The 263,692-nt window shown below is 34.9% G+C and overlaps 6 protein-coding genes and 1 long non-coding RNA gene across 17 annotated transcripts; 5 read left to right on the forward strand and 2 right to left on the reverse strand.

Moving 5' to 3' along the window:
- The first annotated feature begins 6,975 nt into the window (after positions 1-6,975).
- Positions 6,976-137,086, forward strand: LOC149076789 (sentrin-specific protease 6-like). Of its 9 annotated transcripts, none has more exons than XM_089244509.1 (23): positions 6,976-7,150; positions 15,088-15,168; positions 25,084-25,249; positions 27,670-27,802; positions 34,086-34,158; positions 40,981-41,127; positions 41,237-41,336; positions 45,360-45,702; positions 69,037-69,248; positions 70,348-70,660; positions 74,333-74,509; positions 82,138-82,283; positions 90,873-90,935; positions 91,068-91,103; positions 107,163-107,215; positions 107,362-107,478; positions 110,567-110,686; positions 114,580-114,905; positions 123,707-123,839; positions 126,413-126,448; positions 129,161-129,229; positions 135,292-135,442; positions 136,396-137,086. In XM_089244509.1, the coding sequence occupies exons 2-23, from the start codon at positions 15,128-15,130 to the stop codon at positions 136,615-136,617; spliced, it is 3,177 nt and encodes a 1,058-aa protein (XP_089100635.1). In that variant the 5' UTR covers positions 6,976-7,150; positions 15,088-15,127; the 3' UTR covers positions 136,618-137,086. The 9 variants fall into 9 exon arrangements, with proteins under 9 accessions (XP_089100635.1, XP_089100637.1, XP_089100636.1 ...); XM_089244511.1 differs by having other exon boundaries at positions 114,583-114,905; XM_089244510.1 differs by having other exon boundaries at positions 41,240-41,336.
- A 3,188-nt stretch (positions 137,087-140,274) lies between these two features.
- On the forward strand, positions 140,275-163,026 carry LOC149076790 (ADP-ribosylation factor-like protein 13B). Of its 2 annotated transcripts, none has more exons than XM_089244464.1 (9): positions 140,275-140,436; positions 142,684-142,754; positions 144,671-144,920; positions 149,499-149,604; positions 150,532-150,734; positions 153,877-153,985; positions 157,764-158,028; positions 161,586-161,765; positions 162,124-163,026. In XM_089244464.1, exons 1-9 carry the CDS (start codon positions 140,381-140,383, stop codon positions 162,204-162,206), a joined length of 1,323 nt encoding a protein of 440 aa, XP_089100590.1. In that variant the 5' UTR covers positions 140,275-140,380; the 3' UTR covers positions 162,207-163,026. The 2 variants fall into 2 exon arrangements, with proteins under 2 accessions (XP_089100590.1, XP_089100591.1); XM_089244465.1 differs by having other exon boundaries at positions 140,283-140,436; positions 149,499-149,601; positions 162,124-162,337.
- Positions 163,027-174,041: 11,015 nt separating this feature from the next.
- Positions 174,042-181,234, forward strand: LOC149076791 (uncharacterized). The gene is made up of 3 exons (XM_089244466.1): positions 174,042-174,861; positions 177,372-177,535; positions 179,863-181,234. Exons 1-3 carry the CDS (start codon positions 174,693-174,695, stop codon positions 181,183-181,185), a joined length of 1,656 nt encoding a protein of 551 aa, XP_089100592.1. The 5' UTR covers positions 174,042-174,692; the 3' UTR covers positions 181,186-181,234.
- A 9,896-nt stretch (positions 181,235-191,130) lies between these two features.
- On the reverse strand, positions 191,131-222,386 carry LOC149076792 (1-acyl-sn-glycerol-3-phosphate acyltransferase delta-like). Of its 2 annotated transcripts, none has more exons than XM_089244467.1 (8): positions 221,629-222,386; positions 215,254-215,447; positions 214,844-215,013; positions 212,285-212,446; positions 207,931-208,084; positions 200,587-200,768; positions 198,798-198,996; positions 191,131-192,662 (listed from the first exon to the last, which is right to left on the reverse strand). In XM_089244467.1, exons 2-8 carry the CDS (start codon positions 215,420-215,422, stop codon positions 192,457-192,459), a joined length of 1,242 nt encoding a protein of 413 aa, XP_089100593.1. In that variant the 5' UTR covers positions 215,423-215,447; positions 221,629-222,386; the 3' UTR covers positions 191,131-192,456. The 2 variants fall into 2 exon arrangements, with proteins under 2 accessions (XP_089100593.1, XP_089100594.1); XM_089244468.1 differs by having other exon boundaries at positions 191,365-192,662; positions 221,794-222,352.
- Positions 222,387-224,697: 2,311 nt separating this feature from the next.
- On the forward strand, positions 224,698-241,512 carry LOC149076793 (uncharacterized). Its single transcript, XM_089244469.1, has 6 exons — positions 224,698-225,044; positions 226,470-226,603; positions 228,906-230,064; positions 233,402-233,550; positions 237,778-237,874; positions 241,224-241,512. The coding sequence occupies exons 2-6, from the start codon at positions 226,481-226,483 to the stop codon at positions 241,244-241,246; spliced, it is 1,551 nt and encodes a 516-aa protein (XP_089100595.1). The 5' UTR covers positions 224,698-225,044; positions 226,470-226,480; the 3' UTR covers positions 241,247-241,512.
- Positions 241,513-241,663: 151 nt separating this feature from the next.
- LOC149076794 (uncharacterized) lies at positions 241,664-244,249 on the reverse strand. Its single transcript, XR_016194099.1, has 3 exons — positions 243,875-244,249; positions 243,600-243,736; positions 241,664-243,495 (listed from the first exon to the last, which is right to left on the reverse strand). It is a non-coding gene; the product is annotated as an uncharacterized LOC149076794 (long non-coding RNA).
- A 354-nt stretch (positions 244,250-244,603) lies between these two features.
- Positions 244,604-255,837, forward strand: LOC149076795 (uncharacterized). The gene is made up of 4 exons (XM_089244470.1): positions 244,604-244,708; positions 246,027-246,280; positions 249,675-249,907; positions 253,194-255,837. Exons 2-4 carry the CDS (start codon positions 246,035-246,037, stop codon positions 255,616-255,618), a joined length of 2,904 nt encoding a protein of 967 aa, XP_089100596.1. The 5' UTR covers positions 244,604-244,708; positions 246,027-246,034; the 3' UTR covers positions 255,619-255,837.
- Positions 255,838-263,692: the final 7,855 nt, after the last annotated feature.

Here is a 263,692-nt window from a genome sequence, read left to right on the forward strand (position 1 = left end):
TCAAACAGCATAGAAAACAAGGACTCTCTGGTTGATGACTTAGCTACTTACCAAATTCTACTTCGTTCTTTCTGAAATTCATCTAGTGCACCCATCTGCTTGAAGAACCTCTAGGGTCCATGGACTATATTTTGGAAACCACTGACATAGGAAAACACCCGTAGTTATTTTTATGTTCAAAGGAAAACTTTTTCGAAGCAAATCTTGAGGGTTATTTTTCTTATGTGATAATGCATCATTTTCTTTTCATTTTAATTTTCAAAAGTTTCCGTTATTTGGAAATCATCATTCAGAGATTAACCTTGATGTTAATCCAATGAGGTGTGCTCTGTTCCAAGAAAATGTGTCAGTTGTTCAGAGGTTACCATTGTTCGGAGGTGACCATTATGGAAGGTTTTACCGTATATTTAAAAAATAACTGAAGGAACATTTTCTTTCTTGGAGTCATTTACTTTTGCATTTCTTCATAAACTTTAATTTAAAATTGATTTATCAATTCCAAGGGTCGCTTTTGTTTGCTGGATAGCAACGCTGATTGAAAACTGGCTCAGAACATTGGCATCTATGTACTGGCTGTGTGTGCAACTAGATACAAAAAAAATACTTTGTCACCTCAGGCAAACATCAAATTTTGTGTCTCAATAGCCATAATATTGGAAGAGCAGTTAATGAAAAGAGGGTTTGAAGCTTCTTTTGTGCCTAGATCACCAGGCTCACCTATTTACCTGTTTCGGTCATGCATGTGTGCAAAGTTGTTATAGTTCAAAGTCTACAAGGAGGAACATTGCCAATTGAAGATCGCCCTATCTTGGTTGTGATGAAGTGAGTTTTAGCTGTTTGAGTGGGTTGACCCAACATTGTGGTCTTCCTAGATATGGAAGAGAAGCTGAGAGAGAGAGAGAATGTTACTACCATGAAACCGCACAGCTCAACCTCATAAACATTCTTCTGAGGAAAATGCTGTGTGCCTAAAGTAAGCAGGATTATTATTATTATTTTTTGAATTTCAGAAATGCAGTCAGAGGCACTGACATGAAGAAAACATTGGGGGGGGGGAGGGCTGAAAGTTTCTGGTCATACTGTATGTACAAGACTCAAACGCACACTCAGAAGAGGGAAGGTGCATTGCATTGTTTTTTCAGAAGTTATTAGGAGTGGGGGGGGGGGGCTCCAGCCCCTTTAAAAAAATGTATTGGGGAGAGGCACTCAAATGGTCTCAGCCCTTAGGTTCCGGCGCCGTTAGTTTCCTTATGTTTGCAGTTTATATTGCTTGTATGTAGTTTATGCGTGAATTTGAATGTTTTGGTCTGTGTAGAGACTTTTTGCAAATAGGGGGAATAGCTTGCATTTGCACCTCAAAGTTGAAAAGTAACTTAATCTGACCACCATGATATTGCCTGCAAGAACCTAACCCAGGCTCCTGTAATGTCCATACTGCCACACAGCAGTGGGGCTCCAAGGTGACTGATGATAAGAAAAAAGGATTAATAGAGTTCTAAATGTTCCCATCCAAGGGTATTGTGAAAGTGGGAAGGTCTGGGGTTTCTTTCCCTCCACTGATTTTGTCATTTTATCACTTTGGTTCCTCCTCAAAATATGTCGTTCCCCCTCTCTGAAAGAAGTGTCTGGCTCTGGCCCTGTTAGCTTCCATTTTTTCGGGGATGAAATATCTCATTCTTGCAAAGTGCCGTCTCAAGAGCACAATGGGCCCTGGGTTAAATGATTTTTCTGAGGCCCTACCAGGCAAATTTATATGCATACTCCTCTAAAATTTCAACTATATCTTTTTGTGAGTCCCCCAGGCCATACGTTAAGATGGCACCAGGGCTGTGCAACTAGATACTTTATCAGCTGAGGCAAGCACACTCATATTGGTAGCCCCTGTGTAATGAAGAAGAAGCAATTAAAGAGTGAATCTGACGCTCCCTCTAGTTCAGTGCTCAAGGTACAAGACCCACTTGCTTCCTTCCCTAGTTGTTGCCCTGGGTTTATGGTACTGTCAGATCATACTCACCTCCTCCAAAATAAATTTCTACTTCTTTGAGCAGGAGTGCTGAGGCTGCTCAGTATTTTCAAGCATATAGCTGAGTAGCAGTTGGTTTGATTCAGAAATAAAACTCTTCAACATAAAATGCAAGCCAAACTATCCACAGGTCACAAGTACAGGGTCAGTCTCTTTCATAAATTTTTTAGGCTACTAACCACCAAAAAGGAGCATTTCGAATTTGTAAAAATAGAATAAAACAGAGCATAACTTTTTTCTTCTTTTTTTTATAATTTCTATTTTTTTCCCCTTCAAACTTTTAAGCACCTTGAGGGGGCTCCAATATGCTATCATTTCTGCATACTCCTCTGCCATAGGCCCATATCTGAAATCAGTGACATTGCAGCCAGGAGTGCTGTGGGTGCATGTGCACTCAGTGGCATTACAGCCAGGAGTGTTCTGGGTACACGAGCACCCACGGAAATTTGTAAGACAAGTCTGAGCACCTCAGAACTGATTCAGAAATCAAAATTTCTTACACGAAACTCAAAGCTAGTACCCACAGATTTGAAACACTTCCGCACCCGTCTGAAATGGACTCTACCAACACCTTGCTGAAAAGAGATATCTCTACAACAAGGGGTTCTTAACCAGGCCAAGAAGGTCCATGGGGGGGGTAGGGAGTGAAACAATTAACTTCCATTGTATTCATATTGCTAAAAACTGGATATTACTTTATATTGTGAAGAGGTCTGTATCCTTCATTTTATTGGCATGGGAAGGAAGGGGGGGGGGGGATCTGTGAACATCATGTTATTGGCACAAAGAATCCATGTAAAACAAGGTTAAGAATCCTCTATAGTATGGTATATTGGCTGTAGCGCAGGGCCTGAATTTCCGCAACGTCAACTATAATTTTTCCTCTAAAATAAAAGTAGTATTCATTAATGAACCACAGATATTTGACCAGAGTTGCATTACTCCCCCTTAGTTCCTTTGCACAAAAGTCCCCCCCCCCCCCCCCCGCTTGAGTCATGCCCTTCTCCAGTAGCTAAAGCATAATGGAGGGTCTTGGGTTTGGGATGAATCTTTTAAAAAATATTTTTGCTTCTGTATGTTAAATTGACTGGAATGGGGCCCGGTCTGAGGTCCTGGCTTACAGACCCTGTCCCAAGATGTGTGTTTGTGTGGGGGGGATTGTTGAACACACTCAAAACAAATGATACAAGAAAGAAATTGTAAACGGAATACAAATAATAAAGAAAGATTTGTTTGATTAAAATTTTATTAAAAGCAATCATTCCCCATTTTTAAAAATATTTTTAAAAATTCAGTCAAAGGGCTTACGCATTTTACATCTTTCATTTTTTACATTTTTCAACACCTGTTCTCCATAACCAAACTGTTGAAGTGACATTACCAGATTTTCTAATCGGCTATTCCATTTGTGTCCTTAGATTTGTTATGATTAGTTAGTCCTTAGATATGTTTGTTTAGATTACTTATTAGTACCACTACTTTATCCATACTTTTTTATCTTCCCCACATCAACAAGCCTTGTGAAGTGACTCACTTGGTCCTTAAAAAATTATTCTTTTTGCTGACTCGTTCTTCTGAACTAATTATACAACCAATTATGAACTTTTCACAGAAACTCAGATAAACTCCTTTGATGGTGAAAGCAACTTTCCTTCTGTTTCATTAACTGTAGTTAGCAATAGCAATTACTGCAATAGCAATGTCACTAAATGAATGGGAAGGCAATAAATGAAATTTAAACAAATATGAAAGGAAAAATTAATTTAACCTGATATCAAATTTTATATATCAAGTAATAAATAATTCGACAGGTAAATTTAAGTGGAAACAATAACTCAATTCGGTTATGTAGATAGTTAACATCAAGTGTAGATTCTATTTATTTTAATTTTTATTTTTGTCTAGCTTTTTCTCTCCCTTCTATATTAAAAATTTGTCATTGATTTAAAGTGAAAAAAAAAACCTGTAGCATGAAATTCTCTTATATCAGCTTTTGGTTGCCATAATTCATTTTTTAATTTAATAAATAAATATATTTACACCTATTTGGTCGATATACATGGTTCTTTTTATCTTTCTCTCAAGTCAAAAGAAATAAGATTTATGCGTATCACAAGTACAGAAGTGTCAGAGGGTCGAGAGCATTTTACTAGCTTTTAGCTACTACTCTTTTCCCTGTCCCAGCTTTCTTCATCACATTATGAATTAACTGTTCTACCATGTCCATTCAAACATTTTTTCTTTCTCTTTGCATTTTCTTTCAAATATTGTAAAATATGTAATTTAATTGTTAACTCTAATTTGTATAGCATTATCGTAATTGACTGAGGACAAATAAATTATGCTATATTATGTTACGAATGGCTTGGTTTGCAAACAATTCAGTTTACGAACAATGCAAAAGGATTCTGTTTATCAACTAGTCTTGGTTTACGTACACATAAGCTGGTGAAAAGCAAGCCTTACAAACATGCAATACAGACTGAATCTTGAAATAGCATATTTCAGATGCCTGTGGCCACATTCAGATTTTTTTTTATTTGACAGAAGAGTTGAATAATTTCATCAGAAAAGCTCTCACTCCCCAAATATGCCTCCTGCATATCCCCCCCCCCCCACATGGGTGGGCTGACAGGGCTCTAGCCCTTGGGCCTGGGGACAATTCTCATCTTTTTTTTTTCTTCACGCTATAAATTACCTATAGAAGGGCCCGTGAAAAGTTTGACAGAAGCTTGCAGAAGAGCCTAGCCTAGGAGCCCTGCTACTGGATTTGGGGCCATGGACTCCTGTTCTCCATCCCATGCATGGATCAACAAGTCATTTTAAACTTTAAGAAGCTTTGCACCAAAGAGTTTTTCAAAGATGTTTTTGCCATAATATGTGGTAATTAACCAACACTAAAGAATTCTGAAAACATTTTATTTTAATACCCTCTACATTGTATGGTTCTTTTTGACAAAGCTTGGCAGCTAGTGTCTTTACAAAGCCATGAATTTGGCTGGCAGAGATTTTGAGGGCTTCCTCACAAAGATTATAGATCACAGCTGGCCATGTCGTAATTTTCATTTGATCTATTCCATACCCATGGTTATTTATTTTTTCAGTGTTACAGTCAACCCTTGGTTTACGAACTTAATTCATTCCTTACTTCCGTTCTTATACCGAATTGTTCGCTACGGACGAAATAATTTTTCGAAATAATTAACGCAAACTGAAATAGTTTTTCCCGTAAGAATCAATATAAAATGAATTAATTCGCGTTCCTAGGATCCCCGGTGATTTATTTTTCCTGAGCTTTCTAGTGTGAACTTTCGCAACAGCTATCCTATGAATAACCAATGGTAATGAAATAAACCACCACTGAAAAAACTACCGCAAATTCCTGAAATGTAAAATGCAAACGGAATGAAAACAGTGCTAGGGCAAAGTCTGGTTTCCTGAATATGTGCCATCGTAATAGTCTCAGAGAGTCAAAGCCCTGTTGCTATAGTATGGCCATAGCCATAAAAGATACTCTAAACCAAATGAGTGGTTTTGTAAAACACTTGCTGCCAGTGTCAGTTCTGGATATCTTTCAAGTTTAAGCGAATGATATTTTGGTGATCAAAAATCGCCCTCCCCTTCAGTTGGCGCCCTATGTGATAAAAAATTTAAACCATATGTGATATGATCTAAACCATAGTCTCCCAAACTTTTTGTTCCATTGCCCCCTTCATCAGAAATTTTTTCCTCTCATCGCCCCACAACTCAAGTAAACCCATAGGATCCTATGTTAAATCAGTAGGTTCAATCGCCCCCTTGGACCATTCCATCGCCCACCAGGGGGCGATATTGCCCACTTTGAGAAACAATGGTTTAGATCAGTGGTTCTCAACCTGGGGCCATATGGCCCCCTTGCGGTCCTGGGATATTCTGGGGGGCCACGGGAGAAAATCAGAAGAAAGGTGATCCCCACGTCAGGTGGTGAAGGGAGTCATAGAGAGCTGTGAAGAGAAAAAAAAGCTTTAAAAGTGAAACATGGTCGAAAAATATTACTACTTTCAGAATTCATCAGATCCGTCCATAGAACTAGGATCATCTTAACCCTTAGGTCTATGTGGGCATGACCCGGGTCTTCATGTCTATAAAGGAGGGAGGGGGACTGCACTATATGGGATCTGGTACTATAATTTTTATATGTAAGCTGTTACTTCCAGCTAAGTATGGAGGGCCGCCAGAGCAACAGTTGATGTGTTGGGAGGGTCGATTTATCGTGCATGTTCGTTGGATCGTCTCATATTTTACACAGACCCTTTTTTACCATATAATTTGACTCCTGGACGGATGATCCACCATTTGAGTCCGTGCTTAGCCAGGATTCCAGAGATTGATCTGATTTATTAAAATTTCATTCATAATAAAAAAAATAGAAAGTATCTTAATCTTGGATAAAGGTGGGGGGGGGGGGGCTCTGGATAGGACAGGGGAGCCACGAGAAAAAAATGTGATCCATAGGGGGGCCATGAACTGAAAAAGGTTAAGAAACACTGGTTTAGATCATTTGTTTTAACGCTATGCACCGAAACTGTTGTGAAAATTCACACTAGAAATTTGCGGGGTCGTCAGAACGGATTAATTCATTTTACATTGATTCCTGAGAGAGAAATTGTTTCGAACAAGTCGGTTCACGAATGTAGTTTAGGGAGGAACTCAGTTCGTAAACCGAGGGTTTACTGTTCTGGGAAGCTCATCATAGTATATATTCGGTGTTATATAAAAAAAAAATTTTAGGATCCACTTTTTCGATTGTTTTATTACTTTATTTTCTTTGGAATTTAAATAAAGTAATGACAAAAAAATTTCAAAATATAGTAATAATTTGAATTTTTTTATAATCAAAAAGTGTATTCCTTCACTTTTTTTATTTTTTCGTCTATGGGAAAGAGGTAAGAAAGAAAAACCTCACCAGAAATGCTTGTGGAAGCAAAGCTCTCACAAAATTTTCAGGCCAGTTGCAATGAATGGATTTTTTTCCTTTTTTTATTTGGTCCGCGATCGCCTGCGTTAATCAGAAGATAATTTCGAAGTCAAGCAGAATGCATGAATCGCGTTCAATCGTCTTCGTTGGAAATCGCTCGTTTTGTTGATGTAAGTAGAAAGACTCGATGTGAGCTTTCTTGTGGAATCCACAACCATAGTTTCTCTCGACTGCTGCTGCTGCTTTTGTATGACATGTTCAATGATAAACTTGCATGAGTTGTTATTTATTTGTTGATTATAATTAATATTGCTTAGTAAAAAGTATAATTAACATTTCGTTTTTACTTTCCGCTATCATTTCTGTGCATTGTTTCTGTAACTTGTTTCACGGACGTATGAAAATTTCTATCTCATCCCTGTATGTTGATGTATTTAGTAGGGCCGCAACTACGTATGGGCGACTGAGGGGTCGCCTTCCCATGCGCTATGTAGAAATACAGTCTCGCCCGCTTATAACGAAATAGTATTCAGTAGAACCGCGATTGTCCGGACTAATATTGGAGGTGGTGATCACGGACAACAGAAAAACACTGTTAAACCGTCCGGGGAAAAAATAAATATAAAAAATAATTTCAAATAAAATATGGCAAAAAAATGTATTTGTGCATTTTTTACCTATTTATAATGACTACCCAGTATATATACAGTCAAACCTCGTTAATGAGTCACTCTTGGGAGAGCAAAAATATGACAGTAAGCGGAGTGACTCGTTAAACGGAGTAAGCTATAGCTGTGCCAATTTCCACCTGAGGACAACTGGGACTTCAAAAAAGTGACCCGTTAAGCGGAGTGACGTGTTAACCGGATGGCGCACTAACGAGGTTTGACTGTATTCATAATATCCATGTGAAAAAAATTTCACCTATATTTATACGATTACGTAGCCATGCTACTAATAAACTGGGCTTCACTGATGGCAGAAATACAGTAGAACCTCACTTACCTGGGCTAATGATGGGGGGAAAGTGATCATGGATAACTGAAAAACATGCTTATTCTTTTAATGTCAGCTATTCTGCACCATTTTAAAAAGTACAATGAGAATGACACAAATAAGGAATAGCGCTGGCCCAGCTGATGAGTCATGCATTTGAGGTTATGCCGTTATTGTGCCTTGCGCCTTTCAGTTGTAAAGAAAACAATGCGTTTAGATTAACTTTAATTGGCATTGTGAAAATTCAGTGTGTAACTGGCATCTCGTGGGATCATTTTGACCCCATCAAGTATTAATGCATTTTAAAAATCAGCGAAAGAAGTTTTCGTAAAAGCAATGGGTTTTTTTATGAGTGCATTCATCTAACAATCAAATCACTAAATAATTTTTCAAATTTCTTTAATTATTTTTTCAAAAAATGGCTTTTTATTAAGACATTCAAAAAAATCAGAGGGGTACATGATTTTTAAAAAAAATGTTTTTAATTATATATTAAATTTTTTTAAATCTCTTTTCATGATCGAAAAATGAACATATATGATTAAAATATACTCAGAAAATAAAGTTTACAAATTGAAATAATATTTACTATATTTTCACAAGCACTAAAATTTGTCTTATTCGAAGTTGGAAACGCAGTCCTTACAAACACCATCATGACATATTGATCGTACAGATCTTACAATTCATTAACAACACAATCCTCATCCTCGAATATCCTATGTTTCACCGTTAATTTGAAACTGTTATTGAGAAAATAGCCGCTCTTCGGATATGTCATTTTGATCTGAACACCCCATCTGTCAGACTAAAAAAAATTTATACAAGTGGCGTGGTAGGGTCGAAATGACCCCAAGGAAACTTTGATCAATAATATAGAGGGAAGAAAAAGTAGAATAAAACAAATTTGTAAAACATGTGTAAACAACTAGCTTGAAAGGTACTGAAAATAAGATGGTCCAGATGCATTTCTTTGTCAAGGGACGGCAAGATGAAAAATGCATGGGGGTTAAAATGACCCCACAAAGGCAGTTAAGGATTAATAACCCCTCCTCACATCTACCCATAACTGGCTTTAATCTTCAAATGTTCATCACCCCAGGGTAATGTTTGGTTCTTATGTGTTCCTATTAATTAGGGGGCTGCTGTTTTAACGTGTTGACATGGAATTTCACCTCTAAAAATGGACATTTTTACGAAATGTGAGTGTTTATTTTTAATCACCACTTTTTTTTTTTCACAAAATCTCGCATAACCAACAACATGGGTAGGGAAAAGCCAAAAATGAAACAAAAATTTTCATACCACAGTTAATCCATGCCCGAGTAATCAAGGTTCTGCTGTATTAAAAAACAATGGTTATAACAAAATTTTTTTTCCCGTCCTTGCCAACCTTCAATATCAAAATAATGTTATAAATATCTCGTATAATGAATTGCCATATTTATGGATATCTGATATAACGACCTTTTCGATCGAAATAAATTTTTTCAAGGATAAAGTTCTATAAAATTAAAAATGATCTTTTTCAGAAACAATGTCAGAATCTATATGCAGTCGAATCCTGTTTTAGCAAACTCTAAGAGACCGGAGAAATCTCTTCATTACAACAAAATTTCGCTATAAAGAAATTCCAAGGTTTCCCATTGTTCCTATGTAATACTTATCCAATGGATTAGAAAAGTGGTCGTTAGAGCGAGGTATATCTATAATCTTATTCGTTAAAACGACATTCGACTATATAAAATTTATCATGTACCTGTATATATAAAATTTTCTGTGGCTATGGGGGCTGCTCAAGTATTACGTAAGTAAATTTTTAGCCATTTTTGACTCCCCCCCCCCCACCCCCTGTCAGCAAAACTCTACCCCTCTCCTCCTTGTCAGTAAAATTCTGTCAGCACTGCCCTTATTTCCTAACACATATTGGTGGGATCAGAAACATACACGAGAGGGGGGCATAGGGAACTCATGCGTTTCCCCCCACAGACGGAAATTTTTTTTTAATGTAAAAATCATTTTAAAAAAATTAAAATTTTGAAAGAAAATACCTTTATTGATTATATCTTATAATACAATTTCTGTTAATTTCAATGCTATTTGAAGGGAAGAATTCAAAATTTCTCTAAGAAATTCATTGCGACCCACTTTTTTAGCTATATATGGTAAACCCTTGATCCACAGACCAAATGTGGCCCTTAAGGTTATCTGATGTGGCTTGCCCCCACAAACCTAATTTTGTAAAAATGAACTAAGCCACACATTTACAGATAGCTTAAATGACACAATTGGCACAATTACTGAGCATTTAAGTGGCCCGTGGTACATTTTCAGATCACTGAAATAGGTCCTGTGGCACATTCAAAGATCACTTTAGTAACCCGCGACACAGTTCCAGAACACTTAAATGATCGGTGGCATTAAATGATCCATTCCTGCTTGCCGTGAAATGATTCTTTCCAAGAAGAGAGTGTTTTATTCCTATGTAATTTTCAGTGCCACCTGCTCCCATCTCTTGTAGTCATGCTATCTCGTGACTTTGAAAAAATAGTGGTCTCTGTTGGAAAGTCGTTTGACTACACTGTAAAGCAATGTTGGGAAAAAAACTCACAGGCTAACCATGCATGCTTTTCATGCCTTTGTATAAGCACTACAGAGATATTTTTACATTTGAACGAATGTTTTCAATCAAAAAATATTTATTTACTCTTTGCAGATTTACCCCAAGACAGTTTTTTTTTAAGTGCTACAAGCATGTTGAACCGATAATCCATCTGATCTCTCGTTAAAAGAGTTGCTGGAAGTCCAGAGAAGTTTGCGAAATTAGAGAAACGGTAGTGTATTTAAAAAAAAAAAAAATTCCAAATGTTTCCGGCAAGTTCCTGTGCCTGACTTTGACCCCGAAAATCAGATTGGGATAACTACTGCCCCTTGTTTAACTATCGCCCCCTCTCTCTCATTGGGCTTGCATCGCGAAGCCCAGATAATAACTGTGGTCGTGCAGCTGAAGATGGTTTGCAATTTTGTTCAGCTTTAAAGCACAAATGTGAGTCAGTTTCTGTTTTCGAGAAAAGAAAAAAGTCACCACTGCAAGCAGCAGAAGTACATGGGCGGAAATACGGGGGCGTGGGGGTAGATCTAATGTATATATGTATATATGAATTGACATCATCATAGTGCCCCCCCCCCAGCAATAATGATGTTGCCCCCCGGACGTCCAAGTCAATCTCCGCCTATGCAGAAGTAACTACAGTCGATCATCATGACGTCAAAGTCTGATGTTTCGTGAAAAAAAAATTTCATTACTCGAGTAAAAGAGCAAATCCGCCAAATTATGAATAGTAATTAAGCAACTATGCAGAATGACAAGTGTTAAATTGCTATTATCACCAAATAAGGAGTGTTAAATTGTTAATATCGCCAAATAATGAGTGCCAAATCACCAATCTTGCCATTTAGACTCCATTAACTTTTTCTTTCCCAACAAACACTGCTTCAGATGATTCCTTTCTACTGCATCCCAACTGTCCCTTTTCATTTATGATCTTTCCAAAGCCATTGATAACAACCAAAAAGACATCCTTAGACCAAAATTCGGGATTGAAAATAATAAAAACCAGGACTCTATTTTAAATAATACAATGGTCAGGGTAAAAAAAGCTCTCTGGGTTCAACAACATGATTGTGGGATTAAAATTACAACAGCTAGTATGCAAAAAAATTAATAAAAATGTTAATATGAAATGTACAACCTGAGAGAACCCAAATACAATCCTGATAAATTTCAAATGAAATATTTCAACAATTCCCCCCCCCCCCCCCCACTTTTTGAACTCCCTTTTAAAAAGTCAAGTCTCTCCACATAGAACAACAGACCTACAAATAGTACAAATGTAATTCAATCATTACATTTCACCCCCAAAGCAGAATGTGCCAAAATCTATGACGTACGTCGCAGAACAATTAGTGCTACTGCAGAACAATTTAGAAGAATTTTAAGAAAAAGTGCAAAAATGCACTATTGCATGTATGGGGGTTTTTACCGCAGAACATTTCGTCAGCTGAGATCTCGTCGCAGAACAGTGCTAAACATTCTGCTTTGGGGCATTTCACTCACTTGTAAAATATAGATGGCAGCACTAAAAATCAGACAACACTAGATACGCATTCAGACTGTTAGGCATGCATTACACATGCTTACACTTCCGGCACAACTCACTAGGTAGTAAAGTGCCCATAGATAATGATAGACCTGAGTTGTGCTCAATTTGAAAGAAAGTAAAAATGGGAATGAAAACCTAGTAGAGCCTAAGGAAATAATAATAGCAGACAGAAAAGAAACTGAGATGGAAGAAAATTTCTGACTATCATCGACCAGGAAGTGCCAACAGGCAAGAAAGGAAATCTAAAAATGTCGTTAAAGAAAAAAAGGGATAATACTATTGTTGTTCCCATTAAAATTTCTATAAAAAGTCAACAGCTGATTTTTAAACTTTTGTTACCTGCAGCTCCCTTGCCTCAATGTTCGGCAGCTGCTCCCCAGAAGCCAAGAAAGTCTCTTCATTGGAAGCAATCTAGACATGTAACTGGCCAAATTTCAGAACCGTGAGTGCTTGACATGCACTCTTAGTGCAAACTTTTGATTTCTCAATAAATCTGACCAACTGCTCTGTTCCATGCTATAAGATACAGTATTGTGGATGTTTGAAGTCTTACCCCACCTGTTTCTTGTCCTGTTAAAGGCCTTACTAAAACCTGTTTTTTTATATTCAGTAGTCGCATAAAAATTAGTCAATTTTTTTTTTGATTTGTCATGCACTGTTGTATGTGCCAATTCATGTCGGTGGAATGTTAATGGGGTGCATGTGTAGTTTGGTAGTAGGGGTTAGGATTTGATTATGATTTTTAATTTGAATTTACGTGAATTTTTTGTGGCATTTTCATTGAATTTATGTAGAACTGCATTGATCTGCAAGCTCCATTAGGCCTATTCCCATTGAACTCAATTTTGTTTGATATAAGTTTCAATTCTAAATTTATATAGTAAAAGCTACCAGTAATTTTAAGTAAGAATCTATAACAAATTTTTTTCAAAATAGAATTTTTTCAAGGATAAAGTTCTATAAAATCAGAATTATCTTTTTCAGAAACAATGTCAGAATCTATGTAAAATTGATCTTATATATCTATATTTATAAATTTTTCTGTGTCTGTATTATGTTCTCTATACAAATCTACAATTTTAGATTGATTAACGCCAAATTTTGAACTTTGGCACCATAAATACATTAGGGCCACATATTTATAGCCTATACGCAGAGTTGCAACTGGGAGGGGGGAAGCATGCAGGTTTGTTGCTCCCGGCTCTGGACTGGAGGGGGAGCTGAATTCACCCTTTATAACTGCCGCTTGTACATTACGGCATGGAAATACATGCTTGCCCTGTTCGAGAAAGTATGTGGTTGCCGCTCTGGATAGATGGCACCACCTAATGAACATAAAACACTGCAAATGCTGGGCACACGCACATAAGCACACTTAAGCTACACCAACACAAATCTGACATAGCTCCCATATTTTTTTAGCTTTTTTCTATTAGTAGACAATGAAAGTAAAAGAAACTAGTTAAAAGCTGGTAAATTAATTTTTTTTTCCTGTGAAAATATGTGGCAGTTAAGGTGACAGGTGAGAGTGGTGGCCCATCAGGGAAGGAAAAGAAAATCATTCCACGAGGAAATCACTTCGCAAAAATTTATTTGAATAATGGAATCAGAGGATGACTGTCAGAATCTTGTTAGCTTTAAATTTAATTACAAGATATTGTTGAAATAGCCAAAGATTTTGTAACGAAACGGAAAATCAATCAGAAGAGAATTTATAGAGAGTTGAGACCACAAAAATAAGTTGTACTAAAATGTTCTAAATGGGAATTTAATAATGTGTAAAGAATAAATTCTGTATGTGTGTGCTAAATTCTCTGTGTTAATGGGCTTCTTTCCAAGTTTTTTTCTATTAGTAGACAATGAAAGTAAAAGAAACTAGTTAAAAGCTGGTAAATTAATTTTTTTTCCTGTGAACCTTTGTATAGAACATGTTTTTAGAAATGAATTATTTATTTGATTCACAGAGATACCTCTCCCTCCTACCCAGAACATGGTCTACCGCTCTGTCTCAACAAAGAGAGATAAGCAGGTGATCAAAGGCCATCGTCCTGGGCCATGCTGGAAAAAATTCACAGAGGTGCCAATGAATGAGGGCGGAAACTATGATTCTTTTCGAGAGGGGCCCACTTTCACTCATAAAAGACAGATTTTATCAATAATTTGGGATCTAGGTAAATTAGATTACAGCAGCATCTCTGCCGAGTTTTATCAACTCTCCTCTACAAAAAAAAAGTACCTTAATTCTTGGTCCACAAAGAGGGTTCAACTCAGCCCATGAAAGCAAAGCCATGCCTCAGCATCATATGGGGGAAGCCTTTTTCTAGCAGTGCATTGAAACCCCCTACAAATTTCACACAATTTATGGTAATTGGTATGCAAGATAATCTTATTCTCCCTCATGAACCAAGAGACCCACCGGCAGTGCTCAGGTGAGCTCTTGCATTAAGATGGTTCCGACACCAAGAGAGTTTCCAAAAAAAAAAAATTAACATTGCATGATAATTAACAGCAACAGCTTGTGACCCGTGCGAACAGTAGCCATCTCTTATATCCAATTAACAGACTGAACATTTCGTGCAACCATGCCTTTCTGTTAGTGCTGTAGCCATTGATACATAAAGAATGTTTTAATGTTATCATGTAAAGTGTAGAGTAAATGGGAAAGTGAAAAATATTTGTAAGGTTTTACCATTTTTCATTGTAACTTTTATATCTTAGAAATATTATGTTCGAAATGCGTCTAATTTTTTAGGATTGGCTTATCACTAGTTTTCAATTTTGTCATTTTGGTGTTCTCAGGTTGGGCTTACATGAGTATATACAATATGTATTTTTGCAAGTATTTGTACTATGCTTATAGCAAGGCATACTAGTTCATCAAGTCGAAACCATGATTTTAAATAACATTTGATAAAGAGAATTTTTTTTCTAATTTTTATCTTTTGCAGTTGCAGCATATCTCTAATTTGTGCATGGAGCATAGCAGAAATGGCGAAAAATGTGAAAAGTAACAACTATGTGAAGTCTGAGTGAGAATATTATATTGTTTATTTAGTTAATTTTATTGTTCTCATCTTATATTCATCTCCATGTCTTTTGTGTTTGCAAGGTTGTGCTTGAATTATTAGTAGCATTTTCTAAAATTCATGAGGATAATGTTTTTTTGTAGAAATTGCTTGTCTGAAGAAGAAAAAAACAGTCGATCCCGCTTATAGCTTTTTCCAGCTAGGAGGCTTTAGGCTTTCCGGCCTATTCCTGCTTTAACTAAAAACGTTATAAGCAAAAAAAAAAAAAAAAAAAAACCAGTTTCAATCGAGAAAAGTCTATAAGAATTATGGCAGTTTTGTGTATTTCAACAGCAGGGTTGGTAAAAACCTGGGTTGTTGTAGGTTTTTCTGGGTGTTTATGGGTTTTTGTGAATATGCTGTTTGCAGTGTTACATATCAATTCAGTTATTACGTAATAAATATAAAAATAGTTTGTATACATCTAATTAGATGTATATACTTAGTAATTTATATTCTAATATCATGATAATTAAATTTTAATACCAAATTAGTATTAGTGAGATTGAGCTACTTTTAAAGTGCTAAATCTTAATTTCTTTGAAACCTTTCTGAACTTTTTCAGTACTTTGCATACACACTGAAGTGCCAAAAGTTATGGGCCCCAAAGCAGAATGTTTAGCACTGTTCTGCAACGAGCCCTCAGCTGACTGGAAATGTTCTGCGGTAAAAATCCCCAAACATGTAATAGTGTTTTTTTGCACTTTTTCTTAAAATTCTTCCAAATTGTTCTGCGACGTATGTCACAGATTTTGGTACATTCTGCTTTGAGGGTCATGGGATACCTCTTGATATTACTGCACTTCGCCGGGTAAAAGGAGATCCCACATGATATTAAGAGGTATCCTATGACTTTTGGCATTTCAGTGTATTATGATAACATTCTCTTCTCCCATGCAAAAAATCCCTGTATTCAGCCAGTAATTTATTTACTAATTTCATTTAAAAAAATTGTTTTGCTAAAAAGACTGAGGGAAGGGTTGCAGGCTAACAAATTATTTTTAGCAAAAAAACCCAGTGAGTTTTTGTAGGTGGGCCTGTACTTTATACAATGTACCACTTATAACGTTTTTTGAAAAACCATAGTGAAAAAAACATTGTAAGCGGGAAAATGTTATAAACTGGAAATGCTAATGAGAATACGTTGGAGTCATGGGACCATGAAAATAAGTTGTATTAAGTGTATTCAGGTGGTATAAAATGAAGTTATTACTCCTGTATAGTGATAGCAGATGTGCCAACTTTCCGGATTTAGGCAGGAGAATCCAGATATTTTGCCGTTCCTCTGGATTTTAGCAGAAATCAGATTTGAAAGAAAATTTTCTTTGATTTCATTTAGATTTTCCTTGAGCTTTCAGGATGTCATGACATTAATGACTTTGTATGCTCACGATTATCCATGACTAATAGCATTCAAGATGATTATATTTTGCTCAGGGGGCTGCGCCGGACCTGCTTAGGGAGGAGGGAGCAGGCACTTTCTCTCAATTGATTAAAAAAAACCACAATTTTTTTATCAGGTCCGTGGGAAAGGGCTCCACCCCACCCTGGGTGAATCTCTCTATTTCTGGATTCCAAAAGTTGGCACGTCTGTGGTAGTAAAGGAGGGGGGGCGGTGGAACTTACAGACGCAATATATTAACACTGAAAAATGCACCATAACCAGAGTAATATTGTTGTATAGGTGATTATCATTGTACAAGGTATCATTACATCAGTTGTTATATCACATAGGCTTTTACCTATGTGATAAGTATGTAACGTGATATGTTCTTTCCTAAGCGAAAGGCTTGAGGGAAATACAAACCGTATCAAAGATAACAGACATGGCAACTTCCTCAGACACTCAATTAATTTAGGATATGAAATTTAGAATTGAACAGATTTCTTTTCTTCACAATGGATATTGCGAAAGCTTTTTTAAATTCATGGTTAGGATTCATCTCTATCTCCTACCCATCTCTGTTTTTGAGTCAAAAATGCTTCAAAAAAGATGCAAAATCTCTTCAATGTAATCTATGGGCTAGTTATGAATTTTTTTAAAATCTTAAACAATATATGAATTGATAGTTAAATATGACAAAATAATAAAAACAAGTTTTTGTATTTTCATACTTAGTAAAAGATAAAGAAAAATTTGAGATCAATGTTATTGCATGGCTAACTCATGATAAGGTCCAGCATATAATTTTATAAATAATTTTCTCAGCTTATCTCCAAAGAAATTCAAGAATTTTAAAACAAAATTCAGTTTTCTAAAAACTGCAAATTTCTATATTTCCACGGTGAAATATGCACTTTTAACACTGATTTCTGAGGCAATCATCCTGTGCTTATCCTTCAAAGTGATGCTGATGATTATTATGTGAATAGCTTCACATAGGATTTTTACTATATTAATTTCTATATAATTTATAAAAAAAATTAAAGCTAACAGGCTTTGTCATTTTGCTAAAGACTATAAAAAGGAGATTTGTGGGCTAACATATGATTTTCAGCAAAACTCACTTTCTAGTAAAACCATTTATAAACGGGCCTATACTTCCTATACATTAGGATAACATTCTCTTCTTCATGCAAAGAAATTGTATTCAGCTGGAGCCATTTGAAAAAAATTAATAAATAAAAAACCCTAAGGTTAGAAAATTAGGTAAATTGATCTGCTAAAGACTATGTAAGTGAGATTTGTGGACTGATAAATGATTCTTTAGTCCACAAATCTCACTTACATAGCCCATTAGGTTTTTGTAGGTGGGCCTGTACTTTGCATACGTTAGGATAATACGTTCTCCCATACAAAGAAATTGCATTCAGCTATATAACATTAATTTCTATTTTTAAAAAATTACCTAAGGCTTAAAATTAAATGGTAAAGTTCTTGTGCGGATGATAAATGTAAGTGGGATTTTGTATGCTAACAAATGATTTTAGCAAAAACCTGGCGGTTTTTTGTAGCTGGGCTGGTGCCCAGTTCGCCAAACCTGTTCAACAGTGGTAAGGACAATTATGCTCTCCATACTATTGTTGGCCATAGTGAGAGAACAAGGAAAAAACTGTTCAAATTATTAGTTTCTAATCCTTGAAAAAAAAAGAAACATACTTTTCGGGTTGTTCCATATGCGGAAAAATAATTACTTCAAATAGCCATAAAAGAAAAGCCCCACGTCTCATTTTCACGCAGTGGTTAGTCTCTAGCACACACATAATCACCATTTTCATTTCTTTTCATGAAAAAAAAATGTGAAAAAGTATGCTGATTTCAAGGGATGAAAAAACCTGACGTGAATTTTCGACACATTGTAAGTGGGAATAACAAAAAATTTTAACATTATATCCGGGCCCCAAAGCAGAATGTTTTGCATTGTTCTGCAGTGAGCCCTTGGCTGACAGGACATATTCTGCGGTAAAAATTCTTAATAGAGTTTTCTACACTTAAAAATTTTCCAGGTTCTGCAGCAGCACTGATTAGCCTGCAGCATACGTCACAGATTTCTGCATATTCTGCTTTGGGGTATCTGGGAAAAGTTAACATTATCAGTATAGGAAAAAAAGTTAAATTCACAAAAATTAGTTATAATAAGCGGGAAAACGTTATAAGTGGGATCGACTGTATTAACAGATTTATGTCAGAAACATTCTTAAGAGAACGTAGTTCAATGCGTGTTTTTTTAATCCACAATTATTCTAATTTAAATATTTATTGTTGTTTTTAACCATTCTTTGGGTGTTTCATCTCACAGAAGATAACTTTGAGCTTATGAGCAGGCACATACAGGGCTATAAATCATAGGTAAAGGGTTGTGTGTCATGATGACTACTACTACTTAACCATACATGCACCAGTGGTGGTAAGTTGAAGTGGTTTTCTGTGGTTCCCAACTCCGAGAAGTGAATGCAAGCCAATCTTGCCACTGAGAGCAACAGGCCTACAACAACGGTATAAATTTTCAATTGCTACACTTCACTCATAGCTTAAAAAATAGATGGCAGTACTATAAAAAAGCATTGCACAGAAACAGGGTTGTTTGGTTTAAACCACGTTGGTTTAAACCATGGTTTAAACCTTGGTTTTAACCAACTGGTTTTTTTAAAAAAACCACTTTGGTTTTTTTCAAAAAATCAGATAAAAGTTGCCTAAATATCATTTTTTTTCCTTGAAAAATATCACATTTGTTCATTATTAGCCAAAATGTTTCATTTTTACCACATTTTATATCCTTGGGGTACATTCTGATGGTATATCTTTAAATGACATAAGATTTTATAAATGGTTTTTTTCAAAAAGTCTTAAAAGTGGCCAGAATATATATATATTTTTCATATGAAGTATCTTAGTCATTTAAAGTTATATATAAAAGCCAAAATTTCTCATTCCTACAACATTTTCTAACCTTTGGCTACATTCTGACGCTCTCTCTATCTTAAGCAAATTCATGAATAAGGATTGCATCACACATCTAAATGTAGTGGTGTATTATCTCACATGGTTTCTTTTTCCCTTCACAAAGAAGCAGCTACAGTAGTGACACCATCATGCTAGGGGCAGGTGGTCCTATAATCCAATAAAGACACCAGCTGTCCTTAAAGGACAAACACTAGTGAACTAGTTGTTACATTACCTCACATACATTTCCTTTCCCATAAGAAGTAGCACATCTCCTACTGTATATCTCCCAGTCTTAATATTCAATAGTTGTTTTTTTTTATACTTTCACACACACACTGTTAAGCTCAGTTAATCAAGGTTCTATTGTATAGTAGTAACAGATTTATGAAAAATAATCAGCTATATACAGGGTGATTATAATTTAAGTTTTGATTCCAAAACTATACAATAAGTACTGATCGGAATGACTTGAAAATTTGCATGGATACTCCTGAAGCAGTGGACGTTTCTTTCGCAAAGGAAAAAAAGTGCAAAATGTGCAAGTAGATGATGCTGTACTTGACCAGCAGTATAATCTATTTTGTGCAACCACATCATTTCGGCACATCCACAGCATCAGTGTGTGGATAGAACTTCTATCAAGATGCACATTGCAATACCAGCAAAGCAGCTGCTGAAGACTTATTTTGACAGGATGCACCTTAACCCTTGCAACTTCTGGCTGTGGGGGTACCTCAAAATGTTATAAACAGTGGTCAGATTACAAACTTTGGTGAATTGCAATCTCCAGCACATTCCCTATATGTTAGAAGTTCCTCATTCCTCAGGAATATGAACGGGGGAAAGGGGGCGCGTTTGGTTTAATAAAGCTGAATTGCAAGCACATCCACATTATGACCATGGCATACTCCGATTCTGTTGTTGAACAAGAATTTTTGTGCTTTCAACCTCATAGTCAGAACACGCGGAGGACAACATATTTAAAATTTTTTGAGTAAGTCGTAGTTATTTGTTCAATTACTGCATTTTTTTTTTTTTGTGATGCTTCCGTGAATTATGGAGTCGTGCAATGCTATAATTAAGTTATAATTTTGCCATGACTGGCTATCGTTTCCATTCTGCAAGCAAATGTCCCACATGTTGGATGATGTCATTAATTTTACATTTTCAAGTATTTTTTCCCCTTTATCAAATAAAATTGAATTTTTTCAGGAATATTCATGACAATTTTCAAGTCATTCTGACAATCACTCTTTTTTTTACAGTGTTTTGAAATCAGAACCTTAGTTATAATCACCCTGTATATCGTAAATCATTGCTAATTAATCTGCATTATTTATGCTTCATTAAATGCATTATATTCACCTAATTTTTATTACTTTTTGCAAAATAGCTTCGTAATTAAGTATGCTGAAAGTAACTGGAGAAAAACCTTTATACAAGGGGTGATCAAATGAAAAGGTACGAAACGACGTAAAAACGTAACAGTTAAATATTGCATATTCCGCCATGGGAGAACGTAGTGAGACATCTCGGGATGTGATTGGAGTCTCTGACTGGGATCGGAGCATGCACAGGCGCCCGCATGTGCAGGAGAGAGAGCAGAGGCTCTTATCAAAAGCCTCGTCCAAATGATGCGGTAGTCCGTATGAGGACAAGATGGCGTTTGTGTTGCAAAATTCGGCGATTGAGGAGCAGCGAGGTGTTATTCGATTTCTGACAGCGGAAGGTGAGAAACCGGCAGCTATTCATCGCCGGATGGTGACAGTTCACGGGGAGAAATGTGTCTCTGACAAGTCTGTCAGAAAATGGAGTGCCCGTTTTCGTGCAGGCCGTGAGAGTGTGGGTGATGACCCGAGACCAGGCCAGGCAAACACTGTCATCACGAGCGATCTCATCGACAAGGTGGACGACGTAGTGAGAAGTGATCGGCGTGTCACATTGCGAATATTGGCGGTGAAGGTGGATGTCAGCTATGGAACCGTGTTCACGACAGGTTGCGATATCGGAAGGTGTGTGCCGCTTGGGTTCCGAAGCAGCTCACCGACCAGCAAAAGGAACTGCGTATGGGGCTAGCAGCATCTGTTTCGGTATCAGGAAGACCCCGCTTTCATGGAGCGGATCGTCACAGGTGATGAGACCTGGTGCCATCACTACGAGCCAGAGACAAAGCGGGACAGCATGCAGTGGAAGCATGCGTCGTCACCTCCCCCTAAAAAGTTCAAAGCCGTGCCCTCAGCAGGCAAGGTGTTGCTCACCGTCTTTTTCGTCGTTCAAGGTCCGCTACTTGTGGAATTCCTCAAGCACAGCAAAACCATTAACTCCGATGTGTACTGCGAGACACTCCGACGCCTACGCAGGTCCATCAAGAACAAAAGACTGGGGCTGCTCACGAAGGGTGTGGTTCTGCTCCATGATAACGCGTGTCCACACGTCTCCAAAGTCACACACATGTGGCCAAGTTCAAGTGGGAGCCGTTGGACCATCCGCCCTACAGTCCGGACATGTCGCCCTGCGATTTCCAAGTGTTTGGTCCACTGAAGAAACACCTGAAAGGGAAGCGCTTCAACTCGGACGACGTACTCAAGGACGCTGTGAAGGACTGGGTCTCGTCACGGCCACAGGAATTCTGGGAACAAGGAATCCTGCGCCTTGTTCATCAGTGGGATCGTTGTGCTCAGGCCTATGGTGTATATTTTGAATAAAGTCTACATTTGTACCCACCGTGTCGTTTCGTACCTTTTCATTTGATCACCCCTTATATATTATATGATTAATAATAACATTAAAAGAGTTTTCAAACACACAGTAATCCATTGAGTTAAGCAAAAAATAATTAAATGGCAAAAGTTGGTTTTTGTTAAAATGTAATAAATATTTATTGATTAATTAGCATGGGAATAGTGTTAATTACATTAATAAACATTTTATTTTTGTTAATTATTGGAAGTTTGAATGATTTTTCAGAAATTTCATTGTTTTTAATAATAATACTATTTAAAACAAAAAAACCGGTTTAAACCAAAAAAACCCGGTTTTTTGGTTTTTTTCAAAAAAAACGGTTTTTTGGTTTTTTTCAAAAAAACGGTTTTTTTACCAACCCTGCACAGAAATAAACTTCATGTTAGGTTCACAACACGGACATGTATATTCTAAAATGTGCCAATTCGTTAAAAGTTCTGCAGAGGAATATGGACGAGGTGCATGTGTGGTTAAGTAGTAGTGGCACATTTAAAGTACTGCAGCATTAATGAAAAGTGCTTAACAAAATTATCGTGGAAGAATAATGCAAAATCATTCTTTTATTATTTGAAGCCTGTTATCTTTTGCATTTAATATTTACAATTGAACTTGGTTAATTCAAAGCTCAAGAGGACAGCAAAAAAGTTTGAATTATCCAAAATTTGAATTGTTCAACTTAACTTTATTGGAACCGTAAAATGACTAAAAAGGGCAACTTGATCATAAATATTCATGTACAATTAATAATTGATCTTGGCTGCTACATTATTCCACCATTCTTGAATTACCATCACTGTAAAATTTCTTAACTGAACTTTTAATGATTTGCACAATTGTGCCTATCAATACACCAGTGGATGGAAAGTACAAATATTAATTAGATTATTGGAGATACATATACAAAACAAACAAATGCATAAGGTTTAAACACAAAAAATATATATAGATGCATAATATAATCTCGGATCCAGATGAATAGATTGAAAAATAAATAAAATGTTTTTTACCTGAGCGCATGGGCAGAGAGGGGAGCAAACGAAAACAAAGGGGGGAGGGCGTCAAAACTACTGCCCCAAGAGAAATATAATTTTTGATATATCCTGAATAAATCAAAAAAAAAAAAATGTAGACACATAGAAGGAGAGGGGTTGCTAAAAATTAGATAAAAGTTTGATCAGGTGTAGATATGGCGAAGGTATTTAGAGATATGAGTATGTCTTTGAAGGGCAAAGAATGTGCATTCCTTAAGAAGGTGAAAAGATCATTGTAGCTATTTAGTTGATTGTAATACTGACAAGGTTCGTCAGGGTTAAATTTGTGCAATATATCTTTGTTAGTATAAAGTATAAAAGGGTAAAGGCAAAGTCTGGCCATATTCTTACGGACCGCCAAAGGGGAGATTGAAGAGCAGGTAAGACTGTAGGGACAGCGAAAATTCAAAATTATCGGCGAAATGAAATAATGTTGAAGCAGACAGTCGAGATCTGTCTTCTTGGAGAGAGATATCAGAATAATTATTATAGTAATGGATGTTAAAGCTACTGGAGTGAGGTAAAGAGTGGGTGTGCACGAGATATCAGGTCGACCGCAGTTATTCAGAAGGGTCTTGACTGAATTTGCCCAGTTTTCCGAATCTGTGTGACGGCAGAGTTCAAGAAAGCAAATTTTTGGTAGACGATTTTCGTCCATTTTTTGAAGCCTAAGCCAATACGTGATAAGTTGGTTAAACATTTGAGTGGCAATAGGGCGGGCAGCGACCAAGGTCAAGTCTTATAAGATAACCAGGACAATATTTGCTTATATTTAATAACTTTTTCAGAAAGGTCGTATGAACCCTTTCCAGCATATCAGCAACCCCAAACCGGTGCAGCATAACATAGAGCAGATCGTTTGAGGCTATCGAATAATTTGAATGCCACACACAGCGAAGGGTTTCTGGAGCTACGCAGTAAATTAAGTTGTTGATTCATGGCCATAAAAGCCTTTTTAATCGTGAAATTAGCTGCTAATGAAAATTTTCCTGAAGATGAAAAAGGGAGGCCAAGGTAGACATAGCTACTGATTATTTCGAGTTTAACGTTATCCCAAAAAAAGTTAGTATTTTTTGCGAGACGGCCAGACTTTCTAAATACAATGATTTTTGTTTTGTTTAAATTAACAGTAAGGTGGTTAGATTTAAAATATTAGTCGAGAAGATTGATTTTTTTTGCAACTGTATTTTTGAGTCACTCAGTATTACAATATCATCTGTGTACAGGAGGATGTTAAGTTCAGTGGAGTTATTAATTGGAATTCCATGGATATGAGGCTGACAAAAAGATTTATCAATATCAAATAAAAAAAGAAGATGGGGAAGGCAGGTTCGCCCTGCAAGTAGAATTTCTTAACCATGTTCACAAAGCCTGATTTGCAGAAACAGTTACTGATATCAGTTATAAATCAGTTGCTAATCATTTGTATAGTATTATAGAAATCCATGTTCATTAGAATTTCTTAGAAGGAACTATTCTGAATAAATTTGTTTTAAGAGGTTGAAGAACACAACTTGTATCAAGTGGTACACAATTTCAATGTATTCTGGCTGAACAATATTAAAATAGCTATTAAATTGTAAAAATCCAAAATTCAAACCAAGTTCCACTGTATATAGAGGTACCACACCTGACAAAGGGTTAATATTTATAGTAGTAAAAATCTCTGTTGTAGTATTAAATAATGTGACAAATTATATTATCATTTTCAATTTCCAGAGATATAGTGTTTTTAGGGAACACACCAAGTAAAGACATTGAAACTAAAAACTCTGTTCAAACAACAGCCCGCCGTTCAATCAGTCGATCTGCAGTAAGTACACCATGCGCTACTAAATCATCAATCACCAGAGAAGAGATAAAGTATCAAGCTATACAGCCTAAGGTTTGTCTGCCCCCCTTGTTTCCAGTGTGTCATCACTTCGTTTTTAATGCATTTGTTTTCAACAGATTTAATTTTTATAATGTTTTTGAAATTTTGTTGTTCAATTTCTAATTTGATGAAAAGTTTGCATGCTTCTATGTTTTTAATGTGGACGCATTTTTCAAATACCTGATCTTAACAGAGTTACACAGCTACTGTAAAGTACTTTTAACACTTTTTTTTTAAAGTTTTTTGTGATTTCTAATTTTGAGGCACTAGTGCAAGCTGGTTTCCCATTTGAAAGTCTCCCTGCAGAGAGCAGGCAGACCTTTAACATGAAAATTCAGGCATCTACCATTTTCATGAAGATGGCAGCCCCACTACAACACAAATCAAGAATAACTCTTACAACATAAATATGTTAGTCATGCATTTGCACACCCAGCACTTTCCTGCATGTATCAATTTGTTATAAATTTCTCTGAGGAATGTTTATAAGGTTTATGTGTGGTTAAATAGTATTTACTGTACAGACTTTGATAGTTTATTAAACAAATGATTATTCTAATTTCTAAATTTCCAAATAATGTTTGTTAGAAATGTTTTTACTTTCAAGAATTTCCAGATAAGCCTATGTGAAATTTGGGAAGTTTTATCAGAATAAAAAAAAATTCTTTAGTATAGTGTTTTGTATTTATAGTACGCAGGGCTCCTACTTTTCAGTAAAATAATTTACTTTTGTCCTACTTCTCCTACTGTTTTATTTGAGTAACTTTTTCTACAACCTCTGACAAAGTTCGGTGAATAGTCCTGTAACATTAACATAGATGAAATGTTAATGAAAGTTGCCTTACTGTCATTCGAAATAGTCACCTCCCATTACTATGCACCGCTGAGATCTCCTGTACATGTCCTGGAAACTTTGCAAGAAGTCTTCTTTTGGGATGGAGTTCAAAAGCCTCGTCACTTTTCGCTGGATGTCAGGAATATCGTCAAATCTCTTTCCTTTCAAAGCGAGTTTGAGTCGTGGTAATAGGAACAAGTCTGGAGGATTGAGATCTGGCAAGTATGGTGGATGTTCAATTTGCACTACCCCCTTTTTTGCCAGGAACTGTTTGACGATGTTGGCTGTGTGAGGGCAAGCATTGTCGTGAACAAGAAACCATGAACCACCTTGTGCGTACTGAGATCGTACCCTGCGTAGACATTTCATGAAACGGGTCAAAATTTCAATGTACCTTGCAGCATTCATCATCGTTCCCTCAGGTACTTTAAATTCATCTTTTGTTCGTTCATTTTCCTGTTCTCAGTTAAGAACCAACACACTAAACAAGCACTTTATAAAAGAAGTCTTTCACGGAACACAAACGATGCTCAACTGAACAACGGTGGCGGCAGATGGTCAACACCTGCCGCTACGCATGTGCAGCGTTTTGCTTTGCCAGTGTTGTCAGATCGGCCGTTCTGACTTCATTCACCGAACTTTATTGTCAGAGGTTGTATATGGAAAGGGAATAATCAAAATATTGCCAAATAGTACAAATGTAGTGGATTGCAATTAATGATTCTGCCAAAGCAGAAACTGTATAGTTTTTTCAGGTGGTTTATCAATTTTTCTTTTGCTTTGTTTGAGGGTTGAAGATCTCATTTTGTGTTAATGTTTTGAGTAGTCATTAAAAACTTTTGTCTGGATGGAAAAAATAATTTTGTATCTACTACTTCACGGTCTTGGATATTATATAGTAAGTAACATTCATCAATTATGGTGCACATTTTAGGTATAGGTGAAACAACAGTTTCCATAACAAAGCAGTTGGATGCATAGGCCTATTCTAGGTTTTGTGACTGATGCTATTCAATAGCATTCAGTTGTCTTCTGTATTTTTAGGACATGCAGAGGCATAAACAATGTTTACAAAACTGCAAAACCTGGATCAGATTTGTCCGTGGCCTTCATAATGTTTTTTATTAGCCCCAGGGGAGTATGCAGAATCAACTTATAAGGAGTCAACTTATTTGGAGTTGTAAGAGGGGGTCCAACAGGATTTTCTTCCAGAGAAATTTTTAGTTATTAACCTTCAAAAAACATTTAAATTAACAGAAATTGATTAAAATTGCTGATAGTCATTTTATTAGTCTTTCGACATTTATTTTTTACAAAAATACTAAAAATATTTTGAATTAGAAAATTTTTTTTTCTTGGGAGAGGCCTAAGTCCTCTATGCTCGTCCCCCTTATGTATGTCTCTGATCAGCATTCAATGTGAAGTGGTGGCAACAAAACATATAGCAAAACGTATTTGGAACATAAATGCATATGTGATGTTGACTTAGCTCCATTTTTTGACTAAAAGGTTATACATAAAGCATGTATTTCTCTTTCAATTAAAAACGAGAATCTGTTTGCAATGCATTGCTTTGATCATGATTTATTTTTTTAAGGTTACTCTTGAGACCACCAGAACACCAACAGCATCACAACGATCTATTGTTATTCCTTTTACGAATAAATCAGTTGCTGTTCCTATTACACCTATTGCAGATTTGACTAATGTAGCAACCAACAGTCAGTGCGGTATGTGCTTTTTATGGATTATTTCATATATTACATGGATGAGTTTGAGAGCAATCCCTTATATTTATTTACATTAAAAAATACAAGAAATAAAAGTAAGGGACATATCTCATCTGAAAGAACTTGAAAATTTAGCAATTTTACACTATTAATGAAGGATAGTCTGCATAACCTTTTCATAACAGTTTATACACCCACAGACGTTATTCAGTACTAGCTATAATACCTGATGCTTCCTGGGTTTTCTTCCTATACTGGAAGCATTTAGGAAGTGATAAACCATTGTAAAGGAATGAACTAATGAGAAAAATATTGTTTGGGAACCACGGCAACCAAAAGTCATTGTTGAGGCTCACGGACTATTGTTGCCCGACAGTTCTTTGTCCAACTGTGGTGAACTTTTAGCCTGTCCTTCAAGTTAAGCCTTGTTCTGTACACAGTAAAACTTTGATGTGATGATGCTCTGTGGGCCGAGAAAAAATATTGTTGTAGAGAGATTATATCGTTTTATAGAGAGGCAACGTTATCCTTACATGTGATCAAGTTTGAGCTGTTATCACCTTTTCTACATCACCATTGCTAATACAACCAGAAAATTCACTTTTATGTATTTATGCACTGCTAAAAATTGTAATTGTTAAGTTTATTAATAAAATTCACTTAGATGCATAAATCCCTGTAAATTAATGTCTCTGTAAAATAAGTTTATCACATTGTACTTTTGTGTCTTACACAGAAAGTAGCAATACCAATAACTTCCTTCAGCTTTTGGTGATCCTTTAGCGCAAAATATTGATGTTATCAGATGCCTTCAGTAGGATAAAAACAAGTGACAAAGTGAAAATTGAATTCAAAATGATTTTTAGCAAAATATAAAAAAATATCATTATAATGATTTCAAAAAATATTGCTATACAGGAATTTGTCATAGTAAATGATATCGTATCTGGAGTAATTTAACATTAGACTATAAGCAATTCCAAACATGGTTTAAAAAAATATTGTTGTAGAGGAATTTGTTATATCGAGTATCATTGTAGTGAGGTTTCACTTTATATGTAAAATTTGGTGACAATTGGCCTAAAATTTTAGATTTGTGTATATAGAACATACACACAGGCAGACAGGAAATCAATTTTATAAAGGTTAGAATATATATACTATATGTGGGTCATTCCCAAAAAAGTGTACATTACACATTTTTGAAATGACAAATTCAAACTTGAATTTTCAAAATAAAATTGATCTCAAATTATAGCCAATCTTGAAGTTTAATATTTCATAAGTATTTTTCACTTTTATTTTGTAATATTTTATTTTTGGGTTTTATGACAAAGTCACTGATTTTGTCCACTCTGTTACAAAAACAAATATTCCTGTAAAAAATAATTATTTCTGCTGTTTCGATGGCTTTTCCTGATTTTTTCAAAATAGCACATAGAAAAGTTTATTTTTGACATATATTTAGCTACTCAAAATCAAAATGTTGGTCAATGACCAATCAAGGTCTCCCTTGGGTTCGAACCCGGGACCCTGACAACAACCTTCACGATGGTAGACAAGCATCTTACCACCATGCCACTCGGGTGGTCAGCGTGATTGAGCAGTGCTTAATGCCACCAGAGGGCATTGAACTTCATTCTCCTTGGCATATAAAAAAAGGTACACAGAGGAATTTTGCCTGTACTTAATCTGTTGCAGAGGGATGCTTTTTGATTAGGGATGCCGTTACTCCACCATCAAAGAAAATATGATCAACTGTCAGAGTTCGAGAGGGGAAGAATCATCGGGATGATGGAAGCCAGCAGGTCAGTTCACAAGTAGCCCGCCACTTAGACCAATCTGACTTTCCTGTGAGAAGGTGTTGGGACCAGTAGATGAGAGAGAGGTCTCATGCACTGCGGCCAGGCTCAGGACGCCCTTGGCAGACCAATATCCGAGAAGACAGTTACACCACTCGACAAGCATACACTGTACCAACTGTATCATTGTCGGCTATTGACGAGGCGCCTTGCTGAAGAACACTTGGTATTGCTGCACTCATTAAAATTCTACCTGTGCTTACATTACCTATGCTACCAATGACAACCACTTACCATCACCTGTGTATGGAGTGGTGTCAAGCTCGACAAGATTGGTCTGCAATCGAATGTAACCAGGTCATTTTCAGCAGTTAATCCAGATTCAATTTTGGCAGTGATGACAACCATACACATGTGTGGAAGCCCTGTGGCGAACGCCTCAATCCTGCCTTCACTATACAGCGGCACACCTATTGCACAGCTGGTGTGATGGTATGGGGTGCTGTCGCATACAACACCTGGTCACCTCTAATATCTGTCCATTGTACCATGACAGCCCAGCTGTACGTTCGTGGCATTCTTCAACCACATGTGTTGCCACTCATAGAAGGGCTCCACGGGAGTTACTTTTCAACAGGACAATGCTCAACCACACACAGCAAGGGTGTCACACGAATGCCTCCGCCACATTAATACCCTTCCTTGGCCTGCCCGATCCCCAGATTTGTTACCATTCTGGCACATCTGGGATTACTTGGGATGGCGAGTTGGGCAGCCTAGGAATTTGATTGAACTAGAGGCGTGCTCACAGCAACTGTGTAATGAGATGATGCGGGACCTGTATGCCTCAATGTCTACCCATATAGTATCATTTATTCAAGCTAGAGGTGGTCCAACAGGGTACTAGAACCTCCATTCATTTGTAGTTTTTCGGTAACAAATGGTTTTTTTGCTATCGCAGGGAGTCCCCCATCGAGGGGTTAGCGCACCAACCTCTCGATGAGTATAAAAAAGAAGCCTGCCGTTCGGAATCGGCAATAAATTGTAGGTCCCGGTCTAATTAGCCCTCGTGTGCAGAAAATGACCATGGTGCGACAAAAAATGATCAAATGACAAATGGTTTTTTTGCTTTAATTATTTAATCACTTATATCAATGTTGTACTCACATATATAAAATTTTGTTCCATTCAGACAATTCTTTCTTTGTGCTCAAAGTTTTATGGAAATTAGTGTATTTTCCTGCAACAAACATATGTACATATTTTATTCCTTAAAATTTACGAATTCATTACTCATCGAATGAAACGAACTGCTCAGTATCTGTTATTTCCAGTATGTGACCTTTTACAGCCATTTTAAACATATCAAATGATTGCTGTTGTCTAATAACATCAAACTCTATACATATTCTCAGAGCAAGAAAACATGATTTTTAAAAATTGTTTTAGATAATGGTATATGATATAGATATTGTGATCTCATAGTACTACTTTGTATATTCACTCTTGGGTACCAATCAGGATTTTTATACATGAATAGTAAAACTTTATACAAATAAATTTGATGTACATTAAATAAAATATAATTTATAATATATAATTAAAAATATATACACTGAAGAGCCAAAAAAACTGGTAAACCTGCCTAATATCGTTGTAATTTTTTTACCGGATTCTCGATATTCACGGTACACTCGTGAAATGGTCGTACGTGAAAATCCAAATTTCATCGCTACCTCGGAGATGCTATGTCCCATCTCTCGTGCGCCTACTATAACACCACGTTCAAACTCACTTAAATTCTGGATAACCTTCCATTGTAGCAGCAGTAACCGATCTAACAACTATGCCAGACACTTGTTGTGTTATATAGTCATTGCCAACTGCAGCGCAGTACTCTGATTGGTTCCATATCTCTTTATTTGCATACGCATGCCTGTACCAGTTTTTTTGGCTCTTCAGTTTAAAAAAACATAATATAAAATATAACTATAATTTAACATCTTAGTTTGACGTGTTTTTAATTTTTTTTTTGCCTGTGAACTGAAAAAATGCTTCCCGTAACAGAGTGGACATCATTGTAACAGAGTGCACAGAAATGTTTAACTAAGAGAATGATATCTCAAATATTCTTAATAGGCCAGGCAAATACACTTTTATTTTCTCAAAAATTATATATAAAATGTGACAGGTGACCCAGAGACTCCTCTGTAACCTTTGAAAAACATTCACCCCATGAGCAAATTCTAAAAACATCCCCCCTCGTAGTTTGAATTTTGGTGTGGTAAAATTATTAAAATCTGATCAAAGTGGACACTGGACTTGCTCAGCTGTATATCATATCATCAGGATGATTTTTTCTTTTATTGCAAAGTTTTTTGTTGAAATTGAATAGTAATTTGATGTTGGTATAAATCTTGTGTTTATGCCTCTCGCATTAGTGATCCAGAGTGGGGGGGGGGGGGTAGAGCCTGGAAACAAAAATAAAATAGAAAATAATGGTTCTGTTCCCATAAAATGCAGAATGTATTGGCAAATAACGACCTTTACTCATACTGAAATGAGTGCTCCTTATGACACATCTCCCTGGATCTGTACTACTTTACTTTTGTATTTAATTTAAAAAATAACATGATGAGAATGTGGTAAAGGGTTTAAATTGAATAGATAACTTATTAAATTTAACCTAAAACTTAACCTTTAGTTTTCATTCTGTTACGTTGCTTGAGTTTTTGGAAGACCTAACAGAGTGGACAAATTAGCCTAAATTATTATTTTTCATTATAAATTTGAATGATTGATGGAAACTTTTTTATAATCTGAAGCATATCTCCATGTACTATCACTTGATGCTGATATAAATGGAAAAAAAATCTTAATTATTTATGATAGTGATGTAACAGAGTGGACATTCCACATTGAAAAATCTGGTTTTGAAGACAATGTGAATATTAAGTCATTTTGCAAAAGTCAAGTCCAAAAAAGTTTATCAAGCATTAAAAGTGAACATTTCAATGAGCTCAAAAGTGTTATCAGATTTAATCTGGTATAAAAATATATTTCTCAAATGCCGGTAACAGAGTGCGCATTTTAAAATGGGAAAAATTTTGGGATGCAGAAGAAAAAGCTTTTTCATTAGAAAAAAATATTATTTTATTGTCAGTTTTGTTCATCTATGGAATATATATAAAACATGATTCCAAGTTTTTTGAAAAAAAATTCCAGATTTGCACCAAGTCTCTTTGTTTAACACGTTTGAAGCTGGGACAGCAAGATTTTAAGGCTTTGAACAAACAGTGATTTAAAAAAAAAAATTAGATACCATCTGAAACAAATTAAGAAATGCCATATAAGAGAGAATTAAATGAAATTAGATAAAATTACAGCCAGAATGCTCTGAAGTTTTGTAAAAAAATTATAAAGTTTCTGAAACTGTTTGCACACTTTTTTGGGAATGACCCATGTATTGTTGTAAAAATTATGTAATTAGTTCTAATTTATCCTTTATGTTATTTATTGTTTGTAAATAGTCATTATCTTATGTAAAAATTAAATTAACAGATTTGTTTTTGTAAATCCCCAAATTGGCAATAAACTGTGATAATTTGGTGATGTCATGGAGCCATAGAAATCTGTAGAAAGGAAAGAATCCAGAATCTTCCAGACTTTTTGTCCTACACAAAAGCGCTACTAAAGCCGGACTAAAAAGAGCAGAGTTGAGTAGTTAAATACGCGATCTCTTGTATGTTAGAAAAGCCATATGTCAAGGGCTCTCTGTTTAGCATGTATTGTCATGCATGAAGGATTTCTGTACAGAGATGCACACTTTTGTCTTGTACACACACGTCTATGTCCAATACCATTTCAGTTGACAACCTCTGCTGCCATGAATAAAATATCAGTGTTATTCATTGTATATTTTAGCAGGAAGCTTCAACCTTTAATAGCGTGTCAATTAAATCTGCTTATCATCGTGAGCACACATAAATAAGTAGGGAGGCATCAACTTTTTTGAATTGACCCAAATGTTTTCAATATCTCATTTGATAGTTATTCATATGTCTGCATGTTAATAACAGTCACCAGTATTGTATATGAATTGTGTAATCTGTGTAATGCATTATGGTTTGTACGGTCCTTGACTTCTGGTTGCTCATTGGAAAAATTATTTGTGATCAAGTTAGATGCTGTGGCCAGAATGAAGCTGAGTGCCTGCATATCAATCTGATTCAAAGCTGATTGGTTGCTTGTTGTCAAATTTTCTTAAAAATCCCACTTCAAAAACAATTTAAGTTATGCCAATGTGATCAGTGGTGTTTGTTATCATTAACTGATATGTTTTTAAAAAGATAGCCTATAGTGTGAAAGGGATTGATTTAATTTGCAGTATACCATACATCCACACACACACTGTATTAAAATACTATTCATGTTATTGTTTCTAAATTTATTTCAATCTAGTAATTTAATATTCAATGTAGATGCTGAAGGTAAAAGCCCGGCCTTACGTCAACAACAAGAAATGATTATACGCAGAAAAATCAATGTAAATCGGTAAATATTTATTTTCATATATTAACTCACATGGTTCTGATTCTCTAACCTGTCATATACATCTTATTTAAAATAATGAGCTGATTTGTGTGAGGGGAATTTCTGTATATACTGTTGTTTTGTCTTGGAATACAGCAAAAATGTATTTTTATGATTCTTGTTTGTCTGAATTAAAATTGCACGAGAAACTTGAAACTTTTTCAGATAAAGTTGATTGATTCAATTCAAAGTTCTTAATTTTCTGAATTTGCTATTTGAAGAGGTATAAGAAGTCAGTACAACACTGCAGTGATAATATGTAAACTGCAGAGCTACGTGACAGCCGTGGCTTGTCTACATTCCAAGAGATATGTCTTGTGTCTCTGAAATATATAACGATCAGACTCTCTGATTTGCCTGAGAATTGTGAATGCATAAATATCCGAAAGAAGAATTTTTTTTTTTCAAACAGACGAGGTGATTCGCTCATTGCATTTTTAAGTGCATATTTGCAGAGTATATTTTGCCACTTTTTTAGTGCATATAATCCGGGCTCTAGTCATGACTGTTGTGTGTGAATAGCATGTAATTAAATTTAATAATAGTTCATATTGTTTCTGACCCTTTCGTTGCATTTTCATCAATGCCATTGATAATGTCTCGAAATTGTTCCTACTGTATATTATTCTTGATATATCATTGGTGTCAGTATGTACAGAATTTTTATTCTTTGTCTTAGTACTCATACATTTTTGAATGAGTGTAGAATGACTGAAGTTTTGCACAAAAAACATTTGATAACTTGAAATTATTTTGAAAACTTATTCAAGTAATTTACACATACAGTGGAAACTCCTATGACAAACACTCCCCATTAGCAAACGCCTTCCGTTAACAGATACTTTTTTGAATTACATCTGGGGGCTTTAATGTAATTTACTATCCATTAATGGACACTAGGGTGGGTCGAAAAAAATGATTTTTTTAATTTTGAAATCGCTATGATGCGGAAAAGTTGCCTCCTTTAATAAGAAGAAAAACGTAAAAAATTTTAAAATCGGTTATCTTCCGGGCAGCATCGTACTTGAAGTTTATAGAAATTGACAAAATTGAACATTTTTCTTCAATTTTTTAATATTACTTAAAATTCCACGATCGACACAGTATAATTTGTTGTGCTTAATTTATGGTTTAATAACACAAAATAAATTAATATTGTTAATATTTACCGGTCGCACCAATGTGTTCAAAAAATGGGAATTGACCAAATTTTTGCAAGTTTCATTGCGCAGCTCTATGCCCGTTTTGTTCTGACAAAACGACCCAGAACTCACCACGAGGCGGTGGCTGCACGTTGAGTTCCGCCCACACCCTACCCAACCATCCATACAAAGTAGTGGTGAGTATGTAATTTACATTAAATTTTAAAACCAGTTATTGAAATTGACTAGGATTCAGTGGTTCACTGCTACACACTTCTATTGATTCTATTCTAATTGCACACATTTATATTCTGACTTTTGTGGGAAATCACACAAAACTGATGTTGATAACAGCGTAGAACTGATGTAGCCATTTCAAGCTTCATGTCCACATACTTTACTTGAGGCCTCTGTAACAAGTTTGACGCATCTTTCGACTGTGGATACTTTTTGTTGTCTCGAATGCGGTTAGTGTCGGAATTGATGAGTGAATTGATGATATAATATCACATACTTCTCATAATATTGGGAGAGAATACAACACGCAAGTATTCCAATGAATTATTTCAGTTTAATCTGTAGGTTCAAAATTTATCTTAGGTGGGCATGAAGTATTTGATAGTTTTTCCTTTAGAGGAAATTATTATTCGGATTGTCTTGCTTTCAAAATTTTCCTATATCCAAGCTCTCGAATGTGTTGCTTGTCATCAGTGATCATAGCCAACAGTATATTTTCAAGGTGTGCAAAGAACACATTTTATTCAATTACTGTATTAACAACTTGAAGTAGATTGTCAAATAAATACAGTGATGTTTGATTTGCTAGAAAAACATGTTTAGGGCCGTCAGTAAAATATCAGTTCTTTTTTATGTTGAACCACACTGACATGTATGGTTTCAAGATGAAAGTAACTACTTGTTCCACGTTCTCAGAAGGATTGGACAAACTTATATGCTACCTAAGCACTCTATTTGCCGCAGTTAGCCATCTAGAACGTGATAGAGGACCAGGATCTTGGATTGACAAATCCTCTGGATAATGTCCCGACTTTATTGCTTTGGATATATCAAACAGATACTGCTGGTCTTTGCTCAGCATCTTTCTCTCTCTGTCTACTTCTGGAATCTTTTTTTTTCTCCAACCAAGCACAACTCAGGTGTATTGCCATAGGCAATTTACTACCTAGTGAATTGTGCCGGAAGTGTAAGTGTGTGTACCTAACAGTCTGAGTGTGTATCTAGTGTGTATGATTTTTCAGCGCTGCCATGTATATCTCAGAAGTGAAGTAAGTGATGTGTAGTGACTGAATATTTGTACTGTTTGTAGGCTTGTTGCTCTCTGTGACAAGACTTTTTAACGGGAAGATCGGCTCGCATTTGCACCTCAAAGTTGGGAACCACAGAAAACCAACTTCAGCTGACCTCCACTGTGGCAACTGTGGGGCTCAAACCTGGTTCCCCGCGATGCGAGTCTGTCACTATGACCACTCGACCACCACAGTGGCTACTTCTGGAATCAAACAATCTACAGATTTGTAATCTACTCCAGGGAGCTTTTCACACTCAATAAGCTGTTGTCCAATTAGTACAGAAAAGGATTTTGGCCCTGTGGTTGCACCGCAGGAAAATATGACGAAAAAAGAGTTTGTTGAAGTGCAGTAGACACGCTCCACTGTAGTGGTCTTCCCATGTGCAGCTCTAGCTGACGGATAACGCCATTCTTCCAGCCAGTGTTAGTAACGTTACCATCACACCCGATTACTAGTAGCTTTTCAAGCGATATTTCAAGTTCAGACAGATGAGAAATAATGCTTTGAGTTATGTAGGTTGAAGTACTCGAGGTAAGAGAAACATGTCCAATTGTAGCGTATTGTTATGCTACATTCCCGTGATTCAAGGATCCAAACAATTCAACAGGCAATAAGTGAACTAGGTAAGTTCCAGATCAAAACATTTATTGCTACAACGTACTTAGAATAAGTTACACGTTAGAGTTCAAATGAATACCTGTTAATTCTGAAATTGACAGCAATGATTTGCAAAACGACAAAAATAGGTCTCACCCAAATACAGCCGAGGATCAGCTCCTACTATCAGCGTGACATCGTTGAACAACTCATATGTCCTACGTCGAGAATGAAGTGTCCCTTTTTTCAGGTGAGGCGGATGATGTTGATCACTCTAGGAAGCTTACCTCAGGAATCTATAGGAGTCGGGGCACCATTTCGAAGTTGCACCACTTGTAGAACTCGCTGAATCACACCAATCGGCGAAACATGCTACCGACCATCGCCACTATGTTAAAGACCTAGTTGTACATGAGTGCAGGTTGCGTATCATTGTAGGGATTACCCGACCCTTTCAAGGAATCACATTCCATCTGACTAGAACGCACAATAAACAACTATTAATGAGTAGAAGATTATGTTTGAACCAACTACCTGGACCAGCTGGAGTAGCCTAGCTTAGATCACATTTTTACAACATTAGTATTATCACAACAACAACTAGTTGTTAGTAGAAGTTACTCAGCCATCAACCCCACTGAGTGGAGTGAGAAGATCGAACTGCTCAGAAGTTAGGAGATTGAATGCACAGTTTCAGGTTTATCCAGCCTATTTATAATAGCTGAAAACGGGTCTGTTCTCTGCGCACTGAGAGAACGAGTGTCCTCCGGCACATCGGGAAAACTATGACGTCACTCCTGTTGATTTGCATATCCTAACACAATAGGAATTATTTTGGATATTCTGTATTTCTGATTTGCAATAGTTCGATAACCGTAAACGAAGCTGGCCGGACTTTTACCCACGATATTGGCAAGGCTATTGAGGGTGAGACCAAGACAATGGATTGTACATAATCAGCATAAGTCCGCTGCCCTCCGTTAATTAAACAAGGTAATTGAAAACAAATATTTATTTACAAAGAATAATTATATACATTGAACATAATTATCAAAAGTCGTTGACACAACCGGATCCTCGCCCGGGGGAAGGACTTAGTGTTAGCTAGTTAACTAGGGGGGAGGATTATCGGGACATCTGTAACATGTAACGGGAGACCCCAAATGGGCGATACATTACACAATGTAAGTCGATCCAGGTTCTTGAATCAGAGAATAATGGTCTTCTTTTCTGTTCTTGTGAAAATGCCTGGCGTTCACTTTTTCGACAAATAAAGTATCTTTTCTGCTGTCAAAGTAAAGGCCAGAAATTTCTTCATTAGGTGTGGATGTAAACTTCAAATCAGTCGACACGACTTTTCTTTTCTGATTTTACATTTGTCAACCACATGGGAAACATGTGTATCGGTTATCATTCCGATGTGTTGCAGTACACTTGAAGCTATGGCAGCAGTTGCGCGATCGGACACTCCAAATTGATCACTGTTGTTTAACACTGTTGGGCTCAGTTTAACTCTCACCTGAAAATTGAATTTCTTTGACGATGTAGTTGGTTTAAATTTACCGTCCTTGTCATTCGTGACATCAGAAGGATAGTGCCCTTCATGTTCTATATATTCTTCAGCTTCAATGTTAGAAAATGTGGGTTCATATTGTACTCGCTGAAGCTCTCGAGTCTTTCACTTGACACTTTCATTTAACTTGTTTGTCACTTTCAAGTCTGAAGATCCAATTTTTCCCAAACCGTATTTCCTTTGAAGAAAAATAAATCTCAACTCAAGGGAAGGGGTCTCTTTGGTTTTTCGCATGAGCAGTTGATTGAAATTGCACATTCACACACATCCTGTGTTTTTTTGCATGTGCAGTGTACAGCAATAGCACATTCACACACATCCTGTGTTTTTTTGCATGTGCAGTGTACAGCAATAGCACATTTACGAGCAGCAACATCAACAACGGAAGCAGCTCTCAGTTCAAACTCATCAACCTTCTGCTTAAATAAAGTTTTCTCTTTATCACGATTGTACGACTTTCTGATCTTATAATAGGAATCATGGTAAGCATTAATTAGTTGAACTGTTCTGTATTCGGACACTGTAGGGATAGATGCTTTGTCGTACAAACGTTTAATTTTTTCCGCTACTGTCGTGGCTATTTTAGAAAAACTTGCGCTCTTGTTATTTGTCTCACTAGATAACTTAAATTTCTCTTCAAAACAGCATTGGAAAACACACTCATGTGTTGTAGTTTCCTCAGAAGAAAATCTCTTGGGTGACCAAGTATAGGGCATTCAAATGCCTGTCTAGTAATTACCTTCTTCGACACATGCGTCATTACATGAGGTTGTGAGTGTTTTCAATAAACATTACAGTAAACACTAAAAAGAGCTGACTTACCAAGAATAAAGAACAACAAATTTATAAAGTACACACAGTAACTAATGCAAAAATAGTAAAGAGGCACGCCCTGTAAGCAATACAGCACCAAAGTTAGTGGCCGACTGACCATGAGGCTTTTCGAATAGACATCATAATCATCATCAGCATCACTCCTGAGGGACATACACTGGATGATCCCCATAGAGTTGGATGTTAAAATTGCTGATTTTAGTGTAGAAATGCGGAAATTTAGTGGGGTTTTCTGCCACATCAATAATTTTAAAAATTGGATTCAATCTTTGGTTTTTGAAATATTGAGTTTGCTTAGAGATACAAAGCCTAGAAAATTGAATATAAAATAATGAGCCAGACCCACTTTTGAGGTGGATATTCATGCAATAACATTGATTTAAAATTTTTATTTGTATCTTCTCAACTGCAAAAATGAGAATTAATGTCACTGTATAGTCTTATTTTATCCAATTGCATCAATCCCTATAGTTTAGGACGTTTTTAAATTAATTATGGGCCCATATAAATTACATCAAAGAACCGCAGCTTTAATCAAGCATTTTTTGAAGGAAAAACAGGCAGATCGATAACTTGAAGTTAAAAAAAATTCGAAATTTCTAGCTCCCATTAAAAAGAAGAAAAAACGATTCATTTCTATGTTTCTTTAATTTAGATTTGTTTCTTTCATAAATCGCACAGGAATTATTGGTTACCTTGTATGTCCCTCAAAAAAAAAAGGGAAATATCACGTGATCCAGAAAGCCTCATTGCTGGGTCACGACAGGAAATGACAGGAACTAGCAAACTGCGCAATGAAACTTGCAAGAATTTGGTCAATTCCCATTTTTTGAACACATTGTCGTGACCAGTAAACATTGAAATATTAACGATATTTTAATTTATTTTATGGTATTGAACCATAAATTAAGCATAACAAACTATATCGTGTTGATCGTGGAATTTTAAGTAATATTAAAAAATTTGAGAAAAATGTTCAATTTTTTTTTCAATTTCTCTATAAACTTCAAGTACAAAGCATTACCAGAAGATATCAACCGATTTTTAAAATTTTTGCGTCGCTTTTCTTATTAAAAGGAGGCAACTTTTCCACACTATAGCGATTTGAAAATAAAAATTCATTTTTTTTGACCCACCCTAATGGACACTCCTTGTTTATGGACAAAATATTTTGTTCGAAGGGTGTCCTTTATCAAGAGGTTCTATTGCATCTGTAATATATACTTTCTTATGAAATGTTTATTTCTTTTTGTTCTTGCCATGTATTCGGTGGTAAAATAATTTGTTTATATATAATTTGAGTTCTGTAACTTTCTTTGTTATGCAGTTCAAGAGGGGGTCCAAAAAACAGTCCAAGGCAGAGACTCATTATTTCTAACGACTCGTCACTTACTCCTACTCAGCTCTTCTACTCACAGAAGCAAGAACAATCCTCAAATGGGCAATCTTGCTTAAACCGAACTCCTACCATCAAGTCAGTCATAAGAATTTCTGTTTAATTATAATAAGTTCTATAATTGCTTATGCCAAGAAATATGGATGAAAGTTAAATTAAGAAAATGAAATATTTAATTTTGTTCTAGCAGGGCTGCCCCTCTTGGCTCTTCAATGATTATAACTGAAATTTCTAGTGGAATTATACACAAAACAAACAACGTTGTTGCTAAGCCACCTCCTGCCAAGGTAATTTTTTTTTTCAACTTGAAATTATTTACAAATTTTAAAAAAAAGTAAAATATTTGCACTCATAAGAGCATAATTACCATGTTTACTTGTATATGGCATAGCTGCCAAGTTACCCAGATTTTTCGGGAGGCTCCTGATTTTTTACTCTAGCTCCCAGACTCTGGAGGTGTTTCCACTTGTCCAAATTACCGTATATACTCGTGTATAAGCCGACCCCCCACCACTTCAGGACCGCCAAAATCGCAATAAATTGAAAACCCAAGTATAAGCTGACCCCAAAAAATCCATGCATTTCAGAGAAAACAAATTCTTATGTTTTCATGCAAAATTAATAGTTTGCGGAAATTTACAATAGAAAACAATTCTAACTTTTTAATCCGTTTCTTCTGAGTCCCCAAGCTCATCGTAATCCATCAGATCATCATAGGGGGTGCGGCATCTTCGTTTTTATCCTATCATCTGGGCAGTGCCGTCTTAAGACATGGGCCTACCCGGCACCGCACAATAATGAGATTTGGTTGAAATTTTCTATAATTTACCTGGTAGGGCCTCAGAAAAACCACTTGGCACAGGGGCCCATGGTGCTCTTAAGACGGCCCTGCATCTGGGCTGTCATCGCCATTGTCACTTTCAAAGAGGATATCAGCTTCAGTTCCGAACATCTCATTGCTGATGCAACACTTTTTGAAGGATCGGATGATAATTTCGGTGGAAACGGAATTCCAGGCCTCATGTATCCATTAGCACAGTAAGCCAATGTCAGGTTTCTTCAAGGCACCACTTTTTGTAGTTTCTTTATCATCGGAACTCATCCATTCAATTCCTCAAATAGTCTTTGAAAGACTTGCTGATGCTCACATAAAGCTTTACAATCGACATTAGCCCACCTGGTATCAAAGCCCCAATGATGTTTTCGATTTCTTTGCCTTGTCTTTGACATTATTGGGGTTTTGAACATATCCCATACCGATAATGCCGGTTTCTTGAACACTGCTACAAAAATTACTACTGATTGTGGGGTTGAAATTTTCTCATCAAAAACTGACCTGAGTGTAAGCCGCCACACCCCCCCCCCCCCCACTTGAGGAACGAATTTTTCCACAAAAAAACTCTGCTTATACACGAGTATATACGGTAGCTATTTTTGGGAACTTAAAACTACAGAATTACGTGAATTATATATACGAATATCAATAATATTATTGTATATTACTATTACTCTCTACAAGATAACCTGCCATGTATAACAACAGACATGCAGAATGCCTTCATCTGGCTGACGATTTTAACAAGCCAATTTTTGGGGTCGGGCTCATATTATGAGCATCTTGAAAAATCAAGCTAAGGCTTATTTTCTGGTTAGGTCTTATTTTCATAGAAAAACTATACTTTTTGTTCTGTTTCACTTCAAGGTGTTCATTACCAATGTTCAATTCAAGAATCCCACAAAGTTGTTTTCTTTTCGTTATAAGCTAATTTTATTTTTGTCTCTTGATATTTCAGTTATGAAAGCCTGATGTACCTGTATAAAACTTATAAAAAAGTAATGCAAACATGTAAATATTTTTTGAATGAAAATTCAATTTACATACATTGGTCACAGAGGCTTCAATTTATTTATACAAGGATATGTGTGTGTGTGAAAAATTATTGTGTATTATAAATAAGCAATAATTTCTTTGGATATGTTTATCACATATTAGGTATAAGACATATACACTGAAGAGCCAAAAAAACTGGTAAACCTGCCTAATATTGTGTAGGGGCCCCGCGACCACGCAGAAGTGCCGCAACATGCCGTGGCATGGACTCAACTAATGTCTGAAGTAGTGCTGAAGGTAATTGACACCATGAATCCTGCAGGGCTGTCCATAAATCCGTAGGAGTAAGAGGGGGTGGAGATCTCTCCTGAACAGCACGTTGCGAGGCATCCCAGATATGTTCAATAATGTTCATGTCTGGGGAATTTTGTGGCCAGCGGAAGTGTCTAAAGTCAGAAGAGTGTTCCTGGAGCCACTTTGTAGCAATTCTGGACGTGTGGAGTGTCGCATTGTCCTGCTGAAATTGTCCAAGTCCGTCTGAATGCACAATGGACATGAATGGGTGCAGGTGATCAGACAGGATGCTTACGTACCTGTCAGAGTCGTATCTAGACGTATCAGGGGTCCCATATCACGGCAACTGCACACGCCCCATACCATCACAGAGCCTCCACCAGCTTGAACAGTCCCATGTTGACATGTAGGGTCCATGGATTCATGAGGTTGTCTCCATACCTGTACACGTCCATCAGCTCGAAGCAATTGGAACCGAGACTCGTCAGCCCAGGCAACATGTTTCCAGTTCTCAACAGTCCAATGTCGGTGTTGTCGGGCCCAGGCGAGGTGTAAAGCTTTGTGTCGTGCAGTCATCAAGGGTACACGAGTGGGCCTTCGGCTCCGAAAGCCCGTATCGATGATGTTTCGTTGAATGGTTCGCACACTGACACTTGTTGATGGCCCAGCATTGAAATCTGCAGCAATTTGCGGAAGGGTTGCATGTCTGTCACGTTTAATGATTCTCGTCACTCGTCGTTGGTCCCGTTCTTGCATGACCTTTTTCCGGCCACAGCCGGATGTCGTAGATTTAATTTTTTACCGGATTCCCGATATTCACGGTACACTCGTGAAATGATCATGCGTGAAAATCCAAATTTCATCGCTACCTCTGAGATGCTATATCCCATCTCTCGTGCGCCGACTATAACACGATGTTCAAACTCACTTAAATCTCGATAACTTGCCATTGTAGCAGCAGTAGCTGATCTAACAACTACGCCAGACACTTGTTGTGTTATATAGGCGATGCCGACCGCAGTGCCATACTCTGATTGGTTCCATATCTCTTTATTTGCATACGCATGCCTGTTTTTTGGCTCTTCAGTGTATTACATCTAAGTTCATGGTTACATTTTGTTTGCGGTTTCTTGTGGGATTTTAATATGTGAATCTCGTACCTAAATGCTTACATAAAAAAGAATTATAAAAAAAGTGTTTGTGATTCCAAGAAATTATTTATCACATCTTTGTGAATGTGAAAAAAAATCTTGACAATAATTTAAAATATACATAATTTAACGCTGCTCTATGCAACAATTTTTGGAATACATAAACTAGCCTTAAAATAAAATTTTAACGTGAAAGCAACACATTTTCTTCGAAAATAAACAATTTTCCCCAAAAAAACCCATTTTTCCCTAAAAAAACCCAGCCTGGGGGGAAATGGGTATCTACCCCGGGGAGCAAATTTGACAACCCTGGTTTTCAGGTCGTCACAGATTTATTCACAGAAAACAGCTATATAACACATATTTACAAGAAGACAGAACCCGACAAATAAGAATCTTGCACTAAACTTAAAGTCCAAGAACACTGACTCTTTCCCCCCCCCTTTCTGTTCATGCATAGTTTTTATAGACTCGTCAAACTATCGAGAGACAGTGTGTTTCCATAGAATTCTATTTCATAGTACCAAGTTGGTGGCGCCACTTCCCATAGGTTGAGATTCTCTAGACAAATCTAGAAGCTTTGAGCAGATTTCTGTTTCAGCAACAGGATATTAACTGTCCCGAGGGGTTATTCAAAAATTGCGAAAGACCTAATTTTCATAACAATAATTTGTTATACTCAGTTGTAGCGATACTTCAGCTATAATGCTGATAATTATTGACCCTATAGCTGAAGTATCATTACAACTGAGTTTTTATATTATATATATTTACTGTATATGTATTTGCGTTTTTGGGCATTGTAAATGAATTGAACAAAGGAATTTTTTGTGACATTGAAACCTTATTTTGACATGCCCCCTCCCAGAAATGGTTTTTTTTTCTGTCTATCACATTGTGTAAACTTCTATTTGGCAGCCACCTCTGCAGACTGCCACTTTCTTACAGAATGCCAAGTGGCTGTGTTAGAGAAGTTTCTCTAATGTAAATTACCAGTTGAATATAGTCAAATTCTTATTCAAAATTATTTCCAGGCTGGAGATTCCATAATTTGTAGCAGATGCTCTGCCGAGACTAAATATGCTGATAAGTGTGAGCATTGTCATCAAGCATTCATGGGTGCTCCAACTCGTTCACTAAGTAAAACAGTAGCACAGAGCAAAGATTCAGTCACCCAAACACCAACCCGTAATACTGCAGCAATGAGTTCTGTCATTTTTTCCCAAGAAGCATTCTATGGAACTAAGGTTCAAGAACCACAGGCTGCTCAGTGCATACGTCAGCCCACTGGAAATAAAGTTATTGTGCGTGAGATGGGACAGCCAACTGGAACACGAGGAAGACCGAAGGGTTCTAAAAACCGTGTTCCTGAACCAGGTGAGATTATTGTTCACTAAGTGTAAAAGTTAATGACAAAACTTGGTCGTATTTGATATGTTAATTCATACCATTTTTTTCATGCATATAATCTGTATAAGTTTTGAACAGGGTTGGCAGGTGTTTGGCACATGACAGTTTCTGACAGTTTAAACCAGCGGTTCTCAACCGGTGAAAAAAATGTAGGCGAATAATTAGCGAAATAAAGAAAATGTAGAATCAAAGTAGAAAAACTGAAAATTGCACACATAAAGCGCAAACCATGTCTATAGACAGCGACACATCTTTGGTAGGGAGGGGGAAGTGACTAAGCGGGCTATAGCCCATAGAGCATCAATTTCGGAGGGGTGGCAAATAGCATATTCCTACAGTGGGCTTGCAATAAATACTTTCAGTATGTTGTGTTGTTGTCAGCAGCTATGTAAAGAAGAAAAGTTCTTTCCACAACTAGGGGCGGCCGCACCCTTCTGAGCTGATCAAGAAGGGTATTTCGATATGGTTCAATTTCAGTTCTCTTTGTCAAGTTGAAAAACAGAACATTCTAAACATTCTCCGATGCAGACTTTGTAATACTCCCTAATTACAACAACGAAAAATGTAAATCAGGAGATGAGTTGCCACAACAGTAAGAGAATCTTATTACAAAAGTAAATATTTTTTTACTGGCGCCGGTCGGAGCATTGGTACAAGCTTTTTTGTACCTACAAAATGATGCAGAAACGCAGACAGGAAAAGTTTGGTGGCTTTAAATTGAATGAATGCATTTTGTTACAATACGATTTTTTTCTCTTTTTTTGGGTTTAAATGTAAAGCTGGTCATTTTTAAAGTTCTTGGTTTATCCGTCTGAATCTCTGGAAAATAAAGAAATGAGGAGTACAGAATGTGTGATTTAGGCGAGGTCACATGATTTTGCTAACTATCCTATGAGGATTGCTCTCCTCATACTGGCGTTTTTTTTGACAAAAAATGACAAATATGTGGGCATGTGTTTGTATAGTTTGTCGGTTGCACATATAATCTTTCACATATATAACACGTAGGATCATGATTCTCTACGAGGGAAAAGGCGAAAAAGTTTATCTCGTCTTATTTCACACTTTCCGGACAGAAATAAAAAAGGTAAGCAATATCGAATGCAACCAATATTTTTTACAAATTACAAGCTTTTAAATTTTTATTTATATCTTACGAGCTTCCCTTAAATTGTTAGATACCTTTCCATCAATAAATGACGAAAAATTAAATTATGGTATGGTTCTTATAAATTCATAATTTTTTATTTTGAGTATTTTTTTAAAATGATAATTTACACAAAATCGTCACAAGCCAGTCTTAATTATTTTGCAGCCTTCGGTAATAAATATACTCAATTCAGCGCAAGACGCATATTTTCAAAATTACATATCGATTAATTAACAAAATTTTGAGTTGTCACTCATTTAAGAAATTGAAGTAAAAAAGGAAGATTAAATGTATTTCAATTCCATTTTGCCTGCGCATCCGTATGAACCTGGCATTTAAACTGATTAAATAGTTTTCTCAGTAATATTTATGCTGTCCTCCGGTTTCACTTCCTTTTAGATACATAACAAACAGGGCAAATGAATAGTTTACATTTTGCATTTGCAATTTTTTATGTTTCTGTAATTACTTTATTTCTTGGGAAAAAACTTGCTGCTCTTACTTTCTAAAAATGTGATTTTATAAGCTGACGGTCACCACACTTGGGTGGCGTGTTTTTTTTAGTTCACTCTCGTGTTTATATACCAACATCCAGAGATTGACCTGATTTTATATCATATAATAATCAAATGCCAATCAACTGAACTACATTTTGGGAATACGGAACTGTTACTGAGCACTAAGAAAGCATTTTCTGTATTTAAAAAAAGAAACAGTAATTAAAATTTATATCAGGAACATGGTTCCTATACCCTGGAACAGGGATGCCAAGGCTGAAGTCTTTGTCGGTGCTATGGTGAATTTATAATGTGAAAAATAATAATGATAGACTTACCCAGGGCTCCAGCACACGTTTTTGTTTATCACTTAAAAATTTTTTTCACAAAAATTAATTTCAATAGAAAACAAATGGAAGATGTATCATTATAACCTCTTCAAACCTTTTGATTATTTCTACATGAACTTCCAAATCAATAACTTTGGTGTCATTGAATAGCTTTTGGTGTAGAAATAGAGAAAAGAATAGAGTTAAACCTTAAATTTTTTTTTTATGTAGCAGCTTTTTATTTTTCAAAAAATTGAAAAGAGTTAATGGAAAAAGTAATAATGATGGCTATAAATATAATTATGGAAAGAATAAAAACAATTATAATTGGAGAAATAGTCAAAGATTTGACCCCCACAAAGGTGCGTCTGACAGTGCTCCAGCCCTGGGGCAGTTACCATCATTTTTTGTATTTTTTTTTCCATGCTATAAATTAATTATACAAGGGCCTGTGAAAAGTCTGGCTTGGGGGCTGTCAAAGATCCCAGCCCAGGGCCCTAATTTAGGATGGGAGATAGTCCATGGGCTGAGGATATTTCAGTGCTTCCCCCCCCCCCCACAATAAATTTTGTGGTGGGGGGGCTGAGCCTCCCTGATAACAAATGAATATGCAATGCAACGCATCTCTGTCTTTCTCCTACATAAGGGCTTGAGTCCCGTTTATATGGGATGACTGGTAATTTTCCACCCCCACAATGTTTTCTTCATGTCGGCGCCTCTGTGCAGCTGAAACCATATGCGGACACATAGTCCTTGAACGGGGGCAAATTTTTCCACCTTCGCCCCCGCCTATGCCCATAATACACCTTTTACTGAACGAAGAGCTATCACTCCCTTCGCTCTCTTCTGTATCCGCCTATGGCTGACGCTGGTTTTCACGAGATCAACCAGACAATTAGTTCCTAAATGGAAATGTATTCTGGTTTATGATAGGTCAAGTTAGTTATTCTCGTATTCTTGCATGATTTTCTTTTAGGCATGAATCGCTGGCTTCAATCAGTGAACAAACCTTCAGCTTCCTCCATTGCTTCGCTAGATGAGCCAACGCCAAGAAAAAATGATAGCCAAGCAATGCGTTTCACCATTTGTTTCTCAGAAGAGATTTCTGCAAAAAAAATTCTGAATCTGCGGTGCCATCTCGTTCCTCCTTTGCAAAACGTGTCAGAAGTGATGTATTGGGGGAAAGACCATCCACCAAAAAACGGAAATATGAAGAAAGTTACTTGAATATGGGATTCACAGAAATAAGTGATGGTCGACCCCTCTGTGTGATTTGTGGAAATGTGTTGACCAACAGTTCCATGTTTCCAGCCAAACTACAACGTCATTTCGAGGGAAACCATCCCTAGTTGAAAGATAAACCAATAGAGAAAGTGCAACGAAATGTTGAATTCACAGAAAAACATAACAATACTTGGTAAAACCAACAATGAGAAAGCATTGGAAGCTTCCTACCTCATAAGTTACCGTGTTGCTCGAGCTGGTGAAGCTCATACGATAGCTGAAAATCTGATTAAACCATGTTCAATAAATATTGTAAATTGTTTGCTTGATGAAAAAGCTAGATTAGTCTCCAACATTCCCTTATCGAACAGTACCCTAGCTAGACGAATCATCGATATGGCTGATGACGTTAAAGATACACTCATCAGCCGCATCATGTGCCCCGAATTTGCGCTACAAATGGATGAGTCTGCTGACGTCGCCGGGTTGGCAATTTTGAAGGTGTTTGTTAGATATGTTCATTTACAAAGCTTTCAAGAACAACTCCTTTTCTGCAAACCATTGCCAACCAACACATCAGGGAGTAAGATATTTGATCTTTTGGGCAAATTTTTATCATCCAATGAAATACCATGGCAAAACTGTATAGATGTATGTACTGATGGTGCAAAGGCAATGATGGGCCACAATGCTGGAGAAATTGCCAAAATTAAAAATAAGGCAAAAAAATGTAGCAGTAGCCATTGTGTCCTTCATAAACACGCACGTCGAGAAAAATGCCTTCCGAACTTATGGCTGTGTTGAACGATGCCATAAAAACGATAAACTATATCAAATCTAGGTCTCTTAAAAGCAGGCTCTTCAAACAAATGTGCGAAGACATGGGAAGTCACCATGTGTCCCTCCTGTTGCACACTGAAGTAAGGTGGTTATCTCGAGGGAAAGCGCTTACGCGTTTGATGGAACTTCCCTCAGGGGCAGCCGCATTTTTGATGGATCAGAACGTTTTATTGGCGACGGGTTTGAATGATGGAGACTGGGTTTGCAAACTTGCATATGTGGCTGATATTTTCAACAAAATTAATGAAGTTAATTTATCATTACAAGGAAAAAACCCCACCGTTTTTTATGCAAGTGCCGAAGTGTCTTCTTTCAAGAGGAAACTTGTGTATTGGTTGGAATGTGTTAAAAATATGGACATAGATTGCTTTCCTCTAAAAAGAGCTTCCTGAAAGAAAATAGTCTCAAAATTCAAGAAGCAGTGCAAAAAACTTCCCAAGCACATCTCGAAGCTTTGAAAGACTCTTTTGAACGTTATTTTCCTACAGCTCAAGAGAAGGTGCTCGATGACTTTAAATCGGTATTGAATGTATTCAGCGTGAACAAAAAACCACCCAGCCTAAACTCAGAAGAATACGAGGTCCTGATAGATTTGACATCACATAGCCTAAACTCAGAAGAATACGAGGTCTTGATAGATTTGACATCACATAGCGAACTAAAAATTGCATTCCAAAACCAAAGCCTACCCGAACTTTGGCTTAAGTTACAAGATGAGTTTAAAATCTTGTCTGAGAAAGCAAAATTAGTACTGCTGCCTTTCTCAACCACCTATCTCTGTGAAGTAGGATTCTCCGCGTACATAGGAACCAAAACAAAATGCAAAAGCCCCCTGAATGCAGAACCGGACATTCTTCTACAATTATCATCAATTGAACCTGAAATAAGAAAACTGCAAACGAATGCGATTACAGGTGTCTCATTAATCATTTATCAAACGTGCTATCATACTTGATCAAACGTAGATACATTTTTCATTGATAATTTTTTTCGTGTTATGTCCTAATTTAAGCCTACTTTTGCATTACACTGCACTCTAGTTACGATATATTTAGTAGATACTGAATTTGAATTGCCTTCTATGAAGGGTAATTAAAAAATATGCATAATGAACGAAGATGCATTTTAATTTAATTTTAATTGGATGTAAATTTGAGGAACTGAGTTTAACTTCGCGCAGAGGTGTAGGGACGGATGGGCAAAGGGGTCTGCGCCTTTTCTTCCCCAGATGATAAAAAATGTTAAATATTTTAAAATATTCGTCAAAAAAAAATTAGAATTACGATATAAAAAAATACATTTATTTGCTGTCTTAATCAATCTATTGATTTAAAATGCTTCTGGACGTTAGTAACTAAACATTTCTCTGAAAGAAAGTTCATGGGCCCCCTCAAAGGTTGAGTCTGTGTACACCTCTGATTTCAAGGATGTGGTATTGTTGTTCTCGTTAATAAATAATAACTATTTATAATATAAATGGTTTGATTTATTGAAATTTGGAAGAGATTCTACGTATGGGTAAAGTTTGATAATAACCCGTATATCTCTCGGTTGTGTGTGTAAGTAGGATTATAAATTGAGATATTGTGGTAGATTTCAAATTTTTGTGGTAAGTTTTCAATTATAATTTAATTACAAAGGCATTTCATAATTGTTTAGAGATTTTTTTTTACTGTTCATTCATCTACTGAACCCCCTTCCCCCAAACCCAGTTAGACTATTTTATTTAATTGTAAAACATAAGGTAGACCCTAGGGGCTCCGCCATAAAAATCAAGACTGAAAAGGGCTCAGCGAGTCGAAAAAGTTGAGAACCACTGGTTTAAACCATCGGAAAAGTTTCCGAAACTTTTTGTTCCATCGCCCCCTTCTTCAGAAATTTTTTTTCCTCATTGCCCCCCCCCCCCACTCAACGGAACTCATAGGATCCTATGTTAAATTCGTTACTTCTATTGTCCCCCTGGCCCATTTCATCGCCCACTAGGGGGCGATATTGCCCTCTTTGGGAAACACTGATTTAAACCATGGTTACTGTCCCATAGTTTAAACTGCCACGTGAAAAACCCTCCATCAAAAACCTCAAATACGGCTTTTCAATATAAGAATTCCCATGGGAAATACACACATTAATTGCATGTTTTGTTCAAAGTGACTCTCTACAGAATTATTTTGGACAATATATATATATACAGGAGTGGAAACTCTGCTCCAACTGTGCCGCAATTAACATCTTGTACCATCCTGCTCCAATAGTGTATTTTCGTATTTTTCTGTGCCAAATAGCGAATTTTGCTTCAGTATGCCCCGAATTTTAGAAAGCATGGCAAAAATTTTTTGTTCCTGCTTGCAGCGAAATGATTCTTTCCGAGAAGAGTGTGTTTTATTCCACTGTACTTAAATTATCGCCTTATTTAAACTATCGACCCCTCATTGGGTTTCCATTGTGAAACCCCGATAATATCTGTGATCGTGCAACTGAAGATGGTTTGCAATGGTCTTTCAGCTATAAAGCACAAATGTGAGTCAGTTTCCGTTTAAAAAGAAAAGTCTCCACTGAAAGCAACAGAAGTTACTGTAGTCGATTGTCATTGCGTCTAATCCAGATTTTGCGTGAAAAACAAAAATTTCATTCCAGGAGTAAAAGAGCAAGTCCCCCAAATTATATATGCTAATTTAGAAAACTTCGCCGAATAACGAGTGTTAAATTGTCAATATCGCCAAATAACGAGTGTTAAATTGTCAATATCGCCAAATAACGAGTGTTAAATTGTCAATATCGCCAAATAACGAGTGTCAGTAATCGCCAATCTCGTCGAATAATGAGTGCTGAATCGCCAAACATCGTGTTGATTCTTCTGAAATTCTCTCCCATTTTGCAACAATTTCTTTCAGAGTATAAAAAAATTGAAAACTTGAAGAAAATTTTTAGATTATTTAAACTGCTGCTGTTCCAAACAGCAAATAGTGCCCTCAGTGAGCAAAAATAATCTTAAATAGACTGGTGTGAAAACTTTTATGACAGCCACTCTTTCAAACAAGGTGTCAAAAGCCTGAAACACCAAAAACAAGCTGATAAAAAGATGTTTGATAACAAAAGACTTTGCAGTTGTTTTATTTCGAAAAGGGGTAGGGGTAACAAAAATATTCTTGTAAGTTAATTTCGCTGCTCTTCTTGACCTTCCAAAATTTCAACTGCTTGTATATGTGTATAGATATAAATATCTGCTGTACTCTTTTGCACTTCTTTTATGCCATATATGTAATGTTGATTTCTGTTGTTATTAAATTATCTAGATAATCACTGATACTCAAAATAATACCCTTATTGTGCATAACATTGGAATAAATCTATTAATCAAAATATCAAATTGTAGGACTAAAATATCCTTCCATTTGGCTGTGCTGGTTTGTATATGATGCTTAAGAAAATTCCTGTAGCTTATTGTTAGCGCAAAAATAAGAACGATCAAGTTTGACTGATATGGTATATTTACTAGCATTTATACAAATGCAATGGTTTTCCAATCGAAACTGTATCTAAATGTGCAAAGCAATGCTTTGGGTATCCAGTCCTGTCAACTCTGCTTTGATTGAAAATATTCTTTAAAATTCTGGATTTATACAACGTGAGCTAAGAAATTTTTAGGGGACAATAAATGAGTTTAATTAGTGTATTAACAGATGCTGCATGAGAATTTTCAATGTGGATTAAAATTTTGGGCAGATCAGAAAATTTAAAACATCAAAATAGATATTTTGTACTCTCACAGTAATTATAATTCAAAATATAAAACACTTCAATTCACATAAAAGTGTTTCGTTATTTAACATATCAGGTTAAAAAAACTATTTGACAACATTGACAATGAGTTTTTGACTGTTTTAATACTGGATTAACTTCTGAGGTCAAAAACCTAACCCTGATCTCCTCTCACACATATCTTGAATAAACAATTCTATTTCGCTTAGTAAATTGAACATAAGTAATCAGCAGTTTAGATAAAATAGACTGTAAAATATATTTGTTCTTGACTGTTTGTATGGCAAAAAATTCAAAGTTGCAAATTATAATTAATATTTTGTTTTAATTATTTAATAAATTAATGTTTAAAAATAAAGCATTGTAGTATGAAAAAAGTAAGTTTCTCATCATGTTATATACAGGAGTGAAAACTCTGCCTCCACTTGCGCCATGTTTAACTGTGCCAAAATTAACATCTTGCGCCAACCTGCTCCAATAGTGTATTTTCATATTTTTCTGCATCAAATAACCAAAATAGCAAATTTTGCTCCAGTATGCCTGGAATTTTGGAAAGGACGGTAAACATTTTTTGTTCCTGCTTGCTGCGAAACTATTCTTTCCAAGAAGGGTGTGTTTTATTCTATAAACCTAAAAATACTCCTCCCATCTTCTGTAGTCATACTATCTCGTGACCTTAAAAAATTAAGGTCTCTGTTGGAAACGATTTTTTCTACACGGTAAGAGTACAGTGTTGGGAAAGAAATATGCAGGCTAGCCATGTCTGCTTTTCACATTTTGTAAGCACTACAGAGATATTTTTTACATTTGAATGAAAACTTTCAATAAAAAAATAATTTTTATTTACCCTTTGCAACTTTACTCCAAGACAGTTTATTTTTTTAAGTGCTACAATCATGTCGAACTGATCCATCTGATCTCTCACTAAAAGAGTTGCTGTAAGTCCAAAAAAGTTTGCGATATTAGAGAGAAGGTAGTAGTTTTTTTTTTAGAATCAATTTTTGAATTTTCCCGGCAAGTTCTCACGCTCGACTTTGTCAACTAAAATCGAATCGGGATAACTGCTGCCTCTTATTTAAACAATCGGGCTTTCCATCGCGAAACCCCCGATAATATCTGTGATCGTGCAGCTGAAGATGGTTTGCAATTGTCTTTAAGCTTTAAAGCGCAAATGTGAGTGAATTTCCGTTTTTGAAAAAAGAAAAAAAGTCGCCACCGCAAGCAGCAGAAATTACTGTAGCCTGTCATTATTGTGTCAAATACCGATGTTTCGTGAAAAAAATTTTCATTCCGGGGGTAAAAAGAGCATGTCTGTCAAATTATGAATGCTAATTTAGAAACTTTGCCAAATATTGAGCATTAAATTGCCAATATTGCCAAATAATGAGCATCAGATTGCCAATCTCGCCAAATAAGGAGTGCTGAATCACCGAACATTGTGCTGATTATTCGAAATTCTCTCCCATTTTGTAACAATTTCTTTCTGAATATAAAAAAATTAAAAACGTATAGAAATTTTTTTAGCCCATTTAAACTTCTGCTGTTCCAGACAGCAAATAGTGCCCTCAGTATGCAAAAAGTTATCATCTTAAGAGACACAGGACCCGTGAAAGTCAAGAAATGCAGAAAAATGTAGCACATATTTAAAAATTCTTAATTCACCCAATTTGTTAAAATTTTTGAGGATCACATCTAAAGTAACATGTGTAATTTGATATGCATGCATTGAATTTGCAAAATATTTTTTGTTTACAAGCAAAATTTGGAAATTTAAAAAAAAAAGATCATACACACAAACACCACCACTGCATGCAATTTCATCTGCTTAAATTTGAATTTCTGCATTAAAAAATTGTTTTCTGTCCTAAAATGTTTGTTTAATGTAATGAACTAGAATCTTTAAGATATGTAGAGTGAAAGTATTTAAAAAAATTAGCAGAAACTTTAAAATTTCAAATTTTATTAAATTTTTCAAAATTTTAAATTTCAATGGATGTCTACCATTCTAGTTCATTTTATGTACCTAGGCAAGAGACACATACCAGAAAATTTTATGGAAGTAGGAAACATGGTGCATGAGATATCGTGCGCGCAGCGACAAAAATTGATGTTTTGAGAAAAACGTGTTTAAAGATTGTGAAGTATGAATTTTGATGAAATTATATTTTTTTCAAACCTAGTACCATACAGATTCATGAAAATAACCTCAATGTTCAATAATATAATTAGTTTTTTAACATTGTCATGTTTTCATGCTTTAATTTGCTATTTTAATGCTTTGAGATACCTGCCGCTTCAAATGCTTGACACACAGCAAGTTGAAAAAAGCAACAGATTGGAGAACTAATGTGGCAAAAATTCACTTGAATTTATTTTGCAGTCTGTATTATACATTTAATGTATTCTGTGAGTGATATTTGAGACAAATTAGCAACTGACTCGGGAAAACTGGCAAAAAAGACAAGTGTACATAATAGTCAAGGACTCGTTGATTTTGTGGTAAAAAAATTCTCAATGGTGTTTTTTTTTATGTATAAGTACTGGCATTAGCATGAATAAAATGTGTGGTAAGTGTGATAGAAAAAACATGATTAAAATTTGTTTCAGAAAATAAGCATTAATATGTCCAAAGTGGGCAAAAGTTTGAGTAGACGAGACAGTTTTCGACAATCTTCAACAACAAATCTCATTGCATAGACATGCAAGTGCATACCAAATTTTTTATGCTTGGAAGAAAAATCTTTTAAAAATCAGGTTTTTGTCATTCACTAGGTGTAAACTTATTTCTGATCCCCATCACCACAACACAGGAATTAACAACACTACACATGAATATGAATTTTGCATTGCCTCTATTGTTTTCAGTGATATTTCAATGGAATTTTCCCCATTTCATGAAAATGGTTTTATATTCATTATTGAGACTGTAATCATACTGATAATATTCACCGAAGATATGAACTGCTGTTGCGCATAATTTAAAATCTTTTAGTATGTTCAATACACAATTTCACATCTTTGATATTTTTCCTTTACTACCACACAATCTAGGTTCATGTAACTTATATATGTTTCTTATGAGATTAATTAAAGGAGTTTTTTCACTGAACAATAACTACACTAACAAATAACCACTCATGAAAAAATAATTGTGAAATAATTATAAACTAAATTGTAATGCAACACAAAAGAACATGATGGACTTGCTGAGCCACGAAGAGCATATGTAAACAAAAAAAAAAGTATGAGTAACAGTTTTTTTCTTCAACTCAATGGAGAAAAGGGAAAAAAAACTGAGGAGAGATATTTCGAATGTAGATAGCGTTATAAAAGTCTATAACAAATGTACATTAATGCAAAAGATGTGAGGTAAACATGAAGCCACGTGGCTCAAAGTCCCTTTAATTTGGGAAATTTGAATTTTGTTTCACACATATCTCCATCTGTCTTGATTTCCACTGCTCATAGAACAAAAAGTGAGGTGTCAAAATGTTCAGGAAGATCTGTACAATTTTTTAAAATGATAAAAAAAATTTGATTTTTTTCATCATTCAACAGTCCTGTGTCCCCTTAGAGACAAGACTGGTGTAAAAAAATTTATGACAGCTGCTCTTTCAAACAAGGTGTTGAAAGCCAGAAACACCAAAAACAAAGAACAAGCTGATGAAAAGATATTTGATAACAAAAGACAGTGCACTATATTTTATTTTGAAAGGGGGGGTTAAAGGAAATATTCTTGTAAATTAATTTTGCTTCTCCAATTTATAAATATCTGCTCCCAATCATGTATTTTGCTGCTCTGAAATGGACCCCTGTATTGACCAACATATTGTCCGAAAGGATTCATTTAGGTTTTTGATGGTTTAAACCAGTTTTTGACAGTTTAAACCGCCAAACCCCCAACCCTAGTTTTGAATGCCTCTAATTACAAGGTGCATGTATGTGCTGCATATATTTGAACTGGATGAAACTGGTCTGACTAGTTGGTCGCATACTAGGTTACATTGGGAAATGACATAATTTACACTCGGAAAATGTTTAAAATGTTCTGGAGCACTTTTTTAACGTAGTGGTAGAAGATTTCAGCTATTAAGGAATGGAAGGGCTGTTGGTCATGTTTTTTAGAAAAACTTGGATTCTTCTACTCCCATCTCTAGACATTTATAAATCTTCCCAAAATATTTTTTATACAAATTAATTTTTTTTAAATAATTATTCCTATTCCAACGTTACAGAGAAAAAGCTGCATGTAATATACAGCAATATATAATCCCCATTAACAAATTCCGATGTTTTTTCAAAGTTATACATAGGAAAATATGGTACTTTTTAATGAAGTGAACCCTATGTTTCTTTAAAATGCCTTGTAAAAGTGATAATTCTAATTGATGATGTCATCTATGTGACTTTTGAGTACAATTCTACACTGTACTTATGCAGGAAATTTAAAAGGGGAGAGAGCTTGGTGAAAATATGTTTAAAGTGGGAAGTATAAAATTTGTGTTTCATTGAATACTTGTGTATAATTCTTCCCATTTCAAGTGGTTTTTCACAGTACAGTAGAACCTCAATTATCTGAACACATCGGAGCCGAAGGGTTTTTGAAAAATTGAAAAGTTCAAATGTGAAAAGGTTAAAGTTCGAAAAAGTGAAAATCGATTTCAAAATTAATTCTATAATGCAAAGGAATAAATTGAAATAATTCAGCAACAAATGATTATTCCCCCAGCAATAAGAACTGTCTTGTTGTCAAGAAGACCCACTCCTCCCTCATTAAGGCACACCCATGGGATTAAGATGAATTCGTCAGATGAAAAAAAAAGATGGCAGCTAAATCTGTTCCTATTATATATATTATATATATTATATTCCTATTATATCTGTTCCTATTTACTATAAAAAAAACATTTTTTTATTTAAAAAAAAAAAAAGTTTTTGATTTAAATCAGATTTTTTGATTAAAATTAACTGTCTGCTTATTAATTAAAACAAATCTTGTTAATCATTAAGAATGCATATTTTCATATCATCCAACTGCTTAATCCTAATCGCTCAAATTTAATTGAACATTAATGAATAAACAACAAACAAACTATAAGAAAAAAAATACAAACACCAAAAATTGGTATTTAACATGAGAGGTCATTGAGCACAAATCAACTTATGGATTATTTTTTTGTAGAGAAAAGTTTTTTTATTCATGAACCCCTACCCCCAATTAAAATGAATGAGTGGTGGCATCTCAGTATCACACATCTGGTGCAGACATGTCAATTCACTCGATGTACAACCAAAAGGCCATTCAGCATCAATTAAATAAAGCAAATTCTATTGGCAAGATTGTTTCTTGCACAATTAATTAGAGATAGGATATGAATATTCAGCTGCTATTCGGTATTTGGCTGACTATCTGTGTAAATCTTAGCACAACAAACTAATTTTAAAAAATTATATTAATTGGAATTTTTTTAAGAATTAAAAATTTACTGATTATATTTTGTTGTGTGGTGCATACGTATCCCTTTCTATTCAAGAGATTATGTCAGAGTGAATTTCTAGAATAAGAGTAAAACATGAAGCTGAAAATAGAATTCTTCCACAATAATATGGAAGCGAGCATGAATTACACAAGTTCACTAACTGAAGGATGTACCTAGATAAGAAATGTATTGAGCTACTGAAAGGGGCAAAGAACATCTGGAGAGGAAATATAAGTTGTAAATTTTATGATGCATTATATAATAGTTTAGAGTAAATAATGGTTGACATTTTCTTAATTCGATGTAAAATTATAACAAGTGTTGAAAAAAAAAAGATTCTGTAAGCACAGTGATACCTTGGCTAACAAATTTTCTGGCTAATGAAGATTTTTTGCGATTTTTCTGCTTTGGTTAACGAATAGATTCTACTAACGAACATTTTCGGTGATATGTATGTAGCACTAACATAAAGTATGTGCACTGTGAGCTGAATTTCCGCACCAATCATCAGAATTAATATCACTAGGGTCCGGTTAACTCATTTCCATCTCGAAACTTTTTTTTAGATGTACCTACCCTTCTCTTTCTGAAATTCTTTGAACAATTTTATATGGAATGAAAGGTTCAGCAAAAATAGAAAATGCATTGAAAGAGAAAAAGCTAGCCTATGTTTTCAGAGTATGTGTTCTTTCAGTGCAAGACTCATCAAGCTGAACAGTCTGAGAGATGATCTTTTTCATCTACATGTATCAGACTCAGAAATGAGCTGACCAAATCACAAATGGATGGGGGTACTTATGAACCCCAAAACAGAATGTTTAGTACTGTTCTGCGACGAGCCCTTGGCTGACTGGAAATGTTCTGCGGTAAAAATCCCTATACATGTAATAGTGTTTTTTGCACTTTTTCTTAAAATTGTTCTGCAGTAGCGGTAATTGTTCTGCGATGTACGTCGCAGATTTCAGCACATTCTGCTTTGGGGCTTATGAACTTGACTGGGTTGTGTCAACACAAGCTTTAGTAGACTAAAGCTGGTGTTAGTTTTGTTACATGCTGGAAAATAAAAAGATCAGCATTTCTCATCTTCCTGTATATTCCATTTATAAAATTTTGAAACTATTTATTTTACCCTTAATCAGTTTTTGCCTTTTTTTATAGCATTACTTGATGTTTTAAGAAACTTATATCTTTAAATTTTTGGCAAAAGCTGGAATGAATCAAATGATTTTCCATAGAAACTTATGGAAAATCACTTTCGGTTAATGAAGTGATTTCGGAACAAATGATCTTCGTTACTGAGGTATCACTAATATTAAAATACGATGTATCATTATTAAATTTGATTGTGAGTATCATGACAACAAAAATCTTTTGGTTACCAGTTTTTTAGTATTTATTTAAATAAAAAATTAAAATTAATATTAAAATAATTAATTCAATGCCAATCATTTGAAATTACCAATAATTGTATTTTCAATTAAAGAGTTCGATTTTATTTATACTTTTTATGAATTTTAAGAAAATTGATATTCAGCTGCCAAATATTCGGTATTCTGCTATTCGACCAAATCACTATTTGTCCCATCCCTACAATTAATGAATGTTTCCAACTTGCATGATGTTGCTTAATAGTTTATACATTTTCTTTTTTTTCACATATTTAATGAATTTTGGTAAAAAAAACAAGCAAAAACATAATTTTAATACAAAAAGTAAAGTCAAAAGCCTAATGACATGTTGGTACAACATCTATTATTCTTAATTATTATTATTATTATTATTATTATTATTATTATTATTTGCAATTAAGGTATAGAATTCAAGGCTTTAAACAAAAAAATCTTCTTCAATGTTTTCCATACACAAAATCTAGAAATAGAGCAGCTTTCTTTCTGCACTGTATCTAGGGATTAAGTTCAAGTCTATATTCACCCCAAAGATCTATACTTCTTTTAATCACAAACTTATCACATATCAGTAACATTCAAACCATACCAGGTTACATTTACTTCAATATCATTGAATTTATGCAAAGAAAAACACAAAATTTAAATTTAATTTAACGCAAAAGTGCTTTAAATCATGATTTTAATCAAGCTGATTTAAAGTGGCATACCCTGTTTATAACTACATAAACTGTACTCGTATCCACCCCTACTTACATTCGTTGCTCACAGGTATGGCATGTACAATTGTTTGGAAGTGGATTATTGTGCAATAGAACGAAACTATCGAGTTGGGAGATGAGAGGATTCAAGTTTCAAGAAAATACCAACTGTTGAGCATCATTAACTATAGAAAACTGAAGATGAGTTAGATTGAAAAGGTGTTCGGTTGACTTAGTTGTTTGGAAAATTGATGTTTGGAGAAACGAGGTTCTACTATACTTTCGTTATAATCATAACTTTAATTTTCTTTGAATTTATGCCTTCTGTTTAGTGTTAAACATTTTCTTTAGTGTAATCTCCATAAATTTGTTCTTTTTCTTTAAAGAAGGCACGCGGAAAGAAAAAAACCAAAATGCACCAATTTGGTGTCGAAAATGCGTGGTATATAATGGGAGAGCAGAGATGTCATTGATGCATTATAATGCATCAAAATACCCGGAATTTCGGAAAAGGACGCGTAAAAATTTTGTTCACGCGTCCACCGGGACGCGTTCTTTCTTAGTTCTAAGAAGAAAAAAGTAGAGAGGAAAAAGATTTTTTTTGAGAGGGACCCACTTTCACTCAAAAAGGACTCAGATTTTTCAAATAACCTGGGTCCCGGGACCCAGGTAAATTAGAGTCCAGTGGCATCTCTGGGAAAGTATCTTTTTCAGCTCAAAAACTTATCCACGTGTAAGCTATGAGCTTACAGTATAAGAACTAATAAATTCTGCATGTACCCAAGTATATATGGTATACAGATCAGGGTTGGCAAGGTTTTGGACAGTACGGTAAAAACCATGGTAAAGACAGTGGTTTTTACCATACTGTCCAAAACCTCCTATTTATAACTATAATTGAAAAACTTTGCAATTTGATGAAGAGGTGACTTCTATAATCAAATAATAAACTTTATATTACATAAATAATATTACATTATTAAAATTACATTAAATATATTAAAATTGTGAAATTCAAAACAGTATGTGCAAAGGGTTATATGAATGAGGTTATCAAACAATTGAAAACTGAACTGTCTTGAGGTTAAATATTAGATTTATGGAAACATGAAAGATACAAGAATGGGATAGAAATTTGTCACATGAAAATTAGAAAAAAGCAATAGATGTGACTACAGAATGAAATTAAACTTGCATAATAATCAAACTCTAATAATCAAGCACAGCTGTGCCTTTTAACATTTGATAACACATAACTAATTTAGCTGCCTTATCTGTGCCAAGATGATTTCTAAAATAAAATTTGAAAATATTCTTTCAATTGATGCATAACTTGGACATGAGAATAAAAAACAGTGTGTTAAAGACAGTCTTTTGATAAGCCTTCTTCCAGTGTTTTTCATATTCGACGTCAGTCATGACTGTGTCTTACATAGAACCCGAAATTTGCATTTCTTGGTGGTTTCTTCTTGTTTTGTGGAGGACTAATGAGGCTGGGATCTCAGCTGAAGAAACGGTGTGACGAATGAAACTAACATTAATGCTCTGGTGCACGGCAAAGTCCTTTTTACTTTTTCCTTGCCCAGCTCCGGGGATTTTCGTGCTACAGGTGCCATTCCAATGCTATTTAGTGTTTTTCAGTATGGAGATCGTATTCCAATACAAAAAACTTGGTGTTGCCATTTGATATTTTCGAAATTTTCTCACTGTAACCGTAACTGTTAGAGTGACACTGTTGTTTTCCATATCATTCTTGAGCGCATACCTCAAAATACCTTATGCCAAAATTTCATTCAGTTTCTGTGAATGGTATGATAGTTAGGGGGCCCATATGTCGGGATAGTTTTTTTATAATCACCCCGTATGTATATATATATACTGCATATGCAAATAACTTCTACATATTTTTTATTCAGGCATTTTTTAATTTTTAGTTTGTCGTACCTGCTCAATAACGAAAACACCAGTAACAAAAGAATTTCGACAATTTCTAAAAAAAATTTAACACTTTGACATATCTCTAGAAACAGCCTTACAGTAAAACGCTAAATATTTGTAAAATAATTTATAAATATGTATTAATTCACTAAATTTCACCTGCGGGGAAAAAAATTAATGTTATGAAAATATTTATTTGAACAATATTATTTATATGAACAATATTTATTTGAAAAATTATAAAAAAAAAAATTGAGTGAGCTTAAATAAACCTTCAAAAATATGCACTTATACTGAAAATTCTTTGATTCTATGCATTTATATGCATTAATGCTAAAAAAGGCCAAAATAGGCAAAAGCATATGCACGTATGCATTTGCATATAATCCGGGCTCTAATAATAACATTTTGAAATTAAAAACAGTATATGTAAAGGGTTGCATGACTGATATCAGGTTATCAAACAATTTAAACTGAACTGTCTTGAGGTTAGATATTAGATTTATGAAAACATGAAAGATACAAGAATGGAATAAAAATTTGTCGCATGAAAATTGGAAAAAAGCAATAGATATACTACAGAATGAAATTAAACTTTTGTAATAATCGAGCACTAATAATCAAGCGCAGCTGTGCCTTTTAACATTTGATAACACATAATTAATTTAGCTGCCCTGTCTGTGCCAAGATGATTTCGAAGGTAACAAAATTTGAAAATATTCTTTCAATTGGTGCATAACTTGGACATGAGAATAAAAAACAGTGTGTTAAAGACAGTCTTTTGATAAGCCTTCTTCCAGTGTTTTTCATATTGCTGTCCCCTATATGATAGAATTGTAAATATAGCTTGAATTTATTCGGTGAAATATTAGCTCCTAGCCTCATAAGAGCAGCAATTTAAATTTAACAAAATCTTTGGGTCTTGAAGTCTTTTATCATTATATAGGCATAATCAGTGTTTGTGAAATTGTGTAATGTTAGTCATGAGTAGGTGCTACATAGTGGCCTCATTTTCTTCAGATATTTTCCTTTATTTATTAGTTTTTAAATGTAAAATAGAAAGATCAATTTAAAATTTGAAGAAAAAGTTTGAAAAGTCAAAATAGAACAATTTGCATCAAATAAACACTACACCATTGATATATATTCACATCATTATATTGCTATCTAATAAAAAATATTTATGTTGAGTTTCATAATAATGCAACGATTATAACTGTGATTATGAGTATTTGGTACCTTCAATATAATGTATTTTTTAAAGAAAAGTGTTTGGAGAGATCATCTCTTCATTTGGCAGGGTTTTGGACAATCACTGTCCTAAATACAGTACCTGCTTCATAATCATACATGAAAAATAAGATGTGAAGTAGAAATAACATTTATAACAAACTAAAAAATTGAAAACAGTGTTTATTTAAACAGTTATATAAGTGATATTAATTTACTATCAGATTTCCAGCTTAAAACCATCAATTTGGCAGGGCTCGGCACGGGTCACTTTTTTCCCTAAAAGTCACTTTTTTAGAAGCTGGTCACTTTTATTACCTATTTTCGGGCCCAGGTCACTTTTTCCACTTTTTTTAGCAAGAAAACCTAAGTCTCGCGCTCTTTTCCGCTGTCAGTGTTTTTCTTTTCTTCAAGGAGGAACTTTACCGGTTCAAGGTCGCTAATTTTCTCCCTCCCTTCATTGAACTACGATCGTACAAGGAACCCCTATATATATATATGAAGGCGTCTTTATCTTCCCGGGAGCATACCGTGTGACGTCAGCATAACTTGATTTCAAGGCGCTTGGAAAGAAAGCTCCTTATACTTGTAGTTAAAGAGTCGTCATTTTATGGAAAAGCCGGTCGGAAAAAAATAGCGTAAAAGGCTTATTTACAACAAAGAATTTTTTCCCCTCCTCTACTACCATTCTTTCTTATTTCCCCACTCATTCTTTCATTTTCATCTTATTTTAAAATTGATCCTTTATTTTATTTGTTTTAAAAAGTTTTAGTCCTAAGGGCCGAATTCCTTTCTTGGAGCATCGAGCAAGTTACATTTGTCGTTTGTTCTATCGTTACTTTTATTAATTTTTTTTAATATTTGAAATGACGATTTAAAGGCTCATTTACATTGAGCGAGTTTATAAAGAGAGCCCGTGCAGAAACTAACTTACGCGCAGCGGGAGAATACCAAAGCGCGCCTATTAAAGATGCGTACTATTAATACGTATTAAGCGTATTATTAGTACGCTTTGGAGAATTGAATTTCACTTGTAGCTGGCCAACGTTAAAGAAGCTCGCAAGTATTTTGAATTTACTTACAATAAAAAAAAAATCATCCGACTGAAAAACGCGATCTATCTAGAAATAAAATTCGTACTATTTTTCTAACTGGATTTAAATCTCAGCAAGAAACCGTAGCCCCAGATATGATCGAAAGGAGAACTATTTATGAAAAGATCACAGAATCCTGCAATTCAACGTTTATGGAAGGATGACGTCACTCTCCGCTACCATACGAAGGTTTTTAACAACTGGCTGTTGCAAAGATATATTTTGGAAAGAGAAAATTCAACTGCCCCTGCTGGGAATCGAACCCACGTCCTTTCACTTTCCGGTCGAATTTTCTCTTTCCAAAATATATCTTCGCAACAGCCAGTTGTTAAAAACCTTCGTGTGGTAGCGGAAAGTGACGTCATCCTTCCATAAGTCGCCATCTGGTGGCAGCGTCAGCAGTTGTGAGCTTGGCCTGAGTCTGGTCTGGCCGTCCATGTACGGTCCTTTTCAGTGTACACGAGCTCCAAGGAAAGATTGAGAGATTCGTTGCCTCTGTAGTCTAGTGGGTTCGATTCCCCGCAGGGGCAGTTGAATTTTCTCTTTCCAAAATATATCTTCGCAACAGCCAGTTGTTAAAACCTTCGGATTCAACGTTTAGTTTAACCAAATAAGATGAAAATTGGTCATCAGGCTGATGAAAACTCAGTTAATGTGCATGCGAGCCGTACATAGAGGTGGATTTAACGGTGGGCACATCGACCGCGCCTTTGGCCCCTACTTTATACTTTTTTCCTAATTTAAGGGGCGTAATATTAATTTTTTTTTATGCCCGGGGCCGTCAACAACTGACCTTTATCCGCCTCTGGTCGTAACTTAATTTAGAGCATCTTCACGATGCTGATTGTTGACTTAATATCGACATATTGCGCTCCATTCTCGGTGTTGTGTAAAAAAAGCCTTTTTAGACCTCGGAAGTTATTACAACGTTTTTGTCTCGAGTCGCTGTTATGACCGCAATAGGAGAGGGCGGGGTCTGGTTCCACGGGTGTTGAACGAGGAAGGGTGCCGAGTTTACTCTTTTTCCGTTAAAAAAATGGATACCGGCCCCGGGCGATAGTAAATTTTCGTTCGTACTTGCGGTGCGGGTTGCTACATACCGTGATCAAATCCAAAACACGGGGGGGGGGGGCAATGCCTCGAATGGAATTTTTGATGGAATGGTATATTTAAGAAAAGGAAATAAATTCCTTTGCAAAATTATCGAATTTCACAGTCAAGGGGCAGTAAAATTACGTTTCCCCTCCAGAAAAAATATCGTATTACGGCCATGGTAAATCGGGTGCCCCGGGTGAGGGTGAATTCACTGTTTTTGTTCGTTGAAAATTACGGGAGGAGTCAGAGCTAACGTGGCGACTTTTTTTCGCATTAAAATAGGTAGCCCTGACAGCGGCATCCATAAACTGTATCAACCGCATTTATAAACCCCGTATGTCGTTGATTCGAATTTTGTGTTCATTTTATCCTAATTTTCCGTATTTCCCGATATATTTCTATCGATTTTCGCATATTTGGTTGATTCATGTTATAAATTATATATTTTTTTGTAATTTTATGTGGCCTTTGTCAGCCATCTTGAATTGACCGCCGCAAAACGGCGATTGGTTGGCGCGGAAAAAAGTCGCCACGTTGGTGCTTACAAGGTTCATGGGAAATTTACCGGGGAAGACCGCGGAGTCTTTTTCTGTTAAAAATTACGGGGGGGGGGGCAAAATTATATTGTTTCTGGGTAAAGTAGTAAATGTTTTTTTTGCTAGGGGTGTATGTTGTGTGTAAAAAAAAAGAAAAATATGTATTTACAAATTTTTCTCTCAAAAACCAATTTCAAAACTGATTTATTTTCTCCCTCGCCCAAGGGAGGGTATTATTTTGGAGCCCCCTCCGCCTGTAAAAGAGTAGACCCATCCACCCTTCCCAGTCCAGCCATAGGTGCAGATAGACTTGAAGGTCTTAGAGGTGCGGCAGATGACAATTGATATACATCATGTATACATCAGTAGGCTCTGCCATTGACGTTGGGGGGAGGATGGATTGCCCTCCCTCAACGTATAAGGGGCTGTTCAAGTATTACGTAAGCAAATTTTTAGCCATTTTTGACCCCCCCCCCCCTTGGCAGCAAAATTTCTTCATCAGCTCTGCCCCTCTGAATCCTAACTCATATTTTCATAAAGGGTGGTTGATGACGTAAGCATTATCGAAACCAACCCCCCCCCCCCATCGATGATGAGGTAATACTTGAACGGCCCCTAACAATTAAAATAATTTAGTTAATTTAATAATTTAAATAATTTATTTAATTCAGTAGTTTAAGTAATATTTTAATTTAATAATTTAAAATATTGTTTAAAATGTAATTTTAGTTTTTTTTTAAATCAATCATTATAGTAAATTTCTTAAAATTTGTTGGAAGATATTATACAAACCTAATTATGTAAATCAATTTGTACTAGTTAAAAAAAGTACATTTTGTATACTGTCATTCATAGCATAACATGAATGAAAAATCCACTAGAATGTAGATGGGACAAATTCTGTCATCAAATTTTGTGTTATTTCATTTTTTTTTCCTTCTTTGAATGTGAAAATGTTTTCTCGTTTTGAAGTTTTTCCGGCTTAAATTGATTTTAAGATGGGTTGTGGATAGCAATATGGGGGCCATTCAAGTATTACATAAGCAAATTTTTAGCCATTTTTGACCCCCCCCCTCCCGTCAGCAAAACGCTGACCCCTCTCCCCCCCCTGTCAGCAAAATTTCGTCATCAGCTCTGCCCCCCCTGAATCCTAACTCATATTTTCATAAAGGGTGGTTGATGACGTAAGCGTTATTCAACCTCCCCCCTTGTCATCAAAAGTCAGCAAATCGGAAACCCCCTCCCCCCCATCTATGATGACGTAATACTTTAACGGCCCCTATGGGGAGGGGAAAGGCATTGCTACTGTTACTTAGAAAGGATGTAATGTTACTCTCTCACACATAGTTGTTGATAAATTTGATAAGTTATTCAAAACTTTTCTGGTTAGCAGAATGCATTCGAGTTTGATTTATTTCACACTATTATGTAAAAAAAGCAATTTCGATGAGCTCCATTGAAATACAAAGTTTAGTGAAAACTAAATTCAATTTCAATTCATTCAATTTGGTAATAATCAAAATTCATTGTCCATTTGGTCTCTTTCTAAAATTATTTTGGTCACTATTGGGTCACTTTTTAAACATTTTGGTCACTATTTGCTCACTTTTTTAAACAATTTGGTCACTATTTTCACTATTTTTGAGGCCATGATCCGTGCTGACCCCTGATTTGGTGAAACAATTTACTTAGGGAAAAAAAAACAAATGACACCTTTTTGAAATATTTTTGATTTAGTTTTATTTTCTGCTAGTACTTTTTTTAATATGTTAGTATCATGAAAAGAAAAAAAAATCCAAAAGGTTTCCACATAACATTTTGAAACTTGGGAGGTTTTGGACAGTTTCAGACACTTTTGGACAGTTTATCCCACATGTCCTGTCCAAAACCAGTTTCGGACGTCCAAGACCCCAACTCTGATACAGATTAATTAGTCTCGCACATTACTGCTTACAAATTCTTCTAGACATGCTTATCTATGTCATCAATTCAAAGTATATATATATTTTTTTTCATTTTCAGTGTGTCTCACAATATCTTCAGATGATGATGAACCTATGGATACCGCTAATGACAGACGACGTATCAGTGAAATTTCCTCAGCTAATAATTCTTTATTATTAAGGCAACAACCTCCTAGGGCAGTTGCAAATGTCTCCCATCTACAAAGACAGCAAGTTCATAAACAGTTTATGAATTTGAGAACACAGGATCGAGAGAGCAAAAAATATAATGTAAGTATTTTTTTCTTTTTCAGATATCAATGGGGGGAGAGACGAAACAAATATTTGTGGTACTTTACTTTGTTTCCAATAAAATAGGTGGAATTCTTGGAATACTACTTGGATAGGAAGTCAATTCATTCACACACGACATTGATCTTGGTCTGTTCCTAAGCTTGCTTTCTGCTTTTCAGCTGCAGTTTTCATTGATAATTTAATAACAATAAATAAACAACATTTTCATTTTTGTGAAAGAGTTTGAAATAGTGCCCATTTTTTAGTTCTAGAACTATAGTCCCATTTATTTAAAAATATCTGGGGTTAAGCATTAAGAGAGACTATCATTCCAATAGAACAAGGGTGTCAAACTCTGTCTCCCTGGCTATTTGCTTCAAAATTATCACTTTTAAGAAACAATTGTTTCTTTATTATAGTTATCTTATTATGTTAATTATTCTTTCAATATAGTTGTAAAACTTTAAAGAAAATAGATATTTTGTTAACCATTGCTGTCGTACCACCTGTTCCCCACTTCTAAGAGTTTGTACATAGGGAGCTGATATTTTTCCAAAGTACAGATTTTGTTATATTAATTATAGCGACATTTTTTTCTGGAAGCTTTCAGTGACAATCTTTTGAAACGTTTCCCTCTCAAAATATTTTTTTTTTGTTGATGTTTTGATTTGCTTGACAAACCATGGATGCGGGACATTACATTCTTCTGGCCTCAAGATACATTAATCAAAGGCTCATTTTCTTTTCTTTACCTCTTCTTTGAAGAACTTTGCTATATTTTAAATGAGGTTCTTCTCCTTCGAATTTAGAGGGTTTTTTTTAATGGATGTTTTTGATAAAATTTAAAGTATCAGTTTTTGAGTTATACAGACTCAGAGCCTAGATACACATTTTTTTGCTATAAAAGTGACACTGTTTTTGTGATGGAAAACAGTTTCGAATTCTATTCTATTTTAGGCAGCATGACAACAACTCTGGAGAATTTTTTTCTCACTCCCACCTCTATTTCTTCCTAGAAGAAAGAAATCTCTCTTTACATAGTAGTTTCAGCCATCCTAAGGTCGCCAAATAATTTTGAATAATTTTTCTGATACAGGAAGGTGGTGTTCAAGATGAAGAAACAAGCAAGATACTAAAGCGAATACCTTTACCTGATGAAGAAGAAGAGCTAGAAGATGAAGAGGAGATGATGGATGATGAAGAACTCAGATATCAAAGTGAAGAGATGAATACAAGCTCAGAAGGAAACGAGAAAGAACCTGAAGTCACTGCTCAGGGTCAGCAAATCATCCAATGTCGCAGTATAAGAATTGGGTCTTTCAAAATTCATCCGAAACCTCCGTCTACTTACGTACCTGTCGTTATTGGAAATAACAGTTATTCTTTTCAAGGACCTACTTTGAAAAGTTGTGAGTATTTATTTAAAAACATTTCTATCTCTCTCTGTGTGCGCGTGTACTTTCTTATTTATAATAATATAAATCTTAAAATCAATAATTAAAATTTATTTTTCTCAGGCATACTACAGTGAAACTCTTATAATCACATTGAAGATTCTGTGAAATTTTGTTATTACAACCGAGGTGTGCATTTTCAAGACCCTTTTTTAATGGGAAATATAATCAGATACAATCAAAGTCTATGCATGAAGGTGTTATTTCATTATGATTATGGTGACCGTACAGCTTGCGATAAGTCAAGCTTTGATAACTTGAATATATATGTTCAAGTCGAAGGAAGCTTTCTTTCTTTAAGTTGAAGTTTTTGAGAATGAGAAGAATTTAAAAAATAGCATTTAGCAATAGAATTTAGCATTCAGCAACAGAATTTAGCAGATTCATTTGTTTGCTTCTTAAAGGTGAATGATTTTCTCACAAAAGAAGGACAAAAAAGAAAGAGAAAGTCAAAAACCATTGCATTTTTTGGCAGACAATCTTGTATACCTACACATTATGATTTGTTTCATTTATATGGATATCATACAGGGTGATCAGCGAATAAGCCCTTATTTCAAAATTAAATATCTCTACAACAAAGATCAATAGAATTATGCGGTGAACGGTACGTTTATTAGCAAAACTGTAAGAATGTTGTACAGAAATTTTGAAAATTTAGTTGTTTTTTTTTTAATTTTTTAAAATTAAAAGAAAAAAACAACAAAACTGGAGATTTTCCGAAAATCCTCATTTGTGTGAAGAGAAACCACTGCATTCGCCTAAAGTTACTGCATGGGCTGCGGTATGCGCCATGTGTGCTGACAAATTATTCCAAAATTGTAGCGTAATGTTCAGTAGTAATCGTTTCTCGCACGAAGAAGGGGCTGATAATGTCTCTGGCGCATACCGCAGCCCATGCTGTAACTTTAGGCGAATGCAGTGGTTTCTCTTCACACAAATAAGGATTTTCGGAACCCCAAAATCTCGTTTTTTTTTTTAATTTTAAAAAATTAAAAAAAACAACTAAATTTTCGAAATTTCTGTACAACATTCTTACAGTTTTGCTAATAAACGTACCGTTTACCGCATAATTCTATTGATCTTTGTTGTAGAAATATTTAATTTTGAAATAAGGGCTTATTCGCTGATCACCCTGTATATACGTCTGTTTCCATAATTAAGTATGTATGTCTAGTTTATTTTTAAATATTCTTATTCATAATATGATTGAATAGAATAACAGCTTTTTGAATTTCTTTATCTTCAGTAGTTTGACATGTTTTACTAATGCAATATTTGTAAATAGCTTTATTTTAATAAGTCTTTCTTTTTCCTCTCTAAATTGGAAATTACGATAAGTGGAACTAATGATAACTCGAAGTCTGTTGTCGGCTGCTTCACATTCTACTTATTGAGATTGGACTGTAAACAGGGATTAACAGGGAAAATGAAAGAAAATTGGTTTCATAAATACTGCATATCAGATTCTCATTAAAATGTTGCCAGTTGTGAGTAAAATTGCCATATATTGCTGATAAATGTATGGATTGTCCAAAGGTTTTGGATACCTTTAGTAAGAATTAAGGGCTACAGCAAGTTTGTAGAGAATTAGAATGTATTGTATATGAAAAAAAAGTTGAACCACTACAATTATTCAAGACAAATATTAATATTTTATAGTCGTATTGGTTAAAAAATAATTTATAAATTAATGCTAATCATCTTCATTTCCTCATTTCAGTAAAGATTATGAAAAACTGTATATAAAATAAATGTTTTTTTTAAAGGTATCAATAGAATAATAAATGAACATTTCCTCAGTGTTGTGGTCTGTAATTCTAAGAATTTTTGAGAAAGCATGGTGTGTGTATCATTAAATATGATATTCTATATGATATTCTTTATGAAAATCAACCTCTAACTTTAATTATTGACGTTGTAGCAGAGGGTGTCATTACAATTGTGTTTGACTGTATTTTTAATTCAGTATTTGAGGAATTTTTTAAGCATTCTGCCATCTATGAAATAAGGTCTGTTATTTACACTCAAACCACAATAAATATGACACTGGCAAAGGTTCATTGCTAGATTTGTGAAGTGTAAGGCATAATTAATGAGTCTATTTACTGAATGATAGGAAAACTGTCATGATGCTTGAGCCAGTTGTTCGTAATCACCTAAATCTTGTGTGTACAATAAAAATACTATAATATATACCTGTTCTTTTAGCTTTCCTTGAAATGTGTCCGTTTATTTACAAACTTAGTCAATTTGAGCTATTCACTTCACAGATTTAGCGATGAATATCTGTTGGTGTCACATTTCTATAAGTAATAGCGAGGAAGCCAATATAGACATCATATTCCTCGGGTGACAAACTGTTCAGTTTCTCAAACATTTCCATCACATGCAGAAGAAAATTAATTTTCTTTTAGTTCAAAAAAAAATGTTAATTAAGTTTCAAAAAAGCTAAAAAAAAACCATAATTTTTTCATTTGCTGCACAGTGCTGGTCAGCTGGAGTTATTTGTTTGTAGCTTTCCAACTTTGAGGTGGGAATGCAAGCCAGCCTACTGAAAAGTCTCTGCAGAGAGCAAGGGAGACCTTAAAAAGGACACTAACATTACACAAAAATTGAGGAATCTGCCATTTTCGCTTCTAAATGGAACACAGATGACAGCATCACTAGTACACAAAACATACGTAACTCTGACATCATAAATACATTAAGGCCATATATGTACACACAAAACATGTTCCAAAATATACTAATGTTTTATATTCCTATTACAGATAAACTGCTTATGATATCAGCTGGGTTAGAAAATACAAATTCAAAAGCCACAATAGACAAATTGTCCAACAAATTGGCAGGTTATGTTGATTTAAAAAAAAATACAGAATAAAACTTTGAGATAAACCTCTAAGTGTTGCAAAGTGTTTTGAACTATTTTTCCTCTTAAATAAAAAAATTAAAATCTTCAATTCAAGACTACAACTACATGTACCTTTTAAACATTCCGCAGAGGAATGTTTGCAAGTGGAGTTTATGTAATATACCACAACTCATTTATGAAGGATGCCATGGAAGTTTTCTTTATGAAAAACTCTTGCTTCATGAAATTCTGCTTGTTGGACATCTTCAAAGGCATATATTTGAGCTTTCAAAAATATGTTATATAGTCAACGATACAATAAATCAACTCCACCAATCGCAATGCTATGACTAAGGTTCATTACAAGTGGGAATCTTAAGAAAATTTGAATAGATCAATCAAACAGCTCTATTTCATGAGCAACCAATCAGAAAGTTGCTTTAGATTTACATGCAGGCCCTCAGTTTTATTGTGATCATGAAGTTTGACTTAAGCTGATATATTTTTCCATTAAGCAACCAAGAATGAAGATCTGGTAACCAACTCAAGTGGAATTTCCAGTCAGCATGATAGTGGTTATATTTATCCACTGAAGAGGGCACCAACTGTTCATGTTGAAACATCTGAAGAATTTCATATTTTTTTCCTTTACTTGTATTATTTGTTAGTTTTCTTTTGTGATTATACCAAGCAAAGGATTATTTTCATAAAAAATTGTAGTTTGAAAATTCATAGTACAAGTACTTATATATCGTTTCTTTTTCTTGCAGGTAACGATACAATTTCCGTGGTATTAGAAGAAAAAGATCTTGCTGAAATATCTGCTCATTTAGGAAGATGTTTACCGATTATGTTCATAACTGTGACACCTCTTTGTGCAGAGAGAATTAGAAAGCAAGTAGGCATGGTGAAAAATGAAACAGTGTATTTTGATCCTGAGTCATCAGGTAATTTATTTTTTTATTTTATATTTCATTAGTCGTGTATTTTTACCTGACATTTAAATGTATATATCAGAAACAGGTTTGGTTTTCAAAAATTAGTTTAAACCATTAAAACTTTCTTAATCTTGTGATTAATGCTTTCAATAATTTTTTTATTCACAAGAGATGCATTAATGAAAAAACCTTTATGATTTATAGTACTTCACAAAATATTTAAAATTATATTAATTATTTAGTACAAAATCTTTACCTTAATATAAGAAATTTTTTTTGTCCTCGTAGAATTTCTTCCCTCATGCAATTGAAATTCTACTTTTTTTTATCATGATGCATCATATGATATGCAGTCTAAACAATTTCTTAACTTAAATTGTATGAATGGAAAGCGTAAAAATACTCTCCCAATCTAAGCTGAGCTAGCTGGCTTTGATAGCAAAAGCATTGCTAGTTTTTCCATTTTGAATTCAGCCTTTGTAAAAATACCAATAAGGAGCCATTCAAGTATTACATAAGTGCCAATAAGTGGGGTGGATTGATTTGGGTGACAGAAAGCAAGAAAACCTTTTCTTAAAAAACATCTAGTTATCTTTAGAGGTCATTTGATCATTTTTGTCACACCACGGTTATTTTCTGCATAGGAGAACTCACAGGGGGACTCACTGTTTAGCTATGCATCCTGCATATTTATTTTTATTTCTTAATTACTTACTAGTTTACAGCCTGCAGTATATTGATTTCATATAATGAGCTTTAGACGTTTTTCTTTTCTCTGTAGCACATCTTGGAATACAGGGATGATAATTTTTCAGAAGAATTCTTGATGTTAGTTAGGAATAATTTATCTACTCTTTAATCATTGAGGTTCCTCTTTCTAATGAGATGGGAAGATGAGTTTTTTTTTTAAATTATAACATACAAACATATATACCAGCATATACATAAACACATTCAACATACACTTTTGACCTCAAGGGACATCCCTGTCCTTCCAGTAGGTCTACAAGGGTTTCTCCGTGGATTATTTTTCTTAGCAACAGCCTATTATGGTTTAGGTCGGTTTATAATTGTTCAATATAAAGCATATATATATATATTTTTTTTTTGTATTTATGTAACAAAGTAGTATTATTGTTGTAATATAGATTCTAGACTGGTAATATATTTTTCATGAAAGTAAAATATTAAAAAGCTAAATTGTAAGTTTTAAAAATTATCAGAATCCAAATTAAAAAAAAAATTGAGTCACAGCACAGAAACTGTCTTTAACTTCCACAAACTTATTTAAAATCTATTGGATGCCAGATTTTGGCTTTTTCAGGTTTTGGACATTAAATTCTGTGTTATAGTTGCTAAAGTTTCTCTGCTGAGAGCAAGCAGACCTTCAACATAATACTTACATAATCTAAGCATTTACCATCTCATTTCAAAATACAGAAGACTGATGGCAACACCACCATAACACGAAGCAAACAAAACTCCAACATAAAAACATAAATGTGTTAGGGCCATGCATATACATACATACATTCACTCACAACACTTTCCGACATGTGCAGATTCATTAGAAATTCTGCAGAGGAATATGTATGAAGTGCGTGTATGGATAAATAGCAGTAAAATCTATGTCTTGTCCAAAACCTTGACCGTGCTCTATGTATCAAAATATGACATGAAAAGCTTTTTTTAAATCATACGGAGTACTTACAATGCTATAAAAAAAAATCCATTCGTAGGTAAAACAACAATCTGAAGTAATTGATAATAAATCTTTAAAGTGTTCAAAACCTCAAAGTAACAAAATATATAAAATAAAAACAGAGTAGCTTTTTTTTCTGATATTAATACTTAAAAGAAAAACCAGAAGCACAGATAAAACAACTGTGTAACTAAAATCTGTCAAAAGATCTGGAGCTATCAGGAAGAGTGATTTCGTCTCTGTTGTAGATGTTTTGTTTGTCCCTTCTGTCAAGTTCATGGTTGGAAGCTGATAAATTCTGTTTGATAAATTACTATGAATTGTGTAACTGTTTTCACTTTAAAAATTTTTTATTTGGTTATAGATATTATCTTTGTTTTTCATTTCTCATGTATGGTTTTTCAAGCAGATGTTTTGGACAGTTGAGGACACAAGGATTTTGTATAATGCACTAAAAACTACTGTAAATACCACAATTTTTAACCTTGAAAACCTTACCAACCCTACTTTTCAATCCTTTGAATTTGTATCCTCATTGCCATGCAATATGGCAAATTAATTTTTTAATCTCTTGATCTCAACATTAACTTCATCTTAAGGCATCAATATTTCCTTTCTTTCCCCATAGAACTTTTTCCATGATGACTTTTTTGTTTCACTAAAATTTCATCTTGATAAAATAATATTAAAGTGATAGGCTCTGATTTTCAAACAGTGTGTCACAGCACTTTACAGCAGTATTTTGAAAAGAGACTTGAAATAGGGTATGAAGTTAATTATTTCATAGTGTATAAAATTATGAAATAAAGTTTTTCAATGATTTCAAGTTAATAAAAACTATCATATGGAAGAAAAACATATGTTCGTGGTGCACAAATAAATTAAGGTCACTGGTCATATATTTGACACCATTTTTTTATACCTTAGGTATTCCCTGAAAATTTAAAAGCATATTTGCATTTCTCTAGGCATTCCAATTTTGAAGATGATAATCAGGATTCTTTTATTTGAAGGATAGAGGTGGAAATGGTGAAATAGCCACTGATGAACATGAGCAAAGTACGGTAATTTCAACATTGGTTGAAACCCACACAGATATTAATTCCATATTAAAAACAAATTCCATCAAACAAAATACAAATAAAAAATAATTTCACTCTACTTTTTTATTGATTTATCTTCCACCATTTATTTTTAATAAGTATACATTGAACATAATAAAACATAATAATTAAATAACAATTTGTAAAAAAAAAATACATTCCAGTTATGTATGTGCTGGAGTGGAAAATCTGCTACAATTGCTACATTCTGCTACAATTTTGACAAGTTTCCCCTAATTTGCTACATACTGCTACAAAAACTCAGAAAAAAAACTCTTCAATTTTGCTCCATCATGCACCACAAACAAAATTTTCCCTCAGGAAACTTTGAAATTGCATCACAATAGAAGCTGACTTTTCGATGACGCCATTTGTCTTCCTCGCAATTTTATTTTTTGGGGGCCGTAAATGGAATTAGCTTGAGGTCCTTCCCCCCCCCCCTTCCCCAGGATTTGGCGCTTAAGCTTCAGACAACATATAAAATGGGGTCAAACTAAGGAAATTACCGCTCATCTACAGAACAACAACAAACAAACCAAAAACCCTTCAATCGCTGTTTCCAGCTATTTTTTTTCAAAAAATCAAAAAGTTGACTCCTTTGATTTCTTTTCACAAAAAATTCAATCCGAGTGCATCTGTTTTCACTCCCTATTTTTAACTGATTCGTGATTGCTCCATGTATTTTATTTTCCAGCATCTTTAACAGATTTTCAGTCATGCTCATCAGAAGAGACATGCAACAAACAAATTAATGCTGCACATTAATTATAATTACTTTGTCTAGACCATGGTCTTGGTTGGTTTTAAAGATATTTGATGTAAGATTCCAGCAAAGCGTATTTAGGCAGACAAGCAGAGATCAACAAAAATTCACAAAACTTTTCTTTGGGTATGTGGTAGACACTCTGATTATGAAAATGATATGGTAAGAAGCTAGCATCCCTCACAGCTACAGTGACCATTTTTGTCTCATCGTCATATTCTGCATACCAAGGCTAATTGTATTGGGATCTACAGTTTATAGCCAATTCCAAAATAGACGCAGTTCCAGAGGATGGTGATTGCCCCTTCCAAGATATGAATACTATGAGAAACATTGGCTGTATCGTAAAGTACAAGATGATCTAACAAATCTATGAAATAAATTGGCCAGGACCAATCCTGTTTTTAACGGTCATCTCATGCAGGCTACTGCTTTTAGATAGAGCAGTTATACCGACAGTGAGGGGGGAGGGGCTTCCACATGTGGCAGTGTGGTTTGCCTAGGTGGTTATTTTCTATGGATACGCAGATGACAATTTTTTATTGGCCCCTTTATTAACAAAAATATATAATAGCCCCTGTGCAATCATGTGAAGGAGCAGGGAAGGCTTGAGACAAAATTATCACCTGTGCAAGACATCATTTTGGTGCCTCTAGCATATAAGCTGCATGAGTAAAATTATCTGGGGTAAACTCACAGATTTTTGTATATGCCATGAGTAATATGGTGAGAGATCAGGGGCGGATCTATAGCTCGCTGTTGGGAGGTGTGTTCCCCTTTGCATTTTTGTGGATGGGGTGACCATACGTCCAGTATTTTGGGGGCAATTATAATTTTCTATTTCTTCCGAATTTTTTTGAGAATAATACCCAGTTTTTTAGTCCAAGTTTTCTTGAATTTGTTATTTAACCAAAAATATTCATACAAGTAATTTTCAACGGATTTATTGAATGCAATATTACCATATTCACATTTCACTTGGGGGGGGGGGGTGATCAGGGTGACCAACCTCCCGCCCCATAGGTCCATGCCTGTGGGAGAACATAGGCAGTTTGATCATTAAAGCTCTTATCCTGGACTTTATATTCACTTACTTCATAAACTTACACATATTTATTGTATACTATCTGAGTGGTGTTCCAGCTTGATGAAATGAATCAAATTACAATGGTTTCTGCAAATTATTCTAACCAAAACAGTCATAGTTTGAAATTTGCAGAAAAGATTTTCATTTTCATGCTCATTTTTGATTTGGAAGATAGATTGCAGCACTTGAACACATAATAAGCGCAACACTTACACGAATTATATATCTTTTTGTTCCTTTGAAACCAACCACGACCATGGTCTAGACAAAGTAATTTTAATTTATGTTCATCTGGAAACCATTTCCATTAAACACTAAACATGTCGGTGCATGGCGTAAAAGGAAATGGTATATCAAGAGAATGAATAGTAGAAAATAAATAATAGAAAACTTAGAAGTAAAACGCGAGATTGAAAATCTGTCGAAGATGCTGGTAAATAAAATATACAGAGCAATCAAAAATCAGTAAAAAATAGAGTGAAAACAAATGTACTCGAATTGAATTTTTTGTGAAAATAGAATCATTCTATTAAATTTCCAATAGTTTAATCATTATTTTATAGTTTTTATTTCTGTAGTTTAAATTAAAAATAATTTTATTCTAGTTTAAATTACTATATAGTTTAGGTTAAAAATAATTTAAGTCTAGTTTTTAATCACTCTATTAAATTTCTGAGAATTTCTAATAAATATTCTAAGAATGACCCAGGAAAAGAAGTTATCTCAAAAGTATGTTGAATCAAATTGAGGTAATATAATCAAGAGTAAACTCAAAAAGAAACACATAATTTTAAATATGAAATGGGTAAATTCTGATAAAAGAAGCAAGATCAAACATTCGAAAATGCTTGAAACTGAAGAGAACAAAAGCACCACTTAGACTTGCATCAGTGGCAAAAACAAGAAAAATAATCATTTTTCTAATAAGTGTTTCAAGCCTCTCCTGTAGTGATTTTTTTTAAATTAGTGATTACCAAGTCTACAAGCTAAATCTAAAAACACTCATTTTCAAATTATTTTTAAATCTGAAACACCATCTTTTAAAAGCCTCTCATTTGTTGATATTGTAGAAAATGTAAAAATATAAATATCAAGAAGTCTCTTAAAATTTTTTTATGATTTAAAAAAATTCTCTGTATTTTGTACCTTGGGGGGGGGGGGCATCCCCTTCTTTTTAGCTGAAATAACACTATTTCTTGAAGTAAAATGTAATCCTGTGTATGTGTTCTACTGCTCATATGTATATACAAACTGTATTTTATTTACTGCCAAAATTTTAAAATGCTACAAAACTGATAAATGCTGCTACAAAAATCAAATTTTCATTTTCCATCCCTGTATGTGTTATGGTAAAAAAAATGTGATAAATATAATAGTAAATATGGTTATTATACATAACTGATTTATCACATTTACCATAACCTACTACATAGTCAAATCTTTAAAGTATGTGGACACCTACTTTGAATGATAATAATATATAATAATCCCAAAGAATATTATAATATTTTAGTTTTTTTAACCCTTTTTTTCTAGTGCATCTTTTTTCATTGAGCTTGAGCTATCACTGATGATGATTTTTACTTTGCTCCGTATTCTTTCTTCTTCAGCATTGCTTGGTAAAACCATCAATAGTGTTTGAATATTCTTATCATCCCAAACTTCGTGAACTTTAGAGAAGTCATCTTCTCTATAACATTGATTCCAAGGATACTGATGGTTTAAAACTTATGTATATTATGTTTTTGAGCATTTCCCACTTGTAATGTGATCTTTCTTTTAGGTAGACCAAGTAATTGGCATATTTCTTTCAACTCATTGTCCCCATATTGATGCAACTATTCGTCTACCTGAGAGAACATGACAATATTTAGTTTTTGAGGCATGGACACATGTTTATTTTTCAGAGTAATCTTCAAAAAATATTCTCTCTATTTTTCCCATTGTCAAGTAGCTAACCCATAAATTGATTCATTCTCATTTGATTTTTTTTTTTTTTTTGGTGTGACAACTGTGGAAAATTGGTGGCGACTAGAGAAAAAATATCTATATATAGTCTCAATTTTCACTTTTATTGGAGGGCATTCAGTATTTTGTTGTAACTACGTACTGGCATATGCTGGTGTAGTGAGAGGGCGTTTCAATTCCTTGTAGCCAAGATTTCATTGCCTTTTGCTGCAGAAAACAATTCCCCCCCCCCCACTCCCATAAGAAGAAGAAAAAAAAAAGCCCCTTTTCATCTCAAAATCTTACATTTATGTTTTATGTAACCAGGAGTTGATAGTTTACAAGTTCATATGTTAAATGAAGATATCGTAATATAATTTCCAATTTGTTATCCCATGGACAAGTACTGTATTACTCGTGTATAAGCCGACCCCAAAAAATCCATGCATTTTAGAGAAAAAATATTCTTATATTTACATGCAAAATGAATAGCTTGTGGAAATTTACAATAGAAAATGATTTTAATCCATTTCTTTTGAGTCTCCAGGCTCATCGTAATCCATCAGATCATCATAAGGAATGTGCCATCTTCGTTTTTATCCTCATCTGGGCTGTCATCGCCATTGTCACTTTTAAAGAGAATATCATCTTAAGTTCCGTCCATCACATTGCTGATGAAACACTTTTTGAAAGATTAGATGATAATTTCCACGGAAACAGAATTCCACGCCTAATGTACCCACTGGTACACTAGGGCCAATGTCAGGTTTCTACAAGGCACCACTTTTTCGAACACTGCTACAGAAATGACTACTGAATACGGGGGGGGGGGGGGGTGATATTTTCTCATCAAAAACTGACCCTAGTATAAGCCGGCCGACCCCCCTCCCCCACTTGAGGACCAAATTTTTTCCACAAAAAAACTCAGCTTATACACAAGTATCTACAGTATTTCATTCATATTAATTTGAGTTCTTAATTGAATCTTAACAAGATTTTTATCTATGTATGTATACACATATAAGTTTTTTACAGATCTAAAGCAAAAATATATTACGCTTTTGATTGAAGTCTTGGGTGATCAACTAAGAAATGTCATTCGTGGTATACTTCCTAGCATCTTTAAGGAACTTGACCAGAAAGGTGCAAATGAAATTCTGGTAAAGTCAACTCCTAACCAGGTAAAATAGTTTTTAGACATATAGTCAAAACAAATATTCATTATTACATTAAAAAAAATAGAAACCTTTGTATATTTTAATGTATTTATCATGATTTGTATGAACAATAAATGAAGTTTATGACTATTATTTTCAGCAATTGGTAGCTAAAGCACCAACTTGTAATTGAGTCTCAGTTACAAACTTAGAATTCTTGCTAAAACATGAATAATCTTCAGGTGGTCATTCTGATATTGATTACAATTCTGATATGGTTTAATTAGTTTATCTGAAAGCATTGCCTATCAGGTGCATGATATGACAAACTATTTGTCATGTCTTTTTTGCAGTTACCTGGAGTACTTTGTTGATCAGTAAGAATTATTCTTGTGGGATTTTAGACCTTGATTATATCAGGGTGTGACAAATTCCTAGCCTCAGGTAACCAAATAATAGCAGTCATGGTCCCCAGGCCAGGATTTTTCACAGCCCCCCCCCCCCCCAGCTGAGATTATGGTTTATTTTTGCAAAAAAAGAAGAAGAAAAAAACAGGAAACCTCTCCTTTCGGGAAGGGAAAAATGCTGAGTGAATGCCCCCCTCCCGATAAGAAAATTCTACGTACGCTACAGAGTTTGTATATACAGTAAAACCTGGCTACAACGACACTATGATAAATGGCTCTAAAATGATATTTTTTAAATCTTGTTTGGAATTGCCTAGTATATTGTTCAACTATCGATACAGCGATATTCTTTACTACAGTAAATTACCGCCCTCTCTGCAACCAGCATACAAAGATATTTTTTTATATTTCGCTCGAAATTCTCCTATGTATTTTTAAATTCTTCAACAGTTTTTGTTCTTTCCAGCATGTTTGATAAACATTGGTATTTTATGCTATCTACCTTTCCAAAGGAGCTATTAAGTTGCAGAGAAGCTACTTTCTGTGTAGTACACAAAAGGGCTGTGCAGTAAGTCATTTTATAGTATGGGAGTTCCAGGTGGTCCATGGTCACGGTTGTAAGTGGGGTGAGAAGAACAAGTCGGTTTCTTGTCCCACACCAGAAGGTAGCGAAATTTCACCTTTTAACATCTCGTTGAACATTAAATAGGGTAGATAAAATGTGTGCTTGCCTCAGTTGATCAAGCATCTAGTTGCGGCCCTGGTGGTCGGTATTTAATGTCAAAGTTTTTCAATTTACCGATAACAGCTCTACTATGATATTTTTCTGCGTCCATAGAATATGGTTATATCGAGATTTCATTTAGTTTTATTATGAATATACAGTCAAATTTATCCTTGGTTTCTCTCAGATAAGATATCCACCGCATCTCATCAGTTTCTTTGTTCATCAAGCAAGTACTCATACTATGCTGCAATATTGTTGGAAATAATGTAATTTTATATAAAAAAGTAATTTAGAAAAATTTACTTAACTACAGAAAAATTGATTTTTTTTCCTGTCGGAGTAATTTCAATATTTATAGAACAATCCTTCAAACAATTTGAGCTAGGTACAGTGATCTCTCGGTTATAAGAGGATTTTCTGCACTCCCAGTCAAAGATGTGTGCTATTCCATTATACGCTTCTGTCGCTTATGCGTCTTTATTTCTTGTTCCCTTGTGGCAATACTTAAGTGAGAGATCACTGCACATTTTATGTTTCAAAATTTAAAAAAAATAAAAAAATTTATTAACTTAGTTTTGAAACCGAGATTTACCGTTGCAAAAAGGTTTCATGTCATGGTTTAATCTACGGTAGAAATTTTCACAAAATGCGAAAGAAAATCTTAGAATGCGAAAGAAGTAGTAGCCACTTTCGCAAAAATGTGTACAGGAGGTATGAAATGAGAAGACATCCATCCATAAATCATTAGCATTTTAGCATTTTGCTAAAGCTTTTTCCCCCATTTCCGCTTTTTTGCTAAAGGAATTTTTTATCTAGCATAAACCCTGTTTCACGTCCTGAACTTCCGGTGGCCCACTAGCTAATGAATGAAAAATAAAGACCTACTTCAAGTTACTTATTTATTCCAGATTTCTACTGCCCGGTCATTAATGGAAATTTTTTCAACCTTTCAAAGTGTCTGGGCTTGTCAATGCTAAAATAAGGGGAAAGAGAAATATTCACTAAACATCTCGTCAATGCCACAAAAACGGTTAAATACACTGTGCGCCGGTATGAAAGAGAGCCTGGGTTCGAGTCCTGGTGGAGAAAAGATTACTTTTCATTTTGAGTTCACCTCAGCATAATATGCAGAAAATATGTTTCCTTGATATCTTAGGCTGAAAAAACTGTATCTCTTTCTACTGTCCCACCTGAGGGAGGCGGGACATTTCCTGAAGTTAAGAGAGGCTGCTAATGCTTCTACTTTAGCGCCTCGTGCCAAAGTAGAAAATGAATTACCTTTTGGTTTATATAAGACAATTGAATGAACGACGTTATTTGAACCCAAAATTGCAAGAACCACGGCTATACGCGTTTCGGAACTATAGGAAGTTCCTTCATCAGTAGCAAAAACAAAAGAAAAATAGAATAAAGGTAATGAAAAATATACTCTTTATAGTGGGAGTTACTCGCTGTTGTAGACAATTGCCGGTTCATTTTGAATTCGACGCTTTTGTCTACAACAGCGAGTAACTCCCGCTATGAGGAGTATTTTTTGTTATTTTTCTTATGTTTTTGTTACTGATGAAGGAACTTCCTATAGTTCCGAAACACGTGTAGCCGTGGTTCTTCTTGGAATTTTGGGTTCAAATAACGTCGTTTATTCAATTGTCTCATACCAAAGTGCGTGAAATAAGGAAGGCCAGGTCGTTTCTCCAGTGGTGTAGATGGTAGCATGCTTTACCGGTATGCAAGAGGGCCTGGGTTCAAGTCTTGGTGGAGACAAGATGAATTATCTTTCCGAATTTATCTCATCATAATATCCAGAAGATGTTTCCCTGACACTGTGGGCAATTTAATAATTTATCTAATAGGATCAATTTTATTCAAAATTTAATGATTGCAGCTTCTAAAATATATGCTTCTGGTGATAAAAATTACTTAGGTATGTCTAGTTCAGTATAGAAATGTAATCTAGTTCAATGGTACTCTTTTTCAAAATCTGGAAAATGAGTTCAGCTTTCTGGGAATTTCCCGGTTGCATTTTATTTGCGGAATAACAGGAGAGAAACCCTCTAACACATGTATGAAACTGTAGAGTCTCTACATAACGAACCACTTTGAACCGTCTTTTACACAAAGCAGAATTTCTATTCAAACTTTCAATTTTCCTTTAATTTAGAAAAAAAAAATCGAAGATTATTCCCCTTGCGTGAATGCTTTTGGATAAAACAAAGCGATTCCGTTATGCCAGGCGATTCACTATAAGCGTCCAAAAAAAAAGAAGAAATGAATTTATTGAATTAAAGAGTAAATGACATGGCTGTAAATAGGCTAGGGCAACCCAGGCACTGCCCCTGGATCCGGGGTCTCGAGAAAGCACACCATGGCCCTGGTAAATGGAAACGGTAATACTGAATAACTATTTTCATTAGCCTTGGCCAATCGTCCTACAAAATGGAACTGAAATAATTCAAATATTTATGTTCACTCTTATTCAACTGGGCACTAGCTTCTTGACAATTTTGTTAATTTGTAGATATGGCCTATTAAAAATAAATGTTTTACACTTTATGAAACACACAGGGTCACAATTAGATGCTTGGTCAGCGGGGACAAGAACGTAATTTGGTGCTCTCTTAAAACGTTGAAGGAGAGATTAAAGTGTCAAATTTGTGCCTCCTTTGGTCCACCACCAGGGGCACCAGACTGCAACTGATCATATTCCCTCCCCCAAAGTTGTGGCCCTGGAAGCACTATTCAACTCTTCAACCGTAGATTTATTACAGTTAACTAGAGATGTTCACAATAAAATTTGTCAAAAATGTATATTATTTTCAGTATTGCTTACCGTTTTTTTTTGGGTTAGAAGAAACCGTGTTGAAAATTAATCCTTTATGTACGTAAACTCCACGTAAAACTAACTTAATAAAAGATTTTGAACAATCCAATAACTATTTTGTCTGATGTGAATGATAAATATTTTTTATTCCAACCCAGAAATTTTGTGGGGAGATACGTTCTTTTTTAAGATTACGCGCCTTAAAGACTGATGCGAAATGTAGTCTCTTTTTTCAGAAGCAAGGAAAAGAAACCCTGAACTTGGGGGGGGGGGGTATTGTTATACAAAAGCTTGCAGCAAAGCTGTCACTTTATCATGATCTGCCTGCGCAATTGAGGTTGACGGAGCTCTAGCCCTGGGGCCTGGACCATTCTCATCATTTTTTGTTTTTCCATACTATGGATTCACTATAGAGGGGGCCCTATTCCAGGATTTGGGGGGGGGGTGTGTCATGTGCTTTATCGACACCAACAGGCGTTTTACTGTGGACATCTATGTTCAAAGAAATTTTCATTTCATTCAGACATTATGGCCTTCTATTCATTGAAACAGCAGGGGTCACATTATAGCCCGAGGTCACACACCCCCAATGCTGTTGTAGGGAAAGTACTGCAGTTGTAGCTTTCGTTGAACAATAATCACCATGTCTTTTCTTCCTTCCTCGGAGAAGGACTCAGAGAGTGGTGCCTTGTAAATTGTTCTTTTCTTCGTTTGTTTTTTTGGTTACTTATACATGTGTATTGTTAAAAAAATTGCAGTAAAAAAGAATAGAAATACTTAGTTCAAGATATCTGCTGATATGCATACGAATTTATACAACTGATGTTAAAATGTCTAGTCTACTAAACCACACATGTACCTCATCCACATTCCATTGCGAAACTTCTAATGAATTGATACATGTTGGGATGTGCATGTATGTGTTGTGAACCAAATGTGAAGTTTGTTTCTGTGTAATGCTTGTTATGTGTAGTACTGCCTTCAATTTTTCTAACTATGAGAAGTGCAATGATTGAGTAATTGTATATTTGCAGGCTTGTTGCTCTCTGTGGCGAAACTTTTTAACGGGCAGATCGGCTGGCATACATGTCTTGAAGTTTAGAACCACAAAAACCAACTTCAGCCAACCACCACTGTGGTGAAAGTAGGGTTTGAACCCGGGTCCTCTTGATGCAAGTTGGTCACTATGACCACTCTATGGCTATAGCACCATTCTCCTAGTCTGAAATTCAAAGAAACAAATAACTTCAATTACTGCCCTATCATAGTAACCACAAACTAATGTTTGAGAATCGTCCTTAACATACTGGCAGTCTCCTATGTGTGTGTCTATATAAATGTGTATGGCTTCAATTTTCTTATTCCAAAAGGGTATGTACTTATGTATACATGGACAGATTTGTGCTTACAGTAGTTCTTGTACCAAAATATTTAACCATACAAAGTGAACTTTGATATCCATCTGTTTCTGAGGAGGGATGAAGAAATGGCCTTAACCCTCTTCAAGAGTTTTTACTTGAGACAGTAATTTTTTAAGAAGATCGATAAAACATATTGGACTTCTTTTAAGTGGATTTTCATCAGACGTATGGGATGCTAGTCAGTTAAGATCATATGTTGTGAAATGGTAGTTTGGAGATGACAAAATTTTTCATGTTTAAAGATTTCTAACTAATCAGCATACTACGTGAGACCTGCTACTACTACTTAAAAATCTTTTTCTTGTAGGGATGGCAGTTATTACATGTTTATAAGTTGTAAAAGAACTTTTGAGATGTTTTTTCACCATCAACTTACTTTCTGAAACTTTTTTCAATGCAAATTATGTTATTTTGAAAATGAATATAACTCAGGAAGAGAGGCGTGGGTTTTTAAACTTCATTCTGCAGATCCTTTTTGTGAAATAGAAGAAAACAAATTTTCTTATCCTAGCTCTTAAACCTCCGGAAGTCTTTCTAAGGACCAGAGGTGAGTCCATGGGACCAGAATCAAGCAGGAGCTCCTGAATTATTAAAAATGTTAATTCTTAAATTATTTCTTTCATATTATGAGTTTTTACTCTGGCTATTAATACAAGTGCTATTGCTTTTTGGTATGTGCTAAATGTACCTTGATCTATCGTACCCATGAATGTAAGCTTTTGTTTTTTCATTAGCATAGATAAAATAAAGAGAAGTAAACATACATTATATAAATATATATATTTTGGCAAAGTTGTGTTGTTTTTTCTGCAAAAAAATATAACCAAGTGCTGAGGGGGTTGGTACAGTGAAACCTTCTGCAACTGCCATATTTTTTGTGTGGATGGAATGCATCCCATTGGATTAACAAAGAGGTACGTTTGTGGTTTCCAAAAGATGGTCTACAGGAGGTTTTCTAAGGGATCTGCTGAAGGTGTTTCAGAACCAGAGCCGTAACAAGAATTTTTGTGGGGAGGACATGATTTTGCCACCCTTTCCACTCTAAAATTTGATGATTTTATAACAGCTTTTTTTCCCTTCTGGACACCATAAGTTTGCTGCCCAGGGCAGTTGCACCCTTTGCACCCCCTCTCCCCAATTCTAGCCCTGTTTAGGACAAAGTAGAAACTAGAGTGAAATGTGATGAGGTTATGAAAAGTGAGGGGTGGGGGGGGTCCTTGGTGTTTTTTGTTTGATGATACAGTTGGGACACCCTTATAACAAACACGGATATTGAAAATTTTCACATAACAGAGTTTTTCTATGTCCCGTAAATTTTGCACTGCTTATCTATGTTATTTTGATTGCTTACAATGAACTCTGATTTTAGCAAAGTACACCTATAATGAATTTTCAACTCTTTTATGAACACAAATTTTCAAGAATTTCTTTTTGATCTTATCTGAATTTTCTTATCAACAAATTTATCTTTCTAGAATGTGCAGGTACAACTGATAATGTTCCCTTTCTTTCCCTAGAAGATATTCTAGCAGGGCTTTTTTTGGTTACTGTAAAATCCTCTTTGCACATTTTTCCTTTTTATTTTAAAATCCTATTTTACTTGTAGAAAAGATGAGGATTTATTCCCAAGAATCTAACCTCCAGAACTCTAACTTCCATAAATGTACATTTGCGAACCTTAGTTAGATTTGAACGATGGTTGTGGTAGTGGTATCGTTTGTAAGTGAATTTTGGAGAATGTCAAGGGCAACATGCTATCCATCATTTAAAATTGAATTTATACAGTTGATTGAAACCTATAAATGGGAAAGAAAAGTCTGAGGTATCAAAGAAATTTGGGATTCTCCTAGAAGTTCGCTATCTACGATTTTCAAGAACAACAAGGAATTGAAGAGAGTTTTGATGGTTCATAAGATCTGCTGGAAGAAATTCAGAAACGTTCATACTGATGCGAAGCCATTTTTAAATGATTTATAAAAAAAGAACAAAAAATGTTTCAGTGACCAGGCCCTTGGAGGAAAAAAAATGCATGACATTTTACATGCTTACTAGACAAATGGGGGGGGGGGGGGGAGGACTATTAACAAATATTTTCATTGACGTATTCAATTGAGTCAAACCATTTAAGATTTTAATTAAATTTTTAACTTTTTTTTGAAAACATTAACTTAATTCTTTTTGTTTTAAGAATGCTCTGATTATTGTCAAGTGTTCATTATGTATTTAAATTATGTTTCATTTTGCTTAAACCCATCGTTTTTCAAGCCTGTATGGATGTAATGAAGTTCACGTATAACAAACACTGCTTTTTCCAACTTCTTTATAAATGGGTCTGACTGTATTGATGAAAGGATCCTCTGATAATTAGAAAACGCTGTTTTGGGGGGTAAATGAACAAACAATAGCTAGATCAAATAATCCCAACAATTTGAATAATGCATGACTGTGGAGACAGATATTGTTTTACTATCTTAGGATACAAACAATACTATACTTCGGTCTGCTTGTGAGCTACACACATTTTTAACAAGATCAGTTGCATTTAGTATTAGCAAGTTATCAAGTATTATTAAATGTTGAATTGGTTCCATATTTAAGTTATCAAATATAGCCTATTGTTGAAACAATGTGCCAAAATTATTTGAAACCTACAAATGTGGACACAACCATGTAAATAGGGTTTTTGTTAAACAGTTTATTTAACTAAGTTTTCCCAAAATGTTTGAATCCAAAAAAAAACAACAAAGGATGAAACAGTGGCACTGAATAATGTAGTAGTTTGCTTTTGAAATGATTGTTATTAATTTCAGAATTACAGATCTCTTGGATTCGAAATAAATTCTCTATATATTACAAAATTGCTTTTAATTAATTATGGTATGAATATTATTTTACATATAATCAATTTTTAATTCGTTGTTTGTGAAATTCGGAACTTCTCGACAATGGTGAGCTCCAAAAAACACAGTTCAGTCATTTTCACAGTTCTCTAGGTAGCCATTGTTGGGAGGTTTTACGGGAATTAAAGAGATTGATAAGAGAAAATTGGGAAAACAAATCAAGATGATGTTTCTTCTGTATCACAATTTATGTTTCTTGAAATTTATATATATAAGGCAGTCAAAAATCACTTATTCAAGCTGTATGTTGATTGTCTTTGAAATATTGAAAGTATTTGGATTATTTAAAATGATAATTTTTTTGATTCATTTATTGTTTAAAAACATTATATTTCAGGAATGTTATGCAGAATTTAACATTTCAGAATGCACAGGGGATTTTTCAAGTATCTCATTTCGTGTAATTTTTTTTTTCTTTTATCAAATTAACAATTCAAGTTTTATGTTTTGAATTTTATCATATTTATTAAATTTGTTGCATCAAGTAACTTGATTAACTAAAAATTAATTTATCTATTTCTTTTTCATTCAGTCTCCCACCCCACCAGTCATGCCAGTTCTAATTCAAGTGAGTTGTTGCATAGTAATGAAACACATCATATGTATAGTGAAATCTTATATATAACTCTACTCTCTATAATGATAATTGCCTATATAATGGTATTGTTGTGGGCCATGTACGGACATATTAAATTGAAAAATAAACATTGTGCATTCTGACACATTTTGTACTTCAATATAAATTTTTCATCCATAGCATTCAAAATTATATTTTAAATCATTAATCAAACATAATTAAACAAACCTTTTAAACATCTATTTAATTGTGATTTGAACTGTGGCTAATTAAAACTAATTAATAAAAACATTTAAAAGAAAAGAAGTTTTGTAGTACCACAACACACACACACACATGCAAAAAAGGACTTACCAATGGCTAGCCATCACCATGCTCCCTTGCAGCCGGAAGTCAGCTAAAACAGCACTGTTAACTGCATTTTCATTAATTTAATATGTCCTGTACTCAGGAATAAAAAGCACCCTGAAACTAGGCAATGAAACATGCGAATGCCACAAAACGGGTGAGAGAAATGTTCAGGTACTTCTACATAAAAAAACTATTATTGGTTTAGAGATCCGTGGAATGTGTTATGGTATTTGCATCATGTTTAATGTCTGTGCCACTTTCAGCATAAACAAAAAGTGGACGTTGAGTACAATAATGTGAATGTGATGTAGCAAAAGCAAAAAAGTATTTTTCTTTTTGATTAAAATTAGAATTAAGTCTGCCTATGTAATTACAAAAGTTTAAATATTTTTATGGGGGGGGGGGATAGTGATCACGATGATATTACTCTCTGGTTCTCAGTGTACTTTTTATAATCTTAATATATTTCATCTTTAGTGATAACTTCTTTCAATATTATGTTTTCCTGGTCCTTGATCATCATTAAACAGTGTTTATGTTTGTATAGATTTTCTAAATTGGTGAACACACACACAACTTGTTCTAGTCTCATGATATATACAGTCGTATCCTGTTTTAAAGAATACCGTTATAGCAAAAATCTCGTTGTAACAAACATTTTTCTAATCCCTCAGGTAAGCTTACATAGGAACAATGCTAAAACCTGGAATTCCTTTATAACCAAATTCTTCTGGAGTTATAACGGGATCCGACTGTGTTATATATGCTATAAGTTTCATACAAACTTTCTGCAGCTATATATATATCTTTGTATTTTAATTAGAAAGATTTTTTAGATTCACTTTTGCTGTAATCTTTCCTATGATGTTTGATGCATATCAAAGAAAGTTGTACTCGTGTAGAGAGTTTTCTGGACAGTCAATATGATTAATATTTTGATCTCCATAATTGTTGATGCTATGCTTGTTTTGTTTATTTTACTTGAAAATAAACATGAAACTACATAGGATTATTGAGTATTAATATTTGATATTATAGCTCAATGTAAAAGGGTTTGCTAGGCATGGTTTCTGTCTTAGGATTCAGTTGGTTTGTGCTTTTTCGATAGAACTAATTTTAAGTTTGCAAACCCATTGTTAAAATGGAATATGCAATCAGGTTTCTCTCTGAGGCGATACCTGGGTAGCTTCCAAATCTGTTCATAGATACAATTAATGTAATAGCTAGTTTGCAATGATCTAGTCAAATTATTTGAATCGCAACACTGCACTGCAGCTCTTTCTTTCTAGCACCTGCATTTATGATATTGCAATAGTATCATTTTCATATTTGATTTTCTGATTGGGAACATGGTTTCATTGCTGACTTCCTAATTTTTGCTGGTACTACAATACCGCTGTAAAAATTTCAAAGATTTGTGTCAAAAATAAATGGAATCAGACTATATATATAATATGTATATATATACACTAGCTGATACCCGGCGACGTTGCCCACCCTGTAAAAAATTTATATATGTATAGCTTATTAATTATTTCTTAAAAAAAATTCTGCATCAAGTAAGAAAAAATTACTTTTATTTTTAAATATTTTAATCAAAAACTTCAGGCAATCGCTTGTGGATACACAATATTTTTTGTTTTCCCATCTGGTGTGTGGATGTACAAATTTTTGGGATTACCAACACGCAAACAGGCAACGAAAAGCTGTCCGTGTGAAAAACGGGGCTCAGGTAGGTTGATACCTGCCACTGCTAATGACTGGCCGTGCACTTTGTTGATTGTCATGGCAAAAGCTAAATGAATCAGGAACTGTAATCACTTGGAAAGTGAATGGCATTTCTTCAGTGATAATTGGGATATGTGGAATGAAGACATCTCCTTTGACACATCCATTTAGAATCGTTACATCATTGAAGCAGTTGTGCAATTTCTTCATGCAGAGTCTGGTGCCATTGCAGTCTCAGTGTCTCCAAATTTCGTAAAAGCATTATAGGTGCTCCGACTTTGAGGGTCAAGTTGTGTGGTGGCACACCTGCAGGGGTGCAAGAGCTGCGCCAATTGCGCCAAACTGCGCCGAAACGGTTCTCTTGCTACATGGTGCGCCAAGGCGCCGAATCCCTGCGCATTTGCGCCAATCCTTGTTTGTGGTTCGCGGAGGTACCGCTAATGCACTGTAGTACGTCAAATACCCTTAATTAAGCAAAAATTCGCATGAAAATTATGTTCACGGGACACGTTCTTTCCGAGACACGGAAAAAGATACGGGGTGGGGGGGGGTTAGAAACTTCAATTTTATTTTCACTTCCCACCATCTACCACAATCGAGTTATCTCGTGACCTTGGAAAGTAGTTATACTACCTTGAAGTATAAAGTCCTGTACTGTTATTGGTATAACTGGCGGGCTATCAAAGTCCCTGAATAAATATGCCGAATTTTCCGATTTCGGAGACCGTTTTTTCTCCTGCTATATACTGAAAATAACGGTAATTTCGCGGCTGCCAACCTGCGTTCTAAGACGGCATGCATCGAAAAGAGGATTGGTTTACTCGTTTAAATTACCGAAATTTTTCGGAGATCGTTGGGAAAAAATAGAATGTAAAAATTCCATCTAAAATATTCATAGTTTTGTCATCTAGCCACTATGCGGTCATGTGGTTATCGTCGGCGGTTGCCGATCGTAACAATTTCACATCGCGAAAATCCGGATTTGGCGAACGGGGCCGGCTTGAGCGAAAAAAATCTCTACCCATGCAGAACCTTTTTTTTTTTTTGGCGCTACTGACCACGTTTTTTTTGGTTGACAAACCTTTTTCACCCTTTCAACTCCATTTGGCACCCCTCCTTGAGCGGCGCCCAATATGGCCGCACGGTCCGCCACTGCATTGGTGGGGGAGTGGCATGCTCTTAACAACAGTCAGAGGAAGGAGTTTGTACTAGGGCATGCTCATTTTACATAACTTCTGTGAGATACCTAATATATATTAATGTCCTACTTTTCCAAAACATGTTGGAGAGAATGAAATATTTGCACCCTTTCTTGTTTTTCGCACTCCCTCTCGTGCATTGCTGGGATGGTACATTACTCCCTCACGTATTGCTGGGATGTTGTTTAACATTGTATCACCAACAGAACTATTGATTATGTGTGATGAATGGGTTGTACTACAATCCAAACAATTACAAGAAGTGAAATCAGTTCAGAGAATAGATAGATAGATATTGGGCAGACATATTCAAACTTTGTAACTTTGAAAGCTGCCCAAAGTTCAAAATTTTGCCAGTTTTGGTGAAGACTTTTTTATCTTCAGCACATGGTAACACAGACAGTGAAAAAGAGTTCATTGTTAACAAATAAATAAAAGTCTGTTCGAACATTGAAAAATCTGTCCTTGCAATGCTTTAATGTTTAATGGAATAAGACATACAAAATCTTATGTTCAAGGGCATAAAAAATTGGAAAAAAATATTCATTGAGATGCTGTACTTCTGAAAGCGAATCGTGATTTGTAATCTATTAACATGCTATTAGGTTGAGAAATTCTTTAAGTAAATAAGGTATTTATATTTTTCTCATTTTTTGCATTTTGCTTTTAAATTTAATAATCCCTTTAAATTCTGTGAGAAGCCAATTTTTTTTTTTCACGGAAACTCTTATTATATTCTGCACGCACTTTTTTTGCTATATCAGGAGGAATAAGATTTTGGTGTTCAAGCAGCAGAAATTCTTGCTGCCTAGGTTTTCAGTATGCATGTTGCTTAATTTGAAAAGAGTAATAATTTGTATTCGTCATTTCAGTAATACACGTTTTATTAATGACAGATAAGATAATTCAGAAAAAATTTAAATGGCTTTTAATTTGTGAATGGAATTTATTTAGAATTATTTGTTTCAACCATTTTTGGCAAAACTTTTCACATTTCACAGAAAAATTACTCCTTATATTGCAGATATAGTTCGTGTTTAGTTCTGCTCCATTTTCAAAATTTCTGCTCCAAAAATGAAATTTGCTGCTCCGAAATGGATGAGGGGCACTTGCACCCCTGCACCTGGAATATTCAAAGAGTTCAGAAATTCTGCAGGATACAGAACTGTCTGCGCTATGTCTGTGACAACATGTCAACCGATTTGTAAGATGTGGAGTCTCCTGGAATAATTTTTAGGATTTTTTCGTTGATCTTGTTCACACTGTCATTTTTCAGTGCCAGAATCTCTCTCTCACGAAGCCACTCATGGTTTCGGTGATTTTGTTGAATGTTTGGGAAGACTTTGCTTGCAAGTTCTTGAACTAAGTTTAACAACTTGCAAAATACATTTGGGAACATAATCAGTCCAGTGCTTGGGTCTACGGGAATTCTTCCTGTGGTTCTCAACTTCGAGGCACAAATGCGAGCTGGTCTCCCCATTGAAAGGTCTTGCCACAGAGAGCAACAGACTACAATGAAACAATTATTCAATCATTACACTTCACTCGAAGTTAGAAAAAAATGGTGGCAGATGGTAGCACTACACATAACAAGCATTGCACAGAAACAACCTTCACGTCAGGTTTCTCTACAGGTACATTCCAACGTGTACCTGCGGAGTCACCACACAGAACCACAGCTTTGGAATAAACATTTATTACGACGACACATAATAATTATCTGGGTTAATAAAAAGATAGGCAGACATAGAAATTTCGAACCTCACGCTTTCGTGTGTAGTGACTCTCTGCTGCTGCTGCTATTTTCCAGATGGTCGTCTCCAGTACCCGGGATCACGTGACACACTCGAGGTTGTTGACCCCAATCTTGAGGGTCGTCTGCATGGGACACCCACACACTCCCTCTCCAGTGATCACGAGTAGTAAGAGGTGATCGCGTACTATGGAGTAGCATCAGTGATCACGAGCACTGTAGATGATCCTGAAAGTGGACAGTACGTCCAGAACGAGTGGTTCTAACTGGTTTCACAGCAGAATCAGTTGTGAGTCTGTCAGTTGGTATGTCTGGAAATACTGGCACCGGCTCTACCGTCGGATTCACGAGAAATGCTGGTTTAAGCCGATCGACTGACACTGACACTGATTTTCCTCTTATGTCCACGTTGAACACTTTGTCGGTCCGGCTGATCACTCTGTATGATCCTTCAAATGGCTGTTCCAGAGGACGTTTCACCCTATCAGTTCTTACGAAAACGTGAAAAGTAGCTTTCAAATCATGGTGAACAAATGTAGGATGTCCTCCATGCCGTTTGATTGGTCGTGGCTGGAAAGCTTGGACGTGAGTTCTCAGCATTTGTAGAAACTCAGAAGCGTCAGTTGAGTTGGAATTGGCTCGTGCTTGGTGCTTGGAAAAACTCACCAGGTAATCGTAAAGTTTCTCTGTATAGTAGTTCTGCAGGTGTGCACCCCAAATCTTGTTTCAGAGAGCACTGAAGACAGAGAAGAAACTGGTGGCAGATGGTAGCACTACACATAACAAGCATTACACAGAAACAAGCTTCACGTCAGGTTTCTCTACACGTACATTCCAACGTGTACCTGCGGAGTCACCACACAGAACCACAGCTTCAGAATAAACATTTATTACGAAGACACATAATAATTATCTGGGTTAATTAAAAGAAAGGCAGACATAGAAATTTCGAACCTCACGCTTTCGTGTGTAGTGACTCTTTGCTGCTGCTGCTGTTTTCCAGACGGTCGTCTCCAGTACCCGGGATCACGTGACACACTCGAGGTGACAATCTTGGGGTCACCACATTCCAATTCGTTAGAGGTTCTGCATAGGAATGTGGACGAGGTACATGTATGGTTTACTAGTTATTCAAGGTGATGCTTTCTGGGAAGAACATAATGTTTATTATTGTTTCTTCTGAATTTCAGTTAATTTGGTAGGGTATAGTAACAAGGCTTCGTTTACCAATTTTTCTACATGTGAAAAATGTACCGCAGATTGCGGTATTTCATGAGAACAATCCATTTTCTGGCAGGGTTGTAGTGATTTAAATCAGCAATTTAAATCAACTATTTTTTTTTTAATTGCGGTTTTAAATCTTTTTTTTTTTTCAATATGGGTAAATTATCTGTTTTGATTGGATAAAATTATTCATGCAACTCTAAAGAGTAATTTAATTTTATATTAAATTATTTTAAATGTCAATTAATTTAAATATTATAATGGTGACGTAAAGCCATCCATGTTGATACTATTGACACATCCAGCTCATCACATGCTAAAAATTAGTTAGCAAATTTGGTTTTTAGTTCAGTGAAGTCAACGGAAGGAAACCTCAAATTGTAAAAATCAAGTTTTGTTGCAGACAATGAAAATATGGTTTCTTCCAGAAAGACTGAATGAAGGACTTAAATATTGATGCAGTGCCCACATTTTAAACCTGCTAACCAAGGATTTGGTTAAAACTGATGTAACAAAGTATGTTACAAGTATGTTTAGATATTTCCGCAATCATCTCTCAAAAGCATGGTATCATGTGGAAGGTGGAAGTGCATTGGTACTACCTGTAGATGTATGATGCAATACTCATTGTGATTCTCTTCAATCTTATTTAAAAATTCATCAGATGTTACCAAAGTTTGTGAAGACCCACAGATCTTAGATAGTCACATCTCTAGTACAATCTTAAGTATTGGTTCCACACACACAAAAGAAATGTCAAGGACATAATTGAAATTCTAAAATCAATAGCCAAAATTAATGATTTTTTACAAAGGAACAGCTGCTCCTTAGCTGAATGTGTATTAGCAGGGAAAAAGCTGCAATTGTAGATAAAAGAAGCATCAATATCAAACAATAAAAAGGTCTTTTCATTAGAGCATAAAAATAGATATGAACAATCATTAACCAATGCACACTTTGCTGCATTTATTCTAAGCTGATCAGTGTTAATTTCTAATAGGGAATTGATGTCACAAAAGAAAAGAGAAATAATGGTCTTGAATTTATCAAACAAAACTGTAGCTCTAGGTTCCTGGCAATCATATCAAAATTTTCGGGGAAGTTGGAGCCATTTCGTACTATTTTTGCCCATCTCACCTTATGATTGTTGATGCAATGTCTGATTTTGAGTGGTGGAATAGTTTTTATAATATGCTTTGGGTAAAGATATGATTACAGAAAGCAATATTCAATTTGTGAACATGTTAACTATGGCCAAATCATCTATGCCTTTGTTGAAAGGATTTTTTCAACGTGTAGTTCATTCCAAATAGCAAAACAGATTAGGAGTAGACAAAGCATCCAAACTAGTGTTTCTGATGAAGCAAATGAACAATTATGATCTGATATATTTCACAAGCATGATTCTTTCTTTAGTTTACAAATATCTTTTAAATAGTCATTATTTTCGTAAGTTAAAATTTCTTTAATTTTATATTTTTTAAAGGAAAGATTAATGAGGAGTGTGTTAGTAATATATATTTAATATTTTGTTTTAAAAAATCAATTTTTTTAATAAAAAAAAATCAATGACCTTTATTGCTGGTTTAAACGTGCAAAGCCTTTGCTACGTTGCTCATAATGAACTTGTTTTCTAATTCTCACAGGGTTCGTACGGGTCAGGGAAAACCTGGAAAAGTCAGGGAAATCAGTGAAAATGACCCATTTTTGCTTTAAAACCTGGAAAATCATCACGATTGTCATCTGATTGGGAAAAAATATTGATCAAAAATAATAATGAGGAAAAAAAATCCGTCGGGATGAAAAAGGGAATTCCGATAACGTCGTAAATATTGATAATCCGTAAAATATTGCAATATATCGTAAAAAACGTTAGATACTGCCAAGGAGGAACGAGAATTTCGTAAGTCCGCTTGGAAAAGCGTATTGCTACGACTTTATCGTAACTTTTTCTAGTGCTTCCAGAAACATCATAACTACGCATCGTATAAAGCCATGGGTACAAAGCACAGTTGCGATAATTTTGAAAGTTGACTTCAGTTAGGAACGACAGATGACGCATGGGTATGTTTTGATTTTCCATGTGGGTATTGTTATTTGAAAACAATAAGTTGTAAGAAAACTTGTCTGAGCGGATCGTCAGTAGGCTGATTGGATCGAAGCAGTCAAAAATGACTCGTATAAAGTATGGTGGCAGCTTTGCGGTAAAACTCACAACATAAGTTATCCAGAACTATGCCAAGCACGTGAAATCAGAGTTCAGTGAACAACCCCCGATTGCGTAGCTTGTCGGTTCTAGCGCTTACCCGAGTGCAAGCCAACTGTAAAGAATTTTGATGCAGTGAAACCAACTACATCTTTGACTAATTATATCACAAAAGAAACAACTGTAAAGGCTTAAATCTTGTGGGCATTGAAATTGCTGAAAAAAGAAATCTTTCATTCCTTAATTGTGTTCCATTTTTCTTCTTCATCAGGTGTATTTGAAAAGCATACATGTGTGTAAAAAAATCTACAATTATGTCATTATATTGTAATTAAATTATTAATTTTATAATTAATATAAATAATTTTATAATATTGTCGCGTAGTTTTTATTAGATATTCGTTACAGAGCAATTACAAACACAGTCACAATCCAACAAGAACACAAGAACATCTCTGAACGTTCCATGAAAAATAAACAATAAAATAAAAGACAAGAATAAAATATATCTTGTTAATGGCTAGTCTTGCAGTCGAGTTAATAATGATACTTGAATATCTGTCCTATTTTGAGTCTTGCCACATATCTCCCCTCTTCAAATGTTCAGCGTCTCGCTGTAACTGCTTAGAACGACTCCTCGTCAGAGGTCCAGGAAGATTATAAATACTTGCTGAAAGTCGGTTTGCATTCGCTTGTGTACGGCTCTGCTTCTCTGGATGTGGATCTTCTTGTTGCTCTTTTGGGTCATGATACGGCTTCATCCGTAAAACATGAACAATATCCTTCAGTTGCCGCTTTCGGGACTTTTCCTCACAAGGTTCTACTTCATATGTGACTTGTGATAGTTTTTTCTCTACACGATAGGGTCCAAAGTAACGTCTAAGAAGCTTTTCTGATAAACCGAGTTTTCGGACCGGTGTAAAAATCCACACGTGATCACCTTTTTTGTATTGAACATCGCGATGAGCTTCGTCGTAACGGCTTTTATCTTTCGCCTGAGCTCTCGAGATATGCAATCTTGCAAGTTCTCGAGCTTCCTCTGCATTCTTTATTAATTTGGCCACATAGTCACTGGGAGTATGATCGGGATCATCCGGTAGTATGGCATCCAGTGGTGTCTCTACATCACGTCCATGAACGAGGAAGAATGGACTAAAGCCCGTCGTTTCCTGTTTTGCCGAGTTATAAGCATATGTGACGTATGGTAGTATGCAATCCCAATCTTTTTGTTCTGTGTCGACATACATAGATAACATATCTGCCAAAGTCTTGTTGAACCTTTCTGTTAGGCCATTGGTTTGCGGATGATATGCCGTAGTTAGTAGATGCGAAGTCTTACACAACTCATTTATTTCCCTTACAAGATTTGACAAAAATGATCGACCTCTGTCACTAATTATTTCTCTTGGTGATCCATGCTTTAGAATAACATCTTCAACTAGAAATTTTGCGATTTCCATTGCATCACTGCTTGGCAGAGCTTTCGTGATGGTGAATCGGGTGAGATAATCTGTACATACAATTATCCATCGGTTCCCTTGAGTTGTCAGCGGGAATCGTCCGAGCAGATCTATCCCTATTTTTCGGAATGGGGCATCAGCAGGTTTAATCGGTTGAAGATATCCTGGAGGTCGTTGTGATGGTGATTTTCTTCTTTGACATTCCTTGCAATGAGACACATAACGTCGTACAGTTCTATAAATTCCAGGCCAGTAGAACTTTCTACGTACTTTATCATAAGTCTTTGCCAAACCTAAATGGCCAGCTGTGGGTGCGTCATGAAGGATTTTCAGCACTTCCATTCGAAGATGTTTTGGCATGACCAAGAGCCATGGTTTTCCCAAAGGATCGTAGTTCTTCTTATACGAAATCCCATCTAGTATCTGGAAATTTCGGTAACTACCAATTTCTTCAAGCTTCTTTCGGATAACTTGTAACTGACAGTCCTTTAATTGTTCGTTTTTAAAATTCGAAATGGCATTGAGAAAGGGGATGTCGTCAGCTATTTCTTCTTCTTTAGCTTCAAGTACTGGGTGCCTAGAAAGACAGTCAGCATCGCTGTGTTTCTTCCCACTTTTGAAAACAACCGTTACGTCATACTCTTGCAGACGTAATGCCCATCTCGCTAGTCGTCCAGAAGGATCCTTTAGATTGGCGAGCCAGCATAAAGAGTGGTGATCGGTTACGACTGTGAAAGGGCGTCCGAACAGGTATGGCCAAAACTTGTTTATGGCCCATACAACGGCCAAGCATTCCTTCTCGGTTGTTGAATAATTCTTTTCTGCTGTTGAAAGTGACCGAGAAGCATATGCGATCGGCTTTTCATTTCTATCTTGAATCTGGACAAGAACTGCACCTACGCCATATCCACTTGTGTCCGTATGTATATGGGTTTCTGCTTCGGGCTTGTAGTAGCCAAGGACTGGGTGTTTCGTGAGACATGATTTCAATTGATCGAATGATGATTATTGCTCCTCTTTCCAAATGAATTTTTCATTTTTCTTCAACAACCAATGCAATGGTGCAGCTATGACACAGAAATCCTTAATAAAGCGTCTGTAGTAGGAACAAATTCCTAAAAATCCCCTCACGTCGGAAATGTTTTGCGGGATTGGAAATCTTTCGATGGCTTCTATCTTGGCTGGATCTGGATGAATTCCATCTTTATCCACTAGGTGACCCAGAATCTTGAGTTTCTTCTGTCCGAAACAGCATTTCTTATTGTTTAAAGTTAATCCAGCTCTTTTTATACATTTCATTACCAGTCTCAAACGTGAAAGATGTTCTTCAAAAGTTGATCCGTAAACTATTACGTCATCCAGATAACATAAGCAAATATGCCATTTCAGTCCTTTGAGTAAACTGTCCATCATTCTCTCGAATGTAGCGGGTGCGTTGCAGAGCCCAAAAGGCATGACTTTAAACTGGTAAAGACCATCGGGAGTAATAAATGCTGTTTTTTCCTTATCTTGCTCGTCTACTTGTATTTGCCAGTAGCCAGATTTTAGGTCCATAGAAGAATAGATTCCTGCCTCTGCGAAACTGTCTAATGCATCATCAATTCGCGGAAGAGGATATACATCCTTTTTGGTCATCTTATTCAGGCGACGGTAATCTACGCAAAAGCGCCATGTTCCATCTTTTTTCTTCACTAACACTACTGGGGAAGACCAAGGACTCTCAGATGGTTCAATTATGTCCAGTTTTAGCATTTTATCGACTTCGTTTTGTATTATACGTCTTTCTGCTAGTGAAACTCTGTAAGGCTTCTGTTTTACGGGAAGAGCATTACCAGTGTTTATCTTGTGTTTCACACTTTTGGAAATCTTCACCGATTGGGTTTCAAAATCAAAAATGTCAATGAACTCTTTCAATAATTCTAAAATTTTTGCTCGTTCTCCGTCGTTAAGATGAGGATCCACGAATTGCTCTAGTTTCTCTAATTTTCCTGGCATGTCTGTTACGGCTTTATACTTATGCTTTTCTTCGTCTTCTGATCCAGTATCACAAGATAGAGAACACAACTGACAGTCGTCCAGCTCTGTGAGTTCAACTAAAGATCTTCCCTGGGGTATGAGTTGAGACTGTGATGAAATGTTTGATACCCATACGTCCCCTCGCCCATCTTCAAGCACGATGACAGATGCTGGCACACTCAGTTCTTTCTCTAGTTGAATTTCTTTTCTCCCAGTAACCATAACATTTCCACAGATTTCTTGACATTTGCTCACCACGGAAATTTTCCGGACAGAATTTCCAGGAATCATATGGTCTTCGGCAGCGTACAGATGAATCGCCTTTCCAGATTCAGGATTGTAGTAAGAAGCTTCACCAATTTGGATCTCACCCATGCCACAATCAATTATTGCATCTGTGGCTTTAAAGAAGTCCCAACCCAATATAAGATTATGGCTACACTGCGGGAATACCAAGAATTTGAATGGTTGTACATTTCCGTTAAAGTCCACTCTTAATACACATCGTCCAAGAGCTTCCACTAGCTTTCCACTGGCAGTACGAAGGATATTACCACGTTCAGCGAATAACAGTGTTTTCAACTTGCGACGTAAATGTTCTGTAACGACGGAATAGTCAGCACCTGAATCGACCAAAGCTTTCACATTATGTCCGTTTATCACGACAAATACAGAATTTTCCATCAGTCTAGCCGCTGTATGCACTGGAGGATTTCCTTCAATTGCGGCCTCACCCCCGTAACAGGTCGCACAGCCTAGTTTTCCTCAGCGGATCGACCGGGCGAACGGCTTGGACGGCGACCTGGGGAGCCGACTGTCGGCGAACTGCATTGCGTCTGGGGTATGGGGAGCTGCTTCTATAACGTCTGTCGTCGTCTCCACTCTCATGTCCATATTCGGCTACAAAATTAGAACCCAGTGTTTGAAACTTATTTGGTTCCATCCTTGATCGTCCAGAGTTGTAATTCAGTTGTTGATTTGACTCCCTCCTGGCCCTTATATCTGTGAGGTCACGTCTTCGATCGCGGCAATATCTGATCATGTGTCCAGCTCGACCGCAATGGAAATAGACCGGTACATTTTCAGGTGTACGCCAAAGATCGGTTTTCCTCTCTATGATTGGAGTTGCCGGTTGTTGTGGACGTCTCGGTCTGGTTTTCCAGGAATTCCTCTTACCTCTTTCTACGGGCATCAAGGATTCGGTGTCGTCTCGGGTGAGAGGGGCTAGCGTGTCCTGGATCATGTTTTGTACCTCTTCCCGGATCATATCCTCTCGACATTCAGTTTCATCGTCTCGTGCAAGCGAAGCTATCTGAGGAATCACTCGTTGAATTTCTTCTTTCACAATGCGTCGGATCAATGTTGACAAACTCTCTGTGGGTCGTCGAAGATACAGCCGTCACGTTTGGTAGCCTTTCATACTGTGGCTTGATTACACGACGTCTCCTCATAGTCTCGATCTGTCGACAAATAGATATGAACTGGTCTACTGTAGCTGCTTCTTTGTTTATCAGTACTTGGTAGAAATCCTCTGCGATCCCCTTCAGGAGATGGGAAATTTTCTGGTCATCTGTCATGGATGGATCAACTTGGCGGCATAATGAGAGAACATCTTGAATATAGGACTCAAACTTCTCACACGGACGCTGCGCCCTGGTTCTCAACAGGTCTTCCGATCGTCGCTTGATGTCCTCGGGCTGTCCGAATGTCTCTTTGAAGTCTCGCTGAAAAATTGTCCAGCTTGTAATGAGATCTTCATTGTTCTCAAACCATTGCCTAGCAGTATCAGTCAAGTAAAACACAACATTAGCTAAGCGAATCGAGTCATCCCAACGATTGTAATTGGAGATCCTTTCATAATCTTTCAGCCACTTTTCGGGGTTTTGACCATCAGTACCGGAGAATATGCAGTGGTCGCGAGGCACTTGGTACATGGGATAAGCTGGGGCATATGCATTGGGAGCAGGTTGAATAGATGGAGCTAACGACTCACCTTCCGGATTCTTGGACATAGCCATCGGGCACCGACGTCTTCTAAAAGAGTCAAGCAGTGATACGGGCTCAGAACCTAGCCCTTGCAGTCTACGGCTTCTTCTGATTGAGTTTTCCGTAATTTTGGATTACCCGGCGCCTCCACCAAATATGTCGCGTAGTTTTTATTAGATATTCGTTACAGAGCAATTACAAACACAGTCACAATCCAACAAGAACATCTCTGAACGTTCCATGAAAAATAAACAATAAAATAAAAGACAAGAATAAAATATATCTTGTTAATGGCTAGTCTTGCAGTCGAGTTAATAATGATACTTGAATATCTGTCCTATTTTGAGTCTTGCCACAATATAATTAATTTTTTCTAAATTTTTATTAATTTATATAAATTTTTTGATTTTAAAAAAAAAAACCTGGAAGTTTTTGAAAATTTGACTGGAAAACCTGGAAAAGTCATGGGAAATTTTTTTACGAAAATGAGTATGAACCCTGTTCTCAGTATTTGCAGATTAAATAATGATGGTTATAATGTGCAAGTTATGTATTTCATAACTATAATACGTTTTTTATCACACCCATACGAAAATAGTACTTTCTACATGAGAGACGTGGATCCAGGGCTATATAGTAGCAGGTGTAGCTACAGTAACAGCTAATCAAATTTTAAGTTTTCATTTCTTGATACATTTGATTAGACTCGTTGATGCCGTAATAATGGGAAACTGCAGCAGTGAAGCTAACCTCTGTCAGTGTCTTTAATTTTCATTGCAAATTTCTCACTTTTAAAAACATTTAAGCAACCATCTTGCATATATATTTTTTCAGAAGAACCAGAAAAACCTTTAAGAGGAATTTTTTTAAACATTTATTTAACACGCACAACTGATATTTTGTTCCAATACGACAATTATTACGTCAATGGTGCTTTATAAAATAAAATGGGAAAAAGACTGTGAATACAAAAGACGTGAATACCAAGGGCTGGCTGTATATACATATAGGATTTTTTATCATTAAGTCCTGTATGTTTTAATGTATGCGTTCATGTTCTAGAATGTGAGTAAAACTACAGAATGATCTGTTGTAGTTCTTTAGGTTTTGATTTGTGTTCTCTTGTTGCCATGGTAAACTGAAAGCAACTATTTAGCATGTGTGAAACCTGTTTCATTTTTTGAAAGATTGTCCAGGGTCTGAATCTAGGAAGTCATTATGTGTTTGTTAAAATTTGTAGTCCTTTCTCGTATACCTTTCAGTATCACATTTCATTGTAAAATCTGGATAGTTTTTTTAAAGACATAAAAAAAAGCCATCCAGAAATTTTGTTAAATGCATTGTGTACACCAAACCAATTTGTTTTAAGACCGCATTAACTTTAACACTCTATTTTAAACTGTCAAATTTGTTTTGAGCAAAATTATGTAATGAATAAAAGAGAAATGTTGCCATGACATAAGACATTTATTCATGTCTGTAGGCAAATTTTTTAAATGGTTCAGAAATTTCTTATCAAGTGTCATTGTGTATAGACGAAAATTTTTTTCCCCTTTAATTGCCCCCATGTATCTGAACGTTTTATTTTCTTCATTAGCTATGCAATGTGTGTCTGTAGGAGTATGCTAGCTTTGCATGTCATCAGTTTCTGAAAACTGTTACATATTTTGTGAAATTCTTATTAATAATTCAAAGTTAACAAGGTGTGAAATAATCATAGCTTTTTGAATGAGAAAAATTATGCTCAACAACATGGCTAATTATATATATTTATTTCAAATCTCCATGAAGAAAATGTATCCAAGACATTTTTTTTTCTCTTTTTTTTTTTTAACCAATTTTTAAATTTGAGAATTTATAAAGTGTAAAAATCACGTTTTTAATGATATTCTTCATCTTCATATGTAGATGTCTCACTTATATAGGCAGTCCACACACCCAAGAAATACTGTATGTACTCGTGTATAAGCTAACTTCTCCTCATTCCCCAATATAGGAACAAATTTTTTAACAAAAAAAAAAAAACCTTTTGCTTATGCATGGGAAGTGTGTTTTTTCAATCTTCTATTCCAAAAACGAAACTTTTTTTGCATATAGTATAGTAAATATTCAAAATATTTTTCACAGGCTATTCCAAAGAATATCAGTGTTTCTGTTTCTCCATCTAGTCAAGTAACAAAGTGAGTAAATAATTCTACCTTTTTTCCCCACCTGTTTGAAATGTGGAGGAAAGATATAGATACAGTATTATCAATCTTTATGTGCATTATGAAATTATTCTTGGGTTAAATCTTTTTTTTTTCTCATCATGTAATTTGTTCCACAGGATACTAACATATCCACCTCCACCACAGACAGGAGGTATTGAAATAACCAGTGATGATTTGGCTTGTTTAAATGATGGAGAATTTTTAAATGATGCTATTATAGACTTTTACTTGAAGTAAGCTTGTCTACTGAATTCATTTCATATATTTTGAGTTTATTTCATAATTTAGCCATAATTATTTGGCTTTAATAAAATGAAATCTGGGTTTGGAATCAATTAAAATTTTTAACTGGTTAATATAAAATTTTTAATTGATTAATCACTGATAATCACATTTTAATCAAATACTTTCATATGCTCACTATTTATAAAAAATGCATTGGTAACTGTACTGATGCTATAAAAATATATTTTGTTGATTTCAATGCACCTATTTGCTATATGTCACAACTATAGATGTGGATTAAGAAATTAAGATTGCCTGCTTGAAGCAATTTGATGTACTGAACATATTTGTCAAATGCTGGTATATCTTCACTTGGATCTTGTTTTTTTTTTTAAGAAAATCAGTTCTTTTAGGCAAGTCACCGATTTCAAAACGTCATACCGTTATTTATTTCCCTGAAAAACTGCTCCCAAATGATACTAAAGTGTGGTAAGGGGAAGAAAAGCTGATGCTTCTTGTGTTTGAAAACAGCTGTTCACAGTGTAGACAATAAATTTCCATCTTGTCATCTAAAGCAGTCATCATATTCAGTTTGAAATTAAAATCACAATTTTTTATCAAATCGACTTGTTGAAAAATTTGATCAAAATATGGTCACTTATCTGAAATGCTGTATACTGAAACATAATTTAAGACATCTAATCAATTTCTAAAATAAATTATGTCAAACTATAAACTTTTAATAAAAATTTTAGTCAAATTTGAATAAGATTGAGTTGATTAACTCGACTAAAATTTTTGCTGAACTGCAATTAAGAATTGATCTATTAATCTGACTAGCCCTAAATAAAATGAATCCTATATCCATGTTATTCTAATAGGATAATTTTTGCCATGTTGAGTGCAGCAGAAAATAATGAATACTAAAAAAATGTAAGAATTCCTGTAAGATTTTGTTTGTTTTGAGAAGGAATGATGATAAATACAGTCACCGCTCAACTTTACAATGTGACACGTTTTTATAAACTAGTTATTTTGGTTCCAAACTAGGTGTCATTTCTTTGAATGTCTTTTCTACTTATTAACTTCTGATTTTGTTTACTAATTGTTCAAGTCAGTTTGATTTTCTAAAAATGAGCGTTGACTGTATATTCAAACCTTGATGTCTTGCATTTCATGGTAATGAAAAGAAATTCATGATATAGATATCAATACAGATATTTCAATATCAATACATATGTTGGAAATTCTTTATACTGTCGCCCTGGGGAGATCTGAAAAAAAAAGTGGCAGTTTAAGCAGAGCGATATTAAAAAAGGAGTGGCTGATGGCAGAATTGGGGGGAAAAAATTAGCAAAGAGGGATTTAGAGGGTGAAAAAAATCAGCAATTGTAAAGGTAGTTCCAGAAATTTTGAGCCTTAGCAGCCTAAAGGCCATTTAAGCGTAGTTCTGTTTTTTTTCCACTGCTTGTAACTTTTTACATTCTGCTTGTTCTTTGTTGGTGGTCATAATTTTCAAGATGCTAAACAGTATCTTTAAGATTTATTCATGGAATCCCTTGTGCTTTTTTTTCCCCCTTCTTTCAAATGTTGTTTTGGCTATCCGGAGTTCTTCATTGTAATTTTTCTTCCACCACCTTTAATGTGAGAGCTTCCTGAGTCTTTACTATCTGGATGTCTAGCAAAAAAAAGAAAAAAATTGCCAGACAAAATTACCTACAAGTTACTTACCAACAACTGCTAAACAGAAAAGACAAATTGACAAGAAAAGCTTAACCATAACATCATTGGGTTTTTGACATGGCAAGCATCAAAAATTGGTTTAAACTGTCAAAAACCTAAATGAATGCTTTTAGATAATGTTTGAACACAAGGGGTATATAACATGAAGTGATCTAATTTTTTGCATATTTCAATGTTTTATTTTTAAATATTAATTTATAACAATAAAACAAAATATTAATTATAATTTGCAATTTTGGATTTTTCGACATATCAAGAGTCTAGAAGATATAGAATATAATTTTATGGTTTATTTTATCTAAACGGAGCAAAACGGAGCAATTTATTCAAAATATGTGTGACAAGATCAGGGTTAGGTGCCTAAAATTGAGTTCATAACTCACACATTTTTAATAGGTACAATAATACCATTATTTTTCAATATTTGAGTATCGTAAAAAATGTTTGTCTGAAATTTGTAAAATTTGGATTTTCAGGATTTTTGACAAAAATAATGTTGCACTTGATATAGTTCTATAAATATTGATTATTCAGTTGACTAGAATGTCTAATTTTTATTTATGAATATCGGTTGATTTTCAATACTTTAGCATCCATCTAATGAATTTTTATGTTTTTGATGTTTTCACGTGATCTGGGGAGGGGGGCTCACATGTTGCAGTGAGTGAAATCATATTTCATTTTAGGTGAAACATTACTCTCAAAAAATTACCAACAAATGAGGCAAATTTCAGGAAATACTAATTTCAAAGTATTTGCGTCATTCGTTGGTAGTTTTTTGACTATTATTAGGCAAAGCTATCTTTTTTTTTAATAAAACGTTACAGTAGTGCAAAAATGTCAGATGATGGACATAAACAAAAACTTTTTTGTTACCGATCTGTCTTCCTCAGAATGTTTTCATAATAAGTAAACCATATCTTTTCCCATGCAGCAATTACTTTCTGAAATTATAATGTAATTTTCTAATCTGTTTTTAGTATGGGGTACCCCCTGGTCCACCTCTTTTTCCCCTGTAAATTGAAAAACAGATCGTGTTACACTTTTTTTTATGGATAGAGTACGATTTTTTTTTCTTCTGAGGTTGGCAGGTCTGCTATTGTTTTGGTGTTAGGTGTTCCTGATGATGCCAACTGTTTGTGTGTAAGAAATGTTATGTTATCACTGAGATGATAATTAAACTCGCAATTGCTTTAGCCCATGAAAATCTAGTCGGCTACTGTGCTAATTAAATTAGCACAAAATATTTGACTTTTGTATTTTGACCGGTATTATGTATGTCTGGTAAGTTTGTCTATCTCTCCTCATTTTGTAAGGTTTACAGAAAATTTTTTTTTTGTTTCTTTATTTTAGATATTTAATGCATGAGAAGCTATCAGAAGAAGATCGAGCAAGGACACACATTTTCAATTCCTTTTTTTATCCACGTCTCACACAAAAACCATTAACCAGAGGAAAAAGTGAAGAAGGATCGTATGTGTTATTGTCTATGTTACACGTATATTGCAGTTGTATTGAAGTCACTATGCCACCAATTTAACAGGAAATTTTTTAAAACTATGTATTTTTATGATTTTCAAGAAATCTGGTTTCAAATACATATACCTGATAAAATAAGTGTACTAGTTCATAACTATATTTAGGTCACTCAAAGTTTTGGGATGAGAAAAAAGATTTCTGGGAACCTAATATATTACTGACTTTGTTCATTGTATTAAATCCGAATTTTTCATAAGTATTGAGATGACATTATATAGCATTTTCTTCATTCAAGAGGTGTTTCATCTGATTCTAAGCCGGCATATTTATCTGTATCATATGCAAAAACGTGAACATTTCCAACCGATGGTGTTTTAATGATTTTTCACATGGTTTGCATGTGAAAATTGGTGTACCTTGATCCTTTGCAGTCTGCATTCTCAGAATCTTATCTATCAGAAATGAGTGGCTGCAACAAATGAATTATCAGATAACAGAACGTTTCTGATAAACTTTGTTATCATTTTTATATATGTGGTCCCCTAATTTTTAACTTCAGAAAGATGTCTCAAAATGTCAATTTGAGGTGAAACAGACTTGAGTTTTAACCCTGTGTAGTTTATATACTGGGTGTTTATAATTAAAGTTCCCGTACTCTGAGTAGTTTTCTCAAAACTTATTTATCCGAATATAGCCAAATTTTCAGGATATGTTAATGAGACCATGGGAGAGAGATTTATGCTATAAAAAAGTTCAATTTTCGACCATTAGGTGAAAAAGTGGCTACATATATAGGTCTTTGAGCAGAGTCTAACCTATACTGGCACTACTCAGACCTATATAGAGCCTGTTCTGGTGGTCGTATTTTATTGAAAAACTTCGATAAACTGCCATGGGAAAAAAGAAATTGCAATAAATAAGCATTCCAATTTTCTTTTCCCATGGCAGTTCATTGAAGTTTATCAATAAAATATGACCATACCAGAACGGGCTCTACATAGGTCTGAGTAGTTTCAGTATAGGTTAGACTCTGCTCAGACCTAAGTAGAACCTGTTCTGGTGGACGTATTCCATGAAACTTAGTATATACCAGGGTTGTTTGGTTTAAACCATGGTTTTAACCAAGTGGTTTTTTTAAAAAATCAAATAAAAGTGGCCTAAATATAATTTTTTCCCTTGAAAAATATCATATTGGTTTATTTATTATTAGCCAAAATTTTTAATTTTTACCACATTTTATATTCTTGGGGTGCAATTCTGATGGTATATCTTTAAATGGCATAAGATGGTATTAGTAGTTTTTTTTTCAAAAAGTCTCATAAAAGTGACCTGAATATATTTTTTTTTCCACATGAACTATCTTAATTATTTAAAGTTATATACAGAAGCCAAAATTTCTCATTCTTACCACATTTTCTAACCTTTGGCTACATTCTGATGCTCTATCTTTAGCAAATTCATGAATAAGGATTGCATCACACATCTAAATGTAGTGGTGTGTTATCTCACAGGATTTCTTTTTCTCTTCACAAAGAAGCAGCAACAGTAGTGACACCATCATGCTAAGGGCAGGTGGTCCTATAATCCAATAAATACACCAGCTGTCCTTAAAGGACAAAGACTAGTGTACTAGTAGATAGGTTACCTCACAGACATTTTTTCTTTCCCATAAGAAGTAGCACATCTCCTACTGTATATCTCTCAGTCTTAATATTCATTAGCTTTTTTTATACTTTCACTGTTAAGCCCAGCTAATCAAGGGATTCTACTGTATAGTAGTAACAAATTTATGAAAAATAATCAGCTATATGCAAAGTGATTATAATTAAAGTTTTGATTCCAAAACTATACAATAAGTACTGGTCAGAATGACTTGAAAATTTGCATGGATACTCCTGAAGCAATGGAAATTTCTTTGGCAAAAGAAAAAAAGTGCAAGTAGATGATGCTGTACTTTGCCAGCAGTATAATCTATTTTGTCCAACCACATCATTACAGCACTTCCACAGCATCAGTGATAGAACAACTTCTATCAAGATGCACATTGCAATACCAGCAAAGCAGCTGCTGAAGACCCATTTGACAATAACAGGACACAACTTCTGGCTGTGGGTAGGGCACCTCAAAATGTTGATGCCATTGGTGAATTGTATAATCTCCAGCTCATCCCCTGAAGTTATCAGGAATGTTAACGTGCCGGTGCATTTGGTTTAATAAAGGTGAATTGCAAGCGCATCCACATCATAACCATGGCATACTCTGATCTGTTGTTGAACAAGAATTTTTGTGCTTTCACCTCATAGCCAGAACATGGACAACATATTTAACATTTCTTGAGTAAGTTGTAGTTATTTGTTCAATTACTTCTTTCTTTTTTTTTTGTGATGTTTCCATAAGTTATAAAATCGTGTAATGCTATAATTAAGTTATCATTTTGCCATGACTGGCTATCATTTCCATTCTGCAAGCAAATTTCCCAAGTGTTGGATGATGTCATTAATTTTACATTTTTAAGTATTTTTCCCCCCTTTACCAAATAAAATTCCATTTTTCCGGAATATTCATGTCATTTTTCAAGTCATTCTGACAATCTTCCTTTTTTTTAGTGTTTTGAAATCAGAACCGTAGTTATAATCACCCTATATATTGTAAATCATTGCTAATTAATCTGCATTATTTATGCTTAATTAAACACATTATATTCACCTAATTTTTATTATAGTTTTTGCAAAATAGCTTCCTAATTAAGCATACTGAAAGTCACTGGAGAAAACATCTTTATATTATATATTAATAATAAAAGAATTTTCAAACACGAAGTAATATATTGAGTTAAGCAAAAAATAATTAAATTGCAAAAGTTGGTTTTTGTTTAAATGTAAGAAATATTTATTGATTTAATTAACCAGTCAACTGTCCAATTCATTTCTCCGAGCGTTACCCGCAGTGCCCACTTTTTTTTTGAAGATGCGCGTGCTTTTTTCTCCTTTCCTTGAAAGCTAAAAGATATATGAGTAATAAAACAGATGCATCTTCGCAAGGGAATCAGAAATTGAAAAAAAAAAGTGATGGGGATGCTTTGTAAAACATGACAAAGATAATAGTAATAATAATCTCAGACCTTGAAATATAATTGTTCAACTCCATCTAGTGATGTGATAATAAAGTAGAAGGATGGCTGTACAGATGGCAGCACATGTATGACAAATTATTTCGTCATATCTATGACTTATATTTCTCACCTTTTACATATTTACACTTTTTACATATTTCTCAGCCACCTCGTTGGGCATTTTGCCTGTTGTGGCATTGTATTTGTATTTGAAAAAGACAGAAAAGTCTGTGTGTCTGCCATTGCTGTTGTAGGCACCACCATTATGTATGGCAGCGACGGCAAATGCAGTTGTAACCACTTGACTGGTTAAATATGGAAATAGTGTTAGTTACATAAATAAACATTTTAGTTTAATTAATTATTAGAAGTTGAATGATTTTTCAGAAATTTTATTGTTTTTAATTTTAATACTATTTAAAACAAAAAAAACAGTTTTTTACCAACCCTGGTATATACGTTACATGAACAAAAAGGGAAAATTCAATAAGAAAAGTGCCACTTTTTCACCTGGTAGTCAGAAATTTGACTATTTTTTGCTGCATAAATCTCTCCCATGTTTCATTAAGATATCTTGAAAATTTGGCTGTATTCGAATACGTTTTTGAGAAAAACTACTCATAGTATGGGAACTTTGATTATAAACACCATGTATATATCTATACTGTACATATTAACATTTTTTGGCAATTTTAATCTGTTGCTGTTTTTTTTTTTTAATTTCATGCAGTTGTGCTTACACTGTATTTATATATATATTGTCACACATTTCCAGCAGCATATCTGTGAAGAGGCATACCCAGGTACGATCTTGGACCAAAAATGTTGATATATTTGCAAAAGACTTCATCATCATACCCATCAATCAGAATGTTCACTGGTTCTTAGCAATCATTTGCAATCCTGGACAAGTTCCAGAAACACCACCTAATATGTCTGGAAAATCTGTTAGTTCACAGAAATCTGCTGCAGAAAATGTGACATCTTCCAATGATCAAGAATCCTGCTGTAGCCCTGCAGCTAGTTGTTCTAGCTCACCTCCTGATGTTGAATCAGGAAGATGCACTGTAACTACCAAAGATCAGGCTTGTAGTACTGAAGGTATGTATATCGAGTTCACATGATTTAGTTATTCTTTTATCAATTTTGAAATACTCATGATTTGATACTACTTGATGAAAATCATTTTAATGGCAAATTATACGCATGACAGTTTTATGTTACCCAATAAACTTGCTGTTTCCTCAAAAATAATCTCATTTTATTTTTAGAAGGGAAATATTGTGTGATTGTTGCTACTAGTTCTCATTTATTCTAAATGAATAAATAAACTAATTGCTAATTAATAAATAAACTAAAAAAACACTGCAAAATTGAGTAAAACAAACTGCACTAGATGATAATGAAACTGTGTACAACTTGAAAATAAAATATTGTGGATGATTTTCATCTGCTGAACATGTACACTGCTCAAAACAATTAGGGGAGCAAGCAAAAAAGTGAAGAAAACCGTGAGACAGCCACGTATTGGCATACAATGGATAGTACACGCGTATCAATGCGCAATAGAGAAAAAAGACGTAAACAAATTTGGAATTAAGCTTTAATTCTTTGAAAATATGGAAAAAACATGAAAAGATGATTTAGGGCAACAATTTGGTTACATGTAAACGATAAAAAAAGGTACTGTTAAGACATGATGCATGAGTTTTAATAGGGCGTGTGGTCTCCTCGAACAGCTAAGACTGCTGCACACCTGTTTGCCATGGATGCGATGAGGTTATCGATCAGACTTTGGGGAATACTGTTCCACTCCTCAAGAAGTGCAATCTGCAAGTCTCGGACAGTAACGGGCGGCCTTGGTCGCGCAGCAATGCATCGTCCAAGCATGTCCCAAACATGCTCGATTGGTTTCAGGTCAGGAGAGCACACTGGCCATTCCATACGCTGTATTGTTTCAGCTTCAAGCATGTTCTCCACCAGACGATCTCTATTCGGTCGGGCATTATCATCCTGGAAAACAAAGGAATCTCCAATGGCTCCAGCGTAAGGGATGACATGAGGTCGCAGTATCTCGTCTGCATACCTTCCGGCCGTCTAAGTGCCATTCCGAATGATATGCAGGTTCGTACGTCCGCCTATGCTGATTCCACCCCATACCATCCAACCAGCTCATATGTATTGTGACCTTTCACGAACGAATGCAGGGTTATTTTGAGTGCCCCTGTCCCTCCATACCAGAACACGTTGGGTGTCACGCTCCAGACTGAATCGGGACTCGTCTGTAAACAGCACTTGGCTCCAATCATGTTGCTCCCAATCTCGATGCTCAGCAACCCATCTTCTTCGGGCCGCACGGTGGCGTGGTGTCAACGGAATGCGGACCATTGGCCTAAGTGCATAGAGCCCTCCCTCATGAAGTCGATTACGTACTGTTTGGCTGGACACCCTTCGTCCTGTTGCCAAGAGCAATAGTCTTTGCAGCTGCGTAGCATTCTTTGTTCTGTTTCGACGGGCTGTTAACCGTATATACCGGTCATCAGTTGCTGTAGTGGCGCGTGGCCGACCTTGCCCTGGTCGACGTCTAACATTTCCTGTTTCTTGGAATCGATTCCACAGCCTTGCAACAGCACTTCTGGCGACTCCAACAGCGTCCGCGACACTATGTTGTGTTTGCCCGGATTCCAGTCTGCCTATAACACGCCATGCCATGGATTCCGGTAAATCACGTTGTTGAGACATCCTCAAGTCACCTTGTCTCAAAAAAAAAAATACTGCGCAATCGAATTTCACAGTTACGGCAGTAAAACAGACGTTTCTGCAACATCCCGATTTCTGCCCTTATCTCCTTTTTCTGGTTTTTGACGTCATGAACTTTGATTTGCGTATGAAGTTTTCTTCTTCCATTTCCTGCTAGGCTTTAAATTATGGATGATTCATTTTATGTTACTTATCGGCATACATCTTCACGTAATATTGTTAAAACCTTGTGCTCCCCTAATTGTTTTGAGCAGTGTATATAACTTCGAAAAAATTCCAGTGGTTCTTGTGTTTTTGAGATACAGTGGAACCTCTATTTTGCAGATACCGAGGACAAAAAATGTTGTCCGTAAAGGAGGGTTGACTGTTGATCTGGGGTTTGAAAAGTATACTTTTATTATACACTGGAAAATTATTATTTGGCCGCAAAAGAGCGATTTTACTGCATTACCATGTTAACAGTTAAAAAGTGTATTACAAGCATTATTCTATGATAAAGTGTTAAGGACCATAGAACAATGTTAACTGGGAAAATGGTCAACTTCAATGCTGGCCGACTACTGTTAAACAATTGTAAGATATTCTACTTATGTCCAATACAAGCACAATGCAAAACGAAGTACAGTAAAACCTCCCAACAATGGCCACTAATGGGACTGCGAAAATGTAGCCTTTATTGGCAGTGGTAATTTTATTTTTGAAAAAAAAACTAAAATTTGTGATCTAAATATATAAGGTAAAATGGACAATCCATTCTGTAACTGATTACATAGTTATATAATTGATTATATTAAAATATGATTATATTTTGATAATATTATAATTTATTAATCGATCTACAGTGCAGTTATGACATCCAGAAATTCAGGCTTGCAGTGCTGAGGTAGAACACAACAAATGACTTGGCGAAAGAAACTGTTATGGACCAAGACTGTTTTTTTTTGTTTCTTTCCAGGGTGTTCCCAAGTCCAATTTGATAGCTCAAGACATAGGCGCTGACATACATTCTTGTTTATAAAAGAAAAAGATTGTCACATCCCTATTAAATACTAATGCTCTTTATATTTCCATTCCTGTTTGCGAGCACTGTTTCTTGGATGGAACCATCTCTTGGAATAGGGAGTGCTTAATAAATAAAGGATTTCTAGAGTAATCGGATAACTTGCATATCCTTATAGTCATTAGAGTGCTGACAACGGGTCTTCTGTTGTCCCTTATGATCATTTCATGTTTTTTCCCCCTCTCCACTCCCTTTAATATACCTATCTAGCATTTGTATCCAAGAAAAGAAAAAGCATATATAATCTTCCCCCCTCCCATGAAGTTTAGGGGGGGGGGAACTCCCTTAAAAAATCAACCCAAATGTTTTTTCTTATTGCGATATGCATATTTTTTTCCTGACTCCATGTCCAAAGTGGCTGTTATTCGGAGGTTACTTGTAATGTTAAGTAGTGTATGGGACACGTTCAGTTCCAACAAAATGTGCCCATCAGAGGAGGTTTTACTGTCTGATGCTCAGAGCCATCCTTAGTGGCGTGAAGCAGATGCAATCTCACCGGGCTCCATATTTATTTTAACTAATATTTTTCATAAATTCTCAATTTTCATCAATTCGTGTAAATCTGCATTTTCATCTAGAAAAAAATAATTCTGAAATTTTGCATTTTCATCTAGAAAAAAATAATTCTGAAATTTTGCATTTTCATCTAGAAAAAAATAATTCTGAAATTTTGCATTTTCATCTAGAAAGAAATATATAATTCTAATTAGTTCTTTCATAAATTCTGGAATTCTCAATTTTCATCATCTCTGGAATTCTGAAAATTTTCATCAATTCTTAAACTATTTCTTTCATTTATTCTAATTTTTCATGAATTCTGGAATTATTTCTTTCTTTTGGGAAATTGAATTTTCTGTATGTTAATGCCGAAACTGATATTTAAAAAGAAAAGTGATTTGCGTCCTCCGGGAATCAAACCCGGGTCCCCTTGCATAATCACTTTTCTTTCCAAATATCAGTTTTGGCATTAACATACAGAAAATTCAATTATTTTTTTTTTCAAAATTCAAATTTCCTTTATTTAAGATTTTTAAACACGGTTACAAAACATTTAGGGGCTAATCAAGCTTGTGAGCCCACTAATTTCCCAGTATATTTCACAGGGTGAAAAAATACCATCTCTTCATTTCTTTCTTTTATTAATTTTCATGGGTTCTGGAATTATTTCTTGCATTTATTATGAATGTTCATGATTTTCATTTTCTGAATATTTTTGAATTTCCTCTCTCACAGAAGAAAAAAATTGGGCTGGGGTGCTAATATTTTTACACCAGGTCCTGCATCTGGTAAGGGCGGCTCTGCTGATGCCAATAAATTAACTGTTATCCTGTAATGCATGTGCGTTTTTATATATTTTTGTTGTTTTTATGTATATTAATGTTGTATATCTATATATATTTGTTTTTCTGTACATTTATTTTGTTGGATTTCACAGTGTACTAAATGTTTAATTTGGAGAAAACTAGCCAATCCATCTTTTTTTATGGTAAAATTTGTGTTCAGCTCTCAGAATTACATAAGGAACCACCATTTTTTTATCGGATGCGGATACTTTGTCAAAATTTGGTGTTTAGTGTTACCATATATTTTTTTTATGAGCCTATACAAAAGGTAGGCAACCAAAAATTTATCTGGCAAGCTGCTTGATGGTATTTTTGCTCATTCAAGAATGACTTCAATGTGTGTTAGTCTGTCATTTATTATCACTGAAAATCAACAAAAATCGTTTTAAATTTTATCTTTCATGGCATTATAACCAATCACTCAAGTACAATTTAAAAAAATCTTATTTCATGCTTCCATAAATTTATATTGTGAGGATTAAAATACACTGTTTGAAAAAATTGTTCCACATATCTCCTTGTAAATCGTGATGGACAGGTTGCCAACTGCTGGCCTATACTATATTAAGATGGGTTTATGATATTGCAAGAACAAAATTAAACCTATACTGTATTACTTCACTTTAGCTGGCACGCAGAGAATACTTATATTTTCTGACATGTCAGGAAATGTGAGTTACAGATTTGGGGAAGTTCTTAAACATCTGATCCTAAGTAATGAGTGAATAGGCTGGTTTAAATTGTGTTTCTTCTCTGAGCTTCAGGTCTTCCTGTTTTTGCTATCAGTAGGCTGTTTATGTTTGTTTTTCCTGTTGTCATTGCTTTATGCAAAGTGGGGGTTTTTGGGGTTCTAACCCCACTCAAGCCGATATTATGGTGTTGTTTTACAGGAAAAACTTAACCCCCCCCCCCCCCAGAAAATTCTGCATACGCCTATGCCTATTGTAATTATAATTATTAACCCTCTGACTGCTCAATTTGTGGACCGAAATCGCTTCAAAAATTGTGTATTTTTTTTTTTGCATATTTTATATCTATATATATTGGAGAATTCAAAAATGCATTTTTTCTTTCTAGAAAAGATTTTTTATATAGATTTTTATCATGAGAATCTAAGTTGCCAGAAAAACCAATTTCAGATGTAATCATCAAAAAAAAATTTTTTTAAAGAAATTTCAATTGAATTACAGTTAATTTCTATCTATTGCATAATATAAAAATGTAAAATGTATAAAATTTAAAAAAATATAAAGCACTGAGAAAAAAATATCTTAGAAATGTAGTTTAGTATGATAGAGTTCGAAACAGGGTTCAAGGCAAAGTCCAACTTCACAGTCTTTGCACCAGATTCGTGTTTCTTTGCGAATTTTTTTTCCATTTGCATCCTTTCTTGAACAGCAAACAGCACACTGTCTTCGAGGCTCTCTTTTTATGGGGTTAGGTGGTATGTGGCTTGCAAAATGACGAGCTGTCAATCTCAAAGGGTTCAGAGTAGAACTCGGTCTTCCAGGACAACCGCTTTTATCACTATCAGAATACTTTTGGATACTTTCTTCAACCATTTGCAAACGAAATTCCAAAAGCTTTATATTTTCTGTTGGGTTTTGCTTTTTGTAAAGTACGTAGGCATTCCACAACGATTGATCTAAAAACTGCCTGAAAATTTTGATGTAATACTTCCCCTGTTGTTTTCGGAGCGTAGGGTAGTAGGACATTTCTTGGTCGCATAAATCGACGCCACCCATTGTATTATTATAGTCACAAACGACAACTGGTTTCATAACAGTCTTTTTAGATTTGCATGTCACCAAATAAGAGCTTGCATCATGAATAGTACTCATAAGGCAGACACTCTTCTTGTCCTGCCACTTCAGGGCCATAACTTTGCCTCTTTGATAAGCAACAATTTCACCCTTGGGGACTTTCTCTTTTGAAAAGTTGACAGGGAGGTCTTTTCTGGTTTTATTCACTGTCCCATAAGTGTCCGTCTTTTCTGTAACTAAGATGTCTGCAAGCTGTGGAGACATATAAAAATTATCAATAGTGACACAATAACCTTTTCCCAGGAATCGATCCATCAAGTGTAAAACAATTTTGGTGGAAACTGGATATTGGCTGTATTTCGGATTATACACTGTTCCATCACCTGTGTATATGAGGAAATCGGAAATGTATCCACTCTCTGCTTCACAAAGAACGAAAAACTTCAAGCCAAATCTTGCTCTTTTTTTGGCAATAAACATTTTCCACTTGAGCCTGCCTTTGAACCGCATCAAACTCTCATCTAAACTAAGACTTTTCCCTGGTATATAGACTTCTCGAAATTTGCATTGAAGATGTTCCATTAGTTCATAAATTTTATTCAATTTCGGCCATGGGTGTCGGTCTTTATCAAATTCCTTATTATTAGTAAAATGAAGAAACTTCATGAGCAATAAAAACCTATTTTTTCCAATTACTTTTGCAAAAATTGGTGTGGATAATATTTGACGCTTAGACCAATAATGCTCTTGTTCTGGCTTCTTTATGACTCCTTGGAGTAACAAAACTGCAAAAAATAGTCTTAGTTCTTCAACATTCGTTTCTGTCCATTTTTTCCAGCGTGATCGCTCTTTACAAACTGTTTTATGGGTATATTGTTCAGCGTATCTATTGGTTTCTCGGACTATCATTCGTAATATTTGATCATCAAAAAAAAGTTCAAAATAATTCAACATACTTGCATTGTCAGCTATATTCACAGTAATTCCCGGATTTCCACGAAAAGGAACTGAAGGGGGAGGAGGAGGAATATTCTTCATATCAATTTTGCACCACTGCCTAACGCTTTGCAAGTTTATTGAATCATGATCAGATTCATCGCTATATGAGGAGCAGTCCGAAAAATCTATATCACTATTACTATCAAAACTAAAATCACTTTCAGAATCTGATAAGTCATCAGGAATATACAATCTGTCAATCGCTGAACGTTTTCTAGCAGCCATTTCTGATAAAAAAGCGGCAAAAAGTGAAGTTTGAGCGGTAATACCACGTGCCTTCAAATGCCGCAATTTAGTGGACAACTAACGACATCTGTTGGCCAAAACGTAAATTAAACGTCTAATACTGTATATTATTTATTTCAGTGGTTAAACGGGGGAAAAACGGGATGCGCTTCTCAATAAAGGAAGAAAAACACATGCCCGCGGAAATCGCGGGATGAGCAAATTTTGCTACATTTGAGTTGCCCGTGGAAATCGCGGGATGAGCAGCCAGAGGGTTAAGAATGTCGGGTACATTATTCATTATTATATTCATTCACTATACTAAATGCGTACTGGGCTTTTAATTTAGATTCTGATCTTGATTGAACTTCTGATTTGAAGTTCATGCAAAATCAGACTAATTAGATGGAATTAACAGTAGTATAACATCTGAGCATTTTTCTAACTTTTACCTCAATCATGTGTAGAAGTTGAGACTAAGCACTGTGAAAAAAAGTCAATGAATTGCCACATGATGTGTTGCAATACAAGACCTACATTGAAGAACTGGATACATACTGCTTCTTCATTGTAGTTTATAGTATTGCAACACATCATGTTCTGCTGTACAACTCTAACTTTTTACAGTTGAATATACAAAAACTACAACATATTCCACCATTTTAGCCTGCCAGTGCCTTTTTAAGACTAGATAGACTTGCCTCGTAATAGTCGCAGAAACTTTATGATTTTTATATTCCACCAATTTCCAAATATGCAAAATATGTTACATTGAAAACATATTATTCAATCATGTGAAGAAAAATGAAAGAATTAAAGCTTATTTCCAGTGTTCAAATAAAACTGCATGGGGCGATGAGACTAATTATTAGAAGTTTGAAACAATTTTTAAACATTTAATTGTAATTATGTAAATTGTAATTACATAAACTGTAAATTGCAAACACCTTGTAAAACAGATAATGAAATGTTTATGGGAGGAATGGCTTGCTATAGCATATTACAAGATTTCATGAAGTTTTGAAAACATCTATTTCATCCAACACCTGGTGATTTCTAAAAGCATCTTTTTAAGCAAAAAAGTTTTGAATAAATTTGTTTAATAATTTGCTTTCAGAGGCCAATTTTGAATCACAAATCACATTTTGGTCTTCTTAAAAAAACATGTAAAAGTTTCAGACATATAAATGGCAGCAACTTTAATGCTTTCATCAATTACCACAAAATATTACCTCCAGTTAACATAAGTTACTTTGAGAGGAAAAATTAAAATAATTTATTAAAAAGTGTGTTTTTTGTGTAGTGAAAATTAAATGGTCCTATTTTTTGCTAATCGCACCACTCAGGTGTTAGTTTTTTTCTTTTAATTTTTACTATGTTAATTTTTCTCTCATATATATCTTTTTTAAAACATACCTTCTCAAGAGCAAATACTATCTATAAGGAAAAACAAATGTTTTTGATCCTGTGGGTATTTTGGTTGAGATTGGGTGGGGTTATATGGTATCGAAAAGTCTTGACACTTGTTCTCATGAATTTTCATACTTGCTAAGGCTTTTTAAATCACTGGTCTGTAAGCGAAATCATAAATTACTGCTGGGATTCTACTACATCATGTATACTTTTTAATTTTCATTTATATCAATATTCTTATTAATAAAGGTGGGGAAAAAACTTTTTTTTTTTTTCATCTATTTCAGTCACTGCCAGAGATTATTTTTTGTTTAAAAAAAAATTTATTCTTAATTGCAGATTCAAGTAGTGATGAAAGCTCTGCATACAATTTTGGTTTTACCAATGGAGCTGAAAGCAGTTTTACAGAAGAAGATGCGAAGACACCAGACAGCACTACTAACCCGGATCGTGGCATTCCAAACACAAAATCGTAAGTTGAATAAACATACCTTACAAAGTTTTTTTTACTGTAAGCCTATTCAAAGGGAAATGGGTGTTATATATCTTTTGACTATGAATATATCAAATATTCATTTACGAAAGTGTAATTTTTAGTATCTGGGTTGTTATTTAGTACTCAAATGCATTCTTCATTTTCTATATTCAAAAATTAACGTATAAATTTATTGTCATTGTGTAGATGTTGTGCATTCTATAAAAAAAACTTTATTCTCTTCATGAAGAATTCTTCATTTAGAATTCTAAAATTTATTATAGTTAGACCCTGATATTACAAATTGGAAGAAACAAACAATTTTATTCGTTAAGAAGAGATTGATCAAGAGCATAAACACATTTGAAACAGCAAATTTTAAAAGCTACCTATTTTGGGGCTAGTGTTGCAACTTATTTCTGACAAAAATCAAAAAATATATATACACACACTTAAGAATAAAGTCAGGATGCGTGGAAAAAATTGCATGATAGAAGCCCTAAAGCAGAATGTTTAGCACTGTTCTGCGACGAGCCCTCAGCTGACTGGAAATGTTCTGCAGTAAAAATCCCCTTACATGTAATAGTTTTTTTTGCACTTTTTCAATGTGCAATCAAATTCTGTTGAAGTCGCTATTTTTCACTTACTGAAAATGCTTTCTTTTCTGATGACACCCCCACCTTTTCATTGTTTATCAAGACAGCAGAAACTTAGAATACCTTCGTTTTTTTCTGAAATCTAAATATGCAAACAGCGCAATGTTATATGGTATTAGGGGTGATTCAAGTGTTACGTCATCATCGATGGGGGGAAGGGGGTTTACGATTTGCTGACTTTTGATGACGAGTGGGGGGTTTGGATAATGCTTACGTCATCAACCACCCTTTATGAAAATATGAGTTAGGATTCAGAGGGGCAGAGCTGATGACGAAATTTTGCTGACAAGGGGGGGAGGGGAGTCAGCGTTTTGTTGACAAGGGGGGGGGGGTCAAAAATGGCTAAACATTTGCTTACGTAATACTTGAACGGCCCCTTAGTGGCCACCAATTGGCCACTGAAGCCTTCCCACACACACTCTAAATGGCTTTATTTGCCTCTTTTACTTAAAAAAAAACAAATTCCTACTTTTTTTTTGTCTCTAAAAAAAAGCTGAAGGTCAAATCTGGGAAGTCAGATCTTTGGATTGTGGTTGTGGGTGATGAAAAATATAAAACAAAGTGAGGATATAGTTCAAAAACAATTTGTCGTACATTAAAAAGGGTTTTTATTCATTAAATAGAAGTTTGACCTTTATTTTGGGGGGGGGGGAAATTGAATCGAGGAATTTTTTAATCTGAATTTGTTACATCTGGAGTCTGACTGTATTATTAAAGCAAGAGGAGGAACGAAAAAAATATTTTGGCTTTTCTTGAGCAGAGTCTCTTCCCCATTATGACCCTATCTTTCAAGTTTCAAGAGAGAGCAAACAAGTGGGTTGGTGCGATTTACGTGATTTAGATATTCAAGAATCTCTTTACTATTCAATTTCTTTCCAGTGATGTGGAAACACTAACCTGTGTGGCCTTCTGTATTATTATGTTTCCCCACTTAGTACAGGCTCTAAGGGATTTTTTAAATCACTAAGGTCAATGTCTAAAGTCACTCTTTAGAACAACCATGTTACAGCAAGCCAAGTGTTATATGTTAGATATACATTCAGTTCTTATCAGAATCTTTTTCTGGCATAATGGTAAAACAAAAACTGTGCCAAAGATGACCACAGAAGCAAATTGCTATGTCAGTTATTCACCCACCGAGTGGTGAGCACACCAACCTCTCTGTGAGTGATTTGGTAACAAAAAGTGTAGAATGCGGTCATTTGGGATTGTCCAGTCCCAATCACTTGCAGAAAATGATTGATGCAATGAAAAATAATCAAACAAATTTGCTGTGTTTTATTTCTGCTCTCTTGAAGGTGGTCACAATGAACTGTACCTTGTAGGTCTTGTGAGCTTTGCCGAAAAAGACATGCTTTCTATGAAACGATGACATGAATTTTGGCTACATTCTTTGCTTTATCTGTATTGCTCTGCCATCAGTGCCTGTATAAATGTTTTTAATTTATACTTACATGAGTACCCACTTGGTTAGAGAAAGTCAAGTACACCTTGCATTATTTCAAAGTCACTCAGCATATTTTTCCTTCTAATTTAGTGCGTGCTGTCTCTCTCTCTCTCTGAAATATAACTTGGACCTTGTAGCAATATTTTTTTTACAGCCTTGTGAAAACCACTAGTGTGTGCATGTGTGTTATCTTCTCTATCATGCACACCATAACTGGCATGTATATCATGAGAACGCAAGTGTTTGTCCTATTATTGGTTCCATTATTCTTTCATAATCAATTTTAATTTTTGCTCCTTTCTGATTTATTGTATTTGGAATGTGTTTTGTCAATGTTTGAATATTTTTATGGTTATTTTATTTCTTTACTTTTTATTTTTTTTCAATTTTGATTTTAAATCCTTTTATCATTTTTTTCCTCTCTCTCTCCATGTATGATTTCGTTTTACCGTTTTTGTTGTGAACAGGACAAGAAAACCTCAAATGATAACTCATTGTGATGGGTGAGTATTATTTTTGCTGTAGGAAATTAACCCCTATAATCTTTCGGGTCTTCTCAATCATTGTTATGTGCTCTAAAACTGACTTATTTTATTAATTCCATCATAAAAAAAGTTTATTCATTGGTGCTGATTATGTATTAATTCCATTTTGTTATATTCTTGGATATGCTCTTCCCCCATCATGTATGCACTTTAGAAATACTTTTTTGACAATTGCATATGTGTACACTATTTTTCAAATTAAAGCTTGCCTACTTAGAAGGGTCTGTGTCTTAGAGTCCATGTCGTTCCTTGAAATGAATGAAAAATTACACATGAAGTTATTTAAATTATACCAGGGTTGTTTTATATAAACCACATTGGTTTTAACGTAGTGTTTTCTTATTCACATAAAAGTGGCCAAAATATAATTTTTTCGTCTTGAAAAATATCATTGATTCATATATCAAATTTTTCATTCTTAGCACATTTTCTATTCTTGCGATACATTCTGATGGTTATTTGAATAGTGAAAGATGGTATAAGTGGTTTTTTTTAAAAAAATCTCATAAAAGTGGCCTGAATATATGTATTTCCATATAAGAAGTAGCTTAGTTACTTAAACTTATATACTATACCAAAATTTCTCATTCTTATGGCATTTTCTAACTTTGAGCTACATTCTGATGCTCTATCTTAAGCAAATTCATGAATGAGGATTGCATCATGCATCTAAATATTTGGTGGCAGTGGTATCTCCCAGGCTTTTGTTTCTATTCCTTCACACAAAAAACCTACAGTAGTGACTTCACTATCATACTAAGGGCAGGTGGTCTTATAATCCAAAAAGACACCAGCTGTCCCTAAAGGACAAAGACTAGTGTACTAGTATTTACATTGCCTCACAGGCAATTTTCTTCTTATTTTCTTCCAATTAGAGGCAGTATATCTCATAATGTATATCGCCACCGGGTTTAATATTCAATAGTTATATGTTCTACTGTACAGTAGTAAGTGATTTATTGTTCAGGATAATTTTTCACAAGTCCTTGAAATAAGTGGAGGAACCAATTAGCAGGACGTTACATATTTATTTTTACAGAAAACAGCTATTTATATAAAAGAGCAAACTAAAAATACGAATCTCGCATTCAGGATCAAGTAACAACTCTGACTGTTTTTATAGATATGACGAAAATTCTAGAATTCTTCTATAGTTCCAATTTTGTGGTGCCACCATCTGGAGACCTTCTAGATAAATCCAGAAGCTACGAGCATATCTTGACATTTCTGGTTTAGCAACAGGAGATTGTCTCGAGAGGGTTCTTCAAAGATTATGCGACAGTATTTTTCGTAACATTATAAAAAATAATCTGCTATAAGCAGGGTGATTATAATTAAAATTCTGATCTCCAAACACTACAATAAAAACCAATGGGCAGAATGACTTGGAAAATTGCATGGATACTCCTGAAAGCCATGGAAAATTTTTTTTTCCCTGTCATCAAATCTTCGTCATGAAAGAAAAAAAATACTTTAAAATGTAAAATTAGATGGTACTGTACTTGGCCAGTGGTATAATCTAATTTTTGCAACCACATCATTTTGACACTTAACAGCATCTGTGTGGATAGCAGGGCTGGACAAATTTCAGGCGGCAGGTCCCCATGGTGACTAGAAAATCAGTTTTGGTGCCTAAAATTTGATATGTATCATTGCTAAAATGAAGTGTAAGTATGATGCAATTTTTTTTTGATTTTGTAATAATGTGTTTTCTAATAAGGAATGGGCCAAAGTTCTGGTAAAGTAAAAAAAAACCAACATTATTTATGACTTTTTTCTTGAGGGAAAAACATGCTTTGCTCCTAGCAAATTTGGCTGGTGCCTAAATTTTTTTAATTTTGTCCAGTCCTGGGGGATAGCAACTTTTATCAAGATGCACATTGTAACACCAATAAATCAGCTGCTGAAGTATCATTTTGACAATAACAGGATGACATGAAACCTGAATGCTATTATAGTCCTTGCAACTTTTGGCTTTGGGGCTATCCCAAAATTTTATGTGCAGTGGTGTTATTGCAAACTTTGTTAAATTGCACAAATACACATTAAAACACATCCACATCATTACCATGACATATTCTGATCTGTTGTTGAACAAGAATTTTTTCGCTCTTACCTCATAGCCAGAACTTTTTCTAACACGGTAGACAACATATTTAAAATTTCTTGTGTAAGTTGTAGTTGTTGCTTTAATGACTTTATTTTTATGATGTTTCTATAAATTATGAAATCGTATGATGCTAATTAAGTTAAAAAATTTTATGACTGGTTGTTGTTTCATAATATGAGAGAATTTTCCATGTTTTGGATGAGTACAGCATTATCTATTTTATATTTTTAAGAATTTATTCCCCCTTCTGCCATACAAAATTCCATTTCTTCAGGAATGTTCACGCAAATTTTCTAGTTATTCTGACAGTTCTTATTTTACTGTGTTTTGAAATTAGGATTTTAGTTATAATCACTCTATCATAAATCATTGCTGATTAATCTGCATTAATTATGCTTCATTTAACACATTGTATTTATCTAGTTTTTATCATAGTTTTTGCAAAATAGCCTTCTAAATTAAGCATATTGGAAGTAACTGAAGAAAACATTTATTATCAAGTTTTATCTCGAATATTCTCTTGAAGCTTTTTCTAACAAAATTAATCACTTTTTTTCCAGCCCCTGTATTCTGATCTTTGACTCTCTTCCTGGACCAAGTCGTGTCAGGATTATTAATACTCTTAGAGAGTAAGTATCTGATTGGTAATTTGAACCTCCATCATGCTCCACTTTCATATACAATTAGCATAATTAAATTTTGTATGGTCTAGCCTCAGTTTAGTAAATTGGATGCGACCAAATGTTATATGCATTGGATAATTAAATCAGTGGAGAGATGATCACAAATATATGCAGTTAATAGTACTAAATGTTATAATTGCTAATTAGTGTGAGCAGGTTGAGCAGCTTTGTCAAGGACATGTAGAGTGACAGCAGTGAGAATGGATTGAGGTGAAGATTGTAGGTGCTCAAAAGAAAAAGTTTCATTAATACTTCGTCATAGATGGCATGAGATTCTGTTCATTCCGGATGGTTTTTGATTAATGGCTCTTATACCAACGAAGCTGTGTATCTAAAGACTTGCTAGAGCGTTTAATTAGGTTGGATTTACGAGAACGCAACCAGAGGATTTATGAGAATGCGAACCAGAGCTGCACTTTTTGAAGGCTGATTCGCAATGATCTAATTATCAGGACTCCCACTCGTCCTACTTTTTGGTAAAATGTTCTACTAGAACAAAAGCCGTACTTTCTCGGTTTTGTCCCCTACTTCCTGGTTTTTGTCCTACTTTTCACCAAATCCTATCAACAAAATTTGTGGAATTGGTTTTAATTCAGCAGGGAATCATCTATATATTTCGAAATATTAAAATTGTGCTAGATTGTGCACTCAATTAATGATTCTGCCAAAGCACAAATTGTATCGTTTTTCAGGTTATTTGGGGAGGGGTGTATAGGGACCATTTAGTTTATTAATTTTTTTTCTGCATAGTTTAAGGGTTCAACAAGTAGAGTAGTCATTAAAAACTTCTGTCTGGATGGAAAAAATAATTTTGTATTTACCACTTCAATGGTCTTGGACAGTAACCAACAGTCATCATTCAAAATTATGGTGTACATTTTGTGTATAAGTGAAACAACAGTTTCATTGCAAAGCAGTTGAATACATAGGCCTATTCTAGGTTTGGTGATTCTGATGCTACGCAATAGCATTCAGTTGTCTTCTGTGTTTTTAGGGCATGTGAAAAGGCATAAACAATATTAACAATGTTCAGCAAAGAGCTAGAAATGAAAGTGCTTCATTTGTCAAAAATGGTTACGCTGGTATTGGGTGTGTGTGATCAGTGAAATGTAAAAACATCCCTTTAAAAAAGGATGGACAGTGCAGTAAAACCGCCTGGTTCACCTTGGCTTATTTACATAGTATCATGTAATTTACACATTTTGCACTGTGCTTTTGAAAGAATGTAATTGGTTTTAATTGAGCAGGGAATCATCAATATATTGCAAATAGTACAAGCGTTGTAGATTGCCATTAATTATTCTGCCAAAGCAGAAATTGTATAGTTTTCAAGGTTATTTGGAGGGGGGGGCGTATGTGGACCATTTGGTTTATTAATTTTTAATTTGTTCAGTTTGAGGGTTCAACAAGTAGAGTAGTGATTAAAAAACTTCTGTCTGGATGGAAAAAGTGATTTTGTATTTAATTTTCATGGTCTTGGACAGTAAATAGCAGTCATCATTCAAAATTATGGTGCACATTTTGTGTATAGGTGAATAGCAGTTTGCATTACAAAACAGTTCGATACATAAGCCTATTCTTGGTTTGGTGATTCTGATGTTACCCAATAGCATTCCATTGTCTTATGTATTTTTAGGGCATGCAGAGGCATAACAATGTATAGAATACTTATATAGAATACTTTAATATAGAGTTTTTCTTTCAAACCGAGCACAACTCTGGTCTATCACCATTTATGGGCAATTTACTACCTAGTGAATTGTGCCGGAGGTGTAACTGTGTGTGTACCTAACAGTCTGAGTGCATATGTAGTGTTGTGTTTGATTTTTCAGTGCTGCCATCTATATTTCAGAAGGGAAGTGAATGATGTGTTATAATTGAATTACATTTGTGCTGTTTATAGGTCTGTTGCTTTCTGTGGAGAGACTTTTTAATGTGGAGATTGGCTCGCATTCGCGCCTTGAAGTTGGGAACCACAGAAAACCAATTTCAGCCAACCACCACTATGGTGGCGGTGCGGTTCGAATCTGGGTCCTCGCGATGCGAGTCCGTCACTATGACCACTCGACCACCATAGCGGCAATACTTGGAGCTAGAAATTAACGTGCTTCATTTTTCAGAAACGGTTACACTGGTATTGTATAGTAAAATGTAAACAAATACCTTTAAAAAAGGGATGGCAACACAGTAAAACCATCTGGTTCACCTTGACTTATTTACATGAGAGCTTGTAATTTACACATTTTGCACTGTGCTTTTAAAGTTCTCGAGTTGGTCTCGAAGGAGCGTCATTCTTAAAAATCTTACATGCCTTCATAATTTGCTGTGCATTGTCGAAGAGTTGACAGATTGGACTGTGGGAGACTCCAAAAAAATGTAATTTATATTTTGAGAACAGAAAAGAATTACACTGGGGAAAAGTTTTTTTATTCTCTATTGCATGAGATTTTTCTAATGATTTAAGTTATTTTCTTATTGCTGATTTCAAATCTTAAATCAATTTCTCTCTGCAAGCTTCAGTTTTTATGCTATTTGATATTATACAGAATGTGAAATTAAGTCCTCAGACACCCTTTATCTTTCGAACCGTTGGTTATAGAAGCATACTTTCAACTAGAAAAAGTATCCAAATAACATGTCTATTATAGATATGTCATGTATTTTACTAGGTGTTGTATACATATCGAGATACAAAATATAATTTGTCTTTCTAATTAGAAGTTAAAGGAACCGTATAAAAAATTAAATTTTCTATCTCGATACATATGCAGCCCCTAATAAAATTGTATATATCCAAAATGGACATGTTATTTGGATAAATTTTCTTATTAAAAGTGTGCTTCTATAACCAACGGTTCAAAAGATAAAGGGTGCCTAAGGACTTAACTTTACACCCTGTATACTGATACATTGCCAAAAGTCCTGGGCTATCGACTAATGACTTACACTGGCTAGGTTGTTGCAGATTAGTTGTACATAATTGGATCATTTATATCGACCTGAAAATGGTTAACATCCTACTTGGCCAACAGAAAGAATTCACAAAATTTCCATGCTTTCTTTGCATGTGGGACAGCTAAGCTCGAGACACTGAACCCAGAATGAGTGGCCTGTCCAACTCTGGAAGCAGGCATGTCAAGCATTGTAAGAGATAAAATTTTTAGCTGAGAGATGATTGTCTTTCCTCCACTTCACCTCAAGCTTGGATTGATGGAGCGGTTTGTCATGGCATTGAATGTTTCCAATATATAGTTTCTTTTCTTGCTTTGTCTTTCAAGAAGGTCAAAGCAAGTGTGTTCGATGAACCTCAAATTTGTGCCCTTGTGCGTGATCCTGAATTTGTCACGAAGATGAATGAAAAGAAGTCACTGTGTGTGTGTGGCTGTCTTTTAAAGCAGTTATACAAAAAAATTTTAATAACAGAAAGGCAGATAACTATGAGATTCTGGTTACTAGAATGCTGTTGGCTTTTCTTGAGCTCAGGTGCAACAGGAGTGTAAAGCTTCATTTCCTGTTTATTCACCTTGATCAATTCCCTTAAGAGTCTTGGGACTGTAAGTGATGAACAAGGAGAGTGCTTTCATCAAGATTTCAAGACGATGGAAGAGTGCTACAAAGGCTGCTGAGACAAAAATAGGATGGCTGACTGCTACTTTAATAAAACACGCAAGTCTTGGGACTGTAAGTGATGAACAAGGAGAGTGCTTTCATCAAGATTTCAAGACGATGGAAGAGTGCTACAAAGGCTGCTGAGACAAAAATAGGATGGCTGACTGCTACTTTAATAAAACACCAACTCTGGCCATATCGCTATATTGCAATTTACTGCCATTAATTAGAGATGGACTACTACTGGAGCATCAAATGGAATTTCCCTCATAAAGTCCAGAAACACAAGAATTATAAGCACAAATTCTTGTCTGAAAAGTGCCAGAAAAAATAAATGCAGAAAAAAACATTATTAGTTTAATGTTAAACGTTAGATTTTTTTCAAAATATTATTTTAAAAAAATCTAGAGCTTATAGGAAAAAATTAAGCTCAGATTTGAAATCAGCATACTCGAATTAGATAAGATCAAGTACTTGTATAAATTCAACAAAAATTTTGTTCCCCAGTGCAGACCTGTCAACTCTCCGTATTTAGGCTGGAGACTCCAGATTTTTCATCCTTCCTCCTGCTCCTGTTCTCCAGATTTTGGCAGAAAATTAGATTTTATGCAAGCTTTCACGTTGTCGTGGCGTCATTGTTAGGAAAAACACCCATAGAGGACAGCCGTGGTCATTTCCATCGAGCAACCGGGAAAAGTCTTTGTGACCACATTTAAGCAACTGGCAAAGAAGTGACCTTGTTTACGTAGTGTTTATTGGCAATCATTTATCAGGGGTAAGCCCTTGGTTGCCAAAATTACTGTATAATTGTTATTCTATTCCATTAACAGCCACGCTGTAAATACAAGTTTTTTCGTCAGCAGCTTTGTATTTTGAAGTTTTTAATTGTTTCCTCTGATTAAATGACTTCAAATAGAAAATATAAAACTTTAAGCTATATAAAGCTTTTAAGAGTTCATATACCCAAGATTATCAATCACTGATAGCATCCACGAAAGGAAATATTATGTTTTATGAACAGTATGTGGATGCGATTTCTCTTTTGTGGATGGAAAGACTGACATGGAATTATACTCTGCTCAGGGGCAATGCTGAACCTACCTTGGGGGGGGGGGGGGGAATGGAACTTTTTCTTAATTTATGGAAAAAAAATTGTTGAAAATTTTTTTTTAATGAAAATTTTTTTTGATCGAGTCTATGAGTACCAGGGGGGGTTGCTAGTGCACTGCTTTGGCCAAAAATTGTTTTTGTAACCAAGTCATTCTTGACATTTTGCTTTGACTTGAGTCAATCTTATAGGATACTAAAATAGTGCTATGGAAAAAAAGTAATAAAAAAATTTTGTCTGGGGAAGACCCTCCCCCATCCTACTTTTTAGTCCTGCTTTTTCTAATTTTTTGAGTGGGAGTCCTGAATAATTCTGAATAAAATGAGAAATAATTTACTTTTCCAAGGCATTATAAGTGGGTGCCTGCTAGTCCTCTTATGTGCTGTGTGCAAGTTGAAACATGAAAACTGCATATTTTCCCAGCTCTTTCATCTTAGGCTTACCTTTTCAGATTTGTATAATTATTCATTAATGAACAGTAAAATAAGTTCAAACAACTTTTGTAAGAATTATATCCTATGGGGTTTTTTTACATTAATATTTTGTTTATTTTAAAAGTATACTTATTCATACTTTAAGCATATATGAATGCAAACACTTTTTATGTTTTCTTCAATTAAATTAGACATAAAATTTATCTTAGAGTGCATATGGAATGTTTTAATTTTTTCTGTAATAAATTTTTAAAATGTCAAAAAAAATGGGAAAATAATTTTTATGAGTTAATTTCACTTCTCTAAAATTTTAAGGGTTATTTTCTTTTCAATGAAAGCAAAGTAATTAATAACTGTGTTGAAAAAAAATTAACCAAAATTTAAAAGAGTATTTAAACTCTTCAATAAAATTTGGAGTAAAATTGTATTTTGATGCATTAATTATGCATCTCGGTGCGTATTGGCCAACACTGTATCTACCCTTCCACCACATTAAGCAAGATACTTGGGAGTCTGCTGTAAATATAGCAGCATAAAAACATCAGAATTTTTTTTTTAACTTTACCATCAAATCAGTGTAAGTACTGTACTTTTTTTCCCAAAATGAAATTCATGCTTTATAAGTATCAATTCTATTGATGCTGCTAGTTGGTTATTGACCTGTAAAATCTGATGGAATTATTTACCACAAGCTTTGAAATTACTGTTTATTTTTTCAAATACACAAGCTCTGCTGTTCATATTCTGAAGAATGCATAACTATTTTTTATTGAGATAATATTTTTATAAGTAGCTGAAAATTTAAAGGGGGAAAAATTTTTGTCTTCCATGCTCTTTTTTTTTCTCTCTAATATTAGGTATTTAGAAATTGAGTGGCGAATGAGGAAAAATTCTCACCGGGCTTTCAACAAGGTAACGATGCAAGGGTACACTCCAAATGTTCCTCTTCAGTCAAATTACAGTGATTGTGGCGTATATGTCCTACAATATGTGGAAAGCTTTTTCGAAGTGAGTATGAGAAAGTTAATTATTGTTAATTGGTGGTTTGTGCATTGTATATTAGGTGTGGATCAAATATAAACTGAAATTTCCTTCCTGAAGGGTAGGGTGTTCCTCTATGATTGCCAGGGTACCTTCTATTGGTTACTGGCTAGTTAGTGGTTTTATTGTTTGCAGTGTTTTACATCTACCTGTTATGTGTAGCAACTTGTAACTGTACTCAGTATACTGTACTCCTTGTTTTTATTAATTTCTGTGGTATGAATTGTACAGTGAGCAAGAGGGACACACATGAGTTGTGCAGCACAATATTATAAAATTTCTGAGCAATCAAAAGCATAAAACTATTGGAAAATTTTGACGAGGCTTCATGCTCACTTCAGGAGAGGAAACATTTTCCAAAATGCAGTTGTATGATTGACATAATTTTTTTAGCTGGACATGATGTAATCAAAATGAGCCACACCACAGATGGATGAGTATCACTGCAGAAGACTGCAGTTTTTCTTCTCCCCCCCCCCCCCTAAGAAAAAGAAAAAAAGAACATGAAATTAAACAGATTTAAACTTACAAGATATACGGAAGACTGGATGTTGTGAAGATATTTATTATTTGAGATGTTAATTTTTTAAGGAAGGAAAAAACTCATCTCTGCCTGTACCGGGAGTCGAACCCGGGCCCCTCGATTGCCGGACGAGTGCTCTGACCACTAAGCTACAGAGGAGATAGAGATTTTCCTTCACTAGAGCGTATATATGCCGAACGAAACCGTGCAATGGACGGTGAAACCGATCAGCTAATAGCTCATGGACGATGAGCCACCAGAGGGCTTTAAACTTATTTTGTGCTCTGAAGTTCTTTGTAGGTATTGTTGACTGTGATGCATGTAATTTCCCATATAAAAAATTTTAACTTAAATTTTGTTTTTATTCATTTCTGTGATATGAAATGTTTCATTATAGAACCCACTTCCCTATTATGCTGGCACAATACCTGAGCTGGAAGATTGGTTTTCCAAAGAGAAGATTGGTAATAAGAGGGAGGAGATAAGAAATCTCATCTTGGAGCTGCAAAAGCGACAGCTATCCAGCAGTGCTGTAATTTCATCTTCCACCTCGGAGCGAGTTACCTCGAGACAGAATGCAGAAAACAAAATAGCATCTCCCTCAGTTCAGAAATCATGACGAGTGTCACTCACATTTCATAAACTAGGATTAAAAAAGGAGGACAAGGGTTAAACTGTTTGATTGTGGCATCAAGTTTGAATGTGGAAAATACATTTTTCAGAAAATTATTCTGAAGAATACTTTGTAGTGACTGCTTTAAACTTCTGGAAGCAGCTTACTGCAAATCAAACGTTTATTCTACACAAAATTTGTAGGCTTCCATGGATAACAAAATTTCTCGGTTCGGGGTTAAGAATTTTATATTTTATGCTTGAGCATAAATAGTATTGTAATATGCCATACATTAATTGAACCTTACGTGAACACTTGATAAGCAGATGGAGTATGTATAGTTTCAACACATGCAATGTTTGTAAATATCTCATCTATTAAAGCTCCAGTGATGTATGTATTTTGGTTTAAATTGTGAGCAAGAAGCAAAGCATTCTTCCTCATTCTCATCATGGATTAAAAGAATTACTGTTTATATGTGTGCATTTTGATGACTGTAATCATTGTACAAGGATGTACGATTTGTTTTCTTTGAACACCAAGTAAACCATATAAAGTATATAAAAAACTACAAAATTTATCATATTCCAAAAAAGAGAAGTATGGATTAACTAAGTAAAATTAGTGAGGGGTTTTCTTTTGTGGGAATAATAATGTACTTAAAAACAAACAAGGCATGGTTCTGGCAATATTGAAGTAGAAAAACAAATTTTTCTCTGGACAACTTTTCTCTTATGTGAAGGGGTCGTTCAAGTATTACGTAAGCAAATTTTTAGTCATTTTTGACCCCCCCCCCCCTGTCAGAAAAATTTCGTCATCAGCTCTGCCCCTCTGCATCCTAACTCATATTTTCATGAAGGGTGGTTGCTAACGTAAGCATTATCCAAACACCCTCCCCCCTTCCCTTCAAAAGTTAGCAAATTGGAAACCCCCTTCCCCCCCCCCAATCGATGATGACTTGAACGGCCTCTAATGAACATGAAATTTTGTATAGTTCAATTGAGTAATTTATCAGAGTAGTGTGACATTATCAATAAATAATGGAAAAAAATTCTTGCCAAATATCAGTCTCTGATAATTAAATTAGTTTTGCACTTAAAAAAAATATATTGTGTGCATATCTTATTGCTTGTACAAAAGCTTCTTTATGGATCATTTTAAATTGTTATATTTGCAAGAATAGTCTTTAGCTGGTAAATTACTTAAAAATGAACTTTTGCTCACTCATGATTTATTTCTTGAAAGAGACTTCTTCATACACTTACATACGTTCAAGTACAAATCGCATGCAAAGTATTAGTCATTACCTCATTTTTTTTAAACCAAAAATATTTCATATTACTGCAACACACATTTTATGAGTTACAACAGTCACAATTTTTAAATCTCCAACCTTCATACCTCGAAGACCACTGGTTAAGTGACTGCTGCTTTAAATCAATACTTTTTATGGTTAGTTTTCTTTTTTTTATACAGGTGTGTATATGACAACTTCCACTGTCTGGGTAGTCTACAGGTGAAACTTTATTGGAAAGCATCAAAACTATGAAACACCTAAAAGAATTCAGCAGATGCTAGCAAAATTGCCAACTACTTCTGATAATGCTAAAAAAATTTTGATGTGCTAGAAATAGATGTGCAGTGAATAAATGTATTTCACAAAAAAGTCTGTAATGACTTATATGTGGGATTTAGTATTAATTCTTTAAGCTGTAAAGCATAAATTAATAACAAATATGGGATAAATTAGTTAACAGATACAGGATATTGCCAAAAGTAAGCAAAGTTGCTAACTGTATTGAAATCGTGAAAAAATCACCATCGGTGGGAAATAATGTTCACTGCAAATTGCAGTAGATTAAAATGAGTTTTACAAAATAAAACAGTTAACATGACCAAAATTTGAGATGCTCCTATTTATAGTTGCCATTACCGTAATATAATTGAGCTGGAAAGATAAAAATTATCTTGATTTCAATAAAGAATAAGAACTCAAGTTGGCTTAGTTTAAAAAAACTGATATTTTTACAAAAGTCGGGGTGGCAAAAATTAGTCAACCCTCTGCTTGCGAACTTATTTTGTTCATGAAGTCTGTAAACTGCACTGTCCGCAAACCAAAATTTTTCCTATAGGAATCAATATGAATGAATGTAAATGAATTACTCCGAAGATTTCTATTGTGAATTTTTACTACAACTCCTTATTTATACATAATCAATATGGTTGTCATTAACCTTTTACCGGCCAAATTAAGATTTGAATTGATTTTCTAAATTTTTTTGTTATTTCCCCTTCTGATCCTTTAGTTTACCATAAAATTCATAGAAAAAAACAATTTTCTTGGGTATATATTCTGGACTCGACCATAGAAACATCAAAAAAAATAAATTATATTCTTCCTTTAAAAATAGGCGATTTAAAATGAAATAAATTTATGGCATAAGTGCTGAAATTAATGAAAATTTTGTTTTGTAAATTAGAATTTCCTGAATTCATGATTCCAAACTTAATTAATAAAACCGATGTTGATCGTTAAAAGGCCAAACCAACACACAAAATTACCATGATTCGAAAGGGATGAATTACGAACGAAATGGAAACTACGCCTTTCTTTCAAGCCAAACTCAACTCAGGTCTATCGCAGTAGGCAGTTTACAACTTAGTGAGTTGTGTGGTGTGTGTAGTGTTGTCTTATTTATCAGTGCTGCCATCTATACATTAGAGGTGAAGTGTAATGATTGAATATTTATCGTTTGTAGGCCTGTTCTTTGGCGAGGCTCTTTAACGGGAAAATCGGCCAATACCTCACTAGAAATATCTTGAGTGTTTCCTGAAGTTATTGACTGTTAGGGCTATGGCAGATATTGTGAAACGTCTTTTTAAAAGTTCTTTTCTTCACAGCTACATAAAGCTTGAAATTATCTGCTGATCTAAAGGCTGGGCAAAAAAAGCTATATTTGTCAGTAATAAATTCATTCTGATGGAATATTCTTCAACAATTCCTGTCGGGGAAAGAAATTGTAATCTCAGACTTCCAAAATATGCTTCTGGGATTCAGATCGTTTTGCGTGTTCGTGAATCACGATTAATTCGCAATCATTTGTTCCCCACTGTCACCACAGTGGTGGTCGACTGAAGTTGGTTTTCTGTGGTTCCCAACTTCAAGGCGCAAATGCGAGCCGATCTCCCCGTTAAAAGTCTCGCCACAGAGAGCAACAGGCCTACAAATATTCGGCCACTACACATCACTCATTTCACTTCTGAGATATAGATGGCAGCACTGAACAAATCATACACTAGATACGCACTTAGACTGTTACGTACACACACAATCCGGCACAACTCACTAGGTAGTAAATTGCCTATGGCGATAGACCTGAGTTGTGCTCGGTTTGAAAAAAAAAATCATTTGTTCGTAAACCGAGGATTGACTATACCTAAAAATACGGGAATGTCCGGACGTATGGTCGCACTATGCATCCCTCTGAGCTAGGATATTGAAATGAAAATACAAAATAACTTTACTGGTAGTGATGTTTCTCGCTTCTGTATTGGTTAAACATAAATGACAAAAAAATTAATGTTGAATATTTTGATAAATGCAAGTACACATATAGTCACATCCCTAGTCATTGTAAAGCCTTTCGGATTCCAGGAAAGATGACAAAAACTATTACTCACTCTTCGCGACGTGATCATGGTCCGTTGCCTTGATGTAAACAAACAAATACCTGAGATTTATCTGCAATGCAAGTGAGATGACTCTGAAATGGGAAATCTTTTAACCGGTTGTCCATGTAAAAAACGTCGCATTGGATCCATGAAGTAAATATATTTGTTGTGTCGCATATAAATAAATATTTGAGCCGGGCTTATCTCTGCCATGTTGAAACAAAAAAAAACGTTTTATTAGCCTATGCCATGTAACAATCGAGGCTATTTTCCAAAGTAACACGAAACTTGTTCAACAAAATATTCTCATTTTTACCTTATTGGAACAGTTATAGTACAATCCCATTTTTGGCAATGTGGTGGCGATTTTTTTTTTCTTTGTGGAGAAAAACGTCATAAAGCATGACGAGAAGTCGCCAAGAGTGAAACGAGGTCGTGCTTTCGGGCGGTTTTCTCACGAAAGAAAAAGATCGCCAACACATTGTCAAAAGTAGATAGTGCCATGGCTGTTGAAGAAAAAAAAGACCATCAAAAACAACAATGAAACAATTACAAACAAATCAGCATCTTTAGGATGGCTACGCGTGCAACTGCAAGCTTGGCAAATATGTATGTTCAATCTTTTTGCACAATCATGTGTAACTTTTCCCCTCCACGCGGTGCAAGCATGCTTGCACAAATGTTAATTTACGCTTGGAAGATGTCAAGCGTGGGCGATGATGCTGTGGCGAGAGCAGTTCATAAGAAAGTGGATACTCGTTGTTTACAAAAAATGCACTGAATTGATCATAATGCAATCTGACAAGAGGGGGGGGGGGGTAAACTAGCAGTCATGCTCATATTCATTTTGATTGACAGTTTTGATAAAAAAGATTTCCTTCATTGTAGAACATTTCTATTGTGTAATTCATTCCTTACTTGACACGTTCAACCAATAATCTTCACCTCATGTTTATTAAAGAAAAAAACAGTTCATTTTTTTATCTATCTCGCATAAAAATTGCAGTGTTCTGTTTTGAAAATCGGCATGAAACAAGATGGGCAGCTCTATGTCTTGCTGTTTGGACTAATGAAAAAATAACAAACAAAATCAACATAAATAATACAAAAAAAACAATGCGCTAAAGAAGATAATTTAGCTCAGAGATAGCCTGCTGAAGAATGAGTGAAAAATAATGATGAAATTTTTAAGATTAAAAAAGCACGAGCAACCTCAAGATGAGATAAATTGTTAAGAAATCGGATTTAAAAAGAAAGATCATGAAGGGAGATGAGAAGTGGGACATTCTCAGAGTAGAGGCGATAAGCTTGAGCAGGGATACAGAATTCAGGCTTTGGCATCGCTACGTCACCATAATTTTTTTAAGACGGGAAAAAAACATCAAAAGCAGTTAATAGTTGGCACTGATGTACACAAGTCAAAGAAAAGATATGCAAACAACAAACAAAATGCCCCCTAATCATTTATTACTGCAGTATGTGTTCCACATGACCACCACAGTTGATAACACATTGCATTCACCAACAAAGCTTTATCCTTCACGCTCAGCATCCTATTTCATATATACGTTTTGCAACAGTGACTAAACGACTAGATTACGAGTGCAAGTTCTTATAACTGTCTCATTTGCATATTTCCACAAAAGTTTCTTGTACCAGCACCACCTATTGGCTGTTTTTTTGTTGTTGTTTTTTTTTTTTTTTTGTCTTAAAAACATTTGTGTGACTTAGCAATATATATATATTTGTTCTCCGTTTAAGACAGGTTTCCGTCTTATAAAGTGTCTGTCTTAGACAGGTTTCACTATATATTTTATTGCTTATGGGAAAAATATCTGTCAACTATACTCTCTCAAAGCATCACATTCAAACACAACACACTTCATCTCAAGAGGTTAGGGTGGGCTCGAAAGCATGTAGCTTGTGTGGAGACAAATGGATCAGTGTTATTTTCAGTGATGAAAAGAAATGTAACTGATATAGTCCTGATGCATATACAAGTTATTGTCACAATTTGAGGATATAGCCATGCTCATACTTAGCTGACCTCAGGGTGGAAGTTCTGTGATGGTATAGAGGGCCTCCACATTCAATGGACACGCATCTCCAAAAATCCTAGGTAGGAGACAGGATGCACAAAAAAATACACAGATGATAGAAAATCATTTCATTATTGTTGATTACATTTTTTGGGGGAGGGCAGAACTGATGTTTTTCATGATAATGCTCCCATGCATATGTCTAACATTGCTATTGAACTGGTCAAAATAAGAAAAATTATCAGTTATTAATTAGTATTTGTTTGTCAGAAATTATAATGCATTTAATAAATTTTTCTATATATATAATAGAAAAAATGTAATAAATGTAAATATATTTATTAGATGTGTTATTTTTCAGAGAAATAACGTTGCTCCTGATTGGTCTTGATAATGCTGGGAAGACCTGTATGACCAAACATTTACTAGAAGGTGTGATCTTTTTTTCCCCGTTCTTCACTGATAATTTAATTGCTATTGCAATAAAATCTGCATTTTTTCTTTGTTAATATTAAGTTTAGATCGTGTTTTATACCCGATAAATCATATTTTTTTCGGTTGCTCATCATAAAACATTGGTAAATGCACAGATTTTCAGTTATCTTATAAGACACTTTGAACTATAAAACATACACGAATATACTAATTTCTAAGCAAAACCATGGATCCAGGTTGAGAGGGGGGAGGGGGAATGAAAATTATCACCTTTCATGAGAGCTGAAAAAAATTTTCTGTTTAATATATTTTGATTTTGTCTGTCCTGTAAAGTAATGGGATGATTGAACAAATATATATAATAGGCCTAAGTTTTCTCTCTGACCACATGGCCCTTGATCTGCACCTGTATCTAAAAAATTATAATAGGGAAAAAGATGTTTATAGCATGAATTTTTCATTATATTCATTATCTATATTCAGAAACAGTTTTAAGAAGGAAGTTTCTGCTTTGATGGTACATGCAGCAATGTTTTTATTGCATTTGGTGTAGAACCAAACTGAATGCCAAATTTATTAAACAGTCTACTCTCAATTTTATGAACCTTCAATTTACAAACCAATCTTCTGGTCCCAAGTAACATACTATTCCTTTTAACTTCTTTTCCATTTATGAACTTTTGATTTTAGGATCTATTTTTATTCTTCATGTCTGAGCAGGTTCATAAAAATGAACGTCAACTGCATGTGCTTCATATACGTCGTTTTTTGATATCTGCCTTTACATCTGTACACACTTTTTGTTTTCTCGTCCATTTCCTCAGAAATTTTCTTTGTCTCGTTCCCATAGGGTTCTATCAAAAATAATTTAGTTCATTTCAGGTTGTACCCAACATTTCAAGATAAATTTTTTAAAACACCAAAGAACACTTTTGAAATGGCAAAAACTGACTGAAGGCCAAGATGGAAAACTTCCAAATTGGATAAATGAGAATGTACAGGAAGATGAGAATACTAAAGATAGTTTTATTTTAGACCATATTCACAACCAACACTTACCAGCTTTAGTCTGCTAAAGCTGGCATTGACACAACCCAATCAAGTTCATAGGTTTCCCTCATCCATTTGTGTTTTTGTCAGCTCATTTCTGTGCCTCATACATGCAGATAGAAAAAATAAGCATCTAGAATGTCCAAACTGTTCAGTTTGATGCAAGGAGTCTTGCACTGAATGAACATGTGCTCTGAAAACATAAGTTCCTTTTTCTTTCTTGATCTGAATAGAGGCATAGCCAGAAATTTCGTTCGGGGGGGGGGGGGGGACCAAAGTGATTTGGCCATCTTTTTCCCTTTTTTCGCTCATTTTCTCATATTTCGAGGGGGGGGGGCAGACCCCCAAGTCCTCCCCCAATCGCTACGGCCTTGTGGCTGAGTCTTTTATTTCACATAAAATGGTTCAAAAGCTCTCCAAAATAGAATCTGAGATGCATCTGGAAAAAGATTTAGGTGAACATGAATTAATTAGGCTCGAGTGACAGTAATTCTAATGATTATATATATGCATTTCTTATGTTAACCCTTTAAGCATCACAGCAGATCCCCTTCAAACTGCCAAATATTTTTTTAATGAAGCAGGTCTTCCCTTCAATTTTCAGAAGATGCAAACTAAGTAAAAAGGGATAAATGTTCCATTGAGAAATCAACTTTACAAAATATCTGGGCTTGTCAATGCTAAAATAAGAGGCTTTTAGGGAAGTGAGATGTCTCGTCAATGCTGCTTAAAGGGTTAAGCTCACAAAATTATTTTATTTTTTCACTTTTAAACGTTTATTACAAGAAATATGGCAATCATTATTCAACTCAATGTGTGTTTCCATGAAATTAAATGTTGTATATTTATCATGTTTTTTGTAGAGCCTACAACTGATGCAGTTCCAACTGTTGGATTCACAAGCGTGCAGGTGAAGCATCCAAAATACAACATTTGCATATATGATGTTGGTGGAGGACCAAAGATTAGAGGAATTTGGAAAAATTACTATGCTCTGGTTCATGGCATAATTTTTGTGGTTGATGCAAGTGATCCCGAAAGGTTTGAGGAATGCAAGAGAGAAATACACACTGTAATAACAGATCACCGCATTTCAGGGAAACCAATTCTTTTGTAAGTTTTTAAAATAAAAAATTTCAAAGTCACCATATTTACTCAAATCTATCATCTCCCCCCCCCCCCCCCAAAGAAAATAACCACAGCTGGTAGAATGGAAATGAATGTCTTCTTGATATTGTCTAATGAGCATGATCGCTACAAGGGTTGGACTGAGAGAGCTCTGGGTTGATTCTTATCTTTCTTTTTTTTTCCACACTGCAGATTCACTATAGAGGACTGTGCGAAAAGTCTGGCCTGGGGCCTGCCAAAGATCCCAGCCTGGGAGCCCTGCTTCAGGATGTGGGGGCCCCATGCTAACCAGTACCCATAAAATAAGTTTTGGTTTCGGGGGGGGGGGAGTGACTTATATCTAAGTAAATATGTCATTGCTATTTATCAGTTAAGAATTTGAAACATCAATTTTTTGGGAAGATTTTATATTTTATATATATACATTTATATAAACAACTACCATATTCTCTTGCACTAGCTGGCATGCTGAGGAAACAGAAAGGGAAACCAAAATGATGGGAATACTCATATTTTTCATCATGCTAGAAAATTTGAGTCACAGATTCTGGATAATTCTCAGATACCTGGACTCTAAAAGTCAATTAAATTTGCTGTTTTGAACCTTTCTTTTCCTAAGAATTTCAGCATCTATTCTGTTATACAGGCTATATTCAGGTAGATAAGGGTTTAATGGATAATGATATCAGTAGATTGTGAAGTACTTCTGTATTCCATGATTATGTGTGCAAAATTGAAATAAGGACAACAAAAAAATAAAATATTCTACATCAAAACATGTTGTAGCACAGAAGCGATAGCATATTTCTTCAATTTCTTAACTTGCAGAAAAACATGCGAAATACAGTTGACAGAAACTAAATTAGAGTAATAAGTAAATGTTCAATTTTCCATTATTGTTATCCTAATCTATCAAGGATGACAAGACCCAAACTTTTGATGAAAAATTCAATGCCAAGAAACTGATATCCGACTACTTTACACTACACCATTTTTAACACTAGAATGACGAATGCAGTCATTTGGACTGTCAGTATAATCTAGGTTTATTAGTTTACTGGTAAACTGAATTCTACCTAGAATGACGGTAGCAGTCAAAATGACTCAGAGATAGTTAACTGATATATATGATTGCAAAATATGCTTAAATGGACAGTCTTCAAACATTAACATTGGGAAACCAATTTTCTATCATGGTGTTTGCTTTTATCCAGTACTTATTTTGAACTCATTTAACACCATTCAATGGTACACTTTACAAAAAGTTCATCATGGCATTGAATTCATTTAGCGTTTTTATGGATCTTTGTGCTTTTACTGCATTGCATTCACTGGTACAATGTTGCACGATAGAAAGAATCTTTTTTTTAGCTATTTTACCTGTGGACAGGGCTCCAGCTCGGAGACTGAAACGATTCTTATCATTTTTTGTTTCTTCACTCTATAAATTCACTGTAGAAGGGCTCTAAACCTCCCAAAGATCCCAGTCTAGGGAGCCCAGCTAGATCATGTAGGAAGCCATTATTTGACAGCATATCATGCTTTCGACTGAGCGAAAAATAATTCTACAGTTGGTAAGCAGAGAAAATATGGTCTTGAGTAGTATGCAAAAACAAACTTGAAATTGCAAATGGAGGAAGTTTCTGCCAGACATTATAAAATTTTATCACTACTGATGAGTGTCATTGATGTGATTGATGACAAAACTGATTCATTCACTGCACAATGCAATCAGCATTGAAAAGCTGTCTTATGTATGTATTTTGCATTGCTGATTGCTCAGGATTTGGTAGCTATCTACGTTTTTTCATTCTTCAAAAGCAATATCTTTGCAAATTTTTCAAGTGTATTCCAAACCTTGCCAGTAGACTGCCAAGTGAAAATGAAGCCACAAATTGCAAGAACTGAAAAAATCATAGTCAAACCTCTTTTTAAAATAACAAAATACAGGTTTATTCTTTGTCATAACAAGCCCTTTTGTTCAAAATTAAAAAAAATTGGTACACAAACAAAGGTTTATTGCAAAAATTAGTTGAGACTGAATGGATACTATTTTAAGAAGTTTCTGTAAAGAAAAATAATTTTTGTCAATTTTTTCCTTTAGCATCAAGATGATAGCTACCGTCGTTCTAGGTAGTTCAAAATTCCTATCGTTCTACTGTTAGCCAAGTGAGAGAGAGATACCACAACTTAATCTACTCCTTAATTTTTTAATTTTTTTAAAATGTAAAGTCTTAAGAGAAAGCACCCCCTTTACTATTGGTAGTTCGGTTTCCAAAAAGATCCTTCTATTGGATGATGAGAATTATTATTTATTTTCTCCTCATAAGGGGTCGTTCAAGTATTACATCAGGAAATTTTTAGCCATTTTTGACCACTTCCTCCCCATGTCAGCAAAATTTCTTCATCATCCCCCTGCTTCCTAACGCATATTGGTGGGATCAGAGACGCATGGGTGACATAGGGGCTCGTGCCCCCCTCCCCCTACGATCAAAAATTTGTTTTTTTAATGCAAAAAAATTTTTTAATTAAAATTTCTGAAAGAAAATACCTTTATATGTTATTATAAAGAATTTCTGTTAATTTCAATGGTATTTGAAGGCCAAGAACTCAAAATTTCTCTTTAAAAAATTCAATGTGACCCACCCACTAAGCTATATATGGTAAACCCTTGGCCCGTGGACCAAATATGGCCTGGGGGTTATCTGATGTAGCCTGCACCTCCAAACCTAATTTTGTTTAAGCAGCACATTTATAGAACCCTTAAGTGTCCTGTGGTACAATTCCAGAGCATTTAAGTGGCCAGTGACACATTTTCATATCACTCGAGCAGATCCCTTGAATGATGTGGCACAGTTTTAGAGCACTTAAGCGGCACCCAGTATGGTTCTACATCATTCAAGTTATTCGCCGCCCATTTCCAGATTACTTAAGTGATCCGCAGCACAATTACGGATCACTTGACTTGCGTAATGCCATTTAAGCTATCAGGACACATTTTCAGATCATCTGCGAAACATTTATATATTACTAAAATTGCTCTGTAGGGGACTTATCAATAGGGAGAATGTTAGTTCAGGTACCCACAAACTAGGGAAAGGGTTTTCTTATTAAGATGCCATTAAGAATATTTCATATTTTCATAAAGGATGGTTGATGACGTAAGCATTACCCAAACCCTCCCCTCCCCCAATCGATGCTGACATGATAATAGAATAACCCCCTTACAGTAACCCGGCATTTTTTAGGTGTGTTTTCTTCAAGCATAGAGGAGGAAAACATGTCACTGTATATGGCTGTGTGCAGAAGTTCATATTATCATATTATTTAAATAGGCTTTTTCAATTAACTTCCAGTAATCCTACGATTTCAATGATTTGGCACACCCTGGTCTGATATGTGCTGGCTTAGCTAGGGTCTACTGTACTATCATTATAACTATTTTTTCAATTCATTCCCCTTGATGATGCCGTGGCCATGCAATTGGGGGGGAACGTTTTTTGTGGGTGGTTGTACTACATAAAAAAAACTTGAGATATAATATGAGTAAAACAAAAGAGGGAAAAAAGTAGGAGGGGCTGCAAAAAAATAAACGACAAATTTTCCTAGGTAAGGGATTCACAGGTATAAATTGGGTAATATAGAGCCATAAAGGAAACATATTTTCTGGATTTTATGCCAAAATGAACTCTAAAAGAAAAGTCATCTGGTCTCTGTAGGGACTCGAACGCAGGCACCCTCGCAAACCGGGAAAGCATACCATCATCTACACCACTGGAGACACGACCCTGCCTTCCTTATTTCACGCACAAGAAATTTGCATGAATGCACCCTTATTTCCGAGTTCATCTCAGTATAAAATCCAGAAAATATGTTTCCTTGATATAGTAGGCTAAGAAAAGCGTCTATGTCAATAAAGCCATAAAACTTCTTTTCTCAGCACATGCAGGTGGCTATAGGAAAAAGACAAAAGGGATGCATTCTTAAGTATTGAGATGGGGAGAGAAAAGAAAGCAAAAAAAAAACTTCTAGGAAAAAGGGGAGGAAGGATTAAGTAGCCATAAAATTAGGCGGTGCTGATAGAGGAAAATATAGGTATTATGTATGTTTGACTTTTTTTAAGATGGAAGAAAGCTTCCCTCTTTTTTCCGAAATGTAGGGACCCCACACATACAATAATTGCAATAGGCCTAACTATCAATGCTGTAGCATTTGAAGGTACTACTGGTGGTATTTGACCTGTAGTAGTAAAGTAGACTTGCTAATCTGGCACATATCGGATAGGGTGTGTTGGATTTCTGGAAGAACCCATTTTAATAAAATAAACTTCTTCGCACAGACATGCGGTGACATGTTTTCCTCTTCATGGAAAAAACTGGCCTGAAAATGCTGGATTATTGAGAGCCTACTGTATTTTATCAGTAGTAGTACTTATAAAAGAATATGAAGTTAAAAATGTTCACCATGTTTCTTTTAATACAATTAGTTTTTTTTATGATTTCCTTTCAATATTCCTGACACCTTGTTAATCAATATTGTTCTTTTCTTTTTTTTAAATTTCAGGTTTTTTAACAAACAGGACATAGGTAGCGCTGTAAATGAAATGGAACTAGTCAATCAACTGGATTTGGAAACTCTAGTCAATGCGCATCACTGTCCTACAAGGGTTGTATGTGTGAAATTATTGTGGTTTATTTAATACTATTTTTGCAAAAGCCAGAAATAGTAAATACCTTTTTTTAACGGAAAAAAAGCTGGTTAAACTTTTAACATGTGATGATATGGCAAATATTTTTTTTGTTTCTTTGAGCTAATTACCACCATTTAATGATTGATAAATTGAAATGGTAGTTATGGAATTGAAAAAATATACAGGGTTTCCTGTAAGTCCTAACTCTTCCTTTATCTCATCAACTGTTCATTGTATAGGTATAGTTCCATTTATAAAATGCTCAAAATGTGTTCAAAAATAACCCTGTACCTGTTTTTAGAGTGAAAATTCAGTGTGTCACAAAATAAAAAATATTTTTATATGGACACCCTGTTGCTCTGTTTCTTCTAAGGCCAAGAAAAAAATTTCAAGCTTCCAAGTTCAATATTCACTGAGATATTTGAATTCAAAATCAGAGAACGTTTGTAAAGAACAACACGAACTAATGGACAATGCTCTACTCTTATTTATATGCCTTAACGCTTTCTGTCATTTATGCTGTTCTTTCTCAACTTTTCTCTGATTTTCAATTCAAATATCTCGGCAAATATTGCACTTAAAAGCATGAAATTTTTGAAATTGGGTAACAACTTTCTAACTTGGTGTTTTTAAGACAGTGTCCATATAAAAATTTAAATTTCTTTACTTTGTCACACTATATTTTTACTTTCAAAACTGGTAAAGGGTGATTTTTGTACACATTTTGAGCATTTTTTTCATTGGAACCATACCTCTAGTCGATGACATAAAGACCACATTAGGACTTATAGGACACCCTGTATATGTATGTATCCTCCATATTGTCACCATGATTTTCTTTTACTGTGAAAATTTATGTTTGATTAAAAAATACTAATTTTTCTCTTCTTTATGTTGTGAATCCAGGAAGGCACTTGCGCTTTATATGACGAGCAGAAAATTAAAGACCCCGGCGTTCATGAAGGCTTTAAATGGCTCATCGGTCATATTGCCAAAGACCATTCAACACTTAGCAGCAGGGTTGCGAGAGAAAAAGCTGAGCAAATGAAAATGGAAGAAAAAGAAAGACTTGAGAGGTTTGAAAGAGTCAGAAGGATAAGAGAAGCGAGGTGATATTTCGTAACACAAAAATTTTAATAATTAGAATGCATGATTCACATCCTGTGCTATGAAATTTGGGTTTAAAAAAAATTACATACTCAGTGATTAAAGAAAGACAAACATTTTTTTGAATAACAACAAGTGAGGGGACAATGACATTTTCCAGAATCTATGACTCAAATTTCTTGGCATGCCGGAAAATATGGGTATTCCCTGCATGCTAGTCTCCTTTGCTGTTTTTTGGCATGCCAGCTAATGTGGGAGAATTTGGTACAAACAATGATAGATGAATAAAATCTCATACTCATTGTTAAATGATATCTCTATCATTTTGTAATTCAAAAATACCAGTGATACCTCAGTTAAAAATTTTTTTAGTGAAGATGAATTTACAAGCTTGCATAACAGCTATATTGAATTTTCATCTCTAGTATTACTGTCACTCGTGTCTAATTTATATTCATCTCAGAATCACTTTCCCAACTATACTTCTGTTTCTCTTTCGGAAAGTTTCCATGTATAATAAAAGATTAAGTTAAGAGAAATATGTAATTATTAAAAAAAGCTAGACTTTTGAATGTTTTCAGTACAGACTCCTCACATCAAATTGAACAGTCTGGACACATTCTAGAGGCTTATATTTTCCATCTGCATTTATCAGGCAGAGAAATTAGCTGTCCTTATCACATAGGGAGTGCAGACCTGCCAACTCTCCAGATTTAGGTGGGAGACTCCGGATTTTTTACTCTTCCTCCCCGCTATTCAGAATTATTAGAAGTTTCTCCTCTTTTTTGCCCGAAATTGAATTATGAGCATTAACTGTGCACACACATCATTTTCAGTGTACATTTTGGAGTGGGGGGGGGGGTTGAAGAATGAACTATAGAGTTGTAAGAGAATCGTATAGGTGGCACAAGAATTGCACAGCAAATGAAGGGTGGCAGTTTTTCCCCATTATGAAACTGGTTTATCCATTGAAAATAGCACTCATCTGACAATTTGTGCATGTCAACTTCTTCATACAGTGATAATCACACTGTCCTAACAGCAGTCTTAAAAACTGCATTTTTTTTACGCACAATGTTTCAAAAACAAGTTAATCTGCTTATGCTAATTTCTCATTCACCATAGTACCTACAGCAGTACATACGGTGTATATGTATACTTCCCCCACCCCCTTTCATTGCAGTTCTTCATGTCGTTGTAATAGCCCTCTCTGTCCTCAGCCATACTCCCAAATTTGTTTTTGTTTGGTTTGACATAGTCACGGGTCTGGATTCTGCTTTACGTTTCAACTGCGATTATCATAGATTATGGTAGCTACAGTGATCTATGGGAGCTCTACGTGGTTGCTGTTGTGTGTTGACCACGTGATATAAAGCTGTCGCAATATGGTTGCATTAAAAGTAAAACGTCAAGACATTCTGGGGATTCAGGGAGGGGCAATTTATTGTGTAGGTTCATTGGGTAAATTTGCCAGCTCGCTCTTTTTCTTTTGTTGTTCTTCAGAATTTCATAAAGGTTTGTTGGACTTCTGGATTCACCCATCTCCTGGGAAATGCTTCGAAATTCCCTTTTGGAGATGCAAAGTGGGGTTGCCAGTCCATCAATGTCAATGTAGGTTGATTGAGTGGGGGGGGGGGAGGTACTTTTCTTTTATTGATTTTAAAAAAAAAAGTTCATAGTTCTTTTTTTTCCATATATATATATATTTTTGATTGGGTCTGTGGGCTTGTGGAGGAAGTGGTCCTCAGGTTAATCTCCAGATTTTTGGATTCCAAAAGTTGGCGCATCTGGGAGTCTTCCTTGAAGCCGATTGGGTTGAGCACATAGTGTAAAGCAGTATTTCTCAACCTATATTCTGTGATGGCATAGGTGGTCAACAGGAAGATTCAATAAAATTATTCACCCTTTATTATTGATATTTGTGATATCCATATGGGTTCAAATAAAATTATACCTTCAAACTTAGGTTCACTTAACATCCTTAAGGAGAATGGAGCAAATTGTAATTTTAAATTCCGGATATCATTAAATTTTGCAAAAAATTTCAATTTATTATTTTAAATGCAATTTGATAATTACTGCTACAAATTGCAAAGGGCTCTACAAAAATGTGCAGTATTTAAAGAAAAAATATTCAAATGATCTGATGACCACATTTCATTGAGAAAAACATGGTAACCTGGGATCTTAAATAATAATTTGTAAAATACAAGACATTGCCAATTGTCATAGAAAAACATTGCCAAAAGTAGGCACAATCATCAGTCATAATTAAAGTTGCTGAAAAAAAAACAAACCTGAAAAATATTAGAGATGAATATTTATAATTTTTGCCATAATTATCATAATATAATTTATAATATGAAAATGCTGTGTATTACAACTTTAGTAGTTATTAGAAATTCAAGTAAGTATCGTTGAAATAACTGTATGAACAAATGTATAAAAAAGTCGGAACAATGAAAATTACAGGTATGCTCCATAATGCAGGACACAAGGGGTCCATCAAATTCTTACACAATTTACTGTTCCTTGTTTTCTGAAAAGTTGAGAAATACTGGTGTGAAATGAAAAGGTCTTAAATTTCTTGACTATCTTTAAATTCTGCTTCATCCGATTTCAAAAAGATTGCTATCGCAGGGAGTCCCACATTGAGGTGTTATATCACCAACCTCTTGATGAGTATAAAAATAAAAGGCTGCCATTCAGATTCTGCAATATATTATAGGTCCCAGTCTAAGGTAGGTCCCCAATTAGCCCTGGTGAGCAGAAAATGACAGTGATGAAATAAAATGATCAAATGATCTGATTTTATGGGTGTTTATCTTGGCCTTTCGTCAGTTTTCATCTTTTCGTTACAATGCTTCTTGGTATTTTATAAAACGTATCTTTAAATTTATCAGTATCTAGAATGATTTAAATACTTTTCCATAGAAACTAAAAAGAAATGCTCTCTCTCTGTTTTGCTCGTGAATGTGATTTAGGAAAAAAAATTATCTTTAAAAGCGGAGGTGCCACTGTACTTAATCTTCCTACATTACATGAATATTAGTTTGAGGAATGTGTGTCAGAGAGTTTAATTCAATGAAAACCTCTATTATGGTGCATCCATAACATGTAAAATTTTTTTAAATAAAAATCAAGGGAAGCAGAAAAACAGAAAGTAGAGAGTGAAAAAAATGTCTCCGTAGAGCATGATGATGATGATGATGTTGTTGAAGGAAATCCTTTCCGACCCATTGGTGACATAAAGGTATGTGATTATAATAAATTAGAATCACAATCATAGTCATTATAATTTTTCTGAATTCATATTGTTTACTTTTTTAAATCATTTTTTTCCTTCCCTGTTGTAAACACTCATATACATAAATAAAACTGTACATTCCTTTTAAAATAAAATTATACCCAAGAAAGTATACAGGGTGCATAGCAACAGGGGGTATTTTACTGGCAAACTGTTAATCCTAGAGGTATACTTCCTACTAGAAAAAGTTTCCAAAGAATGTGTAGTACTCAGATATGTCATTCATGTTGCAATGAGTTATATAGTTATTTAAATTAAAAAAAAACTTTTTATACACTCTCTTGTGTGCCCCAAAACCCAGTTAGGAAGTTGTTGCCCGGTCTCTCCTGATGCCAAAAAAAAACCACTTCCACGTTTCTAAGCGTAATATTCACTGAAATATTTGAATTCGAAAAATGGAGAAAATTTGTGAAAAAACAGCTCTAAATGCAGAAAACCATTTAACCAACATTTAGCACTTTTTGCCCCAATTTCTTCCATTTTTTGAATTTAAATATTTCAGTAAATATTTCACTTATAAGCATGGAGGTTTCTTTTGGCATCAGGAAAGATGGCAACAATTTTCTAATTAGGTTTTTGAGCCTACAAGGACTGTATAAAAAGTTAATTTTTCCATTATAATAACTATACAACCCCTTGAAACATGAATGACGTATCTGAGTACTACACATTATTTGGATACTTTTTCTAATCATAAGTATGCCGCTATAATCAACAGTTCACCAGTAAAATGTCATACCCTCCATTTGCTAGGCATCCTGTATAATTCTAAATTTATTATTTTTAACCTTTTCACCATTTTATTCATATCAAAAATTAGGAATTTTCACTATCACGATAGATATTCAGAACCTTATAAGCTGATGGGGGAGTTTCAAATAATTTAGCAGCCAGTTGAATTGTTGAATTGGTTGTATCCACAGATGCAGGGGGCAGATGTCCAAGTGCTCATCTTACAGCAGTGTCGTCTTAACACATGGGTCCACCCGGGCACCTCAAGCGAAGAAGGGGGGGGGCCCTCACAAAATGAGATGTGGTTGAAATTTTTGAGAAATTTACCAGGTAGGCTCTCGCAAAAATCACTTGGCCCGGAGTAGTCACATGATGGTCTTGAGATAGCTCTGCCTCACAGAGAACCTGGATTCCAGACACCATTTAGGCAACTCGTTCCCTGGCCGCTGTGCGGTCATGTGGGCATCATGCTAGACTGTCGTCCTGAGGATACAGGTTCAAACCCTGTTGATGACAGAGGTGGTTAGCTAAAGTTGGTTTTCTGTGGTTTTTCAGATTTGAGGCCTGAATGCAAGCTGGTGTCGTATTTGAAAAAATCTCTCCTCAGAGAGCAGGCAGACCTACAACAAGATACTGACATAGCATTGAAATTCAAACATTTCCATATTTACTTCTGAAAATGAAAGACAGACGGCAGCACAAACACGAAACAAGTGCAACTCAACAACGTAAATATGTTAGGACCACACACATACACTCATAACACACATTCCGGCATGTGCAGATTTGTTAAAAATTTCATAGACAAATGTGTACAAGATGCATGTACAACTAAGAAGAAGACACCACTTCCCCCAAACTCAGCAAAAAAATTGGTATCGTTTAACAGAATTGGGCAAAACTGGTTGAATCCCATTACTGCTTGTAAGTAAAAAAACATTAGCACTTACCATATATACTCGTGTATATGCCTAGTTTTCTTTTGTTCAAAAGTTTTTTCCTATATCTTGGGTGGGAGATTGGCTTATACATGAGTATATGCCATACTTTTATGCATTCAAATGCTATAAATTAATAGATACACTTGAGTCTTTGTACAGCAAAACTTTATGTAACAATTTTTCCTAAAAATTTAATTTTCACTTAAATGCTTTAATTTTTTGGTAATTTCATATACATTTAAAATTGCTTCTCTAAAACAAATTTTTTGATGGAACCAATATCACATTTTCAGACCACACATCTTCCTCTGACAATGAGGTCAGTGTAAGAAGTATGATCTGAAGATTTGAGAAAGGTCTTGTAAAAAAGTTTCACCAATAACATAGTGTAAAAGCAGCAAGCAAGAAAAGAAAAAGCAGTGTAAATTCTTGAATAAGAGCAGAATTACTTGAAGTTTTATGTCCATTTACTCACTTAAAATAAAATTAAATCAGAATAGCACAGCCTAATTAATACTTTCATAATCTCAAAAATATTCTTTTTACAGTCGACACTCAATTTTACGAACCTCCAATTTATATACGAACTACACCTTTTTACAAACTTATCTTCTGGTCCTAAGCAATATGCTGTTTACTGAATGTCTTTCCCATTTAGGAACTTTTGATTTCACGAACAATTTTTTACATCCATATGGGTTTGTAATAATGAGCGTCAAGTTTATATGCTCATTGTTACAAACCTGTATGGATGTCATCAAGTGTATATAGTTTTCAGTTTTTTTTTCAAACTTTCATTTTGTTTTTCAAATACAGCCGTGGATATGGCAAAATCGCAAAGGTAGATGAAAAACATTCACAATATCCGATATTTGTTATAACCAATATATGATACATTCTTGAGTTTGATTAGCGAATACACTTAAAGCAATGTTTCTCAACCTATGGTCTGTGACTAGAGGTGGCTTACGAAGATGAGACAGATGATACTGTGGCGTATACACATGCTAATAAGTTGGTGCACCAAGTGATCGGGAGAGAGTCGCCGATAAAAAGACTCGGCTTTTGTATTCACTCACTTAGCATTCAATATGAAATAGTTGTTGTTTTTGTTCATTTAAGTTTTATTAAATAATTTAATAACCTGGCATGTCATTGCCCTTCTCATTTATGGTGTTGTCACCTCGCCATAACTGGTGACGCTAATAGTCTTAAATTCCTGCCCGTTGATCATAGTTGCCATGGTTAGTGCCGAGTGTTACGATAAAGCAGATTTCCTGATACGCTGATTTTCGGCACTTGATCAATCTTAATTTTGGTGTTCAAGCAACAGAAATTCTTGCTTCCTAGGCTTTCAGTATGCATGGTGTATAATTTAAAAAAGTCTAATAATTTTTATTCATCATTTCAGTAATGCATGCTTTAGCAGTGACATAAGATTAAAAATAACCTTTAAATGGACTTTAATTTGTGAAGGAAATTTATTTAGAACTATCCATTCCAACCATTTTTAGCAAAACTTTTGGAATTTCACAGAAAAATTGTTCCTTATATTGTAGATATTGTTCATTTTTAGTCCTGCTTCATTTTTAAAATTTCTGCTCCAAAATGAATGAAGGGCACTTGCATCCCTGAGACAATGACTTCACCTCAAATCTTTTGGTTATTAAAATCCATTCATATCATGAAAAAAAAATACAATGTTATAACTAATGTCGGGTGGAGGTGCTTCTCTTTTCCATGAGGAGGCGGATTATTCCTAGACACTTGATATTGGGGAGGTTTCCAATTAATGCATAAAACTATGGAACTTAATGAAGAAGACTATTTCACAGCACACTCAAAACACACAACCTTCTAGAACGTAAGCCACATTCCAACTCGCGCTCTCTTCTCTTGGAAGATAGATTTTCTCTTCTCATCTTCTTTTAACAATGTATAAACAAACAAAACACGGTATGTGGTATAAGGCCACAGAGAATTAGTAAAAATGTCCATACTGAAAAAAATAGATTCGTTACAATGTTTGTTTTTTTTAAATCTATTTTCAGAAAGAGCTTGATGACCAGAAAAAACGTAAAGATGAAGATATTTTACAAGACATACCTGGAATCAGAGTTGTCCACGTAAGCCCAAACAAAATTTCAGACCAGCATCAAGAAGTTATTCTTTCTCCGCCTCAGCTTGCTTCATATACTCGTGTAGAAAAATTTAAAGCATATCATTCATCTAGTCAAGAAGATGAGAATAAGGAGGAAGAACGAAGCAATAGTCAAAAGGAGGATGAGCTATCATCATGTTCTAAATTCAGTAAATGTGAGTTTTACTTTAAAAAATGACATTTCAATTTCATTTCGTACACATTTTAAACAAAATCATACTATGCTTACAGGTAGGGTACCGGAAGTACATTCTGAAAGCAAATTTTGTCTCTGCTTTCCAGAGGCAATCTTTGTCATAAACAGACACATAAACGTCAGAACACAATGCAGTAAGTTTTGGCTATTTCTCGACAATGTCGCTACCAACATTGATACATTTATCGCACGATGTATGTAAATAACCCTACTATCTAAAACTCTGACTTGATGAAATTCTTGAGAGCTCATTCTGAGCCTTCGCTTCCAAAGCACACTTGAATTCAACATAGGTCAATAGCTGGAAGTTAGAGAGAAGTGTGTTCATTGAAGCGTTTAGAACATGACATCTCTCTATATTTTTATGAGGGTATGTGATGGATTTTAAAAAAAATTGAATTTTTACCCTCCCAGTGTAGAACTAAAGGTGTAGCATACATAATTCAACCCTTTCCTCCTTCAGTTTTATAGGTTAATTGACTAATGACAATCAACTTGGTCATTTGTGTTAGCAAAGCTTTTGTTGTATGTCTCATGAATATCGCCATTTTTTTTTGAGCCTTTCATTTAATTGTAAGTGAATGCAGTGTTCAAACATCAGAAAAAATCTTGGTTCTGTGTAGATTTTTCACAAAAACATTGAAATGAAAGTTTTAGATTTGAAAGAAAAATAAATTATGGATTGAAGTGGGAAGAGATCCATATCCATCTCTAGAAAAAAATTGTAGTTGAAAAGTAAGGCATTCTTCCGAAGACTACCTATGATATTGAAAAAAAAGGACATTATTCCAAAAGACTCTTTTCAAATGTGAATAAAATGAGAAGCAATCAAAAACCACAGAAATTTTTCATAGAGAATAATCTTTGTCTTTATATAATAAGTTTAATTCATACAAGTATTATCTGCAAATATACTGATAATCTGACCATGTCCTTCCCCTCCCCCACTCCTGATATGGTTCTCAATGACCATTCAAATTTCTTCATGTCCAATAGTTTGACATTTTTTAACAGCACAATATTCGTAAATGGCACTGTTATTTTTTTAATACTTTTTTTACCTCTGAAATCTTAATTTCTGTGGTCAAACTAACAATAACTCAAAAATTTTTATTGGCCTTTGCAAATCTGACTAGTATATGTTGATCTACTGCATTCAATAACAGGCTTATAGTTTCAAGTTTTGATTTGCAAATATGTGGACATTTCATTTATCCTAACCATTTCCTGTTCAAAGTCTTGTTTTTTTTTTAATTTTATGCAGTGAATGCCGCTTAATATGATCACATTGGAACTCAGGGCTTCTGATAACAATAGCCAAAAAATTCCCAGTTGTTATTACGATTGCTATCTATCCCATTTGGTCGAAGGGATGTATGGGAAATGGGGCAAAGGTCACATTTTTCTTCCCACAACAGGCTTGAAAATGTTAAATCAGTTTTTTTTCAATTGTTTATGAAACAGGAATATTTTCTTCCCTTTCAAGATAAAATACTTTTTTTCTATTCAAAAATTATGAGAAGTTAGAATGAAACTGTGCCTAATATGTATTACAAATTACGATGCTTCATATAATGTACAGTACATTCCATAGATTCTCTTATGGAAATCTTTTGGCCAAGGGACTGTGAATGTGGTCAGTTGAAAGAAACTGACCGTGATCTGAAGAAAGGGACTTCTTTTTATACCTTACACAGGTATAAATTGACATTGCAAAAGCAGCACTGCACACACATGGATCATAGTAGTTAATGCAGCCCTTATTATGGCTCAGGACATTGAGTACGGAAATTTTTGTCAATAAGGGAGCCTTCTGACCTCCTATGACTGACCTCCTTCTGACCTCCTCCTATACTTTGTGTCCAATAAGTATTTGGACACCTGTGATAGAAAAGAAAAACTAACTTTATTCAAAATCAATAGTTGGTAGAGCGTCCACGAGAGGCAATTACAACTTGAACCCTCCGGGGCATACTTTCCACAAGTCCTTGTGTGACGGCTAGTGGTATTTTCTTCCACTCGGCTTGGAGAAGACATGTCAGTTCCTTCACCAATTTTGGACGGGTAGGGCACCCCTTAATTCGGCGATCCGACTCGTCCCAGAGGTTCTCGATAGGGTTCAGGTCTGGGCTCTGGGCAGGCCAGTCCATTCGATGAACCCCATTGGCACCTTACCAAGCCTTGGTTAACCTCGCAGTATGACAGCTGGCATTGTCATTCTGGAAGTAACAGGGGTCCACCTCGTAAAACTGCCACAACGTAGGAGGCACATTGTCATCCAAAATAGTGCAGTAGGCATTTGCCTTGAGCTTACCATGAATGGGGACCAAGGGTCCCAGTCCATACTAGGAGAAATACCCCCAGACCATAATTCCACCTCCGTCGAACTTGACTGTTGGCACAATGCATTCTGGTAGGAGACGTTCTCCAGGCAGATGCCAGACCCAGACCCTGCCATCCGAACGGTAGAGGGTGAACCTTGATTCGTCGCTCCAAAGAACCCGTTTCCACTGATCTCCGGTCCAATTTCGATGCGCTTTGCACCACATTAACCGAGCAACGCGGTTGGACTTTGTGATCAAAGGCTTATGGGCAGCAGCACGACCATGAAAACCAATCAGATGTGCTTCCTTACGGATGGTATTCATTGAAACAATACTCCCGGATGCCTGTTGAAACTCCTCACGGATGAGGGCCTTCGGTTGGGTGCGGTTCTTCTGAATTTCTCTGGATAGCACCCGTCGGTCTCTATCTCCCAGTTTCGTTGGTCTGCCGACTCGGGGCAAATTCCGACAATCACAGCTCACCTTCCACTTCTTAATCACATAGGCCACTGTCGATTTTGGGTACTTCAGCGCGCTAGATATGTCTCTTAAGGATCATCATTTTTGTGATACCCGATAATTATACCTTTCTCGAAATCAGAGAGCTCCGAACTGCGCGGCATCTTGCATGCGACTAATGCCGATGTTGTTTCCTACACGATATATACCGGCGGAGGGCGTGACGTATATCAGGACCGCAGATATCGTCATTTGCATAGGTGTCCAAATACTTATTGGTAGATAGTATATAGTCTTGTATATTGATAATGATAACCTGTAAAGAAAAAATGAGTCTGGTTTAACCTTAGCTCCGAAATATGCAAAAAGGAATAACTTTTGGCGGGAAAAAAAATGGGTGACAAACTGAAGTTCTGATAACTATGAACAAAATTTTCTCCATGTTTGGTTCGTTACGTACTTAGGGATAGTGGTAACAATACCCAAATAACATTATCCGTGATTCTGATAAGTGGCATCTACTGTATTTTCCTTTGTCCGGATTTCTCCATAATAAGATCTGAGGTAACTGGGGGGGGGGGGGGAACAAAAGATCTTGTTAAGACCCTACTCAATGTAGAAAGTGATTGAAACTGATATGTTTTCAGTTTTTATTGTTATAGTGATGCCGAATGTATTTTGTTTTCTTTGCGTGCTCTGATAATTCTTTTTTGAATAATTTGAATTTTTCCAGCCCTGAAAGATCATAACAAATCTAAGAAACCAAGGAAAAGATTTAAAAATAGAATTGTACCTCAAATACATCAACCAAACAGTCTTGCAAATACTCCAAGCACCAATGACTTGCCTCCTTTGCTGCCGGTCGCAAATGGACATATCAGCTCTACAAAGCAGCTCCACGAGCTTCATAATGGTATAAAGTTTCAATTTGCACATATTTTTTATTTTTAAATGAAATACAGTAAAACTAATACTGTAGGGACCTAGAAAAAATATCATTTTATACAGGTTATTGCTGTAGACAGTTTGAGCATTTGCACTATTTCCTATTGAATAGGAATTCTGCCGGAACCAAAGAAAATATTGTTATATGCAAGTTTATCGTTATAGAGAGTAATGTTATTATACACAGGTTTTACTGTATTTTCAATTGTAATTTCTTTGGCTTATGCTTGAATTCCCACTAACTTATACTTATCAGTTTCATATGAATGAATCTCTAGTTAATTTTATGGTGATTGGAAAACAATTTACACTTTTTATTTTTTTAGGACAAATAAACTGGGCTCTTGCTGAGGAGCTTCCACCTTCTGCGGTCTATACAGTACCAAGACGGGCATCATTTGACCTATAAAGCAATCGTCCAATTTTTATGAAACCCGGGAAGAGTCTTAATTTTTTTACATGAGTATATTTTGTGAACTCAGTGAGTGGTTTTAACCTACAAAATCATCATAATCATTCTATTGAACATTACATTCGCATTGCCCTACATGTCCTTCTATTACGTCTGCTTTTGCAATAATACGTGATTACTTAGAAGTTTTTGTTTGATTTCAAATGCTGTGATAAAACAAGATCCATATTTAATGTAGATTTCTAGTCAAAATCAAATTTTATGACTAATTTTTTTATTATTGATTAACATGCTTAACTTAAAATTTCCAGAAAATAAGCTCTCTAAAAAAACTGAGCTTAAAAAGTTTTCGTAGAGACATTGCTGCAGTTTCATATAAGCTGCACATAATTTCCATTCAAGAATGAAAAGAAAAAAACCAACTAACATCAAAATAAAATTAAATTTTATGTTCTTATCTTACTGTTCAAGTTTCATTTAAGAATTTTATAATACAGTTGAACTTGGTTAACTCGAAGTTCAAGGGGACAGCAAAAACTTTGAATTATCAAATTAATATATATAATCTATTCTGGATCCATAAAATTACTATAAATTGAAACTTGATCATCAATATTGACATGATTAATAACACTAGACAAAAAATTTTGAAAATTTTTCTGCATAACAATTTTTCTAAATAAAAACAGTCAATTCCTATATAATTTGGTGTACTGGACATGAATCTGACCATAAAAAGCTGGATTGGCTCTGGTTTTTTTTTAAATTGTTCTCATATAATTGTTAACACATACATAGCAGTACAATACAAATATTGAAACACAATGGGAAAAATAATAAATATACAAAGAAACAATATATATATATACACATACATATATATATAGAAACCTCGCAAATATGTAGACACAACATCAATATACCTAAAAATTCAACAAAATGCATATAGCAACAGCTATACATATACAACACAAATCCCTAGACCCCAACAAAATGCATAGAACGCAAATGTATTACAGCACTACAATTCATTCATTCTTAACATGGTAATATCTCAGATAAAAAGGCTGATAGAACTTTTTCATGGCAACATTCGTACTCGTCAATCAAAACCATTCGAAAGCATGTATTTTCATGTCGGGTGCACTTTCACTGTTGTCCAGTGTAATTGATATTAGCTGCTACATTATTCAAACGTTCTGGAATCAGCATCACTGTGGAATTTCTTGACCAATGTTAAAGCCTGATTTACGGGAACAGTTACTAATGATCAGTTACAAAACTATTTTCTAAATTTTGCTAATCATTTGTATTGTATTAAAGAAATACGTATATTTTCATTGGAATTTGTTATAAGAAATGGTCTGATGAAATCGGTTTCTAGAGAAGTTGAACATACAATTCATATCAAGTGGTACACAATTTCGATACATTCTGGCAGAACAATGTTAAAATAGGGATCAAATTATCAAAAAAAAATGGATTGTCGTTTCCAAAAATTGCTCACTAGTTATCCAAACAATTTTGATGGATTATTTTTTTATCAATTTTGATTGTGTGGTTTTTCGATCAATAAAATTAGAAATATTTTTCGAACTGAGTTCAAAAACGTTTCTAAACAGTAAATCCAACGTGAAAAACAAATTAATTTCTGGCATACAAAGGGTGCCATTTTCAAAGGAAGAAATGCTCTTTTTATTACAAGTTGTCATAAAATCTGATGTTATCTTTAGGACTGGCCAGACAATTCCTTACATGTTGCTCAGCAGACAGACTGTGAGGATCCAAGATTTGAACCTTATTGATGCACAGTGGTGGTTGGCTGAAGTTTGTTTTCTTACTTTGAGGTGTAAGTGCAAGCCGGTCTCCCATTTAAAAAGTCTCTCTACAGAGAAACTGACCTACAAGACTAATATAACATGAAAAATTCTAGCTTCAACCAACTTCAAAATATGGAAGACAGATGGCAGCACCAGTAAGAACATGATATAAGCACAATTCTGATAATGTAAATACAAATTAGGGCCACATATACACTCATGACATACATTCTGACATCTACTAATTCTTTAGAGGAATATGCCTGAGGTGCATGTATGGTTAAGAAGTAGTAGGCCATGGCTGTTCGAGCCAGAAGTTAAGGTAGGAAAAAAAATGTCACCCATCGTGCGCCTAAATTCAGAAACTTCAGAATTTTTTATCTTTTATTTTTAAATATTTATTGTTGAACAAATTTGTCAACAACCAACAGCCTTGAATAATGAAGATTGAACAAATTGATTGAGAGAAGCAACGTCTGACTGCTCTTGGGTTTTCCCCATCATACTAAATTATTTCCTCACACTAAAATCCTGATTTTTTTCCCTCCAACTTCAAATTATCCAAAATATCTTTTAAAAAAATTTGAATTAAACAAGAAATTTAACATTTGAATAAGACATAAAACACAAAGGGAGTTCATAGACATTTGAATTGTAAAAAATTTTAATTTACCACATTCGAATTAACCGAGTTCCGCTGTATTTTAGGAGGCAAGACATTTTTTTTTTAAATGAATAATGTGATCTCTACATATTTACAAGAGATCTGTATGATCTGTCCAGGGCATGTACAAATTCAATTAAAATTAGAGTACAAATTTAATTTTCAAACTGCGTGAAATTCTCATAGGAATCAGTTAGGATTCCTTAAAGCAGGGGTCTTCAACGCATGGCCCTCTGAGCCTTTTGTAGTGTCCCGCCAATCGTTTTTCAAAGTAGTTGAAAACATTGAAAAATGATTAATTCTAGAATAAGTGAAATAAATCTGGAACAAATTGATGAAAACCTAAAATTAATGAAGGAAATAATTCTAGAATCGATGAAAATTCAGAATCACCGAAAGAAATAATTTTTGAAACAAATAATTTCAGAATTAGTGAAAAAAAAATTATTTTAGAACTAATCAAAATTGACTGATAATAAAAGAAATAATATCGGAATAAATAAAAGTCTTCAATTATTTCTGTTCCTGTTTAATTCAGCCCCCCCCCCCCCCCCCATTGGCCCATTCTATCAATATGTCACAAATTTCATGAGTTCTTTCGTGCTTCAGGAGAGTTTCGATTTGGCATGCTGTGTATGAAAGTTGAAGACCCCCCCCTACCTTAAAGTCAGAACATCACAAACATTTTTTATTTGATTTGTTATGGCTTTGAATCAGCCGCAAGAGCTAAAAATTAACTTTTAAAGCCAAATATGCCACAACTTTATTACTTGATATGATGATATCTTATATATAAGATACCGCAAGATATGCACTTCATATATGAAATATTGAGGTTAAGAATCCTTGATATGTTTTTAATTTTGAAGCACATTACCTGTGAATCATTGATAACTATTTTTATTGAAATTATGTAAAAGTTTTCATCAATTTTGCTGAAACAATCACAGCTGTGATGGATCATGATTGAAATTTTAAGGGGAAGAGTGCAGGTGTGAATTCATGGTTCACAAATACATCCATATTTGTTATGGACATCTTTTTCCCAGCCACCTCGTTGGGCATTTTGCCTGTTGTGGCGTTGGATTTGCATTTGTATGACAATATTCGGGGGAGGGTGAATTAGTAGGAGTAAAGTGTGCACTGTGTATTTTAAGATAAGAACAGACAGTTAGATTATTTTCCTTTGTCTTTTTGGCTCTTAAAGTGTCTACACATGTAATTGCAAGCTTGGCAATCATGCATGTGCAATTTTTTGTACAAGCAATGCTTTTACAATACAAGCATCTGTATGAGAATTTTGGCGCAAGCATTGTGATTTTATAAGTAACTTTTTTTAAGTAACTTTTGTAATGCATGCTTGTTCAAGCCCTATGTTTGCTTAAGCATAACCATGCAGGTACCTATATCAGTCTTCATGATCCAGTGAGCTCTGCTCGTTAGTGAATGAACAGTGAACAAATGAATTGCAAAGAGAGCAAATGAGTGAGGGAATAAGCGAATGAGTGAGCAAGTGAGTGTCCAAGTGATCAAATAAGTGAGTGAGGGAATAAGCGAATGAGTGAGCAAGTGAGTGTCCAAGTGATCAAATAAGTGAGTGAGGGAATAAGCGAATGAGTGAGCAAGTGAGTGTCCAAGTGATCAAATAAGTGAGTGAAGGAATAAGCGAATGAGTGAGCAAGTGAGTGCCCAAGTGATCAAATGAGTGAGTGAGTGAATGAGCAAGGTAGTTAGCAAATTAGTGAGTGAATGAGCAAATAGGTGAGCGAATGAAAGGTTGGGCTTGGGTAATGGACCGCAAACATGTCATCACTAGGGCAGAAAACTTGAAATTTAAGAGCAACTGCTTTATTCAGTCTAATTAGCTGACTAACTAAACTCCACGTTAAAAAGTCTCGCCGCAGATAGCATCAGGCCTACAGCGACATATTATTCAATCATTACACTTCATGCGTAGGTTAGAAAAATTTATGGCAGATGGTAGTACTACAGATAACAAACATTACACAGAAACAAACTTCATGGAAAGTTCACTACACAGACACACGCATTCCAACATGTGCCAATTCGTTAGAAGTTCCCCAGAGGAATATGGATGAGGTTCATGTCTAGTTTAGTAGTAGTCTAACTAGCTGGATGCAAAATTGAATAGGGCTGCAAAACCGGCTCGTGACTACAGCTGGTTAAGTCACAATCACTCATTCCTGCCAAGCTGTTTACTCTATTTCATTAGGTTGCTCACTAGGTCTCTCACTCACTCACCCACTTATTTTCTCAATTGCTCACAGATTTGTTCATTCTTTCACTTATTTGCTCACTTGGTCACTCAATTACTTATTTGCATTCTATTTTTCTTTTTTGCTGACTTAGTCACTGACTTGAATATTCACTTACTTGCCCACTCATTTGCTTACTTGGCCACTCTTTTGCTCATTCACTCATTTGCACCGAATTATCTGTGAATTTTTCATAAATTGGTTTAGTATACAAACTAGTGCTGTTGCAAGCATACTTTTATGGTGTGAAAGCAAAAAGAAAGTTGTGTGTGCTTGTGCAAAGCGATTGAATATGGATGCTTGTTAAGCTTGCAATTATGTGTGTAGCCACTTTTAGAAGGGGGGGGGGGGTAGCAATCATTCTTCTCTCTGGATCTGTGCCTGGGAAGGAATGCAAAATGCATTCTAAGGTGCCGGTAATAAATTTTGTCAAATTATCTTTAATTAATTATGTTTTCCCCCATGGGAAATATGGCTCATCATTGCAATACGGTAATACCCCCGGCATTTATATTGTTTCAGAGCTAAGATGTACTGAAGTTATAAAATCAAGCCCAAATAATAAAAGACCATAATTTATTATGCCCAATGTCATATCCACTTTAAAAGTGTATTACAGAAGAAACACCCCCCCCCCCCCGAACTATTTATAATTTCATTTCTTTATGGAAATTTTTTTATTCCCTTCATTGTGAAAACAACTATATGTTTGTCACATTACAATCAGAAACTAGAAAATATGCTGGGGGAAAAAAATATAATTTTCACTGACCCCCCTACAGTAAATTTCTGGTGCGGATGTAAAATAATATAGTTGGCACTCGTTATAACAACCGGTATTTTTATCCAATATAATGACAGGTAAATATAATTCAATCTATTACAATTACCAAACTCAGCTTAGCAACCCCCTCCCCCCCCCCCTGTTTATTTTGGATGATGTTGATGTTTCCTTCTACCTCCCTCTTTCATTTTTTCACATGGTTGATTTTTTGCAATTTACTTAATTTTTTAATGGGAGAAAATATAGAGGGAAGCAAACTTATATATATATATACATGTTTTTACTCTGAAAATGATTCGTTCAACATGGCTGTCTTAAACAAATGAAACGCTACATCTTGAGATCTCAAATTGAAAGTTTTTCTGAAAGTTGAAAAGAAATCTCTCATGTTCTCTCTCCTACCTTGTTGATAAGCATTTCCATATTTAATGTCGTATATGATCCATATACATGTGGAGCTGCTTTTGCAATGGCCATGTTATGGTAAACCAAATGTATGACAAAAAAGCCCTTCCCTTCAGTTCTTGTGTTTCTTTTGGTTATCCAGATTCATTTTTTGCCTGAAAGACTTTCTCAAGGGATCTATGGAGTGTATTGTACATTAAAAAAGTATCGTGATTTGGATACATATTAGACGGTTCCATTCCAATTCCTCACAGTTGACTGAATTTTAAAAAATGCAAGATTTTTTCTTATGGGAGGGAACTGCTTTAGAATATGGGAAAAAAACGATTGAACATTTTACAATGAGTTACGTGTGAAAGAAAAACAGTTCTCCAATTTTTCAGTCTCAAGAACGATGACTAAATGTCCCGTCTGGTCGAACGGGATAGATGGTCACCGTACTTGCAACCAGGATTTATTTCGGGTACAATTATTGCTATCAGAAACCCTGAGTCCTGATGTGATCAGACTGTATTACAAGGAGTACTTTGTTCACCAAGATTGAAAACTATGATTCAATTATGAAAGAAGAAGAGTTTGGGTTTCCTTCTTTGTGTAGTAGGTGATGGGAAGGGAAATTCCATCAGTTAGAAACAAGCATAGAAGCTAAGTTTTATGATTTTTTGAAAACGTTTGATATAGCATCCTCCCAATTTAACGTCCATTTTCCGTGGAATAGAGGGGGCTTTTATAACGAACATATAGACTATTTACAAGAATTGAAATAAGTTTCAGCATGTAGCTGTGATTCGCTTCACAATCTCATCATAGTTCTTCAGACGTGGACATTTTCTTTCCTCTTGCTATGGAATACGGGATTGGATCAGTTAAAATCGATACAAAATTGAAAATCTCCTTGTTTATCAGAATGAATTTCATAATTATTGTCCTACAATCTGACAAACTCTATCTTTTCTCCCACAGTTGAAGATTTTATTATTGAAACGATCCAAAAATTAGTTTTAGTAGCTCTTATTGTTTTTGTACATAATATTTGAAATTATTGTTGTTCCCAATTTAAAATTATATTGATCCTTTTATCATGTCGGTATCAAATTTTTATATGTGTATTAATGTGTGTGTGAATAAAATAAATTTTTCTTCAAATAATTTGCGTGTGTTTAGCCAATGTCCCACCCGAACCAACTTTGACGCATGGATGCAAGACAGTCCCCCCATTTGAAAATCTTAACACATATTGTCCCTAATACTGTACCTCTATATCTTGGACAGATTGTGATGGAACCTTAGGTGCCCTACTTAAACAGGTTTCACTGTATTTGGACATGACGCAATAGGTTGAATAGGTTGAGTTCGTGTATTCTTGTGGGTCCCCATCATGGACACTTGACAATTGAGAAGCAAATCCAGTGAGTTTCTAGAATCAGTGATAGGGTTTGTCGATTTGGGGGGATCAATACCGGTGATAGAGATGTGAGGTGAGAATATTCTCCCGGATGTAAGAGAATTGGAGAATAATCCAGAATATTCATTTTTCTTTTAAATAATAAAAACAATCTTTATTAATTTTGTTTATACAAGGTGCACTCAAAAAGTTCTGTGAAGTCTCAGAAAATAAAGGAAGCAGAAGATTAAAACAAAATACCTTTATTGGTCTTCAAAGTAATCTCCATTAGCTACAATACACTTTTGACAACAGTTGTAAAGTTGCTGAAAACTGAGTAAAAGCTTTCTTTGGAGTCGCCCGAAGCAACGATGTCACTCTTGCTTGGATGTCTGGTACGTCTACAAAGTGTAGGACTTTTATGACTTCTTTGAGCCGGGAGAACAAAAAGAAGTTTGCAGGGGCTTTTAAATCCCTAATTCATACACTATCGTTATTAAATTCGGCCACCGATCATTTGCAAGCATCTGTCACACTTGCTTGATGATCTCTGGTGTTCTGCTTGTCCTTTTTTGCTTTCAATCCAAACACGGCCCACACTTTATCACAGTTGGACAATTTTAGCCTATCTCCAATGGGGCTGGACCATGGCAGACATTATTACGCGAGAATAACAATAATACATAGGAATACAAACAATAGGAAATAAAACAATGATTCTGTTTGTCCAATGTGGAAGTATTTGAACCAGTGGTAAACACATTTTTCACTCTTATTTTCTGCTTATGTTCATACACTTTTATCAACCTTTTATGGGTCACATCACCATTTTCCCCATTTCGTAGCAAAACTATGTTTACGCATTGTTCAATTGCATTGTGACATCAACTTTTGCACTCAATGTGTTCTATCGGTTGTTCCGGACAATTCTGCTTCAGCTTAGTGTTTTTGATGCTAGAGCCATTCACTGAACTTTTTGAGCGCACCTTTGTATTATGAAACATAATTTCAGTTTTCATTGCTCGAAACATTTAAAACAAAACAATTTTTGACATAATCACCTCATAATGACAGCTTTTAGTTCGATATTCTTTGTCATAGTGAGAGGTTTCAAAATTTTTTGTTATTAAGATTTTGAAAACCTTTAAAGATTAAAAGATTTCTATTCTTAAAAATTAGATAAATTTTCTGAAATAAGTTCAAAGCAAAAAATTAAACCAAAGTTGACTGATAAAGGAAGCTATTCTTATAATCATCTTTATTCTCAGAAGATACAGAACTGTTATTCTCTTCAATATACATAGACTTAAAATTTTTATTGTATTTCTTTGCAAGTTGTGCAATTCAGTGATGATCAAGGGCGTAGCCAGGGGGGGGGGGGGACTTGGGGGTCTGGTCCCCCCCCCCCCCCGAAATGTGAGAAAATGACCGAAAAAAGGGAAAAAGATGGCCAAATCCATTGTTCTGTCACTTTGGTCCCCCCCCCCCCCCCCGAACGAAATTTCTGGCTACGCCCCTGGTGATGATGGTTTCATTTTCTTGCTTTTAAAGTTTAATGTTGTGGGCTACAGACCTCAATTTTACCTGTCTTTCTATTGACAATTCCTTTCTGCTGTATGTATGAAATTCTGAGAGTTCTTGAAGCAGTTTTAGAACTCAACTTTCAGTCAAATTCATTCCAAAGCATCAGGGTTCACATGGTGCTTAAAAAAGTCATTAATTTTCATTTCTCTTCTTAAAGACTTTTAAAAACTCCTTAAAATCCTTCCAGTTATCTAAAAGAAGTTATTACTTTTCCCCAACTCTCTCTCTGGAATAATTCCTACTAAGGTTGATGGGGGGGGGGGGTGGTGGTGATGATAAGTAGTACTAATGCTGAAAGAAGGTCCCTGAAAAAAAAGAATAAAGGTGTCATGGGGGAGATTTCTTTATGGGGATTTCAAGGCCACCCTGTAACGCGTGGAAGCAGCGCTGCCGGTAATAGGCGCAGGACACCTGATTGGTCGGACTCCATGGCCCACATCCTGGCGCAGGGGCCCCCTAAACTGTGACCTTTGGTGGGCCCTTAGACCAGACTTTTCACGGGGGCCCCCCTTTAAAGTGAATTTATAGCGAGAAAAACCAAAAAATAATGAGAATAATCCTGGGCCCCCAGGGCTGGAGCCCTCTCAGCCCCACCCGTTTCTGATATACCGTTTATGAAAACGGTAAAAGAGGATTGTTGTCATGTCAAAGAAATTGACAATGAAATTGAAATGAAAAAGGAGTTAGCTAAGTTCTGAATATCAATCCTGCTATTACCAGTGAGTGGTGAGAAATGCCGCACTGCGCCAAAATTAACATCCTGCGCCAAATAGCGCTTGTTGTTGTTGTTTTTTTTTTTTTTTTTTTTTGTACCTGCCTTGTATGTGCTAATGACGCATTCATCGAGTCAAATTCCGGGACTTTCGGAAAAGGATTCCATACAGAAAATTTTCTCCCCGCGTGACGCGAAATGATTTTTTCCAAGAGAGCGTATTTTATTACCCCACTTCCATGGTCACGCTCCGAATTATCCGAAAATATAATTTTTAAGAGTGATTTCAATCTTCAAAATTTCAAGAGGTATTTTTTATTATGCAATGATGGCATCCCGTCTTAAAGAATTGACGGAAGTCCAGAGAAATTTACGAAATTAGAGAGAAAGACATTGTTTTTTTTAAGGATGTTCCCGCTACCGATTTTGTCCCCGAAAATTGGATTTGGATAACCACGGCCCCTTATTTAAATTATCGGGCTTTTGATCGCGAAACCCCGATAATATCCGTGGTCATGCATTGTTTGTATACAGGGTGATTCAGAAAAGATGAGAAAAACTTTAAGAGGTGACAGTACACAGCAATACAAACAATTGTCATCAAATAATGCATTGGTCTAACATGAAACGGCCGCTCTGCAAACGTTAAAGAAGAAACCGTATGCAAACCTGAGTCACAGTGAATAAAAGGTGCGGACGCCATCCCTGTGAATTTATTCCACCGGGGAGCAAGAAACAATCCCGTTTCGCACAGCTGCCGATGCAAGCGGGCAAATATTTTCGGATTTGGGCAACCGCCTGTGGGGAAAAAAGCTCACCGTACATTTGTGCTGCCTCTGTGGTACTTCCATTTGCAGGTCCGTAAATGAAATGCATGTCTGCTTTTTCAGTATTACTAAAGTGCGCCATTATCCTGTACGTTACAACTGTTTCGAACGATTGCACGCTGGACCACGGGGATGGCGTCCGCACCTTTTATTCACTGTGACGCAGATTTGCATACGGTTTCTGCTTCCCCAGGTTACATTTGCATGCATGGTGTTATTTTTCTCCCAATAAATTTCAACAGGAATATCGTTTCAACGTTTGCGGAGCGGCCGTTTCAAAACGTGCTAGCGCGTTTGGGTTTCATGTTAGACCAAGCATTCTTTGATGACAATTGTTTGTATTGGTGTGTACCGTCACCTCTTAAAGTTTTCCCATATTTTCTGAATCACCCTGTATTGAAGGTGCATAAGGTAACAAGGCGTATGGCATTTTGCTGGTGAACTTTTGATCCTGAGTAGACTTTTAACTTGAAATGTAAATGACAGCAACAAGAAAAACATAATTGTCTATCCCAGTTTGTAAATCTGCCAAAATTTGCTTGCCTCGGTCTTCAAGCGATGGTGTCATTGCAGTGACCATAATCTTTCGATACTCTTACTACACCATAGGCGCCGGAACCTGGTGATTGAGCTCCTCCCAATATTTAGCCACTTTACAATCAAGGACGTAATATTGCGTCCAAACGTCTGTGGAATAAATTAAAAAAAAATTCTGTTTTCTTTCCTCTCCCCTCATCACCGCGAAGCTTTGTTGCAACCCTACGAAAAAAATAGTTATTTTTAAAAAGCTCACTGAGCAACACTCTCAGTCTGTGGGGTGTACGGCAAAAATAAAAAATTGAAAGGGGGGGGGGGCATATGGTTGCTATATAAGCATAAGCTAGGGTGGAGCCATATTCTTCCCCAAAGGGTGGGGGGCTGAGAAGGCCCGTCAAAGATCTCAGCCTGTGGGGTGGGGTAATATTTCCTCGATAAAAATATGAGGAATACGTTCCGAATACTGGGTATCGCCAATTATTGTAAAAAAAAAAAATGATGCCAAAAGTCACCAACTATCGCTAAAATTGCTAAAAAATTGCCAGTGGCGAGAAATACAACGATTAATTATTCAATCATTACACTTCACTCAGTAGGGGCGAGAAATGAAGCATTACTGCAAATTGCAGACGATTAAATTGAAATTGCAAAATCCGAAGAAACGAAAAGTTCTGAACGAAAGCAAAAAAAGTTCCATAACGAAATAAAACGTTAAATCATGAGAAATATGTGAGATGATTATTGTATTTTTACAGTCATAATTATCATAACATGATTATGAGTTGGAAAGGTAAAATGAGCAATAAAAAATTTAAGCAGGCCTCGTTGGAAATATGAGAAAAAAAACGGGTCATTTCTACAAAAAAAGTGAAGGTGGCCAAAATCACGTGAAAATACAGCAATGTCTCAGGAAATACGACTCATATGGTCATCCAGACCGAAGGGTATCAGTGGTGGGGGGGGGGGGGCAATGCTCAATCTTGTGCTACAAAATAATGTGGGGTGCCCAAGGGCATAGCGGGGAGGGGCGTTACGGAGGGTCTAGCCCCCCCCCCCGAAATGTGATAAAATGACCGAAAAAAGGGAAAAATATGGCCAAATCTATTGTTCTATCACATTGTTCCCCCCCCCCCGAACGAAATTTCTGGCTACGCCCCTGGGGGTGCCTAAGTACCCACTACCAAAGCGTTTCAAGATTTTTAATACAGCTTTGGCCACTACACACCACTGAGCTATAAGTAAAGTTTACTTATAGCTCAGTGCTACACACATAGTTCGGACGCCATTGCATTTGGCTAAAATTGGCTGGTTATCCCGGTTTTGCTTCGTTTGAATCCAGTCAGCTTGCAGACGACCGCGGTGTAAAGCGCATTACGTGCGGAATTGTTATGATTTGAGTCTATGATGGGAGATGCTCAGTTTCTCGTGATCGCATTGCTGGTTAACATATAGCGATTGTGTAACTATTAAATCAATTGTATCGTGTAGTTATGGCGGCTGCTGCTCTGTTGCCCGTGAGGAAACAGGAGTACATCTTCAGCCTGAAGCTGTTGTGCCTGGACTGTGTGGTGAATAACTTTGGTCGTTTCATGCTGGCCTACAGGTCCGCGGGGTCGTCGTCGTCGTCCACCATCCCCAGGAAACACTTCGAATTTTTACGTAAGGCGACGTTTCGTTACATTCGTTTATTTCCTCCCAAATGTGAGGCTCTCAACCGGGGCCCAATTGGGACCCGGGGCTAATAATAAACGATAGAGATCGAAATCGCCTCGAAACTTGATTTGTTTTTTTTTTTTAAATAATTGAATCTGTTTCGAACTTCATCGAGAAATATTGCACCACACGTGTGGGCTCCAGGCCTGAGTGATTTTTCTGAGGCTCTCTCTAGCAAATATAAATGCTCACGCTCAAAAATTTCAGTGAGATCTAATTTTTGTGAGATATCATCGCCAAATCTCTTGAGGCTTTCCCCCTGGCCAACAGGTGGGCCCTTAAAAAAGGGAAGCTTACTAGGCTCTGTGTTCTGGAAAATTCACCGTCACGCTATTCAGCAAAAGGGAAATTTACTTTCACCTAATTCATGAACGTGATAATGTTAGCTGGAAAAATTCACAGCAAACAATTTATTGACATTATTTATTATCGTTTATGAGTGGATTGGTCAAGTGAGTCGGAACAGCTGTAGTATAATGTCTTCTGGTGAAGTGTTGCTTTTTTTTCTTTGGCAAGGAAAAACGTCTGGAAGCATGGCGAGAGGTTTTGAGGAGAGTTGTGTCTTCAGACGTCTCGCTTGCCAAAGATAAAAGTTGCCAACCCATCACCAGAAAGTGATGAAACCATGGTTGTTAAAAAAAATAAAAAATGAACAATAACAAAACTATTCTTAGACAGAATAAGGAATCAAGATTAAAAGTATAACATCGTAGCCGGGCCGTCTTAAGAGCATCATGGGGCCCTTGGGCCAAGTGATTTTTCTGAACCCCTACGAGGCAAATTCTCAAAAATTTCAACTAGTTCTCATTTTTGTGAGGTCCTTCTGAGGTCCCCAGGCTGTGCCCTGGTGGGCCCATACGACACTGCATCCTAGACCAGATGCAAAATTGAAAATAATAAAAAACCAAGACTGTCTCTATTAAATAATACAGTGGTGAAGAGACAAAAAAACCATGATTGCGGGATTGAAATTATAAGGGCTAGCATGCAAAAAAATTAATTAAAATAGAAATATATGAAATTTTTACAACCTGAGAAAATCCGTATTTAATCCTGAGAACAAATTCCAAATGACTTATTGTGGGAAAATGGTATGTGCTGTACACACTTATAACAAAAAAAACCTTTGAAAATATGTGCGCTGATGGACTCAATAAATTCAAATGTTATGGTAAAGCCTATTATAATTATGAGTGAACTTCTAAAGGTGATGTCATCTTCAGACAATAACCAATAGCAAAGAAAGAAATAGCAACCCAGAAGCTGAAGGAATAATTGTGGGCAGGAGAAAAAAAAAATGCTAATGGAAGAAAATTGCCAACAGGTTAAAACAGAAATTGCCGTAGAAATATGAGATTATACCATAGCTGTTCTGAAGGTGTTTTCATTCCCCCTCCCTTGTTAGCTAACATTTCTGTAGTTAATGTCTTAATCAGTCTGTAGTGTTCACTCTGATCGATGTACTGCTTTTGCAATGGTGCTCTTATACTGAAGGTGAATGTATGACAAAAAAACCTTTTCTTCAGTTGACCAGATTAAAATAATTTTTCTCGATGGATCTATGAAACATATTGTACATTAAAAAAATATCGTAATTTATGTCAGTTTAATTTTAACGCTTCACAATGGCTGAATAACTAAAATACAGGATTTTAGCTTAAAGAAAAAACATTTCCCGTTTCCAAATAGAATAAAAATGAACACTAGAACATTTTGTAGCTAATTATGTGGGAAAGGAAAACGGAGTTGTCCCATTTTTTCAATACCCGTTCACAATGTGTCACGTTCATTCAAACGGAATGTTATGGCGATCAGCTTCGATATTGGTCACCACTTGGTAATTTTTCAGTGCAAAACACATCTGACGGCCCGACGAAAAGTCACCAGTACCGTCAGATACTACGGGTGGCAAAAAAAATCTGTCAGCGTAGAAAACATAATGATGAAAACCAACAAGCATAATAATACTATCACTATCCAAACTAAACATCGAAACAACCTAAGGTACCCACTCTTTTAAACAAACAATGGTCCTTCCTGTTGCATAAATAAATAAGACCTGGACTCTCTTGTAAATAATATACCCAAAAAGTGATGACAAGAAATAGAATGATACCCGTCTAGAAATTTAAAAGATACAGTGACCCAGCGCCATTATGTCGGCTTTGTTGACTTATCATTGGAAAAAAGTCGTCAAGGAAAGTGGTTACCAATATCAAAGCTGTTTCGAAATCCTGAGTCCAGATGTTATTACATTAAGTGGTGTAGAGAGATCGGGGTTGGACAAATCTATTTGCTGACATGTCCGGGACATGTAAAAAATTTAACCAGACATTTTTTCAACCTGTGTCAGGCATCTGTTATTTCAAGTTACGTGCCTGACTGAGCATCTAAACTTTTGGAGATTTGTCCAGCCTTATTGTGGACTGTGTTTCACGACTGTGTTTATTTTGCAGAACGCACACTCTCCAAAGAGATACTGCAAAAGCTTATTGAGGATGGACTGCTTGAAGATGAATATTTCTCATTCCTCATCAATCCATACTTGAAAGAGTTGAATTTGATTGGCTGTATCTCGGATCCGGAGCCAATCCTGAAGAAGTTAGAAGAAGTGGGAGAAGTAGGTATTTTTCAGTTATATTTTTTTTGTTTTTCAAGATTGATATACAAGGATCATTTGGACGGCTTTTATATAAAAGGAACCATGCGCCATACCGATATCCCCCAAAGCAGAATGTTTAGCACTGTTCTGCAACGAGCCCTCAGCTGACTGGAAATGTTCTGCGGGTAAAAATCCCCATACATGTAATAATGGTTTTTTTTGCACTTTTTCTTAAAATTCTTCCAAATTGTTCTGCAGTAGCGCTAATTGTTCTTCTGCGTACGTCGCAGATTTTGGCACATTCTGCTTTGGGGGCTGATATCTGAACCATTGAAAGAGATGGGATTTTTTAAATCTAAATAGAACCAAGTGACAGGCTGTGTGCACTTGAACCAACTACCAAACTGAAGAGATAACTCAATCAAAGATAATTTTAATAGATTTTTCTCAGTTTTGATTTAATGGCGCTTGGCTCCTTTTATATAAAAGCCGTCCATTTGATAAGTAAGATAAACCACTATTAGATAGTATGATTGCTTTAGACTGTATTAGATTATTACGACTGTAACTATGGCTCTTTGAAAACTGTCACAAGTTTGAGCACAAAGAGCTCTGTGGTTTATTTTTTCAGTGTTGTAGAGATTGTAGCAATCAGTCTGGAAACATAATAAGTGCCTTGCAGGGAAAAAACATTTTATTGAAAATAATGTTTATGGGGGGGGGGGGGCGGCTCTGCATATAATCATTAGAAACTATTTCTTTTTGGATCAATAATTTAAACGGGTCACATATCTACCGAAGAATAAGAAGAGCTTCCTGGGTGCCCGGTATATGCCACCAACCTGAAAATAATTTTTAAAACAATCATTAGTATCGTCATGAAAGATCGCAGATTGAAGGTACTTTAGATGGCTATTGATGTGGGCCATAGAATAAGCACCATGAGAAATTGGAAATGAAGGAGCTTTGTGCAAGATGGGTGTCGTGATTGTTGATGATTGATCAAAAGTGAGTGCAAAAGGCATTCCAAAAGAAAATTTGTCAATACTGACTCATAGCCCCGAAGACATTCTGTGTCTATTTCTGACTGAGGTGAAATGCTACCAAACAAGAAAAAGGTGTTCTAGCTGCTTGAAAACCCATGGCCACATTTTTGGGGATTCAAAACACATTGCTTTTCCAGGGTGTCCTGTAAGTCCTAGAAAAATGGTTCCAGTTTGAAAAACATTAAAAATGTGACCAGGAATCGCCCTGTACCACTTTTGAGAGTGACTAATGCTTCTTTCCCCCCTCATTCCTTCCACAATTTTCTCCAGTTTTTCAATTCATGTTTCTAAGTGAAATGGTCACTGAAATATTTGAATTTTTTTTTGTTGGCCTTGAAAGAAACAGGAAAACAATTCTCGGGGTGGATTTTTTTTAGAACACTGTCCACATAGAAATTTTGATTTTTTTTATTTTGCAACATACTGTGTTTTCACTCTCAAAACTGGTAGAGGGAGATTCCTGATCACATTTTGAGAATTTTTTAAATAGAATCCATTCCTCAATGATGAACAATTGATGAGATATAGGCCAAGTTAGGACTTACAGGACACTCTGTATATTTTACTTCTAGAAAGGTCAGACAGTAATAAGAGAACATTATGCCATACTATTGAGAAATTGGAAGAATAGCTGCAGATAAAATGTCCAACATTGGCGCACAAAAAATGTCTATCTCACCAAGCCAATGAGTCCCCAAAGTAGGATGTTTTTTATTGTTCTGCAACGAATCCTTGGCTGACTGGAAATGCTCTGCAGTAAAAATTCCCATAATAGTGTGTTCCCTACATTTTTGTGAATTCTTGCAGCTTTTAAGCAAGTGTTAGTAGACATCCATGCCCAAACCGGGATTTGAACCCAGACCTGCGCAGTCAGAAGCTAGTTCCCTAACCACTCGACTGCGAGGCGGCTATTGTGGTCACTATGGGAACAAAATGGAGATTTTATGATGATCGCTCATTCTGTTTGGGCTATGGGTAATGCAAATATGATTATTGTAATAATCATGCACAACCTAATAAGGTAAGAATTAAGTGCTTTTCACAACAGTCCTCTATAAATGCACAAGATCGATTTCAACCTTGATCTGTGTAAACGAGGTTTCTCTCACATTGTCCTGTCCATTTATAAATTTTGTATACAAATGCCAACGTATTTATAATTTTATTACTGGTTAGTCTAAAATACTGTTTCCCCCCTATATATTTATGATTTATTCCTCCCTCATCCCCAAAAGTTCATTTTTAAAGTTCTGTTATTCTGTGCTCCTATTATATATTCATTCTATTTTTTTTATACAGAATATCAAACTTTTGTCGCTCAACTTGAAACCGTGGCGCAGTGAAATACTCATGAGGTTTGTGAATGCTGTACCATCAGTCGAAACTCTGCTGCTACAGTCGACTGATTGCGACGATGATATTTTGACTACCATTGGAGAAAAGTGCCAATCTCTTACAAAACTTGATGTGTCATACTGCATGCAAGTATCTAGTGCTGGAATAGACGGATTACTCGGGAAAAATGAAGACGGAAGTGTTAAGAACAATAATAGACTTCTGTACCTAGACGTCACTTCTACTAACGTGTCCGATTCTGCCATCATACTCGTGTTGAAACACATGCCCATGCTTCAAAATTTAAATTATGACCATGTGGCAGAAGTCATCTATGAAATGCACGCAACTGATTTCATCAATGGCCATGTTGATATACTCCCGAAATACCAACTTACCAGCCTATGTTTCTTTTCCATGAATTCGAACAACCGTTACTCTTCTCAGATGCTAGCGAATGTTGTACAGGTTGCTTCTGCTTTTTGTCCGTACATCATGTCTATCAAAATCGATGGTGAACTTGATGATTCTGTTCTGGCTGCATGTTCCAGATTCAACAATCTCAAAGATGCTATGTTGTCCAATGTATCTGAGGAAATAGCGCAACCTGACTATTTACGGCCATTCATTGAGGCTAGGGGTTCTAAACTGCACAAACTAGACTTGAAGAATTTCACTGTCCCGGTACAAACGTTCAGCAATTATTGCAACAAACTGCACACTCTCACTCTTTACGCCACAGAATTCAGTGATAGTGAAACACTTACGGGCAAAGACTGTTTTCCATACATGCGTGAATTGAACTTCGAAGAAATTGATTTTGAACAAGAGTCTATGACTAATTCGATTGTACATTTTGTATCTAATAGTCCGAAGTTGGAAATACTATGTCTTCGCAACGGCAGTTCGTTCAGTTTGAATGTAGTGCGCTTGCTCACTCAATCGAAATGCATCTCAACCATCAGGTGCATTGACGTTAGTAGTTCGGACATTACTGCAGAGGGTATTTTAGAGCTGATGACTGCGGCACGTAGGCTGGATAGGTTTCACATGGAACTAGTAGATGTAACCGATGAAGAGCACAAAGAGTTGTTGTCCCGATCATTGCTACAGCATTTCACACTTTTTTCGAAGAGCGGAAGTATGTATTCCAATGACGACGATGACGATCCCTACTACGCATATGATCTGGACGATTATTATAATGAATATATGGGATACTCCGACGAGTATGATAACTATGATACTGATTACAGTGACGATGATTTCTATGGATATCCTATTTAGTCAAATGTGTGTATATATATATCACAAATAAATTTCTTCTACTTTTTAAGTGTCTGAACGTCTTCAGGTTTTATGTATGTATGTTGTTCAGGCTTTTGGAGGTTTGACTGCAGTTGAAATTGTCATGTCTAAAACATTATTAAAAATAGTCAATTTCATTTCAATACAAAAATCCCCATTAACACTTATGCTGGCGATTTTCAGCTGTAACGGTAAAAAGTATTTTATCCTTTCTTATAGGTGCAACACTGGCGCGATAATACAACCCTGTAAGGCATGGGTGCTCAACCTTTAAGAGAGGTTGGGCCATTTCATTGGTTTCACAGGCCACTGAAGTGATCTGGAACAGCACCACAGGTCATGTAAGTGATTGGTAAATGTGCCACGGATAACCTAAGTGAACTTGAAATGTGTTGTGGGCTGCATGAATGATCTGGAACTGTGTTGCAGGCTGGGTTTAAGCCGCGTTGGTTTTTTTTAATCTCATAAAAGTGGCCTGAATGTAAATTTTCTTTTATATTAAGTATTTTAGTTGCTTAAAGTAATATACAGTACTGAAATTTTTCATCCTTATTGCATTTTCTAACTTTGTGCAACATTCTGATGCGCTATCTTAAGCAAATCCATGAATGAGGATTGCATCACACATGTGTGATGTATTATCTCACAGGCTTTCCTCCCCCCCCCCCCCTTCACAAAAAAACAGCAACAGTAGTGACTTCACTTGCATGTTAAGGGCAGGTAGTCTTATAATCCAAAAAGACACCAGCTGCTCCTAAAGGACAAAGACCAGTGTGCTAGTAGTTACATAACCTCACATTTTCATTTTCTTTCTGAAGCTGCACACCAAGTTATCACCACCAGGCTTAATATTGAATTATTCTTTTACAGATATTCAACATTATCCTCAGTTAATTAAGGTTACTGTGCAGTAGTAAAAGCCCGAAATTGGCCAGTTCGTGAAGTGTCCTGCCCAAATAATTTTGTTAGAAATTCCTTGGAATATGGACTGGGTCACTGTTTGGTTAGGATGTACAGTAGTGGGCGATTTATGAAAAATAATGAGCTATATGCAGGGTGATTATAATTAAAGTTATGATTTCAAAACATGAATAAGAACTTCTGGTCATAAAATGGCTTGGAAATTTTCATGGGTCCATTGCATGAAGCAATAAGAAAAAAACCCTTTAAAATGTACAAGTAGATTATGCTGTACTTGGCCAGCGGTATAATATATTTTGCACTATTACATTTTGGTACATCAACAGCATCAGTGAGAGAATAGCCGGGCTGGTCAAAACCCAATGCAGAGTATAAAATTGGTTTTGGCACCTAAAATTTTACATGCGTCATTGCTGAAATGAAGTGCAAGTATGAGAATTTTTTTTGTAATTTCATAATGTGTCTTCCAACATGAGAATTGGTCGTAAAGTCCCATAAAAAATAAAACATTACTCAGGACTGTTTTTCTTGGGGGAAAAACATGCTTCACTCTTGAAATATGACATCCATATTTTTATGGCCATCTTTTTATCAGCCACCTCGTTGGGCATTTTGCCTGTTGTGGCGTTGTATTTGAATTTGGCTGGCACCTAATTTTTTTTAATTTGTCCAGCCTTGGTGTGTATCACAACTTATATCAAGATGCACATTGCAACACCAGCGAAGCAGCTGCTGAGGAACCATTTTGACAATAACAGGATATGACACCTGGCCACCATGATAACATCACAGTTCAGTGCTATTATAACCCTTGCAACTTTTGGCTTTGGAGATATCCAAAATATTATGTGCAGTGGTTGGATTGCAAACTCTGGTGAATTGAAAGCACATTACCATAACATAGGCCTACTCTGATCTGTTGAACAAGCACTTATGTGTGTGTTCTTCCACCTCACAGCCAGAACATGGTGGACTACAGGGTTTAAGCTGGATAAAAAATTCCTTTCGCAAAAAAGGGAGGAAAAGCATTAGCAAAATGCTACAATGCTAATGTAATGATTGATGGTCTGATGTCTACTCGTTTCGTACCTCCTGTACGCATTTTTTGCGAGAGTGGCTACTACTACTTTTGCATTTTGCAAAAAATACGACCGTAGCTTAAACCCTTGTGGACTATATATTTAACATTTCTTGTGTAAGTTGTAGTTGTTTAAATGACTTGCACACAGTAAAAAAGTATGTAAAGACGCGAATGTGAGCCAATCTCCCCATTAAAAGTTTTGCCACAGAGAGCAACAGGCTTATGATGGTACAGATACTCAATCGAGACACCACTGTTTTACATATGATCACAGTATAGAAAAATTGGGCATGCCACTAATTATGCACTCAGACTGTTAGGTACAAGCACAACTCATTCAAGAGTAAATTGACCATTGCGATAGGACTAGAGTTGTGCAAAAGAGAAAGGGTCATATGTGATCCACAGATGTGCTGTGGGTCCCTTGTGATTTCTAAATGTGCCACAGGTTAATTAAATTCATCAGAAATATACAACCGTTCACGTAAATCATCTAATAATGGATGTTCATTTCTACAAGATTATGTTTGAGGTTGCGGACCACATTTAGCCTGCGGGCTATGGGTTAGGCATGTATGCCAAGACTATTTCATTTGCACACCCTCATCTCGATTTTCCCCTATTTTATTTTTTTTACCCCTTTGAATGAGACAAAAAGAAGGGAGACAAAGATCTAATTTGAACACTTTCTTTTACAAATGTTAATAGGGTTTCCCCACTCTGTAACTGAAGAAAAAGTTTTATATTCCGGTCAGACAAGAGGTTGGATTGAGATCTGTCCTTCACTTGTGATGTATTAAAATACAGTTAAACTCAGTTATAACAACATATAGAAGATTCCGTGAAATTTTGTCGTTACAGCTGAGGGTCCATTGGAAAAAGGAATAATTCTCCCGAGTTGCTAGTAGACTGTCTTGGCACAAATCAATTTTCGTCGCCAAGTCATTTCTGCTGTTCTGTCAATGTCGTTTTCCTCTCAAAGCATGTACTTGCTGGAGTGCTCGATCCCTTCTGCAAAATACTGTGATGGCTCAAGCATCAAATGTTTATGTAACAAACACACTGTGATGACAGACAAGTGCAGCATCATGCTTCAATGAAATCCCCAGGAGGCCTAAATAGCACTAAAGATGGTGAACAAGAAAGTGTAGTTACTAATGTGTGATTCTTGATGAGCTGGACTTTTACCCAGTAGATGCGTGTATGCATATAGGTGCTTTACCTGAAAGAAAAGAATAGAATCTCTCTCATCCAATGTGACCAATTCATATCTCATTCTTGAAGCCACGTCACTGAGTTTGTTCCTTTTTTTGAATGTGTGCGGTGATATATGTTTTTACCCCACAGAATCTTACTGTGATTTTGTCATAAAGGTTATGACTATACAAAATTGCCCCAGGCGGAGGCTGCAATGTTTCCACTCATCGCTTCATGCTAATAATGCATGTTATAAGGAATTGAAAAGTTTCTCAGGTGTGTTAGTTAGCGTACTTGTGTGTGCCTGGTATGCAAGGGGACCCAGGTTCGATTTCCAGAGGCGACAAATCACTTTTCAAATATTTGTTTTGGGAATAAATCCAGAAAATCCAATTTGCTAACAATAAAAAAGTTCTCTGAATAAAAAAAGATTGTCCATTCGGAAAATAGTCATCTTTAATCCACATCAAGTATTTATAAATTAAGAAAAAATATTACAATTTCAGAATGGAAAGCAAAAATATTATTTGAAAAGAAAACATATTTTTTGTTTCGCAAAAAAAAAAGTATAATTTTTTGTTGCTGTTGATTTTTTTTAGCAAATACATAGAAATTCACACACATTATGACCATATTTATACACAAAATAGCACCTTATCCTAATTCTCATACATTAGATATTCAAAATGATATTAAAAATTCGACACATTCTGACAAGGATTATTAGATGTCATCGATGATGGAAGTCTTTATCAAAGAAAACTTGGCAACACAATTTATTAAAATCTATTTACAATCTGTTTTTGACACAGAATTTCACGTTCTCAATAGAAAAAATGAAATGAAACAAGTTTTCGAACCTGCATATAAGAATTTAAGTTGCAAAAACATTGGAATTTCTTATTATGGATTATATACTTTATCTGCATCTTTTCCCTGAAAGGTTAGAATAGAAATTTTCAACATTATTTTTTTCTATATTTTTAGATTGTACAGCACACACACGTAGTCTCAATAGTTAGTCTTGAAACTTGGAGGTTCCGGGTAATCTGAGGTGATGAAATTTTTTGAAATTTCTCTTCAGAATATGTTTTTCACCAAGGAGACCACAAGCCCCCTTGAGCACCCCCCACCCTTCCTGCATATGTGAGCAGAAAAATTTTCTTCCATGAAAATGTGATTTATATCCTCTTTCATTTCATTAATATCTGGTCGGAAACCAGATTTTTCCAATTTTTTGTATCTTTATAGAGAAATCCTCACATAGAGCTTTGTTTGAACGAAGAATCCTTAAGGAAAATACTCTTCCAGTTCTTGCGATTCCAGGATGACCCATGTTTTCTCAGAAACAATGTGGGAAATTTTAGGATTTAAAGTACAAAAATTCAGCAATTGCAGCTAAATATGATGCTAAAAGTAAGCAAAGCTACCAATTATTGATATAAAAACAAAATCAGGACAGCGAAAAATACAGGAGCATCCTAGGAAGATGGGTCATATGGTCACCTAATGCAATCCAGATTTTTCCTTTTATATGTATGACGTTTTCTTCACTGTGAAATCTTTCAGCACATGATAAACTACAGATTTCTCAAGTCTGGGAATTGGCTCCTATATAATAAACACTAACATCATACACATTCACTCAAAGATAGTGGATGAGTCAACCTGGTATTTGAAGGAGCTCTAGCACAGACTAAACGTATTTATGTCAAAATTATGCTAGTTATGAGTTTGAAAGGTTCTACCATCTGTCTTTCACATCAGAAGTGAAACAAGCAGATGTCTGAATTTTTGTTGGTCTGCGTGCTATGCTGCCTATTGATAGACTAATTTAAACCTACAGGGTTTTGAGTACACCAATGAAATATCCTTAGAAATTGTTGAACATGTGAAAATTCCTTCATTGAGCATAGACTTTTAATGGGAGACTGGCTTGCATTTAAGCCTTGATGTTGGAAAACTGAATTCAGCTGACCACTTCATGTGTGGTCGTGGGGCTATACACCGTAATGCTACAACTTGACCTTGCAAACAAATTGTGCTCGTTGGAATATGTGCGAGTATGTATATACATGCCCTTTTCATGTTGCTAGAGTTGTGCTTAAGGTTACCAGATTTGGAAACTGCTTGCATCCACAGTAATGTCACTTTTCCCAGTTTTTGCAACAGATGGCACCACAGTGCTGAAAAAAATAAACCTGGCACCACAATATTTCTTCTCAACCACTAAAAAAACACTGATCAGTCTCCCTCCACTTATAATGAATTGCTTCTACCATCTGCTCAGGTTTGTTGCTTTACGATCTTTTGTTGTAGCATGGCAAGATTTTCTTTGACCCAGAAAAAAGAAATTGGCATTTATGAAAGCTTTCATAGCCTTGCTAAAGGGGGCTGTTCCACAAAACAGGCTGCCTGTTACTTTGATGCTGACTGCCAAAGTTCGGCCAGTTTGTGGTTGGCCACCAACTGTGTTGAAGGAAGACATTATATTGCCTTTCTCCAAGTTGTGTCAGTCCAAACCATGGAGAGAGAGAACTTCAAGCTGTACCCCTCAGGTGGTTTTCTTCCCCCCCCCCGGGAGAATTGCTTTAATTTGCCATAGGAATCAGAATTGAGTGTTGTTTGCATCCTATATTTATTTCAGTATATGGCATTAGCTGTTGGTGAGCAAACAATGGTATTCTCAAAATGGGTATTGCGGTATTCTTGTTCCAGAGTTGTTTTCCGTAATGTCTTCTTCGTATTATCCTGGGCCATGATTAGAATAGTATGTCCTGCTTGGAGGCACCTTGTATTCTGGGAATTTTGACAGCGATTGGTCAAAGCGGGTAAATGGTAGAAATAAACACACACACAAACCTCATAAGAACAAGGCTTATATGTTCTACAGCATGATTCCCAACGTAGGTGTTAACGGGAATGTTCCGGGGAAGCGGTAGAAGATACGGCAATAACATAGGATCCTATGGGTTAGATTGCGATGGGAGAAAACATTTCTGAAGAAGGGAGCGATGGGACAAAAAAAGGTTGGGAAGCTGTTCTAGAGCATAGTTTTCCAACCTTTTTTTGTCCCATTGCCCCCTTCTTCAGAAATTTTCCCCCAATGCAGTCTAACCCATAGGATCCTAAATTAGACCCGTAGCTTCTACTGCCCCCTGGAACATTCCATTACCTCCCCCAGGGGATGTTAACATCCACGTTGGGAATCACTGTTCTAGAGTGAGAAAAATTTTCCCAGAAAAAATAATTCAGGAAATCTGAAAAAGAGGACAAAAGAGCAAATTTTCCGAAACTTAAAAGGATGCTTGAAATGACAAAAAAAAGGACATCTAGTAACCCTACTTATGCTTGCTTAGAGTTCTTGCTGGTGCTGCCATCTGTTTTTTATATTCTAAAGTAAAGACGTTAAATGCTTGAATTTTCATATTATGTAAGTATCACATCGAAGGTTTTGCCTGCTCTTTGCAGGAAGACTTTTCCCAAATGGGAGACGCGTAATGCTGACAACTAGTTATGCATGATAGAGTGTATCATCATCGACCAATAGTGTCTCATGTGCTTAAGCATTAATTAAAATTGAAAAAATAATCATAAGTGAAGATAATCCAAAGTAAAGAATGGTTAAATGTTAAAAAAAAGTGTGTGTGTATATATATATTTTTTTTGAATTATACATAGAATTCTTATTCTTTCAAAATATATGTATAATATGTGATCAATACGTACACAAATGTAATACCAAACAATTAACGATCGCAGTATAGAATTTTTTTGTTTGAGAGGGGAAAAAAACAAGCTCATTTGCACACAGCCCATTTGGTAAAACATTTACAAACTTGTTTCTGTGGCATTATATTTTACAGAGATAAACAAATTTTTGCCAAAATATTCCGCAGTTACAAAATAGTGACTAAGAAAATGATTCACTCTTGATAATTTTTATAAATTATTCTGTGTTATAACCCTTTGGTAATTTTTTTCCTCTGTGTATCTGGCATTTTTTAGCAATAAAATACAAAACGTACAATTTACACTTGTATAACATACAGTTATTTACACGGTTTGAAAACATTTTCGGGTTTGATTTTTAATACAAATTATGGCAATGTATTTTTTTTTTTCACAGAAAAAAAATTACACTGGACAACAATGAAATTGCATCTGACACGACCATGTACACTTCCCAAAAGTTTTGACCTGCTAAACACTAAAATCTATATGAGAAAGTTTTATTAAAGGCCCTCGTTTTAAAGATACCACTATGCTAAAAGTTAAGTGCTTTAAGTATGTTATTGTATGGTGAAAAAGTGGTAAGGACCATAGAACAATGCTACCATGGAAAATGGTCAATTTCGATGCTGGTTGAAAATTGCAAGACACGACTCTCGTGTCCAGTACAAGTGCAATACAAAATGAAATTTGTGTCACATCCAATGAATAAACTATTATGCTGCAATGCTTTTGTATTTCTATGCATTTAAATGTTGTGCCTATATGTAATTGATGGTTTCCATAGGTAGATAGACATCCTCTCCACTTGTTAATACAATGAAGTAACCAGAAAACTGGCTATATAAAGAGATATTGATGTTCACCATACCTGCTTTCATAGCTTAGTGAAAGAGCACTCATCCAGCATATGAGACACACGATAGAGTCCCAGTGAGGACATGGATTTTCATTTCTTAAACATCAATGTATCTCTTCATACAGCCAGTTTTCCAGATTCTCATTGTGAGTTTTATACTTGTTTTTTCTGTATATTTAGTTTGCTTTCTGCACACTTAGGTTGTCTCAATGTATTGTGTTGATGATACGTGCGATTTCTGAAAAAATTGTAGCCATTTCAGTTTTTTTATGGTAAAATTTGTGTTCAACACACCCAATTACATAAGAAATGACTAATTTCGTTTAGGACACTTAAACTTTGTCATAATTTGTTGTCCAGTGTTATCAAATATATCGGAATACATTAAAAAAAACTTTACCATTAAAAATTAATACTTTTCCCCCTTTTGGAATTAGCATGTGCACCACAGTTCGTATAAAAAAAAATCTTTAGTGATGAATGTCAGAACTGATTTTGTTTTTGCTCAATTTCTTTTTCTTTATCCCTAAATTAAGGTGTTTCATAATTTTTTGATAAATTATGATGGGTGTAGTCAGCTCTGAATAATGATGAACTTGACACCATGTACTTTAAAATGTGCCCTCATTAAAAACATTCACAACATAATGAAATGCTCTGAAAAGCTTCAATATACTCCGTCAAAAAACAATGCACCAAGAAAAGTTTAGATTTCAATGAAACTTGGCATGTGCAATTGCCATATAAAATGTATAAATGATCACAATACCAGAAACAAGCAATTTATTGCGGAGAACAGCACAATATTAAGAAAATCATTAGTAACTTGTTGGGTCAACTCTAGCATAGGTACAATAAGAGATATCTTGTATGCATCAATGCCAGACCCTAAGTATGTTGGTCTGAGGCAGATTCGCGCCCATGCTTATTACAACCAGGTCTCTAGTTCCTGCATGCTCGTAGCTGGATGAAGTCGTCCAGCCAGCTGGGTCCTTATGTAAGCCACCCAAACAAGGGCTCTACCTTGATGCACACCTTCTTGAGAAACTCTTACTATATGTGGGTAAGAATTATAATGATGGAAGTCTTGCAATGAGTGGTGAAACGTGGTTGCAAGATTTCCTGGACATGCAGTTGAGAAATTATGGTTCTTCATATCACAACTAGAGATGACTGTCATGATGAATGGCTCCCCATACCATCACACCAGCAGTTGAGGACATATGCCCTTTCTTAGAATAAGTCCTTTATTTGTCCGCTAACCACTGGGGTATTATCATCAAACCCAACCGCCATTGGATGCCAAAGAGAATCAAAATTCATTGCTGAAGACGATACAGTACCAATCTATAGCTGTCCAAATTTGTTGCTCCCAAAACCACTGTAAACAAAAATAGTGGTCTCAGGCTGGCAATGGCATAAGCTGAATAGGTACCACAAGAACAAATCGTCTTCTAAATATCTGGAAATGGTCTAGTGCAAGACAAAGTTCCTGAAAAAAAAACGATCTTTAATTTGGTTCGTGCAGTCATCGTTGGCACTGCTCTGGCTTGCCTAAGGATGAAGCTATCTTCTTTACTGTTGGGTGACGATGTCATCTAAAGCTTGTTTGACGCATGTGTATGCCTTCACACATCCACTACTCCCAGTATCTTCTAACAGCTTGATCATAAAGGTTAAGTTTGCGGACAATACATTGATCTATCAGCCCTGCTTGTCTCAATCCAACGATGTCCCATCATCTCGTTCAAAGTTGGTCAGATGGTATAAGCTGTTCGAATGAGTTTCAGAGGCATCTTTGATAATATCTCAAGAGAAAAAGAGATACATTATGCAAAAGCAGTCTCTGAGGCCATTTTAAAGCGCAATGCGGGAAGTACTTTCACATCCGCTGAAGATGGGAATAGAGTCAAATTCAGTTATAATGAACTCCAAGTTTTTTTGCATTGTTCCTATGCAAATTTATCTGGGGGTTAGAAAAATATTTGTTAAAATGAGATTTTTGCTATAACAGTATTCGTTAAAATGGGATTCGACTATATTTGCATGATTTCTTTGGAGCACTAATCATTTGCATAACTTCCTGCCACATTTTATAACAATTCAAGTATTCTTTCTCAATATATTTTTTTTTGGCGGAGAGTATACATTGCCTAATACACTAAAAAGATGCACACAAATAACTATTATTATATTTATGAAGGAAAAATCATTATTTTAGGAGATTGTTTTAGTGCTTTAACTATACAAATTAATTTTTTTTCAAATAGTATTTCTAGGCTTAGAAATATAATTGAAAATACTATATAAGGCAAAAAAAAATTGAAACATAATTCAAAATAAAGTTAAACAAATGCACCTAATTTTTCCAAATGAGTACCGTATGTTATCTGAAATTCAGTTTTATTAACCCCTGCATTTTAAAACAATGATCAAACAAAATGCACTTTGAACTCAAACTTTGAAAACGAATTGAAACATGAATTACAGGATATAGGTAATATACAAAGTTGATTAAAAAAATTACACTAAAAAAATATTGCAACAAAATAAAAATAAATATAAACTATAAAACAACAATTAATTGTTGGAAACTCTCCAAACCTAAGAGAACTATTGCCAACTAATTCACATTGTTTCAGGGGATGTGTATATATATGTACACAAAACATAACAAAGAGAGCATTAAAATACAAACAGTTACAAAAAAAAAGAAAGGGTGGAAACATTTCTTTTCCTCTCTTAATGAAACAGGACCAATCACAGAAACAGATATGTCTTCCCTCAAGTTCTGAAGCGAAGCTTCACATTACAAATTTTTAAAAAATACATTCAAAATATTATTTTCAAGCTATAAATATCCAATACTGGAAAAATACCAAACTCTTTTTCTTTAAATGCAACCACAGTGGATAAAAAATACCAAATATAATCACTGGGTGCTTTAATAAAACTAGACAGACTGTTTTTTTCCCCACCTTTCAAGTCTCTTCGAAAATACACAAAATTACAAAACATTTTGCATACAAAATTGTATGCAAAAGATTTTATCCCATAAAATGCTTTAAAAAAAAATGTCTTAAATGTTGTATTTTGTCCTTCAAGAAATTCAGGATTAAAATTTTCATTGCAAGGGGAAAAAAAATTTGGCATCTCAATTATACGTATAGTCAGTTTTAAAATAGTGTTAAAAAAGTTTCTATTGACAGATGTCAATAATAACATACTAAGTATCAATGAACACACCCTCTCCCTTTTAGAGTGATCAATGCATTCGTACACACATACATATATATATTTATATAAATACAAATACCTATGTACATACATTTAAGGTTAACAAAATAAATCACCTAGTTATCAACCAGAATCCGCAGCAAAACTGATAAAAATTTCCATTTTTACAAAACATCGAACATACATACATATATATATGAATTTATGACAAGTAAAACATTTGTTATAATACAGTTTCTACTGCCTCGCTGTCGCCGAGTCCTTCCGCGGCAGAATTCTTGTTCTCACTATCAGTAGATGAAACTTGGCCATTGGAAGAATTGCCATTCACACCATTTTTTTTTGGTGTAGATGATCCTTTTGACATGCCATAGGATGATCCTTTATCAGCTTTCGTTGCGCCGATCATCATATGCACAGCTGTGAATACTGTACAAGAAATACTTTTATTACAGTTGATGCTCCCACCACAATGTATTTACAGAACAGGTACCATTTGAAAATTTTCTACAACACTCAAATATATTGGCAGAATATAAAGCACTATGAATACAAACTATACATCATATGCCTAACACATAATGTGACTTTCTTTCAAATGGAGCACATCTCTTGTACTATCACCCATAATTTGACTAACTGGACAGAGAGAGAGCTTGATAAATCTGAAAAAAAAAATCTAGGCACCAGAATAATTTTTTAGGAACCAAAAAACTTTTCCCGAGAAAAACAGGTCTGAATGATATTTTTTTTAAACTTTTCCAGGACATAGTGATTCTCTTTCATGTTGATATACTAATATCAATGGCCCAGTTTAAAAAGGCTAAATCATATTTTTGAGTTACGCCCCTCATGAGAATGGTGGAAAATGCCTCTACATATAAACAAACAGCAACACCTCTCAACTCTGCTTATACGCTCCCTATTGCAATTAAATCTGAGTTGATTCCTGATTAGATCTGATTCAGTTCCATACAAAGCGAATCTTTAAAATGCAGATATCTCAAAACATAGAATTTTGAGTTGTTGCCTTCTGAACTGGGCTCTATACAACTAAATGTTATAATGGGCTGATAAAAACTTTGGATTCTTAAAAAGCTAAGAAAGCTATGTAATACTACAGAATTGAAAATAAACATAATTGAAAGTACAAGGGTCATTTGATAAGTAAGATAAAAAAATGGTGTTAAAAATTTTTTTGGACAAATTCTGTTTTATTTTTCAACATTGTCTCCTCTAAGCTCCACACACATTCTCCGACGATTTTAAAATTTCTTTAATCCCAACAGAAAATTATTTTTTCTCTAACCCAAAGTAGTCATTTATGTTGATGAAAATAAGATATCCACCAAGCCAAATTTTCAAATTTGGAAACAGGAAAAAAGTCACGGAGGTCAGATCTATAAAGCTCTATGGAATAGAGCCTTGTCTTAATCAAATATTGCTTTGTTTTGTGCGCCAATCTTGGCAGTTTCACCTGCAGCTGTTCTTTCAAATTTCAAAGAAGTATGGCATAATGTTCTTTTATTATTTTCTAACCCTCCTGCAAGTGGGCTATGTAGGCATTGCCTTGCAAATCCTTAAAAATTGTGACCATCACTTTTCCAGCAGACAAAACAACCTTTGCTTTTAGTGGTGCTTCACACTCCATCCCTGCTCCATCTATTGCTTTTGACTCTGGTGTACAGTGGTGTGTGAATCCATGTTTCACCCACAGCCAAAAATTTTCAGCTGTGGGTTAGACAAATTTGCTTTCGAAATACATTTTGCATTCGCTTTTGATCAATAATCAGTAATCTTGGTACCCATCTTGTACAAAACTTGTTCATTTTTTTCAATTTCTCATGGGAAATATTGTAAACTGGTTCTATTGAGATGCCCACAACATTAGCCATCTAAAGCAACTTCAATTTGCTATCTTCAATGACGATACCATGGATTTTTTCAATGATTTCTAAGGGGGTGAATTGATGCTCTTCTTCTTCTGCGAACGTTCAGCCTATTCACATTTATTGATTCACAAATAAATAATCTTTAATGTGATGCCGCAGAGTCCCCATGAACTTATTCTAATTCAGCTTCGTTCTGGGCAGTTTGCAACTTTTTTAGCATTAAGATACCGTATATACTCCTGTATAAGTAAATTTTTTTGGTTCAGAAAATCTTTCATATACTGGGAGAGTCAGCTTAGGTCCCAGGCAGGTCCTGGATAGCCCCTGAGCAGAATATAATCATCGTGGATGCTATCAGTGATAGATAATCCTGGGTATATAAACTCTTAAAAACAGTTGTATATTTCCTTTTCGAAAACATTTGGTCAAAGAAAAAAAAACTTCAAAATATAAGACTGCTGATGAAAAAATCTCCTTGATATGGATATCATGGTTGTTGATAAAATGCAATAATAATTATACAGAAATGTCGGCAACCAAGACCAATCCCCTGATATAAATGGTTGCCAATAAATGCTAAATAAACAAAGTCATGTCGTTGACAGTTTGCTTAAGTGCAATCACCAAGAAATTTTTTGAAGGCTACTCGACAGAGATGACATCTTCAACTGAGTAGGTAGGTTCCGAAAACTACAGCTGCTCTCTACAGGTGTTTTCCCATTGGCGACCGTAGTCATTGATGTCACATTGTGAAAATATAAATTTTGATCTAAAATAAATCGAAAAACATTTTCTACCAAATATCTTCTGCAACAATCCAGAGAAATTTTTAACAAATCCGGAACGTTGGAGGAAGAGCAAAAAATCTGGAGAGTTGGCAGGGGTTCGGATTCTTCATAAATTTTCCAAGCTTATTTCCAATATTTTATTTTCATTGCAATCATTCATTTTCATGCACCTAGAATTGGTTCTAGAATAATTTGTTTACAACAATACCAAATGTCTGAAGATAAGTAATTTCTGCGAATTCATTACTCTGGAGTTTACCTCTCATCCAAAGTGGCCATTTTTAGGAATTTGAAATTAATGAGTAACTTGAATTAAACCATGTATGCATGCATGTCAATAACATTATCACAAATTAAACTTAATAATTCAATAAAACCGTCATGTATAGCAAACAGATGTACAGAATGTGCTAGTCTGGCTGACAGTTTTAACCAAAGCTTTATTTTGAGGTAGGAATTATATTAATAGCATTCTGAAAAACCAAGTGAGGGCTTTTTTTTTTTGGTCAAGTCTTATTTTCATGTACTGTACTTTTTGTTCCGGTTCACTTGATGATGAAATGTATGTTAGTTTTGATGTCTAATTCAAGACTCCCACAAAGTTATTTTCTTTTCATTGAGATAATGTTATTTGTTTTGTCTCTTCGAATTGATGAAAGTGTACCTACATGGAACTTACAAAATAATAATGCAAACATATAAACATTTTTCAATAAAAATTTAGTTTTTATATAAATTGGTTTACTTCACTACAGAGGCTTCATCACAAGAGGGTTTAAAAAATTACTCCTGTCAGTATTATGCATAATTAATTTCTGTGCATATGCTTATCACAAATTATACATATCATTCAAATTTAATTTTCTGTGTCTTTGTGCGTGTATGTTCTCTATACAAATCTACAATTTCGTAGCTAAATTTCGCATAAATACGAAAAGGACCTGGACTGAATGATAGGCTACTTTAAAAGTTCATCAGAGCTGGGAAAAAATCTATCTGGCAATAATGGTTCCTGAGCCTCAACGATTCCTTTTGCAATTTTTACTCTGATTGCTGTGGTTCCCTAAAAATGTGTTTCAAACATGCATATGCTTTTACAATGGTTTGCCACTTCTTTATTGCTGCCAGTATATGTATAACAGTTTATTCCTTTATAATGGTTTGTCACTTTTTCAATCCTCCCAGTAACTGAAGAAAACCCGGGCAGCGCTGGGTATTATAGCTAGTCTAAGTATATAAAATGACATGTCCTGACTTATTGACTGATTGATTCATCGCCGAGCTGAAAAAACTGAACCTATAAATACGATATTTGATCAGTAGTTTTATTTCATGATGTAAAGACTCACTGAGAAGGAGTTTTCCCAAATTCGACCCCTACGGGGGGTTTGAATGTTATATAGAGAAATCATGCCGAGTCAAAACCACTGGAGCTATAAATGTGAATTTTTGTTAGAGATTTTGTTTCATCATTTCATGACATAAAGACTCCCCAAGAAGGAGTTTAGAAATTCTGCCTCTAAAGTGGTCGTTGTATAGAGCAATCATTGCTGAGGCCAAAATCGCTGAAGCTATAAATATGAAGTTTGGTTGGTAATTTTATTTTGTAATGTAAAAACTTACTAACAAGGGATTTTTTCAAAATTCATAATGTAAGGAGAATCAAAAGTTATATGGGGTAATCATCACTAGAAATAGGTATCTACCTGAACATCAATCTGGCAACCCTGCCATGAACGGCCCATGCTCCAGCATCATTAGGGGCCCATTGTGGATTAACAATAAACCACTACTACTAAACCAGACATACACCTAGTCCATATTCCTCTGCGGAACTTCTAATGAATTGGTACATGTTGGAATGTGCATGTACGTATGGTGAACCTTCAGTGAAGTTTGTTTCGGTGTAATGCTTGTTCTGTGTAGTGCGGCCATCTGCAATCAATTTTTTTAAACTATGAGTTTTTTCTCAACTAATAATGAGTGAAGTGTAATGAATGAATAATTATACCGTTGGCCTAGCAATACACTGAGATCTCCCTACATATTGGGCACCATGTCTGGTAACTGGTATGCAAGGTCATCTAAGGCTCCAAATGCATCAAGAGGTCCACGGGTAGTGCCCAGGTGAACTCTTACATTAACATGGTCTTAAGACATCAAAAGGGTTTCCAAAAACAAAAGTATCAATCCCTGCAGCACAATAATTACAAAAGTTTTGGCCCATGAACAGTAGCCACCACTTATATCCACCCAGCGACTGAACATTTTGTGCAAGCATGCCTTTTTCCCCATGCAGTAGCCATGAACACAATGGAAAACGTTTTAGTGGTATCTCATAAAGTCAAGTGAAGAGTAAATGAGAGGAGCAAAAACATTTAAAAGGTTTTGATCTTTTTTCATTGTAAAAATCATTTCTATCTTAGAAATATACATTTTTTTCTAGGGCTGGTCCGATTAATCAATCAACTGTTAATCGCAGTTAAAAATTTTAGTTGAGTTAATCAACTTGATCAATTTGATTGAAATTTTTATTAAAAGTTTGTGAATTAACTGGGTTTTTCTTTAAAAAAACCAATTAGACGTCTTATAAATCATGTTCTGTACAGAACATTTTGTAGTGACCATATTTAAAAATATTCGAATAAATATTTAGATCAAATTCGAGTAATGAAAACTGATGATTTTTAGTTTCAAATTGAGTTTGATGAAAGTTTTAGAAGACGACCAAAATTTATTGTCTCCACTATAAACAGTATGTTTCGAAGCATCGGCTCATCTCCTCACAAGTACCATTCAAGAGAAGTTTCTAAGAAAACAAGCAATAGTATAATCAAAAGTAGTTTCGAAATCAGTGAATAATAACCGAAGATAAACTTTAAAAAAAAAAAAAAAAAGACAATATCCAAATGAAAAAATTTCAGATTTTGGCAATTATATGTTCAGCATATTAAATTGCTCGAAGCGGGCAGCGTTAATTTCTAAACCTATTCCTATATTTGTTTACATCTGCCGAATAGGTGAGTGAAATGAATGAAATATATTTTTATAGCATCTAATAATATTATATGGTCACGAAAAATATTTGATTAATCGGTCAATTAAAATTTTTTAATTAATCAGTTAAAAATTTTAATATAGATTCCGCAGCCCTAATTTTTACTCCACAATGTGTCCAATTTTTTAGTCTCTGCTTATACACTGGTTTCCAATTTTCTATTGTTTCGGTGGTCCAAGTTTCAGGGAGTCTGCTTATATATACAAGTATATATACGGTAATTTTTTTTTCACTGCACACACTTGCTTCCAGAAGTTCATTCACTATCAGAACTTGGGACAACGTCAGAAAAATGAACTTAAAAGCTCTTTGTGCTCTAACATGTTGCGATAGGTTTTGAAGCATGATACATACAGCTGTAATAATTTGAAAGTGATCATGCTGCTATTCCATAGAAATTTATTAACTTACCAAACGACTTTCGTAAAATGGGCTGAAAAATAAGCACTTCCAAAAAGTCAGATTTCATTGTTATGTTTCACACAGACAACATATCTACATAAAGCAATGTTTTGACAAGTAAAGGAGAAAATTTTTTTAAGATTTACTGCCATGTATCTGCTGTTCTGAACACATGCTATGTAAAACAAGATTTTTCAAATGATACAGAAAATGCTATCTTTTAAATAATGAGCTGAAGCTAAACCCAAACTTAGCAGTAAAATAGGTTTGTATGTGTATTTGTATTTTTTTATATCCTGTATATAATGATGCAGGTAAGAGTTTTAACCTTTTGTTTTAGTTGTGACTAAGCATAAAAATCACAAAAACTAAAAACATTACAAACTTCATTGAAAAATATACAAATTAGTAAGAGAAAATTTACCTAATACAAGAATAGTTACAGTGAGAGCCTGCACCCAAAACGTGCCACACAAAAGTATTTGAAATATGAGATAAAGGAAAGGTACACCTGCTGCAAATAACCAGAAGAATGCATTTATAAGAGGCGTCGTTCTCCTTTGGTGCTTAACACACTTCCCAGGAAAAGATCCTGTTTCTATGTAATCATTCATCAGTTCGTCCTAGAAAAAAATATAAGAAAAAAAAAAAATGCATTAAAATATTTTATACCCAATCTATAAATATCAAATACCCAATCTATAATACCAAAATATATATATATAAAATTGATTTTCTGTGTGTGTGTGTGTATATGAGACGTGTATATGCCTTTACAATGGTTTGCCATTTCTTCAATGCTGTCAGTATATGTATAATATTTATGGCTTTATAATGGTTTGCCACATCTTCAATACTCCCAGTAATGAGGTTTTTTGAATGACGTCTTAATCATCATCAGCATCGCTTTGATGGTCAGGAAAAGGGTGATCCTGATAGAAATCAGTGTTAAAATTGCCGATTTTACTGTAGAAATGCGTAAATTTGGTGGGGTTTTCTGCCACATCAATAATTTTAAAAATTATATTGAATTCTTGATATTTGAAATATTGAGTTCGCTTAGAGATAGGCTATACGAAGCCCAGAAAATTAAATATGAAGTAATTAGCAGGACGTACTTTTGAATTGGATATCCATGCAATAACATTGATTTCAACTTTTTATTTATATCTTCATTGAAAACTAATGTCTCCGTATTGTCTTTTAATATTCAACTGCATAAATTCATATAGTTTAGGTTGTTTTAAAATTAATTATCAGCCCGTAAAAAGTACATTGAAAAAATTCCACAGCTTTAATTAAGCATTTTTTGAAGCAGAAACAGGCAGAAATAGATAACTTGAATTTCAAGGGGGAATCGAAATACCTAGCATCCTTTAAAAAAAGAAAAAAAAAAATTTATGAATACGTTATATTTTATACGAATTTTATACGTATATTTTTTATTACGTATAATTAATAAATATATACGTTTATATATTTATTAATTATACATTATTTTAAATCTAGATTTGTTTATTTCATGAGTTGCGCAGGAAGTTGCAATATTGGTGAACTTAGACACGGTTTGTATGTCTCTCAAACAGGGGGGATATCACGTGATCCAAAAAGCCTCATTGAAGAAAACCCGGGCAGCGCCGGGTATTATAGCTAGTATCAAATATTTTCTTTAGTTTCAGTAAGTTCTGAATTTTTTTTTTTTTTGGGGGGGGGGGGGGAGAAGAACTCTAAAATTACAGGCTGAAAAATTCTAATGACTCATAAGTCCCTTTTACATTGATAAAAATTCCATCAAATTCCAAAAATATTCACACGTCCTATACTAAAATAAACTTATAAATACAGTGAAACCCTCCGCATCCAAAGCAACCAAAATAATTGTTTTACATGCAACATTTTCAAGTATGAACTGAGAGGGTTTGCACAAGTTCAGTAACCTAAAAAAACACTAACAATTTTTTTTAGTCAATTTTCCATATTTTTTAAATACAACAATGAAATTTATACTATGTTTAGCCTTTCATCAGCATTGAAGGCATTTATTTGTAGAGTTATGAAGTTAAAATGGCCAAAGAGATTTACATTAAACATTTTTTTATCGAAAATGTAATCCATAATTTGTTTTGCATGTGGGAGATACTTCAAAGATAAATATTAGATCATTCATCCTAAAAATTAATCCCAAATCGCTTGACTACAGAAAACAGAATTACCTTTTCTTGATATAGCTTGTACAACCATGCACTCATAGCATCTTCTGAATCTGTTGGTATTTCATTAATAGGTATTCTTCGTATATGCATATGTCCAGTGAATTGTTCTCCTCGTAACATATCAATAATAGTTGGCTTGGCTTGGTTCGGAAATGCAAGTTGAACATCATAAATAGCATCGGCTGCCAAAACATAAAGCAAGCTTAATAGATATGGCCAATACACATGAGAAAGTTTGTGAAAATATATATAGTTATAGTTACAGGTTCACATTAATGAATTTGCATAATGTCATTACAAAAATTTGAATTTGCAAAACTTTCTGCAGACATTTTTGATTTTCCTGACATCATCTTTTGAAATATGTTATGAATTCAAATAAAATGTATGCACTGATTTGTTCAGAAAGTGTGACTTAGTTTTGCTGAAAATCAAACTCAAAAATCCTGTTTTTAATTATCTTATGTACTGTAAAGAGGGACTGTAAAAAAGACTTTTCCTAGACTTTCTTCTTCTCGGGGGTGCACTCTTTTCAGTCTGCGGATCAGCAATAAGATGGGTATCATTTGCTGGTCACAAACAGATGTACTTACATTGTGTGGATTGATACTTTTTATAGGAAAGCCTTTTGTTAGCTAGATGAAACCCCTTGGCATACCACATTTGCCCCATGGGCTGGAGGTTGTACACCCTGTCTTAGATGAATTTTTTGTGAATATGCAGCTAATTTCATACATGTAATGGCTCTGTAGAGCCTCAATATATATTCTTATATGTATTATTATTATTATTACTTTACTTTGTACATTGGCTCTCTCTTAACAAGCACGCTCTGGTCACGTGAAAGAATCTCAGTACATTCTGTACTGAAACACGAGATGATCACGTGACCGGATGCCTCTTCGGAGGGTCCGAAGGGCCATGTGTGTGAGAACATCAGTTCAGCTCCAGCTCTCACACGAGATGCACCAACGTCGTCTTTCTCTCTCTTAATATATGTACCATGTAAATAATATCTTCTATATAGCATCATAATTAAAGATAATGTATCTACAACTACGTCTCATTCATATGGAGTCAGATGCAATTGCACTACCGTCACCACCTAGCATTAGATTTCAGCATTGGTGACCGCAGACGTTTAAACGCAAATAATGATGCCTTCTGAATATTCTTCAAAAGACGCCATTACGGTGAGAGCAGCAGCAGAGGATTTTTCTCCCAGCAACAGTGGACCACGGAACATCCTCCCTCGTAAGGTCACTTCCGCTTGACCTCTTGGCTCTCTTCTCTCTCAAGCAACAGGATGATCGCAGCAGAAGGGGACAATACCGTTCCCCAAGTTTCCAGTGTCGCTCTCCGCCTTCCCCCATTTTGGAAGACAAACGTTTCTCTCTGGGTGAAGCAATGCGAGCAAGCTTTCCTCCTCAGCCGCATTACAAGTGATGATACCAAATTCGCCGCTCTCGTCGCTAATATCGACTCAGAAACACTACATGCGGTTGCCGATATTGTTGTCAATCCCCCTGAGACCGGGAAATTCCAGGCTCTTTCGGACCGGCTGATACAGGAGTTTGCCGAAACTGAATCTGCTAAAATCAAGAAGTTGCTCACAGAAATTCAACTCGGAGATGATAAACCATCACAGCTGCTACGAAAAATGCGCCAACTCTCCGGATCTCGACTAACCGATGATTTCTTAAAGACATTGTGGCTGCAACGCCTTCCCACTCAAATCCAAACTGTCCTCTCAATATCGAGTGATGGACTGGATAAACTCGCGGAACTGGCTGACAAAATCGCGGAAATAAGCCAAAATGCATCCGTTTGTGCTGTTTCTCCACCGCCGGATCAAGATGACTTGCGTGCACAAATCGCAATGCTCACCAAAAAATTGAATGAACTTTCCTCTCAACAACGTGGACGTTCACCACATCGCGGACGAAACAACTTCTTCAACAGGCGTTCCAGTTCCAGAAACAGGAAAAATTCCTCCGGAATGTGCTACTACCATCATCGCTTCGGTAAAAATGCTCGGCGCTGTACTACACCGTGCAACTTCAGCGCACCAAAAAACGAAGGAGCTCCGTCATAGCTGGCATGGCGAACATGAGCTCAGAGACCAGCAGGTTGTTCATCCATGATCGTAAAACGGGAATAAAATATCTCGTTGACACGGGCAGTGAAATTAGTGTCGTTCCGCTGTCAGCGATTGCTTCCACAACTCCCTGCTCTACATTTCGTCTCTACGCAGCAAACCAGACGTCAATACCGGCCTACGGTACCAAAAATATTGTTCTCGATCTGGGTTTGCGACAAAATTTTCCATGGACATTCGTCGTCGCCAAGGTTTCGTGCCCTATCATCGGAGCAGATTTTCTGCGCAATTTCAATCTCATGGTAGATTTGAAAAAGCGTCGTCTCATTAGCTCTAGCACATCACTTCATTCCCTGGGATCAGTGCATCAAACGGCTCATGTCTCAATTTCCACAGTGGGCCCATCTCAGTACGAGAAAATTCTTTCTGAATTCCCAGACATCACAAATCCGTGCTTAATAGGCGAACCTGCATCGCACGACACAGTTCACCACATAGTGACTAAAGGTCCTCCAATATGTTCTCGACCGAGACGGCTTCACCCTCAACACTTTGAGAAGGTGAAGACTGAATTCGATTTTTTGTTACAACAAGGAATAATTCGTCCTTCAAAAAGTTCATGGTCTTCACCATTGCATATTGTTCCGAAGTCGGAAACATCTATACGACCAGTGGGAGATTATCGAAAATTAAATTCTGTCACAGAATTCGATTCCTATCCCATCCCATACCTAAGTGATTTCAGCAATGCACTTCATGGTAAGTCAATTTTTTCAAAATTAGATATTTTCAAAGCGTACCATCAGATCCCTATTTTTGAACCTGATATTCCTAAAACAGCGGTGACAACACCATGGGGTCTGTTCGAATATACTAGGCTTTGTTTTGGTTTAGTAAATGCACCTCAAACATTTATGCGTTTCATGCACGAGGTGTTAAGAGGTTTATCTTTCTGTTATGCATATTTAGATGATATCCTCGTATATTCATCATCTGTTGATGAGCACGAAAATCACCTGAGGCAAATATTTGAGCGTTTACACAAGTATGGCTTGAAACTTAATATTTCTAAATGTGTATTAGGTGTAGATAATTTGGAATTTTTAGGTCATTTAATCACTCCTCTTGGCATTAAACCATTACCTAGCAAAGTGCAAGTAATATTAGATTTCAAGAGACCTGACACAATTTCTGAGTTGAGAAAATTTCTTGGTCTCATAAATTTCTATAGAAGGTTCATAAAACATGCTGCTGAGTCACAAATACTCTTACACGATTTTCTAAAGGGCTCCCGCCGTAAAAAAGATAATCGTAAAATTGAATGGACCGATTCTGCACTCGCAGCATTCAATCAATGCAAAGAGCAACTAGCTAGTGTCACTCTATTAGCTCATCCTTCCACATCTGCAAAGCTTGCACTTCATATTGATGCATCTGATTTTTCAATTGGTAGTGCATTACACCAGGTAGTGGACAATTCTTTGCAACCGCTAGGATTTTTCTCTCGCAGACTCACTCCTGCGGAAACACGCTATAGCGCATATGACAGAGAACTATTGGCTGCATATTCTTCTATCAAATATTTTCGACACATGCTCGAAGCACGTCAGTTCACTCTATTTACAGATCAAAAACCTTTGGTCTATGCTTTTCGGCAGAAGCATGACAAATGCTCGCCTCGCCAAACCAGACATTTGGATTTCATTTCCCAATTCACGAGTGATATTTGTCATATTCCTGGCTCAGAAAACATAGCAGCCGATATAATGTCCCGCATATGTGCTATTTCAATGCCAAGCCCAATTAATTACAATGAAATCGCTGAAGCTCAAGCAACAGATGATGAATTATCAAAATTGATGGGTGATTCAAATTGTGGCTTACAATTGAAAAAAATTAAACTTCCCGAATCTGACATAGATTTAATTTGTGATATCTCCACTGGAAGTGCGCGTCCTTACATTCCTGTGCAGTATAGGAAAACGGTGTTTGATCACGTTCATAACTTAGCGCACCCAGGCATCAGAAGAACGATCCACCAAATCCGTTCTCGCTTTGTTTGGCCTGGTATCAATAAGGAAATAACAAAATGGGCAAAAACTTGCATGGCTTGTCAAAAAAGTAAAATTCACAGACATGTCAAATCTCCTTTGAAAGAATTTCCTATGCCATCTGCAAGATTTGACCATATTCATCTGGACATAGTGGGTCCATTAACTCCATCAAATGGTTATTCTTACTGTTTGACCATGATCGATCGTTTTTCCCGCTGGCCAGAAGCACAACCGATAAAAGACATCACAGCTCCAACTGTAGCGGAAGCCTTTTATAACTGTTGGGTATCCCGTTATGGTGCTCCATCAGTTGTAACAACTGATCAAGGTCGACAATTTGAGTCCCACCTTTTCCGCTCTCTCCTACAACTTCTAGGCACCGAACGAGCTAGAACTACCGCTTTCCATCCTCAAGCGAATGGTTTGATTGAGGAATTTCATCGACCACTAAAAACGGCCATTAAATGCCATAACACCGAACGTTGGACCGAAGTATTACCAACTATACTTCTGGGCTACCGAGCCGCTCTAAAAGCCGACCTGCAGTGTACGCCAGCCGAACTCGTGTTTGGTGCACCCTTGCGTCTTCCCGGCCAATTTTTCGACTCAACGAATGTCAACATTGACCCTTGTGACTACGTAAATAAGTTACGGGGCCACATGCAGCAGCTCCGTCCAACGCCAACAAAACATCATGGAAAACGTGCTACATTTGTGTATCCAGAACTGATGAATGCTACTCGCGTATTACTACGTCGTGATGGTGTCCATCGACCCCTCCAGAGACCGTATGATGGTCCCTTTCTTGTCATTAACAAAAATGAAAAAGTGTTCAAACTTGACATCAATGGCAAAACAGTTTCGGTTTCCATCGACCGCTTAAAACCAGCATTCTCCCTCTCGGAAGATACAACGCCGCTGGTGGCGAAAACGCAAACTAACGACTCTACGTCAGAGAACTCGACCACGAAATCGAAACCACCAGTGACCACACGATCTGGACGTCGAGTCCGGTTCACGGATTTTTATCGTGTCCAACATTGACACTGGGGAGGGGGTACTGTAGAGCCTCAATATATATTCTTATATGTATTATTATTATTATTACTTTACTTTGTACATTGGCTCTCTCTTAACAAGCACGCTCTGGTCACGTGAAAGAATCTCAGTACATTCTGTACTGAAACACGAGATGATCACGTGACCGGATGCCTCTTCGGAGGGTCCGAAGGGCCATGTGTGTGAGAACATCAGTTCAGCTCCAGCTCTCACACGAGATGCACCAACGTCGTCTTTCTCTCTCTTAATATATGTACCATGTAAATAATATCTTCTATATAGCATCATAATTAAAGATAATGTATCTACAACTACGTCTCATTCATATGGAGTCAGATGCAATTGCACTACCGTCACCACCTAGCATTAGATTTCAGCAGCTCTCATTGCTGATTCATTCAGATTTATCATTTTTTTATGTAAATGCTTAAAACTTTTTATTTAAAAAAATATTAAATATATATATTTTTTTGGATCTTGTTGGGACATTATGGGCTACGAATAGTTCCTTCGGTGGGTTTGAGTTTGACACCCCTGCCAAAGAAAGACAGACTTGGTTGAAGGGGTGCAGAGAAGAGCTATATGCTCTTGTTGGCACACAAAGCTTGAGCTATGAAAAAAGACTTGATTTCTTGAATATGTTTACACTGGAGAAATACTGGTGTCGGGATATGATCGAAGTGTTTAAAATTGTCAATGGAATAGATAAAATTGATCACGCGTCAATACATCCTTAATCAACTGCTTTGACAAGGGGGACACCAGTATCGTTTAATAAAGGACAATTCCAGATTTTGGTGTCACTGGGAATTTTCCTCTAACAGGGTTGTTAATAAATGGAATAGTTTACCTCTGGGGTTTGTGAATTTTAAGACAATTGACATGCTTAAAAAGAAATATGATGCTCATGATGGGAGAAATCGAGAAGCTATCCATACTTTAACAAGACAACCATAATTCCTTTTATGGGCAGTGTATTATCAGATAACGCTGTCACATCTCATTAAATATATACACACCAAATTGCTGATATCACAGATACATACATTGCAAACAATATAAACAATACATCTTGATATCTGAATTCTGAGTCATACTCCAAGAGAGCTTTTGACATTTTTAATTCCTCTTAGATATCATCAATAAAGATCCACAAAAACCAGCAGTTGCAGACAATGAGAGTTTGCAAGAATAAAAGTAGTCACTTTCCTTCGTAAAAAAAAAAATGTGCACATACTGAGACCCTGGCATAACTAGCTAATCCTAGAACAGACTCTAAATTAAAAGAATAAGCTTGCAAAATAAAGTCTACAATTTATACGTGTAATTCACTAGAATTCTGTTTATGCACTGTATAAAGCTGTTTCTTGTAGGTGATTTTTCAAACTTTAAATGAATTATATTCATTATTGAAAGAAAAATAGATTTTATATAAGTGGTTCTTAATTGGGGGTGCGACAAAGCATTTTTGACGGTGAGAAATGGGGGGGGGGGGGACAGGGAGAGTTATAGCACGTTAACAGATTTAGAAAAACTGAAATGAAAAAAATTGAATTTTTCAATTCTTTAAAAAAAACAGAAATCAAGTTTTTTTTCGGTTAGTGATTGTACTTGATTTTCATTTCAATTGAGGAAAAATATCATTAATACCATAAATATTTTGCAGTTTGTTAACATTCGTATTTCTTGTTATTAACATGCTGTGCTTGGATTTGATTGTGTTATGAGCATGCCTCAGGAAAAACGTCAAAAAATTTAATCAAGGGTCAAACAACATACGTATAGTGTTATTCGACTGGAATTAACAAGTAAAGAGCAATCATTGAATCTTTTTCTCTCAAATTTTAAAAAATCTTTAAAAATAATTTTTTTAAGTTTACTTTCTGAATTTAAAAAAACAAAAATGCTGAAACTACCTATCAACAATAGCCATAAAGGGAATTTGATAATATGTAAAAAAATTTTATAAAAATTAATGGATAATTAATGTAATTATAAAAAAATAAATTTTTTAACAAATAGGAAATTCATTATCCAAGGGCGTTTGCATTGGAGGTGTGGGATGAAAAAAAGGTCAAGAACAACCATTTTAGACATTAAAATTATAAAATTTTGAACTCAACAGAAACTAACTTTTGTTCTTCAAATATGACACAGAATAGTTGAACCCTTTTGTTCTCGGCAACAAATGATGTTTAAGCTTGGGCAAATCATGCTCTTCTGCAAATTTCATGCTAGCTTGGTGTTTCTCTGGTGTGAACCTTGTACCTTCACAGAAAAACAGGATCTGGAAAAAAATTAAATAACGATCATATGGATACATATGAATACGATGTTTATTATCGCCATCATCATAATGAAATAGGGGAAAAAATACTGTTTAATAAGTCTTTCCTACTTTATTGTATTGCATGCTATACCATACATACTAGAACCTAGACTTGAAACTTTAAACGTATTATGTATATTAATTAAACAAAATTGTGAATATTTCAATCCAATAGATCATGATATACACAAATCATAGCCACTACTATGGCTCAATGAGAAAAGCATTAACATACAGAAAGGCTTGTTAGGGGTGGGGGAAATACATCTTTTGACCTCCTAAACAGCCTTAAGGCTGATAACGATAACTTGCAGGAAAGAAAAAGTCTGGTGCAACTTCAGCTTCAAAATGCACAAAAGAAGGAAACTGAATTTAAAAAAAAAAACAATCAATAATATGTAAACTGAAAGCCTGATAACTATAAATAAAGTTTTTCCATATTATGATATTCACCAGTCTATACTTTGCAGAAGTGATAGCAATATCCAAATGATAACATTTGTGGTTCCAGTAAGCAGCATTTACTATATGTACATTAGGGTGGCCCTTATCTTTTAATTTCAGTTCACCCCCTCATTTTTTACTTTTTTCCAAGGAACAACTAGAGACCTCATTTATTCAAATCAGAGGTTGGGATCCCGTGCCTCATTGAGGTAGAAGTGGGAAGCCAGTGGGTGCCAAAATGCTTGAAAGTAAAGTGTTGTTACTTAAATGCTGAAGCCGATCATAAGCTTGCGCCAAAATGGGAGGGGTGAAAACTACTACTAAACCACACATGCACTTCGTCTATATTCCTCTGCGGAACGTCTAAAGAAATGGTACATGTTGGAGTGTATATGCTGTGAACCCAACGTGAAGTTTGCTTCTGTGTAATGCTAGTTGTGTGTAGTGCTGCCAAAGGTGAAAACTACTATTATCTTACCCTTGGGGTTGCTCGTCTCATTTCATCTTAAATTTTACTGTTTTTAAAATTAATTTATCAAAAGGCCCTTCTCAAAGCTAAATTACTATTTTTTACTTATGACATTTTTTGGAGTTTATGCTTATTCTTTCCCCTTCATTTCACCTGGATTCCAATGCATATTGAGACCAGTGTTGGGCATAGCCCAGGGGCCTCGAGGGAAAAGAGGCCTCACAAAAATGAGATCCGGTTGAATTTCTATAATTTACCAGGTAGAGCCTCACAAAACCCCCCCAGGCTCAGGGCCCGTGATGTTCTTAAGATGGTCCTGATTTAGACCACTTATTCTTCAAGCACTTTGGTGGGTGCAGGCAGTGACTTTTTCGTTCATGTCGCGCTCCACCCTTTGCCAACCTCTTGCCCTGTTTGCTCTAGTTACTGTCTGAGTCAACTACGAGTGCAGTTATGGTTTCTAATTTGAGAAGTGGTGATCGAGATATTTATTTAGTTGGCAGTGAGTGTCACCAAATTACTGGAAGCAAACTTCCATCTAACCGGCAAGTACCATCGGTGCTATTTTATGATTTATGGGAGGTTAAACTGTCATTAAGTGAAAGTGTCAACTTAGTAGTGAGTGAATGCCTGATTTTTTTGGGAGGAAGGGAAGGATTCCTACAAGAGTGAAACCTCATTGTGTAGAGAAAATTATGAAGATGTACTTGTTTTGGTGCAATCTTCAAAAAAAATGCTTGCCGTAAAGAACATGAAGAGAAAAAACAATAACTTTATATCAAATTTGAATAATTTATTTGACAATGCTCATGAAATAACATGCTTTTGAAATTATAAAAATTGAAGGCAGAAAATGTTTATTGAGTCAAAGAGTTGGGGAGAAATAGATGTCTTTGGGAAGTTGACATGAAGCTAGCAAAGTGTGAAGAAAGGGCATTATTGAGTCAGGGAACATGAAAACAGACAGGCTAAAACTCATTGTAGTTGGGAAATCGCTGGCAATAGCATGGATTTCATCAGAAGAATTGTCGGGTATTGAGAATATTTCTGATCAACCTGAGCCTTCATCAAACATTACCGAGACGTCTTTTGAGGAAAACATAGATGCGCAGATCGAAATACAATCTAAAGATATTGGGAAGACTTTCGTAAGGCTACTAAGATTAAAGAATTATTTAAAGAAAATTAACCTAGTTTTGTATCTGTTCATTAGGATGGTAAATTACTACCAGCTTTAGATGTGAGATTTACAAAGTGAAAGAGAGGCTACCTATTATTGTTACATATAAAAATCAAGAAAAATTACTTGGGGAGCCAAAATTAGGAAATTCTTCAGGGATGGAGCAAGCTATGGCTGTATGGAATGTTCTAAAAAATTAGAGATTCAAAAATATACGGCTCAAATTCTCTGTTCTGGCACAACCAGTTCCAATGCTGGTAGTATCAATGGTGCAATTATATTTCTAGAGCAGTATACAGATCAAGAGATGACATATTTTCCATGTCGGCACCACATGTACGAATTAGTGGTACAAAGTGTTTTTGAACACGAGTTACCAGTAATCTAGATGTTTTCTTTAAAAAACCTGAGAGAAAAATGGAATTTGGAAAAAGAAAATTATATGGATGTGGGCATACATACTTGAACGAAATATGAAGTGAGAGCAAAATACTGAGTAATGTGAATATCTTTTAAATGCACTGAAAATTAAAAATTTAAACACTATTATCACAAGCTCGTTGAATTATGTTAGTTTTTATTGGAAGGACTCGACTATCAAAATCAGGCTACCAGGGGCTTTACATCCTGCTCGATGGATGGCAAAGGCAATTTACTCCTTTAAAATGCTTTTATTTAAGCAGCAATTGGCTTTAAAAGTGTCTGAAGTGAGCAGTCTGAAGAACATTTGTTTGTTTCTTGTGACAGTATATGTTAAAACATGGTTGGAGAGTTCATCGGCAATTGGTGCTCCGTTTAATAATTTTATGTTTTTAAAAGATTTATAAAGAAATACACACACAAAAACATAAATAAGGGCATTTTGTCAGTTGCTTTGAAGATATTTTGCAATCACCTGGGGTATTTAAATGAAGAGTTAAGCATTCTAGCAATTTTTGATAAAAATGTTACTGTTACATCTAAAAAGCGCATCATAGAGAATTTGAAATGGAAAATCTCTTAATACTGAAAGAAAATGTATTATTCATCCTAATTCACACTCCCCTTCTCTTAGATAAGATTTTAATACTATATATTTTATTTATTAAGAATACTTTTATTAGAAATTCATCTTTGATTTTATAATGACAATCAATTTTTATCATTTATCAAATTTTTAACAAGGTTTTCTAATGAATATTTACAAGTTTAAGTCATTCGGAATTTAGATATGATGTCTAATAATTAGTTCAATGTTTTTTTTCTCAGAAAAGTTTAAATTTATTAAATAAATTGGATGTTGACATTAGCTTTATGAATCTCAGTCCAGATCTTTGGGGTAGGGACGATTCTTATTTAAAGTCACAAGAAACATTCCAGAATCTGTGTTGTTAATGACACAGCTGAAAGGGGGGGGGTGAAATTGATGCAAGATTTTAATGTGCTCTTAACTGCGAATGAAGAGTTGAAGCAATTTCTTTTCCAATGTGTCGAAAACCACAGAAAGCACTACTTGGACTGCAAGAAGGCTACTCTTAAATGAAAATTTATTAAAATATATTATTAAAAAGTGAATTGTGCTGTTTTACATGCCCTTTTAAAGATGTCCTTTGACAATTTTATAGCAAAATCACTATTTCTTAATCTGAGTAATAAATATACATTTTCTCAAATGCTTAATTTTTAGCAAATTTTTTCCTCCTACATCTTTATTCAATCAAGCTCGATGAGGCACAGGTTAACCTTTATATATTGGAGAAATATTCAGTATACTTCCACATTATGGTAAAAGAAAAAAAATTAAGGGGTGTGTCGCTTGAAAAATTTTTTAAAAAATTTTCACCATTATAATAAGGGCCACCATAACAAAAGATTTTAGTCTTTATGAAATAAAAAATTGCTCTAAAACAAATGAATAATTTGCTTGGTTTTGTTGTTTACCAAATTGTTTTATCATGGTATTTTGACCCTGTAATAATTATCATGAATACTGAATATAGCAAATATTTTTCATGTGATTATATTTTAGCTCAAATGTATCTCTAAATGGATTTAGATTATTTGTCACTTAAGTGATTATACATACCATAACAGAATCATCATAAGCCACCAATCTATCTAAGTTTGGTCCTAATGTCAATCTATCCTTATCCCAATCTCGTTCCAAGAATATCATCTCACCAAATACCCAACCCCATCCAACGACAGGCATGTATCGCAACGATGTTTTAGCACATGTTTTAGCACTCTGAAATTTGACAAAAAGGATACATTTAAATATATTCACAATAAAGACTTAAAGATTGAAAGTAAGATTAAAGGAAACCAATATAATATGCTTACATATATTACTAGCCTTAAAGCAGAATGTTTTTCATTGTTTTAGGACGAGCCCTTGGCTGACTGGAAATGTTCTGCGGTTAAAAATTCCCATAATAGTGGTAAACAAAACCTTTCTTAAAATTCTTCTGGATTGTTCTGAAGTAGCACTGATTGTTCTGCGACGTACATCACAGATTTCGGCATATTCTGCTTTAGAGATTACTAGGATCAAATAATTTCACACCGTACTCTCCTGCATTAGATGGTAAACTGTAAAACTTGAGTAACACCAGCTTTTAGCTTTTTTAATGTTGGGGTCTGGTCTGTTTCGGGCATGCTGGGAAATGCAAGGTTTAATAAGGATCACAATATGTTACCACAGTATTCAGCCAATTATATGGATTTTTAGAGTACAGATATTTAAGAATTTTTCAGAATCTAACTCAAATTTCCCAATATGCTGGAACATATGGAAATTCCAGACATGCTGGTCTCCCTCCCTAGTCCCCTTCCCAGCATACTGGCTAATACGGAGGAATACAGTAATAAGAATTTATTTTTTTTGTAAAGCTTCATTTTAAAATTTTCCAACTGGGGTGTGTCACCAGTGTTCCACTAAATTTCATTGAGTGAAAAAATTTCAAATTTTAGGTAGTTTTTTTTAATAGCGTTATTTCTCACTGATGAAAAAAACCCCTTTTTAATAAAAAATACCCCTTAACATTTTGGGGAGAAATGAAATTACTCTTCAAAATTATATTTTCAGTCAACACTGCATGTCATGAATGTTTTCAAAGGAAATTAAATGAATTACTTGCAACAGAAGTTCAAATGCAATTATATGAGTACTCATATAATTGTGTAATTGATCATTTCTTTGAATTAGCCACAAGAACAAAGAATAAGCTGTTAAAGCTGGATAAGCCACAGCAATACATACCTAAAAACCTCTTCATTGTAGTTGTGAATGATTTCTATGCAGAGAGTTCAATGTGAACTCACTGCAAAATTACTCTAGTTTCCTTATTTGAGGACTTACAAGTACTTGTTCTTTTAATATTTCGTCCCATTTAATTTCAGAAAAATTTTCGTTTAAGTGCAAGAAACTTGGACGAGATTTATCCATGTTTTTCCATCAGCCCCAGGGACATACGCAGGGTCAACTTAGTAGGAGTAACAAAAGGTTTAGGAAAGGGGGGGGGGGAATTCACAAGGATGTTCTTCCAGATAAATTTTTAGGTAATAAGCTTCAAAAAAATATTTAAGTCAACAAATTGATTGAAATAGCTGATAAAGGTATTTTATTGGTATTTCATATTTAGTCTTTCAATGCTTCATTTTTTTAAATATTAAAAATTTAACCCGCCCGCATATGCCTCTGATCAGCCCCAATTTAATGTTAAGTGGTGGCAGCAAAACTCATTTGGAACATTAAAGCATCTGCAACATTGACTTAGCCTCATCTTTGACTAAAGGGGTGTACATAAACATACAAAGCCTGTGTTTCTCTTTCAATTACAAAAAAAAACAAAACAAAAAAACAGAGAAACCGGTTAAAGTTAGAGATAACATCAGTGTTTCCATTCCCCAAGTTATAGATGACTAAAAATATAAATATACAAATACAACGCCACAACAGGCAAATTGCCCAACGAGGTGGCTGACTTAAGGACATCATGGATCCCCGAGCCATTTTTTGGAGGCCCTACCTACTACTACACCACACATGCACACCCCCCACCCCGCGCGGAGCCCCCAACGAATCGGTACATGCGGGTGGTGCAACCTGACGTAAAGTATCATTGATTGACGTGATTTCAAGTATCATTTCATACACCCTAAACCATGCAAATTTTAACCGCATCCCGAATGCGGAACCTACGAGATGTGACATGCGGGCACTAAATCACCCGTATATGACCTAGGACTTAAAAATTAAATGCCATACAACAAAAAAAAAAACTAGAAGTGATGGCAATTTTTTAGGTCAGATCTAGAATCAGCACCAAAAATTAAAAACAGCTAAATTATTATTCCATGTTAGAAAAATCTTGTAGACGTGTTATTTTTAGCAATGAGTTTGTGACTTCTAGAAACACAACATAGGAGATTTCAAATAATTGTCAAACTCAAAAATTTTTGATTTGATCACACAGTTTAGCAACTTAATTAAAATAACACTGGCTTAAATGCACGCTTTTTTTAACATCAAATTTTCAATTAGTGTAGTACGAAATTGTAATTATTGACTACCTAAAACACAAGACACCTTGAATAATGTAATAAATTCAAATAATATGAATCAGTATCTACATTGGCTTACCCCTAACATTCGCAACTTGTCACACATGAGCCAACACATCAACCAATCCACCTCATATTTGTGATTCATCACAACAATACTGTGTTCTTTTCCAAATCTTTTAAGATCTTCATCTTTACCGTAGAGGTAACATCTTGATCCCGACCACCATTCCGCCATAGCCACAATTTCTAAAATTGAAGTAAAAATTGATCAGCTTTTTTTGTTTTGACTGTTAAAAGGTTGCTGCTTAAATCACAAGCATGATTAAAAGTGCCAGTCAGCACTCTAAATCATGGGAATTCTTTACAAAATCACACACAATGGTTATCCCAATAAATGACCAGTACCCCGTTCTTGACACTTATGTTATAACCAAACTCTGGAATAAGCGATATAGAAAATCCTTTTATGGTTGAAAGTTAACTTACGTGACCATGAAGTATATATCAGGTAATAATTCAATCGTCTATAAAGTCTTCTGTTCGTATTGTAAAGTGAAAGGTACAAAATCCCTTGAAACACGTTAATGATTAACCCACTTATTACAAATACCACAGCCATAAGTGTGTGCATGAAGAACATTTTCTTGATGTCCATCTTGGATTTTTTCAATCAAAGATACCTAGTAAAAAACAATTTAAAAATCAAAACAGAAAATTATTTTTACAGTATGAAATGCATGAGTCAGTCTTCTAAAATATTTTGTGACATAAATAAAACATATATAGGCAATTGATTTTATTTCTTTCAAAACTAAATTGGTTATTTAAAAAATTGAAAATTTTCCTAATGCCCTCCCTTAACTCCTGTATTGAATGAAGGCTAACTTTGGAAATCTATCGACTGTAGACATTGGTAACTACTTTACTGTACACCAACTCCGGTCATATATTGCCCTACAGAAATTTACAACCAATAGAGTTGAGTGGGAAATGAAGGCTCCATCTATCAGTGGTTGCCCTGAGACCAGTAGGTAAAGAACTCTATTCTGGTGTTCTTTCGCAGATTCGAACCCGCGGACCTAGACGGTAACCTTCATAGTGGAAGACGAGCATCTTACCACTGCACCACTTGGGCACTGATATTGGTAACTAATCAATTTGCTCTTGTCTGGATTTTTTTCTATATTTTGATATCTTTTACAATGAAAATAAAGTAGAAACTTGAATACCTGAGCTGATGTGGACTAGACCCACTTCAAACAATTTTACAGAAACTTGCCCCCCCCCCCCACATTTTACCCCTAGCACATTTCGTAACTGGTACATTTTGCCCCTAGACAGGGCCAAGTGAGAGGGTGAGTGATCAAATGAGTGGAGAAACAGCGAGACACCCAGGTTCTGTCACAAGAAGCAACGTAAGAACTTTTGGCCCTCAAGGGAAGGGGGGGGGGGGAAGGGCATCTCCGGCAAAACCAAAATTTATTGATACATCAATGAGTACATATAGTGCAAGAAAATCAGAAATTATGTAAATCAAAGAATCAAATTAATCAAGTTCAAGTCAAAGTGCAACAGGCATGGATAATAAATAATCATAGAAAGTTGCATAAAATCATATCGAAAAAGGTGCAATCAGAAAATTTGATTGATCAAGGATTGTATGACAGAAAGGCAGAGCACCCCATTGCTCTCTGGCAGTTCAATACACTCAGTCTAATTCGCTTTTGATCACTGCTGAAAGATGTTTAAAATTTCTCCGGGACTTGGTGACATTGGGAATGAGTTTTTTTACCAATGTAAAATGGGCTGAGAAAATTGCATCTTTCTATACCAGTGGTTCTTAATCTTTTTTCCATCCCCCCCCCCGAGTGCAATGCAACTCGCCTTCCCATACTCCGGATAATCAGTTCCTATTCGGTTTTTTTTTTCTTTAATCAATTGCATTAAGAATCTATATAAATAAATTTTTATCAACTATTTTACTCATTTTTTAAATCTTTAATTCCAGCTACTGTCTATGTGCCAAAACTTAAAAACTACTTAGAAAAGAACTTCTTAATCTTCTCCCCCTTGCTACTTTTCCATTAACCGTTTTATAAGATCTATCATGATCATTTTAACTTTGATATTTCCAATATTCTAGCCAAACTATCCTACATCTCCAGAAGACTCGACCATTCCCTTAAAATAAAACCAATTTTTGCTTCCACACTGACTGTTTCAAATACAGCTTCTTTCCTCGTACCATTGGTGAAGGGAACAAACTTCTCAGTTTTATTGTCAACTCCCACACTGTCACTAGTTTTTTGCACAATATCAAACAATATCCATGTCCCATTCAACCGCATTCTCTTGTATAGGCCTAGGGTCAACAATATTGTATAAATAAATATTCAATTTCTGCTTTATTTTTTATAATAAATTTGAAAACTATACTAAAAAAAATTAGTTTGAACATTTTAAAAATTTGGGAAAAAATGAATTAAATGCAAACACAAAGGCCACAACAGACAAATTACCCCACGAGGTGGGTGAAAAGTTGTTTTTTTTCCGTCATTTATTCATTCCAGCTGGTACAACAACAATATACAGGAAAATCCTGCAAGTTCTAATTCTGCCTTTATCTCATCAAGCATTGGTTGTAGAGAAATGGTTCCAATTTAGAAAATGCTAAAAATGTGTTAAAAAATCACCCTGTACTAGTTTTGAAACTGGAAATACAATGTACAATAAAGTAAAAAAAATTTTAATTTTTATATGGACACACTGCCCTCAAAAACCCAATCATAAAGTTATTGCTTTGTCTCATCTGAGGGAGGAAATTTCCCGTTTCTAAGTGATATATTTGAATTAAAAAATCTGAGAAAAGTTGGGAAAGAACAGCATAAACCGACAGACAATGCTCCTTTCTCTCAACTGTACTGTTCTTTTTCCACTTTTATCTAATTTTTCAATTCAATTGTCTCAGCGAATATTACACTTAGAAACACAATATTTTTTTTTTTGGACTCAATAGAGACAGGGTAACAACTTTCTAATTTTTTATTTTGTGACATGTCTGTGTGTTCACTCTCAAAACTGGCACAGGGTGATTTTTGAACACATTTTAATAAGAAATTTTTAAACTGAAACCCATACTTCTATGATGAATGGCTGTTGAGATAAAGGCAGAGTTACGACATACAGGACACCCTGTAACCTGTATATATATTTGTTTGGCACTTGATTAAACTTTCTAACGTTTTTCCTCCTGAGTTATGCTCACGACAATATTAAATCTAAGCACACCATACTAATAGCACGACGTACAGTAATGTAAATAAGTTGCAAAATATTTTGATTATATTAATGGTAATTTTTTTCTTTAATCTAATTGGAAAAAAGTACAAATGCCTAATCAAAAAAGCAACTTTTGCAAAAAAATGTCATGTGATACATTTATACAAGAAGTTTCTAACTTAAAGATAAGGTGTTAAAATAGCTGTATAATTCATATTTTTTTAAGAATCTGAAATTCAATTTTTATCATCACTTCAATTTTCCTGAATAATCAATCAAATGTTAAAATTTTTTTTTATATCCTGCATCCCCCCTAAAAATTCTCCCCCGTACCCCCTGTGTACGGGCATCCCCAGTTAAGAATCACTGCTCTTTACTGTTACCCCCCACAGGATCTTTGCTGCAGTTAAGGGAGGCTACCATGTCACCACTTAGGGCAGCAAACTGTTAATGTGGGTTTTAAAGAACGGAAGGTTATGTCTCAAGGGCCCACAAACTTTCCAGGGCACTAAAATTGGCTACCTTTTTGTATTTTTGGAATGGCCCAGACACACACATGCCCCTTTCTTTGCTTACACCTTGAAGAATACTACTGAGCCAGAACTTATGAGGTACAGGCCCTGGGTGTCTCTGGTGTATAGATAGCACACTTGCCTGATATGTAAGAGAATCTGGGTTTGATTCCTGGAGGAGATAGCTCACTTTTTCTTCCTAAAGGTTCATATCGGCATAACAAACAGCTTAACAGGGTTTACGGTTGTGCTGCGAGTGGGCTATTCAAATTTTGCCACTCTTTATTTGTACTAGCCTAATTTTCTTGACCACTCATTCCTGAAATTGACTGCCCTGGATTTTTTTATCGCCCCACTGTCATTTCCTGCTCACTGGGTTTCCAGGACCTACAATTTATTGCTGATTGATACCAAATGGCAGCCTTTTTTTATACTCACCAAGAGGTTGGTGCGCTAACCCCACTGTGTGGGACTCCCTGCAGTAGCAATTTTTTTCAGTAGTCATGTTGCCATTTCTGATGTACCCATGTCAGGAAAGTTTCTAACAAAGACAAACCGGGTATCAAACTCGTCTGTCTACCCTAGGCTATAGCCCACTTATCCCTCCCTCCCTCCCTCATAAATATGCCTGTTTCTAAATCATTCTTTTGGTTGCTCACATGTTTATACACTCTCTGGGTCACTCGCTCACTGACCCTACAGCAGAATGTTTTGAATTGTTCTGCAATGAGCCCTCAGCTGACTGGAAATATTCTGCAGTAAAATTCCCATAATAGTTTTCTAAAATTTTCTGAAAATTCTTCCAGATTGTTCTGTGATGTTTACCGCAGATTTCAGCATATTCTGCTTTGGGCTCACTGACTGACCCAGCACTTCACACTCTAGAGTCACTTGCTAACCTGGCATTTCACTCTATTTTAGGTCAATCACATGCCTTTACTCTCTCATGGTCACTCTTTTTTGATCAATCGTATGCTAGCTCTAGGTCACTTTTTTTGTTTACTGTTTTCAGGTAACTTCACTCTTTTTTGCCACTCCCATGCTTACAAACTTTCTAGGTCTTTATTTTGGTCACTTACTGATAAAGGTTCTTGCACTCTAGGACTCTTATACTATTGGTACTTTAGGCGAGTATCTTATTGACCTGGGCTACTGTGCCCCTCCTGCTTCGCTAATGTGACAATGTCTTTCATAACCTTTTTGGTTAGCTACGTAGAAATACAATATGTCCTCAGGCACATATTGTCTTCTCCCAACACGAGATAACTGTTTCCCATCTCTACAGCTTCCACCGCTCTAGCAATAACACAGATGGCATCAGTGAAATCATTTGTGACTTTGAGTTTGTTTCCAGCATTTACATCTTCTTTGTTCGTCTGCACAACCATCATCGAGTAATATTTATAGTTTGCCATAAATGCTCACATAACATCCAATCAAGTAGCTGAATGCCAGAGGCATATATGGAAGGCATATAGAAGACTTAAACACCACAGTGTTCAGGGAAATAAGAGGCCGTTCAAGTATTAGCCATTTTTGACCTTCCTCCCCTCTTATCAGCAAAATTTCGTTATCAGCTCTGCCCCTCTAAATCCCAATGCATATTGGTGGGATTAGAGATATACATGGGGCGCATGTACAGATGTGCATAGGGAGGGCCCCCAAACAATAAAGAATTTATTTTTTAATGCAAAAAACTATTTTTTTTTAAAATTGAAATCTCGGAAGAAAATACCTTTATATGTTATTATAATCAATTTCTGTTTATTTCAATGTTATTTGAAGGGTAGGAACTCAAAATTTATCATTAATAAATTCATTGCGACCCACCCTCTAAGTCATATAATGATAAATTGCACATAAAGGCCCTTGGCCTGCAGACCAAATATGGCCCTGGGGGTTATCTGATGTGGCCTGCCCTCCTCAAATCTAATAAGTTATAATTATTCATTCATATAATGCCCTCCTAAACTTAAGCAGCATATTTACAGGTCCCTTAAGTGTCCAGTGGTACAATTCCAGAGCATTTAAGTGGCTTTTGGCACATTTTCAGAGCATTTAAGTGGCTTTTGGCACATTTTCAGAACACTTAAATGACTCGGGACACAGTTCCAGAACACTTGAGCGATCCGTGACACAGTTCCAGATCACTTGGATCCATGAAACATTTAAGAGATCATTAAAGTGGCTCTGTAGGGTATTTATGAATTGGAGGAGTTACTTCAAGTGCCCACAAACTATGTAAAGGTTTTCTCGTTTCTTGGCACACCAAGTAAGATGTCATTAAAAATATTTCATAAAGGGTGGTTGATGACGTAAGCATTATCCAAACCCTCCCCTCGTCATCAAAAGTCAGCAAATCAGAAACCTCTCTCCATTGATGCTGACGTAATACTTGAATGATCCCTAACCCAGTATCCAAAAAAACTTTGAATGGTCCTTTTGGATACTGGGATTACCTTCAGACTTCCAGAACAAAACAAGGTTTAAACTAATTCGGGAAAATGGTTTTCAGAGTCTTTCCTATTGTTCATGATTAATATTTTATTCCGATACAAAAATTATCACTGCAACAGTGTTTTCCTGATAACTAGGAAAGAGAATATGAAACCCACGAATACCAAGGACAGACTGTACTTGGTATAACACTATTTATGCGACTGTTCGCTGGAAGTTACTAGGAGCGAGAACAAGTCTCTGAAAAAGTAATGTGTATGCACAAGACCACTATAAAAGTCTCGCGAATAAACTGCGACCTGTCTCTGCTTCTAGAGGACGACCAGCATCACAGTTAGGATTTCAACCTTGGGCTATAACCCGCTTAGCCCCTACCCTCTAAATACACCTCCAACAACCAGAAAAATATCTTTTACTAATGTACTACAATAACCGAGTCAATAACATTATTTATAGATAAGATTTCAACAAAACTTAAATAATAAGTAAAAAAATATATATATATGAACTTCAACGAAAAAGAAACATTCACCATGCAGTTAATACTGTGGTCCCATACTCACGAAAACAATATAATGACAAAAAGCAGGATAAATTTGTATGCGATACATACCCTGTTGAAATTCTTTGAAGAAGTTTATTAAAGAAAATTTTCCAAGAGGGAGAAAAATAAAAACTGCTAAAATAGTAGAAATTGAAAAAGTTTTCCCCTTTAGAAATTCGCGAATCTTCAACATCAATAAATAATACAAATAGACATTGCGTGTGTGTGTTTCACCTTTCTTTTTCCCTACACGAGCGCTCCTTAATTATATCATATGTCGCAGTTTTTTCCTTCTTCCAATTTTTTTTTTATGTAATTTTTCCTTGGCACTGTTTGTAACAGAGTGGGAGTAGAGCTGAACTTTGGCCAGTGGCGTTATGTTTATCAATCGAGAGAGAAAGAGAAGGGGGAAAAAAATGCAGCTCGGATGCAACAGGTATAATAATATTGTGGAATCACTTTTAATCTACTCAAAAGAAGTTCAAAGTTTGATTCCGAGGAGAAGGGAGGGGAAAAAAAAAGGAAGAAAATGATTCTCCAGCAAAAAATATAATAAACTATAATCGCGCGACAATCAGCAATTCCCTACTCATCACAGAGAGTTGATTGAAAACAAAATAAATACACTATTAAAAAGACTGGAGAAAGGGGACGGGGAAAGAAATAAAACTAAAAACGTGCTTGCTACTGTTCGTTAAAAACTACGTAATTGAAGGAAGTCTTTATATATAAGTATCGTCATAGGGAAAATGTTATTGGAAGAAGGAAAAGGCTCAACAGCAGATGTTTCCCTCTCTTGAGAAATTTAAAAAAAATAAAATGTCAACAACTGCCATCTTTATACGAAAAATATAAAAAAAAAGCACGCGGTGGAAAGTCCCTATGATTCACGGCACTCCAAAATAAAACTGGAGAAAGGAAAAAGAATCTGCATATATATATATATATATATATATATATATATATATATATATATCGACTTTTTTTATAAAAGGATCTTTTTTGTTCTTCAATTCAACATACAAACAAGTGCCATGAGATGAATGATCAGAACTCAAGAAAAGTAACTGTATGAGCATGGTCCCCCACATCCCAGTGCGGCGGGGGCCCCTAGGCTGAAATCTTTGGCGAGCCCCCTAGACAGGACATTTCACATTCACAGGCCCTTCCATATTAAATTTATAGCGTGAAGAAACAGAAAAAAAAAATAGAGAATTGTCTCGGGCTCACCCATGAATATGACTAGGCTGACCATATTTCCTCGAGCAAAGAAATTGCAAGCCTGTTGCTATTTATATTGCTACAGTATGCATGGCCCCCACATCCTGTAGCGGGGCCCCAAGGCTGGGATCTTTTGCGGGCCCCTTCTGTAGTTATTTAAAGCGTGCAAAAGCAAAAAAATGTTGATAATCGTCCCGGGCCCCAGGGCTAGAGCCCTGTCAGCCCCCCCTATGTGGGGACCATGACAGTATGTATATCTTGAGCCGGGTCCACATCTTCAGAATTCCACAAAAGCAAAAACTGATTTTTCAGGAGGGGGGCTAGTATAGCGAAGGCAATTTTTTAATGGTCGATTTTGCGCAGCCACACCCTCAAAACTTTTTTGCTCTTCGGAATTCTGTGCAGTTCTATGAGTGTCAACCCAGCTTAAGAGGCGAGGTACAGAAGGCGGTATACACGATTTCAGGAACGAATTAATAAGTTCGTAAACCGAGGGTTGAATGTCATTATAATATTTGTTCTCAGATGGCAAAATGTTTTGTCACTTTTTCCATAAAATTGGGTTATTCGCGTTATGGAGTCCCGTTCGGTAAAATTTTGGGAGGTGGTAAAATTTCGTCTTTCTCTTTCAGTTTTTGAGGAAACAGCGGAGGAAAATTGTAACTAGTGAGAAAGCCACAGCATCGAATGTTGGCAATAAAAAAGTTAATTCCCGTTTTAACGAATACCGTTATAGTGAAGACCTCGTTTTATTGAAAACTTTTCTACTTCCCCCAGATAAGTATGCATCAGTGCCGTCTTAACGCATGGGTCAACCCGTGACCTACGTGAGTGACATTACTTTATTACTTTTATTTACTTATTTTATTACTTTCGAAGGTCACGGTCAACCCCACTGAGCTATAAGTAAACTTTCCTTATAGCTCAGTGGTCAACCCGGGCAGCCTTAAGCGAATTAAAGGCCACACAAAATGAGATCTGGTTGAAATTTTCGAGAATCTGATAGGTAGGGCCTCGCAATAAATCACTTGGCCAGGGGGCCCATGATGGTCTTGAGACGACCAGGGTTTACATACATGTAATTATATGTTATAATATGTTTACATTGTTCCTAGTGAAAAGTGGAATTCCCTTATAACGAAATTTCGTTATTAGGAAGTGACTTCTCTTGTCTGTTGGAATTCGTTACAATGGGATTCAACTGTATATACAAATTTGCCATCGCGACACTAAAAAAAGTGACATAACATTTTTACATCTGAGCACAGTTATTATGTAAAAGGTGTACGGAAAAACTGGCTTTAAGTAGAGATGCTGATTTTTTTGGAAAGAAAATTCACGGGGGACTCGAATTCCGGTCTTTTGCATGCATACGAGGGATGTATCACTAGACTATGAAGGCAGATAGAATATTTCTTCCTTGCAGCGTTATATTACTGTATAGCGCGGGTTCTCAAACTTTTTTCGCCCGTGGCGCTCCTTTCTTAAACAATGCTTATCCGCAGCTTCCCGAAGCAGTTTAACAAAGGATCTTTCTACGAAAAACCTTTGCAGAGCAGCCGCCGAGCGGTGCACCGTTTGAGAACACCATCCTTAGCAATATTATATCTGTATCGCTTAGCGTTCTTCCTTTTGTCTTCATAGCTTGGTGGTAAAACACTCGTACGGCTCACAAGCAATAGGGGTTCGAGCTTAGAGGGGAAATAAGGTATTATATTTATACTTATATTTCTTAATGGTTCGAGTCCTCAGTGGAGGCAGCGGTGAATTTTTCGTAACAAGAGGTGGAGACATCGTCCTCTACGTATTAAAACTGTGTTATGATAATTATAAAATGACTAAAAATATTTGTATTTATCTCATATAACTGTCATGATTAATGGGTTTTCTTTTTCTCTCTAATTCCAGTATTGAGAACCCCAAGGCTTTTTGAATAGACATCATAATTTTGGAAGAAATATGGTTAGCTTATGATTTTACTAGACGTAGCTATCCAGTAATGCCTGTGGTATTCGCTAGGAATTCTGGGTGGGATGATGGGATGCAAGAGTAGAGAAGGATAAAGAAGATCAGCAGGGGAAAAATGATCAGCTGATGGAGAGATGCGAATTAGTACGTGACTTGTTGTGTGGCGTCTCTTTTGTCCAATTTCGCTGTTCAAATGAAGTTTTCTGTTCTAAAATTAATATTAAAATGTGTTTTAATTGGCCACAATTCACGACAAAAATAAAAGTTGGAACAATCTATCCGAAAAAATGATTATAGTAAGTTAATGCAAATGAAATTATTTATTATATTAATTATGCTGTAAGTCAATTTATACAGTTTGCTAGAAAGAGAAATAAATATAGAAATTTGATAATTCATAAATGTGTAATGCTTTCTTTTACTTTTTATGAATAGATTGAAATAATTTAATTTTGTTTTTTGCTTTCACCCTATAAAATGTAGAAAAATGCATTAGAAAAGAAAAGATAACTGGATATTAGTTTTGCTATTAAGAGACAGTTTTGCTATCAATGACAAGCATGAAAAAATTTTTACCTGACCAAAGTTTCTTAATATAAAGAAATCTCATTGCGATGAGATGAATTGATTGTTTCATTGTATATTTAAAATTCCTTGTTGAGAGTTTTACTGTCATAACATACTAGCAAATTGAAGGTGTTTATTTTATACTGATGATGAATCTGTAAGTGAACTATGAATGTTATTCTTTTTTTTTTTAATTCTCAGAACATTTTTCCAGTGCAACTTTCACTATTTGTGCTTGATGTATTGGAACATTTTAAGGAATGAACCATAGTGAGAAAAGAAAGAATAGCATTGTTTCGTGATGAGTTTGAAATCTTTTTAATTTTGGACTTGAATAATCATGTTTTCTCATGCATCACCAAGGTCATGTAATGTGTAGGAATCTTCAACCTTTTTGTGTCACAAGCATCATATGTTGCCATTATCAGAAGAGGAGCACCAATTAACTGATGCATGCTCTAAATCAAATCAGCTTATATTTAAATGTTGACTAGTATTTCATTTTGATGTTGACTAGTTCTTCCCAAATTCAAAATCAATTGCTAAACTTTGCCTGCTATCTATAAAGGAAGATACAAATAAGTGATGCAAGAAGCAATGCATCTCTTTTTAATTAAATTATAAAAAAAAGTTGCCTAGTTTTTTTTCTTAGGAAATTCAACAGAGATGAAAAAGAAAACAGTGGACTTGGAAAAATTTCTGACGTTTTGATAGGAATGTCTAACAATTTTGAAATTGTTGATTGGGAGAAGCTTAGCTTTGAAACTTTACTTATAGAAATTTTTTATTTTGTCTTTTAGATTTCCTTAATTCATTCATAAATTAGAAATTGTTTATTTGAAAAATTCCATTGGCAGTTTTTGATGAAATATAGTGTTAAGAATTAATTTACTGCAATTTTTAATACTATGAAAAAAAAAAAATTTCCACTTTAAAACAGAATTTGTTTTCTAAGAAATTTGTTTTGCTATTTTAATAGTTTTTTTTCTTAGTTTTTAGGGCATTTTTGTTATTTATAACTAATTTTTTCAAGTATTTAGGCCATTTTGTATGGTAAGTTTTTAGGATTTTTTATGCCAACAATATCCAGACCTTGTTCATAATTAATATTGTTATTAATTTCTTCCCTACAAATTTGTTTTATACGCTAATAGCTAGAACACAGATGAAAGTTTTGCTGCTGGCAGTAATGGCAAGCAGAGACATTGCTGGTATGCATCTTTTTTTTGAGATGAAAAGAATATTTCCTGAGCTACCTGAAGATATTATCAGAAAGACCATTCATAAGGTGATACTCTGTCATAAATTTTTTTACTTGAAAATCTATTATTATTTAACTGTAAATATTGTTTAAATTTTGATAAATATGGAAATAATTTGATATTAGTGGATCTTTCTTATAGCTAATAAATATAATGGTTATTACTTTTTTTTACCAAAATAGCTTTTAGTCAAACTCAAGTCATATTTAAATTTTTAAATGAATTTTTTATGAATTAGACATTAGGATTACTGTGATGGAATTAAACATAGTATAATGGATCAAGAATGCGGACAATATTTTGATATTGTTTGAATAAATAATTTTACCTGGGACCAAAAAAAAAGGAAAAATAAATGTGAAAAAAAAAAAATTATATGCTAATAATCTTTCCAGTATTCATAGGTCCAACACTATTGTTAGGATCTAATGTATCATTTTATTTGCCATTTTTATACATTTATTTTTTTCCCCCTTTAATTCTTAGAACTTCTCTCTATCTCAATACTGCATTAATTTTATTTTTTTGAAATACCAATTTCCCAAAATTTAGATTTAAAGGCCTTTATATTTGTATATTAAGATTAAAGAAAAGAATAAAAAGTTAATTATGGGCAAGGCCAGTTCTGGACATTTTTCAAGTGTGAACTAATAATATTTTAGGATAAAAAATCACCACTTCCCTTCTGTTGGTGCCCTAAAAAGTTGAACCCTCCTTCAGTTGGTGCCCTAAAAATGCCTCCTTCAGTTGGCACCTTCTGTAGTTTGCAAGATCAAGAACCAGCCCTGATTATAGGTCATTCTCACGAAATTGAACAAAAGAGGGAAAAAAAGTTATAAAATATAAATGGCAATCAAAAAATCCGAAAAAATTATTAGGTACCCTTTACCTGCTGATAAATAAAATATAGTCAGCAATGAAGTTTGTTAAAAATTCATGGTGAAAAACATTAATTTAATTTTAATCATGTTAAAAGATAGGCAAATCTAATGAGGCATTTCGCCTGTTTCAAATACAAATACAAAGGCCACAACAGGCAAAATGCTCAACAAGGTGGCTGAGAAAAGATGCCCATAAAAAATATGGATGTTGAATCTATATCAAAACTACATTAAAAATACAGCAGCTTAATAAGAGCAATAAGAAACCGATAATTATGATAAAATATAAATATACAGTAAAATATAAATAAAATATAAATACAAACTTATGGTTGTCTCATCTAAGTATGGATAGCTTCTCGATTTATCCCTATATGTTTATCATATTTCTTTTCAAAAGTGCCAATTGTGCTAGAATTCACAACCCGTGGAGGTAAGCTGTTCCATTTATTCACAACCCAGCACTTAACTTGATATTTATGCTTTACAATGGCAACATGTTCTATCTATTTTGGCAGCTTATTTTCAACTTGGGCAAGCACTGATACTCTGAACTATTTTTGTGTCAATTGAATTTCTATTTATTTTTTATTTGTGTTTCTCGTTCCTTTCTTGTCAAGTTTACGGGCGACAACAGATTTCTAATTTAACTATTGATAAAAAATATTTAAAATTATAAAAAAGATTAAATATGAAAATATACTAGTCCTGAAAAAATATGGTGGAATTAAAAAAGGATATATTTTTTTGTTTTAGGATAGAAAGCTATCATTTTAAAATTTGGAAAATTGGTTGGAGACTAGCCAGAAGAACATTTTCTTAATAAATGAAAATTTTTTAAACAAAATTTAAAAATCTATTGAGGAAAAAATTAAAAACGGAGTGGCAGCTTTTCAGAAACTGAAAAGTTCTGTGTCAAATATATTTAATGTAAACTGCTGGGGACACAATTTAGGCCAATTTCATGAAAATGACCCTTATATTAGTATTGTCCATTAGTCAAAATCCTACTGAGTTATGCAAGAAGTGATGAGCTATCATAGATATTTTTATAGATCACTAATGAAATCATCAAATAGTTAATCTTTAGAGAATTGGGTATTAACAAAAAAAAATCAGCAAAAAATGAAATGACTGAATTGATTATTTTTCTCTTTTATCATGTTCATGTTTCATTGTATGTTAACTGAAAATAACTTTTTTTCCAGGGTCAAAACTGAGTGTTTAGTATATTTTTATTTGTAAATGAATCAATTTTCTATAGATGTTAATTATTTGAAATATAAACTTATTTCAAGAAGAGTTGCATGAAAGAAAATGCATTGAGTTCTGGATCTGGAGTATTTTTTTTAACACTTAAACTTTTTCCCATTAAATATTTGACTATACATTTCTTTTTGACGAGAAAAAAAAATAAGATAACCTATATTTTGTTTTTCTTTAATAGTGGCCAAATGATTATATGAGGTGTATTCATCACCTTAAAAAAGAAAGAGAAAAGTATCAGTTTTACAAACAGTCATTTTCAGAATATTTATCTTCTTCTCATGTAAACCGTAAAAATTATTGTTGTACCAGTAATATGAAGTTGCAACAAGATGTGTGTGATAATGCTGAAACTGCTCCCATTTGTAAAACTGGTATGCAGAATTATTATTCCTTGAAAAAAGTTCCGGAAGAGACTATGCGTGAAAAGTCAAAACTTTCAGAGAAAGTTATATTTGTAAATAGTCATTTGAATCACCAGCTGAAGTCTAATTTGGCATTCGATGACATCAATAGACAAACACAAGTTTTTTCTGCACCAAACCATAAAAAAACTGATTTTCCATCTCAGACACTGAGTCTTCCATCAAAAATTCAGCAGGAGAATCTCTTTGTGAAGAGAGGATCATCATTGGGGAGTGAGAATAATCTTGCGTCATGTCATCATGTAAGATCAAACACATCTTCCAAGCAACACAAGGTTTCATTAAGCTTCATACCTAGTCCACCTTGCTCACAAAGAACTATCCTACCTGAGCCTGCTATATGTGCTTCTGCATCTCGAATTTCAAGTTCAAGACAACATGTGACCTCAATTCATCTTGAACTTCAACCGGACACCCCTAATATGCCTTCAGTGAAGATATCTGCTGCAGCAAACAATGTTTCAACAGTTTCTCCAAAAAACAAACAGAATTATGATTCTTGTATCCACATTTCTTTCACGTCTCTTGGGACAACTTTTAGTGCCCAGAGGACAAAATTTTCTAGTGAAATATCTTTACATGACAACAGGGAGAAAAATCTAGTTAACTCTGAGACAATGTTACCAAACAGTACTGCAGCAAGAAATATTTCTGGATACTCAAGTTTGCCATTATATCAGTCTGTCATTCCTGAAAAGCATTGTGAAAAATCAGATTGTTTTAGCATGCTCAACACAGAGTCTTTTCCGATAAAAAATAACACAATCAGAACATTTATTCCATATTCCCATTCAAAGAATCACTCCTCCAATCCAAAGACTCATAATCTTGGAAATAACAATGATGTGGGTAAATCTACTCATGGAAATCTACCTGATGACAAAAATAGGAATAATATTCAACCTTATGTTCAAGGTAGGGTTATCTTTTTCACTATCATATCATACAGTTTAAAGTTCACACAGACTGAAAAGAATTTGAACATCAATGTTTTTCTCAATATTTATGTGTTAAATGTCAAATGCTAATAATACATAAGCTATGAGTGACAGAGGAAAAATTTATCAAAAACATTTGAAGGAAAAGAAATTGTTTTTGACCACCATATAAAGTTATTTTTTGTACTTTTAAACACACTCTATTTTGAAAGAATTTTCAGACAGCAGTTATGAAATTATGAGAGTAATTGAGATAATGGATTAAATATAGATGAAACAAAACGTTCTAAGTATAATATAATTGATCATTCTCACTTATTTTTATTCATATACAGTAATACTCCAAAGTTACAAGATAGATGGTACCGACGACAACCACGTAAATCGGGATACAATTTTCTGTAGAAATGCCAATATATATACTAAATATTAGAAAATTGGGACCAAATTTTTTGAAAGATCACCTGTCTTTTTCTTTCTTATGATGACTGTAATGGTACAATAAGCCTATTCTTCTATAGTTTCATGAAATTAAACTTGCAGTTTGACTACAATTCAGTCTGGTAAAAGAGACTGCATTCCCCTGAAATCTATGCAAATGAAAGTTATGTGTTAAATGCTTTGAATGTCTTAATAACACATTGGCCTATTGAAAGAAAAGAGGTTATATTTGGAGGAAAGAAAAACTTCCAGCCATGAGTTGAAATTGATTGAAAGTTACACATTAGGTGCACTGTCATCAAAGAGCATCCCCCATTAAACAAATTATTTTTTAAATAATTCCACTAAATTTTATTTTTTTGGTGTTGGGACTTCAGGTACGACGTTGTGACATTCTTTGTGAAAATAACAGATAACAAACAAACCTTGGGATTCCATTTCTATATCTCAGCAAAAGTTTATATCTTTATATACTGTAGCCACTCAAACATCAGCGTAGTTTCATCACATATAACATTCTGATCGAAATTCAGGATCGAAACAATTCTTTACTTGTTTATCACTTGATAATCTCTACTATTTCAGGAATAATCCTGTGATTGAATTTCAGCAATATGCAGTTTTTGCAGAAAAAATCTAACTCTGAAATTGCACAACTTTAGGTAGCATAAGTAGGGATATATATATATATATTGTATACAGAGAACACCAACTTGATAGTAATTAATAGGAAGTGACAAACAGTTTAATGCTGCAAAACAATAACAGTTTCAAAGTATTAACGAAGTGCTGTATTTTTTTCAAATTAAATTCACCAAAATTGTATTTTTGCAAAAAATAATAAAAGAATACTGTAGAAGTCCAATATGTCAAGTATAGTTTATAGCAAAGATGTCATTTTGAGGGATCACCATTAACCCTTTAAGAGGCATATCTCACCTCCTTAGAAGCCTCTTTATTATAGAATTGACAAGCCCAGAATTTTGGAAAGTTGATTTCTCAATGGAACACTTTCCTATATATGCTTTAGTATTCACCTGCTGAAAAGCCTACTTCATTAAAAAAGATATGATATTTTGAAGGGAAGATAACATTTTCCTGCTGTGCCTTTAAAGGGTTAATGTGCCATCAATAAGTTAACACACATGTTGAAGATACTTATTATTTATAATGAGAAGTCCATTATGTGTGATCAGGATTGGGTTTCTTCTGGAAAAACCTATTTCTTCCAAGACAGTGGAAGAAACTGAAAGAATATGCTCTAATTATTGTTTAGTTAAAGTACGTGTAATTAATGCTGTTATTTCACCTCATTGATCGCCAAATAATATCAAATATCTTTCTCAAATATATTATATATTATATTATATATTATATATTCTCAAATATTTTTTGACATTTAATTACAAATGTCTTACCAGGATGGTAAGACATTTACCTATGATATATAGGTCTAAAATTTTCTAACAAAGCGCTCGTATTAAAACAAATTGTTTCAATTACCATATAAAATGTTAATCTGAGTATGAAAAATATTATAAAACTTAAAGTAAAATTAATACATGATTGCATAGAAAATAATTGTGTTGCATAAAGATTTTATGGTCAAAATGTGTTAAGAACCTGAAAAGCTGATCGCTGGCTTCTCCTCAAGTTAGTTTTATATGTTTAGCACATTTTTCTCATTATTGGACAATATTTAACTATAACGAGTAGTATGTCGTGTGTAACAAAAGTGTAAAAGTATTTTAGGAATCATTATAGGGCTGGTGTATGATCGACAGATGTTTCCTATGCAATAAGACCAAAGTTGTTGGGAGACATCAGATATAACAGTTAATTGAAATGCTTAGAAATATTTTTAATTGTGATGTTTTTTCATCACTGTGAGTGACTGTCTCCATGAGGTGGATAGAAGCATACTTGACATAATTAAAAATTTTAAATTGCATAAAAGTTTAAAGATTTAATGAAGCAACTATAACCCATTTCTATAAAACTTGATATATTAGCTACACAGAGATTGTGCAAATAGTGCTGATTCTGGTCATGTATGAATGGAGCTTTTTTTACAAAATGCAGACACATATACCTTATGTCTAAGTTATAAAATTAAGATATGAAGAGGCCATTCTTCCCTATCATTTGTTATTGATCGTGAATATTAGGGCGAAGGATTAAAAAAACAGTTCTGTATCAGTGGTTCCCAACCAGGAGAGCGGGAGTTCAGGGAAATTAAAATGATGATAAAAATTTAATTTTTCAATCCATAAAAAATATGAATCGTATCAATATTTTAATGTCTCATTTTCTGCCTTCCGCTCACAGAAATGTGTCATATGAATTTTGTGTTGTAAAAGTTTTTCTTTGTTTAGCGATGCTACTTATTTTCCATTTCGATTGAGAAAAAATACCAGTATTTACTTAATTATTTCATGGTTTCTTTACATTGGTGCCTCATGTTATTAGCAGTTGCTTAAAGTTGTTGTGGCTGGAATCAATAAGTGAGGAACTGCTCAATGAATCTTTTTCCAAATCTCAAAAAATGTTAAAAAATAGTAAGTTTTTTTTAGTTCAATTTGTGAATTAATTTTCAAAAAAATGAAGCCAAAATTAAATATTAGCCATAGCCAAAAAGACATTAATTTCTATGAATTATTTTACTTATTGTTTAATTATTGGATAATTAATGTAATCAATTACAGAAAAAAAAGTGAATTTTCCGACAGATAAAAAACATGTTGTCCAAGGGGGTGCGGGAAGGTAAATCACATTGCTCTGGTGGTACGGGAAGGGAAAAGGTTGGGAACCACTGTTCTATATGCTCTTCAGTTGCTTATTCAAAGTATTTTTTTTTCACAATTTTCATTTAGCTGTTCTTCACCATCAGAAACTAAGGCTTGAAATATTGAAAAAAGAATATGAGAAAGATAAAACTATGTTTTGGCAGATTAGCAATGAGGTGAATGAAATGCAGAAGTTACTTCAACCCAAGAGAAATAAAGTAAATGAAGTACCAAATGTGAGTATTTTTTCATTTATGTTTTCCGGCTTCACACTCATATTTTAAAAGCATAATTGTATTAAAAACATGAACTGTTCATTATGAATCACTTATTAAGTAGTTATAATTTTTATGTATATTATTTTAATTTAAACAGTTTGACAATTATGCAAAACTTCTAAGTACTCCTAACAGGGTACGCCAATTTAAATCAGCTTGATTTAAATCACAAAATTTAAATTTTAGTTTCACTTTTTATTAACTTCAGTGATATTAAAAGTAACCTCGTATGTAATGTGTGTGTGTGTGTGGTATGTATGTTATTGATAGGAATCTAATTCCTAGATACAGTGCAGAAAGACAGCTTCTCTCTTTCTAGATTTTGTGCAAGGAAAAAATTTCAGAAAAATATAGGGAGATGTACTTATAAATATGACTGCACTAAGTATTTTCAATGCATTGCAATGGGTTACCCTGATAAGAAGAAGAGAATTTATTTTTTGTATAAAGCCTTGAATTCTATGCCCTAATTGCTGATTCAAAATAATAATAAATGACCAACCATAAATATTGTTGGACTTGAAACTTAAATAAAAAAAGTAAAAAGTCTAGAGTTTATTCATTTTTTACCAAAACATTAAATCTGTGAAAGAATACAAATGTTTAAATTATTAAGCAACATCATGCAAGTCAGAAACACATAATAAATGCATTCATCAATTGCAAAATAAAAAATCTTGTCAATAGAATATGTTTTCTATTCAGTTGATGTTGAATGAACTTTTGGTTGTGCATTGAGGGAATTGAGAAAACCTGCACCATATGTGATACCAAGTTACCCCCAGGCATTCACTTTTAAGAGGGAGGGAGTCCTCATGGATAGAAGCACTTTTCTATACAGAGAAAAAGGTTAATCGATGAAGTTAATTTGGCCTCAATGACACATTTTATGTTTCAAAAACAGATTTTAATGTCCATATTTTCTGCTTGTAGTTCATTTGTAGTTTATTAATTAATGCTGAATTAAATTTGAGAGATTAAGATGAAAAAAATAGGTAAGTGATATGAAAATATGCATTCTTAATAATTAACAAGATTTGTTTTAATTAGTAAGCTGTCAGTTAATTTAAATGAAAAAAATCTGATTTAAATAAAAAAATCAGATTTTGTTTGATTTTTAAAAAAAAAAGTCATGATTTTTTCATACCCTGGCATGATTCCTACCTACCACTTTTATTTTTTTTACTGGCATTCTTAACACTGGAAGGACTGACAGAGGTGCATCTATGGTTTTGATGCCTGTGGGCTACACAAATTTTGCCGCCCTTCTCCCATTCTAATCGAATTTTCTTGACTACTCTTTCCTCGAACTTGCTATCTGGTGCTATAACCTGCTTGGCCTACCCCTCACTTTTGCGAGTACACCCATGTCTCTGAGTCACTCTTTTGGTCACTCCCATACTCACACACGCTCTAAGTCACTCTTTTAGTCATTCGTATGCTAGCACACTGTTTTGGTCATTTGTACGCTCGTACAGTGTTTTGGTCACTCATGTGCTTGCACACTGTTTTAGTCAATCATATACGTGCACATGCTCTAGGTCATTCTTTTGGTCACTGTCTGACATAGTTTCTTGCTTTATAGGTTACTTGCTTTTGATCGTTTATACATTTACTAATGCTTTAGATCACTCTTTTGGTCATTCCCAATCTTGATACACCACTGAGGACTGACATTTAGTTCTATCTCAAAGGACTGATACCAGAGTCAAAATCATTGGAGGTTGATTTACATTAGGAAATCTTAATTTTCATGATTTTTTTGTGTTTAAATGTAGATATGAGTGTAGGTAAGTGATATAATATAGAAACTTGGATTTTACCAAATAAATTTCATATTTTAAATTTTATTTTTAACTTTTTTTGCTCCAGAGGCTCACATATGTGTACCAATTTCTTAATGGTTTTAATGGTTCTTTTTTTCAAAGTCTTGAGGTATGCTTAAAGGTAGCTGACTAATTAATTAAGTTAATGTTTTTCAATTTTCTTTCCATTTTAAAGGCCATTTTGATATAAAATAAACACAAATCAGTTGGAAGAAATAGCTTTTTTAATGGTCAGTTTTGGTTCAAGTTTGAAGAGAATAATACTTATGCAAAAGTTCCTTGTTGCATAACTGATAAAAAAATATTTACATTCTAAACGGTACAATTTCAATTGTATTCACATATCACACTTTCTACACTTTTCAATACCATCAGTACATTAGAAGCCCAATTTCCACATACAGAATTTTTATTCATTGAGAATTTATTGAATCGATTTTATTGTCATTTAATATTTATTATTATAAAAATGATTGCATTGCAAGACCTGACATATTTTTTCGTGGTACAGTAGTGCTTGTTGTTTTTGTTGTTAGCAAAATTCTGATTCCTGAACAAATAAGGGTCTGTGAGCTTTTTAGCTAATTTAAACATAAAGGAAATGAACTCCACCAGTGTGATTTTTTTACTTCTACAAATCTACCAAGCATGTCTTGAGGCTATATCAGATGTTGTGGAAAATGCATACTGGCAAATGAATGATATGCGTGTGGAATACTTCTGAGCCATCTCATCAACAATATACTTTGTTTTATTGTAAAACTCAATTATTTTGGTAATTTTTTTCTCACTTGGGAATATATGTTTCAGCATTTCAATGCATTGAACATAACTTTTCCTAACCCAGAAAACACAAGATGTAACGTCTTTATGTGTAAAAGCATCAAATGGGTTTCATATACAGGGGTTCCTGTTGAATTTCACGCGGAATTTCTTTTTGATATGTTATTATTATACCTACCGAGGTAGTATTATTCTGCTTCAGTATTTCAACAAGTATTGATGAAGAAAAACAATCATCACAAGCTCAAATTTCTGAAGCGGCTTGCTGCAGTGTTCAGCATGTTGAACACTGCCAGAACTTGCATGTGCATGATTGGCATGCACTTTTCTGGCGACTATTGGTTGGCCCCAACATATTTCCTGGCGACATTTAATGATAGATATACTTAATCCTACAAGAATCCAACATCCGTAATTGGTACAGTGATTGGAGCCTGGGTTACATGCGTAGCGAAGGTTGTGGGTTCAATTCCCTCAAACCCAGCTGAGATTTTTTTCCTCATTACCATCTTTGTTTTTCAATGTGTGTGTGTGTGTGTGTGATCTTTACAAGGGCTGTCGCTGTACAATAAATTAGCATTATTGATTCATTAAAAAATGCTTAAATTTTTTTTCTGATTTAATCCAAATGCGGTTCAGCTGCATCAAGTTGACAATAATAACGGGCTGGGCTCTACTATCATTTCTTGATTCACTAAAGCATGGTTTCTTTTTTTTTTTCTGATTTAATTTAAATGAGGTTCAGCTACATCAATATGTTAATTTAAATGAAGTTTAGCTACATCAAGATGACAGTAATATAGCTCCTTATATTATATATACTATATATTATATTTTGAGCTATATGTTGCCAAACGAAACAGCTGGAGACACACTTCACTGGAAGAAATGGCCTCATAGTGCACATGCATGTTCTGACAATGTTCAACTAGCTCAAGCAAGGCTCTTGTTAAATTTCTACTAGCTTTCAAACAATATTCAGTGATTTGTATTACATTTTTGGCCAAATAAGTCTTTTTATTTTATAATTAGTTGATCATTAATGATGCTTTTAATTAGCCAAAGTAAGCATATATATTAGTTGTAATTTGATGCCATGATTTGACGAAATATTTACTGAGTTTGGCTCTGAAAGTGGTTATAAAACATTATCAGTCAAATTGACTGGTGATGGTCCTTCTAAGTATAACTAAAAATATCTTGGCTGATTTTTTTTAAAAATTTGTGATTGTTGGACAGCACAATATTTAAGCATTTTTAGGAAAAGTAATAAAATTTCAACATTCTAAACAATCTGGTTCGTCATGAAAATTGAGCGAAGAGATCAAAAACAGTCAAAATGACCAGTGTGGTCCTTCTAGTGTTAATGCCAGCAGAAAAATTACGTAATTTTGAATGTTTATTATTTTCTCTGAATGTCTATCCAAAAATGCAACAAAAATTATTTAAAAAATTTGTATTAAAATATATAGTGTATGTATAGAAATGTTTGAAACATGAATTAGTACTGTTTAGTACTTAGTTCTTTTTTTGGTTGCCAAAATTTTGTAGTTTTAATAAAACTTCTTTTATATAGTTATCAAAGATGATAGAGCTGAAGGAGGAAAATGAAAAATTAAAAGAAGATTGTAGGAAGCTTTTTTATGAACTCCGAAAAATTGAGAAATCTGAAGGTAGAGTTGTAATACTATTTTATAGTATTCAGTTTTGAATTTGCCATTTCATTGATGTTAATACATTTTTTTTTATTATTTTTATAATTCTTGAGGGTCATCATTTTATGATGCATATAATTGAATGAAGGAGGTGTATAAACATTTACAGAAAAATGTAATTAAATATAATTAGCAATGAAACATTCGAAATACAGAGAGAGATAAACAGTGTGTTGCAGCATCCAAAAAGAGTTTTTGGTGAACAATTATTTTTGTTAGTTCATTCGTCAGTGGATGAACTGATGTGGAAGCAATATTTGATGCACTCTGTCCTTACAATTATTTTATTTTTTCCGTGGAGTCACATTTTCAAAGAAGATCTGTGATGTATGTCACAGAACAATCAGTGCTACTGCAGAACAATCCGGAAGAATTTTAAGAAAAATGTAGAAACCAGTCAGCTGAGGACTCATTTCAGTACAATGCAAAGCATTCTGCTTTGGGGGTTTGGTAGGCTACATAAAACAAAATGAAACATTTGTGAGTTCTCACAAATTCAAATCTGCATTCTAAGAAATTTTATATATTATAGTTTTTATAAAAATCATTCAGTAGTTTTTTAATTGCACCAAATTCCTCTCCAGTGTTGCCCAACAGTACAAAAATTAATTGGCTAGACTTTCCAAAATTATAAAAAAAAGAACTAGAATCTTTAACAACCATAAAATTGATATTATAATTATGTAACTTAGTTTTTTTTTGTAGCTAGATTTTTTTCCCCATCCAAATATCATTAAGAAAAACTAGATTTATAGGTGGAACACAACCATGTTGGCAACACTGATTCTGTCTGAGTTAGTTTCAAATAATTTGAGAGGTGAAGGTAGCATTATGTTTCCTATAATAATTTTCAAGTGTGGGGGCACTCTGGGGAGGGTTTCCTCAATGACTGAATATTATATTTAACCCCTTCACGCAGGGGCTTTTGGCAACAAATTTGAATGATTTATATTTGCAGTATCAGCGATAAAACTGGTTTCTTTGTTCACATGTTAGAAAGGGAGGGGGGAGAAAACAGTATATAAGTAGATAAGAGAGTACAGTAGATTTCTCTTTTACCCTCACCCTCTGCCTACGTGTTCTATTTCTTATATATATATATACAACTTGTATGTATCAGGGCTTGGCAAATTAAAAAGAAATTTTGTCACCAGCCAAATTTCTTGGGAGCCAGGCATTTTTTGCTTAAGAAAATATGGTTCGAAATAATGTTTTTACGACTTTTCGGGACTTTATATCCCCTTCTCATGTTGAGACGCACTGTCATAAAATCAGAAAATTTTATACCATTCTTAACCTTTTGCGGTTCTCTGTCGAGATGGACTTGACATATGACCGCATCATGAAACAATGGTACTTCATTGTTACAATTGTCTTTTTGATAATAGTAATAGTAAGCCCTCCCCCCCCCACTAAGTTTGGCTTTTCTCTCATCAAAAATCATAAGTTATACAAAAACTGCAAAGGGAAAACAACGGGGGGGGGGGGGGGGGGGGCTTCCACATTGCGGAGGATGAATTATAAAGTATGAACTGTGCCAAAAAAGTGACAAAAACCTCTGGACTGTGAAAGATTAAACTCAAATTTAGCAATTGCAAATAAAAATTTATAGGCACCAATATATATTTTCTAATTGCCATGGCAACCTGGCACCTGAGATTTGTCACACACACAAGTCCTGATATATATAGTAGAATGGTACATTATATGTGGAGGAAAGATCACTGAATAGGAGTATAGAAAGAATGGGGAGGAAAAAAACAAGTTCCATTCATAGAAATAGTCCCGAAGCTTCATGATGATGAGAAAAGAGGTAAAAAAGCCAGACAGAGCTGGGATGAATTTCTTAAATTTGCATTTGGATGAGATATCTTGTGCGTGATTGTTAAGGGGTTAATAGTTATTTATTTTTATGTTTATCATATCATTGTCATTAATATTATACAGTGAAACCTGTATAAAATGAAATGTCAAGAGATAGAAATTATTTTCCATTCTAGACAGGTTTCTGTTTTATAAAGGCGCGTACAAAAATATATACAGTGATTTATTTCTATCATTTTGCAAAACTTCAATTTTGAGAATATAACCCTAATAATATGCATATCATTATTTTAAATTTTTTCATGTTTGTTGTTTCAAATTACTATACATTTGAAATTTCATATTTAATTCACTAAATGTTAAAATTCAGTATAAAACTTCTAATAGCAATGAATGGAAAGTTAGTTTTCTTCAAAAGTGAAACATTTTTATTATTTGAAATAAAAAACTGTGAATTATCGCATACCTTTCTAAAAGTAGTCACAATCAGATCAACAAGCAATAAAATTTGTGAAAACGAAACATTCTACATCTTTCTGTAACACTTAAATTTTGTTTTTTGCCTCTATAAACTCCATTTTGTTGTTCAAATTCAATACACAGTTTTTGCAGCTGGTGGAAATCTCTACACTGAATGAAAACCTCTACAGTAACCAAAACATGGTATCACTATAAATTTTGAACAACAATTCAGTTTCCATTGCCTATTCCTCTCCTGAACTAGTTTAAATGGAAATTATCCACATTTTTTCAAGAAAAAGGAGTGTTTTCTAACAAAAGTCACCATTTTCATCATAGAAATGTTTAACAGGCTTTTACTAAATTTTGAATAGTAAATCTGCTTCCACCCCAGCCCATCCAGTTCCAGAACCAGTTCCGATAGATAATAAGCATTCATGATTCTTCTAAAAAGTAAAAGAGTTTCCTAACAAAAGGTGGGGGGAAGGGAACAGTGAATGCCAGAACTTTGCCACTGGACTTATACCGTTGCCAACAAAGCGCTTGCAGAGAACCAAAGCGCTTGCCTCTTCAAGCGCTTTGGTTGCCAAGATCTCTTCCAGCCCAGCTTCATGGCAGAGTCTGGAACACGTGGAGGAAACAGTGTGACCTAACTTCCTCCCATCCAAAGAACAAAAACTTGCACCTGGCCAAAAATTCTTCCCATTTCAGCAGGTTTTTTTAATTTGACCAAATGTGTTTTTGTTTCCGTGTTAGACAGTTTCCATCTTAAAGAGGTTTTCCGTAATTGAAAAAAACAACATTAATTATCCTTAAAACTATTTTTTGTTCCATTCAAAACAGGTTTCTGTTTCGTCCAGTGCCTGTTTTAGACACGTTTGTGTATTATTGTTTTGAATCTTTTTGGAGCAATAGCCTTAAAATTTATAACAACTTTCAATATATTTGGCTTAGTGTTTATATTTTGAGAACGAAATCTCGCTTGAAATTTTGAATTGAAAGATTCTGGATTTCTCTTTTTCAGGAATCTATGCTCAGAAAAGCTGATGGTTCTATGTACACCAGCACTTGATTGTGAAGGTGTGACAACTGTGATATAAAAGTGCCTGTTTGATAGTATCATTGCTGTGCCAGAAGAAATCAGATCATATTCATTTTTAGTTCTTGTTCACTGTGTCTTCTCATCATAAGAGTGAATGTGACTTATAATTAAAGTTGTGATTCAATTACCTCACAAAATGTCAAGAAAATGTGATATTGTAAATGAATAATGTAAACTATTAAAATATTGCTTGCATAAAAAGTTAAAAAAAAGTTTTGTGGAATCCATGTTATTGGAAATCCAAACACTGTAGTTTTTTTTTGTAACAGACTCTTATTTAAATAATTTTTGTTCAATGATATCTTTGCTGAAATGCTCATATTTTTTTTTAGTTTGCTTATTTTTGTGGGTGGGCAGAATGTGGAAGGAAAGAGACGACGACGACGAGAGAAATGAAACTCACGTCTAGTCTAGTCAGACGAACAACATTTAATACAAGCAAAGAGAATAACTATCATACAGCAATAGTCAAGTGGGGAGAAAAAAGAAAGTCTCCAAAAGAGGGAAAAGTTGTGTATATGGGAAAAGAACATGAATACACACAGTAAAAGGGGGAAAATGATATTATTCCAACAATTTTTAAATTGTTGAAAATTATTTCTCTAGAACAAAGTTTTTAACTTAATGATGCAACTTTGTTACATGGAGACTCAACTGTGATTATTTCAGATTCTGTCTATTGTTTTTATACTTTAATCGTTTGACCATACAGTTTTAAGAGGAATTCTTTGTGCAAAATAAATAAAATAAAGGATATTGGTATCAAATTGTCCTGCAAAATTAAATGCTGAAGTTTATATTAATCTTGATGGAATTAAACTGATTCAAGTTTTTTGTTTTTGAACAGAGAATTCTCATAAACCTCCAATTCCCTTGAATCTTCCCAAGAGCTAAAATTTTCGTTATGTAGATACAATATTCTTTATAAATGGAGTATTTTTACACCATTTGTTTAGAACTCTGTTATCTCTAAATTAATGCTAGGGCTTGGAATCGATTGAAATTATTGACTGGTTAGTCAACTGAATAATAGAATTTTAATAGAATATTCTCTCAATTGTTTAACCATTTATAACAAATGTAGTGGCGGCAATTATATAATATTAACTGATGCTATTAAAAAATATTTTATTCATTTCACAACCTATTTGCAATATATATATAAATTTAGAAATTAGATTAAGAAATTAAAGCCACCTGCGTGAAGAAATTTAATAAGTTGAACATATTTGTAAGATATTTTAATTTATTTGCTTCCACCATGTCATATTTTTGCAAAATCGGTAATTTTAGGTTGGTCACTGATTTTGGAACTACTTTCGATATTTATACGATTGCTCATAAGCTGCTCCCAAATGGTACTTATTGGAAGGGATGCGCATGCTTCCAGAATATGAAACTTTTGTTCTAAGTGATGACGATAAATTTTGGTTTTCTAAAATGCCCACGAAACTCAATTTGGAGCCAAAATTACTGTATCATCGGTTTTCATTGAGTCGGCTTATATTTTCCCATTTTTAAAAATTTGATCAAAATATTGACTCAAATATTATTTGCAATGTATTGGAATGCAATTTTAACATCTCTAATCTGTTTTGTCAAATAAATCAACTTAATTTACAAACTTTCAACGAAAATTTTAATTTGATTGATCAGGTCCCACAGGCAACAAAACAATGGCTATCCACCTCAGCAAATATACACTATTTCATTCTGAAGGCACGGAACAGTTAGTCGAAATCTGGATGTTGGGAATAGTGTGAGTTTATGTATGTAAGCCCTCTGGTCACCTCCAAATAGCGTGACTTGTCCGTCCATGAAGCTTTTTTCACTAGTGTTTTCTTTTCTCTTTTTTATGTGCATCAGTACGTTCTGTTCCTTTGACGCCAATGCATGTCTCGCATGTATATTACATAAATAATTTTTTTTTCCTATTCCCCTTTGCTCTCCAATCCGAAAAGCTATTTTGGCCCCAATGCTCCTTTGCTCTCCCATAATGCAAGCTATTTCGGCCACGACACAGTTAGTGATAATAAGTTATGAAACTGTTTCCCAAATTAAGGTAATCATTTTTGTATGGTATTAGAAAAATCTATTGTCATTAGAACTTGTTAGAAGAAATTTTTCTAAATTGTTTCCTGAGGTTGAACAGCACAGTTCATATCAAGTCGTACACAATTTTGATGCATTCCAGCTGAAAAATGTTAAAATAAACATTAAATTAGAAAAAAAACCCTAAAAACGAACATTATGAATTCTTTTGATATAGACAGTCGTTTCTGAATAATGAGCACTCACTATTCATCCAAAACCTTTTGGTGGATTAGTTCAGCACAGATAATATTTTCCCAAATATAGATCATGCATGATCATTCCATGTGTAGTTTTGTTGGTTTACGATCATCAAAACTGGTAATTTTTCTTTGACTGAGTTGCTAAACAATAAATATAACACAAAAGCAAATGAATTCAGATACAGATTTTGATGTACGAAGGTTATATATAGTATACTATTTACAAAGAAAGAAATGCAAAATGTTTATTACAAGTTGTCATAAAACACCGGGTATTACCTTAAGGACTGGCCCTACAACTCTTCATGTTGTTCAGCGGACAGAATGGTAGTAGCAGATCGCTGTTAGAGAAAAAATTAAGGTAGAAAAAAATGGCACCCATTCTATGCACTTAAATTCAGAGACATGAGAATTTTTAAACTTTTAGGTGCATTCGGGGGTGGGGGAGAATCACTAAACAGGGGTATAGAAAGAACAGGGAGGAAAACCTCCACTTCCGTTCATAAGGTTAGAATAAAGCTTCGCAGTGATAAGAAAAGAAGCAAAAAAAAAAAAAAAGTGTAGGGCTAGAATGAATTTCTTCCATTTGCGTTTGAACGAGATATCTCGTGCGTGATCATTTAGGCGTTAAACGAATACTACTGTAGTAATTATGAAAGTATTTCATAAGTTGAGCTATCGTTAGATGGCAGCATGAGTATCATATTTCCATCATATTTTAATGTGGTTTCAATTTTTTCATCAACAGGTAGAAGCACAGGTACTAATAGCTGTACTATTCATTTATGATAAATGAAATTGAATAGATTATTATTTTTAGAATCAATCTATAATAAAGTTAGCTCTCTCTCGCTCTCGAAAAAAAAGAAAAAAAAATTGCATATGACTTGAGTCAAGTCACTTGACTGAACTTAAAAAAAGAGCAAAATTCAAAGGCAAAAAAGGGACGTATGGTCAAGAATATCAGTGCTTATTTCCGGTATAAGCGAGTGGTTTTGGCGCGTAGATAGTCAAAGACGAACAGCTAACAGTGATAGCTTCCCTAAAAAAAGTATAGGGTTCTCTGTGTGTGATTATTTTGAAAGCTAAATTTAGTTAGCTGAGATTATTCTTGTTCGTATAAGATATTGTTTTGATATTCTTAGCAATAGTACATAAAACATTTTATTAGCTATGATTTCATAATATGAAATGGTTTTGCTTAAAAAGTTTGGTCTTTAAAGTTTCAACATTGAAACAAATAAGATTGTAAAAAATTTTTGTATAGCTTATAAAATCATCACATTATTTTAATTTTTTTCACGTGTGGGAAAACTATTTGACCTTTTTGTTATTGCTTTTTATCATTCCTATTTTTTGTCTATAACATGACATGGCATATTATTTGGTAATCATGTTATATAAAGGTTTCATTCTTATACATTCAGTTTAAAACAAATACAGTAGGTGTCACTTATTGGAATCATTGATAATTTTATCATTTGAGTGTTGTAATCGCTTTGGAAAAGTATGAAACAGACCGAGATATCATAATATGGGAAGAAATATGTTTATAGTTATCAGACTTTGGTTGATGTAAACAATTTTCTCCCCGTTGAAAATTTTTCTTCTCGCATGTTTTAAAGCTAAGATTGAACCAAACTCATTTTACCCCTATAAGTTAGCATTATCAATCTGTAAGACTGTAGGAGGGTTGAAGGCTCCCTTATTGACAAAAATTTCGATACTGTGGCCGTTATAGCCGCTATGATACATGTAGCGCTGCTTTTTCAACTGGATTTTCTGTCGTAAAGAAGTGTGTGAGGTAACAAAAGTCCCTTTCTTCAGTTATTGGTCAGTCCCCCTCCCCCCCACAGTAGCACTATATCGTTAGTGTATCGGACGAGTACTTGTATGATGTTTGCAATGTTGGCATCTGTCTGATATACTAACAATATAGTATGCTACTGGGGTTTCTTTTAACTGAACCACATTCGCAGCTCCTTGGTGAAAAGAAATTCACAAGAAAACCTATGGAGCGTACCATACATTATTGAAAGTATTGTGATTCGTAATAGGCCTACACGTCAGAGTTTCATTCCAACTCCTCACAATTTCTGAATAAGAGAAGAATTTCAGTTTTAAGGAGGGAAAATCGTGTTTTAGAATAATTGAAAAAATATATATACATGATTTAACATTTTGAAACCTGTTATATTGGAAAAAATAGAGTTGTCTCATCTCCATATGTCCTGTTCAACCAAATGGGGCATATGGCCACCATATTTACAATTTGGATTATTTTTAGATATAGTTATCAATTGGTTATTATCAGAAAACAAGTCCCAATATGATCACTTTGAGCATTTTATAATTCATATTGCTTGATGTCTTTTGTGTATGTCCTGTCTGTTTTATTAATAAGTTTGACCTGCGTTTATTTTTCCTCAAGGTTTTTGAATGATGGAAGCATACGCTGATTCGGAAAGTCTGTCAGAAGACCTCTACCTTGATTTGGATGTTGATGATGATGAAGATGATGTTGAAGGACACAAGGAAAATTCAATGAATGAAATGGATTCCACCATCTCGAAGTTGCAGGACTCTGGCTGCAATGTTGATGGGACTATGAATGATACTCAGATGGATTTGTTTGACGAACTTCTTGTGGCAGAAAATAAGAAAAGGATTGAAAAAGAAAAACAGGTCAGTGCTTAGTGTAAAAAATACTGTTGCTTTTCCATCTTTAATCCCTGAAATGACATCATGAGCGTAATGTAAATTGTGGCCGTTGCATCAAATCACAAAAAAAAAAAAATTTCGTGGGAAATGGGCAAAAAACAAAATATATATACAGTAATACCTCAGCAAACAAATGCTTCAGCATACAACTTTTTCAGCTAACGAAGATTTTTTCATGATTTTTCTGCTTTGGCTAATGAACATTTTTGTTGATATGGATGCACGTGCTAATATAAAACAGCTAGTTTGTGAGCTGAAGTTTGGCGTCAATTATCATTCCCACCTAAGAATCTTTTTTCCAGATTCTTCACTTCTCTTTCTGAAAGTTTTTGAATCATTTCATATAAAATGAAAAATTCAGCAAAAAAAAAAAATCATTAAAACAAGCCTATGTTTTCATAGCAGGCTTCTTTCAGTACAAGACTCTGAGCATCAAACTGAACAGTCTGGATATTCTAGGAGATTAAAGCTGAGGTTGGTTACATGCGTGCATTCATTAGTGTAAAATAAAAAGATATCTACAGTATCTCTCATCATCTTGTAAATTCCCATTAATCCTATTTTGAAGCTGTTCATTTTAGCCTTCAGTCAGTTTTTGTCTTTTTTGTAGAATTTCTCAGTGTTTTAAAAGACAACTTTAAATTTTGGGCAGAACCTGGAGCGAATCAAATGATTTTCCATAGAAACTTATGGGAAACATGTTTCAGCTTATGAAAATTTCAGCTAATGAACATGATTCCAGAACTAATCATCTTTGTTAACCGAGCATGTATATAAACTGATACAGCACTATATATAAATGTATTTACCAAACAGCCAGCATCAATTCATGCTTTTGACATTTGAAATTGGTGAAATGACTTGTTGATACTTTGACAATATACCCGGTTTCGGGTATCGATGGTGATTGTTTTAGTGACGGTGTTTTTTATTGTCATGATTTGATTTGAGAGTAGTAAAGACAGGTTGCAGTTGAACCCAGTGCTCCTAGATGTTGCTTAAATTCCACTAAGCACCAGAAATTTTCAATGAATAAATCTTCCATTTCTATGGATTACATGTGCTGAACTCTGATTTGATATAATGCTAAACTCGTTATAATGCCAAAATTCTGTGAAATAAATGGTGGCATTGAATCGGGGTTCAACTGCAATTTAACCTACTGGTTAGCGATGATTGGCGATTTGGTGCTAATTGCCAATGGCTTGCACAATGTCACATTTTTGCAAAAGGGAAAAATCCCTACAATTTTACTTTTATTAATAAAAATCTCCAGTGTCTGGACCTGGCACTGTTGACCCCCTCACGGGGAAGTTTGATATTTTATAAATATTTTTCACTTTTATTTTGTAATATTTTATTTTTCGGTTTTATGATTGAAAATCATGGATTTTGTCCACTCTGTTACAAAAACAAATATCACTGTAAAAAATAAATATTGAAAAAAAGGCAGTTTTAGGAAATTTTTGACTTTTTTTTCTGTTTTGATGGGTTTTCATGATTTTTTCAAAATAGCACATAGAAAAGTTTATTTTTTTTACATATATTTAGCTACTCAAAATCAAAATTTTTTATTTCTGACAGACAATGGATTGGTAATTTATCATTTAACATCTTAGTTTGAAGTGTTCTTAAATTTTTTTGCCTGTGAACTGCAAAAATGCTTCCATAACAGAGTGGACACCATTGTAACAGAGGGCACAGAAATGTTTAATTGAAAGAAATATATATTCTGAATGGGCTATGCAAATACACTTTTATTTTCTCAAAAATTATATAGAAAATGCTGGAAATGTTTTGTGGTAAAAAAAAAAAATCAATATAATACTGTTTTCTGCACTTTCTCTTAAAATTCTTCCAGATCGTTCTGCAGTAGGACTAATTGTTCTGCGACGTGCGTCGCAGATTTTAGCATATTCTGCTTTGGGGCATCCGACAGTGAAAAATCTGGTACTTACAGAAAAACTTTCTTACTGAAAGACATAACATGAATATTAAGTTGTTTTTCAAAAGTCAAATCCAAAAAAGTGTATCAGTATTTTTAATGCTTGATACACTTTTGAGCTCAAAAGTGTTTCAAAATTTTATTGCCAGTTTTATTCATCTATGGCACACATATAAAACGTGATTCGAAGTTTTTTGAAAAAAAATCCAGATTTGCACCAAGTCTTTAACACTTTTTTTGAAGCTGGGACAGCCGGATTTTGAGGTTTTCATACAAACAATGATTTTTTAAAGAAATCAGATACCATCTGAAACAAATTAAGAAATACAATATGACAGACAATTAAATGAAGAACTAGAAAAAAAAACTGAGACTTTATAAAAAAATAAAGTCTCAGAAATGGTATGAACATTCCTGTTGAAGGTTTTCTTCTTTAAGGAATCTCCTACCTTTTAATAGGGTAAAAACTTTCTTATGTAGAAATATTATTAATCCATTGATTGAGGTAGAGCACAACAAAAATGATTGCGAAAAGACCTGATATGGATCAGCATGGATCACCAGCAACCTGAAATAGTTATTTGTTTCCACCTATGATCAACTAGACCTGTTTTTCTCAACTGCTGGGCCCTGACATCAGTCAAATCGGGCCTTGAGTGGTTCACCCTGTTTCATTTTTCTGCATTTATTTCCCATTAGACGTGTGTATGACCGGGCCTTCCACTGATAAAGAAATCAACCGGGCTGTGGTCTTCCAAAGGTTGAGAACCACTGAACTATACCATACATGCTCAATCTATTGATCACGGCCAAAATGTCGGGTCGATCTCAAACCAAATTTTGTAAGAATGAACTAAGTGGCACGTTACAGATTACATCAGTGACCTGCGGTGCAGTTCCACTTCACTTGAGTGTGGTACATTCTTTCAAGTGACATGGAACACATTTAAAAATCACTTAACTGGCCTTTGGCACAATTATAGATCACTTAAATGGTCTGCAGAACAAATATAGATCACTTAAGCGTCCTGCGAAGCAATTATAGATCACTTAAGTGACCTTACTTTTCTCTCTAATGACCAACATACCAATCTAGCATTTGTACCCAGGAAAATATCTTTTTTTCATAATCTTTGTGAATCTAGGTGAATTATAGAGTTCAGAGCAGGGGAAAACTCTTGAAAATTATTTTTCGTATGTGTATTTTTTTCCCAATCCATGTCCAAAGTAGTCATTGGTAGGAGATTGTTGTTCATGGGTTACCTGTGATGTGAAGTCCATGAAATGCCTTCTGTTCCAACAGAATGTGGCCATTATTCGAAGGTTACCGTTGTTTGGAGATGGCCATTAGAAAAGGTTTTATTATACTTTTATATTTGATTCATATTTTTTTCTATTATTTTCTTCTGTCAGGGTAAACAACAAAGCAAAAACTTGCTGAAGGAGAATGAAGAGCTAAGATCAGCAAACTCTGCTCTAGAAGAGAAAGTTGAAATGCTTGAGAAGGAAAACGAACAGCTTAAAAACAAGTTGGATGCTTCCACGAAAGAACTGGAGGATACAAAAACTTTGAAAGATGATTTCATTGTTGAATTGCTGGATCAAATAAAAACACGAGATTGTCTCATAGCTGACCTTCACGCTGAGTGAGTATTCTGTGGCATTTTCATAAATTTTTTCTTTCTAACAATTCTGACTAATACAGGGTGTTTCAATTATAGTTTATGAATGTTTTTTTAAATGAATATGGACTATATAACAAAATAACAAATTAAAATCATTAATTGCAACATTACTTTGAATAAAAGTTTAAAACAACTTTTAAAACAAATTTTAAACTTTTTTAAACAAATTTACTATAAATGATGAAAATGTTGGCCTTCTTCACAAACACATAGTACATTTGTTTTACCAGATTGCCTGAGACTGACAAAGTCTGCAAGAATTAATGTCTGATATTGCATTAGGATGTTAATCTTAAGTTCATCAATCATGTGTGGGTTATTGCAGTATGCCATATTTTTAAGATAGCCCAAAATTTTGGTATTTGTCCACTACAAACCTTCATATTGTTCATGAATAGCCCTTATATGATTTAAAAAAAATTATGTTTGTTGTGCTACATCAAACCATTGGATTGTGGGGGGATATATATATATTTTTTTTATTTCACTGTTGATGCCGAAGTTTACGCAGACATGATTACTCAATTGATTTCACTGATGGATACCAATGAGTGGTACTCCTTGATTCAGCAGATGGTGCCACAGGTCACCTAAAAGTATGCATATTTCAACTGAATTTTTTGTTGATCGTGCCATTAAGTGCAGACTTAGGCTGCTATTTTCACCAGACTTGTAATCCCAGGACTTTTTTCTTTGGGGCTATCTTATAAATGTGGCATACTGCAATGATCCACATATGAAGAATAAACTCAAGACTAACATCATTAATGCAATATCAGATATGAATTCTCGCAGACTTTGTAAAGTCTCAAGCAATTTGATAAAATGAATGTGCCTATATGTCAGCATTTTCAACATTTATTGTAAATAATGACTTTAACGCTACTCTCACAGGTATTAAACACTTTTATTAGAGGTAATGTTTTGATTCGTAAGTTTAATGTTATTTTTTGTGAAATATTCATATTCATTTAAAAAAAGCATTCCTAAACTATAATGTGCGTGAATTTCAAAACACCTGTATTATTCTAAAGTTATTATCACAGTAAATGCAAGTCATTTCGTGGGTTCGAGAACTAATCTTTTGAGTTGTATCGTGAGATGAATACTGCAACAGGGTTCCCAGCGACCTGGAAAGTAAGGATAGAAGTCAGGAAAAATATATGTGAAATATTTTATAAAAATCAGGAAAAAGGCCCATGAGGTAAAAAAAAACGAACTTGAAAAACAAAAATTCCAAATGTGGAAGGTCAAGATTTTGAATTACAGTAAGACCTTAGTAACTTAGTAAAATGTCAGTAGTTTTTAACATCGCCACGATTATAACAGTTTTTTGAAAATCTGAGCCATCAGAATAGGAATTCTTTACTAAACTTTCCTGCGTTTAACAGAGAAAAGTATTTGTAATTTTGCTCAAATTACAAATTTGCTTACCAAGTCACTTTGTGAATCTTCGTGGAGAAGAGATTTCATCTTTTACTGGGGGTTTTCTTCCAGGTCCATTCATTTCTTTTTCTTGGAAGCAATTCATATCAAATTTGCTGGAAAATATAGACCAGTATCTGGGAGGGCAGAGGATGCGTGATTGGCTTTCAGAATAGAAATCCAGTTTGAGCTGAATAAGCAAGACGAGTGGTGAGCTCAAACATCCCATTGTAAGTGAAAAAAAAATCTGTCTTGCGCATTCATGGTTATATACAAAATGTCCACCAAGCGAAAAAAGCTTATTTTTCAAGAGGGGGGGGGGAAAAAAAAAAAAAACTTCTAAAAGAAGGCTCTCTCAGTGTTGAACATTATCAAAAGTTTCCTCTCAACATCTGAGTTCGCCAAAGAACATTTCAAAGTTATGAGACAATTGGAAAAGCTGGTTCGCAGTGTGAAGCCTGCAGAGAAGCAATCATGCATAAAAAAGATTTTTTTAAATAGCTATGAATATATATTTCTTTAGTTTTCTATTAAATACTACAACCATTTCGAGACATGTCTGCTTCTTCTGTTATTTTTCTACTAAAAAAAAAGGAATGCAAAAATGAGAAAATGTAAAGAAAAACCATAAAACTATTTCAGTTTCTTTCACTGTCATAATATGAAGATCTACGACAGGAGTATCAAATGGCTTGACAAAGGGTTTATCATTCCTTAAGGGGTTTATTGTAAATGTGCAGGATCAGCAACATTTACATTATTTTGTGTAGAACAGTTTTTGCCAAAGTGGGCAGTATTGTCTCGGGGGACGATACTGCCAGGGATGGTGTAGAAGGCTGGATCCTATGGGTTAACTTAAATTGGAAGCGATGAGAACAAAAAATTCCTGGAGAAGGGGGTGGTGGAACAGAAAGTTTGAGAACTTCGGTCTAGAACGGAGGAATAATCATGGCAAATGATATAGAAGATAAGATACTGACCAATCAGAATTTTAAAAAATAACTGATTTTGAATCCAGTGGCGTGGATAAGTAGGGCTTGGATTTTTATACCCCTAAAGATGAAACGTTGTTGCTGATCGGGGTAAATTCAGGTTTTTTAACCTATCAGCAACGATGTGTCATCTTTAGGACATAAACATCCGAGCCCTAATTATGAGTATGCACTCTACAGTACAACCATCATCCTGGAGATACTGATGCTGCAAGATGTAAATGGCTGGACCTATCAGCAGTTCTATCACGATTATATGATGAAGTCCATTTTTCACATTTGGCTCAACATTTCTTGGCCAAACACATGTCTGTGCTTTGTCAGGCTCCCTACTTTCCCAACATGGCTCAGTGCGATTTCTGTCTCTTCCCCCCAAGCTGAAAATGATCCTGAAAGGGACCAAACTTCGATCAAATAAACATCAGATGGCACTCACATTTCCTCAATCATCTGCTATCTGTCAGCAACTGGCAGCTTCTGCAGGCAGGGAAAAATTCGAGCATGCACATTAGGATTGCCTACAAATGTATACTTTCTAGCTTCATTGTTTTACGCAAGAAAAATTATGGTTGGATACATTTTGAACAAACCTAGTTTATATCTTTGTGAAGACAATATCATCAAAGAAAACATCATCAGTGAAAATCCTTATATAGGATCTTTATATAAATTCCTTATCCTTATATAAAATCCTTATATAGGATTTTCACTTTATATCATCTAATTTCTAAGAGTTAGTTATTGTAAAATGTTTCACTATTGTAATTATCTCTTTGTATACACATGTAATTGGATTTTTTTTTCTATTCATTTCATTGTAACTAAAATAGGAAAGAAAGATTGTTGTTCCGCAGAAACTTGGCTTCTCAGGATGATTCTTATAGCGATAGACGTGCCAAATACCGATCAACAGACGGGAGCAGTGAAGATGGCAGACGGCATAAGAAAGACAAAGGACACAAAAGAAAATCTTGTCATACCGAAAACGATTTCGATGATAGTAGATCAAACAAAACTTTGAATAGTAAAGACAGCAAAAAATACAAGTCAACTGCATGCGCAGGAAAACCTTCAGCCCCGTTACCTGATTTAATTAGCAAACATGACTGTCCAACTACCTCTAGCAAAGATATTGTGGAACCTGATAACTTAGCTGTTTGCTTGGCTACAGTTGAGGATCGCAACCAAAGATCTTCAATACATGTTAGCTCTGAAAAAAAATCAAAGAATAAAGATTCATCTCCAGAATCTGTAACAGTGAGTGAAGAGAATGTGGAAGAAACTCAGTGTTCGAAACAGTCTGCAAATGTAGATGAGCAAAGTGACACATTGACAGCTTCCAAGGTGGCTGATTCTTCAAGCCAGTCTGTCGCTTCTGCACCAACAGTATCAAAAGAATCTTCAGTTGTGGAAGAAATTGATCTCGATGATGGTGATAAAGATCTACCACTTTCTCAAGAAAAGCAACATTGTTCTGAAAATGTATTTAAGCTTTCTGAACCATGCCTCCAATCAACAGATAATTCAGAAATAATAGTAAGTTCGTCAGAGCATCCTAGTATATCTGCAATTCCGAATGAATTACAAAGAGCTTTGAAGGAATTTGAAGAAAGACAGGCCATGGCGTTGAATTTATTAAAGACGGCTTTCAATGAATTTGAAGTCAAACAAGGTAATTCGACTGGAAACCTGAAAAGATCTGTTAATGATTTCTACTCTACTCCGAGTCAAACACCAACTCTAGGGACACCAAATCAACATGAATGTGCATCCAAATCTATGCATACCAAACAAGCAGATAAATCGGCACTGGTGTCAGAAGAACCTGATGAATATCAACTTATGGATGCAAATACTTCCGAAGGACCGTGTTCGTCAACTCCAGTGGAAACCTTTTCACCCGATTCAAGTAGTAAAGATTGTGAAAGACACAAAAAAACTCAAAATCACAAAGATGGGAAATCGACACATGATCTTGACCCATCTAAACAAAAAGAAGGTACTAGACATAAAGATGAACATTTAGCAAATTTAGCAAAGTCTGTCGCTATTGCAACGCTGGGCATGAGTAAATCTGGTGAAGCAAAACATTTGGAAAGGCCTTCCCTCATCCATTCAAGGAATGCATCTCCATTGGAAAACTTATACAAGGACAGTCATGACCCCAGAGATAGAAATTATTCAAGGAAACGTGTCTTCGATAGTGAGAAGCAAATTGCAACTGCAGATCCCAGACTTAACAGAAGTAGATCATATAGCGGCCGATTTCAGCAAAATTCTGAGTCCACTCATTCGGCTCAGAAACACAGTGATCATCACGACAAATCTTATCATAGTGCCAGTGGTGCGGAAAAATCTGAAATGAGAAGCAGGGATGAAAGATCACCAACAAGATCAAAAGAACAGAATTCCGTTGAAGTCAGTTCCCATAAATCAGATAAAACTTTTCTTGATGGTAAGGTTCAAGGTAGTTCCACTTCTAAGAATATTCCTGAAAAAAATGTTAACTTGTTTCGAATCACTGGAGAAGCAAAAAATCTGTATCAAAAGAGATTTATGGCCAGAATAAATCGTGAAAATATTGAATCACAGCGGATTTCAGCTGAAGCAGCATCTGCACCGGAAATGCCCAGTCCAGAAGTTGAAAAAAGCATCAGAGAAAGTAGATATAAGAAAAGCAGTAAGAAAACTTATGTACGAAAGTATTCGAGTGTTCATTCACCGATGAAATCCAGTTTGAGCAGCAGATCGGAAGATTACCTAAAGAAAAGAAGAGCAAAATTTCACAAAATTACACAGTCCTCATCTCTGACTGCTGGAGATCAAGATAGAATACCAACTCCTCTGAAGAATGATGCAATCAAACTTTTCCACTATCAGAACATTCCTGTTCCATTCGCCGTTAAAAGAAGACTAGGTATGCTGAAGAAAAAAAGCAGTTCTGAATGTACCGAAACGCCTTCTTCCTCTGAGCCTGCTGCCTCCACAGACAAACAGATTGAAAAGACATCACAAAATCAAGATGTTAGCAGAAATACTCGTAGCAGTAAAAGGACAAGGTCTTCGTCTCAGAATAGCAACCATACTATTGCAAGAAACGAGGCTGATTCGCGATGTTCTGATCATTCTAGCCAACCTATTTCAGATCTTTCCAAAAGTTTGGAAAACAATATTGAGCTTGAAGATCAAAATGAAAGTGGTGACAATTCGTCCAAAATAATAGACAATTCCAATGGTTTGGGCACAAGTGATTAAATGTAGTGCAAACTTTGGAATTTGTACGATCAATGAACATGATTGTAATGATTTTTCAGATTTTTATACATTTATATTAGATTTTATTTTAAATACAACACATCGATAATTATAAATTGTGAGAAATGTTTATTACATACTTTTGTCCGAATTGTTACGCTATAGCCATAGTTTGCCAATATTTATTATAATATTTAATACACGTTCGCATTGGAGTTTTATTTGTCATTTGTATATTTTTTTCACCATCCTACATAATCCAGACATCTTGAAGTTTTCCCTAGGTTATCTTACATGTTGTGTTACAGTGAAACCTTGCTACAATAATACTTCATATAATGACAAAACCCCTCTGCAACGATATTTTTTCAAATCTTGTTTGGAATTGCTCTTAGTCCAGAGAAATTTTTTTTAAAGTCGGGGCGGCTTGAGCTTACCTGCCACGTATAAAGACAACTCTAGCAGGAGGCAGACAGGACTTTAGCCTAGGGGACTGTTGGATGAACCTGATTTTTTTTCAGTACAAAACTGCTCACCATTTATTAAGCAAAATGTGCATGGCCATAAGTCTTGTTTTTTTAAATGAATTGTCTGCTTGTGACAGAGAACATTCTTATTTCTGGTACATTCAAGTTTTCTCAACATCTCTGAAGTCAAAGAAGGTATGGCTCCAAAGCGCAATGCCATGCAAAGTTTTACTATTGGAAATTTTTAAAAATTTTGATTACTAATTAGAGCTTAAGCTACTGCCTAAGTGCACAGCACCCTTGTGTAAGCTACCCTTGTCTAAAGTGGGCAATATTTCTCCCCGGAAGAGCCCAGGAAGGCAGTAGAAGCTTTGGGTCTAGTACATACTTGCCAACTACTATGGAATTTCCATAGTTTCTACGGATTTCTACCATGAAATACGGAACTGCTGCAAATCGTAAAAAAATACGGAAATATGTTACTGTCTTGACGTGAAATGATTTTGTATCTCCAAAGAATAAATACCAAATAAATAAAACCAATTAACATAAAAAGGTGCAGTTTGCACTAAGATAACTGCACTATTCATGGCCTAGAGTTATTTTTTTATAAATAAATTTCACACACAGGTGGCACTGTAAAAAGAAAAACTCGACATCTATATACATAACATTTTTTTCTGTGTCTTTCTCTGTGTATATTTTCTATACAAATCCAATATTTCATACTGATATTTGCCAAATTTTATATGTGTATCAAACAGGCTCCAACTTAAATGATGGGATACTTTAAAAGTTTGTCAGAGTCGGACAAAGGCTGAACCACTTTCTTTTTTCTGCCATATTCTGGCTAAAAATAAGCACATTTTTAAAAGACAATTTTGTGTTCATATTTGTTATATAAATTCAAATCAGCAGTTAAGACTGTTACAAGTATTGCATTTATTAATTTATGATAATTTTTAAATAAAATGAAAAAATTAGAGTTTTACTTTTTTCCAAAGAACTTAATGAACTGGAAAGTATCAGAATTAAGAATTAATATTCTGTTATACATATGAGCCTCCCACTTCAACTTTCGTTCTTGAAAAATTGTATTCGCATTGTGATACACTGAACAAGTGCAAACAAAATTCGCTCCTTTTCCGGCACAAACGAAGAGCAATAAAACCTGACTTGAAACCGGTGTACACTTGTTTTGCAGTCCAATCTTTACTCAACTACTAAAGTCACCTATTAGAAACACTGCAAACTAAAAGGGTGAGAAAGCCAAGCAAATCAGTGGATTGGTGGTCAAAAGCTGTCCAGCAACAATGACTTTTGAAGTGTCTACTTCAGCTACCTTGGTTTCCAAACAATGGTTTGTCATATTTTCAATGCTCCCAGTGCATGAAGGAAAACCTGGGCAGTGCCAAGTATTACTGCTAGTTTGATATAAAAAATTTGATTGGGGGGGGGGGGCAATGGAGCAAGAAATTGCTCCAATGCCCCCCCCCCCTCCAAACTGATCTAATGTTGAACTTCTCTTGATACGACGATATCCTTTACTACGATAAACGTCTCTTTAGTGATAATCTTTTTTTAGGATACAACTTGGTATAAGGTTCCAACATGTATCAATTCATTAGAAATTCCGCAGAGGAATATGGACGAGGTGCATGTGTTTTAGTAGTAGCACTACACATAACAAGCATTAAACAGAAACGAACTTCACGTTAGGTTTATAACACGTACATTCTGCCATATACCAATTCATTAGAAATTTTGTAGAAGAATGTGTACAAGGTGCATGTACGGTTAAGTAGTTGTGGCACCTTCGTTGCTGCTCTTCTTCGGAACTTATGAATCATCGTCCCTTGAGAAAGAAATAGTCACATGGGGTGAGGTCAGGGGAATAAACTAGTTGTGGAAGTATCAGAATGTGATGTTTTTACAGGTAATCTGACACGAGGAGGGTCTTTAAACATCTGTATGATTTGGTGAGATACAAAGCAGAGATCTTTGGAAAGCCAAGTTGTGGTGTCCATTTGTTTTTTTATTCAAAAATGACTTTTTTGTGGAAGCAAATTTGTTGGTGTTTCCCATCAATCTGGAAAAAAGCATTTCTACCCAGTGATTATAATGCTATTCTTTTAATACAGAATTTATTATACATTGCCAGGCCAGAATGGCAGTTTGTGCATGCCTAAAATATACAGGGTGCCTGGCAAATTATTGATCCCAGAGGCATACTTCCAATTAGAGAAAAGGTATTCAAATAAATTTGTTATTTGAATACTTTTTCTAACTGGAACTATGCCTCTAGGAACAATGAAATGTCATGCACCCTATAATATTGTTATGTACCTCTACACAATGCTCCATCTCTGTGTAGAGCTACTTTATAGACCAGGGTGCAAGTGGCAAGATGTTCTTCTACCACTATGGAGGCTACCATCAGGTCTACAGGTTCGACCATTGGGGAAGGATAATTCAAACTTTTATGAATTCCCCTTGAATTTTCTATCTAGTTTATTGTTAAAATTTCTTGTTTAATTGAAAAAAATTTACAAGTTTTTAGATAATTCAAAGTTGGAGGGAAAAAATCATGATTTTTTATATGAACAAGTTTAGTTTGGAAAAATTCTACCAGAAGTCTGTGTTCTATTTGACCAAGTTGTTAAACAACAAATTTTCAAAAACAAATAAAAAATTTGAAAATTCTGTTTTTCTTTACGCTTTTTTTGATAATTTAATGTCCATTTTACTATTGTTCAGCTGGAGTGTATTGAAAATGCGTACCACTTGATACCAATTATGTTGTTCAACATATGGACCAAGGTATACCATTCAAAAGCTGAATCTTTTCATTGTCATTAAGAGGTATCGGAAAGTAAAATTTTTTAAATGTTAATGAAAGTATATTTCCTTGATAGTGTAACTGATGATAAAATTTTAATAACAATTATCATGTGAACATGGATGATGAGGTTGAAATTTGTAGTCTGTCCAAATATCCAGAATAGATTAATTCGAGGATTTACACTTTTTTCCAGTGACTGGAATTTGAATTAACTAAATTCAACTGTATTTTATATTTCGCTCAAAATCACCTTCAATATATTTTTAAATTCCTCACCAGATTTTGCTCTTTCAAGGGTGTTTGACCCTTAACTGGCATGGTGGGGTCATTTTGACTCCACACATTCATGTTGCCACCCCTTGAGAAAAATGCATTTGGACCATTTTATTTTCAATACCTTTCAAGATAGTTGTTTACACGTGTTTGACAAATTTATGATGTTTTTGTACTTTTTCTGCCCTCTACATCATTGATCAAAGTTTCTGCGGGGTCAAAATGACCCCACAACACTACTTGCATAAGTCTTTTTTTTTTGTCTGATGGCCGGAGTGGTCAGATCAAAATGGCGGTTTTTTGAGTTGGTTTTTTGATAACGGTTTCAAATTAATAGTGAAACAGGATATCTGAGGTAAGCATGAGGATTGTGTTGTTAGTGAATTAATTGTATGTAAGATCTGTGTGTGATCAACATGTCACTGTGTTATTTGCAAGTACCTATTTTCCGGCTTAGAATAAGACTAGTTTTGGTGCTTGTGAAAATATTGTAAATATTTTAATTTATAAATTTTATTTTCTGAGTATATTTTAATATATCTGTTAATTTTTTCATCATGAAAATTGTGTTAAGAAATTTAATACACAATTTAAAAAAAATTTCAAGTCATGTATCCCTTCATTTCTTCCGAATGTGCGTTTTGAGAAAATAATTAAAGAAATTTGAGTAATTATTTAGTGAATTATGTATAATAGGTGAATAGGGTCATGTAAAAATCCCATTATTTTTATGAAAATTTCTTTTGTTGATTTTTAAAATGCATTAATACTTGCTGAGATCAAAATGGCATCACAACACCAGTTATGCACAGAATTTTCACAATGCCAGTTAAGGGTTAATAGCAAAGTATTTTGCGCTATTTACCCTGTGCAAGTATTAATGAAACTATTTTCTGTGTAGATCACACAAGCGGTATATGGTAAACTATTTTGCAGGGTGGAACAATTGAATTTTATTCATCAACTAATCAAACTTTTTTGCTGCAAATAAATACTTAAAATGCATTTTTATGGTGGGGGGGGGGGGTACTAACAACAGCAATGCAAAAGAGATGCAAAGAGCATAAATTTTTGCAGTGCCTGATAATAATGCTACCTCTTGTTATAACAACTCTTCTACAAGGATATTTTTTTCTTGGTCTGCACAGTATTGTTATATCAAGGTTTCATTGTATTTGTTTCTGCTTATGTGTTGGTATTCTAGTTATATGTAACCTTTGTTTTTTGTATTTGTGATCATATATTTTTGAATGTAGGCCTTAATTTGTAAATATTACTTTTGAAAAAAAATATATCTAGATTCAGTATTGATCAAAATGTCTCTTATGTTTTTGATCTAAAGAAATTGGCTGATCATATTTCCATTCAGAAAACTAGTCTTCTAACGCAACATTGTTAAAAAAAATGGTTGTTACGAAATGACTAAGTCTACAGGAGTGTTTAACTTTTTTTAACATATGGCATCCACTCTGGACCACATTTTCTTCTCGTGGCCCCATCCCCTTCAGACAGAAGAAAGATTTTTTTACTTGTTGAATTTTATCCAAACTAAATTTACAATGAAAAAAATTTCATTTATACTGTCGATTTGGGATAGAAGTGCATGGGGGAATTAAATGGGAAAGATTAATCGGTCCCATTGAATATAGGATGATCTTAGCTAATAAATTGCCCCCTTCCCAACCTGGATCCGTTTCTACCTTGAAGTAGAGTTCAGTGAGCTTTTTTTGTTTAGGCTCCATAGGAGGCTATTTCAACATCAGAAGTCCCTGAGCACAAGTGGTCTGGGGGAGGCCACATATTCAGCTGGAAATAAGTCAACTTGCAAAGATCATAGTACCAGATCTCATCATGTGGGTCATGCCTGCCTGGATGAGCCCATGAGATGGTGAAGGTTCTATGGGCAGCTCTGCTGGATTCTGAAAGTAGTCAAATTTGTTCCAACTAACCTTCACTTGAAAGCTATTCATTGGTGCTAATCTACCCGAAGCCTTCCAATTTTATATGATTTAAATCTGATCACAGAAACTACTCTTTCTTTTTCGCATCTTTATAGAAAAATTCTCAATTTGTGCTTTGCAAAAATGAAAAATTCCTAAAAAAATCCCCCAGTCCTTATGATCCTGAGCAGATCATCGTGATAGGGTCTTTAAACATCTGTACGATTTGGTGAGATACAAAGCAGAGATCTTTGGAAAGCCAAGTTGTGGTGTCCATTTGTTTTTTTTATTCAAAAATGACTTTTTTGTGGAAGCAAATTTGTTGGTGTTTCCCATCAATCTGGAAAAAAGCATTTCTACCCAGTGATTATAATGCTATTCTTTTAATACAGGATTTATTATACATTGCCAGGCCAGAATGGCAGTTTGTGCATGCCTAAAATATACAGGGTGCCTGGCAAATTATTGATCCCAGAGGCATACTTCCAATTAGAGAAAAGGTATTCAAATAAATTTGTTATTTGAATACTTTTTCTAACTGGAACTATGCCTCTAGGAACAATGAAATGTCATGCACCCTATAATATTATGTACCTCTACACAATGCTCCATCTCTGTGTAGAGCTACTGCATAGACCAGGGTGCAAGTGGCAAGATGTTCTTCTACCCACTATGGAGGCTACCATCAGGTCTACAGGTTCGACCATTGGGGAAGGACTTGGATAAGTTCTTTCCCTAGTGGACCTGAGGCAACTACAATATGCCCTCGCTAAAGTCCCTTTCAAGCTCAAGAAAAAGTGCAGAAGTTTATCACAACTTTCCCTAGAGCAGTGTTTTTCAACAATTTTGATGTCGCATACCCCCATAGTTAATATTCAGTGGACCCCATGTAGCGTTAGAAGGTCAATTTCGATACAGCCCCTCACACATCTAACGTATGTGTATATATTTTTTTTTATAATTTTCATACCATAAAAAAATCGAAGCAATAAATTACAACTTCACAGGATAAAATGTGTCATTCATGCAATGGTAGGAAATGAAAAAATTCCCACCAACCTCTCACTGAGTACTCGCAAACCCCAGATTGAAAGGCATTTTGCTAGAACAGTGTTTCCCAATTTCTGGTCTGCAGACCCTTGAGGGGGGTCCTTGAGCACTTTGCAAGGGGTACATGGAATCAGTTTCATTTGCTACCATTTCGAAGAATGCCACATTTTGTTCTGTGAAATTGTAATTCAATTTTTTATATAAAAATTATAAAAAAATACATTTTATGGAGGTCTGACATCAGAAAGATTGTGAAATACTGCTGTAAAGAAAGATTTCCAACCCAATTCAATCAGTAAATTGCTGTATGGCCAGGACCTGATTAACCATTAAGCAAAATAAGCACATGCTTAGGGCATCAGCAGAAAAGGGACACCACAAAAAATAGTACATTTTTTTAATGTAATTATTTTTCCCTATCATCAACCATCCGGTGGGAAATCCTAAAATTTGAGAGCACTCTTGGTTAAACAGTTGAAGGTCTTCATCGAAAGGTTGACCAGGGCTGCAAACTAAGGGAGGACGGTGCTGGACCAGGAAGGGCGCTGAGTGTTTACTCTATTTTCATTACAAATTATATGGGGGGGGGGGGTGGCAAAATGGATACAGATCCCCAAGTGACAGAGTCAATATTTGTTTCTAGTTGCGGCCTTGAGGGTGACACAAAAGCAGAGAAACTAAGTTGATTTGTGAACAAGAACTCATGTTAATGCTCAAATTTTATATTGCGATTTCTCTGAATTTCCATAAAGTAGACTCAGAGCTGTCTCAACAGCATAGGTGCTCCAAGCAAAACAAAGTTTTCTGAGGCCCCACTATCTAGCTATAAATACCAGTGTACAAATTTCTGTACTTAACTCTCCAAAATTTTAACCACATAAAATTGTCATGAGGCCTCAGCAGCACTTGAGTCTTCCAAGCAGTGGCATCCTAAGCCTCAAGCAAAATTATCTTTCTGAACCTTCCCCCACTTAAAAATACCTGCTTAGGTGCCGTTCAAGTATTACGTAAGCAAATTTTTAGTCATTTTTGACCCCCTCCCCCCCACCTTGTCAGCAAAATTTCGTCATCAGCTCTGCCCCTCTGAATCCAACTCATATTTTCATAAAGGGTGGTTGATGACGTAAGCATTATCCAAACACCCCCTTGTTAGCAAATCGGAAACTTCCCCCCCCCCATCGATGATGATGTAATACTTGAACGGCCCCTTACCAATTTACATACTTATTCTCGAAAATTGTGAACAGATCTAATAAATGTCATAAGGTCCTGGGCCATGTGTTAAGGTTGAAAGTAAGTGGGGCGAGACACAAAAATCACTTGAGTGCTTAGGGCCTTCATATAGGTTAATACGGCCCTGTGTATGGCAATATGACTGGAGTTGGTGTGCAGTAAACTAGCAGTACTTGCTTCGATTCAATTAAGCCTTCACATTTTAAAAATTTCTGGTCATTAAAATAAGCATTAAAAAAAATTATTTAATTTACTTTTTTTTACCCTTT

This window comes from Pholcus phalangioides, unplaced genomic scaffold (genome assembly GCF_987345545.1).
Source record: "Pholcus phalangioides strain wild (caught in Gottingen) unplaced genomic scaffold, Ppha-v1.0 ptg000015l_1, whole genome shotgun sequence".
NCBI classification, from domain to species: domain Eukaryota; kingdom Metazoa; phylum Arthropoda; class Arachnida; order Araneae; family Pholcidae; genus Pholcus; species Pholcus phalangioides.

Excerpts from the sequence above, each read along its gene's own strand:
- LOC149076789 (XM_089244509.1), top strand. The coding sequence starts at position 15,128 with ATGGCGAAAAATGTGAAAAGTAACAACTATGTGAAGTCTGA. Across the intron at positions 123,840-126,412 it reads GGCATTCCAAACACAAAATC|GACAAGAAAACCTCAAATGA; the intron begins GTAAGTTGAATA and ends TGTTGTGAACAG. Across the intron at positions 126,449-129,160 it reads ATGATAACTCATTGTGATGG|CCCCTGTATTCTGATCTTTG; the intron begins GTGAGTATTATT and ends CTTTTTTTCCAG.
- LOC149076790 (XM_089244464.1), top strand. The coding sequence starts at position 140,381 with ATGGGAAATCTTTTAACCGGTTGTCCATGTAAAAAACGTCGCATTGGA. Across the intron at positions 149,605-150,531 it reads ATCACTGTCCTACAAGGGTT|GAAGGCACTTGCGCTTTATA; the intron begins GTATGTGTGAAA and ends TTGTGAATCCAG. Across the intron at positions 158,029-161,585 it reads ATGTTCTAAATTCAGTAAAT|CCCTGAAAGATCATAACAAA; the intron begins GTGAGTTTTACT and ends GAATTTTTCCAG.
- LOC149076791 (XM_089244466.1), top strand. The coding sequence starts at position 174,693 with ATGGCGGCTGCTGCTCTGTTGCCCGTGAGGAAACAGGAGTACATCTTC. Across the intron at positions 174,862-177,371 it reads GAAACACTTCGAATTTTTAC|AACGCACACTCTCCAAAGAG; the intron begins GTAAGGCGACGT and ends TTTATTTTGCAG. Across the intron at positions 177,536-179,862 it reads AGTTAGAAGAAGTGGGAGAA|AATATCAAACTTTTGTCGCT; the intron begins GTAGGTATTTTT and ends TTTTTTATACAG.
- LOC149076792 (XM_089244467.1), bottom strand. The coding sequence starts at position 215,422 with ATGGACATCAAGAAAATGTTCTTCATGCACACACTTATGGCTGTGGTA. Across the intron at positions 215,014-215,253 it reads GATATATACTTCATGGTCAC|AAATTGTGGCTATGGCGGAA; the intron begins GTAAGTTAACTT and ends CTTCAATTTTAG. Across the intron at positions 208,085-212,284 it reads CTTATGATGATTCTGTTATG|ATCCTGTTTTTCTGTGAAGG; the intron begins GTATGTATAATC and ends ATTTTTTTCCAG.
- LOC149076793 (XM_089244469.1), top strand. The coding sequence starts at position 226,481 with ATGAAAGTTTTGCTGCTGGCAGTAATGGCAAGCAGAGACATTGCTGGT. Across the intron at positions 230,065-233,401 it reads TATTCAACCTTATGTTCAAG|CTGTTCTTCACCATCAGAAA; the intron begins GTAGGGTTATCT and ends ATTTTCATTTAG. Across the intron at positions 237,875-241,223 it reads AAAAATTGAGAAATCTGAAG|GAATCTATGCTCAGAAAAGC; the intron begins GTAGAGTTGTAA and ends TCTCTTTTTCAG.
- LOC149076795 (XM_089244470.1), top strand. The coding sequence starts at position 246,035 with ATGATGGAAGCATACGCTGATTCGGAAAGTCTGTCAGAAGACCTCTAC. Across the intron at positions 246,281-249,674 it reads GGATTGAAAAAGAAAAACAG|GGTAAACAACAAAGCAAAAA; the intron begins GTCAGTGCTTAG and ends TTCTTCTGTCAG. Across the intron at positions 249,908-253,193 it reads ATAGCTGACCTTCACGCTGA|GAAAGAAAGATTGTTGTTCC; the intron begins GTGAGTATTCTG and ends TAACTAAAATAG.